The sequence below is a fragment of the Panthera pardus genome, unplaced genomic scaffold, assembly GCF_024362965.1.
Source record: "Panthera pardus isolate Hobbes unplaced genomic scaffold, ASM2436296v1 HiC_scaffold_21, whole genome shotgun sequence".
Lineage (NCBI taxonomy): Eukaryota > Metazoa > Chordata > Mammalia > Carnivora > Felidae > Panthera > Panthera pardus.
The window spans coordinates 21293031-21581388 of record NW_026526777.1 but is presented as its reverse complement, the minus strand read 5'-3'; the positions used below and the strand labels follow the sequence as shown (position 1 = coordinate 21581388).

General features: G+C 36.7%; 2 protein-coding genes, 1 long non-coding RNA gene and 1 pseudogene across 4 annotated transcripts; 1 reads left to right on the top strand and 3 right to left on the bottom strand.

Moving 5' to 3' along the window:
* Positions 1–54071: 54071 nt before the first annotated feature.
* LOC109276677 (40S ribosomal protein S2-like) lies at positions 54072–55069 on the bottom strand (annotated as a pseudogene).
* A 16158-nt stretch (positions 55070–71227) lies between these two features.
* On the bottom strand, positions 71228–134618 carry LOC109276546 (uncharacterized). The gene is made up of 5 exons (XR_002084721.2): positions 134287–134618; positions 108978–109061; positions 96226–96355; positions 87246–87296; positions 71228–71732 (listed from the first exon to the last, which is right to left on the bottom strand). It is a non-coding gene; the product is annotated as an uncharacterized LOC109276546 (long non-coding RNA).
* A 19078-nt stretch (positions 134619–153696) lies between these two features.
* CDC73 (cell division cycle 73) lies at positions 153697–287274 on the bottom strand. Its single transcript, XM_019465589.2, has 17 exons — positions 287105–287274; positions 284153–284258; positions 281197–281266; positions 275435–275497; positions 275300–275352; positions 271157–271245; positions 261519–261735; positions 257894–257992; positions 254850–254928; positions 253104–253168; positions 199594–199651; positions 191270–191305; positions 190881–190968; positions 173561–173722; positions 170751–170851; positions 165319–165460; positions 153697–164389 (listed from the first exon to the last, which is right to left on the bottom strand). The coding sequence occupies exons 1-17, from the start codon at positions 287233–287235 to the stop codon at positions 164353–164355; spliced, it is 1596 nt and encodes a 531-aa protein (XP_019321134.1). The 5' UTR covers positions 287236–287274; the 3' UTR covers positions 153697–164352.
* B3GALT2 (beta-1,3-galactosyltransferase 2) lies at positions 219363–228188 on the top strand. Of its 2 annotated transcripts, XM_019465593.2 has the most exons (3): positions 219363–219964; positions 224034–224173; positions 224575–228188. In XM_019465593.2, the coding sequence occupies exon 3, from the start codon at positions 224702–224704 to the stop codon at positions 225968–225970; it is 1269 nt and encodes a 422-aa protein (XP_019321138.1). In that variant the 5' UTR covers positions 219363–219964; positions 224034–224173; positions 224575–224701; the 3' UTR covers positions 225971–228188. The 2 variants fall into 2 exon arrangements, with proteins under 2 accessions (XP_019321138.1, XP_019321137.1); XM_019465592.2 differs by lacking the exon at positions 224034–224173.
* Positions 287275–288358: the final 1084 nt, after the last annotated feature.

Below are 288358 nucleotides of genomic sequence, written 5' to 3'. Positions count from 1 at the left end.
ACCCAACATACAGACAACTGCAAGGATGAGTATGTTATATATTCAGGATTTTCCCTGAGGCAGTGCTTTCACCTTGCATATCACTTCCAAGCCCTCCTGTTAATTCACTGCCTTTGAACACTTGTTCACAGTGGACTCCCTCCCCACGTGCCCTCCTTTGCTCAGCACCCCTAGTTTTCCCCTTGCAGTGAAGAACATCTTTTATTTCCTATCCTTTAATTCTCTCTGCCTACTATAATTTCTAAGTGATAAACTGTTTTTGCAGGAATTTCTATGCTAAAGGAGAGGAGATATGGAAAAGCCATATGTCACGGTCAGAGGCTGCCTCTCTTCCCGCACATATAAGTAGTTAGCAACAGCTTTTTTAAGAGAATGCACTGATTCTGGTATTTTTTTAAAAAGAGAGGAAAATTGAGGGTTAAGGAGAGAGGATAAAATGAAAGCAGGAGAGAAGCAATCTCTGTGCAATGCAGACTTGGAAAAGATGAACAAGTCAAAAACACAAGGACCTTGGATCTGATGTGGGGTTTATCTGTGTGTGTGTACTGGGGACAGAACCAGGTCAGAATGTCCTGCTGGGTTTTATCTGCCCTGGAATGGAATTACCCTGAGTAAAACTAAAAACATTTACTGTGGGGTAGAGGATAGCAATGGTTGGAGAACCCTCAGCTTTGACCCTTAATTAAGCCAAGCTAATTACATTAATAAAAGATTATCCAAAGCTAACCCTGTCAAAAGCATTCAAATTGCTCTGCACTTCTGGCTGCAATTATACTGGGAAGCAAAAGCTAAAAAGAGGAGAGTATCCCAAATCATGTGACATTAAAGCTCTGGGGGAAGGCAAAACTTCAAACTCACGGAGTGGGGAGTAGATCCAAGAGTGGGGGGGATTTAGCATCTTCGATGCTGCACAAAGGTGCATCCTTGACTTAATTTAAATCGAATCCAAGTGGTCAGAGTCAGTTAAGTGGGGTGAAATATAAAGCCTTTTCAATGTTACCTAAAACTTTTGGATGAAAATTCAATGAGGAGGTGATTTCTTTATAGCAGTATCATATATATGAAAAATGAAAGTTAAAAAGAATGCTTGAGAATGGGATCATGACCTGGGCGTGGTCATGCATTGGGCTCTGCAGTGAGCATGGAGCCTGCTTAAGATTCTCTCTCCCTCTGAGCATCGTCCCCACTCTCACAAGCTCTCTCTCTCTCTCTCAAAATAAAAAAAAAAAAAATTTAAAAAACCAAGACCTATTTATTGGAATTAAAGCATGGTAAGATCAACATAACCGTAATCAATTTGGTCCCTTTTTACTCATTCATAAATAAGACCTACCACCGTTCTAGGTAAAAAAGATACTGCCATGAACAATGCATAGACAGGGTTTCTGTCTTATAGAGTTTATATTCTAATAAGGGAGATGAAGGAAAAAGAAGTAAACACGTGACTATAAATATACAACTATATAAACATTGTAAGTGCCAAATAGAAAGAAAAGTGACTAAGATAGAGAAGAATTAGAAGGTAAGCTTGAATAAAATGGTTAGAGGAGGCATCTCTAAGGTGATATTAAATTTGAGACCTGAGAATAAGATACTGTGTCTGCAAAGGGTGGAGACAAGCTTCCTCCTGCAAAGACCAGCAGCACATAGGCTCCAAGGAAGGAAAGAGCTAGACGTGTTCAAAGCTCTAAGAGAAGACAAGTGTGAGCAGAGCATGGTGGACAGAGAGGGGCAAAGGATGAGGCTGGAGAAAGAGGCAGGGCTCAGACTATGAGGACCTTCTGAGCTATGCTGCTGACACAAAGTAGAGAAAAATGAGGACAGGAATATGTCCAGCGGAGTTGACAACCGCAGTATGATGGGTGACATTAACCAGAGCAGATGCAGTGAAAGAGTAAGATTCACAATCAAGCTGGCATGATTAGGAGAGAAAGCAGGTAAGAGACACTCATACTTCTCTCTCTCTCTCTCTCTCTCTCAAATTCGGCTATGAATGCGGAGCAGAGGATGGGAGGATCGCTGGAGGGAATATGGGGACTCAGAAGGTTTTGGGTTTTCTTCCAAATATAGAAAAGACCAGAGCATGTTCTTGTGCTAATAGGATTGGGAATGGTCCGGGGGGGGAAGGAAGACTTGATGAGAAGCATGGATGGGATCCAGAGGATCAGCAAAAGACTGGATATGAGCAGAAACAGGGTAGGAAAAGAGACTGTGTGGATACGGGTCAAAGTGCGAAATTCTCTACAGAAACTTTGACACTCTCCTCTACCCCCCTCATCTCCACATGACCTCAGAATCTCTGAGCTATTCCTTCCAGTTCACTTACTCTTTTCCTCCTGAAACTCTCTCAATTTAAACTATTGACACATCTTATCCGCTTTAAAATCCTTAAGAATTTCATTGAAATAACTGATCTTTTTTCTAAATACCCAAACATTTGCAAATATTGCACTGCCAGTCCAAATCAGAGGTTATTTTTATACAATTTTTTAAACATTTATTTATTTGTTTGTTTGTTTGTTTATTTATTTATTTTGAAAGAGAGAGCAGGGGAGGGGCAGAGAGAGAGGGAGACATAGAATCCAAACCAGGCTCCAGGCTCTGTGCTGTCAGCACAGAGCCTGATGCAGTGAGCCAAAGTAGGATACTTAACAGACTGAGCTACCCAGGTGCCCCCAAAGCAGAGGTTATTTTTAACAGATAGTCCTGCAATTTTGTTTATATAACATAATGTGGTAAGTGAAACATCTTAGAACAAAAGATGAATTAGAGGTGGTCCCTCCTCCAGAAAGAGGCAAAACCCAGAATCACTACATGCAGTTTTCCATACATTATTCCTCAGTTCTTTTTATTATATTATCGAGGTTTGATATTCATGTTTCCATCCATGGCACTTCCACTTTTCAGATCAGTGTGGCATTCAAATCATTTCATGAGCATAATATCCCCAATGCTTTACAAAATGTGTCTCTTTTCTTAAAATGTGTATTTATATATTCCTATACCCCCTTCATTTACTTTCCATTGTTGAATTAAGAAAGAAATAATAGGAGATTTAAAATAAATCATATTACCCTGCCTTGTCCAACTGGATAGGTAGGTCATTTTCAAATACAATCACAAATGCTGTTTTAGTATAAAAGAGTTCTTAATTTTTCAAATCCAAATCACTGCTACCATCAGTCAGTTGCCTGATGTGAAAGAACATGTAACTTAGATAAAGCTGGAGCGGCCAGAGCAATCACCACAAATCACCAGTTAGAAGGCTGCTTGCAGCAGTGATACAGGCTGGAAAGTTCTCCCCTCCCTCAAAAAACTCCATGAAGAAGCTGATGTGGTGTTAAAGCTAATAGTTTACAGTGGCTTCATGCCCTCTGTCATCCCACTGGACCACGCAAGTAGGAGATGAGAGGAAATTCATCCTTTATGCTGATGTTACACAATGTCATTTTGTAATTTACAGGTATTGATAAATTTCATTTGGTATCAAAATTAATTGATAAGTTTATAATTGAAAGCAGTGTTGAGAAAGTTTTAAATAAAGTTTCAAATGTTTTTAAATTGACCAAAAACCATCTAAACTTTAGAAGCATTTCTAACCTTCTACAGAAAAAAAGAATTTCCTCGATAGTGTGAGTTTTAGGTAAGTAATTTTATTTGTTCAACTGGTCCTGTCTCCACTAAGAAACATCTGCCCACAGAAATTATGTCTGGGCTGGGGGGGGGGGGGCTGCGGGGGTGCCTGGCTGGCTCAGTCAGTGGAGGGTGAAACTCTTGATATCAGGGTTATGGGTTTGAGCCCCACATTGGGTGTGGAGATTGCTTAAAAATAAACTCTTAAAAAAAATTATGTCTGGGTTCACAAATGCAGGTAGCATGCCAATTTGAATAGAGTTTTTCCAAATACCAATTAAACTCAAAATGAAATTCCACTACATCCCCACCAGAATGACTAAAATTAAAACCAAGGTAGCAAATGTTGGTGAAAACGTAGACCAAATGAACTCTCATATTGTTGATGCTAGCATAAATTTGTAAACTGGTAAAAAAAAGAAAAGAAAGAAAGAAAGAAAAGAAGAAAGAAAGAAAGAAGAAAGAAAGAAAGAAAGAAAGAAAGAAAGAAAGAAAGAAAGAAAGAAAGAAACTTGGGAAACTATAACTAATAACTAAAAAAGCCAGTAATGTGCCTGTAAATGTTTAACAACGGATTCTCAGGGGAGGGTGAGGGGGTCTGATTTGTAGCCTTTGCCTATATCCATGGTGTATAACTCCTCTGATGGCCAGTTTTAAGTACTAATGTGACATCACTGAACAGCAGATTCAGCAGAGATGTGTGAAATAGATTCATGTGAACTGGTACAGACTACTCCATCTTTCCTTTGACTAGAGCTGAATCTTCACCTTAACCCTGAAAAATTCCTCCTAATTATAATCCCCCCAAAGACGCATATATATGTTCACCAAAAGCTATCTACAAGAATTTTCATAGCAACAAAATTGTTAAAAGCCAGAAACTGGAAACAACCCAAATGTTCACGTATAGGGGGATGAATAAGTTGTGCTGTATGCATACAACGGAATAATATTCAACAAAGAACAGACTGCTGCCATATGCAACCTCACAGGTGAAAATCGAGAACACAGTGTTGATCAAAAGGGCCCGACAGCAAAGAATAATGATTCCCTATATGTAAAGTTTAAAGCCAGACAAGACCAATCTCTGGTGCCAGAAATAAGAATAATGGTTACCTTTGTGGAGTGCTGGCACCTGTGAAGAGGGACAAAGAAGCTTCCTGAGCAGGTGACGGAGACACAGGTGTGTTCATTCTGTCACACTTCCTTGAGCTGTGAACCGATGATGGTGCCCTTTTCTTCCGAATGCATGTTACACAACAATAAAATAATTCTACTTAGAAAACTTTTCTGACATAGCAACTGTGCAAATTCATTTTCCTCAGTGGTTTCTCACTATATTATCTTAACTGTGCATCTTTTTTGTTAATTTTTTAATGTTTCTTTATTTTTGAGAGAGAGAGAGACAGCACAAGCAAAGGAGGAGCAGGGAGGGAGACACAGAACAGAAGCAGGCTCCAGGGTCTGAGCTGTCAGCACAAAGCCCGACGCAGGGTTTAAACACATGAACCAGGAGATCATGACCTGAGCCAAAGTCAGATGCTTACCTGACTGAGCCACCCGGGCGCCCTTAACTGTGCATCTTTGAAAAAGAGCAGGGACTTCAGAAATAGAATGGATTGCAAGTCCTGGCTCTCTGACTTACAAGCTGTGTGAATTGGCACATGTTTCCTCTCTAAGTTTTTTTTTCATTTTTTATATGAAAACCATAGTAATATCTCCTTCATCAGTACATAATGAAGATTAAAAATAATATATTAAATTGCCAATACAGTGTCTTTTCTACAATCCATAATCCTCAGAGCAGATGGGGTAATCATTTTTTTAAAGAAAATATACATCGTATTATATTAGTCTCCTGCTTAACCCCCCCCCCCCAATTACTTGGAATAAAATAAAATCCTTAGCATGGTCTACAAGGCTCTACATGGCCTGCCCTCTTCTGTGACTTCAGCTCCTACAATATTCAGTCTCACTCCCTGCACTACAACCATACTGCCTGTTTTTAAACACAACTGGCTGTTGCCACAGAGCCTTTGCTCATGCTGCTGTCTCTGCTTGGAATCAAGCCCCACATCCATGCAGGTTCAATTCTATCTCCAGGCCAGTCTTACATCAAAAATCATCTTCTCAGGAAAAGACCTTCCCTGAAATCTCAATAAAGTAGTCTCCTCAATCTCTATCCTGTTACTCTGTTTTACTTTCAAAACTACCTTTACTGCTTGTTGAAATTACTTCAATGTATTGTCTTTCTTCCATCATGCAGCCATTCACCTCAACTAAGCCAAAAGAAGAGGGTGATAGTGTTTGTCATGCATTACTTTATCTTCCAGCACTAGGAGAATGCCTGGCAGACAGGGGATGCTCACTAGCTGGCTGCTGATTGAAAGAGTGGATTACCTGATGACCAAACAATAGATATTCCCCCTGTCTGCCTCCATAAAAAGAGTCAGCGTCTCCTTCAAGGATCCTCTCAATACAAATCTGGACTGGAGATGAGGAGAGGACACCTTGGAACATCCTTGTATCTCAAAAGAGTTTATGAATCCGGAAGTACACTGACTACAATTGCTTCTTGAGCCATTCAGTCTTTATGTGACGATTCTGATTTCCTTCCTATTATAGACCTTTGCTATCAGGGCAAGTTCAAGGGGAACCTAAAAGAAAAATGTGGTATACCACCTTATGGTAAAATGTATTCATCTGACAGTATAAACAGTTTGAAATTGTAATCACTAAAGACATTGAACCTCATACATGGGATTCTGTGTTAAACATGATTTTTGTAACTGCACTACAGCTTTTAGAGAACTGTGCTTAGGGCCCTTTATCCCCCCTGGGATTTCAATGGAGAAATCCTAAAATCCCTGCCTTCAATGTGGCTCTTTTAAAAGCAGCTCTTCTTGCTATCCCTGGGAAAACAGATCTTTAAAATCTTAGTCATTTTTCCAGGTGTAAATTGAGCAATCCTTGCAAGACACCAACAATGCTGTTAATCCCCCACTGTCTCTTGTCTACTACAATTTGTGTTTTCTTCCTTATTATCTAGTCTGGGGCTAAAATAATTAATTAGAATTAAAACCAATCACCAATATGTAAACCAAACCATCAGAGGGAGTTTTTCCAATGTGTCTCTAAACTGAATATTTAGATCTACTCTATTCAAAATCACTTATGTCTGAAATTATTTAAAAACACGTTTGGTTTAACAATCCCCAGAAGTATGAAAATGATATATAATCATTCTACCAAGTTATGAGAGCTGATACAAAAAATTTTATGTCACCTGATTAATTTGGGAGCCATCAGGAGGATTATTGTTTCAAACAACAATGAATTGTACCTCCAGCTGCAATATTTTTTAAAAAACAACTACCTTATTAAATGGGGTTTTAACTTAATCTGACACAAGAGGAATCTTCTTCTTTATAGCTAGCATAGATAGAGATGCCCTGGGAGTAGGGCAGGAAAGGGTGCAGAAGAGGGAAATGGAAACACACAACAAATGATCTGGAAGCCTGATAAACTCAGCCTGGTAGGGGGGTGTCTGCTTGAGAGAGAATTAGTATAGAGGAAGAAAGATGTTGATGCCTTTGATCTCTGAGAAACCCTGGAGAGGCAAGACTTACACAGTTAAGGGTTAAAAAGAGATTAAAAACAAAATGCTTACAGGAGATGGGGTGGCAAAGAGAGCCAGAAATTTTTAGAGAAATAGGAGCCACACACACAGGAACTAAGATCAATCTCTAGCTTCTCACACTTCATTCAGAGCTTTCTTCAAACTGCTGAAACCATGTGACTTCATAGCAGTGGGGCCAACATTATGAAGTATTTTTTTAATGTGACTCACAGAGAATGAAATTTCCCTTCAGTATCATAATTAAATAAATGTTGTTAAAAGGAAACTCTTATAATGAGTTTAGAAATTAGATCATTTCTTTCCTCAAGAGGCAGCCTTATTTTATAGTCCAGATGGCAATGCTGACCCTTATTAACACAAATTAAATTGCACATATCACCTAAATTGTGCCACATAGTTTTATCCAAGAAAAACAATGAATATTAGCAGCCCAGCTTTATACAGAAGTTCCTTCACTGATGAAAGAAAGGACACTCATCAGAAAAGATTAATCTTATCCTCTGACATTGAGATCTGAATCAGCTATATAATTATTACATAAATATGAGAACATAATTTTTGTATCAAATATGTGTTGGAGAAAACCAAATCAAACTTATTACTCTAATTTCAATTGCTTTGAAGAATGACATCACTGATACATTGGATGGTCCAGTACAGTTAAAGACTAATTAAATTGAGTGAAGAGAAAATGTTTGAAATGTTTCATTCATGAAATCCAACAAATGAGAGTGCTCTTTATTTAAAGCAATAAAGTTCTCTTTCTTGGAAAGTTTTAAAAACACATTTCAGTTGGATAGTAATCATGCTGAAAATTATTCCTTACACAGTCAAGGGTGAGAAGCTCTATAGAATGAACATCATAAGACATCTACACAATGAGTAACATGAAATTCTGACAAAGTCAAACAAGATGCAGAGAAAAGCAATGATACCTAGCGTGAATACGGTAATATCCATAACTGCATGAAGCACTGAGTACAAGAAGAAATTCACATTAGGCACCTGTTATTTTATAGCAATGGTCCCATGATTAACTTAACGATGGGTGTAAATTGTAATAACTTTTCCATCATGTAAGACGCACTCAGAATATCAGAAGAATCAGACTCCAGATTTGACTAATTTGGAGTATGACAATCAAAATACTACCCAGAGAGGCTGTGGATGTACTGGTTAGGGATGTGGACTCTACGGGTGAACTCACAGATTTCCATTCCACTTCTGTTGGCATTGGCCTTGCCCAAGCGACCTGACCTCTGGGGGCGTCAGTGTCTTCACTCAAACACAGGGATAATACTATTGGCAGCAGCACTAATCTTATACACAGATATCACAACATCTTTTCGCCATTCGTTTTCTGATTTTACCACAATACACAATACAGAGCCGGGTTCTCCACTTTGCAAGACCAGAAAATGGTCTTTGTCAATCCACCTGGAGTCCACCAGGTTCTCAGTAATAACTTTATAATAACTAAAACTGCAAGAGATTGTAACTAGGAATGCCAATCCTTAAAAATAATCCCCTGAGGTAAACATTATTATACTTGTGTGTCACGAGAGAAAACTGAGGTTTTGAAGTTTAATGCTCCCAAGATAACAAAGCAACTCAACGGCAGAGCTGCTCTTTAAATCTAGCCTGTAACACTCCAATACCACTCTGCAATAGTAGTTCCCATAAATGTTTTTATTCTGCAATAAAGATGTATAAGGGCACCCATATTTTTATAATCTAGCACGGTGTTTCACAAAGTGTGATCTGAGAACTCCTGGGGGTCCTCAAGACCTTTGCAGGGAGACCGTGAGGTCAAAACTATTTTCATAATAATACGAAAACATTATTTGCCTTTTTATTCTCATTCTCTCATGAGCATACAGTGAAGTTTTCCAGAGGCTATATGACCTGTGATGTCACAACAGATTGAATGCAGAAGCAGATAGAAGAATCCAGCTGTCTTCTATTAAGCCAGACATTAGAGAAACTTGCAAAAATATAAAGCAATGCCAGACTTCTTGCCTAAGTTCTTTATTTTTAGTTTTAGAAAATAAGATTAGTCTTCATTAAAATGTTATTTCTGTTACCATGTAAAGAGTTTGTTATTTTTAAATAATCAATACATCTTTCAAAAATTTCTTCAGTTTTGGGGCGCCTGGGTGGCGCAGTCGGTTAAGCGTCCGACTTCAGCCAGGTCACGATCTCGCGGTCCGTGAGTTCGAGCCCCGCGTCAGGCTCTGGGCTGATGGCTCGGAGCCTGGAGCCTGTTTCCGATTCTGTGTCTCCCTCTCTCTCTGCCCCTCCCCCGTTCATGCTCTGTCTCTCTCTGTCCCAAAATAAAAAAAAAAAAAAAAAAAAAAAAAAAAACGTTGAAAAAAAAAAAATTTCTTCAGTTTTAAGTTTGAATATACAAAAAAAATCTCTAGACATAACACATAGACAAAAGTGCATTGGGGCCTCAATTTTTAAGAGTCTAAAGGGATCCTAAGAACAAAAAGTTTGAGAACCTTGAAGAACACTCATAGTATTTGTGACATTGTCAGCACAAAAGCATAGGTGAGAAAATGAGATTATACAAGGAGCAGTTTTCAATGAGCAGCTAATTTAGCTAGACAGTTATCTGGGCACCCTGAAACTGAATGTCCTTTTTATCACTGCCTCCACCCAAACCGAGGGCATTTTTCCATGATGACAGAACTTCCAAGAGATTATTGCCAGGTGATACTCTGTGGTTTTTAAAAATTGGATGGGAGTAGAATGGAATATGAATTAGGAAGTGAGAAGTTGAATGCTTCCATCATGAGATTTTATTGTGTGTGTTTTAACAGGACTTCAAATTTTAAAAGATTATCAAGGAATTCCTTCAACACGATATACTGAAAGAGGGTGAAGAGCTTAGCTTGCCACAAACTGTGATGAGCCTTTAATTTAAAAAAAGGTATACACGTATGTGAGTTACAAACATGTAACCATAATGAAATTGTATATAATTGCTCTTATATTATATATCACAGCATGTGTTATATACTATGAGATAGATATAGATAATAAAATAAAAACAGGTGACAGAAGAAATTAGGAGGTTCACCTGATCAGTGTGACAACTTCCTTGATGTGTGGGTAGCTAGCTAAATGTTCACAACACAAACTTCTATCCCTACCCAGAACATGCCTATATTTAGATGGTGTTTGTCCCCTCCAGTTTATCAGCAAAGTAACCATAGAACATTTTTAGACCAAATTTTTTTTCAATTTGTACTATGTGTATTTTGGGGCTTTTTAAAATCTTTTCTGCCTTATTTACCCTATGTAGAGAATAGTAGAGCATAGAAAGAAATAATTCTCACGTACTTAGACCAGTGCTAATGGTTAAGAAGTGTAAAACCAAAGCCTTCAAGAATGACAATAATGACGACTCATCCATCAAGATGAAAATGTATTAACAAAAAAATACAAATTTGCTAAACAAAGTCTGGCACATCCATACATAACCTACATCATAATAGAGGGGTGGGAAGAATACAGTAGTAAAAATACTTGCCCCTTTAATAAAACAGGGTCAAAATACTTTACACCAGGCATTTTGACTCCAAAATTTCTTAGATCCACTATTTGACATAAACTATTTCAAGTAAGTATAAAAGAGCAAAATATACCAAAGGAAGATTGTGAAAAGGAAACACGTGCCCAACAAAAGGCCACAGCCTACTTCTCAAACACAAAGAAAATACCATCAAATGCTGTTGAGTCTTCCACAAATATGAAGTCATTTTCTTAAAGCAGGTGGTGGTGTGGAAGAAAGAGATTTGACTTTAATATTTAATGTTATTAGAGTTAGCAAGCATGAACTCAAGATTATTTTTCTCTTTGATTTACATAAAGGTCAACTCCTGACTGAAAAATTTGAGTTGCAGGTGGGATACTTAGTTTCCTAGATGACCTCTAATGGCCACCCAAGACACACATTGGCATGTGAAATTAGAGTTATTTATATTATGAAGTGCAAAATGATCAAATAAGAAGGATCCTGAAAATGTCCTTTAAAGGTATCAGAAATTTTCAGCTGATAAAATAAATTGAGAGTATATCAAAACATTTAAAATGCATACCATTAATCCTGAAATTCTACCTTTAGGAATGTATCCTAAAGAAAGAATTTGACAAGGAATAGGGAAGTTTATTTCAGGTTTCCTTAACAAGAGACTGTAATGGTCAGCAGCGTCAACTGGGTAAACAGATTATGGTATATCCATATACTGAAATACTAATGCAACCATCAAGAATGATAATGATCACATATTCCTTGAAAAGAAGTGTGTTAGCAAAATAATATTTAATTAAAAAGCAAGTTAAAATCAGGGCAAAATAGCATAATCCTCAATACCATCTTGGCTCAAAAATTACGTGTGTGTTTATCTGGAAGGTATGTAATAAATAACCAGAGGATTAAAGGTTAATATTTGATTGGAGAAATTGTAGCTTTTTTAGACAAATTAATTTTCTACTTTGTTCTATAATAAATAAGTATTGTTTTGTAATAATGAATATATTTCTCTGAAAATTAATATACATAGAACAATGTTAATCCATGACATTATAGCCAATCTCACACAAAAGTTAATAAAGAAGCATTTTCCCTGATCCAACCATTCATATTTATGACAGACTTTGCAAATATCCTCAGGACAATCTTCCTGACTGACTGACTGACTGACTGACATGTTTTTTCTTTCCCTCTAAGGAGTTGAAAGATAATCCAGTATCCTGTGCACACTTTTTTCTTAGAGTTTTATTTTTCAAACCACACCTTAATTTATAAAACAAGAAAGCATGCTATAAATTTATTTTTATTCTTGAAAGAATAAAGAGTTTTTATTTAGGTGACTTTATAATAGGGTAATACCTCTAAAGTTAAATATATAAAAATAATCGACCATTCTCCCCCATCATTGCCAACTTACTTAGAGCATGTGTTTTATCTTTTATGTAATGTTGAAAAGAATGATTTCTTCAAGGCTCCTGAGAACAACCACCAGTAGAAACGTCTGAACAAAGAGCAGACTTTCTTAAGATTACATGTGTCTGGATGCAGAAATACTTGCTACACCTGGCTGATTACAAGTAATCTGAGCAAATAACAGATAATCAAGATCTATTTCTCTCTAAACAGACCAGCAGATACCCAGAAAGTTAGTAAATTTGACTCATGACTTAACAGGCTATGTTTATCCAATTGTCCATAACAATAATGTTAACAGAGTATTTATAACATTTAATGACAGAACAACAAAACAGTTATCATTAGGGTAAATTCTCATCCTCGTGAATAATTTTTTTTCTATTGTATTTTGACCAGTTGTACTGATCCAGCAGGAGTTGAAATTTAAAACCAAGTAATTTGATTTCTTTGTTAACAGGACCCAAGCTAATATGGATCATTGAAATTAGATGTTTTTTTCTTAAATCCAACTTCCTCCTCCACTGACCCTCTTTATCAAAACAGCCAGTAAGCCAAACTGCAGAATAACCTAAGCTTGCCTTCTGTTTTGGGTTGAAACGCTTAATTAGAGTGCCCTAAATACAGACCCAGAAGAAAAGAATCTGTATCATCCCAAAACTGCCCTTAAGCTAACAGCTAAATTATTTAGAATCAGCCATACTCATCAGAAGATGAAAACTACAACACTTTAACTGAAAAACTTCAAACCAGAGCCGTCAAACCTGCACAAAAACCATGGTTAGACCTGGAATAAAGCGAAACTAGAACAAACACCACTCAGTTTCATCTAGTTTGTCTGGCAAAGTGAGTTGACTCCATAAACTTCAGCCTGACTTTCCTTACATACTTCCTCGTCTGGATACATTAGCCCAAAGTTGTAGGAAGAAAATATGGCTAACTCACAGCACATATATCTGACACAATATCTTTAATCATATTTGTTTTCAAAATTCTGCCTGCCTACAATATGCCGTTTGAATTACAAATTACATAGGGTGAGGATAAGCACGGAAAAATGTGTATCATGTAAGCTTGAAGAAAATTTTATTTGACAATTTCCGTCTGGCACATTGCACTTGACAGGGGCAATCCTCATTCTCTTGTATGATGCGACGCATCCTGACTGGTATAATCCAGGCAGAACATCTCAAAGAAGCACTCTGCCAAGAATACCCCATGGGAAGTAACGTTTTTCATGGGTAATAAATGTATTACAAATAAATGCTATATTTTATGTTCCTTGACATGATATGGCCTAGAGCCATTACACACAAAGCATTTTTGTCAAATTGCTTTATTTTTGTCATTTGGCTAGTGAGTAATTATGCATAAGGAAATATTCTAATATCACAGGTATATGTGTGAAATAAATAGATCATGTAGCTCAGGCTGGATGTGGAATGGGAGGAGGAAAAATTATTAGAAAAATAATGTATGGTAATAATATTGTATAATTCTGTTTTTAAAGTGCATTTATTTATTTTGAGAGAGAGAGAGAGATTGAGAGAGAGCTCATGCAAGCAGCGAGGGGCAGGGAGAGAAGGAGAGAGAGGATCCTAAGGAGACTCCTGCTGTCAGCACAGAGTCTAACACTGGGCTCAAACTCAGGAACCATGAAATCATGACCTAAGCCAAAATCAAGATTCAGATGCTTAACTGACTGAGCCACCCAGGCACCCCTAATTCTTTTTAACTCTTAAGAGACATTTTATAAATATCTCCAATAATTGGCATCAAATTAACCAAATTGCATATCTCCACAACTCAAATTCACTGAGTAAATATTCGGCTTTTCAGTGTATCCATTGTTTTAGTTATGTATTACTGTGTAACACATTACCCCAAAATGTTAGGGCTTAAGACAGCATTTACTATTATCTCACAGTTTCTCTGGACCAAGAACACAGGCATGTCTTAGGGAAGTACTCTGCGCATCACTCAAGGAAGACTTGAGTCATCCCAAGACCTAATCAGAAAGATTCACTTCCCAGCACACTTACGTGGTTTCAGGATTCAGATCTCAGCAGGTTGTTGGACTCAGGCATCGAGTCTCATGAGCTGGACATTTCCCTCAGTTCCTTGCCACGTAGGCGTCTCCACAGAGCAGCTCACAATATGGCAGTAGCAAGAGAGAGTTCAAGAAAGAGAATGCTAGCAATCCAAACCCATTTATCCATGTTCTGTTTATTAGAAGCAAGTCATTAGGTCCAGCTCACACTCAAAGGGATTACACAAAAGTGTGAATACCAGGAGGTAGAGTTCATTGGAAGGCACGTCAGAAGCTGCCTACCAGTTTCACTCGACACTTTTGTTATAAAAAGGAATAGGCTGAATAATACTTGTATCCCTGTAATTAACACATATTAAATCATGACTCCCTGTTAGTCACGATGAAAAAGAAAGTGATTTGTTTTACAATAAAGCCAACCGACACAATTAGCAAAGAGTCTAAACTTCAGCCAAAGGAGAAAGAAAAGTTAGTTGATAATATAAAATAGACGTCAGTTTTGCAGGATCATTCTTTCTGGTTCTTTACTTCAGTCGTCTGTATCGCTTTCTTCCTTTCCCTGGCAAGATGATGTCAAAATTAACATTTAGTGCTGAGAGAATTGGTGACCTTTCAGCATTTAACGGTTCTCAGCCACATGCTCTCTTTTGAGATGGGCAATACCAGCATCAAAAGTTCATACTGACAAGCAGGCACCTGTTGGGATGAGCACTGGGTGTTGTATGGAAACCAATTTGACACCAAATTATATTTAATAAAAAATAAATAAGTAAATAAATAAATAAAGCTAATAGAGCAGGAATTTCCTCTAGTTATTTAATAAACATACAGTGAAGTAATATATCAATAACACTAATACGTCCATATAATAACTAATTCATATTGACTCCTTACTATCTGTCAAGCACTATTCTAAGAAAGCACTTAGCTACTTAATACATTCATTTACATATGTACTTATTAATGTATAGATATCTACACGTAAACTCAAGAAATCCCTATTAATTGATAAGTATTAATATTACTGATATGTATATATCAGTAATATATTATATATTATATGTATGTATAGTGCAATTAGATGAAAATTGCTCAACTTTTTCAAAGCGTAGAACTTCTGCCAGTCCCCTTCAATCAGCACTGATACCCCACTAAGTAATAAAAGATGTCAAGACAATTACGTACTAAATATAAAGTCACTCTGCTTACTTTGTACTCAACTAGACTGGTTTACACACATTTTGAATTTGCTTCTTTGAATTGAATAAAATAACATGCTTGGAGAGTTGGTTACTTTATTTCTGCTGAAGGAAAGTATCTTTAAATTCCTAGAATTGCTTTTTTAACCCTGAGGTTATTTGTTTTTGCTCTCCTAACAATACATAGACACATTTTGGTAGAATGTTTGAATGCTTTTTCATTTACTTTTTCTGGTACAAAATTTATATTGATACTATGTAAAATATGCCCTGATATGTATGTAATATTTTTTAAACTAAAAAAAGGAAAGTAAAATAAATGCTATTATATCATCAGCTCTAAATGTTCATTGAATGCTTACTACATGTAAGGTGCTCTACTAATGCTAATGTGCTTTAAATTTTTCCACTTTTATAAGTTCTGCATTTTGTTAGAAACATCAATACAAATAAATTCATGTGTTAATATTTTAAATAGCAGCAATATAAGAAAAACAAAAGTCAGCCTCTTATACATTATTGAGACTTCTAATAGGTAAGCTCAAAAAGGCATATCTTACCACTTGCCTTAAAGACTAGCTAGTTAGTGAGTTGTTAGGCAATCCCAGAATCACTTTTTCTCCCATATTCATAAATGGTTATATTGTGTATACATTTCTTTTCTTCATAAAGGGAGCCATTTTACTCTGAACACCATCTATGTTTATACAGAAGATAATTTCTACCACTACTTCCTTTGCAAAAATAAATATACAGTAAACCTTGGTTTGCAAGCATGATTCGTTCCGGAAACATGCTTGTCATCCAAAGCACTTATATATCAAAGCAAATTTCCCCATAAGAAGTAATGGAAACTCAGATGATTCGTTCCACAACCCAAAAATATTCATATAAAAATAATTACAATACTGTAATATAATACAAAATAAATACAAAAGAACAAAATGTAAAGAAAAATATACAAATTAACCTACACTTACCTTTGTAAACCTTCGTGGCTGGTGTAAGAGAGACAGGAGAGAAGGGGGCTGTTGTGTAGGACGACTTTCACTACACTAACAGAATCACTGCTATTTATTGCTCAATGGAATCTTTTGCTGTATGGAGGCCATTGTATATGCTCACATGGATGTTGGCTATAGTAGGGTATTAATTCTTTTCATATACTATTTAATGTAACTGGCAATAAGGCAGCAGAGGAAAGGATCTATATCTGCAGGCAGCCTGACCTAGAATGAAGCAAAGCATTCGTAAGGTTCCTCTGTATAGAAAAGCAAAGGACCGTCCATAGGTGCTTTCAAGTGACAAAAAACACACTAGTGCCAGTTGTGGCATCTTCCAACATTCTGAAAAATCACTGATTTCTGCCAAACACCATGGCCTGAGATCAAGCATCTGAGCATGGGAGAGGATAACCCACACTCCTGCAGTGCACAAGGGAGAGAAAGAGAGAAACCATTGGCTCAGTTGTGATCATATGACATTCGGCATCACATGCTACTCGTATTGCAAGACATCACTCATTTATCAAGTTAAAACTTATTAGAAATGTTTGCTCATCTTGCAGAACACTTGCAGAACAAGTTACTCACAATCCAGGATTTTACTGTATAGACTTTCCCATAAGATGACTTTTTAGATCTGATCTAAATGAAGTTCATTATTTTTTTTAATTTAAATCAGAAAAACATGGTGAACAGGAGGCAGGAGAGAGGAAGAATGTAGAGATAAGGGGGAAAATGTATTTTTCATCCAAGAAAGATTTTGGTGCCAAATGACCCCTAAGCAAGTAGACCAATGCCAGATAAAACTGAGGTTCAAGGAGGTTGGGGATTTCCTGAAGTCAACCAACTAATCAAGAACAAAGCGAGGACTAGAATCCAAACCTCTTGGCAGCCAATCTGTTAGGGTAGGTTTCACCGTACATAGTTTCCAAGATAGTTCATTGGCATAAAATTAGAGTCCATGATGCTTTCTCAGATTTAAAGAAAAGGACCTAAAAGAAAACAACACAAAGAATACAGCAAAAGTCCTTTGTCCAGTGCTATTATACCCTATAGCTATGTTAAAAAGATATCAATATTCAGTAAACATATGAATTTTGGTTTGGCATCTTCAAAGTGGAGTGAGAATATATTACTTATTTAGCGAACACGTATACCGTGTTTCTCATATGTCGGCACTGTTCTAAGTGTGTTTCAGACAGTAACTCTTTTAGCCCTTGTCTGACAGAGCATTCAGCTGGTCTTTGTCCCTGGTTCTTGGGAAACAGCTGCCAAATCCTGGGAATTATCCCCAGTGAGAAGCATGTCCTTATTATTTATGGTTTTAATGTATAGGTATATATATCACTATATTCAACATTCCCATTTTCAGGTTACACAAATAATAAATTCCTATTTAGTGAGGGGATAATCCTAGTTTTTTCCTGTTCTTCTCAATGAAACATTTGGAGATACAGTTTAGCAGATGTGCCCGCTTATATGATGTTGAAGAATGTCCATGTTAAAGGATAAAACAGAAAAGAACATTTCAGAGAATGAAGAGAAATGATTCTTTAGAGAAATCAAAGATGTTAGTAGGGAATGTAGAATTAAGAAAAGAAATAGCTTTCTAAGACCTTCTGGTGAATTTCACTGAAGAAATATTTCACTTCAACATAGTATCTGCTAAAATGAATTAGAGAAAAGGGACTCTGCCAGCCTGCACCACCAAGCCCTGACTCATCTCAGCTCCTAAGCTGCATGGAGGTCTATGGCTAATTAGACAAAAGTGACTCCAAAATTCATATGGAAGTACAAAGGATCTAGAATAGCCAAAACATTTTTGAAAAAAAAAAACACTGGAGGACTTAGACTACCTGATTTCAAACTTACTATAAAGCTACAGTAATCAAGACAGTGCAATATATATAGATCAATGGGACAGAATAGAAAATCCAGAAATAAACCCTCATATTTATGGTCAATTAATTTTCAACACAGGTGTCAAGGCAATTCAAGAGGAGAAAGAATAACATTTTCAACAAATGGTGCTGGGACACCTGGATACTCATATACAAAAAATACTCATATACAAAAAAGTACTCATATACTCATATACAAAAAAAATAAACCTAGACCTTAACCTCACACAATGCACAAAAATCACCCTCGACGGACCATAGACCAAAGTATAAGAGCTAAAACTATAAAATTTCCAGAAGAAAACATAACACAAAATCTTTTTGACCTTGAGTTAGGCAAAGATGTCTTGGAAACGACACAAAACATAAAACCCAGAGAAGAAAAAGTTGATAAATTCAACTTCATCAAAATGAAAAACTCTTGCACTTCCAAAGATAGAGTTTTTTAAAAAGAAAAAGAAAAAAAAAGATATAATTAAAAAAATAAAATATTAACACAGACTGGGAAAACCCTTCCAATGGTTGAATTATATAGATTTTTTAGTATATATCACTGAATAATACCATTTAAAAAAATCCTCAAACCAGGGCTTGTGAACACTCAGAGGTACAGGGTTAAACATAGTGCTACACTGAAACATTCATTTTACTCACCAATAATTTCAAACATTAATGTTAAACATTATTGTTTCATGAAAACAAACATATATGCTATAGAAATTGGTAATAAATGAAAACAACCCAAATGCAGAGGATATTTATTCAGAGCTTGTTATAACAAGGAAGCCAGCACCCATCACTTGAGTTTGGTAGAAACCCAAAAGCAGGCACGGATGTGGGAAAGCTTTGTCGTGGAAAAAGGGAAGACTTCAGGTATGCTCTGGTTGGAGGTTGTTGCTGTGGTAAAGCAACTAATTAAAAGCAAGTGGGTCATCTTATGTGATTGGTTGGTAGAGTGTATCTGGCTTTATCTGGCTGGTCCTGAGTTGGAAGTGGAGGCAAAAACAGGGAACTTGACAGTTAGTCCTCACCATTCTGAGCTGTCTGTTGCACAGGTTGTGGTTTGGTTTCCAGAACTGGTTGCTAAAGATATTGTGGTTTGGCATTCAGGTTTCCTACAGGGGTCAGAGTTCTATTGTCATATATGCTTTAGCCACTGTCTGTTTCTATAGCCAGTCTCTCAAGAGTAAAATGCAAAATCTGACTAGCAAAAGACAAACATTGCATTAGGTCGGATGAACCATACTTTGCCCCTTCATTCTTCCTCTCTTAAAAGCCCCCTCCCACTTCATGCAAATAGACCTCCAGCAATTAGCTCTACTAGTTTTTCACATCACCTAAAATTGTCTTAAATCTAAGCTGATGTGACCACTTTCCCCAAATTTGACATGTATCCTTGATGAGGGGGACAAGAGCTTATCTTTAGAGAAAGCCCTCTTCATGCCTGTGGTCTCTTACATTTCCTCCCTCTCCACAACCCCCTGAGAATAATGGTGGGGGTCACATTTGTATTTTATGATTGCTTTATATGATTCTGCATATCATTTGGTTGTTATTCATAATAATTGGAATAAGAAGAGTTACCAGCAACTTTGCAAGTGTTAATTTAATCCCATTTTATGAGAAGATTATCATTATTATGCCACTTTGAAAATAGGGAAAGTGAGGGGCGCCTGGGTGGCTCAGTCAGTTAAGCATCTGACTTCAGCTCAGGTTATGATCTCTCAGTTCATGAGTTCAAGCCCTGCATCAGGCTCTGTGCTGACAGCTCAGAGCTCGAAGCCTGGAGCTTACTTTGGATTCTGTGTCTCCTGCTCTCTCTGCACCCACCCCTGCTTGTGCTTTCTCTCTCTGTCAAAAATAAATAAGCATTAGAAGAAGAAGAAGAAGAAGAAGAAGAAGAAAGAAATGTTAAAAAAAAAAAAAAAAGGAAAGGAAATAGGGAAAGTGAGTCTTGGTAAGGTTAAATAATTTATCCAAGGTCACCAGTGTCTGACCAATCAGGAATTCAACCCTAAGTTTGTGTGACGGCAGAGACACAACTTGAACCATAATTTTTGCCATTAGAGAGAGCAATGACGCATCTAATTGGAGGTATTTTTTTCTGGATTCAAGCACAGCAAATATTGCCTCGCCCCACTCCTTCAGCATGTTCTTTGAATGCTCTGATCTTCTGGTGCTGTCAGCTCTTTTCCGCCCTTCAAGTCACACCTGGCACATAGTAAACCATGTCTTAGGCAATTTTCCTCAGACTCTGAGCCAAAATTCCTACAAAGTCTTAGAATCTCTGTTAGTAATACTAGTGGCTCCTAGTTTGTCAACCCTTAATAATTTGGAACAAGTATTGATTGCTAAGGATACAGATAAGGTACCATATCTAATTTTGTTGGATTGGTTATTTGGATTTCTGCATGTGCCACTGAAAGTAGCAGCCCAGAAAGCTTTCAGAAATCCTGGTCGTGAAGAAAGGAGGGCTAGAAGCATCTTTTCTCTTCAACACTTTCACCTCTTAATAGTTTCCTTTAGGGATCCTTCCATACCCAGCTCCCATCCATCCCATTTACACCCAACCCACCATCAAAATAAAGGAAGGTGGATCGGGTTATTGAAGGCATCCTCCAGTTTACAACGTGCCATGTGTAATTGCCCCCAGGCCTAGCCCACACTCACGGCTGGCACAGCTCACTAGGACAGTTAGTCTGTGACGGTTTTATTTTAAACACGTCACCTGTAAAACCATGCATTATTCCTAAAGAGAACATGCACAGCCTTGGCCTACTAATTTCTAGTAATAAGACAGATTTTTACCCTCTTGATTATATTCCTTTCATAAATCTCACTTTTCCACACAGATCCAAATCTCCCACAAAACTGTGCTTTGAGGATTATGTTACTACAAACAAGCTGTTGGGTTTCATTTCAATTAACTTATCCCTCACTCTTCCTGGCTACAGTGGTTCTCTGAGCTATGCCTCCTTCCTTTCATCCCAGTAGACTAAGAACTGTTTCCTTATAGGGGCGCCTGGGTGGCTCAGTCGGTTAAGCGTCCGACTTCAGCTCAGGTCACGATCTCGCGGTCTGTGAGTTCGAGCCCCGCGTCGGGCTCTGGGCTGATGGCCCAGAGCCTGGAGCCTGCTTCCGGTTCTGTGTCTCCCTCTCTCTCTGCCCCTCCCCCGTTCATGCTCTGTCTCTCTCTGTCTCAAAAATAAATAAAGGTTAAAAAAATTAAAAAAAAAAAAAAAAAGAACTGTTTCCTTATAAGCACCACTCACAGAGGACCTCATGAGAATCTCACACCAATCCTATGAGGCGAACTCACTAGCCATCTTCCAAGGGTGTTTTCTCTCTTGCTTCGTAGACTATCTTCTGTTGATATTATGATAAAAAAGAGAATAATAAATACAGAAGAAGAGCTGTTACACCTCAAAAATCTAGGGTGTCCTCAACAGAATGTATCCCTTACAATTCAAAAATTTCATATTTTAAAATCAGTGCAGTAACTTCTTGCTCTCAGCTCCTTACCCTAGAAAATCCTCTACCAGTGTGATGTCATTAGTAATGAGGGGTGTTGAAATAATTTTAATAGTAATAATTAGAATGTCAATCATACAAATGATTTACTTTCTCTTCTAAATCAAAATAGAGTCAAGGTTATAGTATATAGTACCGCTCTCTCACTCACATGCTTTCCTACCTGCTTTCTAAAATTGGAAGAAATAGTTGAAGTTGCAGGTAGAAAGAATTAGACATAACCTGCAATTTATTTTTCCTCTGCCACATCCCTTAGTGAGACATCATTAATGATATGCCATTAATAACTACAGCAATTATGAATCATTATAGTGTTCTTGGTGCTGATTTTGTGTTTGGTTCCATTTTCATTTTAGTTTTACCCATGGATAAATTTTTATTAAGAAAAGAGAGATAAAAAGAACATAGCAAGGCATTTATAGCAGAAGTTTTCAAGTATCTTCTTTGTAAAGGAAAAAAGAAACTTTTTTCAAAGGGAGACTTTTGTAGAATCCCAAAATATAAAACAGATAAATGTGAAATTGCTCTGATCCAAACCCTGGGCAGGGGACCAGGCTGCCTACTTAACCTCTAGCTACTCCCTTTTGCTGATGCCTGAGGCACATCCATGGAACCCCAGGATTCCACTGAACATTTTAAAACCAGTGATCTCCATTGACTTGATAAGTGAGCCACAGTGATGCTGTTGACATTGGTTGGCAGTTCAAATGACCAACAAGTGAAGACCAAATGATGATGGTGGTGATACTAGCCATGATGCTCATCATATGATGGGTTAAAAATCCACAAATATTCTTTTTTTTTTTAATTTTTTAACATTTATTCATTTTTGAGAGACACAGACAGAGCGTGAATGGGGGAAGGGCAGAGAGAGGGACACACAGAATCTGAAGCAGAATCCAGGCTCTGAGCTATCAGCATAAAGCCTGACGTGGGGCTCGAACTCACCAACTATGAGATCATGACTGGAGCCGATGTCAGATGCTTAACCGACTGAGCCACCCAGGTGCCCCCAAAATCCATAAATATTCTTAATTAGCAAGAAAATATATTTAATAATAGTGCCTTCTTGAAGAGACAGCTACACTCCCATGTTCATTACAGAATCATTCACAAAAGCTAAGATATGGAAACCACCTAAATGACCAACAACAGAATGAATAAAAAAAAATGTGATATATAAATGTGCATATATATATATATGCACACACGATGATACACACAGTGATACACACACACACAAACACACACTGGAATATTATTCAGCCTATTATTCAGCCTTAAAAAAAAAAAAAGGAAAACCTGCCATATGAGACAACATGGATGAACCTGGAAGACATTATGCTAAGTAAAATAAGACAGACACAAAAAGAAAAATACATCATGTTCTCACCTAACCTATATGTGGAATGTAAAGGAGTCAAACTCATAAAAACAGAAAATAGAAGGGTGATTGCAGGGGCAGGGGTTGGGAAGGCGAAAATGGGGAGACATTAGTCAAAGGTACAATGGTATAATTGTGCATAGTATTCGTTGCTTTATATTGCCATAACTTTTTCAGAAGGTCAACATCCAGACGTACCCATTCGAGTGTGTTGTGGCAAAAAACGAACACGTTGAAATAACCCATTTCCATTATTTGAAGCACTTATTCATAATCTACTTTATCTTTTATTATCCTTTCATTCAGGCCTTGATTCAATTGTTACAAAACTGATTCAGTGAGTTCGTAAAATAAAAAAATGTTACAGTTTAGATAATCTACAAAATTAACCACATACGAAAATGTAGCAGGAAAAAAAATTTGTCAGAGAAGGATTTGTCCTAAAATAGAATCTTTTGCATTTAGAAGTCAGCAGATCAGAAAAAGAGTATTGAATTCAGTACAGATCTACTTCAATTTATGGTAGGGATTACATCCCAATATTCCAATAAATCCATCATAAGTCAAAAATGCATTTAATACACCTGACCTACCCATCATCCTAGCTTAGCCTAGCCTACCTTAGATGAGTTTGGCACACTTACATTAGCCTACGGTTGGGCAAAATTGTCTAACACAAAGTCTATTTTATAATAAAGTGTTGACTATCTGATGTAATTTATTGAATACTGTGAAAGACAGTGAAAGTGAAAAACAGTATGTTGTGTATGCACAGAACTGTCATGTTTGCATCAGTTTTTTACCCTCATGATCATGTGGCTGACTGAGAGCTGCCCAGTGCCATAGGAGAATATTTTACCACATATGACTAGCCCAAGAAAAGATCAAAATTCAAAATTTATGGTTTCTACAGAACGTATGTTGCTTTTGCATCATTGTAAAGTCTAAAAGTTGTAAGTTGAACCATCATGAGCCAGGAATATGTTCTTCATTATTTTTCTAAGATCATTTTTTTTCTCCAAATTACATGGTTAAAAACTTGGAACCAATATCAACATGCTTCTAACTATGCTGTTTTTCTTCTTCAATACATCTTTCCTATAGTCTACTTTGCACCACACTCTGGGATGTGTAAGCAATCCCCATGGAAAAAAAGAGATTCAGCTATGCTCTATGCTCTTTAATTTTGTAATGCAACTGTTTCAATACACATAAGTTAAGAAAAAAGAGAAAGGAAAATATTTCCCTCTTAGTTCAGACCTTGCTTGGAAAGTGGGCAAGGGTAGCAATCATAAATTATGAAGAAAGTTTAAAATGCAGATGGTAACTTTGTCAAGACATATCAAAATCTTCCTAAAGGTTATCTTTCTCAAACTAGGCTTGCTATCTTTTTTCTGTATTTACTTTTCATATGGCCAAAGCAAGAATTATTCATAGTGTAAAGGAAAATCGTTGAGAAGTACCTTATGTTTTAATTTCCAATTCATCCTTGTTAGGGTTTGTCTTCTTGACCCCAAAGAAAAATTCTATTTCAGAAGAAATAAACAATAAAAAATAATGGCTAGTTAGTAAACACCTAAAAAGTGGATTCCAAATTTTGCTAGCAAAGTGAGAACTGAATAATAAGTGCTCAATATATACATTTGTTCAACTAACTAATTAACTAATTAATATATTAGACCCAAGAATTTCCCTGTCTCACTGGCCTTATGACAGTGCATTAGATGGGAAAGAAGACACAAAACACCCAAACTAAGCTTGTTTCCTCTTCCTTCTGAGAAGCAAAAAGGTTAAGATTTTTTATCCTTAGAGTTACTGGAGAGGTTCCTTTTTCCAATTTATTCATCGTTCACTCTCTTTGTGTATTCTTGCTGGTCCACATACACATTAATAAACTCTCAACATGTGCAGAGATAAATTTTAGATTAAGATACAGACTATTTGTCTTGCTATAATAGTGGACTGTTAGCCTTTTCAATATTGTTGTTTCAACTTACGTATTTATTTATATCCCAATTCATCCAAATAGAGTTTGAAATTTCTTACTTTCCTAAGTCCTTTGCATACCTCATTTAATTAATCCTATCCAATACTTACTGAGGAACTGTGGGGTTTAAAAACATGAAGAACAAGTTGTTCCTGCCTTCCATGAGCTAAAAATCTAGCAGAATAAAAAGATACAAACACAAACCGTGCTAATAACTGATATAGTAGGTCTAAGATAAAATATGCACTATGAAAGTACTGGGAAGACAAGATGTATTCTATGATGAAGTCAGCTAAAACGCATAACCATTCTACTTCCTTAACCCTGACAGCAGTTGCCAGTACTGATTCATTTCAATGTCTCACATCTTCGACATCAACATATAAGCATTTGTGTTAATAAGGATGGTTTTGGATCATCAAGGTGTGGTTAAATTATTTAAATATATTTTTTATGCTAAAGTTAGGAAGTATATCATACAGTTTTCAGGATTTTGATTAGGTTGAGTTCAAATAATTTTTTAGCTCATTTTTTAACCTTAAAGATGTCCATAAATGGAGTTTACACAGAACACCTAATTCCCCTAGGACTCTGGATAAACTGAACGTGGCTGCACAGTCTTGTTATTTCACTTTATGCTCTAATTCTTTTAAGTATCATGTCTTTAAATAAGAATTCTCAATAGGATTATACACATTGTTTAATATAATTCTGGCCAAGTACTAGGCATTCAATGTTTCTGATAAGTGTACGATTTGAAGTATCTCAGTAAGTATTCATTGTTCATGCAAAATTCAGTGCAGTTCAGATAATATTGAGAACAACATGCATTATATCTCACTTGTAAAGAAAACAAAATGGAACAACTGAAATACCCTTCAAGAAGAAAATAGTGAATAAATTACAGCACATAAACACAAAATATAGTGCTTCCTTTAATAAAAATTGAAACACATTGAAACATTCCTATATAGGAAGATGTCTTCAAGTTTTAGCTTCTGACCAAGATGTAGTAAGAGAAACAAGATTTACATTGCCCCCCCCCACAAAGAAACCAACTCAAAAAACAGACAAAAAATACGAAACAATGATTTGCAAGACATGGGACATTAGGCAATGAACGACAATGGTCCTGAGAGATAGGTAACAAAACTTATGACTTTATTGCAAAACATTTCCAAGCTGAGGTACAAAGTTGGGGTACCCAGATAGAGCCCATTAGTTAGTTCCCCCGAGTTAAGAAGAGAGGTCTGAAAGCCTGGGAAGTCAAAGACCCTAGAGTTCACAGGGTAGAGTACTATAAACTAGAGAGATGCACACAAAGAGCTCTGAAGATTACAGAGGGTCCTCCTCAAGTCTTCAGCCGCATACTCACCAATACTGACATGATTGTCTACATAGAAAATCCAGTGGATTCTACATAAAAGTTCTAGAACTAATAGATCCGGTTAGCAAGATAACAGGATCAAAACACAAGATCCACACACAAGAATCTAATGTATTTTTATATACCACCAACAAACAATTAGAAACTGCAATTTATCATTTTAAAAATATAGCATCATACCCCATGACCAAATGAAATTTATGCCAGGTATGCAAGGCCAGTTCAACACTCAAAAATCAATTAATGTGTATGATACCAAAAGTACACACAATGAATGCAAAAATCAAGGAGTGGGACTACATGAAACTGAAGAGCTTTGCACAGCAAAGGAAACAATTAGCAAAACAAAAAGTCAACCAACATAATGGGAGAAAATATTTGCAAATCATGTATCTGATGAGAAGTTAACATACAAAATATATAAGAAACTGATACAACTCAAAAGCAAAACAAAAACAAAAACAAAACCCACAACAACAACAAAAACCTATAACCTGACTTAAAAATACACAAATGATCTGAATACATATTTTTCCAAAGAAGGCACACAAATGACCAATGGGTACAGGAAAAGGTGTTCAAAATTACTGATCATCAGGGAAATGCAAATCAAAACCACAATGAAGTATCACTTTATAATGTTAGGATGGCTGTTATCAAAAAGACAAGACACAGCAAGTGTTGGCAAGGGTATGAAGAAAAACTGTTGTATACTGCTGGTGGAAATATAAATTGGTACAGGCATTATGGAAAACAATGTGGAAAGTTCTCAAAAAATAAAAATAGAACTACTATATGATCCAAAACCCCATTTCTGGGAATATATCCAAAGGAAATGAAATCAATATCTCAAAGAAATATCTGCACTCCATGTTCATCTGCAACATTAGTCATAATAACCAAGATAATGGAAACAACCTAAGTGTTCATCTGTAGATAAATGGATTTTTAAAATGTTTCTCTCTCTCTCTCTCTCTCTCTCTCTCTGTCTCTCTCTTTTACACACACACACACACACACACACACACACACACACACACACAGAGGCACACGTGCACTCACACACACAAAACAACATATTATTATTTAGTCATAAAAAAGAAGAAAATTCTGCCATTTAGGAGAACACGAATGAACATAGAGGACACTACACTAAGTGAAATAAGCTAGATATAGAAAGACACATACCAAATGATTCCACTTATATTTGGAATCTAAAAAAAAAAAAAAAAGGCAGACTCATTGAACCAGAGAGTAGAACAGTGGTTACTAGGAGCTGCCGGTGAGGGAAATGGGAAAGTGTTGGTCAAAAGATACAAAGTTTATGCAGTTATGCAAGTTATACAGTCATGCAAAGTTATATAGTTATGCAATATGGATACTTTCTGGATATATAACATATGGCATAGTGACTATAGTTAATAATACTGTATTATATACTTGAAATCTTCCAAGAAAGTAGATCTTAAATGTTCTACACACACACACACACACACACACACACACACACACACTGTGTAAGTGATGGATATGTTAATTAATTTGATTGTGGTAATCATTTAAAAATACTCATGTATATTAAATCATCACATGATTAAAAATTTTGTACAACCTGAATATATACCATTTTTGTCAGTCACACCTCAATAAAGCTGGGGGAAAGAAAGAAAAAATCAATTAATATATTTTATCCACATCAACAGGTTAAAGAAGAACAATTACATGATCGTATTAATAGATGCAGAAAAAACTGACAAATTCAATACCTATTTATAGTACCAACCCTCATCAAACTACAAATAGATAGGAACTTTCTCACCTTGTTAAAGAAAATCTACAAAAAACCTATAGCTAACATCAGACTTAATGTTGAAAACCTAGAAGCTTTCCCACTAAAATCAGGAAGAAAGCAAAGATTTCCTCTCTTACTGTTTCTTTTCAACATCACACAGTAAGTCCTGGCTAATGCAGTAAGATAAGAAAAGGAAGTAAAAGATATACAGATTGGAAAGGAAGAAATAAAACTCTTTGTTTGCAGATATGATTAGCTATGTAGAAAATCTGACCCAAAAAAAAAATTCCTGGAACTAATAAGTCACTATAGCAAAGTTTCAGGATACAAAGTTAACACACAAAAGTCAATAACTTTCCTATTACCAGCAATAAACAAATGGAATTAGAAATTAAAATTACAATACCATTTACGTTGGCACTCCCAAAAATGAACTACATAGGTATAAATCTAACAAAATACAAACAAAATCTATGTATAAATACCTCTGATGAGAGAAATTAGAGAAGAGCTAACTAAGTAGATATTTCATGTTCGTGTGTAGGAGGACTTAATATTGTCAGATATCAGTTCTTCCTAACCTGATCTATGGGTTTACTACAACCCCAATCAAAATCTCAGCAAGATATTTTGTGGATATTGACAAACCGATTCTAAGTTTATATGGAGAAACAAAAGATCCAGAATAGCCAATACCACACTGAAGGGAAGAACAAAGTCAGAAGACTGACACCACCCCACTTCAAGACCTAACTATAAACCCACAATAATCCAAACAGTGTGGTATTGGCAAAAGAACAGACAAATAGATGAGTTAAGCAAAATGAAGAGTGCATAAACAGACCCACACAAGTATAGTCAACTGAGTTTTGATTAAGGACCAAAAGCCATTCAGGGAAGGAAAGATAGTCTTTGCAACAAATGGTACTAGAACAACTGGATATCCATTTGCATAAAATGATTATAGATATAGACCTTCCACCTTTCACAACAATTAATACAAAATGATTCATAGATCTAAATGTAAAATACAAAACTCTAAGGAGAAACATAGGAGAAAATCTAGAGGATCTTGGGTTTGGTGATGACTTTTTTAGATATAACACTAAAGGCATACTCCATGAAAGAAAGAATTAATAAGCTGGACTTTATTAATATTAAAAACTTATGCTCTGTAGGGGCACCTGAGTGGCTCAGTTGGTTGAGTGTCTGACTCTTGATTTCGACTCAGGTCATGATCCCAGGGTTGTGGGATGGAGACCTGCCCTGGGCTCCATGCTGAGAGCGTGGAGCCTGCTTGAGATTCTCTCTCTCTCTCCCTCTGCCCCCTCCCCTACTCTCTCTCTCAAATAAAATAAAATAATAAAATAAAATAAAATAATAAAATAAAATAAAATAAAATAAAATAAAATAAAATAACATGCTCTGCAAAAGATACTGCAGAGAGAGCAAGAAGACAAGCCACACATTGGGGAAAATGTTTGCCAAACACATATCTAATAGAGGACTGTTATACAAGATGCACAAAGCACTCTTAAAACTCCATAATAGAAAACTAACAACTCAACTAAAAAATGGGCAAAAGAAGGGTACTGGGTGGCTCAGTCAATTAAGCATCCAACACTTGACTTGGGCTTAGTTCATGATTTCAATGTTCATGACTTTGAGCTCTACACTGGGCTTATGAGGAGCCCACTTGGGATTCTCTGTCTCTCTGCTGCTCCCTCTCCCACCTTAGCTCTCTCCCTCTCTCTCAAGGATAAGCAAATTTTTTTTAAATGGGCAAAAGATCTGAACAGACGCTTCACCAAAGAAGATATACAGATGGGAAATTAGCATGTGAAAAGATGTTCCACATGATACATTTTTAGGGAATTGCAAATTAAAACAACAAGAAAACATTGCCCATCTATTAGAATGGCAAAAATCCAGAACACTTACAACAACAAATGCTGGAGAACATGTAGAGCAACAAGAGCTCTCATTCACTGCTGGTGGGAATGTGAAATGGTATGGCCACAATGGAAGACAGTCTGTAGTTTCTTACAAAACTAAACACACTCTTACAGCATTATCCAGAAATCATGCTCCTTAGTATTTAACCAAAGAAGCTGAAAACTTATGTCCACACCAAAACCTTTGTCAAGATGTTTATAGCAGCTTTATTCATAATTGTCAAAACTTAGAAGCAACCAAGATGTCCTTTGGTAAGTGAATAGATAAGTAAACTGAGGTACATCCAGACAATAAAATATTAGTTGTCACTAAAAAGAAATGAGCTATCAAGCCATGAAAAGATATAGAGGAAACTTAAGTATGTACTACTAAGTGAAAGAAGCCAATTACTAAGTGAAAGACCCACACAAATATAGTCAACTGATTTGGCTGTATGATTCCAATATATTTGACATTCTAAAAAGGGCAAAACTTATAGACAGTGAAAAGATCAATGTTTGCCAGGGGTTAGAGGGAAGGGAAGGATGAATTGTGGAGCATAAGGAATTTGTAGGGCAGTGAAACTTACTATATGATAGTATAATGGTGAATAAATGTCATTATACATGGGCTAAAATCCATAGAATGTACAATAATGAACTCTAGTATAAACTGTGAACTGTAAGTAATTATGATGTAATAGTATAGGTTCATCGGTTGTAAGAAATGTACCACTCTGGTTGTGGGATGTTGATGGTGAGGAAGAATATGCATATGTGAGGACAGAGAGTATATAAGAACTCCTGTACTTTCTGTTCAATTTTGCTATGAACCTAAAATTGTTCATTAAAAAAAAAACAAAAAAAACTCTTCTTCTTTTTAAAGATGGAATCAAAGGGCACCTGGGTGGCTCAGTCAGTTAAGCATCTGACTCAGTTTCAGCTCAGATCATGATCTCACGGTTGTAAGATTGAGCCCTGCATTGGGCTCCATGCTGAATGTGGAGCCTGCTTGAAATTCTCTCCCTCTCTCTCTGCCCATCCCCCACCCTCACTCTCTCTCAAAATAAATAAATAAAAATTAAAAAAAAAAAAACCCACACAACACCACTGAGAGGAATTAAGGATCTAGGTAAACAGAGAGATATACCATGTAACAAGGTGGAACATTCAATATTGTTAATATTTCAGTTCTCCCAAATGGATGTATACCCATCACAATCAAAACCAAAATCTCAGCATAAGTTTTTGTAGATATTGACAAACTGGTTTGAGAATTTATATGAAAATGTAAAGAACCTAGAACAGCCAAAATAACTTCTAAAAAGAACAAAGTTAGGAGATTAACATTGTCTCATTTCAAGACCTATTTAGAAAACTACAGTAATCAAGATAGTGTGGTAATGACATAAACACAGACAAATAAATGAAAGGAACTAATTATAAAATCCAGAAATATATGCACACATATATGGACAACTGAATGTTGACAGAGGTACCTGCAAAGGCAATTAAGTGGAATATAGGAGTGCAGATAATACTGACTGCATCCTTGGGCCACCATCTTGTACAGGATGACCTCTCTTGGGGCTATGTGCTCCAGGCCCCCTGAAGATGAATACACATACCTTAGAAATGCCAACCATGGCTGAAATGTAGAGAGGCTTGCTTTGGCCATCTGTGAATCTGTTCGAGATAACACAGTCTTACCCCTTCCTGATGCACAACAGGTAGCACCGTAAGATCGAGTTAAATGTTAGCTGTCAGTTAAGATCATGCAAACCCTTTGAAGGGCATGGGAACCCTCTGTTCTCACTACAATGCCCTCCTGGCATCCCCTTGCTCTATAAAATCTGTAGACTGACATCTAAACTGAGTGGAGAATAGCTGCACAGCTCCAGATTGACATCCATCTGACCCTCCCTGCCAGTAAGTTACCCTGAACAAAACTCTATGTAAACTGTATGGAATTGCCTGCTTTGTTTTTTCAGTCTCAAATTGTCTTATCAGTTTGGAGGATGCTTCATAGTCCCTCCCCTCTTCCACTCTCTAACAATTAGCCAAGCAGGCAGGAGATGGAAACAGAAATAAGCATGGGTAACAGGGGCTGTGCAGGGAAAGCCCAGTGTCTGTGGGGGAAATCCCAAGCTGACCAGCCACCTTCATGTCAAGAGGGTTGGCCAAGTCTTTGAGCGTTTGAGACCAGTAAGCAAGCTCCCTGAAAACATCCAAGGGATTGCTGGATAGCCCAAAGGTGGGGGAAAGGAAATGGAAAAGGGTAAGTGATTAAGCTATTGCAACAGTAACCCCAGCCTTTGCTCTGTGCGTTACAAGACTCCACAGAAAAAGAATTATGAGTAAAGAGTGCTTTGAGACCTATCTCCCTATCTCCCTGCTTACATAATAAAATGTTCTTCGCTTTCAACACTCCTTTGGGTTATGTCCAATTTAATGTACCCCAAATGACGAACCCTTTAAGTTGGGTTATAAATTTGGGCGACCCCGGCGAGACCTGTGGGCGGTTTGTGTGCCTGGGTGGTCTGAGAGTGGGAGCAAAGCAGCTGGCAGCAGACCTTATTCCGTGCTTACTCACTCTGGACAACTGTCATCTTGGGTTCTCAACTAGGACCATTCCATTTTGCCCCTGGTGACTCTGAGCTCACTGACCCCGTGACCTGAGGGGTGAAGTAGCCACCGGAACACCCTCTGTTCAGCACCTGAAGGGACCGACAGCTAAATGAGCTTTGGCTCCCCCACGATAATCAGTGCTCTCCGCTTTGTTAATCCAAAGACTAAAGGAACACTCTGGGGAAATGTTTTGAGAAAGACCCCTTCAGTAAAAGGCGATGTGGGATTAAATGTTTGTTCCTGTTGAGCCTAGAAATCCCCAGGTGAAGGAGGTCACAGGAAAGGTTTTAAAAGGACTATACCACAGACGATTTTAACTCTCAAGTGGCCTAAATGAGGATCCTTTAAAATACCTAATTCCTGCATTTGTGGACACAACTTGAGAAAGCCAGCCTCTAAACTAAACAATCTGACTGGGATGCATATTTTGATTGGTATTTTGAAGCTTCCAAAAACACTTCAGGATACTATCCATGCAGGAAACTAAGAAATAAGATGTAACCCGAGGGGAAGAAGCAAATGGAGGAAAGTAGAATCAGATGAGTAGATGAATCTACAATGTCATTTGAGTTGCAGCCCGGTCCTTTGAAGATGTGAAAGCAGTTTTGCTTATCTTACAAAATTTTACAAAGCTAGAAAGGCAACTCTGGAGGCAATCCAAAGTTCACCGATTCCTTTACTGATCCCAAAGCCTCCCCTATTTATCTTAAAGGCTTGTAAATTATTGGCTTTGAGAAACCAAAGTCCTTTTCAGGAAAACTTGCATTCTTTCTCCATCTTAAATTCTACAACTTGTCGGGTCCCGGAATTGCAAACACAGCCTACAATCACCTGTCACTGAAGGAAACAAAAAAAGTGGGTGGGGGTGGGGGCGGGGAGAATGCTTTTAAAAAAACCAAACTGCTAAGATGGCTCTTGTGTCCAAACTCTAGCACAGTCACCTCAAGACTAATTCCAGGGACAAATACAAATCTTGGAAATCTTCTCCACAACTATAGGGTCTTTACATCTGTCTCTGTGTGTATCCACATATGTGTGTTGTAAGTGTGAGATATTTTTCTGCCTCCAAATGGTATTGTTAAAATTAATTTGTAAAAGAGATCTATTTAGGTGGTTTAAAGGCAAGCAGTTACAAGCAACATTAAAATTATTAAAAAGCATGTTTCTAGAAATTATGAAATATATTTATAAATTTGCCAATCCAAAGAACTCTGGTGTAACAGATAGTTCACCATTGCTTACTACTTAGTTTTCACTAGAAAGTAAGGTTTCTAAGCATTAAGAATTCTAATAAATGTAATGAAGACTACTAGAAATAATAAGGGGACAACTCTGTATGCAAGGAAAGTAAGGTATACGTTTTTGGTAAGAAAGGGTAAGAGGTGGGAATACATTTCTGTTGAGGGAAAAGAAAGTAATTTTGTCCTAAAATGTGACTGGTTGTTTGGAGGGAAAACTTAGGACAAAATCTAAATTAAAAAAAAAGTTGTAGAAAGTTTGTGAAATAGGAATCTTTGGAAAAGAATTTTATGCATGGTCAGGACGAAGACTGAAATGAAAGAGATTTAAAAGTACGCTGGTATAAGATTGGAATTTGGCTTTTCTCTATTAAGGTAAAGTTTTCTTAGATTATTGGTCTATTCTTGATAAGAAATTGTAAACAAAGATTTTTTTCTTTCCCCAGAAAAAAACAAAACAATAGTTTCTGTATTTCTTTTTTATCAGGTCTTCAAATACTTAAGAAAACTGAATCTTACCAATATTAAAAAACTAAGTTTTGTTAACAACTATGTATTTGCCTTAAGAATCTCTTATTGCCACGTTGGTTAATTAGGCAACTGAGTTTTAATTTTTATAATGATTTGTGCTCCTACTCAGGCATGTGCTTTAAAACCTTCTGACATTTTTAACAAACTTTCCCAAATACAATGACTGAGTGAAGTTCTCAGCTAATTAGGCTCAGTATGTTAAGTTACATGGGAAATAATGTCAAATAAGTGATGATAAACCTTCTCTGGTTATATCATCTTAGGTTATATTATAGTTATCCTATAACTATTCCAGAAATCATATAAAATTCTAAGATTTTGATATGTCCCGCTACAATGTCATCCCTTCTAATTCTAATTATTGAAGGGTTGTATGTCATAGAAATAACCAAATGTTCGTGTCAATTGAACTACAATGGATTTTCATCAGAGCTTTAACCATGGCCATTTTTGGGTCTTTTGTTATTTGCAGTTATTGCTCGGATGCTTTTGCAAAATGTGTTTTGTTTTCAAGAAGATTCATGGAGAGAACTTTCGACAAATACAGGTTTCTTATACCCTTAAGATCATAAAACTAAGCTGAGTAAGAATTCCTGGAACTAATGGAAAAACTGAATTTAAAAGAGCAAGAATGATTAACATGAGTCTGAATGAATTGAAAAAAATGATTATAGTTTTTTATCATTCTTACTTAAAACATTACCGGTTCTCTAAGGTTTGGTCTTCCAGATTTAAGGAAACAGTTATCTTTTTCTCCCTACCTGATCCCTCCAAAATTTGGAACTTCTCAGTGGGCATTTTTACACTCATGGCAATTATAAGTACTTGCATGTGTTCAGTAAGAATTTGTACTCCTTATAACAGGACACCATTGGAAACATTGGTCATATTACCAAGGCTTTGACTAAAATGTCATATTTGAGAGAGATATGCATAGACTCAGACCAGATAGCTTTAAGGAGCTAAAGTTGACTTTTTGGAATTAGTGAATCCCTTTGGGAAAATTGGCCTGGTACCTTGCTTACAGAGTCCCTAGGAGCCTTAACAGGTGAGTAAAGAAGGTCACTTTCTGGCAGGCTCAGGAATCTCAGAATATGTGGTGGACCTCAAGAAGAGAGGAAGTAACCCACATGTATAGGTGTTATAGGCAAGTCTGGTGGCGAATGTTTTGCTTGGTTCTTAGCCTTAAAAGGCTGTTTAAACACTCAATCTGAAATTCCTTATGGAAAGTTCCAGCAAAGCAGATTTAAAAGAACCTATATGGCCAGCCACTATTTTTGCTGTACTTATGTAAATTATTAGGCCAAGTTTGTGAAAACTGGACTTGTCTCACAAACAGATTAGTTTTAGCTTGGCTATCTTTGATGGAAATGAGGGTGATTTTAGAGAGAAAAAAATTGGGTTTTAGTAACACACCTTTATGGGTGTTAGATTCTAGTTCTGATTAATTGTACTTGGATGTTTCTTGTTTACAATTAATTGTCCTTGAATGTGTCTTGTTTACCGATAAAACTGGGTTGGATCCTGAATTCTTTTAGTTTCCTTGCATATCTGGCTAATTTTCTGCCTATAGGCCCAATTTTGAAAGCTCACCTGTGGGACTGGCTCCTGAAACGAGACAACTGTTTAACCCAAGTGACCTCGTTATAAAATGAAATGAGATGCTATCTAAGACTATATATGAGAGTTCTAGGGGTGCCTGGGTGGCTCAGTTGGGTAAGCATCTGACTTCAGTTCAGGTCATGATCTCACAGTTCATGGGTTCAAGCCCCGTGTCGGGCTCTGTGCTGACAGCTCACAGCCTGGAGCCTGCTTCAGATTCTGTGTGTCTCTCTCTCTGTCCCTCCCCTGCTCATGCTCTGTCACTCTCTCTGTCTCTCTCTCAAAAAAGAAATAAACATTAAAAAAAATTTTTAAAAAAAGACTATACATGAGAGTTCTAAAACAATGGCTCTTTTATTGGATGCAAGCCAGTTTCCATCCTCAAATCCTGACCTGTGCCCCTTTTCAGTAGGAAGTAGCTAGAGTGGTTATCACTCCATCCCTCCAGAATGAGTAATGGTGAAAAGCCAAGGGTGGTATTGGTTCATGGAGACCGAACAGCTACTGTGTTGTTACTAAATGAAGATTTACCATATCTATTGGTCCTTTAAAACATTTGTCTTATTATCCCTGGCCCCACACTGATGATGTCCCTCCCTGGTGCCTCAGGTAACCATCTCCCTGTCATGGCCCACCACTTATGTTGAAAGTCACAATCACTCTGACTGCTGGGTCTACAGAATGCTGAACTTAGTGTCTCATATGCAAAAGGATATTGATCACGTGAAGATCTCTTTTGCTGATGCGTTCACTAGATGGCTCACCTCCTTTTTTTCTTAATAATTTTTTAAATGTTTATTTTTGAGAGAGCAGGTGCAAGCAGAGGAGGGGCAGAGAGAGAGAGGGACAGAACATCCAAAGCAGGCTTTGCACTGACTGGAGCAAGCCAGATGCGGGGCTTGAAATCTCAAACCAAAGTGTTTTGTCTTAATTAATTAATTAATTAATGTCACGTTGCTGTCTTGTTACTGCAGCATCAGGATGCAAGTCACCTCCTGACATGTGGCTCCAGGGTCATCACAGGAGAATGGCCTGTAAAAGACTGTAGTGGCCATAAAGATGTCAGAGGTGGAGTGTAGGAATGCTGACAACACTGACTCCATTCTCACCTTCCATCTTGTTCTTGTCCAGTCAAGGACCTCTCTTGGGGTTACGTGTTCTGGGTCTTTGGAAATTAATATACGTATCTTAGAAATGCCAACCAGGGCTGGAATGCAGGAAGGCTTGCATGAATCTGTTAGAGAGAACATAGTCTTTCCCCTTCCTGATGCACAGGTGGGGTACCACAAGATCCAACTAAATGTTAGCCATCAATTAGGTGCATACAAACCTTTTGATCTCACTACAGTGCCCTCCTGGGCATCCCTTCAGCCCATAAAATCTGTAGACTAAGGTCTGGACTTTGTAGAGAATAGCTGCACAGGTCTGGATTGCCATCTGCCCAATCCTCCCTGTCAGTAAGTTACCCTGAATAAAACTATGTAAACTCTACGAAGTTGCCTCTTTCATTTTTCAGTCTCAAAGTGACTTCTCAGTTTGGAGGATATTTTATAGTCCCTTCCCCCCTCTCCATGTTAGAACGTGGAGAAAGGATGGTCTTTTCCAATAAATAGAAAAAAAACAATCGGATGTCTAATGGAAAAAAATAATTCAATCCATACCTCAACAAACATAAAAACTAATTCAAAATGGATCACAAACCTAAACTTAAAACCTAAACCTACGGAGTTTTTAGAAGACAAGATGAGGTAAAACTCCTGTGATTTGGCTTAGGCAAACTTTTTCTTACATACATAAACACCATAATCCTTAAAAGAACAAACCTGCAGCAGCTATAGAAAACTGTACGAGGCGTCCTCAAAAACTTAAAAATAGAACTTGTTTATCCAGCAACTCCACTTCCAGGTATTCATCGAAAATTATTGAAATCAGTATCTTGAAGAGATACCTGCATTCCCATGGTCCCTGCAACGTTATTCACAAGAGCCAAGATATGGAAGTAACCTAAATGTTCATTGGTGAATGAATGGATAGAGAAAATACAATATATACGTACAACGGTATATTATTCAGCCTTAAGAAAGAAGGAAATCTTGCCATTTGTGACAACATGGATGAACCTGGAGGACATAGACTAAGCGAAATAAGCTGGTCACAGAAGATACCCGCGCGATTCCATTTATATAAGGAATCTAAAATAGACTCATGGAAGCAGAGATTACAATAGTGGTTGCCAGGGACTGGAAAGAGGGTGAAATGGGGAGCTGTTATTCAATGGGTATAAAGTTTCAATGAGGCTACATGAGTAAGTTGTAGAGATCTGTTGTACAACACACTGCCTGTACTCAGTGATAACGCGTTGGGAGCTTCAAAATGTGTTAAGAGGCTAGATGTCACGTTAAGTGTTCTTATCACAAACAAAACAACATAAAACAAAAGGACACAAGGAAACTCCAGTAGATGTTAAATATGTCTTATCACCTTGATTGTGGTGATAGTATCAGCAGATGTTTGCATGTGTCCAAACTCATCAAATTGTACATATTAAATATGTACAACTTTGTCAATTATACCTCAATAAAGCTGTTTTTAAAAAAGAACAAACGGATAAATTCAATTAGGTCAAAATTAAAAACTTTTGCCCTTTGAGGGGCACTTGGGTGGCTCTACTGGTTAAGCTTCCAACTCTTGATTTTAATTTGGGTCATGATCTCATGGCTAATGATCGAGCCCACATCAGGCTCTGTGCTGACATCATGGAGGCTGCTTGGGATTCTCTCTCTCTAGCTCTCTGCCCCTCCCCTAACTTGCACGCATGCACGCACTCTCTCTCACTCTCTCCCTCAAAATAAATAGACACTAAAAAAAAAAAAAACTTCTGCTTTTGAAAGACACTATTACGACAATGAAAAGTCACAAACCAGGAAAAACTATTTGCAAATCATATGTCTGATAAAAGACATAGCCCAGAATATATAAAGACCTCTTAAAGCCCAATAATAAGAAATAAGAAATAACCTAATCTTTTTAATAGGCAAAAGATCTGAACAGGCACTTCAAAGAAGATGTATGAATGCCTGTTAGTACATAAGAAGATATTCAATATCACTAGACATTAAGAAAATGCAAAATAGAACCACAATGAGATACTACTACTCGTCCATTAGAATGACTAAAATTTTAAAAAAGACTAACCCATAGTAAGTGTTGGCAAAGATATGGAGGAACTAAAAGTCTCATACCATGCTAGTAGGAATGTAAAAAGGTAGAACCACTTTGGAAAACATGGCAATATCTTTAAAAATTAAGCCTAGGGGCGCCTGGGTGGCTCAGTCAGTTAAGCGACCAACTTCAGCTCAAGTCATGATCTCACAGCTTGTAGGTTTGAGCCTCACATCGGGCTCTGTGCTGACAGCTCAGAGTCTGGAGCCTGCTTCAGATTCTGTGTCTCCCTCTCTCTCTGCCCCTTCCCCACTTGTGCATGTGCGTGCTCTCTCTCTCTCTCTCTCTCTTTCTCTCTTTCTCTCAAAAACAAATAAACACTTTTAAAAAATTAAGCCTATATATGCCTTTTGATCTTCTGAATCCACTTCCAGGTATTTACCTAAGAGAAATAAAAGTATATGCCCTTATAAAAGCTTGTATGGGAATATTCACAATAACTTTAGATTCAATAGCCAAAGACTGGAGACAACCCAAATGTCCATCAATAAGTAAATGGATAAACAAAGTGTGCATATCCAAGAGTGAAACTACTAAGGAAAAAAATAATAATAATAAAGAAGAAGAAACAAAGGAGGAAAGAGGAAAGGAAAGGAAAGGAAAGGAAAGGAAAGGAAAGGAAAGGAAAGGAAAGGAAAGGGAAGGGAAGGAAGAAAGGATGAAAAAAAATTAAAAAATGAAATATTGACACACATAATGACATGGGTGAATATCAAGATAATTATGGTGAGTGAAAGAAGCCAGCGGAAAAATGAGGGCATACTGTATGATGCTCGTTATATGAAATTCTAGAAAATGCAAACTAATCTAAAGTGACAGAAAGCAGATCTGTGGTTCCTTGAGAAGGGGAGAAAAAAGGGACAAAAGGGAAGGCTTACAAAAGGACACGAGGAAATGTGCGGGGTGGTGGGCGTGTTCATTACCTTGATGGTAGTGATGATTGGACAGGTACATAAATATGTCCAAAAATACCTAGATATGTGCAGCTTATTACATGTCAATTTTACTCCAATCAAGCTGTAAGGAAAAATAAATACAGATTAAAGCCCAACAACAAAATAAAAAGTCCTCTTCTGGGCTCCCCCACTTATATCAGTGGCGGTAGCTGGCAACTTGTTACAAGCCTCTGATCCGACAATCAGGGTGTCCGATGCCACCATGTAATTCTCACAACCGACCACTGACCATCTCTGCTCCCCTACAAGGTTTCTGGGATGGTCCTTTATGCCCCCACTAGACTGTATACACAACACCCACATAACACTCACCATCCCCATGGTGGTTACTTTCCCAAATGCCAAAGTTCATTAAGAACAATATAATGCTGGGGCACCTGGGTGGCTCAGTCGGTTGAGCGACCAGCTCTTGATTTTGCCTCAAATTCGGGTCACAGTCTCATGGTTCATGGGTTCAAACCCCGTGTCAGGCTCTGCACAAGACAGTGTGGAGTCTGCTTGGGATTCTCTCACTCCCTCTCTCTCTGTCTCTCTGTCTCTGCCCCTCCCCTGCTCATGCTCTTTCTCTCAAAATAAATATAAATAAACTTAAAAGAAAAAGAACAATATAATGCCTTGTTCATCTTTACTCCCCAGGTCTAGAATGATGCCTGGTTGAGGAATAAATCTTCAAATCAGAGAACAAACTGAAAATCTTGGTGGAGTTTTTCCTTCTAAGGTGCTTACATTCTTATTGGGGATCTACAAGTTTTGGCAAATGTCTTTTTTTCTTGGCCCCACATAGTACATACTGTGCCAAAAATAAATTCGAAAGCTGAAGAATAAACTCAATCAGAATTTAAGGGGTTATGTTTAAAGCTCAGACTCCAGAAGATCTTTCGCAGTCTGTGTACTCAAAATAAAAAAAAAAAAAATTAACTTTTGACTCTGTCGATACTACTGTGTTCAAAACACAGCATGGTTTGAAAAAGCCATATTTGACACTAGGTTTCTAAACAGTCTTTTTCCCTCCTTGTGTAAATGGGCCTTAAGTGGTTACCGTTTTACCTCGATGAAAACAAAGAGCAGGCAATTTTTCCAGACAGAAAATTGCTGAGAGATATGGTTAAAGTGTGTGAGATGAAGAACACAGAACTGACAGGCCACACAGCAGTTGGTAAGTAATGAAAACAAGATCCGAGGTAGAATGTCCAAAGAGAGCCAGGGAAGGGCTCTTAGCGTATAAATGGGGAGGAGTGATTTGCCTAGTAATCTAAAAACGTATTTGCCATGTTAGTGCAATTCAGTTCAATAAACACTTCTCTGAGAGAGTGCCCTTCATAAGCAGCCAAAGAACATTTTCATAGCGCCCGCCATAAAGGTAAGTATCTTGGACACAGAGAGACCGTCTTCTGAAAAGATTTTATACTTAATTTTTATGATAACATACCCTGTAGCTTTCAAGGTACTTTTATAGGCTTTGTTTCGAATGATCTTCACCCCAAAGCCACGGAGGAGGCAAGGAAGGTATTTCACAGGGAGCTGGAGGGGCAAAGTATAGTGCCCAAGGTAACACTGTGAATTAGTGATTGAGCCTGCCCTTGAAACAGACCTGATTATTATAGCTATACTCTTTTCCATTCATCCTCTTTATTTTGCTGACCTTTAAGAAATTTAAGGATATCATCTCCTCCTAATCTGGAAAAAGAAAAAAAAAATTCCTTACTTAAACCCTTCAGGCTTCTCCCTCTCTTCTCTGCCCAACTTTTGTTTGAGAAGGAGGATGAGCAGGGGATGGGCAGATGTGGGGGGACAGAGAATCTGAAGCAGGCTCTGTGCTGACAGCAGCAAGCTTGATGTGGGGCTTGAACTCACGAACCTGAGAGATCATGACCTGAGCTGAAGCCAGACACTTAACTGACTGAGCCACCCAGGTGCCCCTCTGCCTAACTTCTTGAAGGAATTCCCTGTTGATACTCACATGCCTGCCCTCTGGCCTCCACCCTCACAACTCGTGAAATTGCCTCTCAAAAATTATCAACAGTTGCTAAATGCTCCCCACCTCCTTCGATGTGTGGCTCTGTTAACTATACTTTGCTTTTTCTGAAAACTCAAAACCTACCGGATCATCAACACATAAAGACTGAGGAAAATTAAACAATTCTGAGGCTTTTTAGATTTCAAATAACAATAGTAAATTATTTTTAAAGAACCTTTATTATAGCCTCCTGTTTTGTAAGCAAGTACTAGATGATTCCATATATTGGGTCTCATTTTATTTTCACAATAATCCTGGGAAGCGGACTTCACCATCGCTCTTTCACATCTTAGAAAACTTGGATTCAGAGAAATTTAAAGGCTGTATCCAATGTAGCAAAATTGCTAAGTGACTCAGTTTCCTGATGATAGTGCTTTTTTCGTTCAAGTCATAGCTACATTTTCCTTCCACGACCTGGCACTGAGATGTTTTGTATAAATTAATTTTCCAGATAACAGAAGTTTACCAATAAAACAAACATTTTAAACAAAGGGTTTTTAAAATCATTTTTATACAGATACCTTGCCAAAAAATGTGTTCTTATACAAAGATCATAAACATAATTTAAGTTCTCCTTAATGCCACAGTCACACTATGAACATCTGTTATATATCCTGTTTATATCCATTTTTTATATTTCTGCTTCCTCATTCAGCATTACAGTCTTGTTAAGATCTGCTGATAGTTTGGCTTTCTATAATTATTTCAAACTAACTAACATCTATTCTACATGGCTCTTTTAAAAAGTATTAACCAGGTAATAAAATAACCAATGCACCAAGGACTACTTGGAAAATAGAAGTCAAATTCTTTCTGTGTGAGATCAAAAGTACATTGTTTGCCTTTGGTTAAGGGCTACTTTGAGACATGTTTGGGGCGAGGGGTTGTTTGTTTCCTTGTTTGTTTATTGGGATTTTGTTTGCCCTGTTTGGTATTCCCTGTGGCATTAATGAGTATTTCACTGAGAAAGAATTACATGGGTAAATACATTTGGAAAATGCTGCATATGTCTTAACCTTGAATATTCGCAAGACATGCGAGCTTCTTTTTTCTTTAACTGTGAAAAGTACTCCAGTATTTCCCAAATATATCTGACTGCGGGACACTTTCCTATCTCACAAGAACCATGCAAGAAACGCTCTTCTACAAGTATGACCTTGTTGCAAGACCAACCTCTGGATATAAAGGATATAAAAAGTTGAGATAGTAACGAATATTTTTAATGTTATGTTCTTTATGAAGGAAAAATAAAAACACACTTCACTACCGATGCCTTAGAAACTTTTTATAGAACATATAAATGTCTTTTTAAAGAACATAGAAATGTCTGTGACTGAAGTAACATCTTTTCATTATCATCAGGCTTTATACAATTTTTCATACTTTGTTCATCCCATTGGTCTTTATATATATAACAGTTAATAACTATCTAGCTGCTGATAGCTAAATAGATGAGAGACACAGATATAAATATAGATCTAGTTATAGATGTAGATACAGATATTAGGTTTCTGTCTTGCTCTATTTTGGGAATAGGGTCTGACATATATCTTACAGTTAGTAAGTGCTAGCTACAAATTTATATTAAGTCAGCACTGAATAACAAATATTTGGACAAACCATTTTTTTAAACAGTGAAAACAGGATAAAAACATGTTTGAGCCATGAAATTTTACCTGTTCGTGGCGTTTTCACCCTCTCTTTCAAAATTTACCACCATCATAATGATGCTGTGATTACTATTCCTTCCTTGAAGGCTTCAGTGACCTGAATAATCATAATACTAATAACATGAGTAATAACACCAAATGAATCAGAATATTGACTTTCCCACAAAATGATGTTTTAGATCTGATCTAAATGAAGTCCATTATTTTTTTTAAAAAAATTTAAATTAGAAAAACATGGTGGACAGGAGGCAGGAGAGAGAAAGAATGTAGAGATAAGGGGGAAAATGTATTTTTCATCCAAGAAAGAATTTAGTGCCAAATGACCCCTAAGCAAGTAGACCAATGCCAGATAAAACTGAGGTTCAAGGAGGTTAGGGATTTCCTGAAGTCAACCAACTAATCAAGAACAAAGCGAGGACTAGAATCCAAACCTCTTGGCAACCAATCTAGTAGGGTAGGTTTCACTGTACATAGTTTCCAAGATAGTTCATTGGCATAAAATTAGAGTCCATGATGCTTTCTCAGATTTAAAGAAAAGGACCTAAAAGAAAACGACACAAAGAATACAGCAAAAGTCCTTTGTCCGGTGCTATTATACCCAATAGTTATGTTAAAAAGATATCAATATTCAGTGAACATATGAATTTTGGTTTGGCATCTTCAAAGTGGAGTGAGAATATATTATTTAGTGAACACGTATACCGTGTTTCTCATATGTCGGCACTGTTCTAAGAAGTGTGTTTCAGACAGTAACTCTTTTAGCCCTTGTCTGACAGAGCATTCAGCTGGTCTTTGTCCCTGGTTCTTGGGAAACAGCTCCCAAATCCTGGGAATTATCCCCAGTGAGAGGCATGTCCTTATTATTTATGGTGGGCCCTGGTAGTTAATGGCAATGAGGTGATTCATGGTGGACCCCAGATTAGTTTCTGCTAAGGAGATGACTCAGAACTGGGGCTGGCCATGTCACCAAGACCACGTGATTAGAGGGTTGGGGCTTTGAGCCAGGTGACAGTACTCCAAACTCTGAGAAGCAGAGAGGAGCTGGAGATTGAGTTCAACAGTGCAGCCGTTACTTAGTCATGCCTCTGTAATGAAACCCTGAGTGAAACTGTGGCAGCAAAGCCGCTCAGGTGGGCTTCCCTAGTTGGCCATATTGCTGAGTACTGTCACACATGGATGTGCACAATGGGGCTCCACAGAGAGAAGATGCTTGGAATCTGCCTGTATTTGGACTCCTCCCAGACCTCACCCTAGGCATCTCTCCCTTCAGCACATTCTGATTTGTATCCTTCTGCTATAATAAAAGCATAGTCATAAATGTAGCTCTTTCTTGAGTTCTGTGAGCCATTCTAGCAAACTCTCAAACGTGAGAGAAACTTTAGCAGAAATCCTCAATTTGTAGCTAGCTACTCAGAAGTGAGGGTGGCCTGGGGATCCCGAACTTATGGCTGGTGTCTGAAGTCAGAGAAGGAGTCTTATGAAAAACTGTGCCATTGACCTGTGAAGTTTGGCCTAACTCCGGTAGTTAGCGTACAATATCATTGCAGCCACAAAGCAACCTAATGAAACAGGCTATTTATTATCCCTATTTTTATAGATGAAGCCACTGAGGCACTGAGTATCGCCCACCTGCCTAGTGGGTGAAGTGGATTTCAACTCAGGCAGGTTTGGCTCCAGAGTCCATGGTTGTATCCTCACCATGATACTGCCTCATGCAAAACCAAACAAACAAAACAAATGCAAATGCAGGACGTTTCAATTTTTTTTTTTCAGTTCTTTATGTTTCTCTCACCCACATCTACTTGGAGAGCCATCTTTTTTTAGCAATTAAATTTTATTGCATCTCTACACATCATTCAACTTAAATTTTCATGGAAATATAGTCTCATCTTTTTGCCTTTATATTTCATCAGTTTATGTTGTGTTTAAATAACTTACATAATTTCAGGTGCAACTGGCATAAACAGATTTGGGGAAAAACAACACCCTCTGTAGGCAGACAGTTCAAATGGGGAAAGCAAATGCGTCACAGCTTGCCGGAAAGTAGTCTTCTAAAGGTGAGTGTGCGTACAGCCAGGCATCAGATTTATGTACAGTAAGAATTATGGAGAGAATGAAAAGCATTAGTGAAAAGGAGGATCCAGGTCACAAGAGGTCTAATGTGTGAAAGAAAAAGTCTGAAAGGACCACACCTTCTATTGATCCTTTCCACTGGCTCACTTTGTGAACCGTGTTCTCACTCATAATGGCATGTGTTCCTTTGGTTTTCTCTATTTTTCCACTCTCTTAACCCTTTCCAGATTCCCAACATTGATTGAAAGCCAATTCTTTATTAATTTATGCATGATTCCATCACTAAGCATGGCAATTTGACCAGCATTACTCCAGGTGCTTTCACATCCATCACCGTTATTAGACCCATTTGACAGATGAGGCACGGCTGGGAGGTAAGTAGCTTCCTGAATTTGTTTCCCATCCCCCACACCCTCTGAGACCCTTTCTACCCACTTTGGATCTTAACCTTTTTGGTGATGTTGTCACTAGTGCTCTGGAATCTGCAGGCCTTGAACTTCACCGTATTGACTTCATCCAACCTTGGGAAATATCCTGGGTTCCAAAGGGCAAGGATGTATCAATGCTTTTAGCTATGGAATATTACAGGAGAAATGTTCCACATGCCCAAACTATCTGAATCATTCCCAGATTTCTCCAACTGAAAGAAATTATTTCTTCAGGGAAATTATCATAAAGTTTTATAATTATCTTTTAGCACTTAGAAGTATTTTTGCACATCTCTTATTTGCCTTTTTTAGACAACTGTTGCTCTAAAGATCTTATCTGTTCGTTCAACAAATATTTAACTCATGCAGTTTCTTGTCTATTAGTATATGTGACCTTGATCAAATTACCTGCAGGTACAGGTGGGAGAGCTCCTGTTTGCCACTTTTCTACTTATGCTCTAAGAATCACTAAGGTGACATTTTCTGAGAATTATACAAATATCCTACCCACAAGATGGGCAGTAAATTCTTCAAAGAGAGACTCCGTTTCCCATTAGAATTTAAGAGGCATATTTGAATTATTTTATCAATAAAGGGATAAAAACAGGTAAGAATTTCTGTATAATAATTTGAAGTTAAAGCAAATTTAGTTGCAGCTCTGCTTTTCAGAATCAATACAAGCAGAGTCACTGGAGTGTTAGTGATTTAGTTAAGCCTGCTTTTCCCCCTAGATAGCCCATTTTAAATTTCCCTTCTTCTTGATTTATTCCTCAGGTGGTAAAATCAAACTGTTCTCCAATATAACTAGCACTTGAGTCCTCTGACAGAACAAAAAGCTACGACACGACCATAACCAAGATTCCTTTCTAAATTTCAAAAGAGTACTCCTTAATGGTCAGTAACATAAAGGCTAGCCATGACCTCAGAAAGCAGCCCCACACACTCTCATGTTAATTAACTTCTTCCCCTGGATCCAGAAGGATGGAATCCACCCTGTTTGAAAGATCATACATGCCCACAGTTAGTGGCATGGACTCCCACATTTACAGAATGAAGCCCCACGGAGCTACAGGAAGGAGCTGCTAGACAGAGACTAGAGAATGAGGTCTAACACTGACCTACACCACATTCTATTTTGAATTTCCTCTATGTACTTCATGTCTTTATTAGCCATTAGTGGGACATTCAAAAGGCATCTTGTTAAGTTCACAACCTACATTAATTCTAAGCTTACAATTTGGTACAACTTGTCTTAGAATTGAGTCATGATTGAATAAGGAATGGCATTTTTGGAACCCCTCAAAAATAAGGAGGAGAAATGGAAGACTTTTGAAAGGGTTATGACACTCTTTGTACATAAATACTTTTCATAGACTAGCCTTTTATAGATTGTATGGAGTGATTATTTTTCATGAACCAAAGGCTTAATCCTCATGGGGAGAAATTCTTGACTAAAAGCAACTGATACCTTGCCAAATTCAATCTACTGAAAACAATATCCATTAACTATTCTGCTGAACCCCAACTTTACCTGGTCCTACCATCCATTAATGCTGACTCATGATGAGACCTAAGGTTCATGATTTAGAGGTCACTCTGTTACATATGGAAGCAAAAGCTCATAGGTACTATTCCTCTTCGTGACTAAAGTGATGTTATCGACAACAACTGTATTCCAAGACCTAACTGTGTCTCAATCTTGATTAGCGATTGAGCAGATCTTTGGCAAACCTCTAAAGCAGCATGCTAGGGTGACAGATACTAAGTAAACTTCATGTGGTAATCATTTCACAATATGTGCGTATATCAAATCATTATGTTGTATATATTAAAGTTATACAATGTTAAATGACAATTATATCTCAATAAAACTGGGGAAAAATAAAGCAGCATGCTTGCTGGTTATAGTGGTGGTGATGACAGTTTTAATGGAATTTACAAACTCCAGGAGGACATTTAAGAAATAGTTTTCCAGGAACCCTCTTGCACTGTTGGTGGGAATGCAAATTGGTGCAGCCGCTCTGGAAAGCAGTGTGGAGGTTCCTCAGAAAATTAAAAATAGACCTACCCTATGACCCAGCAATAGCACTGCTAGGAATTTATCCAAGGGATACAGGAGTACTGATGCATAGGGGCACCTGTACCCCAATGTTTATAGCGGCACTCTCAACAATAGCCAAATTATGGAAAGAGCCTAAATGTCCATCAACTGATGAATGGATAAAGAAATTGTGGTTTATATACACAATGGAATACTACGTGGCAATGAGAAAAAATGAAATATGGCCTTTTGTAGCAACATGGATGGAACTGGAGAGTGTGATGCTAAGTGAAATAAGCCATACAGAGAAAGACAGATACCATATGGTTTCACTCTTATGTGGATCCTGAGAAACATAACAGAAACCCATGGGGGAGGGGAAGGAAAAAAAAAAAAAAAAGAGGTTAGAGTGGGAGAGAGCCAAAGCATAAGAGACTGTTAAAAACTGAGAACAAACTGAGGGTTGATGGGGGGTGGGAGGGAGGGCAGGGTGGGAGGGAGGGCAGGGTGGGTGATGGGTATTGAGGAGGGCACCTTTTGGGATGAGCACTGGGTGTTGTATGGAAACCAATTTGACAGTAAATTTCATATATTAAAAAAAAATAAATAAATAAATAAATAGTTTTCATTATTGTGATGACCAGCCTCCATAAGGGCCCCCAACAGTCTCTGTTTCCTAGTGTTCACACTCTTATATAGTTTCCCACATTTTGCACAGAACAGACATTGGTAACCAATAGAATGTTGCAGCAATGACAGAATGGGACCCCCAAGCTAGGTCATAGAAGACATTAAGACCTCCACCTTGCTTTCCTTGGTCACTCAGTTTGGAGGAAGCTAGCAGCTGTGTCATGAAGATACTCAAGAAATCCTATAAAGAAATTCACTTGACAAGAAACTAAGGCCTCCTGCCAATAGCCATGCAAATCAGTATCTTAGAATCAGCTCTCTAGGCCCTGCAAAGCCTTCAGATGTCTGCAGCCCCAACCTCCATATTAACTGCAACCTCACAAGAAACCTCAAGCCAGAATCACCTAGCTAAGCCACTCTTGATCAAAGGAAACTGTGGGATAACTATTTCTTTTAAAACACGAGGCCTGGGGGGACGCCTGGATGGCTCAGTCGGTTAAGCGTCCGACTTTGGCTCAGGTCACGATCTCACGGTCCGTGAGTTCAAGCCCCGCGTCAAGCTCTGGGCTGATGGCTCAGAGCCTGGAGCCTACTTCCGAATCTGTGTCTCCCTCTTTCTCTGCCCCTCCCCCGTTCATGCTCTGTCTCTCTCTGTCTCAAAAATAAATAAACGTTAAAAAAATTTTTTTTTAAATAAAGAAAGAAAGAAAGAAAACACAAGGCCTGGGGCTATTTGTTATACAGTGGTAGAAAGCTAATACAGTTACCAGCACAAAGATAACTGATCAGGGTATAAATACAATACTTAAACTATTTTTTAATTTTTTAATTTATTTTGAGAAATAGAGAGAAAGCGAGCCAGGGAGGGGCAGAGAGAGAGGGAGAGAGAGAATCCCAAGCAGGCTCCACACTGTCAGTGCAGAGCCCAACACAGGGTTTAATCCCACAAACCATGAGATCATGACCCGAGCAGACATCAAGAGCCAGACATAAACGTACTGAGCCACCCAGGCAGGTGCCTTTTTTAAACTATTTTTATTTTTTTATTTTGAGAGATAGAGAAATGTAATATTTGACCAATGTGTAAATACTCAGAAAATTATTGGTGATAGAGAGTCCTATGCCTTCTCTTTCCTGATTATTGGTATCATTCATTTTGTATCACTCTGTAACAAAATTCCTGAATTTCTCCCCTAAAAAGACTGTAAAGAAAAGTAGCAAAACAAACTGTGAGGACAAAGTCAAAGTGTTGCTAGTGTAAGTATTAAAAAAAAAAACCAAAAAACAGATACAGGATCAAACTTGAATTGTTCTTAGTCCAACTGGCATGAAAACCTTTCAAAATATAATGTATTTGCAGAAAGCATGAATTAAAAATGAATACTCTATTTGTACTTCAAAAGACATTTTGTCCTTTATCTTCATTTCACCAGGTGAAGCCAATGCTGGACTTGGATTTCGTCTTATCCCGTGTAGCCTGATGAATAAAAAGCAATTACATGTTCCATGGACAAGTATTCTTTACACTGAAAGGATTATATTTATTAATTTTCTTTACTGAAGGTGTAATTGCACATTTCTAGGTTTCAGAAAAGTCTGAGAATAGTGTTTCCAAAAACCCCTAGGCCTGAAGTCCAACTAAATGCTCATTAGTCCTCTCCCTTTTAATTTGTTATTTCTACTCCCAAACCTTATCAGTGTCTGTGGACCAGTCTTCCAGATGCCAGGCCTTTCTTTTCCCAGAATCCACACTAGGAAAAAATGCAGCAGAATAAAAAAGCAGTTGAAGGGGAGCCTGGGTGGCTTAGTCAGTTGAGCACCTGACTCTTGATTTCGGCTCAAGTCATGATCCCAGCGTTACGGGATCAGGCCCTGTGTTGGGCTCTGCACTGAGAGGAGATCCTGCTTAAGAGTCTCTCTCTCTCTCCCCCTCTGCCCTTCTCCTGCCCCCCTCTCTCTAAATACCTACATACATACATACATGCATGCATATGTACATAAATATTTTGTTTTAAAAAAGCAGTTGAAGCTTCAGAGCCCAGGAACGGCTGATGAGATTTCCCTTGTGTTGGCATCCCCCAGGGTTCTGTTCTGAGACTTTGATTCTTCTCTTTCACGCAGCTTTTTCTGCGGTGTCTCAGGTTCCATCCTGACCTCTCATCACACTCCACCCTGATGGTTCTTAAACTTTTCAGGGTAACATATCATAAAACTTCAGAATCACTATCCCCAGAAAAATGCATATGAAAGTTATTTTTTTTTTTAAAGAGAGACACAGACAAACCCTTATCTATATGTGGTGAGTCAAAAGACCACATTCTCTGATAACTATACTTTAGTTTGGGGATTTTCGATGAAATCTGGCCTCGGACGTCACATAGACTATGTGGCTCTAGTAGAAAGCACAGCCGCTTAAATCGGTGACTGTGAAGCTTTGCTTTCATCAAGGAAAGTGATTTCTCTCCATTAAAACCGCTGAAAGTTAACTATGAAATCATCAGCACGTTAAGTAGGACACACTGAAGAACAAAGCAACTATTGGTATATGTGTCTTCTAATACACGGACAGCAAGGCAAAATGGAAAACACGGCAATCAAAAGTTTGTTTTTGGTTCCATCACTGTGCTAACCCAGATAATTTTTACAGATCTCTGATCCTAAACATCCTCACCTGTAAAATGGACACAAGACTCTCTACTTCCTAAGGTTATGGTGAGGATTAACGTAAATATATAGTGCCTGCACATAAGAAGCACTTGATACAGGGTAGCTTCTCATAAATATGATTCTCAGAATCTTCACTAGCTCCTTTAAAACATGTGCCTAATCTCAGAGAACAGATTAATCTAATAAAACGCAGAAGTTTAACCTGGGCACAAACACTGTAAAGATTTTGATACCCACATCCTCTTCCCTCCCTCCCATGCCCATTTTTTTGGTATGTCCACTATACCCTATAAACATTTCCATCGTGATAGCACTTCACTGGTATTGTACTTTTTTTTTTTTTTTTTTTTTTGTAGCATATCTTTCTCCTCTCTCCATACTGTCCATTCTCTAAAGCCAGGAGCTTAACACTTTTTCTCTGGAGAAACCCCCACACCTAACACAATTCCTGACATACATACTGAGTAGTCAATAAATGATTGAGGAATAAGTTAATGAATAAACACCAAACCCTTCAGAAACTTCCTTTACCAATGATCATTAACTCCCTATTGCTCTGTCTTTGGTAGAAAATCATTACCGGGGTGCCTGGGTGGCTCGGTCAGTTAAGCAGCCGACTTCGGCTCAGGTCATCATATCACAGTTCATGAGTTAGAGCTCTGTGTGGGGCTCTGTGCTAACAGCTCAGAGCCTGGAGCCTGCTTCAGATTCTGTGTCTCCCTCTCTCTCTCTCTGCCCCTGCCCTGCTCACACTCTGTCTCTCTCTCTCTCTCTCAAAAATAAATAAATGTTAAAAATTTTTCAAAAAAAGTCATTACCAAATTCTTGACTTTTCTCCTGCGATAACCTCTTTGCAAAGTCTCTACCTTCTTCACCTACAGTCCCTGCCCCTTTTCCCACCCCCACCCTACCCCCTACACATACAGGCCTCCCCCCTTCCTTTTTCTTTAATTGAGGTACAGCTAACATAAAACATTAGTTTTGGGTGTAAAACACAATGATTCAATATTTGTATATATTGTAAAATGATCATCACAACAAATCTAGTTAACATCTCTCACCATACATAGTTACAGAGTTCTTATGTAATTTTTTTTTTTTAATTTGAGAGAGAGAGAGAGAAAGAACACAAGTGGGGGAGGGGGAAGAGGAAGAAAGAGAGAGAATTTTAAGCAGCCCCCATGCTCAGCACAGAACCCAATATGGGCTCAATCCCACAGTCCTCAGGTCATGACCTGTGCCAAAATCAGGAACCAGACACTAAACCGACTGAGCCACCCAGCTGCTCCCAGAATTTTTTCTTGTAATGAGAACTTTTAAGATTTCTTCTCTCATCAACTTTCAAATATGCAATACAGTATTAACTATAGTTGCCATGCTGTATATTATATCCTGATGCATTATTTTAGTTTTTTATTTATTTTAAAGTAATCTCTACACCCATTATGGGGCTTGCACTCATGACCCCAAGATCAAAAATCACATGGTCTTCTGACTGAGCCAGTTTATAACTGTTTACAAACTAAGTTTGTAACTTTAGACTCCCTTTACTCATTTCACAACCACACCCCTGACCCCTGGTAACCACCAATCTGTTCTTTGTGTCTCTAAGCTTGGTGTTTCTTTGGTTTGGTTTGGTATGGTTTAAATTGCACATATAAATGAGATCATGTGGTATTTGTCTTTCTCTGTCTGACTTCTTTCACTTAGCACTATACCCTCTAGATCTATCCATGTTTTTGCAAATGGTGATATTTCATTTCTTTAGGGCTGAATAATATTCCATTATAAACATATACCATATTTTCTTTACCCATTGATCCATGTATGGACAGTTAGATTGTTTCCATATCTTAGCTATTGTAAATAATGCTGCAGTGAACATGGGGGTGTAGATACCTTTTCAAGGGAATATTTTGTTTTCTTCAAATACATACATACCCAGAAGTATAACTACTGACTCACAGGGCAGTTCTAGTTTTAGGAGTTTTTTCAAATATAAATATAATTTCTATTTATTTTTGCTGTAGGTCTTGGCTATGGCATCAAAGGTGGCCTCGGTGAGGTCGCACAGGACAGTAGTATAGCCCCTGGCCAGGGTATAGCACAGTGGTCTCGATGATGACAGTGCCTCTCGGTGGTGGGGTGCAGGGTGCCAGCACAGAGCCACAGTGGCAGGTCTCCTTGCAAGGGATGGTATGGGGTTTGCTGATCTTGTTCTCCCAGTAGCCTTGTTATATAGGATGATGAAGAGTTGGCATTATGGGTGGAAGAGCTACCTCCTGGGAGCACCTAACACCCAGACCGACATGTCCATTGTAATCCCTGTTGGTGACAAATGCCTTTATCCTGGTCCACTGGCCAACACAGGTCTGCTTTTACAACAGGCATAATCTTCAAAACCTTATCCTAGAAGGATGCCCCAGGAAAAAGTCAATGATCTCAAATTCCTTGATGTGCAGGGAGAAGAGACAAATCTCCTCCACAGACTTGATCTTCATGTCTTAACCAGGCAGCCCAGTCTGGTGAGGGGGATCCACTCCTTGTCCTCAGCCTTGACTCTAAGAGCTCTGTGACCTCAGCCCTAGTTCCAGATGCTACCACGGAAGCCTCTAGAAGCCAGCACAGCCTCCCACCAGGACCTCCCTAGAGACTCTGGGACCTCCAGCAGCACCAAGAATCATCCACTATTTGGTGTTTCTCAGTTTTCCTTCTCTCTCTCTCTATCCTTGCCTGCCTAAAGACTCTTAATTGTTCAATTGTAACAGAGGAGGTGAAGTTGTCTTTTGCTTGGGTATATCATTCAGCACACTTTAGTCAGAAATAAAGCTGATAGAAGAAAACCTTTCCATAAGGTTCTTTTTACCTAATTTGCTCACCATGGGCAAATATAAGAGACATATGAAATCCACCCAGTTCACTTAGTCTTTCATTAAATAAAACTGAGATGTGGGCCATTTCGGTGCTCTGTTCTTATTCTCTCTCTCCCCCCACTGCTGTCCCCCACCCCATTTGCCTATTCCACGGATCCTGAAATAGGTTTAATTACTTATTTAATAGCTTGCATGGTATGTGTGCTTAAAAACTCACAAGGGAAAAAAAGAAGTGACTACAAACATTAAGAATACAAAATTTAAACAGAGGAAACCAGAATTTTGCCTCATGAGTGGTATTGCTCATGAGTGGGGTTGCTCATGAGGCATCAGAAGAAATAATGGTCTTGTAGAGGTTCCTCACTCATTGCTGGAAACACCTGCACACCCCCAGGGAAGTCCACCCCTCAATGTGCACCACTGAAGGCTATTTTCAGTCTGTTTTTTTTTAATTTCTGTGCTTTAATCTACCTATTTTCAAGCTGAATCTAATAAACTGTTGGTAGTAGAAATAAGAGACAGTCATTAATTCAATCTTAATTCCCCTGAGATGTAAAAAAATTAAGCCAGGATCAGATGGAATTTAGTTCTTACTTTTTATAATCATAAGAAACAAATTAGCCACTCCTGAGATAGTTTTAGATCAGATTTAGAACATCAGAAATCTTTTATATTTCCAAGCATTTTGCTTAGTTAATTTTCTGGGCAAAATTTCAGGATTTTGTAGCATATTTAAAACTCCCATGACACCAATTTCATTTTCTTTTAGTTACTTAATAGACTTAAAAAAAATTTTTTTGATGCCAATTCTTACTTGGCAGAATCTATATATCATTCCCAGCCAATTCTTCATTTTTCACAAATTCTTGGGATTAGAGTAAAATTGCCAGATTTAGCAAATAAAAATGCAGAATTCCAAGTTAAATTAGAAGTTCATATAAATAACAAATAATTTTTTAGTATAAGGATGTTCCAGGCAATATTTGTGTCATACTTATACTAGGAAATCATTCAGGTGACTTGAAACAACAGAAATCTTCTGTCTTCTGGAAGCCAGAACTCTGAATCAGGTTGACAGCATGGCCACAATCACCCCAAAGGCTCTGGAAGAGAAACCCTCCTTGCTTCTTCCAGGTTCTGGTGGCTCAGGCATCCTTTGGCATATAGCTGCATAACTCCAATCTCTGCCTCTCTTTTCCCATCATGTTGTCTAGTTTTTCAAATCTCCTTCTACATTTACCAGACATTAGTCATTGGATGTAGGGCCCACTCAGCTAATCTAAGATGATCTCATCTCAAGAACCTTAACCACATCTGCAAAGACCCATTTTCAAGTAACTGAGCATTCACAGGATCCAGGTATTAAGACATGAACACAACTTCTGGAGGTCTACTATTCAACCTGCTACAGAGGAAAATGGCTAAAACTCCAAATACCATCTGAGGTTGATAAATTGATGGCTCAAGTATAACATGCAGTACACCCAAGTCAGAAATGAAACTAATAGAGGTAAATTTGTATAAGGTTCTTTGTACCTGATTTTCCCACCATGGGCAGGCATAATCTTCAAAACCTCATCCTATTTGTAAGAAGCATATGAAATTCACCAATTCATTTAGTCATTCATTCGACAGACATTTGTTAAGCTCTATTTTTGTTCCAGTGTCAAGAATCAGAGGTAAATCAGACTTTCCTCTTAAGGATCACTTTCTAATCAAGAGACAATTGATTAATCTATAAGTAAACAAATAAGCTTGTTATATTATTTAATAAGTGCTATGAAGGGAATAAACAAGGTGGCTGATAAGGAGTAACTGGAAACAAGACATCTGCTTAAAGCAGTCAGGAAAGGTTCTCAGAAGAGATGACATTTGTGCTGAATGTCAAGAGATGAGGGTAAGCCAGCCACACAGAGATCCTCGCAAAAAAATTTCTTAGACAAGGAATAGTGGGTTTAAAGGTCTGAGGCTGGGAATGTGCTCTAGAAAAAGGTAGAAGCCAGAGTGGCCAGAACATGCTGACCAGGCAAAAGCATAGTACAAGAATGGGGCTGGATAGACTAGAGCCTAGACGTTGCTGGGTCCTATGGGTCATGATGGAGCGTTTATACTTTACTCTCTAGAAATGAGTAGACACCAAAGGGATTAAAAAGAAGAGTGATGAGCTTTGGTTTATATATTTAAAATTCAGTGACTACTCTGTGAGAAATGACTTAATGAGGCAAGAGTGGAAGCAAGCAAACCAGTTAGGTTATCACAGTAGGCCAGGCAAAGGATGTAGAGTATTGTTAGGAATATGGAAAATAATGGAAATCATTTGGTAGTCAAACTATCAGACTCACTTACAGATTACATGCCGGTGGTGGGAGACAGAAGAGGAAACGATGACACCACCAATTATAGGGCATAAACTTTCCCAGCTAGAAAGTACGTCACCCAGCCTTTCTTGCAGTTAAGTGTGACCTTGTAAATTCTAGACAGGAGATGTGAATGGTAGCAGTATGAGCAATCTCTGGGTCACATCCACAAAAAGAGAGGCTCACCTTTCATTTCCTCTTTCACGCTCCTCGGTGGCTGGGAAATGGGACACTTAAAGGAGCTGCCCTAAATCTACTGAAAAAAAATCACTACCGTCCAGCATATTTGGTTGGATAGTCTCACTGATCAGGTCATGCTACCTTCCCTGGACTACCTGCATACTTTACTCTCTGTTATCTGAGAGAGAAGTAAGATCCTACCTCACTTAACCCCCACACTTTAGTTTTGGTTGCAGTACACCTGTTTATACCTTAATGCCCTCAGAAATGTTGCAAGAATTCCAAATTCTCTTTATTTCTAACCTGAATGTTCTCTGTGCATGTGCTCTCTTTCTTGATTCCTGCCAAGACCTGGGTTCTGTTCTCTTGGATAATGTGGGCCAGAGCATCAGGGATCATTTGAAGCTATGTTAATGGAAAGAATTCCTTCTTCCACAGATTCTAAAGTGAAAAGGATTTCCTGTTGCAGTGTCATGACAGGTCTTGTACAATACATTAAGTGTCACCTCAGGTGCAGAAAATTATAATTGTTAACTGTTCAAATATTTAATACTAAATATCATGTTGATTACACGGGGGCTTAACATTCAAGTTAAGATTTGTTAATTAGGGGTAGATATTTAACATCTGCCTAGGAATTCTATTAGGAGACTGAATCTCTGAACTTACAACATTAACTACAAAAAATTAAATTAACATTTAGTGAAATGATATTATATAAAGTGTATTATTTTCCGGGGCACCTGGATGGCTCAGTCAGTTGAGTGTCCGACTTCAGCTCAGGTCATGATCTCACAGTTCAGGAGTTCGAGCCCCGCGACGGGCTCTGTGCTGACAGCTCAGATCCTGGAGCCTGCTTCAGATTCTGTGTCTCCCTCTCTCTCGGCCCCATCCCCACTCATGCTCTCTCTCTGTCTTAAAAAAAATAAATAAAACATTTAAAAAAATTTTTAAGTGTATTATTTTCCACTTGTATATTGCACTTATTTTTCCATTATTTCTGGCTTACAGTCTAACATGAAATGAATCCTTTTGGTTAACTTTAGCTATATTCAGAGTATATACAATTTATAGTTCCTCTTCCATGTCTAGGATTTTATTTTATTGAAAGTTAATTAAACACACACACACACAAATCTACTCCATCACTGCTGTTAGCAGGAAGAACCATAAGAATTATTCTTCCGAAAACAAGGGAAATCACAACACTTAAAGTACATTCAGGGGCTTTTTAAATCTGTGTTTTGGTTTTGGTTTACATTAGATTAAACTATATATAATTATCTCTCAAATATTTGTAATTGTTAAATATAATAAAATTAATAAACATAATTAAGATGTTTTAACCTCATTATGCCATTGTCATACTAAAAATGAACCCTTAAGCATCTTTTTCAAGTAAAATGTTCCTTGAAGGAAAATATCGTGTTTAATTAATATTTGTTACAAATATTTAAACTTCACAGTTGAAAGGGGCTCCTGTATATTTCATCAAATTTTTATAATAATCCTAACCATTATCATTCATCTTTGGTAAAATAAAAACTTAATGAGATTACATGAATTGCCCAAGTTCACTCATCTAGCAAATGGAAAAGCCTCATTCCAAGGTCTTCTAATTCCAAGTTCAGTGCTCTTAATACTCAACACCCTGACTGGAGTCTAGAAAGATCCCACACTTAATGAAGTATTTTGTTACTCTAGATAATGTTTCATAATCAAAGTAGGTAATGCTATGCAATTACTGACTATATTTTCTGTTTGTCAGAACCTTCTTTTTTTTTAAGTTTTTTTTAATGTTTATTTATTTTTGAGACAGAGAGAGACAGAGCATGAATGGGGGAGGGGCAGAGAGAGAGGGAGACACAGAATCAGAAGCAGGCTCCAGGCTCTGAGCAGTCAGCACGAACGTGACCTGAGCTGAAGTCGGACACTCAACCGACTGAGCCACCCAGGCACCCCTGTCAGAACCTTCTTAAATTATATACTAAGTAATTAAAATATGTATAAATAGCAAAATTAAAATAGCAATAATAAAGTATATATTATACATTAAGGAATTCCAATATGTATAAATAGCAAAATAACAGTATATTCTTTGAAGAATTCCAATCTTCTTGTTTAGGCTTGTTTATTTATTTATTTTGAGAGAGAGAGAAAGCACACATGCAAGTGGCAGAGGGGCAGAGAGAAAGAGAGAGGGAGAGACAGAATCCCAAGCAGTCTACATGCTCAGCATGGAGACTGACACAGGGCTTGATCTCATAATCATGAGATCATGACCTGAGCCGATATCAAGAGTTAGATGACCGAGCTACCCAGGCACCCCTCAATAATACCAGTCTTTATGTTACCCCTACTTTGGCCACTTGAAACTGTCTGACCACAATGATCCTGAAAATTATGAAGCTGATAGACAAATACTCCCTTTCTTCCCATCTCTCTAGATTACTTCTCCCATTAAACATCCTCCCTATCTCCATTAAGGCATTTAATCCTTTGGTTCCTTCCAGTTCTCTCAGACCAATCATCCCAATATGTCTTCTTTTACTTTTTTACCCAGGCTGGTTCTCATTGTGCCATTTTCACAATACATAGTTCATTTACTGCCATACTGGTTGTCCTTGATCTCTTGACCCTCAGTAGGTCTCCATGTACTGATTCCTATAGTTCACTTTTTCTGATGAAACTTCCAGAGAACTAATGTTATTATAAAAAATTACAAAGCTGTCACAATTTATTCATCATGAGTTTGTAGCAGCAAATCTTAGCTGAGCCCTTCATCTTTTTCTTCAGCTTATTTGACAAACAACAAGCATTTGTTGAGCACTTTCTTGTTTTTTTTTTTAATTTTTTTTTTAACATTTATTTATTTTTGAGACAGAGAGAGACAAAGCATGAATGGGGGAGGGGCAGAGAGAGAGGGAGACACAGAATCTGAAACAGTCTCCAGGCTCTGAGCAGTCAGCACAGAGCCCGACGTGGGGCTCGAACTCACAGACCGCGAGATCGTGACCTGAGCCGAAGTCGGACGCCCAACCGACTGAGCCACCCAGGCGCCCCATCACTTTCATAATGGCAACTATTGTGCTATGATTTTAGGATACAAAATGAATAAGATAAGCTTCCTGCTCTGGAAGAATTCATAGTTTCATATACCCACCTAAAACTTCTTTGAAAACTCTTCTACTTTCAAGCCTCCTCCTCCTTTCCATTACATATCTTAGTCCCCATCTTACCAAAAATATTGACATCACTAACCTGAGCATCTTCAAAACCTTTCCACTTCTTCCTGAATCTATGTATCGGTCAGGGTTCTTCAGAGAAACAGAACCAGCAGGATATATATACACTGTTGAAGGTCACTGAAAGGACATGACTGCTGCTTGGCCCTCAAGCTGAACCTGAGCAATCCAAGTCTCCTTAAATGCCCCCCTCATTCTTGGAATGTACCTTCCACTCACTATTCCTGCACTAGGAGCTACTTCAAGGATGCAGTCTTGAGAGAGTATGTGTTATTAAGACTATATGGACTTAATACGTGACTGAACCTTCTAAGCTTTCTGTATAGATTCTTATGATTCTGGCAGGTAGGTGAATCGACTTGTCATATGGCCTACCAAGATAAATCTCATATCTAAGTCCCCTTGCCTAATAAGACTGCTACCTACCAATCTGGAATGGTCTCTTTCTTAGGTCTCTCCTTGTCCTCCATGTACAGACAGGAGCCAGTTTCATATTTCACCCAGAAGATTCCTAAGATTGTGAACCAACATATATGCAGAAACAGAGATTTATTTTAAGGAATTGGTTCACACAAATGTGGGACTGGCAAATGTATTAGGCTGGAGACTACGGGAAGAGTTGATATTGCAGCTCAAGTCCAAAAGCCATCAGTAGGCAGAATTCCTTTTTTCACAGGAACCTCAGACTTTGCTCTTAGGGCCTGCAACTGATTAGATGAGGCCTACCCACTTTATGGAACACAATCCACTACATTTAAATGTTAATCACATCTAAAAGAATACCTTCACAGCAAAGCCCAGACTGTTTTTTGACCAAACAATTGTGTATCATAGCCTAACCAAGTTGACACATAAAATTAACCATCACATTCTGTATCTCCATAATTCTTTCTCCCCTCATTTTACTCTCTCAACAGGTATTCTGCTTCCTTGCGATTGCTAACCGTCCACATGAGCTCCTGAACTTTCTCCTTCTATCTTCCTCCAAGAATTTTTAACAGTCTCTCCATTTGCACTGGCTCTTCTTCTAGGTAAATATGCTCAAATCTATTCTACCTTTAAAGAAACTTTCCTCATTCCAATCCATTCTTTGATCTCCTTAACTTCATGATCAAATTTCTTACAAAATTAGTCGATCTGCATTTGTTGCTTTTACTTATCACTGACTCATTCCTCCTTACTTGAGGCTTTCTGGCTTCATTCCCATGACCTTTTGAATCTGCTACCTCTTCCGTTTAGGCTGCTCTCAGGCCATTCTTAGGGAAATGCAATTCTAGGTTCTGATTCTCCACCCCCACCTGTCTCCAAGTCTCACCACAAGGTCACGCAAGGGACTTTCTGCACTGAAGGGGAAGGATAGGAAAAGGACAAATGACTCAGAACTCGAAACCTAACAAAGTTTGATAATATTATACTAAATAGCACCATTTTTACTAAATAATACTGGTTATCAGGAAGAGAAGCAATCTTTCAGTCACTGAGTAAATCTTTCAAAGAGATTACAGAATATAAATTTTGTAGAATTACTTATAAATTATATCTATGACAAGTTGAGTATCTCTGCATATGAGGTTTTTCCAAAGCATAATTATAGATGATTGATTACCAGCTGCATCTGTGTCCAATAATGGAGAGAGTTGATTCAGACTAACAGAAATCTACCCAGAAAATACCTTGCTTAGAAATAATCCTGGGCTACAGAAAAAAAAAAAAAAAAAAAAAAAAAAAAGAAAGAAAGAAAGAAAAAGAAAAAGAAAAAGAAAAAAGAAAAAGAAAAAGGAAAAAGAAGAAATATTCCTGCGGTGCCTGACTGGCTCAGTCAATGGAGTACATGACTCTTGCTCTCAGGGTTGTCAATTGGAACCCCATGCTAGGCGTAGAGATTACTTAAAAATGAAATCTTTAAAAAAGAAAAGAAAAGATTCCTAATTAAGATAGTCATCTTAACTGTAACAAAAATACACAAACAAGAGGATCTCAGAGATTAAGTATATTACTATTGAAATATACATAAATAGGAAAACACAAAAAGAAAACAGCTCTTGCTTCTCCTACAAGACAGATCACAAATGTTAAGGAAAAGGCTGGCTTGCCTAGGAAGATGCAAGAATTGCTGAAATTCCCAGAGATAGTTAATTTTTCTCTCAGTTTAGAAGTTAGTGACATAATCAGAATGAGAAAAAGCGCACTCTCAGGTTGTTCTAGAAAGAGGAACTATTAGATGAGATAACCTGGTAGTGGCATATAAGTGTCCTGTAAGCTAACAGACATCCAAATTTGTTTCGGAAGTATGGCAAAGGGATATTTATGAATGCTTCGGCAAAATGAAACCATCTTACCCAACCCCTTCTGTTTCAGGGGATGTGGCTTGAAATAGCTAGATCTTTGCAAATGAATAATTTATAAAAGCTCCAGTAGCCTTTGAATAACATAATTTAAAATGAAGTCGTTACTGAGTAAAGGGAAAAAGAGGAACTCCAAATTCCTCTAATTTCAACATGGATTATCATATCGTTTCAATTTAAGATAATCTAATAACCATTTTAGTTTATTGCACCAGTCTCAGATAAATCCCTGCTTATGCAGCAGCCAAAATGTTGCACGGAAGTTAGAATTCAAAGGAGCTTAGCTTGAACAAACTAATCTAAGCCGAGTCCTGGTTTAAGTCCATTTATAAAATGAGTTTTATCATACATTGGTGCATTTTTTTCTAAAACACATTCTGATTCTAGCTTAAAAAAAAAAAAAAGATCTAAGTACAAACAAGAATTAAACCTGACAAACCATGCAAAAAAACCAATAGGCTATCATTTTTCTTTATTGTGTCAAAAAGAACCTGTTTTATGTCACTGACATTCTTATTTAAAAGTTCATGTTCTAATTAATTATACTGGAGTTACATAAATGTAACATTATCACTGATTTCAAATTTTCTATTAACAAGTTTAGATCTAAGAAATGAATAAAACAGAGCTAGACTAAAATAGTCTTTCTACCCTCTGAAAAAGAAAATCATGCCCACAGTAATACAGTGATCAATCAGCTGGTTAGCACCTCCACAGTCCTCTTTCTAAATATATTTAAACATCTCATTCTTAACACCTTGAACACCTCACATGGGCTTAAACGTTTTTTTTTTTTTTTGCATCAGTGCTTATCTGTGCCCCTTGAACATACTTATATTATTATATGTAAAATACTGTATAAAATTAAATTTGTGTACATGTATATTTACTTACCTAGATATTTAAATACCTTGAAGTACAGATTAGTTTGTTCATCACTTTCTCCCTAGTACATAGCAAATCATAGGCTCAAAACTGAATTGAATTGAATTGAATTGAATTGAGCTATTCACAGATTTGGGGAAGTGGGGGAAGGAGTGTTAGAGAAAACGAACACTGCAATAAAGGTCCTGAGGAAGGTAGAGGTAACCAATGTATATGTAAATCATAGAAAAAAGCATTTCTAGACCTCTACTAGTTGCTTATTAGCGGGTTATTGTCTTTGTGCTGTTCTTATTATTTTTTTTTTTTATTATGTGCTCCTCCCACATTAACGTTAATGCTGGGTTTCTTTTTTTCTTTTCTTTTTTTGTTTTTTTTTTAGTTGTTTCTTCCCCCCAGCTTTATTCAGGTATAAATGACAATTCAAAGTTGTATATATTTAAGGTATACAATTTGATGTCTTTATGTATGTATTATGAAGTGTCCACAATTAACTATTAACAAAAACTAATATTCCAAAAGCTAATACATGGTGTATATGTATATGCATATATAAATATGCCATTTTCTTTATCCATTTATTAGCTTGACAGACATTTAGGTTGTTTCCATATCTTGGCTATTGTGAATAATGCTGCAGTGAACCCAGGAGTGTAGATATCACTTCAAGATCCTGATTTTCATTTCCTTTTGACTATATATTCAGAAGTAGGATCAAAACAGTGTTGTCCTGGCATAAAAACAGACATATAGACCAATACAACAGAATAAGAAAACTACAAATGAATTCAACCATTTAGGGTCAACTGAACTTTGATAAGGGTGCCAAGAACAAAGAATAGGGAAAAGATAGTCCTTTCTATCAATGGTGTTGGGAAAACTGGATAACCACAGGTAGAATAATGAAATTGGACCCTTACACATATACAAAAATCAACTCAAAATGGATTCAAAACTTAAGTGTAAAAAAAAAAAAAAAAAAAAAGAAATGGAAAAAAACCTCTAAATGTACAGCCCAAACTTGACATTGGTCTTGGCTATACCATCAAAAGAATGGGCAACAAAAGCAAAAACAGGCAAATAGGATCACATCAAACTAAATACTTCTACTTAGCAAAAGAAACAATAAATAGAGTGAAAAAGCAACCTTAGAATGGGAGAAAATATTTGCAAACCACATATCTGGTAAGGGTTTGGTATCAAAATATGTAAGGAACTCAGACTCCATAACAGAAAAACAAATAACCTGATTAAAAAATGGGCAAAGTATCCAAACAGACATTTCTCAAAAGAAGGCATACAAATGACCAACAGACACAGGAAAAGGTGCTCAGCATCACTTACCATCAGGGAAATGCAAATCAAAACCACAATGAAATATCACCTCACACCTGCTTGAGTCACTTTTATGAAAAAGACAAAAGATAAAAAATGCTGGCAAAGATGTGGAGAAAAGAGCACTTCCATACACCGTTGATGAGAATGTAAACTGGTGTAGCTTCTATGGAAAACAATATAAAGAGTCCTCAAAAAAATTAAAATAGAACTTTTTTATGTTAGTACTGGGTTTAAGACTAGACATCCATTTATCCCTCAAAACTTCTAAACTCAGTTTCAATCTTTCCATCCTTACTGGGAATGCGGCCAGGCTTGGTCCTTGTCCCATTCCATCTGATTGGGCCACTCCCCTGTGCACAGATACGTGTCAGTGTTAATTAACGATGCACAATTCATAACTCATAACCAAGTTATTTTAGCAGAGGTTTCCCTCAGGGGTCCCAAATAAATACAAACAGTGGCTCCTATGATCTTCCATGAAGCCTTCTTCTCTTCATTATTCTGATTTTTTAGTAAAAAGCCAACCAACCTGACAGAATAGGAAATAAGTCCTGGGAAAGAAGGAGAACAAAGCCCATTTTAAAGTCAGGCTTTTTGTTCAGGATTTTGCTACAAACCTCTATTGAGACCTCTTGTAAACTTGGGGCTTTCCACCTTTTCATTTGTAGGTAAGAACTACAAAGGTGAGGCCCTTATAATGGAGGGGAGAAAAGACTGGAAAGGCCTCCATTCCACTAGAATTCAGACACAGAAGCTCTTAAGTGAAAGAATCTGGAAATTAAAACCTTGGCCTATTATACGCCCTAAGAATGTAATCTCACCAACCCACACTGCCTCTCTAAGGGCTTGATTTAGTCGGCTTTCCACTTCCACACCTTCTAATTGTGGAATTTCCTTTCGTTTTAATTCTCCTCAGGGCCAAACTCTGATTAAACTAACACATATGGTTTCTAGGATTTTGAAACTGAGCTCCCTCGGCAAGAAGCTACTTAGAGAATAAACCAGTCAGCCCTCTCCAGTTTTCCCTGCCCGAAACAGATAGGGCAGTACCCCAGCAGGCAATTAATTGACCCGGGTTCCCTTGCATTTTCTCTCCTGTGCAAAAGAAACAAGACAAAAATCCTCTGGCAGCTACAGGCTGGATATCAATTTACCACCAGCTCAGCACATTCCAAGTTAATGTACTTAGCTTTTTAGAGATGAGTACAATGTTAACATATTACTTACATCTCCAAGATAACCTTACTTTCTAAAACTTAATTGAAATTTTCCCTTTTTTAGAGAAAGAGCACTGTTGCTTAAGTAAGATTTACAGAAAGTAGCCTTTTCAAGATGACACCCTAATGTGTCAGAGAAATGGCAGCTGGCAGGAAGGCACAGTAATATGGAGACTTGCACGTTCATACTAATAACAGAACCACTCACACTGGCACTTGACTTCTCTGGTCTCTTGAACACACAGGCTTTTCCCTATCTCTGCCTTTCTCCCAGTAAGCTTAGAGCTCACAAACCTATTTGTCTGTTGCTTCCTACCTTATCTCTGTGTCAGTTGGTAGTTTTAGCAAGTCTGAAACTTTTCCATATCTAAGGAAAGAGGGGTAAGGATATTTCAGCTTTCTAAGTCTTGTGCTCTGCAAGTTCATATGTATATCCACTCATTGTAGTTTACTGAGCACCTGCACACTATATGTCAGGCACTGTTCTAGACCCTGGGATATAATATGGAATAGGAAAGACAAAGTCCTTGTTCTCAGCTCTCATGGAGTTTCTGTTCCAGAAGGAAAGTTCACAATCACTTTATGTAGTTTAAGTTCTATAAAGAAAATAAATCAGGGAATGTGATGGAACATGATGTGGGCCACTTTTGTAGACTGGAGCTGACATTTGAATGACAAAATGAGCTAGAAATGACAAGATTGGGAGCAAAACATTGTATGTACACAGAGGGTATGGTAAGTTCAACAGGCCCTAAGTTCAGGAGTGACCACAGCCTGGTTGATGAACAGGAAGAACATCATTGTGGCTGGAGAGTAGTGAGAAATGTAGAACAAGGTCAGGCAGAGGAAGAGGAGGAACTTAGAGTATAGAAGTTCTTAAAACCACAATAAAGAATTCAGAATTTATTCTAATAGTAGAGGGAAAGCATTCTGAAGTGGTTTAGGAATTTTAAATAGCACTTTTGGTACTGTGGAGAACAGATGATAGAGGGGCATTCAGAGAAACCATTTAGAGGCCACTGCAGATGTCCACATGAAAGACAGTCGTAGCTTGTCCACATGAAAAATGGAAAGGTGAAGAAAAGTAGACAGATTTGAAAAAAAATTTTTGAAGGTATAGCTGTCTGAACTTACTGACAGATTGTATACAGAGAGGGAAGGAAAAAAAGAAATCAAGTAGCCATTTACTTGAGATAATTAAAACATGGATTTGACTTAGAATGGATTTGGTTTGCAAAATTAGGAGGTATATTGTGGACATGCTAAATGTCAGATTCCTGTCAGCCAAGTGGAAAAGTCAAGTAGGCAGTTGGACATTCAGTATCTCCAAACAGTGGTCAGAATTTTCTGCAAAGTCAAGATAGGGCACTCTTTCACTATGGACGATATCTGCCTTGGGTGATTCATTTATCCATTTATTCAACCAACATTTAACATCTGCTGTGTGTCTGTCACTCTCTAGGTAACAGGAATATAGGTTTATAAAATGAATGTTCCCTCTCATAAAAGTTACCATCTAATGGGAAAACATAAACAATAAGCAAACAAATAAACAAGAACATACCAGATAGTGATAAATGTCATGTAAAAATAAATCTCAGTGGTAACACATGGGATGTGATGATTTCATTATAATTATGTTCTTTTTATGTGAATATACGTTAATTATTGGCATATATATTGGGGGGGGGGGGGCGGTGGAAGAAGGATTAATGTTTTGGCCATAAAAGAACCAGCAATCTGTTCAGTTATCTGGCATGGGCTTTCAGGTGAAACACAGATGCTCAAAATTCAGAAAGAAATTAGAAATATATTCACAAGTAGAAGAGGTAAAAAGAAAAAAGACATTTGGCAACAATCTAAATTCAGCCTAACAAGATTATCAGAGTTCTTTTTTTCAAGTAAGACTTTATGACTATCCGTCTCTTCAGCTCCTTTTACGCTTCTAGACAAAAAAAAAAAAACAAAAAAAAACAAAAAAAAAAACAAACTACGAAAATAATAAAATATTTTTATCTGCTTCTATAACCTGATTCTATGTGAAAATACCCAGAGGGAATTTCCATTCTTTTTTGCCTTAAAATTCACTGATATTGCTTCTCTCTAGTTTACTTCTCTTGATCCTTGATGTTCAATTTCCTTCTCCGTGACTAGTGGTATCAAGTTATCTCTATCCCTGAGAGAAGGACAAAGGTCAACACTAAAATAGTTGAATCTGTTGAGTGAGAGAAGTCATAAAAGGTCTCAAACCAACTTTGGCAGCTGTTTTTCCAAAGCCAAAGAAGAAAGTGAGAGGAAAACTAATAACATGGAAGCTGATACAAATCTGATCCTAACATTTTATCTACCTCAGAAAGAACGATATAGTCAAGTATTGGAATATTGGGACTGTGAAATCACATTTTTAGTATAAGCTTAAAATAGAAGAGTAATGTTCTGAAGACTATAACAAAGAAAGCTTTACTGTGAGATTTCCTATTTGATTTGTGGCAATAATGTTGTTATAACAAAAAAGTTCAAATAAAAAAAAAGCCTAATAAATGACTATTGTCTTCCAAAGTGCAGTTGCAAACCACCTTTTATCTCAGTGCTATGTATTCTATGCAATGAATTAAAAAATAAAACTCCTCTAACCTTACTAATCCTCTACAAATCTCACTCCTGGTAAAACACCAGCAACAAATCACCAGTCTACCTAAAATACAAAATACAGTTTAACTCTCAAAACAAAGTTACTGAAAATGATCTTTATGGTCAAAACTTAAAGGGTAGTGATACAGCTCCTATTCCAATTTCCAGCACTAAATATTCCCTTATAAAACTTCATTGCAACACATCCCCTCTTGGGAACAGGTTTCCCATAGATAATCCAAATTAGAGACATGGATTAAAAAAAAATCAGAATCAGATTTTGATCATTATAATAGAAACTCTTTGCATAACTTGATGCAAATGGAATGATAAGAAAAGAGTTTATAAAACTCTAATAATATCCCACTTAACTAACATCATGTATCTTCTTAAAGTAAAATTTACACTTAAGGGTATATACCAGTATTTTCATTTTCAAGACTATATTTCCGTTAAAAATAGGCAAGATATGGTCCCTACAATATATCCTCTAATATATTCTTTAATACTCCCAGATGCAATGAGAATTAAAATTTTCGTTCTACTAAATATTTGTCCTTTGACAAACATCTCTGTATTTCTCGTTTTTCAGGTATATCTCCTAAAATGGCAATGTTCTTTTATTTACTTCTGGGCTAAGTATACCAGCCTTAAAATAACACAAATCATCACTCTTAGAAGACATTTTATTAGTCAAATGTGGCTGTAGGAATATGAAATAGAATACATACCTAATTGATAACAAGGTAAAGAGATGTGGCAATAAATTTGAAGGACCATTAATCTGTCACTTCATAATATTAGCATACTTAGAAGCCAAGATGTTCAATAATCAACCAAAACTAAATAGATTAGAAAATCATGTTTCTGCAACTACTTTCCTTTACTTGAAAAGAGGTAAAATCCTACAGTGAAGACAGGCTTTTCAATCCACCTATGATGACTTCTAATAGAATTATCTACCTGTTAATACCATTTCTGACTTTTTGCTTTTTTATTTACCTTAATTTTGTTTCAAATAATTTTACTGTAATATTGAGCCTAATTTTTCCTGAAAAACTCATAAGATCAATGAGACAATTAGAAAAACTATTTTCCAGAATCCATAGTCTATAGTTAAAACTTGCAGACAATAAACAACCTGGTTGTGCCGATATCTGCAAAAGTGGATGTGGGCAATGGGAAATGCCAGGCCAAGGTTCCCTGAATGGAGCCCGTCTTAGTATATGTGGAGACAGTAAAGGCTTTGGGGCAAAGAACGACCAGTTCCTTTTTTTTTCTTTTCTTTTCAAGTTCTTATTTAAATTCGAGTTGGTTAACACACAGTGCAATATTGGTTTCAGGAGTAGAATTCAGTGTATCATCATTTATATACAACACCAGTCTTCATCATAACAAGTGCCCTCCCTAATACCCATTAACCATCTAGCCCACCCCCCCAACCATCTCCCTCCATCTACCCTCAGTTTGTCCTCTTTGTTGTTATTGCTGTTGTTTATTTATTTATGTATTTATTTTGAGAGACTGAAAAAGAGAGAGAATCTTAAGCAGGCTCCACGCTCAGTGTGGATCCTTACACAGGGCTTGATCCCACAAACCCACAAACCGCAAGATCATGCCCAGAGCGGAAATCAAGAGTCAGACATTTAACTGACTGAGCCATTCAGGTACCCCAGTTTGTTCTCTATTTTTTAGAGTCTCTTATGGCTTGTTTCTCTCTCTCTCTCTTTTTCCCCCACTCCCATAGGTTCATCTGACTTGTGTTTCTTAATTTTCACATATGGTATTTGTCTTTCTCTGACTGACTTATTTCACTTAACATAATAGACTCTTGCTCTATCCACATTGTTGCAAATGGAAAAATTTCATTTTTTTTTATGGCTAGGTAATATTCCATTGTGTATATATACCATGTCAAGAATGACCAGTTCTAACTAACTTTTGGCAGGATCATCCTGCTTACTCAGTAGAGAAATAAGAGTATTGTTAGAAATCATAGTTCCTATGAATACTTGCCCTATATCACTAGATCATAACAAAATCTAAATATCTTACTTAGGTGACCACTATGAGACAACTTTTATTATCTTTTAAAATATATTAATATAAGCAAAAATAATCTATATTTGGCAGTAGAAACTTAGTCACCTGTCATTTACAATTTATAATTATCTAAAAGTTATCTTGTTAATACTGCTTTCACCAACAGTAGTGCTAATGTTTATTGGAGAGAAAAGTTAACATGTTTACATTTTGTTAATTCAACAAATATTTATTGAATACACTACTATGTGCCATGCAGAATACGAGATGTGGAAAATACAAAAGTGAGGAAAAAAACATTATCCCCCTTTTCACAAAATGTCTCATGGTAGTAGTTACAGTAAAGTCTCTTGGAGAGAAAAGAGGTTTTACTCACTTTTTGTGAGAGAGTTTCAAGTTCAAACCTTCTGGTTGGAAAACACATTGTCAGAGGCTTTTTAGGCATTTATCAATACCATATTGATATTCACACAACCATTCCTTCTTCAGCTATGTAGATGAGACAAGATCTGAGGAAGTCAGCTTGAGCCACAAAACAAAACAAAAACCTCATTATTTATCATCACATTCAGTTTTATTTCCTTCTGCAAAACTATAATTCATTATCAGCCACTTTATTTACCATAGTTCACAACAAATAACTCTTGGCTAGTTCCAAAAATCAAACTCACCAAGAAATGATAAAAAAAAATTGTCACTATTGAGAATATGCAAAAGAATTTGCTAAAACCTCTAAAGGCAATTTCTATAAAGAAGATTTTAAGACATTTTAAGTAAAGGCAGCAACATCAGAATTCTTTTCCAGTGAATACAATATTTATTTGAATGTACATTTCATGTTATATTTACTAAAAAATAAGTCTCATTAGAAACAGATTTTATGTAGTTTATTGGCCACATTTATAATGGGACATGCAGTAGGCAAGGATACTAACAAATACTGTTCATCAGTTTTCAGTATAACAATTCATTTAGCTATTAGGTGTTCCCTGAATATACACAATGGGTATACACACACACAACATTAACATATCAGTGGTTGGGGTCACCAGCAGCATCTGGAGGAATAAGAAAGTCCATCAGGTGCTAACAGTTTCAAAAATGGTTTATAGGTGGAATACCTCCCTTCCATTGCTTTGGCGGTAATTTCATATGACCAATCCAGACCTTTTTTTATATGGGCACTATCATTTTGGCATACCAACCACTATCAAATGGACTACAGTAACGACAACACAACACAGGCAACTGTACCAGACTCTAATGTATGATTAGGAACCACAGTAAGATTGAAATAAGTAAAATCCTATCCGTCTCGTATTCTATGAGTAAATCTTAGAAAGCTTCACAAATAGGTGTGGCTGATCATCCAAGTCTAAGAAGCTCCATCATCAATGGATAGAAGTATCAATTATCAATAGGGCTGCAAATCTACTGAAAGAGAAGCCTGTCTCTCATATGTCAAAATAGAGTGAATGGTCCCAAGGTTACAAGGAAATAGACTTCATGATTTAAAACGAAGTCTTTTGCAATAGTCTAGATCACAAGCAGATGGGTCATGAGAAAAGCTCTTGGGTGTCAGTACAACAAAGTGACTGGCCCTCAGGAAGTGCCCTACTAGGGCAGAGACTGGTGTCTGATAAAGGTGTAGGTAAAGAGGGGAGCCATAGATGGCACCAAGAGGAGTGCATGAGACCTTAGAGGCAACAGTGTAGCTATCTGAGAATCAAGAACTATGCTGAAAATTTTTAAATAAAAAATATTTTTAAAGTCTTCCCTATTGGGAATGCAGAGTACAGCCACTCTGGAAAACAGTATGGAGGCTCCTCAAAAGTTAAAAATAAATCTACTCTACGACCCAGCAATTGCACTACCAGGTATTTATCCAAGGGATACATGTGTGCTGTTTCAAAGGAGCACACGTACCCCAATGTTTATAGCAATGCTATCAACAATAGCCAAAGTATGGAAAGAGCCCAAATGTCCACCAACAGATGAATGAATAAAGAAGATATGGTGTGTACACACACACACACACACACACACACACACACACACACACACTGGAGTATTATTCGGCAATCAAAAAGAATGAAATATTGCCATTTGCAACTATGTGGATGGAACTAGAGGGTATTATGCTAAGCGAAATTAGTCAGAGAAAGATATCATATGACTTTGCTCATATGAGGAATTTAAGATACAAACAGATGGGAAGCAAAAATAATATAAAAGAAAGGAGGGGGACAAAACATAAGAGACTCTTAAATACAGAGAACAGAGTTACTGGAGGGGTTGTGGGTGGGGGGATGGGCTAAATGGATAAGGGGCATTAAGGAGGACACTTGTTGAGATGAGCACTGGGTATTATACATAGGGGATGAATCACTGGAATCTATTCCCGAAATCATTATTATACTATATGCTAACTAACTTGGATGTAAATTTAAAAATAAATAAATAAAATTAAATAAATAAACAAATAAATAAATAGGAAAAAACATACAACCTCAAAAAAATAAAATAAAGTCTTCCCTGTTTAAGTTTTATAAATATGTATATATATCTTACCATGTAAAAGACATATTTGTTAATGCTTCTTTGTGTCTCCCGTGTGTTGAAGGAAAAAACACAAAGGATTTCCATATAAATGGGGGCTAGAGTTTCCTAGGGAGAGAGAAGCACAGCCATAGGGGCTGAGGTTGGTCCTCAGTGCAAAAGACAAAATGACAGAAATCAAGGGAGTGGTACAATTCTGGGAAGGAGCACTGGGGTCTATTGGAATCACAACCACTGCCCCTCTGGAGATTCTGTTCCTAGATCTCCCTTACTTAAATCTCAGAGGGCTTTTTGTTCTGCTTCTATCAAGGATAACAGCTTCCCTGAAACAACTCTGTTGTGTTATTGTTGTTTTATTATCACTGTTTTCCCTTCTACAAGCGTAATACTGTGCAATACAACAATTTCTTTGCCGACTTCAGTAACTGCCTTCCTGAAGTCACTGCTGAGGCATGTGTCCCAGCTAATTTCTAGGCCCCTGTAATTTAAACCCTTCTGCTGCTGGATAATTGGACTAATGCCCAATAATCCATCCATTAAAACAAATACTGTTTATTATACTGTCCAAAGTAACAGGATTTTCTCAGACTCAAACATAATAACACAAAACAGCACAACTTCTGAAATCAACTTTAATCCAATTGTGTATTCATACTGTGTCTTATACTGGGAAGAGTTTTCAAATGACCATAAAACCAGTCTCCAGACTGAGGATTGCACACTAAAATACCTTTAGGGGCAGCAAGAAAACCTAAGTGTGTGAAGTACACACACAGAGCACTAAAGACATGTGGAAGTTGTTGCAAACTGGTAAGTACATTCAAACTTAAAAGGAATTTTTTAAATGGTTGTGCTGGCCAAGTAAAACATGTCCACAACGAAATTCTTTAAATTTGTAGTTGTATCCAGAAGCATAGCTGCATAGCATAGGTTGGTTAATACTAATCTTTAAGCGGTTGTTGGTACTAAGAAAGAGTTAAATAGCACTACCATAAATTGATACACAATTGCCCAAAGCCATACATTGCACTAGACAGCAATAATCACCGAAGGACTTTAATTTCAGGAAGTTGATTTATATTTACATTTGCCTTATCACCATCTTATCTTCTAAGACATTAGCTGTGTTCTTTTCCTTCTACTCTTCTCTCCATTTCTTTTTTAGAGCTGCAGCTTCATTATCTGATTTTTTTTTTTAAAGTCTTTGACCTTGTTTCTATGTTCTAATTCACAAGTCACTTCCTCCCAGGTACACTCCCTATTATTTTTTGAGCAAACTTAAACATTCTTCCCTAGGATTTTTATAGTTTATATGTCATTTTTACATCTTTCAGAGCGAATTGCAGATTTCTGTGACGCTTTGTGGGGTGGGACTATTTCTTTTTTTTTTTTTTAATGTTTATTTATTAATTTTGAGAGAGAGTGAGCAGGGGAGGGGCAGAAAGAGAGGGAGAGAAAATCTCAAGCAGGATCCATGCTCAGCAAGGAGCCAGATGTGGGGCTCAATTTCAGGACAGCAAGACCACAACCTGAGCCAATATCAAGAGTCAGTTGCTTTACTGACTGAGCCATCCAGCCACCCTGGCAGGGATTGTCTTATTCACGTATATGTAACTAACACTTAACACCACACTTAGCATGTAGTATATGTATAAAAAATGTGCATAAAGGAATAAATGAAGGAATAAATAGGTTTATTAGTTAATGTTACAAGAAAATTTAAGAATGCAAAACAATTAAATTCAATCCCATTCAGTCTATGGATGAGCAGAAAGTTCCAGAGCTTGTCCTAAAATTTCTTTTCACTATCTCAGTCACCTTTATTTCAAAAAGAAAAAGCAGACCATTTATTAACATTAGCTTTTTATGTTATTTTACTAGAATGTTCTTTATAAATTGGTCCAGGTTCTCTTACTTGGCAAAATGGAGCTTTCATCATACATTAAAGTTCAACCTAAGTGACATAAAGTGACATAAAACCACTGTCACTCACTCTTCTGAAATGCATTAGTGCATTAATACTTCTGGAGTCTTATCCTGAGTTATGGTTTGTGAGAAATTAGAGCAGATGAGTTCAAGATTTAATCTTCCTCTTCCCTATTGACCTGCCTCTGACCTTGTGGCTTCTGGAATCAGTGACCTAGAACCTTCTTCTGCCTTTCAATTGCATAAAATTACATATATTTTTCAATGTAAATATTTTATTAGTGTTAAAATGACTAAACCCAAAATACTGATCACTTGTGACAAAATTCAGTATAGGAAAATCAAAGATCTCTGTAAAAATGGAAGTTTCATGAAAATCTCAGTTTCAAATTTCCATTTCAAGTATATCCATTTTGTTTAATTCTTCCATTCATTTATTCATTTATCAATATATTTGTATGTTCAGTGCCTACTAAGTGCCAACTAATGAGCCAGATATAGACAAGGTAAAGCCCTCATACCCGCCATAGCCAAAGGGGTATATAAACAAGTAAGTTAATTATCACAACGTAGTACTGTGATCAGGAAAAGTACTAAGGTTGGGAAGGAGAGAGGAAGAAAATGCTTCAGGCTCAAAATGCTGAGGCATGCAGAAAAACAAGTATTAAACATAATCTCCAGGGAAAGAAAACAAAATGAGACCAGAGAGAAAAGAAAACATATTTGTAAATATTTATCTAATCACTTCTCAAATTTCATACTTTGTTATGTTTACAATACAAAACATTTAGTTTGAAACTCATTCTGAAGTCAAGTTTTAGTAATGGAGAAGTAGTTTATTTTGACTAAGCCCCTGAAAGATAATAATCATAACTCTCAACAAAATATGGGGCGCCTGGGTGACTCAGTTGGTTAAAGGTCCAACTTTGGATCAGGTCATGATCTCACAGTCCGTGGGTTTGAGCCCCACATCAGGCTCTGTGCTGACAGCTCAAAGCCTGGAGGTCTGTGTCTCCCTCTCACTATGCCTCTCCCCTGCTCACACTCTGTCTCTCTCTCTCAAAAATAAATATTCAAGGGGCGCCTGGGTGGCTCATTTGGTTAAGCGTCTGACTTCGACTCAGGTCTGATCTCACTGTTCATGAGTTCAAGCCCCACATCAGGCTCTGTGCTGATAGCTCAGAGCCTGGAGCCCACTTCAGATTCTGTGTCTCCCTCTCTCTCTCTCTGTGACCCTCTCCTGCTCACACTCTGTCTCTCTCCCTCTCTCTCTCTCAAAAGTAAAATAAACATTAAAAAAATTTTTTTTAATAAATAAATATTCAAAAACAATTTTTTTAACTCTAAACAAAATAAATTTTAAAAAATAAAATAAAATAAAACACCTATTGAAGACACCAGAGAGCAATCATAAGCAGGCAGAAACTGTAGATTTTAGACCCTTAAGAGCAATTAAACCACATTCATTGGGTGAGGTGCACATTTTCATGGCTTTTCCCCTGGGGGCACTTCCAGTCCACATTTGATGCAGGGTGGAGAAAACTCAAGCAAAAAGACAGTATAATAAGAAGTCAGTTAGTAGCATTCATGGATCCCAAAGTAGTTGGTATTTGATGGGGAATCCAAAAAAAACAAGGCAAAAGCCCCTAAAATCTACATATAAATTCTCTTAAAATTCTTGGCTAACTCTGAACCAATAATCAAGAACAATTTGAAGAGATCAGAACTGCTAGAAGTCTGAAATTGCAAAAAAATTATTCACTGCACACCTCTTGGGGAAACAAAGTTTAGAGTCCAATCTTACAAAATTAGAGGGCCTTAAGAGATATTAAGGCTTTTCAGTGTTAAAACGAACAGCTTCAAAATGGAGTCACCTACATGTTAAGCCCCACCAAGACTTAATACCTAACCTAATTGTAGTTTTAGCCCCTCCTAAGGGTAGAATTTTAAACTAATCAGTCTGGAATTTCCTGATCAACAAGTATGAGGTAATCTGCATGATAAGACTCCCCTGCTTTCCGCCCCCCCCCCCCCCCCCCAGCTTAGGGACCTTGCCCATAACAATACTTTTTTTTCTTTAGCTAATAAGTTACTAGTCCTGCCCTGTTTCTTCCTACAAAAGCCTTTGATTTTGTACAACTCCTTGGAACTCCCTTGTATTTGCCAGATAGGATGCTGCCTAATTCATGAATTCTTAAATAAAACCAATTATATCATTAAGTTTACTCGGTTGAATTTTTGTTTGTTTTTAAGACCAGAGATATGTTATAACAAACCAAGCATACCTAAGATCAAGGTGACAAACCAGCAACTGAACCACTAGACCAAACAACCAACACTCATGAGAGGAAGATAATAGCGTCTAATGTCTCTATAGTGCATTATGTAGAGTGTTATATATATATACATATATATATATATATATATATACACACACACACATATATACATGTAAAATATATATACTTTACATATATATAAATATGTATTATGTAGAGTATTGTGTATATATATACAAAATATATATTTTATATATATATAAATAAAATATATACAAAATGTATATATATATATATATATATACACAAAATATAATCAAAAATTACCATACATTTTAAAAAATGGGTAAAGGTGACCCATAATCAAGAAAAAAACCCCACATCATCAATAGAAACAGCCCCTGAGGTAGCTCATGTGTTAGAATTAGCATAGTAATACTTTAAAGAGGTTATGATAATGTTGCAGGATTTTTTTGACTTCAATACTGGGGATTCGTTGTCTCACCACTTTGAAGAATGAAGAAGTGGACACAAAATGAGCAACAGGCAAAGTTTATTAGAGTATAAGATTAAAAAGGAAGAATAGTAGGAAAGTTCTCTTTACAGAGGGGACATTCAAAAATGAATGCCTGAGGACTATTGGCAAGGGTCCTTGTTTTATAAGGTTCTGGTCAGCCCTTCCCCTCCTCTTCCCCCTTGTCCCTTCTTGGGTTCTACCCTTATTGGCTTGATAACTCTAGGTGCTGGGTTGTCCATTCTGGATTGGCTCGTTTCCATTGTATGAGGGGTGGCCTATGACCATACTTAGGTCTTTTGTCAAATTCATGAGGGAAACCTGAGGGAGCATAAGTGGGGTCTGTTACATTCTTAAGAGGAACCTTACACCTGAGGGGGTTTGCTGTGGTCAGACACTCCCAACATTGTTCCAAAATAGGTATTTTTCCCCACCCAGGGACATCAGGTCCTAATCCTTCCTTCTCTCCCTGTTTTATCCTATATTTTCCTATCATCATCATGTGTTTAAGGACTTAAAGTAAAAACTAGATCATAATAATCCCACAGAGAAATAGAAACAATGAAAAAAAAGCCAAATAAAAATTCTAGAACTGAAAATTATAATACCTGAAATAAAATTTTACTGGATGAATGTAAGAGCAGATTAAAGTACATAAATTAGTGAACTTGAGGAAATATCAATAGAAATCTCTTCTGAGGAAAAGAGAAAAAGAGAATTGGAAAAACTGAGCAAAACTTCTGTGACATTAATGACAATATCAAACAATCTAATCACAGAATCAAAGTCCCAAAAAGAGAGGACAAAGAATGAGATGGAAGACAAACAAACAAACAAAAACACTCAAAGAATAATGGCTGAAATTTCCCACTTGGGTGAAAAAAATTAACTTACAGGTACACAAGCTCAGAGAACTACTGATACATGTAACAATAAGGACAAACCTCAAAAATATTATAGTAAGTGAAAAAAAGCCAGACATAGAAAATACACATACATGACTTTATTTACATGATGTTCTAGAACAGGCAAAACTAATCTATGTTGACAAAAAGAACAATGTTTGCCTATAGGGGGTCAAGAGAATAGAAGTAAAAGTAAGGAAACTTTCCAGGGTGATGGAAATAGTCTATATCTTGATTGCAATGATGGCTCAACAGGAATGTACATTAAGCAGAACTCATTAAATTTTTCATATGCTTAAGATATATGCATTTTCACTCTATGAAAACTTAATGTCAAAAAAAAGGAGCATAAAAAAGAAACTCATTTTTATCAAATTCAGCTTTAGGCTAAAAGTGTGAGTATAGATCATTCTGAGAGTTAAAAACGAGCATCTGAGATAACAGGAGAAAAATGTTGCTTTTGCTATAAGTTATGTTGCCCTTGCTGAAAGGTTTATCCACTTTGGACCTAGTATCTTTCATTAGAATACACAACTGTTTTTATCAAACAAGTTCCTAGAATAATAAAGAATATCATTCCAAACATCTCTGAAATAACTCACAAGACTTTGAGAATTCCTTAGTAAAATGAAAAAAGCAAACTAAACTATGGAATGGCAGCTGCTGTCTAGCAGAACATGGTAGCAGCATCTCAAGTTAAAACTAAGCCACTTCCCTTTGAAAGGACTGCATTCATAATGCTTTAGAATCACTGCATCTCCCTTTCCCACTGAGCTTGCCCTGTAAGTAACCTCTGATGAATTGAGTGTCTCTTAGTAATGCTGACCAACTGGAAACTGAATAAAATGCCTGCTCAAAATAGAGAACTAAAGCCATATTCTAAAAATGACATACAGCTGGCATAGCACATGCAAAATTCTTAATAGCTACTTTTTCCAAATGGTCAAACTTGAGTCACGCTGGAGTTTCAGCAGAATGAAGCACAGTGAGGCTTAAGAAGTTCATGGTGCTTTAAGGCAATGGCTGCACTTACAGCTTCTCATCATGATCCATGGAATTCTTCATGTCTATTGCTTGTCTTTTCATTTTTCACAATCAAGAACATCCCTAATCTAAAGCTGTAGAGGAGAGCATCCATATGCTATTGAACCACCCAAGATTCAAACAGGATCCTGGCCACTTCCCCAAATTGATAAATAAAGATTGAGAGTCAGTTGAACATCCAGGGGGACCAAAGTTAGGTGTCCTAGGACCTTACCTGCTCTATCCATTTACTATAGAATTACTTTGATTTCAGTCTGAGTGGTCTATCTTGGAACCCTACATTTGCAAGAGCAAAGGCACCAAGGCATAATGAAAGAGGGGGCACATCCACGAATGTCATAGAATCTCTGCCCTACTTCCAACATCTGAAGCTGAGCCTCACTTACTGGGGTTAGATCCCTACTCTGCCTCCTGGGACCTTAGGTCAATTACATATGGAATGCAGGCAGATATGAAAGGGAAACAAACATACATAATCAGAACCCCAAACATGTCTTTTGTGGGGGTACATCTTCCCTATCCTTCTCATTTCTAAATAAAGACATGAAATGTTTATCTAAAAGGGCAAAGCAATATGAGAAATCCTTAAATTTCTGTCTATTCTCTCTTAACTTCTGTTATAGCATTTTTCATTTTATACTTTGACATATCAGTACAAATTTGTGTAAGGGAATGTCAAGTGAGGTTATCTTCTTTTGGAATTGAGGTTAATGTCCAAAGCAAATACTAACTACTTCACATTCTATATAGACCCCAGCCCTAGTAGATGGGCTACTCATATTCCTGCAGGAATTACTGAGAAGCATCTGATAACAGCCCCAACCAAAAAACAAACATTCTTAATTCCCAGCAATATAAAAGTAAGCCTGGGAAAAAATAAGTCAACAGCCTTTTAGGGCATGCAGTGCCTGTTGAGAAAGGCTACTCTTTCCTTCCTTCTCAACTGGAGAGGGAAGGGAGATGCATTCTCTTACACCAAGCTAAGAGAGCTCCAAGAGAACCCAATCAGAGCACCTGTAAAAAATGAAAACTGGCATCTCCCTCATCAAGTAGAAGCCTGCTGAACTGCAGAAGCTCCTCTCCCACCAATCACTTTGGTGTTTCATATGTAAATGTTTTTTCTTTCATGTAGCAAAATATACATAATATAGAACTTACATTCTAACCGAAGTTAGAATGTAGAAAGTACAGTTCTGGGGCATTAAGTACATTCATACTGTTCTGCAACCATCACCACCGTCCATCTCCAGTCATATTTAAATGTATTCCTCCATTTCTGGATCACTCAGGTAATATCACTCACATTGTGAGACAGATCTTGGGAGAGGGTCCTATGAGTCTAGGTACTGATGCCCTATTCAGCCGCTGTATACCACTGAAAGGAAGAAAGCGCTGCTTGCCATAAGTTCTCTCAAATTTGGCAAAGTGCTTGAACAAAAAGATGAATGCTGAATTCTGGTTCAGATTTTTCTGGAGGCAGTAGGTTTGCTGGAGTAGTCCATGTTGGGAGAGCCTGAAGGAACAGTATCATAATATGTCTCTGAGGATTCAGGGAGCAACACTTTACAAAATTGGGAGGGTATGAAAGAGGACTTTGGGAGTTTGGTAACTCCACATGAAGAAATGTAGAAATTAATGTATGGACAGAGCCATAAAGCCACTCAGGCAGGCATAAGACCAAGCAATGGTATTCCCAACCTAGAGAAAGTAATGTTGGGAGTATCAGAATAAGACACGGCTGCTCCTCTAGGGGAGTTTCTCAGAGACAGAGGGGCCATGCAAAATCTACATGGAAACCATATCAGCAAAGGTCAACAGCAAACTAAATCAGATTACCCTCTGCTTCTCCATCCCTCTTCCCTACTCCAAACTCCTACTTTCACACTAGTGCTTAGAAGAGATATAAAAATGAGATATCTCAGAGCCAGACCACACCTTTCTCCAACTGACATGAAGTGAGAGTTTGCAGCAAAGTCTGAACTGATTTTGAGGCAAAAGGATTTTAAATAGGCCAGACCAATTCTTAGGTACTGAAGGGTTGGGCTGCTCTAATAAAGATGACCAGAAAGTTGTGGAACGATAATACAACTTTAGAAGAATGATTATCCAATGGAAAAAGGTAACCTGACAGGGTGGGTTGTAAGAAAAAATCTAAGAATTCATATATATACTTCAACAAGTTTTAATTCCTCAATAAACTTGTTTCCTACACAAGAGGCAATATGCTAGGAAAGTGAAAGATAAGACTGGAAGAAGACAATAGCAACCAAGAAAGGAATGAAAATTGTGTACCAATCAAAAGCAACAATAAACCTCTAAAGAGTTTGAAGTAAGTCATAGTGTTAGAATTATAGTAATGCAAAGTATTGCAAAGGAGGGGTGAGAAAAAAAGGAAAACTAATTAGGAGGTGCTATTTTCATTGCAGTAAGAACTAAGGATCTGAATCACAGCAATGATATAGTGAATAGGAGCGGGGGGGGGGGGAATCCAAGAGGAAGTAGAAATGACAGGACTTCAGTCAAATTAGAATTAGGAATTTAGACAGAACACGTGGTCTAAGGAAATGCCTAGGTTATGGTTTAATTGAACGGAGGGATAATAGTGATTCATCTCTCTGACAAAAGAAAGACAGAACAAGGAGAAAGCTTCTTTGTGTAACCAGGTGATGACCATAAGCTCCATGAATGTAGGAATATATATATATCTTGGGAACCTAGTGGATACTATTTACTGAACAAATAAGTTTAGTTTGGGGCAAGTTTGGAAAGAGATACTCATGGAATAACCAAGAGACTATGGTTGGCAGAGTTGGATATGCTGGTCTTCGAGTTTAGGAAAGGAAGATGATATGACAAAATAGATTTAGGATCATCAGTGTATAAGTGTTTATGGATGAAAGAGCACCAAGGTCAAAAAATTGGGGAAAATCAATATTTCAAGAGGTGGGCAAAAGAAGCTACCAAGTAGAAGAGATCAGAGAAAATCCAGGAAAACCAGTAGAAAGTGGTATCACCAAATCCAAGAGAAGTCCAAGCTTTCAGGAAGGAGTGACCAGCAATGGTAAGTGCTACAGAAAGATCAAGTGAGATAAAAACTAGTAATTTTTCACTATAGAAACTAGAAAGCAATTGGTTACATTGGAAACACCTAGTGAAGGCAGTTGGGAGCAGATGCCAAACTGCCATGAGTTAAGAAGTGAATGGGAGGTAGAGAAGTGAAGGTTCTCAGTGTTGACTTTTTAAAGAAGTTTAAATTCAAAGGGAGACATGAAGACAGAATGATAGCATAGTGGTTAATGAAAATATTTGCTCAGAAGGGTAAGAAAAGGATGTGGCACAGAAGGACAAGTCAAGGGAAATGTGTTACCTGGTTTTCTGGTATTGGTAGTCACTAAGAATGTTCATAAACTGAGGGGAAGGAGCCACCAGTTGGGGAGAAATTGAAGACACTGAAGAGAAAGGATAACAAATAGAAAAAAGTAGAGAAGAGACTCAAGGTTATGAAATCAAGAACATAAGTAATGGAGTTAGTCTTCAATAAGAATAATTAAGAGTAGATAGCAGAGAAAGTCACCCTCTTGATGGGAAGGGCAACATCTATATTTCAGTCAGGTAAAGAGTAAATGAGATCTTCTACTTTTGGCCTAGGCTGGTAGGTGCTCTGAAAAATCCTCCATAAAGAGTAACTAAACCTTGGAAAGGACACACTGTTTTGAGATATCACTGGGAAGTGTATCAAATGACATCATTTTACAAAAACAAAAACCTGTACTATAGTCCAGAGGAAGTCCAGAAGAGGAAGTAGAAGAGTCTGAGTCACAGCCCATGCAGCAAGGTTGCCTGAAGTTGATGTTTCTTTCACCACTGCTATTGAAAAATAAGTCTTGTGTCAGGGGAAGAATGGTAAATTGTAAGATTCACATACTGAGCAGACCCTCAAAAGAAAATGAAATAGTTCCAGGTCAGTGGCATCTCCTGAGTTTCCAGCATGAATAATGAGTAATTTCTCTCTAAAGCATTGCATATACAGTCACCAACTGAAATCCACAGGACCACATATTTTTAGACTGAAATAAATACAAAAGTTCTAAACAAAGTTTAGCAAACTAAATCCATAAGTGCTTATAAAAGATAATATACAACTAAATAGAAGACCAATAAGGAAGTAGAAGACTTGAATAACACTATAAACCAATAAAATCTAACAGACACCTATATAATACCACCTAGCAACAGCAAAATAGACATTCTTCTCAAGTACACATAAAACATTCTCCAACGTTTTGGATCATATGTTAGGCCATAAAACAAGTCTCAATAGATGTATGGGGATTAAAATCATACAGGTATATTCTCTGACCACAGTCAATAAAATTAGGAATCAGTAAGAAAAGGACATTTGAAAAATTCACATTATGTGGAAATTAAACACACTTCTTTAAGAAGATAAACTAAAGAAGAAATTAGGAAACAAATTAGAAAATACTTTGATACAGATAAAAAAAATGAAAATATAACATCCTAAAACATACAGGATGGAGCTGAAGCAGTGTTGGAAGAATTTTGTAGTGGTAAAGTCCTATATTAAATAGTAAGAAAGATCTCAGAAAATAACCTAAACTTCCACCACACAAAACTAGAAAAAGAAGAACAAATTAAATCCAAAGCAAGGAGAAAGGAGAAGATAATAATGATTATAGCAGAAATAAACAAAATAGAAAATGGGATATAATACAGAAAATTAATAAAACCAAAAGTTGGTTATTTGAAAAGATAAAGAAAATTGACAAATATGTAGCTAGAATGACCAAGAAAAAGAAACAAAGATTCAAATTACTAAAATCAAGAATGAAAAAGGAGTCATTTACTACTGATTTTACAGAAATAAAAAAATGTACTATTAATAGTTTTACACCAACAAATTTGATAACTGAGAAGAAATGGACAAATTCATAGAAATAGACAAGTTACCAAAACAGAAGATACAGAAAGTCTGAATATGCCTAAAAAAAGTAAAGGGATTGAATTAATAAACAAAAACTTCCCACAAATAAAAGTAAAGGATGAGATGATTTTGCTGGTGAATTCTATCAAACGTTTAAAGAAGAATAATATCAATCTTTCTTAAATTCTTTCAAAAGAGTAGAAGATAAAGGAACACTTCTCCATTCATTCAGTGAAGCTAGTGTTCTGATACCAAAATCAGAAAAAAAAAAAAAATCAAAAGAAAATTAAATCACTACAGACCAAAATCCCCTATAAATATAGATGCTATATTTATATCCCTCTATAAATATAGATGCTAATCTCCTCAACAAAGTACATTTTAAAAACATTGAGGGGCACCTGGGTGGCTCAGTCGGTTAAGCCTCTTGATTTTGGCTTAGGTCATGATCTCGGGGTCATGAGATCAAACTCCACATCAGACTCCACATGGAACCTGCTTGGGATTCTCTCTCTTTCTCGTGCTGTATCTCTATCTCTCTCTCTCTCAAAATAAATAAGTAAACTTTAAAAACATGGAGCTACATATGAGAAGTTTATATACTATATCCAAATGCGATTTATCTCAGAAAAGTTATCATATTAAGCCACACTAATAGAATAAAGAACAAAAATTACATGATGATCTCAATAGATGTAGAAGCATTTGACAAAATACAACACTCCTGAATGATAAAAATGTTCAACAAACTAGGAATAAAAGGAAACCACCTTAACCTAATATAAAGTATCTACGAAAATCAAGCTAACATCATACTTAAAGGTGAAAAACTAAAAATTTCCACCCAAGTTCAGGAACAAGGATATCCCCTCACACACTTCTTATAACATTGGAGTAGAGGGCAGTTAGGCAAAAAAGTGAAATAAAAGACATCCAGATTGGAAAAGTAGAAATAAAATTATCTTTATTTGTGAATAATATGATCTTTTATGTAGAAAATCCTAGGAAATCCATTCGAAAATTGAATTTTTAGATTTTTTTCCAAAATGGGAAAAATATTAATAAAAGACTTTAGTAAGGTTTCAAAATACAAAATCAATATTGAAAAATCAACTATGGGGGTGCCTGGGTGGCTCAGTTGGTTGAACATTGGACTCCTGATTTCAGCTCATGTCATGATCCCATGGTTATGGGATCCAGCCCCGTGCTGGGCTATGCACTGAGCATGGAGCCTGCTTAATATTCAGTCTGTCTGTCTGTCTGTCTCTCTGTCTCTAAAACTTTTTTTTCTTTTTTTCTTAAAGTTTATTAATTTATTTTGAGAGAGCACAAGTAGGGGAGGGGAAAAGAGAGAAGCCAAGAGAGAGAATCCCAAGCAGGCTGGGCACTGACAGTGCAGAGCTTGATGTGAGCTTTAATTCACCAACTGTGAGATCATGAGCCAAAGTCAAACACTTAACCGACTGAGCCACCCAGGTCCCCTGAAAATAAAAAAAAAAAAAAAAAATTTAAATCAACTATATAAGAAAATAATTTAATTTATAACAGCACTGCAAATAATAAATTACTCATGAATAAATTTTTTAAAGTGCACTACCTATACTAAGAACACTACACAATATTGTTGAAAGAAAAAAAAAGATCTAAATAAAGGAAAGACACCCATGTTTGTGGACAGAAAGACAATATTGTTAAAATGGCAATGATCCCCAAATTGGCCTACAAATTCAAAACAATTTCTGTAAGAATCCCAGCTGCTTCTTTGTAGAAATTAATAAACTGACACTAAAATTCATATGGAAACTCAAAGGACCCAGAATAGCCAAAAACAATCTTGAAAAAGAATAAAATAGGAAGACTTACCTTCCTGACTTCAGATCTTACTACTGAAGAACAGTAATCTGTTGTGTGGTACTGAAAAAAAGGATGAACATGTAGGTCAGTGGAATAGACCTGGGTGTCTAGAAATAAATCCACATATCTATGACCAGTTGATTTTTGACAAGGGTGCCAAGACCACTAAATGAGGAACGATTAGTCTTCTGAACAAATGGGGCTAGAACAACTGGAAATCTATGTGCAAAATAATGAAATTGGACCCCTAACTCACACCATATACAAAAAGCAACTCAAAATAGATAAAATAGTAACTCAAAATAAGAGTGAAACCTATAGAACACTTTCAAATATATGTAAATGTAAATCTTCCTGATTTTAGATTTGGCAGTGAATTCTTAGATATGACAGCAAAATCACAAGAAACAAAAGGAAAAGATAAACTGGACTTTATCAAAACTAAAGACTTTTGTGCTTCAAAGAAAGTAAAAGGACAACCTGTAGAATGAGAGAAACTATTTGCAAATCACATATCTGATAATAGTTCAGTATCCAAAATACATCAAGAACAATTATAACACAAAAAAACCCAAATACACTAATTTGAAAAATGGGCAAAGGATCTATTATACATTTTGAATAAATAAGATAAAAAAAGATATACAAGTGACCAAAAAACAAACAAACAAACAAACAAAAAACCATGAAAAGCCGCTCAATATTATTAGGCATCAAAGAAACACAAATCAAAACCACAATGAGGTACCACCTCATACCTAGTAGGTTGCCTAAATTAAAAAAGACAGCAACAAGGGGGCGCCTGGGTGGCTCAGTTAGTTGAGCATCCGACTTGGGCTCAGGTCATGATCTCACAGTTCCTGAGCTCACGCCCCACCTGGCTCTGTGCTGACAGCTCAGAGCCTGGAGCCTGCTTTGCATTCTATGTCTCCCTCTCTCTCTGCTTCTCCCCTGCTCACATTCTGTCTTTCAAAAATAAATAAAGATTTTAAAAAGTTAAAGAAAAAAGATAATAACAAGTGTTGGTGGGGTACTTGGGTGGCTCAGTCACTTAAGCATCCAACATCAGCTTAGGTCACGATCTTGCAGTTAGTGAACTCAAGCCCTGCGTGGGGCTCTGTCCTGACAGCTCAGAGCCTGGAGCCTGCTTCAAATTCTGTCTCCCTCTCTCTGACCCTCCCCTGCTCATACTCTGTATGTTTTTCTCTCTCAAAAATAAATAAACATTAAAAAAATTATTTAAGGGGTGCCTGGGTGGCTTGGTTGGTTAAGCGTCCGACTTCGGCTCAGGTCATGATCTCACAGTCCGTGAGTTCCAGCCCCGTGTCGGGCTCTGTGCTGACAGCTCAGAGCCTGGAGCTTGTGTCAGATTCTGTGTCTCCCTCTCTCTCTGCCCCTCCCCTGTTCATCTCTGTCTCTCTCTGTCTCAAAAATAAACGTTAACAAAATTTTTTTTTAATTATTTTAAAAAGTGTTGGTAATAACATGGAGAAATAAAAACTTCATACATTGTCAGTGAGAACAGAAAATGATACAACTACTTTGGAAAATGGTTTAGCAGTTCCTCAAATGATTAAGATAGAGTTACCATATGACCTAGCAATTCCACTCTAGGTATATACCCAAGAGAACCAAAAACATCAGTACATACAAGAACCTGTATAAAATGTTCAGAGCTGCATTCTTCATAATAGCAAACAGTGAGGAAACAAGCCAAATGTTCATCAACTGATGAGTGAACAAATAAAATCTATACAATGGAATATTATGCACTCATGAAAAGTGAGGTACTGATTCATGCTACAGCATGGATGAACCTTGAAATATTAGGCTGAATGAAAGAAGCCAGACACAAAAAGCTACATATCCTATCATTCCATTCATATGAAATATCCAATGCATGCAAATCCATACAGTCAGAAAATAGATCAGTGGTTGCCAAGGGTTGGAGTGGAGAGGGACTAGGGTGTGACTTTTTTTTTTTTATGAGTAAGGGAACAGCATTTTTTTTAAGTTTATTTTGAGAGAGACAGAGACAGTGAGAGTGGGGGAGGGGCAGAGAGAGAAGGAGAGAGAGAGTCCCAAGTAGGCTCTCCTCTAACAGTGCAGAGCCCAATGCGGGGCTTGAAACCATGAAACAGGGAGATCGTGAGCAGAAACCAAGAGTTGGACGCTTAACTGACTGAGTCACTCAGGTGCTAGCTGAGGTGTGACTTCTAATGAATATGAAGTTTCCTTTGGGGATGATGGAAATGCTCGAGATTTAGATAGTGGTAATGGTTGCACAACATTGTGAATATACTAATTCACACTAATTTTTAAGGGCAAATTTTATGGTATGCAAAATTCATCTTAACTTTTTTTTCATGATCTTAGTAATGTTATTAAGATATAACTCACATACAAAACAATTCACCCACTTAAAGTGTAATTCAATGGTTGTTAGGTCCTTTAGCATATGCACAAAGCTGTTCAACCATCACCACTAATTCCAGGACACTTTCATCACCCCTAAAATAAACCCTGTGCTCGTTAGCAGTCACTTCCATTCTTCCCACTGTACTACTCAGCCCCTGGCAATGACTAATCTGCTTTCTGTCTCTATGGATTTACCTGTTATGGACATTTCATATAAATAGAATTACACAATATGTAGCCTTCTGTGTCTGGCTTCTTTCACTGAGCATAATGTTTTCTAGGTTCTTCCACCTTGTGGCAGGTATCGGTACCTTATTCCTTTTTATGGTTAAATAATATTCCATTGTATGGATATATCACATTTTGCTTACCCAGTTATCAGTTGGTGGACATTTGTGTCGTTTTCACTTTAAGGCTATTATATGTATTAATATTAATTAGCGGGGTGCCCGGGTGGCTCAGTTAACCGAGCATTCCACTTCAGTTCAGGTCATGATCTCACAGTTCATGGGTTCAAGCCCCATATCCAGCTCTGTGCTGACAGCTCAGAGCCTGGATCCTGCTTCAGATTCTGTGTCTCCCTCTCTCTCTGCCACTCCCCCACTCACACTCTGTCTCTCTCTATCTCTCAAAAATGAATAAACGTTAAAAAAATTTTTAAAAATAGTAATTAGTGCACAAATTTTTGTATGGAAGTGTGTTTTCAATTCTCTTGGATATATATTTAGCTATGGAAATTCTGGGTCCTATGGTGACTCTATGTTTAACTTTTTTTTAATTGTCACGTTAGCTAACATGCAGAGTAGTCTTGGCTTCAGGGGTGGATTCCCATGATTCATCACTTACATAAACACCCACTGCTCATCTCAACAAGTGCCCTCCTCAATGCCCATCACCCATTTTCCCCATCTCCCAAGCTCCCCACCCCCATCAACCCTCAGTTTGTTCTCTATATTTAAGAGTCTCTTATGGTTTGCCTCCCTCTCTCTTTTTATCTTAGTTTTCCTTCCCTTCCCCTATGGTCATCTGTTAAGTTTCTCAAACTCCACATATGAGTGAAATCATTTGATATCTGTCCGTCTCTGACTGACACATTTCACTTAGCATAATACACTCCAGTTCCATCCACATTGTTGTTGCAAATGGCAAGATTTCATTCTTTTTCATCACCACGTAGTATTCCAGTGTGTGTGTGTGTGTGTGTGTGTGTGTGTGTGTGTGTGTGGTATACCACATCTTCTTTATCTATTTATCAGTTGATATATATTTGGGCTCTTTCCATAAGTGGGCTATTGTTGATAGTGCTGTTATAAACATTGGGGTGCTTGTGCCCCTATGAATCAGGACTACTGTAAACTTTGGATAAATTCCTAGTAGTGCTATTGCTGGGTCATAGGTTAATTCTGTTAAGTATTTGAAGAACCTCCACACTGTTTTCCAGAGTGGATGCACCAGTTTGCATTCCCACCAACAGTGCAAGAGAGTTCACCTTTCTCCACATCCTTGCCAACAGTGTTGTTTCCCGAGTTGTTAATTTTAGGCACTCTGACTGGTGTGAGGTGATATCTCATTGTGGTTTTGATTTGTATTTCCCTGATGATGAGTAATGTTGAGCATCTTTTCGTGTGTCTATTTGCCATCTGGATGTCTTCTTTGCAAAAATGTCTGTTCATGTCTTCTGCCCATTTCTTCACTAGATTATTTTTTTTCAGGTGTTGAGTTTGGTAAGTTCTTTATAGATTCTTGATACTAGCCCTTTATCCAATATGTCATTTGCAAATATCTTCTCCCATTCCATTGGTTGCCTTTTCATTTTGTTGATTGTTTCCTTTGCTGTGCAGAAGCTTTTTATCTTGATGAGGTCCCAATAGTTCATTTTTGCTTTTATTTTCCTTGCCTTCAGAGACATGTCAATTAAGAAGTTGCTGTAGCAGAGTTCAAAGAGGTTGTTGCCTGTTTTCTCCTCTAGGATTTTGATGGTTTCCTGTCACACATTCATCCATTTTGAGATTATTTTTGTGTATGGTGTAAGAAAGTGGTCTAGTTTCATTGTTCCACATGTCAATGTCCAGTTATCCCAGCATTGCTTGCTAAAGAGACTGTCTTTTTTCCATTGGATATTCTTTCCTGCTTTGTTGAATATTAATTGGCCATATATTTGTGGGTCCATTTCTGGTGTCTCTACTCTATTCCAGTGGTCAAATGCCCATTTTTGTGCCAATACCATGCAGTCTTAATTACAGCTCTGTAATACAGGCTAAAGATTGGGATTGTGATACCTCCAGTTTTGGTTTTCTTTTTCAATGTTACTTTGGCTAGTTGGGGTCTTTTTGGTTCCATACAAATTTTAGAATTGTTTGTTCTGTGAAGAAAGCTGGTGTTATTTTAATAGGGATCACATTGAATATATAGATTGCTTTGGGTAGTATCAACATTTTAACAATATTTGTTCTTCCTATCCATGAGCATGGAATGTTTTTCCATTTCTTTGTGTCTTCTTCAATTTCTTTCATAAGCTTCGTATAGTTTTCAGCATACAGATCTTTTACCTCTTTCATTAGGTTTATTCCTAGGTATCTTATGGTTGTTGGTGCAATTGTAAATGGGATCGATCTCTTAATATCTCTTTCTATTGCTTCATTATTGGTGTATAGAAATGCAACTGATTTCTGTACATTGATTCTATATCCTGCGACTTGGCTGAATTCATGTATCAGTTCTAGCAGTTTTTTGGTGGCATCTTTCAGGTTTTCCACGTAGAGTATCATGTCATCTGTGAAAAGTGAAAGTTTGACTTCTTCCTTGCCAATTTGGATGCCTTTTGTTTCAATTTGTTGTCTGATTCCTGAGGCTAGCACTTCAAACCCTATGTTAAACAACAGTGATGAAAGTGGACATCCCTGTCGTGTTCCTGATCTCAGGGGGAAAGCTCTCATATTTTCCCCATTGAGGCTGATATTAGCTGTGGGCCTTTCATATATGGCTTTTATGATGTTAGGTATGTTCGTTCTATACTGACTTTCCTGAGGGTTTTTATTAAGAAAGGAAGTTGCATTTTGTCAAATGCTTTTTCTGCTTCTATTGACAGGATCATATGTTTCTTATCCTTTCTTCTATTAATGTGATGTATCACGCTGATTGATTTGCAAATATTGAACCAGGCCTGCAGCCCAGGAATGAATCCCACTTGATCATGGTGAATAATTCTTTTAATATACTGCTGAATTCGATTTGCTAGGATCTTGTTGAGAATTTTTGCATCCATGTTCATCAGGGATATTGGCCTATAATTCTCGTTTTTAGTGGGGTCTTTGTCTGGTTTGGGAATCAATGTAATGCTGGCTCCAGAGAATGAGTCTGGAAGCTTTCCTTTCATTTCTAATGTTGTATTTCTTTGTATTTTGCCAGTTTCACTACAGTATGTCATGGTGTTGGCCTGTTTTTGTGGGTTTTGAAGAGAGTTCTCTGTGCCTCGTGGACTTGGATGGCTGTTTCCTTCTCAGATTGGGGAAGTTCTCAGCTATAATCTGTTCAAATAAACCTTCTTCCCCTTTCTCTCTTCTTCTTCTGGAACTCCTATGATATGGATATTACTTCATTTCATTGAATCACTTAGGTGTCCTAATTCTCCATTCATGGTCTAGTAATTGTGTTTCCCTCTTTTTCTCAGCTTCACCATTTTCCATAATTTTATCTTCTGTTTCACCTATTCTCTCCTCTGCTTCTCCAATCCTTGCTCTCACTGAATCTAGTTATTTTGTGTCTCATTTACAACATTTCTTCATTCATTATGACTATTTCTTAGGTCTTTGATCTGGGCAGCAATAGATTCTCTGCTGTCTTCTATGCTTTTTTCAGGCCCAGTTATTAGATATGGGTGTTATTCTAAAATCTTGTGCAGGGGCGCCTCGCTGGCTCAGTTGGTTAAGTACCTGACTTTGGCTCAGGTCATGATCTCACAGTTCATGAGCTTGAGTTCCACATTGGGCCTTGTGCTGACAGCTTAGAGCCTGGAGCCTGTTTCAGATTCTGTGTCTCCCTCTGTCTCTCTCTCTGCTCTCTCTCTCTCAAAAGTAAATAAACATTAAAAAAAACTAAATTCTTGTTCAGATATATTGTTTATATCTGTTTTGAGCAATTCTCTGGCTGTCATTTCTTCCTGGAATTTCTTTTGAGGAGAATTCTTCCATTTCATCATTTTGACTAGGTTTCTGCCTTTTACATGTTGTTGTTGATGTTTCTTTCATTGTTTATTTATTTTTTGAGAAAGAGAGATCAGAGTGTGAGCAGAGGGGGGGAGGGGCAGAGAGAAGGAGAGACACAGAATCCGAAGCAGGCTCCAGCCTCCTCACTGTCATCACAGAGCCCGATGCGGGGATGGAACTCATGATCCATGAGATCATGACCTGAGCTGAAGTCAGATGCTTAACTGACTGAGCCACCCAGGCGCCCCTTTTACGTGCTTTAATAGCTTGTTATGTGTCCTGCACCTGTGAGCACTACTATATTAAAAAGCGGTCACACACTGTCCAGGGCCTGGCCCTTCAGGAGGGGTTTTTGGAGTGTGTTGCATGCCCTCTGTTGTTGCATATTTGGCTGTGCTATCCCACTACTTGTAGTGGTGGACTGTTTGGACCGTCCAGCAGGTGTGCTTTGATTTGTTCATTAAAGTAACCCTGGAAAAAAGGAAAAGGAGGGGGGGCCTTATCTCATACAAAGAAGAAAATGAAAGAGGTGAAAAAAAAAAAAAAAGACCAGGCAGAGAATCAAAGAAAGTATAAGGGCTTAATCCAGAGAGAGAGGAAAATAAAGAAGGGGATACAGAAAAGGTATCAAAAGAATAGAGTAAAAATGCCTGATTAAACAAACAACCAGAGCAGAGAAAGAAAGAAAGAAAGAAAGAAAGAAAGAAAGAAAGAAAGAAAGAAAGAAAGATGTAAATATATATAAAATATATATAAATTATATAAATTTATATAAATTTATATAAATATATATTATATATATTTATAATTGACTAAAAATCAAATCAAATCAAAAACTATGAGCCTCATTCCAAAGGGAAGGGAAAAAAAGAGGAAGGTAGAAAGAAAAAGAAGGGAGAAGGAAAGAAAAGCAAAAATAATAATAATAAAAATAAAATTATTAAACAGAGACTAACATACTAAACCTGTGGACAGTCATCTGTTGGTGCCTGGGACCAGTGGCTGCACACGTCTGGAAGAGAAGCTGTCCCGTTAGATCAGTGTCAGTCCCAATCCAGGAGATAAGCAGTTACCAGGCACGGAGAGGCAGGGATGGTGTAAGCGGGTCCCACCTCCTCTGGGCGCCGCTGTCCCTTCCCTGAAGCCACACCCTGTTGGTGATGGGGAGAAAGACGGCCACACCCCAATCTCTCCTCCCCGGACCACGCGTCTCACACCACACTCTCGAGGCAGCCCTCACAGAGTGGCACCGGCAGGTGGCTTGTCCTGCGGCACCGTCCCCTGCGCCTCCTGGGCCCTCAGTGAGGATTCAGAACCTGATGTCTTAAAGGATCCCACACCACATGGACCAGGTTCCGGGGTAGTGCCACTCTGCCCTGCCCATTGGCTGGTGCGGCCTGCAGGCTCTTTCGTCCTTGTTGGGGGCAATATACCCTCTTCCCACAGTACTGAAGGCAGGAGACCGTTTGCTCACAGTGCACCCCTGAGATGGCTACTATGCCCCAGGGCTGGCTCCCCACCTCCCCAGGCCAGGCAGAGGCCTCGATCAGGAGAAAGTCCCGCACTTTCGAGAACTCCAGCCTTCAGCTCCTAAGGCCGTTCACAAAGTAGAAACTGGCACACTCTGTACTTCTCATTCCCCTGTCCAGGGTCCGGAGAGGTTTTTCTCTTGTACTAACAATACTACAATCCACAGCTTCTCTTTCTCTCCCTTTTGTCTCTGGCAGAAGGGGTTCCCTCCCCTCCGTGCCCACACTGTTTGGTCTCCCCCAATTTGCATACACGCACCTCAGTCCCTCCAAGCTGTCTCCCTCCACCTGTGGACATTTTTCTGTCACTCTGCAGACTGACTTTGTGGGTGTTCAGGTGTTCTGACCTCAATACTGCCGTGTTGTGGGTTGAGGGAAATCCTGGTCCCCCTACTTCTCTGCCATCATAACTCTTCCTCCTAATTTTTAAAACAACGACAGTATACCTATGAAATACAAAACCTAACCTTTGTCAATGCCCTCCAGCTAAAGACTACCAGGAACACACATCTAATTGGACAGATTGGGTTTATTACTCATTGCAGCAATAAATAAAACAACCAATGGGAAATTGATGGGCATCTCAGTAAGAAGATATTAGAAAGAACTAACAGGATTTAGGTTTATGTTAGGTGATTTTGAGGAGAATTTACGGAAGCCGTGCTTTGTTTTAGGTTGGATGGGGTCAGTAAGCAGGGGTATTTCTATGAATGGATACCTTAAATTTTATCTAGTATGAGGAAAGACTATACTGAGGCTAATGATGCAACTGGTATTAAAAAGAGAGAGAAGAAGAAAAGAAAGAGAGAGGGAAAAGCAAAAGCTGTGGTCACTCACTCAGCCAGGACGTGACTTTTCTTGTAGTATGGACCATATTCATGTTTTTTATTCAGACATCGTTGGGGGTGGGCTCGTTCTTGCCTTGATCCATCATGGTCACAGACTGACTCCGTCTAATTTTGATATTCTGTGAAATTTTGCAACAGACCCAAAGAACACCAAGGTCAAGCTGGGAATTCTTGAGCAGCCCAAGGAAACACAAAGACCTAGCTGATAGCACCAGGGTCTGCCTTTCACATTCGATTAGAAGGCACAAAATACATGAAGAATAAAATACACCTAACAAAAGTCACTAACAACCCAGTTTTTAAATTAATGAACTAAGACTTGAAAGTAGCTTCCTTAATCTGTAAAAGGGTGCCTGTGTCCATTTCCTTTTGCTACTGTAACAAATTACCACAAATCTAGTGGCATGAACAACAGAAATTTATTACCTTACAGTTGGAAGTCTGCTATGGGTCTCACTGGGTTAGATTCAAGATGTCAGCAGATCTGTTCCTTCTGGATGCTCTAGGGGAGACTTTCTTTCCTTGCCTTTTTCAGCTTTTTGAGGCCACCCACGTTCCTTGCTCCTGGCCCCTTCCTCCATTTTCAAATCCAGCAACAGAGCCTAGGAGTCTTTCTTATGCTGCCTTCTTTCTTGTTGTCTCCTCTGCCTCCCTCTTCTTCTTACAAGGATCCTGTGATTTTAGTGAGCCTATCCAGATAATCCAGGATAATTTCCTCATCTCAAGGTCATCTGACTATCAAACTTAATTTCCCTTCCCATGTAACCTAACATATTCACAGGTTCCAGGAATTAGGATGTAGACATCTTGGAGGAAGGAGGGGAAGAGGGCAGGATTGGACATTATTCTGCCTACCACAGCACCTTAAAAAGCCCACAGCAGATGTAAAAAAAAAAAAAAAAAAAAAAAAATTTTTTAAATCAGGACAAAGAATGCCTATAATCACTGCTTTAGTTCAACATTGGAATAAAGGTTTTCAACTTGTCACTGCAATGTTTCTCGGACTACACCACATTGCCATGGCTAGTTTCTAAAATGCAAGCAATGGTCCTAATAACAATCTACTCACAGTTGCACACAACCTGAGAACACACATTTTCAGTAAGATCTAAGTCAGGGCTAGCAAATGCATAGCACCACACCTCCCACTTGACTCCTCAGCCGCTGGGGGATGTTATTCACATAGCCCTGTACTCTCTCCCATGGATCAGGGACAAAGACACAGAGTCCTCTGCAATGTATCATTTGCAGCAACCACAACCTGTGGATAAGGGCTGGAACATGAAATGAAATCTATTTGCCCATCCTGATCTAGACGAGTAAACCCTGATATATAAAGGATGAGAAGAGTCATTGCTTTTGTTCTAAACCTCACACAGCAAAGTGGGAGTGGGAAGTTTTACAACCAGATTTAACTTCCTAAAGATGTCACAGATCTTTAAATTGGTATTTAATAAACCTCTAAGGGCAGTGGAATAATATTCCCTAGACTCATTTTATTCTTTATGCAAAAAGAGCAACCCCAAATTGCAGCATAGCCTGCTTAAGCTAGCATCTTTTCTATATATATAAATATTCATATATATATTAAACCTTTTTCCTTAATGTCTAAGGATTAGACACCAGGGTAAAGGTATTACAAGACTAGTTTTTTATTTTTATTTTTCTTAATTTGTTAATTTATTCTTGAGAGACAGAGCACAAATGGGGGAGGTGCAGAGAGAGAGGGAGACATGGAATCTGAATCAGGCTCCAGGCTCTGAGCTGTCAGCACAGAGCCTGACGTGGGGCTTGAACCCTGTGAGATCATGACCTGAGCTGCAGTCAGACGCCCAACCAACTGAGCTACTCAGGCTCACCACAAGACTAGTTTATTAAGGTAACTAGCTAATATAAGATGCTAATAGCTCAATTATGAATACTTGATCTTATTCATCAGGAAAACAAATTGAAAAATTCAGGCAAGGGCGCCCGGGTGGCTCAGTGGGTTGAGCGTCCAACTCTTGGTATCGCCTCAGGTCATGATCTCACAGTTTCCTGAGTCTGAACTCCGAGTTGAGCTCCATGCTGACAGTTCAGAACCTGCTAGGAATTCTCTATCCCCCGCCCCTCTCTCTGCCCCTCTCCCACTCACACTATCTCTGTCTCTCTCAACATAAATAAACTTAAAAAAAATAATAAAATAGAGATAATAACAGTATACTTCCTAGAATCTAGTTCCCCTCAAATCTGTGTACTTTCTTTCTGAGAAGCCTGAAACTCACCAATGATTTTATGAAAATAGAGACTGTTTTATTACCCAACTCTGTGGTATAGTTCTCTTCTTCTTTCCTTTTCTTTTCTTTTCTTTTCTTTTCTTTTCTTTTCTTTTCTTTTCTTTTCTTTTCTTTCTTTTTTCTTTTCAAGTAGGCTTCACAGCCTGTGTGGAGCCTGGTTCAACGGGCTTGAAATCATGACCCTGAGATCAAGACCTGAGCTGAAATCTGGAATCAGATGCTTAACCGACTGAACCACCCAGGCACAAGTGTTGTATAGTTTTGCAATAATAACTTCCTCCCAATAGATCTGTTTTCTTCCCTTACGATGATATTGTTATATACTGAGTCTTAAACTATGATCAAGTGGGAAAAAATCCATAGAGCATCCTCAGAGGTACTTTTACACACTGACTGTCACATACCACTCGGGGGGCGGGGGGGAAGAGATGGGGCACCTGGGTGGCTCAGTCGGTTGAGCGTCCGACTTTGGCTCAGGTCATGATCTCACAGTTCGTGGGTTCGAGCCCCGTGTCCAGCTCTGGGCTGACAGCTCAGGTCCTGCAGCCTGCTTCAGATTCTGTGTCACCCTCTCTCTGACCCTCCCCTGTTCATGCTCTTTCTCTGTCTCAAAAATAAAAAAGATAAACATTAAAAAAATTTTTTTTAATAAAAAAAGAGAGAGAGAGAGAGATTCCATTTCTGAAATTGCTCTGGCAGAGCCTAGCTTTGTAGAACCACCTTACCTCAGGGTAAGAAAACCCCTAGACAGGGTGGATAAAAATTTAAATTTCTCATAGCTGAGTACAGGTAGGTAGAGTTTCCACAGAATGATAGAGACTTTCTTTGGCTCTTCCCTTCCCTAAGTCTAGGAAGTTTTGGCAAGTTAGAAAATAGGATAGTAATCACAGCAGTCAGACTAACCTTTTTTCTGTAGACGTAAGTCAGTTTATCACTCCTTTGCATAAAGCCATCCCATTGCTACCCATCACATTTAGGGGGAAAAAAAGCAAACTACTCGGCAAGACCTATCAGGCATTTCCTGAGCCAGTCCCTGCCTACTTCCCTCTCTAACCTCCTACCATTCTGCCACCTGCTCAATGGACCAGCCTTTCTGCTTTCCCTCTAACAGGTGAAACTAATTCATGCCTCAGGACCTTTGCACTTGCAGTGTTCCTTCCTGAAACAATCTTCTCTGAGATCTTCACATGCTTTATTCTTTCACATCATTTGTGTCACTTCTCAAATGTCACTCACTGAGTTTCTTCCTGACTTCCTAGCTCAGAGATCCATTCTATTTTCTTCATAGCACTTATTACTATGTACTTGCACATTCTGTCTATTCCGCTGAAATGTAAGTTTCAGAACAACAGGGAGGGACCAGACACCCGAATAGTTCCTAGTACTCAGTGCACACTTAATCAATGTGGGTTAGGTGCTTAAAATAAGTGCCATTTCCTTAGAAAAAAATAAGTCTGGTGGTTTCTGCAAATGTCTCTCCCTTTTAGGTCAGTTTCCTACTCCCTAGATTAGGTTCTGACCCTCTAAAATCACATCAACCCCTTATCTCACTTCCCCAACCCTACTGGTTCAGGTCACCCCACAAGTCATTTGGGAAATGGCCAATGCCCCTTTAACGTGGTATGCCTGAATTTTGACATCACAAGAACTGCCTTTCTCCAAGAAGTGACCGTGAGTTAAGCAAGGAAACATAAAGCAAGATGTGATACAATGTAAATGTGGGGGTTTAGGCATGTTTGGATGTTACTGCTTATATAAAAGCTTTTCTTCCTTTAATAAAAATAATACTTCAATATGGGAACTCTAAACAATATATTAGCCAAGAGAAGAAAATAAAAATTGATCATGATTCTCTTAATCAGAGAGCCACTGTTAAAACCTTGGTATTGTATATGTATACCTTTGTTTTCTATTTATGTATATACTCTACATCTACCTTTGTAAGCTACTTTATTTTAATCTAGCAATATATAATGAGTATTTTTATGCCATTAATTATTTTTCCATAGCTTGATTTTAATTACTTTGTCAACAAACATGTATTGAGCTTAAATGGATTATTGTCCTTGAGCAAAGCAGGTGGGATTCTCTGGGGTCCGGCTTTTTACTGCAGCCTCCTCATGGAGAAATGGCAACAACAGGCCAGTTGTTTTGGAAGGCAAAAGAACACGAAGATAAAGATTTGGGGGAACTAAACATTAATTTTAGTTCTATTAAGAGTTCCAAGATGAGGCTTGACAAAACACAGAAGGAGTCCGTCCAGAATAGGTAACCAAGACTCAAAATACTTCTTGGTTAAAATAGAACTCATCTACCAGAATCATGTTAAGATCAAGAGCAAGACAAAAAGGACATTAGAGGGAGAATGGGAAAGGCGGGGGGTGGGGGGGGTGGGGCGGAGAGTAGGAGACACAACAGAAGTGTGCTCTCCGTAGGAGAGTAAAATCCATTGTCCAGAGCCCCGAACCAGAAGAAAGACTCATTGGAGGTATGATAGGTGAGCAGAACCCAGAGGGCCCAGTGACACAGTAAATAAATAGCTTCAACTTAAGCCACAAAGGGCTTAAAATGGGGAAGCCTGCTGTCAGGCAGGACCCACAAAAGAAGGTTCAGTGCAGATCCGGTGGTAGATGTGGGTAGAGCAGGAAAATAACGATGTCTGGGTCTTATAGAAGGGAGAGGCCTGTGGACTTCAGGAGGCATAGGTAGTAAGTTCCTCAAAGACAGCATTGAATTTTTCAGCCACGTGCCCAGGTTCCACCAGTAGGACTACCAAGAACATAGATGAGAAAAGAGAAAACTTCACTGTTGTTATAGCAGGAGGGTCAGTGTGGAAAGGTTATGCCTTGCCTTCTGGCATTTAGCAAAGCTTTATGCAAGCTCTAAGCTCTATCTTACAGGTGCTCAGGTTGGTTAGGGAGAAACAGGAAGAAGGATACAAAAACATTATGTGCATGAAAACAAATGCCCTGAAAGCCTCACAGAGCCTCTGTGTGGGGTTCTCAGGTGAAGGCAGTAGGATGTCTTTCTCTGACTTTGAATGCTACATTCTTTTCCCAGTTACCCAAGCAGCTGGCCTCGATCCCTAATACCTTTTAGAATGTATGTGTTTACTCATAAGTGCCTCTCTCTTCCTGGAGACTAGATAGGAGCTCCCGGGAAACAGGGCATGTGACTACACACTGAAATGCCCCTCTTGCCTCAGCTCTGAGGATCTGTTGCTGGATTCACTTTGTCTCAGTCTTTTCTTTTTTCTTTTTTCTTTTTTTCGAATGTTTATTTATTTTTGAGAAAGAGAGCATAAGCAGGGGAGGAGCAGAGAGAGAGGGAGACACAGAATCCGAAGGAGGCTCCAGGCTCTGAGCTGTCAGCACAGAGCCCAACATGCGGCTCACACCTAGGAGCCGTGAGATTATGACCTGAGCTGAAATCAAATGCTTAACCGACTGAGCCACCCAGGAGCCCCTGTCCAAGTCTTTTTTATGAGGAGAAAGCCAGACCCCCCGGGGAGGCGGCTTAGTCCTTCAGGTAAACAGACTTTGCCAGCCCAGTTTACCAGGCACACCCAGATTTACTCTTCACCTGGCCTCCCTACTAACAGCAACCCCACCCCTGTGCTCACGTATCCTCTACCCCCACATGCGTTTGAACCATAACAAAGATTAAATAGCACTGGGGTTGTTATGTGAACTCAACCACAATAGATGACAATGGCTCAAGGAGTAAAGTTGAAAAGCAGAGATGTCAACCAAGATAACTTTGCCTATGTGTTCAAATGGAATAATTGGAACACCTGTTTCTCCTGCTTCAGGAAAGCCCGTGGCCCTACCGTCTCTCTACGGAAATGCTTGCTTCTCACTCAGTCACATCCGGCTCAAACTTTCTGTATTGTCTCAATTCATCCCATGTTTGGAACATCTTGCCACACAGTACCAGGAGCACTTTTTGCACACTGTATCACCTCATGTTGGACATTACCTCCGATCTGTTCGCGCCCCCAAATGCCACCAACAGAAGGTGGCATATGGAGCAGATTTTAAGTATAAATTTCAAGTAATGGGAAGAGTCCACAGCACATCATTGCCAATAAAGTCTAATAGTAAATTCGATTCTTGGAGCATTTCGACTGCTTTCCCACCTACTTTTCTCTCAGGTCTCCTTCCTGAGAAGAGCCCATCATATTGTGACCTCCCTCCTGCTCACCTCTGACCTCCTCTTCTTCCTCAAGTTGCTCTTACTTCTTCTGGCAGAGCCATTTCATTGTTCACCATTTTGTTGTTACACACTTTCCAGATCAAAACCTTAAAATTTTCCCTTCCTCCTCTAAAGTAGTCTCGGTGGTATTATCCTCTGACATAACAAGTATCTCTCTCTCTCTTTTAGCAAGTATCTCCATAAGAGCAACTCTAGCACTGGTTATTAAAAGAACATTTTGTTATCCTGCCATAGCCGGAAAAGAAGAGAATGTTTGGAAATCCTCTAAACCTAAGGTTGCATTCTTTGGGAGAAAAAATATTTATTACCCTTCCACCCCAGCCCCTCCTGTACAATGAATGACCCTCAAACCATCACGGCCACGCAGAATCCAGCTCTGGAAGGGAAGGCACACCTCTGGGTGTGACGCCATGTGTAAGGAAAGGTGGAAAAACAAGAGGGAAGGTGCATCTGGACACGACAAAATATATGCATCCAAAGCTCCACGAAACAGCATGAAACCCAGTCTTGCTGAAATAAAATCCCATCTGTCCCACACAATCATTTTCCCCTTGTTAAATAAGATGCCAAGTTACTTTCACCAGATTGGCATTTGGCCTATGCGAGAACAAACAGGAGAATCTCCCTAAGTTTGTTTCTGGATATGAACAATGGTGATTGCTGCCGTTGTTTGTGGAACCTCCCTGTCAAAGCAGCTGAGCGATTGGCAACACGCGGGCATGGGAATGGCAAAGCGGGCCCGCCAGTATCTATTGCAGTCATTTGCCAGGATAATGTGGGCTTGTCAATTACGCTGTCAGGCAGCAACTTATGTTGAATTTGAAACAGTAAATGTCATACAAAAGCATAAGTGATTTATAGATGAGAGTACAGGAGCACTTAAAATCTGCAATGTAATGAAATGAGATACCAACAGATTGCATGTTTTGTGGTTATTACCACAGAGGGGGGAAAAAACCCTCTAGAAAAGAAATAACTATTTGAGAGCAATCAGCTCTGAAGCGCGAACCACTTCCCACCTCACCCCCTCTCCCAATTCTTGGAACACTCAGTCGATCTATCAATCTGACTAACTAATAACGCCTTGGTACTTTACTTTAAGTAACAAAAGCTACAGCACTCAAATCAAAAGTCTGCTCTCCAGTGCACTTTGCAGCCTCACAATACACCATGTGACAAAATGCAAAAGGCCTTGCTAAAGGCAAGGGGGAAAAAAAAAACAGAAAAATTCAAGGTAGGTCATAAGCTAGAGCTAAACTGACCTATTTTGATACAGCCAAGCTTCCATTTGTTTTTTGAGGCTTGCCCTTTGAAACCACATTGTTACATTGAAATGTTTGCTTCTGTTGCTAGATCTGCTTGCAAGAACAAAACAGGTTCCTAGACAAGAAATCTGAAATTAGTCGCACACCGCGCTCTTATCCTCCGTTGCCAGCTCTGCAATTCCATCCTGGAGGCCGCTCTGACCTGTGCTTCCATTACTTCCTATCTGCTGACAGGACTTCAGTCTCTCTCCCACCTCCCTCTCTCCCAGCTCCCCTGTCCATTGCTCTTGGCTTTGTTTTCAGGATCCCGATGGGGATTCTAACCAGTTTCCATAGCTATTTGACCCCCTTGACTCGGCTTCTTGCACTTGGCTTACATGTTTTATCCTCCCTGTCCCGTCTACACCTCCATGCTGCCTGAGCTATTTCCTGTCTTGCCCTTTTGCCTTGTAGTCTTCCTATTGTCTCGGCTACCTTTTAAATCTTTACCGCTCTTTTTCCTACAGTACTTTTACTGTGGCTCCTTTAATGATATGTTCTCATAACATAGTCCGCAAGCTAGCCACCAAACTTTCAATGCAGAAAGCTCACCTCCCCAATGCACAGTCAAAATTTCTGGCCTCCCCTGCCCAGTCTACCTTGACACTTCTACAGGAAGCCAGGATACTTCTGCTCAGGCAGAAACTCATCATCCATAATGAAACGTAATACAGAACAATTCTAAATTATTCCTGCCCACCAGAAAGAGATGTTGTATTCTTTACTTAAAGAGATGGAAACCTGGAGCTTTCATACAAGCGCCAAGTATATTTTTGAGCCACAGATCTCAACAGTAATATTAATTATTGTTACCAAATGAGGGAGCTCCATAGAGGATTTTCTTGAGGAAAGGGAAATGTTGGAGATTCCAACTTTGATTTTTTTATTTTTTATTTTTTTTAATTATTATTTTTTTAACGTTTATTTATTTTTAAGACAGAGAGAGACAGAACATGAACAGGGGAGGGGCAGAGAGAGAGGGAGACACAGAATCCGAACAGGCTCCAGGCTCTGAGCTGTCAGCACAGAGCCCGACGCGGGGCTCGAACTCATGGACCGTGAGATCATGACCTGAGCCGAAGTCGGTTGCTCAACTGACTGAGCCACCCAGGCGCCCCCCAACTTTGATTTTTAATTCTTCCCTTGCCACGGTGATCGCAATATCAGAAGTTTATGAGGTGGGGTAGTCTTTAGCACATCCTTTTTTGTGTGCTTTTATATTGGGATAAACTGACAGACCACCATGTCTGTATATCTTACAGTTGAACCACCATATCTCAGTATATCCTATGTTTTTGTTTTTTGTTTTTTTTTTTTTCATTTAAAAAATGTAAGTGGGGTCATTTTCCCTAAGGAAAATGGAAATCTCTTTTTTCAAATGTAAGTGCTCTGTTCTGTTTGACATATACTGCTACATTCCTTGGCATCATCAACAAGGAAAACTGGAATATAATAAACTCTAGGATTACATATAATGAGCCATTATCTCTCAACTCCTACACTGTGCCCTTATCATAAGGGAGGTTCTGCTGAAAGGCACATTAACTCCTTTATTTATCACTGAAACTCAATCCTGATGGGTTTATATTTAAACATGACTAAGTACAGTGGGGAATGTAAGATTGAAATGGTTCATGACTCCTTATAGTTTACTTTCTTAAGCAGAATGATATCACACATATAGAAAGAGATAACTACTATGCAAATAAAAAATGAATAAAGGACATTCATGGATAAGCTCTTCAGCAGAGATAAACATCCTGAATTCTTTCACCAAGAAAATTACCTAAAGTGGGAAGTGTATCTAAAATCAGACATAACAATTCAGACTCCTTTCTACCGCTGCTGGCTGGGAAAACCTGGACAAGTTATTTAACTTCTAGGAACTTCTTTTCTTCTCATCTGGTAAAAAGGGATAATTTCTAATCTCTTCAAAATTAAAATGAATTACATAGATAAAAGCCTCAGTAAATGCTGGTCCCTTTTTCCTTGTCCATAGATGCTATTCAAGATTCTCATCAAACTATCCCTCTTAGAGATCACTCTCCAGAATATTGGCCCAGACTGACACCTCCCCAGAACCTTTGCACTTGGCTGTTCCCTGTGCCCAGAAGGCTCATCCCCAAGATCTTCTTCTGGCTAACTCCCCATTATTCACTTTCAGCCCATTTCTGGCCACCTCAGAGATGTCTCCCATGTTGCACACTCTCTCTATCCCATTACTGTTTTATCATCTTTGTGGCACTTACTGCTACATGAACTCCTCTTATTATCTGTTCGTTTCACAATTTATTGATCAGTCTACACACACACACAGAACAATCTTCACGGAAGGAAAGAACCTGAGCACCTAGTTCACTGCCAGATCAACATAGTGTTTATACTCGACCTTGAAAACAATGAAGAGCCAAGTCACTGAAGACAGTGAGGGTTATCATCTCAGATCACACTCTGGCCACAGTGTGAAAAATGGAAGGCTCTGGAAAAGGCAAACTTATGGAGACGGTAAAAAGATCAGTGGTTGCCAGGACTTGGGAGGAAGGAGAGATGAATAGATGGAGCACAGAGGATTTTTAGTATGACAAACTTTCTGTAGGATACTATAATGGTGGATACACTGTCATTATCCATTTGTCAAAATCCATAGGATGTACAACACCAAGAGCAACCCTAACATAAACTACGAACTTTGTATGAAAAGAATGTGTCAGCATTGCTTCATCATTTGTAACAAATGTGCCACTCTAGTGAGGATGTCGATAGGGGGAGAGGGTGTACTTGTGTGGGGGAAGGGAGTATATGGGAACTCTATATTTTCTGTGCAGTTTTGCTGTGAACCTAAAACTGTTCTACAAAATGAAGTCTTTTTTTTTTTTTTTTTAATGGATTGAAGAAAGCAAAACTTTAGACAGGGAAATGGGAATAAGACTGGAATAATCTAGGGACACCTGGGTGGCTCAGTCGGTTAAGCATCTGACTCTTGATTTAGGCTCAGGTCATGATCTCACAGTTCATGAGTTCAAACCCTGAATCAGACTCTGTGCTGATAGTACAGAGCCTACTTGGGATTCTCTCTCTCCCCTTCCTCTCTGCCCCTATCCTACTTGCTCTCTCTCAAAATAAATAAATAAACTTAAAAAAAAATTGGAATAATCCAGGCAAGATATGACGAAGGCCTAACCTACAGCTAGACTCCCACACAGGCTAGGGTTTATGTCCTTTTGGTGTGTAAATGTTCGTCTCAAGCAGAACACCTTGACAGGGAAACAATCCCAAGAATGCGATCCTTCTGGCATCTAATATAATGAGTCTATTACCTACACTGATCTATCTCTTTTGCTTTTTTTAGTTAAAATATATACATATATATTAAACAGCCAGTCCCTATTAATAGGCTCTTAAGCAGTTTATAGTCAACTAAATCCCAAAGATATTTTACCTAATAATATACCATCAAAATACATTTTCTCCATCTTCTATTTTCAAAAATCTTTGTTGGTTTCAAGCCAATCTGCTTGGCTATCATGATTGTTTTGATTCCTCATTTATTCAACATAATATCAGGTTCATCTGTCTCTCGAGTGGGTCACCCACATATTTTATAAGCATGCCTTCTATATTTTTATCCCATTGCAGCAAATGATTCTTTTTTAAAAATTTTTTTTCCAACGTTTATTTATTTTTGAGAGACAGAGAGAGCCAGAGCGTGAGCGGGGGAGGGCCAGAGAGAGAGAGGGATACACAGAATTCGAAGCAGGCTCCAGGCTCTGAGCTGTCAGCACAGAGCCCGACGCGGGGCTCAAAGTCACAAACCATGAGATCATGACCTGAGCCGAAGTCAGATGCTTAACCGACTGAGCCACACAGGCGCCCCTGCAAATGATTCTTTATAAGCAGCCGGAGAGTGGAGGGATATACAAAGCCTAACAGTGCCCTTTACCTCTCATCTCAAGCTATGTTCTATACACTAAATTCCAGGGTAAGCAAGAAGCTGCCATGAATTTCTGTGTTTCTTTATGGAAAACACTTGTGAAAAATTGACGATTGGAAGGCTAAGAGGTCCCGATGGGACAAATCTAGAGAACTTCATCCATTTTTATATAAATGCATTAATCTAATCACTGTCATTTTAGTTGTCAAATCACATTTCTCCATCTGGTCCACAGGCCATCAGGAAAGAACTCCTGGTTCTGGGGGCTGTGTTGAAGCTGGATTGCACGGCTGACTCTGTATGCCTGCTGCACCCTGGCCCCATTTTAGGTGGACACAGCACTGATTAAATCCCTGCCCTCATCAAGCCTACTCTCTAGAGAAGTGACATTCTAGTGGTACCTGAACATTCTAACCTTTGCCATAAACTTCAGGTATTCTATTTATTAGTCTTTCTTAGAGGATTTTCAGGTCAGGATGCCTTTAAAAGTCTATGCCTCTTCTAGATATTGGTCCTTAATTTCTTACCCATTCTAGTTTTATACGTGCCCTCTTCAGATTCTGAGCTCAACAGACTAATTCTGAGATGGAGGCATTTACTTGTTTACACGCCTCCCTGTCTGCATACTGCTCCTGACCACAGCTGGGGACAGACGGATTCACTTCCAGTCCTGGCTCTTCCACTTATTGGCTGTTATTTGGGTGAATTACTCAGCCTCTCACAGCCTTTTTTTATCTGCAAAGTATAGATTACCAGACATACTGTAGAGCTCTGTTGTAAAGCGTAAATGAGCTAATGAATATAAAACACTCAGCAAAGTGCCCAGCATGTAGGAATCCCTTAGCATTTATATACACAAAGCTTAATGCTCTTGATTTATGCTCTCGTTGTGAATTTCTGACAATGTCATCAGATCTCTTTTTTTTTTCTGAAATTTTAAATTTGTGTTCTCACTTAAATGTCCCTTATTGCAGGATATCATGGATTCCTCTAGCCCAGGTAGCCACTGTCTCACCTGTAAGGATGTGGGCTCCATGAGGACCAGGGGCTCGCTTTTCTATCTTGTCCGAAACAGCATCTCCAGCAACTCGGGTAGTTCCTGGTACATAAAAAGGCATGCAAATATTAAATGAAAGAACTGATCCCGTTTAGGAAACATGTGCCTGCTCTCCCTTACTCTACTAATACTAACTCAGGGATGACAAGACACTGTCTCAATTCCCATTAATTATAAATCACTAACCACATTTTCTTGTCTGTCAGAATTAAATAATGAAAATTCTCCTCATCGATGCTTTGCATTTTGAGTGATGACACTGTCATTTTATTAGACATAGAAATAAACTATGTTCTTCTTGAAAGCTGAACACACACTCAAAACTGTTCTCGTGGCTGTTATGTCACGTTTGCAAAAGACTTCGATGGTTGTTGCCACACAGATATGTTTGAACAAGAAAATATAGGACCATGTTATATACAGTAGTTTTGATCTCTTCCTGACATATGTTAAAATCTAACAGTGATAGTATACTGAGTAAGCATAAGGCCACATAGGCCTACTAGAAGTATGAATAGTATAACTCTACAGATTATTCAGCTGGGAAGTTCTTAAGTGTTTACTGAGAATCTACTATGTGGACAGCACTATAGAAGTTACCAAAATAGTATCAAAACACATCTATTCAGGGATGCCTGAGTGGCTCAGTTGGTTAAGCGTCTGACTTCAGCTCAGGTCATGATTTCACAGTTTGTGAGTTTAAGCCCCACATCGGGGTCTGTGCTGACAGCTCAGAGCCTGGAGCCTACTTTGGATTCTGCGTCTCCCTCTCTCTCTCTGCCTCTCTCCCACTTGTGCTCTGTCTCTCTCTTTCTCTCAAAAATAAATAAAATGTAGGAGCACCTGGGTGGCTCAGTCGTCTGAGCTTCCAACTTCAGCTCAAGTCATGATCTCACGGTTCATGGGTTCAAGCCCCACATCAGGCTCTGTGCTCAGCTCTGTGACAGCTCGGAGCCTGAAGCCTGCTTCTGATTCTGTGTCTCACTCTCTCTCTCTGCCCCTCCCCTGCTCACGCTGTCTCTCTCTGTCTCTCAAAAATAAATAAATGTTAAAAAAAATTTTTTTTAATAAATAAAATTAAAAAAAAAAGAAATTTTAAAAACACATCTATTCAAAGAGTAAAACTCTATATTAAAACATACAAATGGCACTTCAACTAAATAAATCTGAGAAACCCAGGACTTCCTCTCTTCTTGGATTCCAGTTTTACACCACAGTCTATTCTAAGGTACAGCGACAGTGGTAGGTTTTATAAAAACCTACAATCTACAATCCACACAGTCCAACCCAAACACAGATCTCCTTGGTTCATTTCCATTTCCCTGTGATGAAAAGAAAACACACAAGGTGAACTCTTCAGAAGCAGTATTGCAAGCATCACTATCTGAGGGATAAATTGTTAAGAGAATCAGGGGTTGGGAACAGGCTAGCAATGGCCTGAGAGACATTTACGTATCTGCATGTTGATTTTCTCCCTCACCATATAAATGTATCTCTTGGTGATTGTCTATCCTGTAATACATTAAATAAGCATTCCCTGTTGAATTCCTGCTTGAATTTCTCAAGTTCAAGCACAAGGATGCCAGGCAAGACTGTTCAGAGGGCTCTGTGAATGGTCTCTCCTCACCTAGTCTGGTACCAGGCTTATTCCATTCTCATGACTCAGGTTGACCCAAATACAATTAGGAATCCAAAATCTACTTGAAAAGTAACTTCCTTGAAAATCATCCTTAACGAGAGAAAAATCCTAAAACCTCATGTATGTTAAACTTTTAAACAATATTTTACACAGATACACAACTTTTTTCTGTGGATATGATTTACAAACTGTTATATTTTAGACGGAGGTAGGAGAAGCTGTTCTCTATTATGTCATGACTGATTTTTTCCTGTATATTATTTCTTTGAGTTACTTAAGTGAATTATCTGTAAGGGATATTTTTATAAACATTTTCAAAATGTTAAAAATTCCATGTTTGATCACCACATTGTATACTTTAAATATCTTATAATTATGTCAATTATACCTCAACAAAACTGGGAGGGGGTGGAATATATACAACATCTCCAGGACCATTAAAAATAACTCCATGTTTGAAGCACCATCAAAAAGTATAAGCAGCCTCCTCCATAAAATAAAATCATTGGAAGTAATCATTATTAGGCAAAAGAGTAACAAATGCCATGTAATATGGAATCTACCAGAATTCAGAACATCAAAATGCGACTTGTGTCCCAAATCTTGCCTGTCTTCTACTCTGGTAAATGAAGTCTCACTGAATGTAGCCACCCTCTTGTGTACATTCTGTGGCTGCTTTCTCACTACAATGACAGAGATGAGTAGATGCCACAGAACCTATATGATACTTGAAGCCAAAAATATTTACTACCTGGCTCTAAATGGAAAAAGCTTGCTGACTCTTGATTTAGATTATATAACTTTCTCTGGTCAAAAAAGAGGACAATGTATTTAGTACTGTTAAAAAATATAATAAATACTAAATTAACTCTTTAGTTATCTCCAAAGCCAAATCAAATTGAAGGACTATAGAGTGTAGGCATAATAGTCAAGCTTTGTAGTTGTAAAAAGACCTCAATAAACTCACCAATTAACAATTATAGTTGATATTTGCTGTGTTCCTACCATTGTTCCAGGTACTCTGATAGCCACCTTAAATACATCAGTTGTAATTTTCAAAGCAACCCTCCAGGTAATTATTAGATATATCCATTTTACATACAAGGAAGTTGAAACAAAGAGAATTTTCTAAAGGCCACATAGATCAGGCCAGCTCCAAAGCCTGCATTCCAGGTGTCTCCTAGGCATTTTAAAGAACTTATCAGGAACATCTTTTATAAGCAACGCTAAGCATGAGTTAATATCACAAATATCTCCAACATGCTTCTACACCCTGCACTGAGACAATGCTAATATGAAAAAGTATTTCTGGAGACTTCCAACTAAAAGCGGAGGAGCAGGATCATTTCTGCTCCACTCTCGTCTTTGAAACCAGCTGAAAAATGAGACACAGAATGAAATACAATAAGTAAAAATAAGACACAACTCCACACCATAATTAATTAAGAAGAGGCACCAGATGCAATGAAACCTAATTTATATCCAGGTAGAACATTAAGAGTGGACATAAGAAGTTGTTGTCAAATAGTCCATGATTTATTTATTTGTTAATCTGCTCAATTTGTTTTTTTTCAAGTCTTTGCAGAGATGGGCTCATTTCCTCACGATCTAATCAACTGAGTGTATCAGGCTACATGACTGTCAGCAATGACATTAAAACCCCATAAGAAATACACTAGCTGATCTTATCAGTGTGTCATAATTTCCTTCCGCATTCAGTTCTTCCTAACTTTTCTCTCTCCTTAAACCCTCACTTCTTTCAGTAGCTAATCTTGCCTCTTATTTTGATTGTATAAAACAAGACCAGTTGGAATAAACAACTACTTTCATGCTCTTTATTAAAATTTTTGCTATTATATGAAAATCACTAGGTTGCCATGTGTTGGGTACTCTCATCACTGTTGAACTAGTCTGTTCTCATACTAGCAGTACTTTACTGAGGTAAAATTTGCATGCAGTGAAATGTACAAATGTTCCATGAATTTCAATGAATGTGTACACTCATATAACCATCATCCAGATAAAGAGCTAGAAAAATTCCATCACCTGGAAGTTCTCTCACACCCCCTTTCCAGACAAATTACTCCCATACCTTGAGGCAAAAACTACTCTCATTTCTATCATCATAGATTCATTTTGTCTATTCCAGAACTTCATTTGAATGAAATCATTCAGTGTATACTCTTTTGTCTGACTTATTTAGCTCAACATGTTAATGAGATTCATCTCTGAAGATTTCACACGTTTATGCTGCATGTATAAGCAGCTCATTTATTTTTATTATTATAGATATAACATAGTTTATCCATTCTCCTTTTGATGAGAATTTGGACTATTACTAACACAGCTAATATGAATTTTCTTGTGACTCTTTTTGTGAACATATGCATTCCTTTTTCTTGGGTAAACACCTAGAAGCGGAATTGCTACATGGTGAAGGAGGTATTTAACTTTATTAGAAACGGGAAAACAAAGTTGCCAACGTGATTAATATAATTGCTATTCTTTACACATACCACATACAAATTTCTGAGTTCTGCACCATGACCCATTCTCCCCTCAGTTCCCAGAATGCCCTTTTGGAGTTGAATTCTATCATCCTGTTAGATGCAACTCATTGGCCTCATCTACCATGAAGTTTTTCTACCTCAACTCCTATCCTAAACAGCCAAAATTCTTTATTTTTTTCCTGCTCTAGTCTCTCTTAGTATGTTTTGTTACTTCTAGGGCTTTTTTCACTCAGCTTTTTCTGTATCACGTCTTATGAAAGCAAGATTATTCTGTATACTGCTGCATTCCTCGGGCCTAGCTCCCAGACAATACTAATCACACAGCAAGTACAGGCTAAAGATTTGTTGAATGAGTAAATGATTGTTTTCATATATATTTTTAATCTTTTTCCTAAGATTATAAACTCCTTGGTGGCATAAACCACGTTTTGTTTCTGTAACACCCAGAATTCCCTGCACTAAAATAATTGAACAAATATCTGATATGCACTTATAACAGTTTATTAAAAATTCAAGGAAATTATAATTAAGTTAGATTTAGTGGATATGCAAAATAATCAGCGGATTTAAATCTTATCACATGGTTCTAATAATTTGAGTTTCTCATTTGATTGAAAAACCTACCTTTTGTTGTAATATAAGGTGAAAGTGGAAGCATATAAATACTCTCCCTCAAATCTTTATTTCAAATCAGAACTAATTTCACATAGTGTTTTCAAAATACATATGAATGCAAATGTATTCATAAAGATTCTTAAATATTAATCAAGGGCACTTATGCATTTGGTTACTCCAACTGATCCTCATTTGATAGGAAATTTAATTTTTTGAAAGGGCTGTTGTATTACAACTCAATTATTTCCTAGGACACAGTTGTATTAATGTTCTTAATTTTAAATCGCCATTTATTAAATGACAACAATAAAATTAATGTATAATTGAGTGAAAGCTTCTAGCTTTTAAAATAAAATATTTCTTTCAAGAGAATCTTATAGGGTTATTTAAACTCATGAAATGAATACTTATTTTAGAAGGAAGAAGGAAAAAATAAAAATCTCTGAAGTGTTGCTCCATTATCTAGAATATCCATTCACCTCCTGAACTCAGGAGAATACTTCAGGATTCTGCTAGATAAAACTGGTTATTAGATGTCTTCTTATATTTTATCTTCTATTCCAACACTTAGCTCTTATGAGAAATGTCATAACACAAAATGCATTTTAGTGCCAGTGGAAATTTAAAAGGAACTGTGGACATGACATTGAATTCCAATATTTTATTTAACTAGTCTAGGAGGAGAATTTTCAAGCAGCAAGGGTATAAAAAGAAAAAAAAATGAAATTAAAAAAAAGCAATGCATAGCAACTTTTCTTGATAAGAGAAAAATGCAAAACACAGACAACTAAACCTTTGGTAATTGCTTTCACAAAAATAATATCTTAAGAATTGAAAAGACTTGTTTACTAAAGGTTTCCTGGGGCAGGTTGCATGTTTGGTCTGATGCTTTAAAAAGTTTGTTGTCATCATTTAAGCCAGGAGTTTCCAAACTTTTCTGTAAAAGACCAGATAGTAAATAGTTTGTTGCTTTGCAGGCCATATGGTCTCTGTTGTAACTGCACAACTCCTCCTTTATAGCTCAAAAACAGTTACAGACAATATGTAAAAAAAAAATGGGCATGGCTGTGTTTCAGGAAAACTTTACTTACAAAAAGAGGCAGCAGGCTAGATTTGGTCTATAGACTGTAGTTTGCTGACCCCTGATTTACACAATACAAGAAAAATAAAATCCAATAGATTTTTCCCTTCAGTTGAAACCAATGATCTTTCTTAGCATTGTACAACATCTTAATGATAAACAGGGTCCAAGTATACATCACTCGAGAGAGATGATTTTACATTATCCTTTTTATCACCACACTCCTGGTCATTCTGAGAGCTTCCCTTCTAAGGAGAAGTTAGCAATCACTATCACTTAGTTTAAGACTTTGTCTATGCTATGACACTGGAAATTTCCAACCATCTGATTGGGTTTCTTCAGCATCTAAATGATAAACTCAATATTTCTTTTTTTGTGTGTATATATTGTCATCTTCTAGATAAGTTAAAAAATATATATAGAGATTTATATAGATTTGTGTGTGTATATATATATATAGAAAGAGAGAGAGAGAGAGAGAGAGAGGTTGAGAGAGAGAGAGAGACAAAGTTCTACTCAAAAATTTTAACATCAACGAACCAAAAGACCTTGGGTGCCAGAGCAGACTCCTAGAGTCTTCCTGTTGTACCAGCTGTTAATCTGTTAGTTTCCTGATCACAGGGAAGTTCCAGGAGACTGTGGGGAGGGCTGGGAATGGATGGGATTCGCGAGGTGGGGGCACACATGGGACTCAGGGGAGCAGCTGTATTTCACTAGGGTAAGTGTTTGCCAGCTACACATTGCTTGCAAATCTATTTTGAGCTGCCAGTGGGCAATGGTGCAAATAAAATATATCTCACAGAACCACATACCTCTTCAAATCGGAGCCATGTTTGAGCCGTCATCTCCTACCTCTAATCAGTCACAGATATTATCATTTCTTTATTCAGTTCAGTTTGTTGCACTTGGTGTCTCACTGTTTTGTGTTAGTTTTAGCTTCCCAATTGGATTATAATGTACTTAAAGGCTGGTACATCCACAGTGCTTAAATCAGTGCCAGGCAAATGAACTTCAAAACCTTGGGTCATTTGATTAAAGAAAAAAAATCCACAGAACTGGGGCACCTGGGTGACTCAGTTAAGCATTCAACTCTTGATTTTGGTTCAGGTCATGATCTCACAGTTCGTAGGATTGAGCCCTGCATCAGGCTCTGTACTAACAGCACGGAGCCTGCTTGGGATTCCCTTTCTTCTTTTCTCTGCCCTTCCCTCTCTCAAAATAAATAAATAAACTTCCAAAGAAAATCCACAGAACTATATTATAAATATATACATATCTCCTAGGTAATTTATAAGGAATATAACACTTATCAGCTGTTTGTATTGATATTTTTATCTTAATTTGACACTATTTTATTCAAAAATATAGCTAGAGTTCAGACCAAAAAATACTTTTCATGAAAATAAAGAATTCCAGTTTTATTTTTAAGTAAACTCTTTAACTCAACAGATAGTAACAATTCCTGAAGATCACTTCAGCCCATTTGCTCTTTTAATAATTCCCATTACTATACACCTTAACTAAAATGGTTATACCATGGAGAAAAAAAGCCTTTGCCTAATGTATTCTTAAATTTTTTTAATGTCTTTTTATTTTTGAGAGAGAGATAGAGAGAGAGAGTGCAAGTGCATGAGTGGGGGAGGGGCAGAGAGAGGGAGACACAGGATCCGAAACAGACTCCAGGCTCTGAGCTGTCAGTGCAGAGCCTGACGCAGGGCTTGAACCCACGAACTGGGAGATCATGACCTGAACTGAAGTCGGACGTTTAACCTACTGAGCCTCCCAGACGCCTCTGCATGATGTATTTTTAAATGCAATAAAAGACTTCTAATTTCAGTTCCAACATGAAAAGAGTTTGGAAACTATCACTTCTGTCTTTACAAGAGAAAAAGCTGAACAAACTGCAGATCACTTTTCTTAAATCAATTGAAGAAATGAGGTAACAGGGAATGATCGTCCTTAAATCTGAAGAGACAGGCAAATATAGAGAATAACAATCAACACCAGCTTACCTGGAACAAAAGCCACTGGAGCCATAAACTGATAAGAAAACTTAATTGGTAATTTTGACCAATTGCTGGAGGAAGAGTGTGGATTAGGTTTATGAGCGACAAATTTGTGGGGGCCCAGTGTTTTGTGGGTTTTACTTCCAGGAACTCGACAGATTCTCATAGTGAAAGTCTGAAGGAAAAAATCCTATTATTTCAGGCAGGGGCAGGGGGAAAGTATCCATTTTAATAAATCCAGAATATTCTGCATAGCAAAGGCTTTCTATTCAAGAGAAACTACTTTATCAGAGCTTCATCTATCTGGGAACCTTATTTTCCAATTTCACCTAAAGGGAGAAAAAAAATGCTAAGAAACACCTATGAAGGTCACAGCCCAGAAACTTAGGCACACTAAAAGATTGAGATTTAATCATAAGATTAAAAACATTTCTCCTCCTACCCACCTTATCATCACATCAGCAGGGCTCTAGTATAATAATAGTGAATTTCAATTGATATGGCTACAAGACAGACTCTACCTGAGAAACAGTTCTTAGGGAAACCCAAAGACAACAGAGGAAGAAAACCATAAGGGCACTACTAGAAACTATAGCTATAGCAAACATTTAACATACTCCAACTCCTAGCCAAAGTAACATAAAACTCCATGTGCGAGGCCTATTTATCTCAGCTTCTATTAACCTGACACATTAAGTGTGGCTTTCATCAAAAAATTACAACACAGGGGCGCCTGGGTGGCGCAGTCGGTTAAGCGTCCGACTTCAGCCAGGTCACGATCTCGCGGTCCGTGAGTTCGAGCCCCGCGTCAGGCTCTGGGCTGATGGCTCGGAGCCTGGAGCCTGTTTCCGATTCTGTGTCTCCCTCTCTCTCTGCCCCTCCCCCATTCATGCTATGTCTCTCTCTGTCCCAAAAATAAATTAAAAAAAACGTTGAAAAAAAAAATTAAAAAAAAAAAATTACAACACATGTTAAAAGTATAAAAAATATATATGAAGAGACAAAACAAGCATCCAAATAAGATTTGAATATGGCACAGATTTTTGAATAATCAGCAATATAATTTCCTGTGATTAATATGTTAAGGCTCTAATGGAAAAAAGTAAACAAAATGCAAAAATAGAATGGTAATGTAGCAGAGAGAGAGATAGAAACTCTAAGAAAGAATCAAAAGCAAATTCTAGAAGTCACAAGCCCTGCAACAGAAATGAAGAATGTCACTGATGGGCTTATCAGTAAACTGGACACAGCCAAGGAAAGAATAAGTGAACTTGAAGATATGTCAATAGAAACTTCCCACTGTTTAATAGAAACTTCCTATTCAGTTCAACTTGAACTGAAACACAAAGAGAAAGAATTTTTTTAAAAAGAATATAATATTCAAATAGTGTGGGACAATTAGAAAAGTTATAGCATATGTGTAATGGGAACATCATAAGGAAAAGAAAAAGAGAATGGGTCAGAAGAAATATTTAAAGTAATAATAGCTGAAAATTTTCTAATATTAATAACAAACACCAAACCACAAATCCAAGAAGCTGGGAGAATAGCAAGCAGGATAAATAGCAAAAACACTACATGTGGGTATAAAAATTCAAATCACAGAATGACAAAGCAAAGAGAAAATCTTGAAAGAAGCCAGTAAAACAAAACTCCTTATCTATGAAGGTATAAAGATAGGAATTACATCAAACTTCTCCTCAGAAGTCATGCAAGCATGAAATCAATAGAATGAAATATTTAAAGTAGGAAAAGAAGACAACCATCAAACTATAATTTTATCAGCAAAATTATCCTTCAAAAGCGAATGAAAATGTAATTTTTTTAATGTTTATTTTTGGGAGAGACAGAGTGCTAGTGGGGAAGGAACAGAGAGAGAGGGAAACACAGAATCCAAAGCAGGCTCCAGGATCCGAGCTGTCAGCACAGAGCCTGATGCGGGGCTTGAACTCACTCACTGTGATATTATGACGTGAGCTGAAGTCAGATGCCCAACCGACTGAGCCACCCAGGCACCCCATAAAGTGAATGATAGTGTAAATCAAGACCACAGTGATATATCACCTCACAACAATTGGAATGGCTATCATGAAAAAGACAAGAAATAACAAGTGTTGGTGAGGATGCAGAGAAAGGGGAACCCTCATGCACTGTTGGTAGAAATGTAAACTGATGCAGCCATTATGGAAGTCAGTGTGGATGTTCCTCAAAAAATTGAAAATAGAACTACAATATAATCCAGCAATTCCACTTACCAAGAAAAACAAAAACACTAACTTGAAAAGATACCTGCGCTCCCATGTTCACTGCAACATTATTTATATATATAGCAAAGATATATACAATCGTGTATTATTCAGCCATTGAAAAAAAGAAAAGAGGGGTGCCTGGGTGGCTCAGTAGGTTAAGCATCCGACTTCAGCTCAGGTCATGATCTTACTGTTTGTGAGTTGGAGCCCCACGTTGGGCTCTGTGCTGACAGCTCAGAGCCTGGAACCTGCTTCCCATTCTGTGTCTCCCTCTCTCTGTGCTCCTCCTCCACTCATGCTCTGTCTCTTTCTGTCTCTCAAAAATAAATAAATGTTTAAAAAAAGAAAAGAAATCTTGCCATTTGCAACAATATGAATGGATCTTGAGGGCATTATGCTAAGTGAAATAAGTTGGACAGAGAAAGACAAATACCATCTGATCATACTTATGTGTAGATTTAAAAAAACAAGCTCATAGATACGAAGAACAGATTGGTGCTTGCTGAAGTGGAGGCGAAGGGTAGACAACACAGGTGAAGGTGATCAAAAGGTACAAACTTCCACTTATATAACAAGTAAGTCGTGGGGATGCCATGCACAGCGTGACAAGTGGAATTAATAATACTGCATTGCATATTTGAAAGTTGCTAAAATCGTAAACGTTCTTAATCATAAGAAAAAAAAATTCTTAATCATAAGAAAAAAAAAATTCTGTTAACTATGTCTGGAGATGGATGTTCGCTGGGGAAAAAAAAGGGAATAATTACACCATATCAGAAAAACAAAAACTGAACTTGTTGCCAGTAGACCCGCCCTGCGAGAAATAGTAAAAGAAATTCTTCAGAGAAAAAGTAAAGGATGGAGGTTGGAAACTCAAATATCCATAAAGAAAGGAAGCAGAAATAAATAAAGATTGCTTTCAAGTTTGGCAATTATGAACAAAGCCGCTATAAACATCCATGTGCAGATTTTCAGGTGGAAATATTTTTGACTTCTCTGCGTAAATAACAGAGAACACGGTCGCTGGATAAAAGTATGTTTAGTTTTGTAAGAAACCACCAAACACTCTCCCAAAGTGGCTGTACTATTTTGCATCCCCACCAGTATTTTAGGCTCCAGTAAAATAGTTTCTCTTGACAGCAAGATTTATTAAGAAAAGAATGCATGTTTCAAAATGATTACTTTTCTCCTCCCTCTGAAACAGAATAGGACTTTTCTCCCATCTTCACTGAGAGAACTTGGTCGGGCTCCTGGAAATAAAATTTATAAAAATATGGGGTCTTCCTAAGACTGGAGGTTTTAATTCTCAGACCTGTCCACACTAAGCCTCCAGGGATTCATCAGTTTCAGTTCAGATTTCCTATTCTAACACTGGTTCCCATGAAAGCTTCTGCTCATGGGTTTCTGCTTCAATAAGTGTGACTATCTACTTTTCTGCCTCTCCCATTTAGGGGGCAATGGTTTGTCCTGTGACCTCAATTTTCTGACAGATGTAAGAAGTGATGCTGATTTTTCATTCTATCCAGACTTTTACTTGTTAGGATAGAGTGATGACTTCCAAAGTCCTTCTACACCAGACCAGAAACCAGTGTCAAAGCAAAACTGGGCTGGACACTTATTCAAGGCAGCAGGACAGATGCTATTCAGACTACTACAGTAGAGGAGACTCCATATAAACTGAGCTCTACTCTAAGGCAAAGGTGCCTGAGGGAACAAAAAAGGGCATGTAGGGTCATGAAAAGGGAGGAACAAAAGAGGGACAAGGGGGTAGATGGAAAATTACAGAATGGGGGGTAAGTGGAGAACTACTGAAAATGGTTGGCAAGGTGGGTGGAGAGAATGGGCACATTGTGGTTTGGCAGCATTGTGTTTTCTTAAGCAAAACTCAGCACGGGAGTTGGGGTCATCATTAGGAACATAGTCTAGTGCAGGTGGAATCCAGGTTAAAATTTGGTCAAATCTCTCAGCACAGTGTTGGGCAAGTCCTTTGTGCCATGTCAGAGTTCACAGTTCACACCAGTCATTCTTCCTTTTGTAGGTTTAGCCAGAAATCTAAAATTGCTAAGTGTACAATCACTTTATAGCTGCTTATCTGGCACATGCAATAAAACTTTAAAACCTTAAAGAAAATTGACTTTTAAAGTATGATAGCCTATTTGATCTGTTAAATAGTAACCAAATGCGTATGTAATTTACCAGTTTTTTTTTTTTTTTTAAATTTTTTTTTTTTAATGTTTATTTATTTTTGAGACAGAGAGAGACAGAGCATGAACAGGGGAGGGTCAGAGAGAGGGAGACACAGAATCTGAAACAGGCTCCAGGCTCTGAGCTGTCAGCACAGAGCCCGATGTGGGGCTCGAACTCACATACCGTGAGATCATGACCTGAGCCGAAGTCGGACGCTCAACCGACTGAGCCACCCAGGCGCCCCTGTAATTTACCAGTTTTATTGAAACTCTCCAGGACATTGTATATCTGCCCATACTTTACCCTTTGAAACAGTCCTTTTTGTCTTTCTACTGGTTTCCTTTTTAAGACTTAAACTGTGCTGTGTAGTAGCAAATATATGTGTTTGAGAAATTTGTTTTAACAAGTATCTAATCTTTTCATATCTAAACCACTAATGATTTGAAACTATCTCAGTTTAAATTTTTTTTAAATGTTTATTTATTTTTGACAGAGAGAAAGACAGAGCATGAGCGGGGGAGGGCCAGAAAGAGAGGGAGGGAGACACAGAATCCGAAGCAGGCTCCAGGCTCTGAGCTGTCAGCCCAGAGCCCGACACGGGGCTCAAACTCACAGACTGCGCGAGATCATGACCTGAGCTGAAGTCAGACGCTCAACTGACTGAGCCATCCAGGCGCCCTGACCTATCTCAGTTTTAACTCAACTGCCTTCAGAAAAGAAAAACTCAATTTTTCTGTGAAACAATGTTAAAAAAAGTTAGCACTTTATCTTGCTTTGTTAATATAATAAGAATGACTCATAAAGACTAAATATTGACTGCTCCATAGAGACTTAACTCTTGATAAATAATGTTTCTTCTCAAAGCAACTAGGAGAATAAAATGAATATAATCCAAATTAAAAATAAGTTCACAGTTCATTCAGTTTGCCAGTACATGTCTACAATACTTCATTGAAAAGCCACGGGGCCAGATGCACAAGAGAATTCAGAATTTTTTGGATTTTAGAGAAGTAATATGGTATATACACAATTTATTATGTAACACCCACAATGGAGTTTGGAAAAGGACCACAGAATTAAACTCATTTTGCTACAAAATATATGAATATTCACACTGAATGTAATAAATAAAAACATACATAATCTCATGTCAGGTCAGGTCAGATTCTATATCCAAATGCATTTTTTTTTAGTTTAATTATTTTGAGAGAGAGAGAGAGAGCAGGGGAGGGGCAGAGAGAGGGGGGCAAAGAATCCCAAGCTGACTGCACTACCAGCATGGGGCTCAAACTCACAAACCCTGAGATCATAACCTGAATGGAAATCAAGAGTCAGAAGCTTTACTGACTAAGCCAGCCAGGCACCTCTATATCCAAATGCATTGTGATGCCAGACTTATTTTTAAAAATATCACTTTACAGAGAATTTTATTTTATTTTTGAATTTATTAGTTTAAGTAATCTCTGCACCCAATGTGGGGTTTGAACTCAAAACCTCAAGAACAAGAGTCATAGCCTCTACTGACTGAACTAGGCACCCCTACAGAGGTGCCCCTACAGAGAATTTTAGATTTCAGAATTACATAAGAGGGATTGTGAATTTTTACTGCCATATGCTTTTTCCTCGCTAAAGTGAAGTCTTTCAGAATGAATTGAAACCAGTGTGAAACTGATGCAAACAAATAGGATTTAGGCTAAATGCTATGCCTCATAACTTGTAACAAGACAGACTTGGAACATCTTTTCCTTCAAAATTAATTGTGCTGGGTAAATGTGTCTAATAGTTGATAGCATCATTCCCTTTGGGAGATAATGTAGTGTACTGACACACACTGAATTTTCTTTATTATTATTAGAATTTCTTCAAGTGAAATACTTTGTTTTAGTCTCTGTTGTAATTGTCTGCATGCTCGTGCGTGACAACGTCTGCTTCCTGTGCTCCCCCAAGCATGCAGTCTGTCAAGTTCCTTCTTGGCAAGCTTTCTCCTGGGCTGATATTTTGACAAGCGTCTGATATGCTGTAGCTGTCAAAATCCATTTTTTATTTGGTAAAGGAGTTAGAGTGACCACAGGTTTTCTGTGTCCCCTCTGCCCCCTCCCCCACGCATTCCTTTTGGAAGTTTCTTGTGACAGGCAGTTTGAGGAGCATTGTGTTAAGAGACAGCTCTCCTCTCAGCTCCTCAAGTGCTACTTTAAAAATTGGTTTGAATGTGCTTTCTCTTCAATTTTTTTTTCCAGTGAAAGACTTCCTTCCCAATCAAGCTTTATCCATGCATTTATCATTGTCAGAAAAGATGAATGGCAATATTATCACCCAGAGAAGTATTAAAACTCAATGTTTTAATACTTTCCAATTTATGCTCTATTATTCTTCATGGAAGCTTTAAGACTGTTGATGAGAGTCAACAGTAAAATTCTGCCTTGGTTCAAATTCTGGATTTTCTCATTAATAGATGACCTTGAACAAGCTATATTACTGCTTTGTGTTCTAAGTGTTTCATGTATATCATAGGCTGGGTGTGAGGATTAAATTAATTAATGCTTATGAAGTACTGGGAATAGAGCCTGCATATAGTAAGCACTCATTAAGTGTTTATTATTATTATTATTATTATTAAAATGTATCTGGAACTGCCTAGAAAGCTCTATTCTGTACATAAAGCATTAAAATATACATATATATATACATATATACATATATATATATGTATATATATAATACTAATAAAAAACACATCTCAGAACATATAAACCCTGAACAGTAACTCTCTGACTCCATTTGTCTACAGTATTATAAATTCATATGTGATCCCAATACTGATGGAAGTCATAAATTACTCTTCTGTGCATATAACCAATGCTCAGCAATTTTCTCCTGAACCTAAAATAGAATGACTCAAAAGGTAAATCTGCCTCTGTCTCTGAAATGGCCTTCTCTTTGGTAGCTTCAAGGTTAATCTTAACTATCCTTTTATACTAAAGCTGACATTTCTTCCAAGAAGCCTTCATAGATTCCCTGCCCCACTTTTAATGTGTATCTCTATGACTATTCTTCTATACTCTTTAATAATTCTCTATTTTCTCTCTCTTCTACCAGCTTCTTAAGGGCAAGGAGAGCCTTACTCATCTTTGTCTTCTTCATGATTCTTATAATGCTCAGCACAGCTCTCTAAGATGGGATAAGGGATTCAGGATGAGTTAGTCAAGGAACTGACTAACTGAATGAATGAATGAATGAATGAAGCAAATCAAGGTTATGTCAAGGCAAAATATCAACAATTTCTTACCATATTGATCTCATTTCACATAAATTGCATACCTCACTTGAAAATATTTTTGTTATTCTTTTTTTTTTTTGAGAGAGAGAAAGTGGGGTAGGGGCAGAGACAGGGAGAGAGAATCTTAAGCAGGTTCCATGCTCAGCACAGAGCCCCATGTGGGGCTTGATCCTATAATCCTAAGATCGTGACCTGAGCAGAAATCAAGAGTCAGAGGCTTAATCAACTGAGCCACCCAAGAGCCCTCACTTCAAAATATATTGAAGTAAGTGAAAAAGCATTCAGAATTCAAGTAACTGTGACTGATCAGCAACAAATTAGTCCAAGCTGTCTCATTTTATCTATCTTTATATTCCACTGGAATCTTCCTTCTCACAAAGAAGAGCATTTCATAAAACAAGCTAATTTAAAAAATATCTTTTGAGGCACCTAGGTGTCTCAGTTGGTTAAGCATCTGACTTTGGCTCAGGTCATGATCTCATGGTTCATGAGTTTGAGCCCTGCGTCAGGCTCTGTGCTGACAGCTCAGAGCCCGGAGCCTGCTTTGGATTCTGTGTTGCCTCTCTCTCTGCCCCTCCCCTGCTTGTGCTCGCTCTCTCTCTCTCTCTCTCTCAAAAAATAAATAAATACACATTTTTTTAATGTTTAAAAAAGAAAAGAAACGAAGAGAAGAGAGAAGAGAAGGGAAAACAAGAGAAGACAAGACAAGAAACCTTTCCCTCAGGCACGTAGGTGTCTCAGTCAGTTAAGTATCAGACTCTTGATTTTAGCTCAGGTTATGATCTCATGGTTCATGAGATGGAGCCCCAACAGCACAGAGCCTGCTTGGGGCTCTCTTTCTCTTCCTCTCTTTCTGCCCCTCTCCTACTTGTGTGCAATTTCGCTCTCTTGCTCTCTCTCAAAATAAATAAATAAATAAATAAATAAATAAATAAATAAATAAATAAACAAACATTTTAAAAAGAAAGAAAGATGACAATGCAAGCTGGTGCAGCCACTCTGGAAAACAGTATGGAGGTTCCTCAAAAAACTAAAAATAGAACTACCCTATGACCCAGCAATTGCACTATTAGGCATTTATACATGGGATATAGGTGTGCTGTTTCAAAGGGACACATGTACCCCCATGTTTATAGCAGCACTATCAACAATAGCCAAAGTATGGAAAGAGCCCAAATGTCCATCGATGGATGAATGGATTAAGAAAATGTGGTATATATATATACAATGGAGTATTACTCGACAATCAAAAAGAATGAAATCTTGCCATTTGCAACTACGTGGATGGAACTGGAGGGTATTATGCTAAGTGAAATTAGTCAGAGAAAGACAAGTATCATATGACTTCACTCATATGAGGACTTTAAGAGACAAAACGGATGAACATAAGGGAAGGGAAACAAAAATAATATAAAAACAGGGAGGGGGACAAAACAGAAGAGACTCATAAATATGGTGAACAAACTGAGAATTACTGGAGGGGTTGTGGGAGGGGGGGATGGGCTAAATGGGTAAGGGGCACTAAGGAATCTACTCCTGAAATCATTGTTGCCCTATATGCTAACTAATTTCTATGTAAATTTTAAAAAATAAAAAATAAAATTAGAAAGAAGGAAAGAAAGAAAGAAAGAAAGAAAGAAAGAAAGAAAGAAAGAAAGAAAAATGCCTTTCCCTCAATGATATAACAAACACAATTTGTCTTATTGGCAAACATTACAGCAAACAAATATTACAGAGAAGGCATCTAGAAATTTCATTAAGAAATTCCAAGAAGCCAGAATAATAGGGAAGCATGGCATCTACCTATTTTTGGCTATAAACTGACTTTCTAATGATGTAATATCCCCTTCCCTTAATCTGAACTATTCACTTTTAGTGGTATAATAAATTCTTAATCATCTACCACCTTATTCCCCATTCTAGATCTAATTCCATTTGGCCATTGCTCCCGATACTCCATGTCTTAATTGGTAAATTCTTCTAGAAGAATGGTATACAACCTTGGTTGTATATCTTGAATCACCTGGGAGTTTAAAAACCAACTGCTACTTGGACCAACTCCCCAGAGATTTTGGTATTAATTAGTCTGTGATAAGGCTGGTACATCAGGAAATTTAAAAGCTCCCCTAGGTGATTCTAATGCATAGCCAGAGTTAAGAACCACTGCTCTAGATCATGTTTTATGTATATCAGGCCTATTTATCTCAATCAAATCCTTGACAAGAACCCAGGACCTCCACCTAATTGCACATTGCACCTTGAGAAGCCCAGATCCTAGTGTTTATTTTGGCAGTTTGGGGTAGGAGAACCTTATTAGGACACTGTTCTTTAGATTTTAACAATGTGTTAGTGCTACTTGTTCTCTAATATTACTACTCGGTTCTTATTACTTACATTGATTTCATGTAAGAATGATAGATTTTTGTCCCAGTATGCCCTCAAACTTGATCAAATGAAGCTCCTTAATCCATATCAACAGATTTCTGCCCCACAACAAACCATGGTACTATTACTGTCCCTAAGCTTGGAAATATCATCTGGCAATTGGAACTTTCTTGTGTCTGGTTAAGTTCTGGCCTTGGTTCCTAGGTCCCCACCCTGAATTATGAGACTTAGTAACAGGGCTTCTGCTTTGTTCCCTTCTTTTTTTAGAGAGAGAGAAAGAGAGCGTGTGCAAGCAGGGGAGAGGGGCAGAGGGAGAAAGAGAGGAGAGAGACTGGGAATCTTAAGCAGGCTCCACACTCAGTGCAGAGCCTGATGCAAGGCTTGATCCCCCAATCTTGGGACCATGACCTGAGCTGAAATCAATTTAGATGTTCAACCAACTGAGCCACCCAGTCACCCTTTCTTTGTTCCCTTCTAGGTAAATCTGGAGTGAAAGTAGCCCAGCACTCCTAGCAGCTGGACTTTCTCTTAGAACCACCACTCTTGAAACAAATATTGTTAAAATGTCGATACTACTCAAGGCAATCTACATATTCAATGCAATCCCTATCAAAATAACACCAGCATTCTTTACAAAGCTGGAACAAACAATCCTAAAATCTGTATGGAACCAGAAAAGACCCCAAATAGCCAAAGCAATCCTGAAAAATAAAGCCAAACTGGAGGCATCACAATTCCATACTTTAAGCTGTATTACAATGCTGTAATCATCAAGATAGTATGGTACTGGCACAAAAACAGACACTTAGATCAATGGAACAGAATAGAAAACCTAGAAATGGACCCATAAATGTATGGCAACTAATCTTTGACAAAGCAGGAAAGAATATCCAATGGAATAAAGACAGTCTCTTCAGCAAATGGTGTTGGGAAAACTGGACAGCGACATGCAGAAGAATGAACCTTTTCTTCATTGGACCACTTTCTTACACAGTACACAAAAATAAAATGGATGGAAGACCTAAACATAAGACTAAAAGCCATCAAAATCCTAGAGGAGAAAGCAGGCAAAAACCCCTTTGACCTTGGCCACAGCAACTTCTTACTCAGCATGTCTCCAGAGGCAAGGGAAACAAAACAAAAATGAACTATTGGGACCTCATCAAGATAACATGTTTCTGCACGGTGAAGGAAACAATCAACAAAACTAAAAGACAACTGACAGAATAGGAGGAGATATTTGCAAACGATAAAGGGCTAGTATCCAAAATCTATAAAGAACTTATTAAACTCAACACCCAAAAAAAAACCAAATAATCCAGTGAGGAAATGGGCAAAGGGTATGAATACAAACTTTTCCAAAGAAAACATCCAGATGGTTAACAGGCACATGAAAAAATGCTCAACCTCACTCATCATCAGGGAAATACAGATCAAAACCACAATGAGATACCACCTCACACCTGTTAGAATGGCTAAAATGAACAACCCAGGCAACGACAAATGTGGCGAGGATGCAGAGAAAGAGGAACTCTTTTGCACTGCTGGTGGGAATGCAAACTGGTGCAGCCACTCTGGAAAACAGTATGGAGATTCATCAAAAAATTAAAAATAAAACTACCCTATTGCACCAATTGCACCTTTGTATTTATCCAAAGGATACAGGTGTGCTGTTTCAAAGGGGCACATGCACCCCAATGCTTACAGCAGCACTATAAACAATAGCCAAAGTATGTAAAGAGCCCAAAGTCTATCAACAGATGAATAGATGAAGATGTGGCATATATATACAATGGAGTATTACTCTGCCCTCAAAAAGAATGAAATCTTGCCATTTGCAACGATGTAGATGGAACTAGAGTGCATTATGTTAAGCAAAATTACTCAGAGAAAGGCAACTTCTTTCATATGTGGAATTTAAGATACAAACCAGATGAACAAGGGAAGGGAAGCAAAAATAATATAAAAACAGGGAGGCGGACAAAACATAAGAGACTCTTAAATATAGAGAACAAACTGAGGGTTGTTGGAGGGGTTGTGGGTTGGGGGATGGGCTAAATGGTCAAGGGGTATTAAGGAGGACACTTGTTGAGATGAGCACAGGGTGTTATATGTAGGGGATGAATCACTGGATTCTACTCCTGAAATCATTATTGCACTATAAGCTAACTAACTTGGATGTAAATTTAATAAATAAATAAATAAATAAATAAATAAGTAAATAAATAAATAGATAAATATTAAAAATAATAACAATTAAAAAAACCAACCACTCTCCAGGTGGATGCTATGAAACCAAGCACTTGCCAACATGGACTTTTATCTACTCTTTGGATGAGCAATACTCAATGACTGGACCAATGGTCTGAAGCTTTAAATAAGGACCACACAGCCATCCTGTCTCCTCTTTGGATCTACATTTGAAAACACATCTCCATATGTTTCTTTCCAAAATAACCTATGCCTGACTTACTTGATCTTGTGTGTGAATACAGAGCTCCCTCATGATTCTGTGAAACCACTTGTATTCTTATATCTACTGTTCTCAAATTCTTATTCTAAGAGCTACTTCTGGTGGGATGTGGAGTGGAAAATATACAGAATATAGCATATTATGAAAATTAACTTTACTTTGTAACGTGGCTACTAGAGATTTAGAAATTATGTATTTGACAGGGTTGTTCTATAATACACCTTTTAAAGTTCACTCCATTATTCTTCTTCTCAATTCATGTGGCAGAAATTTAGAGACGTATCCCAATATCTTTTTGCTCCATCTTCTTTTCTGGTGATAGTGCCTATAATTTTCAGCTAGGCAGGTTAAGTTCTCAGCCTCCCGTGCAGCTGAGGGTGGCCCCCTTTGCATTGTGAATAGTATATGAAAGGAAGTGGTATGTGGCTTTTAAAGAGAAAAGATACCTTCTTCCATTCCTTTTGCTTCATTCCCACTGCTAGCTAGAATTTAGACAAAGTGATGAACCACCTTGGACCTTGCAAATGAGAACAAAAATCTACAGATGGTGGAACAACAAGATAAAAAAAGATTGAGCCCCTGATGACTGTGCATATCACATCATTTCATGAGAGAGACATAAAATTCCATCTTTTTCAAGATGCTGTTAATTTGAGTCTCTGTTGCAAGCAGTCAAAACAACAATTTAACAAGTACAACTGATCATTATAAAATATCAATTTCATGGTACATTCATATAGCACATCTCAATTTTTCAAGTATTTCTTGGTGTCTCATTTGTCCCTCACAACAACTTCATCTGGTCACTAGAACAGATATTACTATTCTAATTTTATAGATGGGGAAACCAAGGCTTACAGAGTCTTTGAGACCTGTCAAAAGATTAGATGGAAAAAAAAAAAAAAGCCACCCAGCTGGAATTATTGCTTAGGTTTGTGACTCATGCCTTGCAGTGGAGTGAACCGTGGGCCACACCCATGAAAACAGCATAGTGCACATTTGATCAGGCCTTGTGTAAATGAAGACAATAAAAGTTAAAAAAAACAACACTACTCCGACTTTCTACGTGAACCATATTTAAACCTGGAGAACATGAGGGCAAAAATCAGGTTCTCTATAACTCATATCTTCCTTGGCACCCAGTGCTTTGCCCAGTGAGTCCCGTCAGTGAAAAGAAACACAGGGAATAGAACAGAAGGATCTCGGGGGCAGAGCAAAGGCCAGAAGTGACATGTCACAGATTAAAAACACACTAATGAGAAAGAATAAATATAGCACATGCCATGAAATTAAGCCACAACCATCTGCAGAACTTATAGATGAGGAAAACTAGAATTTGTCCAAAGACAGTACCATGATAAAGGAATGAAATCATTGATACCTAAAGCAAAGGTTACAGTTGTCCTTATATTGAACTATTTTCCTTTTCCACATACAATGTCCTATAATTTAAAAAGGGAAAGGAAAGAGAAACAAACTAATCATTACATGAGACTCCAGGAATCTTTGCAACACATATCATTTCTTATTAACCTGACTTTTAGTGAGGCACCACATGTAGTTTGATGCTGTAAAACAAAATCCTCGTTTCAACAATTGAGGTGCTGGAAGTTCCCACACCATTGTCTACTTAAACTTCTTAGCCTGTATCCAAATAAATCAATGGTTGGGGTTCTGCTCAGTCTGCTTTAGCCCCTATGCTAAGACTACCAATAAAGTAGCTATTGAAACAGCAATTGAGGGATGTGAAGGTGTTGGCCTATAAGAAATGGAATTGAGAATGGTTCATTTTACACAATATCCAGCCATCAAGTGATATAATTCAATCTCTATCAAGCCATGACAGAAGTGAAAAGTGCAGTAATTCTCCTAGGAATGAAAATCTACTCCCGACCCATCTACATCTTTTTAAAGGTGAACATTTTTTAATTGGAATATTGCAAATGAGTACATTTAAAACCACTTTAAGGATAATATATAAGTATGTATTCTGCAAGCTTAAGACTACAGTAATCAGGGTTTGGTTTTTTTGGGTTTTTTTTTTTTTTTTTGTAAAAATTGCATGCAAATCATTATACTTTGTTTTAGATGACTTTCTAAAATCATTGCTTTTTTAAATCAAAGTTTTGAACTCAGGCAATGATAACTCATACACTTCTACAAATGGCTTCCAAGTCAGTAAACCCAGAATGCCTTAATGATGAATCAAATATCAATTTCCACATTAAACAACTCAGAAGCATTGAAGGTACTACTGACATTTGCCCTTATTTCATCCTTTATATATGATCAGTAACTAAGTTGTGACAATGCTCCTAAAAGCTCCAGGATCCATCAATCTGTCATCTTCACTGCCAACACCTTTGTCCAAGCTACCCCCACCTCGGTACTTGGACCACTGCAAGACATTCTCCATTTCTCTCCACATCTACTCTTGCCTTCCCTCGATTTCATGCTACCACAGAAGCACAATGTTCTCTTTAAAACATCAATCAACAGAAATCCATCCATATGCTATGTTCACCAAAAGACAGGTACAAGATCATTCCTTGCATCATTATTTGTAATAGTATCAAACCATATACAACCCAAAAGTCCGTATCAGCAGAAAGAGTACACTGGAATTCTACAGAGCATAGAAAGTAGAATGAGCTACATGTAGACACAGCAGTATGGATGGATCTCAGAGACATGATATTGACTGAAGTATATCGACACAAAGAAGTACATATTTATAATTCCACATATGTAAAGCTCAAAATTAGGCAAAGCCACTTTGTTCTTTTCCTCCAGCTTTACTGAGGCATAACCGACAGATAAAATTGTATAGATTTAAAGTGTACAATATGACAATATCATATATACTTTGTGAAATGATTATCATGACGAAGTCAATTAACACATCTATTACCTCAGAGTTATTGTGTATGTGTGAGCGTATGCATGTGTGCATGCATGTATGTGTATATGGTGAGAATGTTGGTTTTTTAAAATTTTTTTAATGCTTATTTATTTTTGCAAGAGAGACCATGAGCAGGGGAGGGGCAGAGAGAAAGGGAGACACAGAGTCCGAAACAAGCTCCAGGCTCTGAGCTGCCAGCACAAAGCCTGACGTGGGACTCAAACTCACGAACTGCAAGATCATAACCTGAGCTGAAGTTGGATGCTTACCTGACTGAGCCACCCAGGTGCCCCTGTGGTGAGAATACTTAGCAAATACAAGTATGTAATACAGTATTGCTAACTATAGTCACCAGGGTGTGCATTAGATCCCCAGAACTTACTCATCTTAGAACTGAAGGCTTACACTCTTTGACCAGCATCTCCCCATCTCTCACCCCTAAGCCCCTGGTAACTACCATTCTACTCTCTGTTTCTATAAGTTTGACTTTTTTTCTTTTTAATTTCACATATAAGTTAGGTCATACAGCATTCATCTTACTCCAACTTATTTCACTTAGCATAACACCCTCAAGATCCATCTATGTTGTCACAAATGGCAAGATTTCTATATATATCACATTTTCTTTATCCATTCATCTGTTGACAGACACTTGGGTTGTTTCCATATTTTGGTTATTCTGAATAATGCTGCAATAAACATGGAAGTGCATGTAATTCTTCAATATCCAATTTTAATTTCCTTTGGGTATATAACTAGGAGTGAAATTTCTGGATCACATGGTAGTTCTATTTTTAATTTTATGAGGAACCGCCATACTGTTTTCCAAGGTGACTAAACCAGTTTACATTCCCACAAGCAGTACACAGGGTTTCCTTTAATCCACATCCTCGCCAACACTTGTGATACCTTACCTTTTTGATAAAATCCATTCTAACAGGTATGAGGTGACATTTTATTGTGGTTTAGAATTGTATTTCCTTGATGATGAGTGATGTTGAGCACATTTTCATGTACCTTTTGGCCATCTGTATGTCTTCTTTGGGGAAAAAAACCATCTAGGATGTTTAGGCAAAACCAGTTTTTGATGTTGGGAGTAGCATTGGGGTAGGTAACAACTGGAAGAAGGAATTCTAGGTACTACTACTTCTGTTTCTCGATCTGGGTACTAGTTTCATTCATGACAGTGTTTACTTTGTAAAATTTCATTACACCGCATGCTTATGAGTTGCACTCTTTTCTTTACATGTTATACTTCAACAAAAAGTCTACTTTAAAAAACCCACTGATCTGATCATGCCATCCTCCTATTTGACATCAGTCTTGGGACTAAAGGTCAAAACTATTACAACACCTACAACATTATAACTTAAAAAAAATTTTGTTAATGTTTTGTTTTTTTTATTTTTGAGAGAGACAGCGACAGAGTGCAAGTGGGGCAGGGGCAGAGAGAGAGGGAGATAGAATCAGAAGCAGGCTCCAGGCTTTAAGCTGTCAGCACAGAGCCCGACGCAGGGCTCGAACCCACAAACCAGGAGATTAAGACCTAAGCCAAAGTCAGACTTCACCGACTGAGCCACCCAGGTGCCCCATAACATTACCATTTTACCTTTACAGTGTGGCTCCAGCTTCAGAAGAATCGCTGTCCTTTTCTGCATATTTTCAATTTCCTCAAAAGCACAATGATCCTTCCCACCTCAGGGCCAGCTCATAGGCTAGTTCCTCTACCCGGACATCTCTTTTGCTGCCCTTTGCCTGGCTAACTACCACTCACTGTTGAGATTTTCTTGGGGAGGCTTTCCTGACCCCTAGACTAGGTCACCTCCTTCTGTTATGCCTTCTCCCCACTCCTCAGCACCGGTAACATTCGTGGCCTGCTTCACCAATATCAGATCTAAACATAGGCCTCTCTCGGTCCCTCCACTGAACTGTCCAGAACCCACCAGAATTATAAAAAAGGAAGCCTGCCATCTCCTTCTTGAGGTTTCCCTGCATGATCCAGGCATGCAGGAATCCAGCCAGTCCAAAGGCATTTGCTTCGGAGTGCAGAGCACAGTGGAGTCCGGGTGGCCCGCCACAGTGTCACTTCTCCCTCAACAGAGGGCTGGGCCCACAGGTCAACTGCCTGGCTGTGCTGCTGTGGTGTCCGGCAGACTGTGGAAGTGCCCCAGGTGTGGTTCTGCTTGGCCGGCGTGGCTCTCATTCTCCCGCACAGCACACGGTGCCGGAACCCTGGGTGTCTGTTCCACATACCATTAAGCCCCAGCATGTGGCAGCTCCCAACTTAAACTCAGCCTCCGATCAATTTTGTTTGGCCTAAACGGTGTTTCATTGTTTGTCTAAGACTGACCTTCATTCGTTTACTTTTTATTAGAGAAGGCACTCTTTTTTTAAGTTTTGATTTTAATACCAATGGCATTTTTCATAGAACTAAAACAAACAATTCTAAAATGTGTATGGAACCACAAAAGACCTCGAATAGTCAAAGCAGTCTTGAAAAAGAAGCAAAGCCGGGGGCATAACCATTCTGGACTTCAAGTTATATTACAAAACTGTAGTAATCAAGACAGTATGATACTGGCACAACAACAGACACATAGATCAATAGTAACAGAATGGAAAACCCAGAAATAAACCCACAACTATATGGTCAATTAATCTTCGACAAAGCAGGAAAGAGTAGCTAACGGGAAAAAAACAGTCTTCAACAGATGGTTTTGGGAAACCTGAACAACAACGTGTAAAAGAATGAAACTGGACCACCTTCTCACACCGTACACAAAACTAAATTCAAAATAGATGAAAGACCTAAATATGAGACAGGAAACGATCGAAATCTTCGAGGAGAACACAGGCAGTAACATCTTTGACCTCGGCCACAGCAACTTCTTTCTAGATACGTCTCCTGAGGCCAGGGAAACAAAAGCAAAAATGAACTATTGGGACTTCATCAAAATAAAATGCTTCTGCAGAGTGAAGGAAACAATCAACAAAACTAAGAGGCAACCTATGGAATGAGAGAAGATATTTGCAAGTGACATATCCGGTAAGACCGACCTTTAAATCTTTTTTTTTTTTTAACATGTATTTATTATTGAGAGACAGAGAGACAGAGTGCAAGCAGAGGAGGAGCAGAGAGAAAGGGAGACACAGAATCTGAAGCAGGCTCCAGGCTCTGAGCTGTCAGCACAGAGCCCAACACAGAGTTCAAACCCACAAACTGCGAGATCATGACCTGAGCCAAAGTCGAAGGATTAACTGACTGAGCCACCCAGGCGCCCCTGATAAAATTTGACCTTTAAATGCCAGGCGATTTCACACAAGAATTTGGAGTGACAGTGTCTCTTGAAAATTTGGAAGCTTTTCCAACAATGGGCCCACATTCCCAAAGGGCAACATGGGCTAAACCTGAGCAGCAGCTGTGTCCTTTAACACGGTGCCCACTCACCAGTTTGCCACAGTCTCTGCTATTCCATGTTGCCGCCTTAACTCGAGGCCAAATATCAGTTTGCATTTATCAGTGTAGATGTGCTACTTTTTCTTTTCAAGAGCAGAGGGAAATGAACTATTTCTTACATATATTTGCCTCATGTGTGGGGGAATGGAAGCCAGACCAAGCATTTTTGTGTTTCAAGAAAAATGGGGAACACCTATTTATTTCAACATGTAAAAATATTCCTATATATTTATTGGAGGAAAAAGTGTGTCTCTATCAAAAGAAGACAGCTTAAGATACCATCATGACACAACCACAGAAACAAAGCAAAAACTGTGACCAATTAACCTAAAAGGCTTGATGAAAGCTTAATGCACTAAAAGAAGACGAAAATTTCAACTGTTTGTTTTTTTAATATAAATAAACTAGAGGATATGAGGCACATCAAATATTAAATAAACTAATTGCCCAAGCATCGATACCTTTAATGGATTATTAATTTATTTTTGAATGTGTCTAATGGCGGCAGCAGAGATTATGTATCCTAAAAAGAAACAAATTTCTGTAATTGTAAGTCTTCCCAGAAACACTATTGTTCAACATGCCGAAGTTATAGTGAGAACCTAAGGATCAGGTTATAGGAGATGACGTGTGTTCTGTTCTCAGAACTCTGGCTGGCTTCTCTTAACTCACCACATCAACAAAAGCAGCAGTTTGCAAGCAACCTACCTCCTCTACCAAAATTAAAAAAAAACAACAAAAAAAGACCTTATTCTAAACCCAAGGTAACAGTTGCCCATTCATTTTACGGTTGCATAACTCTTAGGCCTCTGAAGATGAGTTTGAAGCTGACTTTGTGTCCATGCCTAGAAGAGGCCCTGACACTTTCTATGGACTTTAAAACAAAACTGCTGGTTGATGGGGGGTGGGAGGGAGGGGAGGGTGGGTGATGGGTATTGAGGAGGGCACATTTTGGGATGAGCACTGGGTGTTGTATGGAAACCAATATGACAATAAGCTTCATATATTGAAAAAAACCTGCTGCCATTACTGTAATTGTAATTAAGTGATTACCTGTGAAATTAGTTAATACATATCTCATCTATCATACTGACAATTTTATAAGGGTTGGGGTGCCTGGGTGGCTCAGTAGGTTGAGCACCGACTTCGGCTCAGGTCATGATCTCATGGTCCGTGGGTTCGAGCCCCGTGTCAGGCTCTGTGCCGACAGCTCAGAGCCTGGAGCCTGTTTCAGATTCTGTGTCTCCCTCTCTCTCTGCCCCTCCCCTGCTTGTGCGCTGTCTCTGTCTCTTAAAAATGAATAAACGTTAAAAAAAGAAAGTTTTAGGGGCGCCTGGGTGGCACAGTCGGTTAAGCGTCTGACTTCAGCCAGGTCACGATCTCGCGGTCCGTGAGTTCGAGCCCCGTGTCAGGCTCTGGGCTGATGGCTCGGAGCCTGGAGCCTGTTTCCGATTCTGTGACTCCCTCTCTCTCTGCCCCTCCCCCGTTCATGCTCTGTCTCTCTCTCTGTCCCAAAAATAAATTTAAAAAGTTGAAAAAAAAAAATTAAAAAAAAAAAAAAAGTTTTATACGGGTCAAAATCATTTCTATTTGTTCACCACTGCATCTCCAGGGTTCACTACATATGCTGGGATGAAATAGGCTTATTAAAGGCTATGTAGGTAGCTAGACAGAGGTAAGATCAAAGGGATGGTTCAAATGTTATATTTCTGACTTCTTGCCACTGTAAGTTGCCCACATCTCCTCAAGATTCTTGAAATGAAGGCTATCTCAGTCAGCCAGCCGTGTGGCCCCAAGCAGACCATTATAAACAGGCCAGCTGCCAGCAGGCAAGATCTTGGAGGCCTTTCATTAGCTATACAGGACAGCCCATCAGCTGCCTTAGATGACTAGCCGTTCTTCCTCTGCACAGCTGATCTACCTGCCTGTGTAGTCCACAGCCTCCATAATGGCTCCCAATAAACCTTGCCTCCTGATACCCACCCTCTTGTGTAGTCCTGGACACATTTTACCAGAATTAGTCTGATATGTCACTCTCAAGTTAGGTTATAGAAAGACTGTGACTTCCACCTTGGGCATTCATTCTGGTTCCCTCTTAGATGGCTGACTCTGAGGGAAGCAAGCTGCCATGTTGTGAACAGCCCTCTGGGGAGGTTTACATGGTGAGGAACTAAAGCCTCCCCCAACAGCCATAAAAGAATGGAGACTGGCTGATCCTGATATGAGTCAGCTTGGCTAGATTCTCCAGCCCAGTTAAGCCTTGAGATGGCTGCAGCCCTCACTGGCAGTTTGGAACCTCAAGAGAAATGCTGAGCCAGAGCCACCTAGCTAACCCCCTCTAGGATTTCTGACCTTGGACTGCATGAGATAATAATTTTTGTTGTGTTAAGTCATCAAGTTTCAGGACCCTTTGTGACACACCATTAGATAAATATACTCAGAATGATTTTCAAGCACAACCTTATCAGAGTAATAGCTCTACATTAACATCTAATCTAGTAATTCTCAGTGGTACTATTATCTAATGTATCTTGTGATTTTTTTTACATTTCCCAAAAGTCTTAAGCTTTTCATTACAATGAATATTAAAGAATTTTTTGAAGCCTCTAAAACAGCACAATGCCAAGTGCATGCTAAACAATCAAAGCAATCAGATAAATATATAATACTTGCTGAATTAATTTTTTAAACTATGCTTCAGTAGAGCATACTATTTGTATGTTTGTTCATCTTGATGCTGTTAGCGAATTACTCAAGGTACTGCGAACTAAGTTACAAATAATGAAGCACACAAAGAAAATATTTCTCTCTGAAGAACTGATTCTAAACAAACACCCTTCAAATAATTTGGCACAAGGGAAGTTTTCATTAAATAAGACCTCTGACAAGGATCTCTTATCTTTATAACTTTGATTTCTCTTTCTTGTAGCCAAAGCTGACAGGAAAACACTTTAGGGGAGCTAGAGATCTGTTTCACAGCAATGTGAATATACTTAATACTACTGAAGTGTATACTTCAAAAATGGCTAAGATGGTAAATTTTATGTTATGTGGTTTTTATCATAATTTTTTTTAAATGAGCACACAACTCTTTTATTTAAAATTCCTCAATAGTTTTCTACCACCTTTGGACAAAGTCTAAAGTCCTTCACACTTCAAGCATTGTCTTGTACCATCTGGCCATTGTCTGTCTTTCATTCTTAATCCGTTTAAACCACCCTGGTTATATCACATACAAGTAATTCCCTCAATTCACCATTTTCTCTCATTCCTTCTTTCCTTTACACATGAACTGTCTGGAACAATCTTCTCATCCACCTTCAAGATGAATTAAAGCATTATTTTCTCTTGTATTCCTCTTTGAGACCCCTACATTGAGGTAGGACCCACCTACCCCCTTCTCTCACTCACCCCATACATATTTGAACTCAAGCACTCTACTGCAATATAATCATGGGATTCATTGCCTGTCTTTCCACACGGTGATGATCTAAGAAACACAGACACACACACACACACACACACACACACACACACACACTTGCTTTTTCTGTATCTCTAACCCTTGCACAGTGCCTTATTCATGGTAGCAAGTCAGTAAGTATTTGGTGAATGAATATATGAATTCCTAATCAAGCTGGCTCTTAAATAATCTTTTTTTCTTTTTAAACACCCTAACATTAAAAAAACAAAACAAAACAGTTACAGAGAGGGAGGGAGGCAAACCATAAGAGACTCTTAAATACTGAGAACAGGGGCGCCTGGGTGGCTTGGTCGGTTGAGCGTCCGACTTCGGCTCAGGTCATGATCTCATGGTCCGTGGGTTCGAGCCCCGTGTCAGGCTCTGTGCCAACAGCTCAGAGCCTGGAGCCTGTTTCAGATTCTGTGTCTCCCTCTCTCTCTGCCCCTCCCCTGTTCATACTCTGTCTCTCTCTGTCTCAAAAATAAATAAACGTTAAATACTGAGAACAACCTGAGGGTTGATGGCGGGTGGGCGAGAGGGAAAGTGGGTGATGGGCATTGAGGAGGGCACCTGTTGGGATGAGCACTAGGCGTTGTATGGAAACCAATTTGACAATACATTATATTTAATTTTTTTTTAACGTTTTTTATTTATTTTTGGGACAGAGAGAGACAGAGCATGAACGGGGGAGGGGCAGAGAGAGAGGGAGACACAGAATCGGAAACAGGCTCCAGGCTCCGAGCCATCAGCCCAGAGCCTGACGCGGGGCTCGAACTCACGGACCGCGAGATCGTGAGATCGTGACCTGGCTGAAGTCGGTCGCTTAACCGACTGCGCCACCCAGGCGCCCCCGACAATACATTATATTTAAATAAATAAATAAATAAATAAATCTCACAAAATCTTTGTGAAAACAATAAATAAATAAACACCCTAACATTTAAATATTTGTCAATATCATAAAACACTTTTTAAACAAATACTCGGTGTTATTCAGTAAGGGCCCTTGTAAGTATTTTTTGTCAAATCAATATTCATTCTACCTTTTGTAGGAGATTTAGCACATCCTCCATTGGATAAGGACTGGTGGAAATGACAAGGTGACCTGCTCTCTTCTAGCCAATGTGTGCATACATGACCCAAGTTGGGTCAACTTATGTGTTTATTTACAGAATTGGAATGGTGAGCAGGAGGACAAAATAACTGAAAATAGCTGTGCCTAAAATAGGCATCCATCAGCTACTCTTCTGAGATCTACATTGTATCAGTTATGTTTTGCCATAATAGTAGTATTATTTAATCAACTCTAAGTCCCAGTTCTTTGAAAGAATGAGCATTATTTGGCTCATAAATCTGCAGATCAGAAAGTGAGTAGTTCTTCTTGTCATGGATGAGCTTGTCCATATGTCTGGCAGGGAGCTGACTGCTAAATACGAGGATGAGACATTGGGCTATTTGCCTCTCATTCTCAGTAGGCTAACCTGGCATGTTTTCGTGGTCATGACAGAGCAGTAAGAGCAAACAAACATTTTTGTGCAAACACTTTTTCAAACTTCTGCTATGTCCATTTACTACACCCTGTTGACTGAAACAAGTCCCACTTAAGGAGTATGGCAGAAAACCCCATCCACAGTGGAAGAAAATTGCAAAGTTACATGACAAAGAGTGTACCTACAAGAGGAGATGAAGAATCCCAGTCATTAAATGCAATCTGTTACATATACCAACCCAAAGCCACTCAAACTCTTGTGCTTCTTCTCTGTTTTCCTTCTAGGTCTTTACCCTTCCCCTCAATCCTGGGAACTCTACCATGCCCGTCCAGGCCTTTCCCCTTAAGTTAATTAAAATTGATTTTGGTTGCTTACCACCAAAGAACACTAATGCAAGCTTTCTTGAAGTTTTCAACATAAATATGCTTACGATATATGCAATTGTAATCTTTTCTTTCTTAGATCTCCTAATAGAGGAATAAGAAACTATTATTTTCAGAACTGTGAGCCTCTGTTTGTTGGATTTTATTTTACTTGTTTAAATTCAAAACTGGGCTTTTGCACACATCAACATATAGAATCAGCTACTCAACTAGTAAATTTAATTAGCCTATTATATATTCGTAGTAGTGATACTCATATTTTCTCCATCATTAGTTTTAATGATTTATCTTATAAAACTAATAAAAATCCAAAATTATTTCATTCACTTATTTGTTTAGTTGCTTATTATTTGCCTTCCCCACCAGAGGTAAGTTTAGTGAAAACAGGGTGTTGTCTGTCTTGCTCACTGTATTCTCAGCATCTAGAAGTGTCTGGCATACAGAGAATCTTCATAAATATTTGTTCTCAATTGAACTAATATTTGTTAATTGGGTAGATTCAGCATACACTGTTTAAAAACAGTTTTTAAATTTACCAACTATTACAATTTTTCTTTCATTTTCTAACTCAACTGTAAATCAAAATTTTATTCTTGCCACCCTATAGTATTTGGAGGGGAAAAAAATAAACAGCTGTACTGTAGTTATTATAATTATAATGGATTGTGGGCTCCTAACCCTATAAAGGGGAGATATGCTGAATAAGAGTAGATATAAAGGAAAGCACAGAATACATAAAGGGATTATATGACTTTATTTAGAAGGCAAAAAATAACAAAACACAAATTCTAAGGTTGAGTATATTTGTTTTACCAAGAGGTTGCTTTTGTTGTTTTAGTTTGTTAAATGATAGCCTCTTGATAAAACTAAGAGAGAGAAAAAAAAAAAGCTATGACATCTGTGTTAGATTATAAAGATGACTACAAATGCTTTTGTTCACATATACATACCCATAGCAGTATGACTTCACAGCTCCTCTTGTTAAAAAAATATGGTCTACATCTTTATACTTTGAATCTATGTTTGGTTGTATAATTTGTTTTAGCCAATGAGACATCAACATACATGACGTAAGCAGATGTGCGAAAAGTGCTTGTTCATTAGGGCTCTCTCACTTTGTTTTTTGTTTTGGTTTGTTTTGTTTTTTAGAACCCTGAGACCACCTGTGAAGAAGCGTCTGATAGCCTGTGGGATGATGAGACACTGCATAGAACAGAGAGAAGCTGTCCCAACTGAGCCCCATCCAGACCAAGCTTTCAACTAAAGAAGGTCATACAGATGTTTTTAACCAAGATTAACTTGTCAAAACTATTGCCAGTCATGAGAGTGATGCCTTCATAGACTATTCAGCTCTGGCCAAGCCAGCCCAGACCAGAAGAACTGCCCAGCCAACTCAGAGAATCATGAAAAATAATAAATGTTTATTGTTTTTTTTTAACATTTATTTATTTTTGAGAGACAGAGAAAGAGCATGAGCAGGGAAGGGGCAGAGAGAGGAGACACAGAATCTGAAGCAGGCTTCAGGCTCTGATCTTTCAGCACAGAGCCCGATACAAGGCTCAAACCCATGAACCGTGAGATCATGACCTAATCCAAAGTCAGATACCTAACCAACTGAGCCACCTAGGCGCCCCATGTTTATTGTTTTAACCATTAAGTTTTTCTGTGGTTTGTTATATTCTAAAGCTATTCTTCCTCTAAAATAGTAGTTGTTGAGAATAAGGGAGCTAAAAGTGTCATCAATTCTGAGGCCGTGAAAAATCTTTTAAGATGAATTTATAAATAAAATAACTGGAAAAGTGCAGTAATAAATTGAAGTGGGATTTATGACTCTTTTAAGTTTAATTTTAGGTTCAAGGCCTTCAATTTCTTTAAGGGACTGATCAAAAGAGCCTGAATGGAATTCTTTCTCTTTCTCTCTCTCTCTCTCTCTGTCTCCCGCCCTCCCCTTCTCACAGGTGCTCTCTTTCTCTCAAATGAGTAAACATTTAAAACATAAAAAGATTGGGGCGCCTGGGTGGCTCAGTCGGTTAAGCTTCCGACTTCAGCTCAGGTCACGATCTCGCGGTCCGTGAGTTCGAGCCCCGCGTCGGGCTCTGGGCTGATGCCTCAGAGCCTGGAGCCTGCTTCCGATTCTGTGTCTCCCTCTCTCTCTGCTCCTCCCCCGTTCATGCTCTGTCTCTCTCTCTGTCTCAAAAATAAATAAACGTTAAAAAAAATTTTTTTTTAAATAAAAAGATTAACTACATCTTTGTGAAAAAATATATTGCACTAAAAGACCAATATTATTGATAACTTCACTAAGCTGATTGCTGACTTCCATATTTTTAAACTGATATTGTTTTGTGTGAATAAGCAGGATTAGTTTTCTCAAGTGACCAGCAATCAGATTCTTCTCTTAGAAATGGTTCTAAAAGAGTGGCATGATTAAGCAAAGGACTAAATTTTTTCCACCGCCCTAGGTGGCAGGCTAAATAATAAATTTAAAGTAATTTTCCAATGTTTTGGTACAGAATAAGAGTGTGACCATGTAGAATGTAAGCTGATATAAGCCACTAATAATACTTCCTGGGCTTTTCAGTAAAAGAACATTCATCTCTCATTTATAGTCCAGAAGAGATTGTATCATATAGCTCTCTTATTGTAGCCTAGGAGACTTCAGATGGGCTCCTATTTTCCACACTGGTAACTTCAGAAATCCTAATGACTTTCATTTGAGGAATATAGAAATAATATAGTAATAAAGTATACTATAGTATAGTATAGAAAGAATATAGTAATAAAGAAATGTAACAGGATGTTAAAATTAAAGCTTTGACTGAGATACAACAGATTCAAAATTCTAAAACCTAATCATCATCAACATAATTCACAAAGGCAGTATTGAAAACGTTCTTGTTCTTGGAGTTTTGAAATGACTCATCCAGTAAGAGGATATAAAAGGACTTACACAGAGGAGAAGACTTATTTTTGAGATGATCACCTTTAGAGAGAATTGGAGACCATGTTGCAGCTGGGGGAGAGGGTGAGGGGATAACAAGGGTAAGAGGTGTAGAGGAGACACTAGTCACTTCAAGCATTATGAAGGGATTTCTCACTGGGGTCTCACCAGGACCCCAGGGAGAACTGGAACAATGTTTCTTGCAGTTGGAGATCTTAGAGAATTTGTGCTACCTCATGTCAGAGAGAGCTAACACAGATGGCTGGCTGCCTGAGCTACAGCTGGGCAGATGTTTTCCATGGGTCATAAGGAGACGCAGTTGGTGTGGGTTGTCTCCTGGAGAAGCACAGTGACCTCGGAAAACAAAAAGCTGGAGGTGAACACTATATTCTTAGCACTGGAGGAAGTTCTTTCAAGAAGCCACCAGGAGGGCACCTGGGTGGCTCAGTCGTTAAGGATCTGACTTTGACTCAGGTCATGATCTCATGGTTCAAGAGTTTGAGTCCTGCTTTGGGTGAGCCCCACTTCTCTCTCTCAACTCTCTCTATGCCCCTCGCTCACTTGCACCCTCTCTCAGAACAAGAACAAAATACAGAAGCCACCAGGAAAAGAGTTTCCCAGGCCCACTGAACTGCAGAAGAGAGGCACCTGGCAGGAAACCTCTGAGAATCCACAAAACATACCCACAAGAGCCAAAGTCTGCTTTGAACCTATGCCAGGCTAAAAGGGTATGAAGTCAGCTTCCAAGAGTACTTATAGGAATATATACCTATATAGGTATACCTGTATACCTATAGTAATTCCTATAAGAATTTCCCATGTCTAACCATTTCTTTCTCCTAACTCTAGACTTGGAGTTGAAGTGGGGGCAGAGGGGCAGGTCAGCTTTGGGAGGGGAGAAAACTGGGGAGGAGGAAATGGAGAAATAGAGAATCTGCCGAAGCCTGACCACCCCCCCCCCCCCCACCCACCCTCTCAGTGCTTCCAACCAGCCAGAACGGGTGTGGGGATGTGGCATTAAATTAAATTTGAGTTTTGCTTAATGAATATCTGAATTAAGCCTATATTTATGACTTAAATAACTATAATACTATCATGTAAGAGGTACAAAAGTAAAAGGCCTGATGAAAATTTCAACTGGAGGAAAATGAAAAGATTAACATTCACAAAAATTACAATTTGACAGCTTTGCAAGGTAAGCTTTTCAACATATTGATTACAATAATCATGCTCAGTTTATAGATGCTATCATGTATACATATTTTGTAAAAACTTAGATTTCAAGAGCTTCCAAAGGATTGTAGGGAAATATAATGACTTTTTCCTGTTCAACATTTATTATGAGCTATTTACATTTAAAGTAATTATTGATAGGTAAGGACTTACTAATGCCATATTGTTCATTGTTTTCTGGCGGTTTTGCAGGGTTTTTTTGTTTTTTCCATTTTTCCTCTCTTGCTGTCTTCCTTTGTGAATTGATGATTTTCTGTAGTGATACACTTTGATTCCCTTCTCCTTATCTTGTGTCCATCTATTCTAAGTTTTTGCTTTGCAGTTACCCTAAGGCTCACATGCAACATGTTTTAGATATAACAGTCAATTTTGAGCTGATAACATCTTAACTATGATTGCATTAAAAACTCTGTCCCTTTTATACCACCCCCACGTTTTGTTTTTGATGTCACAATTTAAATCTTTTTATATTGTGTATTCATTATAACTATATTTAATATATTAACTCATATTCACTATATTAACATATATTCATTGTAATTTATATTAACTATATATAATATAATTGATTTTATATATAAGTATATAATATATAATATGTATAGTTATATTATATCTTATATATTATTATATGATATCTTATATAAGATATTATATTATACTTCTTTTAATTTTTATACTACAGTTAAGTGATTAACACATCACCACATCACAGTATTAGGGTATTCCAAATTTGACTTTGCACTTACCTTTACCAGTGCGTTTTACATTTTCATTTTCATATTTTAATGTTTCTAGTTACCATCCTTTCATTTCAGCCTAAAGAATTCCTTTCAGTATCTTTTGTAAGGCATAAGGCAGGTCTAGTGTTGATGAACTCCCTCAGTTTTGTTTCTCTGGAAAAGTCTTTATCTTGTTTTCACTTCTTTTTTTTTTAATCTATTTTTCATTTCTAAAGGATAACTATCAAATAAAGTATTCTTTGTTGGCAGTGTTTTTCTTTTAGCACTTTGAATATATCATCCCACTTTTTCCCAGCCTGTCACGTTTCTGCTGAGAAATGCATTGACAGTCTTATGGGTGTTCCTTGTAAGTGACTAGTTTCTTTCCTCTTGCTGCTTTCAAGATTCTGTCTTTGGTTTCTGACAGTTTTGTTATAGTGTGTCTTGGAGAAGATCTCTTTGAGTTGAATTTGTAGGGAACTTATTAACTTCTTGAATTTGGATGTGCAAATATTTCACCAGTTTTGGGAAGTTCTAAGCCATTATTTCCTTAAATATGTTTTCTTCCCCCCTTCCCTATCTTCTTCTGGGACTTTAATGCATAGGTTGTTCCTTTTAATGATGTTTCAATAATCCTGTGTCTCTTCCTGTCTTTTTCTTTTTGCTCCTCTGGTTGGATAATTTCAGATGATCTGTCCTTGGGTTTACAGATTCTTTCTTCCACTTGGTCCAGTCTGCTGTTGAAGCTCTCTATTGAATTCTTCATTATAATCATTGTATTCTTCAGTCTCAAAATTTTTGTTTAGTTCTTTATGTTTTCTATTTCTTTGTTGAACGTCTTGTTCTTCTATTGTTTTCCTGATCATTGAGTTGTTTATGTGTGTAGCTCTCTTATAGCTTTCAGAGCATCTTTAGAACGATTGTCAGACAATTCATGTATCTCCTTTTCTTTGTACTCAGTTAATGGAAGTTTACTATATTCCTATGGTGGTGTCATGTTTCCCTAATTCTTCATGATCCCTTTAGCCTTACATAGGTGTCACACATTTGAAGAAGCAGTCACCTTTTCCAAACTTTATGGACTGATGTTGGTAGGAAAAGACATTACTCAGACTCAAAAAAAGAATGAAATCTTGCCATTTGCAATGATGTGGATGGGGCTAGAGAGTATTATGCTAAGTGAAATAAGTCAGTCAGAAAAAGACAAATACCATATGATTTCACTCTTGTGTGGAATTTAAGAAACAAATGTGCAAAGGGAAAAAGAGACGAAGAGGCAAACCAAGAAACAGATGCTTAACTATAGAGAACAAACTGATGGTTACCAGAGGGGAGGCTGGGGATGGGGAAGAGATGGGTTAAATAGGTGATGGGGATTAAGGAGTACACTTGTGATGAGCAAGGGGTAATGTATGGAAGTGTTGAATCACTATGTTGTACACCTGAAATTAATATTACACCATCTGTTAACTAACCAGAATTAAAAAAAAAAATCAGTGTGTTTCTATACACTAGCAATAAACTATCTGAAAAAGAAATAAAACCATCCCATTTAAAATAGCATCAAATACAATGAAATACTTAGAAATAATTTTAACCAAGGAAGTAAAAGATCTATACACTGAAAACTTTAAGATATAGATGAAAAAGATTAAAGAAGATACAAATAAATGTAAAGACATTTAATGTTCATGGATCAGCAGAGTTAATATTATTAAAATGTCCATACTACCCAAAGCCATCTATAGATGCAATGCAACCTCTATCATAATTCCAATGGTATTTTTTTTTTTACAAAAGTAGAAAAAAGAAAAACACTGAAATTTGTATGGAACTGCAAAAAAAAACCTGAAACACCCTAAGTAATCTTGACAAAGAACAAAGCTGGGGCAACACATTTCCTGATTTCCAACTATATTACAAAACAATGATAACCAAAACAGTGGTACTGGCATAAATACAGACACACAGATCAATGAAACAGAATCAGGAACCAGAAATAATCCCATGTTTATAAAGTAACTAATATTTGATAATGAAGCTAAGAATACTCAAGAGGGAAAAATAGTCTCTTCAATAAATGGTACTGGAAAAACTGGATATCCATATGCAAAAGAATGAAAATAAACCCCTATCTTTAACCACTCACAAAAATTAACTCAAAATGGATTAAGGACTTAAATGTAAGACCTAAAACCTTAACACACCTAGATGAAAACATAGGAAAAAAGCTCTTTGACATTGATTTTAGAAATGATTGTTTTAGATATAATACCAAAAAACACAAGGAACAAAAGCAAAAAAATCAACAAATGGGGCTACATAAAACCAAAAAAACTTCTGCACAGCAAAAGAAACGTGTAACAAAATGAACAGACAACCTACCAAATGGGAGAAAACATATCCAAGCCAAATAAATCTGTTAAGGGGCAATAATATCCAAAAAATATAAAGAACTCATATGACCCAGTATAAAAAAAAATAATCCAATAAAAAATGGGCAAAAGATCTGAATAACATTTTTCCAAAGAAAACATACAAATGGTCAACAGATACATGAACAGGTGCTCAACATTACTAGTCATCAGGAAAATGCAAACCCAAACCACAGTGTCACCTGTTAGGATGCTTATTATCGAAAAGACAAGAGATAAAGTGTGAGTAAGAATATGGAGAAAAGGGAATCCTTGTGTACTCTTGGTGGGAACAGGGTAAATTGGTGCATCCACTAGTATGGAGATTCCTCAAGAAGTTAAAAATAGAACTACCATATGATCCAGGAATTCACCTCTGGGTATATATCCAAAGGATACCAAATCGCTAACCCTAAGAGGTATCTGTATTCTCATTACCACTGCAGCATTATTCATAATAGCCAAGACATAGAAACAACTGACATTTCCATCAATGGATGAATGACTAAGAATGTGGTATATGAATATTATTTAGCCATAAAATAAAAAGAAATCCTATCATTTGTGACATGGCTGGACCTTGAGGGCATTATGCTAACCTGATCTCGCTTAAATGAGGAATCTAAAGATGCCAAATTCACAGAAGCAGAGAGTAGAATGGTGGTTGCCAGGGACTGACTGGCCAGTGAGAGAAATTATGAGATGTTGGTCAAAGCATATAAACTTCAAGAAGATTAAGTTCCGAGGATCTAGTACAGTAGGGTGAGTTTAGTAGGTGAGATTTAGTTCTGGGGATCTAGTACAGTAGGGTGAGTTTGCTTGGACTGTAGATCTTAAATGTCACCATAACAACAACAACAAAAAAGTAATTATGTGAAGTGAAGGATGTGTTAACTAATCTTATTGTAGTAAACATTTCACAATATATACATGTATCAAATTATCATGCTGTATACTTTAGACTTACCCACTGTTATATGTCAATTATATCTCAATAAAGCTGGTGGGGTAAAAAAAAAAAAAAAAAGAACTGTTCCAATAAAAAAGAAAAAAAAAGTCACGTATATCAGAACTTGAAAAGTGAGAATTTCCTGTATAAAGAACCCTCAAAACTCAAAAGTAAAAAAAAAAAAAGAAAGAACGAAAATGGGCAAGAGATAAGCAGATATTTTGACATTTCACCAAAGAGAATATACAGACAGCAAATTAGTACCCGAAGATATGTTCAACAATATTGGCCATTGGGGACATTCTAATTAAAACCATGAAGATACATCACTACACACCTATTAAAACAGCTAAACTCTTAAAAAAAATAATGACAATATAGAATGCAGGCAAGGATGTGGAGACACTGGGTCTCTCATACACAGCTAGTGAGAATGTAGAATGGTACCATCATTCTGGAAAATAGTTTGACAGTTTCTTTAAAAAACTAAAATATACTTACCACACAACCCAACAACCATATTCTTGGGCACTTATCCCAAAGAAAGAAAACACACGAAAATGTGTACATGAGTGTTCACAGAAAATTTATTTATCATAGCCAAACGATGGAAACAACCTAACACCCTTCAATTGGTGAATGGTTAACCAAATAGTGGTACGTCTGTATCATTGAACACTACCCAGAAATAAAAAGGAACAACTACTGACACATGCAAATGTTGGATGGATCTCAAGGGAATTATGCTGAGTGAAAAAAGCCAATCTCAAGGGCTACATGTTGTATAATTCCATTTATAGAATATAGTAGTTCTCCCTTACCTGCATGGGATACAGTCCAAGACCCCCGTTAGATGCCTGAAACCAGGAATACCGAACCCTACATATACCATTGTTTTTCCCTATACATACATACCTATGATCAAGTTTATTTATAAATTAGGCACAGTAAAAGATTAACAACTAAAGTAGGTACCTATTATTTAGTTAGTATAATAATAAAATAGGCCAATTATAACAACAGACTGTAATAAAAGTTATGTGAATGTAGTCTTTCAAACTATCCTATTGCAGTGTACTTACCCTTCCTTTTCTTGTGATGATGGGAGATGACAAAATGTCTACATGATGAGATGAAGTGAAGTGAATGACACAGGCACTGTGACATAGCGTTAGGCTACTATTGACCTCTTGACAATAGGTCAGAAAGAGGATCATCTCCCTCCAGACAGCTGTTGACCATGGGTAACTGAAACCTGCAGAAAGTGAAACCACAGATAAGAAGGGTCTACTGTATTCTCAAAATGACAAAATTATAGAGCTGGAGAGCAGATTAGTTGATTGCCAGGAGTAGGAACCGGGTGGTGGTGAAGGGAGGAGTGTGGGTGTCACTATAAAAGTATAGCACAAAAGATCTTTGTGCTGGTGGAACAGTTTTGCATATTGACTTTGGTGGTGGTTACACAAATCTACTTGTGATAAAATTGCATAGAACATACACACACATTCACAAATGAGGGCATGTAAAACTGATGAAATGTAAGTAAGATTTGTAGACTGTATCAATATCCTGGCTTTAATATTGTACTATAGTTATATAAGATGATGTCATTGGGAGAAATTGGGAGAGGGACACCTGGAACCTCTCTGTAGTAGTTTTGTAACTTTCCATGAATCTATAATTATTTCAAAATAAAAAGTTAAAAAAATAACATGACCTCTGAGCCAGTGATGCCACTTTTAGGAATTTACCCAAGACACACTCAAACACATGTACAAATAAATATGTACATGGATGTTTACTGCAACATTGTTTATAATGGTATAATGAGAACTGTACTCAACCCAGATGTCCCTTCATAGTGCTGGCATAGCCATAGTGTGAAATAGCATGTAGCCGGTTCAAAGGAAACATATTTACTATATGATGTTTATTTCACTTAAAAAAAAATTAAGAATAAAACAGAAAAAAAGCCCTGAAAAAACATACAACGATTTCCAAGATATATTGTAGGTGAACAAAGCAAGATACAGAAGAATGCCAAATATGTTAAAAAAAAAAAAAAAAAAGGAGAGAGACTGAGAGATGTGGTTATTTATTCATCTATTTATGTACAAAATAGCTCTGGAAGGTTCCCAGGAATCTGGACACAGTAATCACCTCCTTTTGTACTTTTCTTTATAACATGTGAATAAATTAATATTTATTGATCTAAAGTTTCCCATGTCCATCAGCATGGTTTCAATCAGGTCAGCCACCAAAACTCTATCAAATCGTTCTCTCATTTCCACACAATTACTTCATCACAGTATTGTTTTTCTCATTTGCTATTTTGAGACTTCAAATATTTATGTAAACCATAATTCTAACGCATGTTCTCCCTGATTCAACACAACTTTTAGGAAGTAGTTTATCCCCCACTCTCAAAGTAATCTCTCTTGAGCAGCATACCCCATGTATCAGTCAGAATCCAATCAGGAGATAGGAACCACCACATCAGTAATTTTGATACAGAAAATTTACAGACTGTTAATAAAAGATGGTGTAAAAAGATTCTAATGGATATAGAAATAAGAGAAGCAGATGGGGCGCCTGGGTGGCGCAGTCGGTTAAGCGTCCGACTTCAGCCAGGTCACGATCTCGCGGTCTGTGAGTTCGAGCCCCGCGTCAGGCTCTGGGCTGATGGCTCGGAGCCTGGAGCCTGTTTCCGATTCTGTGTCTCCCTCTCTCTCTGCCCCTCCCCTGTTCATGCTCTGTCTCTCTCTGTCCCAAAAATAAAAAAAAAAAAAAAAAAAACAAAAACGTTGAAAAAAAAAAGAAATAAGAGAAGCAGAAAGAAACTACTCCCTCTATAGTGGTGGGAGAATAAAAAAGAAAGTAAGAACTTGTAAGAGCCACCCCACCCCTACTCCAGTGAGATTCAGAACTCATTGGAGAGGGTCTAGCTCACACAGGAACATAGACTTTGGAAGAAACATGCTGGAGGGGATGGTGGAGTTGGCCTAGTTGGAGCACCTCACCAAGTGGTGGGGTCCATGGAGACTATGGGTGGGCCACAGCTGGGTCTTCCAGCAGAGTAACTTTCAGGAAGATGTAGGCTGCGGATGATCCATGAAGGCTGTTGAATGGGTGCCCCCGACCTTCTGCATGCTAATCTGCTGGCAGCCAAGTTGAATACAGTCCACCAGAATCATTAAAAGACACTCTTTCCCCTGTTATGACCTTCCATTGTTCCTCCAGTGACAGCCTAACATTCAACCTGTACAGGAGAAACCTGTACAGGGTCCAGTTCCAGCCATTACAAAGCAGGGCAAAGAAGGGTGGATTTGGAGCTGAGATAGTAAACTTGATAACTGGTCAACCCTAAAATCTTAAAACTTGACTAATTACAGTGCACTGGTACTATAAATACACATAAGAAAAATGTGAATACTTACTCCTTACTAGATACTGGTATAACTTTGCTTAGTCTTTCATATAGATTTCTATTATTGTGTTTCATTCCTTTCGAGACAATCTCTGTAATAATCCTTGCATAGGTAGATTTCTTTAAGGTTTTAAAGTGAGTTGTAGCATCATATATATGGGAAATGAAGATCTGGTTGTCCATTCTTAATCAGTACATAGATGACTGATGCAAACACATCTCTGTTCAATTGGTTTTAAGAACATAAACTTTGGTCTGATTTTTTTCTCATATGGGATAATACTAACAAGGGCAAATCCCTCATGCTGCTCGTAATGAGCAGAAGAAATCACAAAAACACAAATATGTTATTTTATAAGTAGAGATGTGAATTTCACAGGTGTGAATTTGTCTTGAAAGGTAAGAACCCATTTTCCAGGCAGAGAAAGGGACATTTACTAAGGCATGGAGATGTGAAAATGGATGGCATGTTGAAAGACTGCAAGGCAGTATATCTAGACCTAAATTTTTGGGAGGGAAGCATTTGATGAGGTTGAAAATATAATCTGGCTTCAGGTTTTCAGTCATTGACTCTCAAAATAGTACATCCATGAATCACTTGAGAATCTTGTTATATATGTGGATTCTCTGTCCCTATCCCACAAAAACCCATTCAGTAAATTTGAAACAAAGGTCAAGGAATTCGCATTTGAACAGTCACACAATTCACCCTCACTGGAATGCTAACACTCCTGATCCACACACAACACTGTTTGACAAATGCTGTATGAAACATTTTTACTTCATGCTATTGGTCTGCAAAGTAGGGCAAACACATTCCAGGGTGCATGCAAGATGACTCAGTTGGGTACAGGAAGAAGACAATAAATATATATTTGCATTTAAGTTAAGCTTTATTAATAGTTAATATATGAATTGACACAGATGCCTTCACTTTATCTGTACACAGTACAAGGTGAACTGAGGGAAGAAAAAGACCTGACAATGAAGTTCCCATTCCCTCATCCAGCATAATGAAACAGACAACACTTTATAGATATTTTACAAAATGGAAAAGTGGCATAAAGAGATCTCTGAGGAGGGAGGGAAAAAACAAAACAAAACAAAAACACAAAGATAACAGTAATAATGGAACCAAGTGGGAACAAGAAAATGAGAGTTGACCTTCCTCTTAAACCTAAGTTAGCTCTTTGCTAAATAACAAGGTTAGAAATTACTATGAAGTCAGATGATCAGAAGTCTGTGAATGAACAAGAAAGTAATTACTGTTGGAAAAAAATTGTGCTATGGAAAGAACATTTTAAAAATGGTTATTGGAGATATTTATTTTGTGCTTTTGCGTTGAAAACATAAATATACCTATCAAAATGTTCATACCTTCACAATTTCACAACTTGCAAATAATTTCCTGACCTATTTAAAAATCTCCAAAACCTTAAAACAAGTTTGTTTTTTTTCCCCCTAAATATTCCAAAGTGCTTTAAGTGGGTTTTAGAAAGCTATTTGTCAAAAATATAGAACTTCTGATTAGTTGCAAGAACAAGTGTTGGTCATCTTCCATGAAATAATTTTTCTCATCAGGGATGAGAAATTTAGGGTGCTCACTCTTTACTCCCTGCTCAGCTCAGCCCCCACATCTTTGCTGAAATAGCTTAATATCTGTAGTTACTGATGTGAGATTTTCCAGGTAGTATGTCTTTCCCACTTGAGAAACTCTTACTTACCACTTAACATTTCAAATTCCCACTCTATCACAGAACACAGATCTTTAACTCGTCATTTGTTTGAAGTTCTTAAAAGTTCTAATGTCCCTGTTCCTCAACCGAGGTTACTTGGGAGATATACTCTTTGGATCCTTGCATATCCTCAAGATAAATGGTCCCACTTGGAAAACATTTATTTGTAGTCATTCTTTAAAGCCTGGAGATGTGTTTTTCTTTGTTCCTTTATGAAGTCCTCTCTTTACCCTGAAATTAAAGAATTTGAATTATCTCTTCCTGCATGTCTAATGAGCATCTCAAACTCAACATTCCTCAAAACTCCAGTTTCCCTTAGCTAATACCATCTCCAAATATGACCTTTACACAACCTTTCTTATCAGAGTAAGCAGAAAACTACATCCTTCCACTTATTTAGGCAAAAACCCAAAACAAAAAAACCTTTTTGTTGGCTCTATTATCACACATCACACCCAATCCATCTACTTGCAAAATATTTCCAGAATCTGACCATTTGTCACTCCTCCCCAGTAACCACACTGGCCCAAGCCCTAATCATTTATCTAAATTACTGTAATATCCAATGATCTGATCTCCCAGCCTCTGCCTTTACTACCACATAGTCTATTCTCTAAGAGCATTATTATGCCTCTTAAAACCTAAGATCACAATGAGGTCACTCTTCTTCTGCTCAAAAACTCTCCAATGCTTCCCCTATGTACCAATGAATAAAAGCTAAGAGCTTTACAGTAGCCTACAAAGTCCTACATAATCTTGTTTCCAGCTCCCACTCTGCACTCACCTGTTAACTGTTCTTGCTGCCTCATCTCTGCCAAAGTGGCCTCCTTGCCAGTCTCTGAGTTGCAGATATGATACTACCTTAGGATTTTTTTTAAAAAATTTAATGTTTATTTATTTTTGAGAGAGCGAGAGTGTGAGCTCAAGGCGGGAGGGGCAGAGACAGAGGAAAACACAGAATGGGAAGCAGACTTCAGGCTCTGAGCTGTCAGCACAGAGCCCGATGCAGGCTCAAACTCAGGAACCACGAGATCATGACCTGAGCTAAGTCGGACACTTAACCAACTGAGCCACCCAGGTGGACTCACGATCTTAGGACTTTTAAACTTCCTGTTCCTTCTGTATTTTCGCCACAGATATTTACGAGGTTGGCTCCCTCACTTCCTTCAAATTGCTATTCAAATATCACCTTGCCTCCAATCACCCAATAAAACACTGTATCTTGCCTCTGCCTTATCCCAGCACTGTCTAGTCACTCGACTTCACTTTTTTCTCTATCACTTATTCACATCTGACACATTCATTTTATTATCTACCTCTTCCTAGTCAATGAGGGCACGGCTCAAAATTGTTTACCCTGACTTCCAGTGACTAAAATAGTATTATCATTGACATGAAGTAGACCATAAATATTTGAATGAAATGTCTGCCTAAGTGTCCTCCCCCTTCCCCTCCATGTTACAGGGAGCCTCCAGAATGAGAGCTCTTTCAAACCAGGGAAATTTTCCTCTAGTATCTAGGAACTGTTTTCCTAAGTCTGTTTCCTTTCTTTCTTCCTTACAGTTCTTTACTTATTCACATTAAATATCCAAACTTTTCTTCAAGGTGTTTTCATTTTTATTACAATCTTCAGGTCTTTGGGTCTTGCGTTTCTAGAGGTAACTACTACTGCACATATTCCATCCAGGCCTCTAATTTGGTCCTCAGGAGTGGCCATTTCCCTCTTTTTCTACTACATTTAATGCATTGGGTTTTTGTTTTAATTTATACAAAGTTTATTTCACACTGATTGAACTTCCTCATGTGCTTTTTCAAAATTAAAGCTGTTATCCATCTCCACCAGCAATTCTTTTTCACCACCACCCACTTCTGAATGTCCTATTTTTCTGTAGACTTCTTTACTATTTTCCTTTGTCTACTCCTTTGCCCTTTTGCACAAGTCAAACTGTGGGACAGTACGAGTGGCAATAAACCTGTGAGCAATACAAGCAAGCCAGTTATCTCTACTTCTGTGGGCTAAGGATGTATTAACCAGAAAGATGCCAGTACCCATACAAACAGGAACGGAGAGCCTACCACGCAGCAGCTCAGCAGGTACTCTGAAGGTAGTCTTCCTAGTACCACACCTGTGATACATCTAAGCCCACAGATCTTTGGGAGGCACTCACATACTCCGTAGAACCCTGTTTAAGATGTAAGGTGCAACCCAGTTTAAATGTGGGTGGAAAGGTATAAGTAGAGGGTGACAGGATGAAGACACAAGCTAGAGGGAAAACTGTAACAGAGCAATACTCATGACAGCGGGGAAGGCTGTAGGAGAACATATGAATAGGCAAGTCCTTGATGGGTGACAGGACATTTAAATCACTGTAATGGGAGGAATGAAAGGATGCTTATTATATGCATACAAGTTTGTGAGATAAAGTACTAAGAAGCCCATGGCTTCTGTTTCCTCCACCAAAAATAGGTAAGGTCACTTCTGGGTGAAGACAGTGAAGTCAAGTGGGATCACAGCTCGATCATACTTAACAGCTAAAGAATTGGTAGGGGACTGAGAAAAAAGGAAAAGCCATAAAGCCATCAGCCACCAAACAAGAAAATATATACCACTTCATGTTAACAAGGAAACCAAAGAAAGAAAGAGATTCAGGTAAGATTTAGATTAGGCTCAAAATAACATCTAGCCCACCCCAGTATAGGGGGAAAAAAGCTTGCAACATTTTAAGAATTCTCATCCAAAATCTAGAACAAAACAAACTGAGGAAATAAGATGTCCACAGAAAAGTCAATGAAAAACCCTTTCCAATTTCCCATATTTCCAAGTATTCCTTTTTTCCAGCACCCTGAACCCACTATGGGAACCATTCAAGGTGTTCTCCCCTAGTAGTAAAATGCACATACAACTAGGAGAGACCTCAGTTTGGGCTCATTATGAAACCTCAGAACACAACAGTGCTCAGGTCTTTCAACAAAGACTTTTTCCCACTTCCAGTTATTATTGGGCTACAGAAGAGGCAAAGAATACAAGAACTAGCCTGATGTGGGAGCAAATTGGAGAAAACGAGACTCAGAGAAGGTAGAAAGGCTATTATTGTCAAAAAGGAGGATTTACACTTAGTATAGTAAAAGCCCTCATAATCTGTCCTAATGGAACAAGTACAGAATTTTATTTAAAAAAGCACGTTAGAGGGGGGCATTGAAATGATGATCCATACCTTTAAAAAAAAATCTAAAAATATCTAAATGTACGTTCACTCATCTCTTGATAACAAAGCCAAAGATTTTTGTTTTGAGCATGGATCCTTTAAAGTTCATGCTATCTAGTTAGAATTTTCCTGTTGCTATCAAGCTGAGTCACTAGCCTGTGGCTATCTTCCCTGCCACCTTTATTTCTTGTAATTCTCAGTTATTTCAACACTCACATGAGTAATCATGGCCTCAGATCTTTGACTCCCCACCTCAAAGAGCCCTTCTCCTATCTCAGCCACTTCCAAGGTTTTGACTTTTCCTCATCAGTATCAGATCACATCTGAAATCCTGATTTCACACACTCAATCTTCTCACCTTCTTGTCTTTTAGGCTCACTTTTGGCTTCATTTCACTGAAGGTTTCAGTTCATGGGTCAGCACCACTTTCATACAATCCACCACTTCCTCTCCATCATTTATCCCTTGAAGAGCTTAGATTCCATGTTCTGGTACTATAATCATCACCTTTGTGAATATCTTCACCTCCCTGGTCTGTTTCTACTTCTATCAAAAGTTAAAAATCTATTTGCTTTTTCTACACCTGGAATCAAGTACCTAAATGCTGCTGGAAAAAAAAAATCACACCACAGTTTGCCTCGTTTCATTTAAATTTATGACCAATCCCCCAAAACATACATCACTGCCCAATTCCTACTACGTATTTTTTTCCCCATGGAGTTGTGAGTTCCCATATAATTTCTTCTTTCTCCTCAAATTCCTACATCAACTTGCTTTTAATCTACATTAACACCCTCACTTTATTTCATCATCAGTAACCCTTACACTTCCTTTTTTGTACTCAGTGGTGCATTAGGAAATAAAAACATGTAAATAAAAATACAAATACTTTAAAACTGCTTTACAGTCAAAATGACCATAAACATTAGTTATGTCATGATTGAATACGCCATGAGCAAGCCCATTTGATCTTCCCCAACCATTACATACACCAACTTGATAAAATTTCAAACTATTCCATTTTAAATAAAAACACATCATTATTTAACAATTTTAAAAAGAGAAATTGATGCCATTACCATATTTACATTTATAACATGTTAAACTCCATGAAGGCAAGTTCTGTGAGTATACATTATATTTTATCACAGTCAATGCTGTATAACCCAATGTGTTTCCATTTGGATTTTTTTTTGGCAAATCAATCACAGCCCAATAAAATATTCAAATGTGATTAACTAAACCTCTGATGTCTTCGGTCTTATGTGGCCTGAGCCCTATTTACATTAGTCATGTAATATAAATCAATATTCTCTAGATGATGGTGAATTATAAACTACAGTTCTATGATAAAGTATCTACAAATAATTATGACAGACTCAACACCATAGCCTTCTCTAGAGCTGCTTTTTAAATTTTTTTTTATGGTCACTGAAGGAAATTAACAGGACGTTTTCCAACTCACCATAAACACTGATCATTAATTAAAAATAAACGTAAACTGTTTTAGAAAATGAGAAGAAAAAAAGCTTATTTGGCAATGTGCTCTTATATACTAGCACCTTTGAGCCTTAAAAAATCCAACAGCATTTACAACTCCTGCTGTATCTATTTTAGTTATGTGAATGCTCATCTGCCTAAAAGCAGATGATCAAATGAACAGAAGAGCAGGATAAAATACATATTTAGTAGGCACTTATGAACTGAATGGAAATTAAGTTTGAATAGGGACCATTAAACACTTCATTAAAGGAATTTTGTTGCAAAAGAGTTAAACATTATTACTGGCACCACCAATAATACCATGATGTTGTTAATGATTTGATTATATGCGGAGTGCAGTTTGTTTTCAAACTACAAAATGTTAAAATCAGGGTGCCCAAACTGCTGAAAGATAATAGAATTAAGAGTGTATGCTGGTAAATAACATTCTAACAATAAGGACTTGGTAAGTTGGACCATAACCAAACTAAGCTCATTAGAGCATGTAGCTTGTTACTTTTAGGAAGAATTGTGATTCTCTCCATTATTTAACACATTAACAGAAGACTGTAAATGTACTTAACTCTTTAGTTTTCAAAGTGAAAACTTACATTACGTTTATTTTCAAAACAAATACAATGCCTGAAAAATCTCATAAATCCCTTTTTGAAAAGACTGTCATCGTCCATATCCTACACCACAATACAGTTTCTGTATTCTTGGTTGAATGTGTTTTTGGTTGGAAGGATGAAGACTAGGGCAGAAGTGGGGGTGGGAATATACCCAAAACTTATTTACAAGTTGAAACTTAAAAATCCACTGAAATGGAGTAAGAATGAGTAGAACATTTAATCAGGTCACAGGGCCTAAATTTAAGTTCCACTGAAGAACCCACTTTGCATGAGAAATAAACAAACTGGGGGGTAAACAATCATTTATAGTGCCTATACCATGTAAATGAACTACATTATATATAAAGCACTATATAACCAAACTTGGAGGTTATGTAGCTTTTAGCAAACTTAAACTGGATAGAAATGGAATTCAGTAGCAAACAAAACTCTCAGAGAGATACATCACCTACCTAAATTTGACATAGCATCACTTCACTTTTTGAATTTTGGCAATAAAATTAATCTCCTTAGCTTTACTCATTTAAATGGCATACATTTATATATAACTCTCAAGATCACTCTAATAAACACTACCTAAAATAATACATATAAGTCCCAAAAGATGAATGACCTGAAAGTATTATTGCATATTATGCATTTACTAAATATAATTTTTATACACCTATTATACATTTCCAATTTTTCCTTGGTTATCATTCCAACATATACAGATAGAAACCATGCTGGCATCACTATACAGCCAAATGTGGCAATGGATAGGCCAGAACATACAGGACATGACATTTCAAAATTCCTAATCCAGTTCTTAAGTCAAATTCAGTGATTTTTACTTTTTTATTTCTTAAGTTAATTTACTATGGTTAGGGTAACCAGTTGACTATCAAATCCAAGTGAATAAAAATTCAGTCAAGTAATATTTAAGGCTCATGTAATCAAATTTATTTTTCATGTTTTAATTTTGATCAGCTTTTATAATATTTATAAAATACACTGTTGGTCTCAAAAAGTTTTATAAACTAATTAGTTCAACAACTAAGACTCAGATAATTGTTATCTGACAAAGTGGCATTTTATTTCTGGCCACATAATGTGTATCCTATCATCATTTTCTACTGTTAATACCAATAAAATGGAATTGTTATATAGTAAAAAATATGGAAACTAAATACTCCCTCCCCACCCTCCAAAAAAGAACAATGTATCACTTTAACTTTGTTAGGAGTCACAAAAATTTTTATTTTGGAAAAATATTTCCTTCAATGTTTGATAATGAATTTTATTTAAATGAATAATTTACTTTTCTGTGCAGACCAATTAAAAAGTATGCCTCTTTCCTTTCATAAGCAAACTAATTCTGCATGGCAGATAAGAAATTAATCCTTTACGTTCTTCTACCTTAAAAATTATTATGAAATTTTCCTCATTATGAACTAGTTATTTCTGTATGGATTGTTATCATGCTGCTGTTAAAAAAAAAATAAGGATAAGGACACATGGGAAACAAATCATAAACTATAATACTAGTTTATAATGCAATATATTAAACATTGTTTAAATATTAAACAGCAAAATACTCCTATATTAAATAAATAAGACTTGAATTTGTTATGTGGAACTACAGGCCAATACCATCAATAAGGGGGTCAGTCTAGTGCAAAGGGTGGCCACCAAGAGGAAAAGTAAAAGCAGGAAAGAAAGAACAAAAGAAGGAAAGCAGGGAGAAGGAAAGAAGGGAGAGAAGGAGGGAGGGCAGAATGGAGAGAAGGAAGGATGGAAGGGAGGGAGGGAGGGAGGGAAGGCAGGAGATGAGGAAATACAACATTTAATACTGGCATTGTTTTCAACAACAAATTAAATCAGTGATTCTCAATCCTTTCTGAACATGAAATTACCTAAACAACTTTTTAAAGATACTGATGATCAGGTCTCAGCACAAATTAAATCAGAATCAGGAATCAGGCAATAAATATTTAAAAGGTCCCCCAAGTGATTCTAACGTGCAGTCAAGGTTGAACCATTAACTGACTGAAACCTACAAGTTTCTTAATGTTACCTGACTCAGAAAAGTGTCCTATGAATAAAGAAATGGGAGTTTTCTTTTACCAATGGGACAAGCAAGGGTGTCTCCAGTTAACAGTAACTTATGGTAAGTCAAGGTCATTAATGTATATACCTCATTTCCATTAAACATCTATGTGTACCTCTTCATTCCCTGTATTTCTGTATTTTCAAACTCCAAGACCTAGTCAAAGTACTTTTTGTAATAAATCAGTCACACTGAAAAGTTCATTAATTCATGCATATAAATATTTACTGAATGCCTACTATGTGCAAGGCACAGTGATAGGTGCTGCTGTAGGACTTGGGAGTCATGAGATAACGAATAATGACTGGCTGAAAAAAAACTGTTTTGGAATTAATGACTATTACATTAATTACATGGACCTAAATGAGGGACTGAACTGCTGAAAAAAGAAAAAGAAAATTAAGTACATACTAAGGGTTTGATTTTAAAATACATACAGCATAGCGTATTTGTACTTTTCCTAATGTTCCTTTACAGTATTTCCAGAAGCCTTTGAATATACATAAGGCAAATTCAAGATAGAAAAATAAACCCTGTTTAAAGTAGATGTTCCCAATTTTAACCACACTCTGTATCAAGTAAATTTCATATATGACATAAGTATAAATACTAAAAATTTTTATAGAAAGGTAGTTCTCGTCCACTTGTAGTAGTCTTAACAAGTAATCTTACATTAAAATAGTACAGATTCTAGTCTTTGACGATTTCATCATGGAGAAAGTTTATACAATACATTAATTCATTTTGAAAACAGTTTATATGATGAGAAAGTCTAAAGTGAACAAATTTGAGTTCTTTTGTTTTCAAGAAGAGAGGTGCACAGAAAGGAAGGGGGTACAATCTGTTCAAACCTTATAAATATCCTATAATCTAATAATTTAAAATGCTGACTGCTTTTCTTAAGAACATAGTGAATTCCACATGAATAAATACTTTTTTCTATCCACTATTGGTATGGACTTTTGTGATTACTTTAAAAATAAATAAGTGCTTCTCATTCTTATGATAGCATTAAATTTCAAAATGAAGCTAGGTAATGTCAGCATAACGTAAGAAGGAGCTAAATGTTTACTAAAAAAATGTTCATCTAAGAGAGATCACTGGGGAAAAAATGGAGAAAAAAACGACACAAGATGAACAATCAGCAACAATCCTAATGGCGAAAACTCTTTAGGGGAGTAGAGGTTCCAGTTGCTTTTAAGTAATAAAAGGTGAAATCAAGACTCAAGGAAAATGCTCATTCATTGTACCTTGGATGCAACACTCTAGAGAAGTAGTAAAATATTTTACTAAGTTAAAATATAGGTTTTATATTTTATACGATATTGAATACGCACATAAAAATACCAGTGTTTTTATCTTGTTTCTGTTCAGACACTTAATTAAGCAAATGTGTTCTTTGGTGTCTGGGAGAGTTATCAATATTTAGGGATAATGGAAGATAAGAACTCCAAGATCAACATGCCTAGAAACAGAAGACTCAAAACCTACACCATACATACAAAGTAAGATTCAAAGGTGAACTTATGAGAAAGATAAGAAAGTTAAAGTTACATTGTAGTAGGACTAATACATTTCTTTCCCCCAAACATACTCTGGCTCCCAAAACAAAAAGTACTACAGCCTATCATGTTTTTAATCTGTCTTCTGAGATTTTTCAAGTGGAAAGATAGCACAGATAGAAATATATCATTCTAAGTTTTAAAATCACCAAAGTCAGTGAGAAAGAAGAATGTACATTCATTCAATGTATTCATTGTAAGTAAAGAAGTCTTGAAAAGGCCGAACAGTTCAATCAAAGCTGAAGAATTGTTCTTGATTTTTCATTATTCTTTTTTAAATAAAGAGTAAGTATAGGTATAGTATACATACAGGCTGACATTCTGATTCATTCAAAATAGTCACATCCCTTTGCTAGTTTTGGAAGTTCCAGAGACTAAAATTTGATACCATTCATAGCATACTATTTTCAATAAAAGGAATTATAGAGCAATGAAAAATCAGAAGATGGCTTAGAGAGCCTTATAACCTCTAAATATACACACATTTATAACCTGCATTTATTTTCTAAAGAAACAAATTTTAAGTAATGCTAATTTAACCAATGGAGAAAAAACTTCTATCAAAATATACAATTTCCGTTACAGACTAGAAGGCTAATATTAAAAAAATAGTTGTAAGCCAAAAAGTTTGCTTATATGGATGACAAGCATCATCCCTTTGAAGCATAAAGCATCAAATTAAGGTCTTATAAAAGATGGATCTGTGACCTTCTTCATTTGTAAGTTCTTGATAAATTCATAAAGCTTGAGTCTCAGTCTTTAGGTCAAGGTATATCCATGCTTCTTAATCCAGATCTCCAGAAAAAGGGAAACCAAGTAAAATTCAGAATCTCAAGTGGGATTTATGCTTTACCATGTACCTGGAAAATAATATTATAATAGGTTATAATGATTATAGGAATTTTAGAATTTTTAGAAATGTAAAAATAAGTTGACTTTTTTTTTAAACTTAAAATTCAAAAGTGAACAGGATGCTTTGTTTTCTAAAAAACTGGAAGCCTGATACTATACTTTGGGAATACAGAATAAGAACTTCTGAAGCCAGAAGAAACATTCCTCTTATTAAATTCTATAATCAGAGCTTCTGGCTAGAATAATAAATGTTTTTCTTTAATATATTATCAATTATAATCACTGGGTTACCTCAGTAACCTCTGACTTTAGAAAACCCTTAATATTCAGCAAGAGACTTACACCAAGAAAGTGACAGATTTTAAAGAGCACCACGAGAATAAATTCAGTGGTACTGTGATCATAAAGCTGTTCTTAAATTTTCCAATTACGAAACTGCTATTACTGTAAAAGGACTTTAAGAATTCTGTTTATAACAGTAATTAAAATAAATTCAAAACCTCAATTCCTTTCACAGGCTACCCTTAACTCAAATCCAGTCAGAGACCTTTTGATGCTGGCAAAAAAACAAAACAAACAAACAAACAAACAACAAAAAACCCTGCAGGGAATCATATAAATCCAAGCCCCTGGGATAGATAGAACACAAGGTTCAAAAAGGTCACACAGTTCATTACAGCCAGATCATAAAATCTAGGTCTTCTGACTCAGAGTTTACTGTTCTTTCTAACAAGCTTATAAGCCCTTTCTCCATCTATTTCTGAAATCAGTACAACAAAGATATTTATTAATATCTACTAGAGATCAGCATCAGACAATGTTCAAAAAAGGAAACTGGGGATATGTATACAATTTTAAAGAGCTTAAAATCTAACTGAGGAGAAAGGAAAATGACTATAATAAAGCAGAAGTAAATGAATTTTAGGATCAGAATTACCTATCCAATGTTTCCCAGAACCGTAAGAAAACTGGTCTATCCAAATGACGTTTGTGATAGCTGAGTTCTAATACTGTTACATCCCATTTCTGAACGTTTGGATCTAGACGAACTTCATCATATTTGAGATGGAAGGCTTTAACTGTATGGGGGGAAATAATATTTTTAATTCAAACCGCGATCAAAATTATAAAAATATTTTATAAAAGAATAAAAACACCCCAATATAGACATTAACAAAAAAAATTTTTTTTCAAAAGAAAACAAAAACTTTTTAAAAAAAACAATCTTTCTTCAACCAGATGAAGCTACATTATAAACCAAGAGACTTTTGAAATAGATTCTACTAAGTACTGTGGTATCCTCAAAAACATTCAACAAATACCTACCAAGGATTGGGTCACTGGGACTGAAATGAGGAATAATGCGTATTATGAGGCTAATAAAATGCATATGGTCTTGTGAAGGATAATAATAAGAAAAAAACTATTCAAATACAGTATGATAAAGATAGGAGTGTACCACAGAAACATAAAAGAGTATCTTACCCAGACCATGGAGTTCAGAAAGTCTTGCGTAGGTAATGATATCTAACGTAAGACCTAAAGGCTGAGTAAGAATTAAGCAAACACAGAAAGTGACTTTTGTTTAGCATGAACATGCTCAAAGAGAAAACAGTTTCATCTAGGAACTAAAGAAATTTAATGGAACTGCATCATACAAAGTAATGTAAAGAATGAGCAAAAGGTAAGACCCCAGATTCAGAACACTGCTGGCCTTGTAGGCCATATTAAAGAGTTTGGATTTTCATCTAAGAGATACGGAGAATCACTGCAAAGTGTTTAGTAGCGACTACTGATACAATTTAACAATCTAGAGAAGAAAGAGATTTGCTCAACTAGGGAGAATATACATGCCTGGCAAGAGAAAGATTCAAGAAATAATTAGGGGAGTGAGAACGAATGGGACTTGGTAAGAAATGATGAAAAGGGAAAAAGAAAAATTTGGAAAGTTACCTAGAAGGACATAATTAAATGATATAAAAAGCAAGTCTAGCAAAGATGAAGAAGAGGATTTCAGGCATAAGAACAGTGGTAAAGGGCTTTGAAATGAAAGCAAGCTTGGCACACACCCTATAAACAAGAATAACTTCTTCTGTAGACAATGTCCTATACTGTAAAATTTGGCTATGGTAAAAAAAATCTGAATTTGTTCCAAATGTGATAGTAAACCACTAGAAAGTGATTAAAGCAAGAAGATGAAATTATCTGATTTTCATTGTTAACAGTTAATTCTAGTGTCGGGTGAATAAAAGACTCTAGCGGGCAAATCCTCCCAGCTGGTGTATCCTACAAAAGGTTAACAAATGGACCATAAAATACTGACTTTGAATCTCTCTCCCTGATCATCCAGTTGAATCTTACTTTTGTATCTGCAATCAGTTTGCCATCAGTGAAGCTTCTGTTTTACAGGTACACACGTAAGAGTTAGCTTTTCTTTCCATTAATTTTTTTTTTTGTATATAAGATATGATTGTTGCCATTGTCATCATCTAGTATTAGGGGTTTCTAAAGAGAAAAATGATTGACTTCGTTCATTTTTTTGATAGCTATGTTATGGACTGTTTATTCCACATTGCTTGCTAGCCTACTGGCTTTGGATGTTAACAATGAATCGAAGTGTAATTCTTGATGCAAATCCAAAATGAATCATTTGTGCTCACAAACAGAAACACTTAAACATTACTTCTAAACTATTTGCTTTTCCAATTAAAGGTCCCCTCACCAAACACATCATTCATTTTGAGTTTAATTCAATTTAATGAATTAAACTGATTCATTAAAGGGGCTATACATTATAGCTTCAAAAAAACCCATTTTCAAAATATTTATATGTGTAAACATTTTTTAATTTAGAAAATTTTTAAATTAAATGAAGTCAACAGTTTCAATACTTCCTATTTTCCTTACTACATGTTTCACTTTTCTAATTTTCTCATTATGATTTGTTTTAAATCATTCTCTCTCTTTTTTTTTTGAGAGAGAGAGAGAGAGAGAAGGAGAGAGAAGGGAGGCACAGAACCTGATGCAGGGCTCGATCTCACGAACTGTGAGATCATGACCTGAGCTAGAGATCAAGAGTTGGACAGTTAACTGACCAAGCCACCCAAGCGCCCCTACCTTAAATCATTCTTAAAAATATATTAGTTATATTTTTAAAAATCATTTATCTAAATCTATAAAAGCATACAGTACTCCACTCCCTACTTTCAATAGATTTAGTTTATACAGTATTTATTCCACCAGAACAGACAACTTTTAAAATTAATGGTGAAACATTAGAGTGTAAAAAGTCTAAGTCACAAATAAGAAAGCATAAGGCTTCTCTCATTATACAAAAATTTTATTGGCATGAAGCTGTGATGGCAAGCAAACTTACACCAAGACATTATACAAAACATCTTTCTGATTCAGAAAAAGACTTTTAGTTTACAAACCTCAGCAAAAAATAGAACAAATGAAGTTCTTTTATAAGAAAGCCAGTCTTCTAACTGGTAGCACAATGAATACTGAAGCAAAGTATTTCACACAATTCAGAATTGTTCATTTTTTACAAACTGCATGAATCTTGTCAACATTATTTTACAGGAACAAAGAAGCAAAAGAAATAGACAAAATGCTCTTGAATAATATTTAGTAGGTACAAAGGTGGCACATCAGATGACAAAGGGGCAACATAATCTAGAAGATTAATGAAAACTTTTTCTCAATGATAACCACCAAAATTTGAAGAAATCATCATTTAAAAATCTTGATCAACAAATACATGTAGCTACCTCAAACATAAAAATATTTTTAAAAAGCTATATGCAGTTGTAAGCTCAAATTTCTTGTAACGTTTAAAAGATTTTATTTGCCCATTTTATACAAGTCAATACTTAATATCTTCTGAAAATTTTTGGATTTTACTATTATGCAATATGAATAAAAAATAGTACAAGCTTTTACCATGGCCCATATAGATGCTCCTGTTAAAACCCTCAGTTTTCCGCTATGCTATATAGATGTTACCATTTTCTAAGTGTGTTATGGGGCAAAGGGTGAAAACCTAGAAAAGGCAAGAGTAAAAACAAGGAGATCAACTAAAAGCTAAGAGATAATAATACTCCTAGGTTTCTAGCTTAGACAAATTACTAAAGAAAACTAAATGAGGAAAAGAAACAGTTTGAGAATGAGGGAGAGAACAAGACGATTCCATATGGAACAAGCTGAGTCTGACGTACCAACAGGACCTCACAGAAGAGTTATCTGGTAATTACTGAGATATACAGGCCCAGAATATACGCTAGAAACCTTAGAATAAGGGGAGGGATATAGATGATAATTGAAAGCTATCAGATCTCCTTGAGAGAGTATCTATACTTAAAGGAAAAGAGAAACAAAATATTAACAGGTAGTTGAAAGCCAGAGGAAAAGTAGCTAGAGTCTGAAAAAAGAGTAATAAGCCTTGGAAAAGAAGGTTTTAAGTCTGATAAGGAGGTCAAAGGGATCTAATATCTGGGTCACTGGTAAGTTTGGTGAGAACAGTTTAGTGGAGAGCAAGAAAGCTGAACAGAGGACTGAGAACTGAATAGAAAATGAGTTAGTGGAGACATTTCTTTCAAAATTTCATAAAAGGAAAAAGAAAAGGAGCTTTGAAGTCAGGAGAAAGGGTTTTATTTTATCAGGAGAAAGGGTTTTATTTTAAGAGAGAAGAGGCAAGAGTACCTTCATTTTCTTTTTATTTGAGAGAGAGAGAGAGAGAGAGAGAGAGAGCGCGCGCGCGCACGCACACACTCACACGGGTGGGGGTGGGGGAGAAAGAGAATATATTCCTAGCAGGTTCCACATGCAGTGTGGAGCCTAACATGGGGCTTGATTCCACAACCCTGGGATCATGACCTGAACCAAAATCAAGAGTCGGATTTACTTTCACGGTAAATGCTGACAGAAAGGACTCAGTAAAGAAGGAAGATTAAAAAGAGAATAATTCATGGAAGAAAATCATAACTTTGTTAAAAAAAAAAAAAAAGACTCAAGTTATCTAAATTTCAGAAGACTACCAATATGAACGAAACTACTACATCATTATATTCTAAATGAAATTTAGACAGCATTTACAAAGGCATAATCATTTTTTTTATTAAAACACTATTCAACAGGCAAGCAAATAGGTAAAATACTCGTGTTCATGGATACTTTACTTTCATTAAAATCCCCATTCTCTATCTTTAACTTTCTATTTATCAACTCTGTAGCTTCAGAAATAACATAAAAAGCTCTCATAATATTAGTAATATTAGAATAATTAATTAAAATGAGTGAAGGCAGAACAGAATAAATGAGTAAAGCTTTCAAGCTTGGGTAGTTTCTATCTTGGAAGAATGGTAATACCACTAACAAAAACTGAGGCTGCTTTAAAAGAGGCTGGATTTTACAGTAGCACACTCTACGTTCATAATAACTGAAGCTGTTACTTCTAATAAACATACTTGTTTCATTAGAATGGTTTTTTAAAAACAATTTTACTGTGGTTACTAACTTAATTGGGTACTTGAATTAAATAATAATTGGAATATCTCTACCAGCAAAAAAAATAGACCAGATTAATCTACATTTGGTATATACTGATATATTAATATACCAAAAGAAGCCACATGAAATCCATTAATTTAACAGGTATCTATTGAATGCTTCCTTTATGCCACGCCCTCTTCTGTGCTGACAATACAAGAGCAAACAAGGCAGAAAAGGTTCCTCCCATTAAGCAACTTGCCATTATAACCAGGAAGACTGAAAATAAAGATATAAATACAAGATAATACCAAACAGCAGCAAGTACTATCATGAAAATAAAAGGGCTTAATGAGTAACTGGGAGGAGGTAATGGCTTTCCAGGATGGCCAGACAAGGATTCTCTAAAGGAGAGAATATCTGAATTTAGAGTTGAATGAAAAGAAAAAGTCAATCATGCTACAATCATTCAAGACAGTGGAAACAGCTGGTAAAAATCATATGGCACTAAAAATTACAGCTATACACTACTGTTAGCAAAAGTCAACCCATTTAAAAACTAGTCATCAGTTTTAATAAAAATATATGGACGTGCAAAAATATTAATGCTTTTGAAGTTTAAGGCCTAAAGTAATTCTATTTAACTCAGGGGATAATTCACTTTTAGATATAAGTACACAAAAAATAATAATGTCCAAAAAAAAAAAAAAAAGTAGTCCACAGGTGCTTAAAAATTAAAATATATTAATAGGAATCCTTTGATACACACATCGTATATGCACAGCCATAGATGGCTTTCTCTTACATAAAGCAAGAGCATTTCTATATTGTTAAATGTAGGAATATTTAAAGTAAAAGTAAAAATAAAGAGAATCTTACTTTTAGCAAATATGTCAACTGGTGATCCATCAGGCAAAAGCCATGGCCAGCCTTTGAACTGCCATGCAGGACCCTGCACAAAAACTGCTACAACCCGATCCCTATAAACAGAAAAGGGGGGAGGGTTAGAATAGAGAGAGAGTATCTCATAGATGAACTTTGGTTACTGTAAATCCTTAAGAAAAGGACTCAATGATTCATGTGATATAGTCTCCTGTCAACACATCTGTGAGGCAAACAAAGTCCATTACCACAACTCTTCATTACGTTACCATTAAAATACATTAATGATTGCTATACGTCTCATGCACTGCACCTGGGTCTTTTAAACATAATTACATACACAATCCTTATATGCAATCTTTTTAACCTTTTAATTTGCCCTTCTCCTAGACTAACAGGCCCACTCTTCCAATGCAATAGGGAACACTGGTGGATGTATTAATTGAAAAAGTTGGTTTTAAAAGGAAATCATTTAATTCAAGTAGATCTTAAATATTTTACATTAATTAAAAACATTATAAATAACTCACCAATCATTTTATGAAGCCCCAAGGCCTTATTTTTGAGTTCTTCTGAGTATTTGGAAAATAATTTGAGTATAGAAACCATCAGACTTCTTAAAAATTTTTCCAATTGTTTTACAACTGTTTCACTCACCCTAATTTTTTTTTTTTTTTATTTTTGTAGGAGAAAGAGACAGAGTGTGAGCAGGGGAGGAGCAGAGAGAAAGGGAGACACAGAGTCCGAAGCAGGATCCAGGCTCTGAGCTGTCAGCACAGAGCCTGACACGGGGCTCAAACTCACAAACCGTGAGATCATGACCTGAGCTGTAGTCGGATGTTCAACCGACTGAGCCACCCAGGCGCCTAGTCTATAAGTGTTTTTCTAAAAACGCAAGTTTTTCTAAAACCTTGTTTTTCTAACTGTTAGACTTTATTTTTCTGAAAAGAACAAATCTTTTTCTAGGCCCTCATATTTCATTAGTTCACAAAATATTTAATTAAATTGAGAAATTATAATAAGTGTAAGAGTCATGAACAGCTTATGCCTAGAACTAAAGAGGTGGAAACAAAACCATAACAAACAGTAACAGTTAACATTAATAAGATTATGAACATTCACTATGTGCCAGTGTTGTTCTAAGCACCTTACACAGTACCTATGTTAATACACTGAATCTTCCAAAAAATCCAATGAGGTGAGTGCTATTATTACCCTATTTTACAGATGAGGAAACAGAAGGGCATGGACAGTCCATTTGCAGAAGAGAAATGAAGGGAAGAAGAGGAGGAGTGAGAAGAAGAAAGGGAGGGAATGGCTGATCCTGTGCCCCGGTTATGCTACTGTTCCTGGGTGAGGACTGATAAATCATGAGAACAGCCATTTTAGCAGTATTATGGAAATCATTTTAACCTTACAACTCCCTGAAATGGTCTTAGGAATGCCCAGAGGTCCAAGATCACATTTTTAATAACCACTGCATTAGATGAAGACTCTACACATCCAACAAAGAATTAAACCAGGGCTACCTTCTATTCAGGTAAAAGATCTACAGCAACAATTCAAGTTACTGTGAAAAACCACAGCTTAAAATTCTAACCTGCTCAAAATTTCTAAGGCTAAAATGAAATCTTAAATTAAAAATCTCCTCCTTTCATGGAATACATGTCCCATACTGCCAAATGATCTTTGGTAATAGAGCTCACTATTAAATGACCTCTTAATTTCATGACCTAGCTTTAGCCATACAATGGTTGAAAGCAGAAGGTACCTCCCAAACTGAAGGAAATTTGTTGGAGAGACATCACCTAGATCCTACTGGGCCTCACAGGGTTAGCATGTAAGCAGGATAATATAAATACTACTCTTGGTGAATTCTTGAAAGGATTAACAGAGAAGGAAAGAAGAAAGGTAAGGAAAATATTCCTAAGTTAAGATACCAATGACTAGGGACCTAGCTAATATATACAAGCATTATTCTGTAGCACAGTGAGATGGCACTTGTACACACTGTATTACCATTTTCTGCAAATAACTGCAAACATGTAATACTAATATGGAATAACTTTCTTACAAGTTTTAAACTTGATAACTGACGTTCTCATTTTACTTCATATAATAAATTTTTAACATACTTATATTCTCAATGCCCTGACTTCCTAATGTGTGAAGACTGGTAAGTACCTCAAAGGTAAATTTCAGTTAATGCATCAATGTGTTGCATTCTCTTACGTCACACAGAGATGCACTCTCAAGACTGTTTTTACTCTACCTTATATTAATAAAATGTAAGATAATTCATGTATCTGAGCTAATAGACACTGTTAAAAATACCTAAATATTTTATTAAAGAACATTGTAATGCAATTAAAGAGCTAAACCGGAGTAGGGTGATCATGTTATTTTTATTAATAAATTAGTCCTCATAATAAAAGTAACAATTTCTTCACTTATCATTTCTTACTCCAAAATGTGAATTCTCCAAAACAAAAAACTAAAACAATAGGTTCTCAAAACATTAGTCTATTTGTAAGTTTTGTTCTAAAAGCTGATCCAGAACAAATAAACAGTGTTAAGAATTTTTACTAAATTTTCCAGAAGTCAGTGTTTCTTATACGTAAAATAATGTTTAGCTATCCAGAATACAAATTTATTTAGGTATTTCTAAAACATGGACATTATTAATGACCAAGTTAGACACTAACAATGTCTTCAGGAATAGTTTCTATCTAGAACTCATGACAAAACTTGACACTTTTTAATTATACAAAAAAATTAATGACTACATAAAATAGAAATAATCTTACCAGTCTTGAGGCATAAGTTTAAGCGGCTGGTCTACTACTCTATAAGGAACTGTGACACTAATTGCAGTGCCCCCTGGTTGCATCTGATCTTTTCTTCTCTGTATTAAAGTTTCATTTTCTCGTTGGCAGCCTTGTTTCTTCTTTTCATCTGATGGGACAAATCTTTGAAAAAACAGAGATGAAAAAAGGTCAAATGGTTCAGTGGGACACAAATGGGAAAATAAGTTAGAAATTATTTTTAAAATACTGATAGTTTTAAACCAAACCTTTTTTCTTTCTTTTTTTTTTAAATGAACCTGCTTCTGCATGTACAGATTACAATGTGTAGAGAGTATAATCTTTCTTCCCATGCCAAATAGTACTCAGCTCACTTAGTCCATAAGTTGGCTCACACAGAGACACACACAATTTATGTTCTTTCATCTAGCACTTAGCATTCTCCAAAGTTACATAAAAGACCATACTAATCCTTGGTTTTTCAAATGCTATTAGAAGGATATTCTATTATAAATCAAAAGGTCACTTGAAATAAGATGATGTGGCTTCTTCCCAGATACGTGACTTAGTATATCCAAGAGCTTCACAAAATATCCCTTTTCATGGATTATGACTAAGCAAAATTAGAAAAATGCCATCTAATTTCAGGGTTGCTTTGCAAATTTTTAAGGAGGAAATTAAATAAGTGTATGCTAATTGTCTTAGTAAATACTGCTAGTAATTTAGTAAATTACCAACTCTACCATGTGATTCAATTCTCCACTGTACCATCAACAGATTATCTTCAAATATAACTTAGCAATCTACAGAGCTGTTGCCACCTCTAGATTGTTGGGTGTTCACAAAGCATTTCAAAACAGTCTTTTTTTTTTTTTTTTTTTTAAGCTGCATACTCCTAATACACAGTCTATTAGCATATTTTATTAAAGTCCTTTGAAAATTTTGAATATCACATGCTGGATTCATCATTAGTAAAACTAGTCTCATACTCATGAAGGTCTTTAGTAGATGGTGACTGTGATAAACAAAACTTCATTTCTGAGCTATTTTCATATCCATGGATCTAATCTAATGGAAATCTAATGGAAAAGTTAAGATTTCCATAAATTTAAAAATTTCCTCCAGATAATAATTTTGCTCCCTATGGATTCAGTTTATTTATAAATCAAGCCTACTTAGAAAATGCCAAATATAGGAGCGCCTGGGTGGCTCAGTTGGTGACTTCGGCTCAGTTCATGATCTTGTGTTTCATGAGTTAGGGCCCCACATCGGGCTAACCGCTTTTGGATCCTCTATCCCCTTCTCTCTGCTCCTTCCCCACTCGAGTGTGTACTCAAAAATAAACATCTTTAAAAAAACAAAAAAGGAAGTGCCAAATACTAACACTCTGAATCATTAAACATGTTAAAATTAGTATACATGCACTGTTGGAAACAGTTTTAATATAAAGCTACAACAAAATGTATTAAGTGAACAGTAATACACTGTGCTAAGTTACACAATATACATAGTTGTACAAAACACCGTCCCTGCCCTCTTGAAGCTTATGCTCCAGATACAAAGAACAAAGTTGTCTCACTGGCAAGTGAAAGATGCTTTATTTCAATCCTCTCTATCCAGATGGGATTAAAATGCTAACATTCTTAAATATAATACTGAATCTATTTTCTAGCTTTTGAAATTGTAAATGTTATAAAAGTATACAATTACTTATAAACTTTAATAAATTACTATACACACACACACACGAGTGATTTATAATATCCAACTTTAATGTCTATTAAACACCTAATTCAACTTCTAAAGCATAAGGAAGGAGTTACATAGCATTTGCAGGTTCACTTATTTGCTGATGAAAGTTTTATTGAGGTTCAGAGTATTAACATGGTTCTTTAACATCCTACAACTAATGCCCTACAATTTTTACATGCGCTAGTATTTTTAATTTCTGAATATATCTAGGTCTTTCTTTAGGATAGCAGCCTTCTGTATAGTAAAATGTGTCTGTATTTCAAAATGCTTTTCAGCTTTGATCTCATGTATTAACACAAGGATAGATCTTCTAACCTACTCTCCTAAACTTAAAGTTAGAATAACAATGTAGACTTTTCCGTCCATTGAAGGCGCTGGCAAACTAATTAAGCTCAAGCTATTTTATTTCACTCAGTTCCTGGAATAGGAAATAAAGGTCAAATTCTGCTCAAGGGAGGGAATCTAACATAAGTTCCTTCTTTCATAAAGGTAGGACTCTCAGGGGTTAAGTTCAGTATAATGGTAAACTAGAAATAAACCCACTGCCCACTCTTTTTCCTGTCCCCTAGCTCTTATCAACGCCCTGGCAAATGCAAGGAAAATCAAATCTCCGAATTGTAAATTGGCCCTTGCTTGAATCTAAAGCAGGAATTAACCACCCTGACCACAATAACTAATTGAGAAATAAACACATTATCCAAGCCAGGCCAATGAGACTTAATCCTGGATTTTTGCTGGAATTATTGGAAAACAGGCACTGTCCTTCTACTGTGCTAGATAACCTGGAGTTTTTGATAGTCATCTTCAACCCTGAAGGGGGAGAACCCAAGAGATGGAAAGACCAACCCCTGATGATATCATTTTAGCACTGTGTCAGAAGCCAGGACTGTTCAGTCATGTTGAGCCAAATAAGTTATTTTTTGGTAAAGCTACTACAAATTGGTATTTATCACTTCCAATTTAAAGTGTTCTAACAAATACAACCAGAAATGCACATGTGATATGGTAGATGGATATATGTAATTTGGAGAAATATTATGATGTCCACTGACTCATCCAATATTTGCAATTTATTTATTCTATTTTACATTCCATGAGTGAAGGAGTATGGGTGATAGGACTAAAGTCACTACTATCTAAACTGGTACAGTTCTAGTGAAATAACTATGTTAGTATTGTCAAAGAATAAAATGCAAATAGTTGATATAGCCAAGTTAAGTTCCAAACTGTATGTTATTTTTAAAACAGAGCAAGTTTATGAATATTTCCCAGCAGGTTAAAAATACAGTTTTCCTTTTCCTAAATAAAAGAAGTTGAAATTTGAAAAGTAGAGAAAAGACAAGAAAAAGCAACAATGTCTGGATGTTAAAAACCCTCAAACTGAAAATTTAATTTAAAGTGATATAATATTGGCAATGCTCCTAGGTACTTTGCAAACACAAATGTAAACCTTTCCTGGAGTCCCCTCTACCCCTGCCATCCACCCACCTTCAATTTGGAACTCAAAGAATTTCCACAGAAAAAAACTCCAAGGAAAATGAACAGTAAATGAGTAAATGAAGACAATCAAAAATATTAAATGTACTAAAAAACTAAACATGCAGGGAAATGAGAGGCACTGTGAATGAAACAACAGTCAAAACAGTCAAGAGAAAAGGTAACTAAGGACTTCAAATGCAAATATCAAAGATCAAAGCTTACAAAACAAGCTTGCAAATATGTACAGGAGAAAAATTTATTTTGAAAGAGACCAAAGATTTGAAAAAGAACTAAATAGAACCACTGAAATTGAAAAAGTCCCAAAAAAGAGAAGGGAAAAGGGGGGGTGGGAGGAGGCAACACAGAGGTATTATCTAAAGCAATAAGGGCCACGACTCAGAATTGATGAAAAACACAAATCCATACATTCAATTTTAATGAATCCCAAAATGGGATATATAAGAAATCTACATCTAGGCAGAGCAGATAAATTTAAAATGGTCTTTAAAATAACCAGGTAAAGCAGACTTCCTTCATAGGATTATCACACTAACAGCTGACCTATCATCAACAAAGGAAGCTAGAAGATAGTGCAATAATATCTTCAACGTAAAGAGAAAAAAAATTAAAAACTTCTATATTGTAGGGGCGCCTGGGTGGCTCAGTTGGTTGAGTGGCCGACTTTGGCTCAGGTCATGATCTCGCGGTCCGTGAGTACGAGCCCCACATCGGGCTCTGTGCTGGCAGCTCGGGGCCTGGAGCCTGCTTTGGATTCTGTGTCTCCCTCTAACTCTGCTCCTATCCTGCTTGTGCTCTATCTCTCTCTGTCTCTCAAAAATAAATAAATGCTAAAAAAAAATTTTTTTTAAAAAGAAAAAACTTCTATATTGTTTTCCAAAGTGGTTGAATCTTTTTGCATTACCTGTGGCTGTTTGGAACATGAATTATTCATGGTCCGGTGTAAACTCCAGTATTTGTTCTGCTTGCTTCTTCCCCAGGCATCAAGCAGTTTTCTCACATGAATGTACTCCACAGTATTTGACTACTGCAAAGAGAATCCTCCGCATATCTTTGAGGCACTCTCTATGTGCAATCTCTCCCCTTTGGAACCTTGGTCCTGTGAGGCTACCATAATGGCCAGAATCACGAGTGTCATCCAATCATTTTATGTTAAATAAACTTACAGTCCTACTAAAACTTCTCTCAGGATCACATTTATAAATGTAAAATGTATTTTTTAATACTTTCATAACACAACCTTAATTTTGTTATTTACAGATGTTAAAGGTTAAGGGTTTTGTTTTTGTGTCATTTTTTTATTGAAGGGCCAAAAAAAAAAAAAAAGGAAGAATCCTTAATTTTACATGAAACCAAATAGAATCTATGCCAAAATGAGCTATGGGGTACAGCCAGTACTGTAATTGTGTGGAGGAGGTTTCAATTATGCATTAATTACATAGCAAAGCCTCCAGCTGACTCAAACTGTAGGGGAGATGTCAGTTGCAATGAGGTGTTAAACAATGAAGGGAGTGTTTTATACTTAGAAGAAAAATTAGGCTTGGTCTACCCTAAGAATGTGGTCTATTTAATTGTTTGGTTTCTCTGTTGTAAACCTAAAGGGGGGGGGGGGGGACACTAAAATTTACTTTGTGATTTCTTTGCACTGTTTACTATCTACCATTATAAACAATATTTAAGATTTAGATTTGTAATGCATTCAGATGAGCACTGCCAAAGGTTCTGGAGAATGAAAAAGTAAAGATAGAATTTCTTTTTAAACACTCCAAAATCTTACTGTGAATTTTCTGTAACCATTAAGATATTTATAAAAATTATAAATAGCTGTCAGTTATTAAAAATTGTGAGAGTTGGAAATACCAAATTCACAAATCATAAAAATCAGAGCTAAAAATGACCTTAAAAATCACCTGATCCAAATACAGTAAGTGCACAAAACGCAATACCAAGTATAATGACACTTCACAGGAACTAAAATCAAGTCCAAGGTACAGATACAACTATCATATATCAAAAAAGAAATCTGAAATTAGAGGGGCGCCTGGGTGGCTCAGTGAGTTAAGGGTCCAACTTTGGCTCAGGTCATGATCTCATGGTTTGTGGGTTCAAGCCCTGCATCCGGCTCGGTGCTGACAGCTCTGAGCCTGGAGCCTGCTTTGGATTCTGTGTCTCCCCCTCTCTCTGCCCCTCCCCTGCTCATGCTCTGTCTCTCTCATCTCTCAAAAATAAATAAATGTTAAAAAAAAAAAAAAAGAAAGAAATCTGAAATTTGAAATAAATGCACTGAATGAGTTCACAGCTTGCACAAACACACAAAACAAAACTTGAATTTCAGATATACAAATCTGCCCCTGTCCAATTTTCTCAGTGTGATCCTTTCTGCTTCTCATTTTCCTAGACATTTACTTAATATCCTTTATTGGGCAAACACTGTTTTTCAACAATGGAGATACAAATGACAACAGAGTAACAAGCCCCTTTTCTCTAAGGAATTCACAATTTAGTTGGAATTATGAATTCCAACTGGGTGCCAGATGCAAAACACAGAAGCCATCACAAAACAAAAAAATAGATACATATTTCACAGAATACAAACAATGAAAAAACAACTCTTGTATATTCATTAGGTGGAAAGAAAACACATGAATCCTCAAACTAAAAAAACAAAAAAAGTTAAAGCAGTTAAGCAAATCCATTTTTTGCATGGGTCTGGCACAGTCTCAGTTACATTATCAAATCTATTTCAAAGAAGACCAAAATAATATCTCTTATTCACCCAATTGTAGATGACATGAGGAATTACTTGAGTAATCCACAACACTGTAAGAACACTAAATGATAAAAACAAAAATTTCTTCTTTCCCTACTGTTAGTGGGAAAAAGTTCGGTGAAAATTTTATTCAAAAGTACTAAACAAGACTGTACAGATATATTGGTATGTGTCATATTACATGGATTTTTATACAGCTATTTTAAGACACAGGCACTTATATCCAATTCTGCGTTTGGTAAAACCTGAAATTAGCAAGTTTTACAACTCATTTTGTGTCTCATTTATAATTAGTCATAAGTTTAGAAGCAGTATGATTTTCTGTTTGGCAGTAAAGTTGCTTTTGTTTTCTTTCTTCAAGAATTATCACTGTTATTTCACCAAGAGAGAAGGCAGAGCATTCACATTCTTCCTTTGGCTACAAATTATGTTACTGACCAAAAACACTTTCCTAGTTACCACTAAAAATATTTAATAAGAATTTTCATTGTTAAACCAAATTACAAAATACTGTTATTGTAATTAATAGTGAATGTAAGACCTTGAATACTGCAAAAGAGTATTATGTTCCAGAATAAAACCCAATTTCTTAATCAGAATGTTTGTTAAGAATCCCCATTATCCAAAAGTTAAAATAACTAAACTGGACATTGGGAGACCTGGTTGTATTTTCTGCTCTGCAACTACCAGAGTAGGTTTTAGGGTTATCTCTCAGCATTTTCACTGAGAATAAGAGTATATTCTGAGATTCCTTTTTAGGTCTCAAAATCTAGAAAATAGTAATTTTCAAGTATTTTTTTAGATTATAAAAAAATCACTAGAGTTACATACCTTCTCACTAACACCACATAATTTATGAGAGGAGGTAGGTAAAGGTTTTCATGGCTGATATATTATTGCTGAGGTCTAATCTGATTTTGAACTTATCTTCCAGATGCGATTTAAGTTTGTAAACTGGTGTCAAAGAAAATTATACTTTTCATTATACTCTCAATAATAAGGCATTAAGATTCAGTTTTATCCCAAATGCTGGAACATATTTTAATTTCTCATCAGTTGCAATAGGTGACTCCTAGTACACTAACACCACTATCATGTAAGCTCCAAAAAGGCTGAGCTCGCAGAACATTTATCTACATAGCACTTTGATTGTCAGTTACTGTTCTATGAGTGTTGAATAAATAAACTCAATATAGAAAAGTTAAATACACTTTATAAGATTCCAGTTCCAATAATACAGTGTTCCAGTAATTATAAAAATCCTTCCAAGAAATGTCAGATAAAATATACCAAATACCTGAAATGCATAGGCGAACTGGAAAGAAAATAGTCATGAGTCAGAAATCAACTGATGCTGCAGTGGATGAGAGTGGAAGACAGGAATACCTGCTTGAGACTTGGTTTTTACCACCCACAGAAAGGAAGGGCACAAAGAAGCTAGAACTGTAACCTTAGAAGAGGTAAATAAACAACAAAAGGATGAACTTGGAGAAAAAATTCTAATCAAGTTTTCTTTTTTTTGAAGTTTATTCATTTGAGAGAGTGCAAGTGCGAGCAAGCGGGGGAGGGGCAGAAGGAGAGGAAGAGAGAGAATCCCAAGCCCCACGGGCTAGATCCCATGAACCGTGAGATCATGACCTGAGCTAAAATCAAGAGTCAAAGGCTCAGCCAACTGAGCCACCCGGGCGCCTCTCCAAGTTTTAAAGACGTGTATCCATCTTGATCTGGTTCAAGAGTAGGGGAGGAAGAAAGGAGTCCTAGATAATTTGTCAGCCAAGGGCCAACCCCTTGAATTGAGAATTTAACATAAAAAAACAACTTTAGATGTATTACATTCCTGCAGCACCCAACAAAAGCAAGTTTATAAAATAATTATGTAAGGGCGTGTCTTCGATCCAGAACTTCTTCAAATAATTAAGGTTAAAGCTTAGTGAGCAAAAGTCCAAATTCATAACAAATGCCAAGATTTAATCGCCATGTGTATAAGATAACTGGACAATTTGACAACCTCTATTTAATAAGGAGTACCATAACAGAGTACAAAACACTAGAAAAGTATTGCTGCAGAATACATTTAACCCCCTTCTCTCCAACTAATGACCACACCACCACTCTTAGCCTCCAAAACATTATGCTGGGTTCTTCCATTTTCTTTCACTTACCCAATAAAAAGCAGAATGAACTACCTTAAAACAAAACCCTAAGTACCCACGAATGTTCAATATATATTCACCCATTTTAGTAATCAGCATGATGGAAAAAAATTTAATTGACAAACACCACAGGATAGAGTGACCACTGTTTCCTCAGAATAGCATTTTACTACACTCAAGCTATATGAACTCTGCAATAAATGTTTATAAATTATTCTGTCTTAACTCATGAGCCTCTATGTGGGAACAGGAAAAAACAAATTTTTCCCCTTGAAAATATTTTATTAAAATGATTTTATTTAACTTATTACGCCTAGTACTACATAAGCAACTATGTTTTTAACTGTGTTAAAAAGGACACAAGGGGCGCCTGGGTGGCTCAGTAGGTTGGGCGGCCGACTTCGGCTCAGGTCATGATCTTGCGGTCCGTGAGTTCTAGCCCCGCATCGGGCTCTGTGCTGACAGCTCAGAGCCTAGAGCCTGCTTCATATTCTGTGTCTCCCTCTCTCTGACCCTCCCCTGTTCATGCTCTGTCTCTCCCTGTCTCAAAAATAAATAAACGTTAAAAAAAAAAAAATTAAAAAAAAAAAAAGGACACAAATATCGCCTACCTGAGCAAGGAGGCTGAGAACACTTGCGCCCCACCATGCAGACATACATGCACACAAGCTCACGTTCACACACACCCCTTTCAGTTTTTAATGAAAGAAGATAGTTAATTTAGGTTAATGTACACTACATAAAAGTGCAATGCCTTAGAACAAAGTCCACTAACAATTCACAAATGCAAACAGCAAAAGGCCAAGAGCACAAATAAATCATGAGAATCTGGTATATGAAATTTAAAATGAGAGGAAAACATAGTGGATATCCACCAGTCAAAAGCAAAAGTAGACATCCAGAAATCACTAGCAACCACTCATTATCTGCCATGCTAATAATGATGTTCATAAACTTGACAGCATTCCGGAAATCGCTTATCTATCGCCCATTTTAGATCTTACTAATGTACATATCATTGCAAATTATTTAAAACAATTTTAGCATCACCATTTTTCTTCTGTAAATGACAACCACTACAAGTAGTATGAAGATTAAAAAATAATAATCATGATCCTAAAAGTGGCACACCTATTCATATTAATTAACATGAAGATAAATACTTCTAGAGAAGCTAGCTAAGTAAGGGAGAGATTAACTTTGTACATACACATTATCATGATATGTGTTTACTACAGCAAAGTGATACTACTCTTACTATACTCATTTTAAACAAGAAATGAGGAAGGAGGAGACTAAAAATTTCAGATACAAAATTCCAGTTACAAATAAAATGGTACACATTTCTAGCTACCAAATAAATAAATCACAGGTAATGTACAACATATCGACTATAGCTATAATACTGCATTGCATATTTGACAGTACTTAAGGGAATGGATATTTAAAGCTGTAATCACAAGAAAAACATTGGGGGGAGAGGGGTAGTTAAGGTGGCAGAGCAGCATGGAGACCCTGAGCTTGTCTTATCCCTGAAATACAGCTAGATCAGCACCAAACCGTTTTGAACACCTAGGAACTTGATCTGAGGATTAACACAACAACCTGCATAACTTGAGCCAGAGAACTCAGCAGGTACACAGTGTGGAGAGGTGAACTGTGGAAGAGAAAAGCCATGGAGAGTAGGGAGCCGTTTTAGCGGAAAAAGGACAGAAAGAGAGAAAGGGGGAGAGTACGGTACATCAGGATCATGCAAGAAAAGCACTCCACCGAGAGTAGCTAGAGAGAAAGAGAGAGAAAAAGTGAAAACACTCACAGGGCACTGAACAAGAAATCTGTTCCCCGAAACCACTGATGGGAAGAAAAGAGAGGGTTTCAATACCACCAAAATTCTATAAACAGTGGAACAAAGTCTGTAGTTTCTGAGTTCAGTGCCTGGCGGTGCTCTGGTGAGGAAGTAGGGCAAATCCCCAGGAGCAAGGCAGAGGGGTCTGCAGGGTCTGAGGGCCACACAGGAAGAAGCGGTTCCTCTGCTTGGAGTGCATTTGGTAGAAGCCATATGGTCTCCCCACAGGCAAAGGTCCCAGAGGACCCTGAAGAGCAGCCACGTTTGCTAGTATTGGGACAAAGACCCCAGAGTATGGTGAAACCTAGCACCGGCTGTGTGCTGTGATTTGCCATAATCTCTGAACTTCTGACACTGTGTGATTGCACAAAGGTTTTCTGGAGCAAGCCGGCACCCAAACATTGCTCAGCAAGACCCTCCCCCAGAGAGCTGGAGCAGGTCCAAGCCACAGGGGTCTCTGAAATGTGCGGTTTTGAAACACAATCCCATCTGAGATAAAACTCTGGAAGGAAGTGCCACCTGGAAGGTAGACAGCTTGGACATGGAAAGGGCAGTGGACGGAGGCCTGAGACAAAGGGGGGGTGCTTGATGGCAAGTTGGTGAGAGCACAAAGTTTCTGTGCCAGAAGACTAAGGAGCTGAGTGAAGCTATTTCCACATCTCCCGTGAAGACAGATGAGTGTCACACTGATCCACCCCAGTTAGCTAAGCAATGCCAACTCGTGGAGAATGGAGCTGTTACACCAAGCCCAACCCAACTGTGCCCTCCAAGCACATCCCCTAAAAGACCAGCACAAGTCATTCCACCTGCTTAGCCTACAAACTATAGAAGGCTTCACAGTTTCAGTTCTAGGGCAAACTGGATGTAACTTTATTTGGGTTTCATTCTGTTTGCTGGTTCATTTACTCATTTTCTTTGCTTAAATTGTTTTCTTTTCTTTTTTTTTTTTTTCATTCTTTCCTTTCTTCCTCTTTCTTGGCTACAGAAAGAGATATTTTTTTATTTTTTTTTTACTTTACTTTTAATTTTTTAAACTTTTTGTTCTATTTCATTTTCTTTAGTTTTATTCTATTTTATTACATAAATTTCTTTTTAATTTTTAATTTTCTTACCATTTTTCTTTCCCCCTTTTCTCTATTCTATCAAGCTTCTTTGTACAAGCAGACCAAAACACATCTAGAATCTAGCTTCCTTTACTTGATTTTTTTTGGTTTTAATTTTTTAATTTTTCTTTTTTCTTTTATTAATTTTTTTCCTTCCACCAAAATGACAATAAAGGAATTCACTCCAAAAGAAAGAAGGGGAAGAAATGACAGTCAGGGGCTTAATCAACACAAATATAAGCAAGACGTCTAAACTAGAATTTAGAACCATGATAATGAGAATACTGAGGCTGAAAAAAGCATAGAATGGGTTTCTCTGGAGATAAAGAAATAAAATATAGTCAGGACAAAATTAAAAATGCTGTAACCGAGATGCAAACTTGAATGGATGCCACGACGGCATCCAATGAATCAGTGATACAGAAGATAAAATTATGAAGAACAATGAAGCAGAAAAAGAGGGAAACAAAGGGAAAAGATCACAATACAAGACTTCGAGAACTCAGTGACTTATTAAAAAAGAATGACATCCGAATCACAGGAATCCCAGAAGATGAAGAGAGAGAAAAAGGGGCAGAAGGTTTATGTGAGTAATAACACTGGAAAACTTTCCTAATCTGAGGAAGGACACAGACATCAAAATCCAAGAAGCACAGAGAAATCCCATTAGATTCAACAAAAACCAAACATCACTAAGGCATATCATAGTCAAATTCACAAAATACACAGAAAAGGAAAGAATTATGAAAACAGCAAGGGGAAAAAAGTCCTTAACCTATAAGTTGAGACAGATCAGGTTGTAGCAGACCTATCCACAGAGACTTGGCAGGCCAGAAAGGAGTGGTAGGATATATTCAATGTGCTAAATCGGAAAAATATGCAGCCAAGAATTCTTTATCCAGCAAGGCTGTCACTCAAAATAGAAGGAGAAATCAAGAGTTTCCCAGACAAACAAAAACTAAAGGAATTTGTGACTACTAAACCAGCCTGGCCAGAAATCATAGGGGGCTCATTGAGTGGGGAAAAGACAAAACAAAACAAAAAGACAAAAAGCAACAAAGACTAGAAAGGACCAAGAACATCACCTGAAACACCAACTCTACATGCCTGTAGGCAATACAATGAAACAAAATTCGTATCTTTCTGTACTCACTCTAAATGTCAATGGACTAAACGCTCTAACCAAAAGATATCAGGTGTCAGAATGGATAAGAAAACAATACCCATCTAAATGCTGTTTACAAGAAATTCATTTTAGACCTAAAGACACCTGCAGATTGAAAGTAAAGAGATGGAGAGCCATCTATCATTATAATAGTCATCAAAAGAAAGCCAGAACAGTCATATTTATATTAGATAAACTAGATTTTGAACCAAAGACTGAAACAAGAGATGAAGAGGGACACCATATCATAATTAAGGGGTCTATCCACCAGGAAGATCTAACACTGTAAATATTTATGCCAACATGGGAGCACCCAAATATATAATTCTATGAATCACAAACATAAAGATATTCACTGATGATAATACCATTAATAGTAGGGGACTTCAACACTCCACTTACAGCAGTGGAAAGATCATCTAAGCAGAAAATCAAGAAAGAAACAATGGCTTTGAAAGACACACTGGACCAGATGGACTTAACAAACATATTCAGAACATTTCATCCTAAAGCAGCAGAATACACATTCTCCTCAAATGCACATGGAACATTCTCCAGAATAGATCACATACTGGGCCACAAGTCAGCCCTCAACAAGCACAAAAAGATCAAGATCATACCTTGCATATTTTTAAACAACACTATGAAACTTGAAATCAACCACAAGAAAAAATTTGGAAAGACCACGAATACTTGGATATAAAAAACACCCTACTAAAGAATAAATGGGTTAACCAAGAAATTAAAGAGGAAATTAAAAAGTACACAGAAGCAAATGAAGATGAAAACACAACAGCCCAAGACCTCTGGGATGCAGCAAAGGCAGTTGTAAGAGGGAAGTATATAGCAATCCACACCTTCCTAAAGAAGGAAGAAAGGTCTCAAATACACAACCTAACCTTACACCTAAAAGAGCTACAAAGAGAACAGCAAATAAAGCCCCAAATCAGCAGAAGCTGTTAAATAATAAAGATCAGAGCAGAAATCAATGATACTGAAATCAAAAAAACAGTAGAACAGATCAATGAAACCAGGAGCTGGTTCTTTCAAAGAATGAACAAAATTGATAACCCCCTAGCCAGACTGATCAAAAAGGGAAAAAAAGGGCCCAAATAAAATCACAAATGAAAGAGGAGAGATCACAAACACCGCAGAAATACAATCGTAAGAGAATATTATGAGCAATTATATGCCAATAAATTGGGCAATCTGCAAGAAATGGACAAATTCCTAGAAACATATAAACTACCAAAACTGAAACAGGAAGAAATAAAAAATTTGAACAGACCCATAACCAATAAAGAAATTGAATCAGTAATCAAAAATCTCCCAATAGACAAGATTCCAGGGCCAGATGGCTTTCCAGGGAAATTCTACCAAACATTTAAAGAAGAGTTAACATCCATTCTTTTGAAGCTGTTCCAAAAAACAGAAATGGAAGGAAAACTTCCAAACTCATTCTACAAGGTTTTGATTCCAAAACCAAAGACCCCACTAAAATGGAGAAATACAGAACAATTTCCCTGATGAACACGGATGTAAAAATTCTCAACAAGATCCTAGCAAACCGGATCCAACAATACATTAAAAGAATTATTCAACATAATCAAGTGGGATTTATTCCTGAGATGCAAGGCTGGTTGAATATCTGCAAATCAATCAATGTGATATATCACATTAATAAAGAAAAGAGAAGAACCACATGATTCTCTCAATAGATGCAGAAAACGCATTTGACAACATACAGCATCCTTTCTTGATAAAAACCCTCAAGAAAGGAGAGTTAGAAGGATCATACCTCAAGATCATAAAGGCCATATATGAAAGACCCACTGCTAACATCATCCTCAGTGGGAAAAAAAGAGCTATCCCCCTATAGTCAGGAAAACGACAAGGATGTCCATTCTCACTACTGTTATTCAATATAGCGTCAGAAGTCCTAGCCTCAGCAATCAGACAACACAAAGAAATAAAAGGCATCCAAATCGGCAAGAAGAAAGTCAAACTTTCATTCTTTGCAGACAATATGATACTCTATGTGGAAAAACCAAAAGACTCCACTTTCAAAACTGCAAATCTCCACTAAAGAACTGATAATACATGAAATTCAGCAAAGTCGCAGGATATAAAATCAATGCACAAAGCGGATGCATTTCTATACATCAATAATGAAGCAACAGAGAAATTAAGGAATGAATCCCATTTACAATTGCACCAAAACCTATAAAATACCTAGGAATAAACTTAACCAAAGAGGTGAACAATCTATACACTGAAAACTATAGAAAGCTTATGAAAGAAATTGAAGAAGACACAAAGAAATGGAAAAACATTCCATGCTTATGGACTGGAAGAATATTGTTCAAATGTCGACAGTACCCAAAGCAATCTACATATTCAATGCAATCCCTAACAAAATAATAACATCAGCATTCTTCACAGAGCTAGAACAAACAATCCTAAAATTTATATGGAACCAGAAAAGACCCCAAATAGCCAAAGCAATCCTGAAAAACAAAACCACATAGCTGAAGGGATCACAATTCCAGACTTCAAGCTGTATTACAAAGCTGTAATCATCAAGACAGTATGGTACTGGCACAAGAACAGACACACAGATCAATGGAACTGAACAGAGAACCCAGAAATGAACCCACGAAAGTATGGCCAACCAATCTCTGACAAGGCAGGAAAGAATATCCAGTGGAAAAAAGACATCAGCAAATGGTGTTGGGAAAACTGGATAGTGACATGCAGAAGAATGAACCTGGAGCACCTGCTTACACCATATACAAAAATAAACTAAAAATGGATGAAAGACCTAAACCTAAGACTGAGCCATCAAAATCCTAGAGGAGAAAACAGGCAGCAGCCTCTTTGACCTTAGCCACTTCTTACTTGACACGTCTCCAGAGGCAAGGGAAACAAAAGCAAAAATGACCTATTGAGAGCTCATCAAGATAAAAAACCTCTGCACAGAGATGGAAACAATCAGCAAAACTAAAAGGCAACTGATGGAATGGGAGAAGGTATTTGCAAATGACATATCAGATAAAGGGTTAGTATCCAAAATCTATAAAGAACTTACCAAACTCAATACCCAAAAAACAAATAATCCAGTGAAGATGTGTGTAAAAGACACGAATACTTTTCCAACAAAGACATCCAGATGGCTAACAGACACATAAAAAAATGCTCAACATCACTCATCATCAGGGAAAGAGAGATCAAAACCACAATGAGATGCCACCTCACACCTGTCAGAATGGCTAAAATGAACAATTCAGGCAACATTAGATGTTGGCAATGATGCAGAGAAACAGGAACCGTTTTGCACTGCTGGTGAGAATGCAAACTGGTGCAGCCACTCTGGAAAACAGTATGGAGTTTCTAAAAACAGAACTACCCTACGACCCAGCAATTACACTACTAGGTATTTATCCAAGGATACAAGAGTGCTGATCCAAAGGGGCACATGTACCCCAATGTTTACAGCCGCACTATCAACAATAGCCAACATATGGAAAGAGCCCAAATGTCCACTGACTGACGAATGGATAAAGAAGATGTGGTATATGTGCTATATATATACACAATGGAATATTACTCAGCAATCCAAAAGAATGAAATCTTGCCATTCACAACAATGTGGATGGAACTAGAGTGCATTAGGCTAAGCAAACTAAAAAAGAGAAAGACAAATATGGTATGTTTTCACTCATATGTGCAATTTAAGATACAAAAGAGATGAATATAAGGGAAGGGAAGCAAAAATAATATAAAAACAGAGAGGGAGACAAACCATAAGAGACTCTTAGATACATAGACCAAACTGAAGGGTGCTGGTGGGGTGTTGGGTGGGAAGAAGGACTATGGGGTGAGAGGCTTTAAGGAGGACACTTGTTGGAATGAGCACTGAGTGTTATATGTAAGTGATGAATCACTAAATTGTACTCCTGAAACCATTTTTACACTATATGTTAACTAACTTGGATTTAAAATTAAAAATAAATAAATAAAATTATTTTATCAAAGTTAAAAAAAACAAAAAAAAATTTGTAACTATGTAAGGCGATGGATGTTAACTAGATTTCTGTGGTGATCATTTTGCAATATATACAAATATTAAATCTTTACCCTATACACCTGGAACTAATAAAGGTCAATAATACTTTAAAAACTTTTTCTCAGAAAGCTAAGTATCTGGAAATTTTAACATAAGATATGGGCTTCATTCAACTAACTTTTCCTAAGGTCTGGATTAAAAACTACGTTCCCAACCTCCATCTACCTCACAAGGTATATACCTAATATATACAGAAGTTGGTATCACTTTTCCCATTCTTCAACTAGAACTTGGGAGAAGGGCAGAGGGAGAGAAACCAAATTTGTTTTAGAACTTCCTCAAGCTCTTCAGGGAAAAGTCAAAAGAAAATAATTCATATTAAAATTTACTATAATAGTACCCTTTTTATTAGAACTTTAGCCAAAAATTTCTGTAATTTTCCCTAAAGGATCCAGAATGAAAAGAATATACAGCAGATCTTTGAACCACATTGGTTTAAACTGCATGGGTCCACTTATCCATGGATTTTTTTTTTTTATATAAATACAATACAGTACTATATATGTATTTTCTCTTCCTTGTGATTCTTCTAATGAAATTTTTTCTCTAGCTTATGTTATTATAAGGATAGAGTATATAACACATATAAAATACAAAATACATGCTATTTGACTGTTATGTTATATATTAATTACGTTATCAGTAAGGCATCCAGTCAACATTAGGCTACTAGTAGTTAAGTTTTTGCAGGAGTCAAAAGTAGTACATAAATTTTCAACTGTGCAGGGGTTGGCACCTCAAACCCCTGGATTGTTCAAGAGTCAACTGTACTTTGTTTTGAAAATAATATTTCAGACTATCTGTAAAGTCGATAGCACAGACACTGAAATTCTGTTTTCTCCAAATAAGGAATACCAAATTCTTAACTACTAATTCTCAACATTATCTCCATATCCTAACAAATTACTTACTTCAGGTCCTGTAGAAGGTCCTTTGCATTAAGCATGGTTATTAAAGAGGTGGTAGCTGCAGGAATTATGATAATGGGTGTTCGAGATCCTGTAAAGACAAAATTTTAAAGGTACCAAATATGCTGTTATTATCATTAAAAGACACAGACTTGCCCAATTAAAACTTTAAAGTTTGTAAATTTATAATCTTAGTTCCTTTGACCTAAAAAAATATTTTAAATCAGTAGTAATATTCAAAATATTTGGTAATGAGTAAGACCTGAGCACTGACTACCAAGCACAAACATTTGGTGTAACTTCACAAACAGAGTCTCAGCTTTCATTTTGTAATCTAGCTTATTTACTTTTACTTTTTAAAATAAATTTAGAATCAATAGGCACAACCTCACCTTTCTTCTGATTTGGGGGAGGTCTTGCTTGAGAAACTGTTAAGAGGGGAAAAAATTGAGTGTTAGAAACATCGCATTTTTATTTTCAAAATACAAATACAAATAAAATAATAAAGTAAAAAATAAAAATACAGATATGGCCTAAAACTTATTTGTATTTACATATGACCAGTTATAAAATTTTAAAATATACTGGAATCTTCTCAAATAACCTCAATCTTCTCAAATAATTTACTTCTCTGTTTCACAAAAACATTAAAATGTCCTACCAATACTCAACAATCTGTAGTAACAATGAAAGTGGATATACTACATTGCTGGACACTGAGTATCTACATTAATGGATTTTAAAGTCTAGCAAAGGAAGCAAAAAGTTTAATTAACTGATAACCAATGTAATAAATGCAAAAACAGAATATTACAAGAACACGAAACACTGTGGGAAGGACTGGGAGGGGAAAACGTGCTTAAACATTTGGGAGGAAAAAGGTATTAATGGGAACTAAGACCTAAAATATTTCTTACATTTTTGTTACATTTGTTTTTTGTTTATTAGAAGAAAACATTACAGGCAATGAGTCATGTGAAGGCCTATATTATTTTGAACTGCCTATATTATAATTGTGAATGTGTTATAAAAACACAAATATTCATATCTTCTCATTATTTGTATATGTAATAGACTTTATAATGCACAGAAACATTTGTTGGTATAATAAGAGTAGTATCAGACTGGTTCAAGATTAATATATTTTAGAATTTGAAAATGCTGTACATTCTATTTTCAGTATTTACATATATAATAAAAACATACTGACTGCTTTCTATGTGTCATGTACTGTGTTAGAAATTCCATTTTTTAAAATCATAAAAATAAATAAAAATTTAGGAAGTTTAAAATTCTAACTCAACATCAGTTGTTAAAAACAGATTACCATTTTTAAAGGGATACATGCATTTTTGGAATATGTTCTATTTTAAAAGCAGTAAAATTCTACATTTTAATTTAATACTTTGTAATAGCTATTTATTGTGGTAAACTTCTATGGAGTCCAGCAGTAGGATTCTTCCAGTCACATAAAGCAGAGAAAGATATATATAAATAGAAGTCCACACACACATACATATTTATTATAGTGTCCTCATCTCTTCTTGCTGAGAAAAAAAAAACCTAAAACTTTCTTAAATCATTTTTAGAACTAGGATTCACAGATACACTTGATTAGCTAGATAGCATCATTTGGAATATAATACAGTCTCAGTAAATATATGGTATTTGTTAGAGGAATAAAGGAATGACAGGATGGATAGAATACATGGATAAACAGGAGACAAGAGTTGCTAGGAGAATGACTAAGGGGGAACAACAAAAAAGAAATCTTTGACTGAAACAACATTGGTTTGGTAAAGAAGCTCACGATGGACTCCTGAATTTAGGAAAAAATTCACTAAAATCAAGCCTGAGAAGATGTGATGTAAGAAAAAGACAAAATATAAAAGCTCACATATTAAAAATAAAGCCTAAAGATTTGATTAAAAAAAAGCTACAAAAAAATATAAATAGGTTCCCTAGTAAAGTAAGGAGCAAGGTACAGACACTGTGACAAACACACTATGATAAACTTGATTTTTTTTTTTTTTGAAAGAGAGAGAGAGAGAGAGAGAGCCCACAAGCAGGAGAGGGGCAGGACAGAGGAGTGAGCAATAATCCCAAGCAGACTCCACACTGCCAGCCACGGAGCCCGATGCAGGGCTCAAACTCACCAAAGGTGAGATCATGACCTGATTGGATGTCAGACACTTAACTGACTGAGCCACCCAGGTACCCCTATGATAAACATAATTCAAAGTGAGAGGGGGAGGAAAGTGTAGAATAACACCAGTCCATATGGCAAAGTGATTAAGAGCAAGAATCTGTACTCAGATGATCTCAATTCCTATCCCCATTTTGCCACTTCCTAGGCAAATTACCCTAGCAAGTCGAATTGAGAGACTGCTCAGTCTCGGTTGTCCTCAACTATAAAACAGTAATAATAGTTTCTATATCCTGAAACTGCTGTGAGAATCTTAAAGACAACAATGCACCTTAACTCCTTAATCAGGTCTTGGCGCATGCATATTCAATATTTAGTGAACCCTGTGGCTACAGCTAAATGCTAAATGCTACTGCTCCTGGTACCACTAACACTACCACTGCACTTTAGCAAATGCCATGACTGAAAATGTACGAGCTGAGAGTAAGTAATTATTATTGTTATGTTTGATTTCAAATATAATTACAGTCTTCACTTAAATATTCAGAGCCTTATGTACAAGGCACTCTTATTACTATAAATAAAACAGAAATAATCCCTGCCCTCAAAGACTCTCCAGTGAAGTAGGGGAGCCAGAGCATGAACAAGCAAGCACACAAACCACAAACACACATAAACAAATTTGAACATGTGGTATTAAAGAGCAAAAGAAACATATCCTGACAGAAAAGTATCCTTTGGCTAGAATGCTTACAGAAAGCCTCTCAAAGGAAGTGGCATTTAAACTAAGATTTCAAGAATGAAAAGGAGCCAACTTGCAAAGAACAAGTGTCCAAATGGTCCAGACAAGAGGTAGGAATGTGAGCAAATGCCAAAGACAGGAAGAAACTGCTGTGCATAGGGAACTGTACATGTGCACACTACAGGGACAAAAGAAAGAGTGGCGGGAGATGAGGTTAAAAATACACGCAGGAACCAATTTATATAAGGCCTCTAGGTAATGTTAGGTTTGTATTTAAGTGCCACTGAAGAACTCTGTAACTTTTAAGGCAGCAAGTGACATAGTTTGATTTTCATGTCACATCTTCTGTAAAAGAAAAACAATAGATTTAGGTAACAGATCAAAAGGGGACACACATGAAAGCAGAAAGCTCAGTCAGGACTCGTAACAACAGTCCACAAAGGTGCTACTCAAATTAGGTGTAATGGTAAGGGGTTTTTTTGTTTGCTTTTTTAATTTCCAATCCAAGGTCAAATGAATAAAATGCAGTAACAATGAATTGCTAGAAAATGATCATGCACGTGGATGTTGTGACAGTATCATACTACCAATTTCTATATGTATCTTGTTGGGAACCAGAAATAGGTCATGGACTTCATGATGTACTGGTATAGAGAAATGTAATTTATGTAAACAAATGAGTTGTGGTAGAAGATAAAGAGACAAATTTGAAACACAGAAAAAGTAAATTTGACAGAAGTCAGTGACATATTAGATAAGAGCAATAAGCAAATGTGAAGAGTGAAGGATGAAGAATAACTCCTGAATTTTTTGCTTAAGAAACGTAGATGATGGTGGTACCACGTATTCATGAAGAAGATATCCAAGAACAGAGATTTTACATCAGTTTTAAGATGTCTATGGCATATCCAAATATTAAAGAGACTGTTTGTATAAGATACCAAAGGTAAGAAGAGATGTCTGAATTGGGAATACAAATTTGAAAATCATCGGCACATAGATTAAAACTATGGAATGAGATAGTACAATCAGCACAATCTGTTGAAATTACACGAGAGGCTAATTCTCTCTCTCAAAATCACATGTAAGAAGATAAACCAGAGCTACGGGCCACCTATCCATTTCAGGAAATCTATGAAATAAAAGTGGAAAATTAAAGCTGGAGAAGTGAAGTATGCAATGTAAATGCATTAGAAAGAGGCAGGAAGCAGGGATATGTGCAAAAGATTTAATCTAAAAAGAAATGACAGGGGCGTCTGGGTGGCTCGTTCAGTTAAGTGTCTGACTTTGGCTCAGGTCACAATCTCATGGTTTGTGAGTTTGAGGCCCACATCAGCTCTCTGCTGTCAGCTCAGAGCCCGCTTCGGATCTTCTGTTCCCCTCTCTCTCCACCCCTCACCCATTTGTGCTCTCTCGCTCTCTCAAAGTCAAAGTCGCTCTCTCAAAAATAAATAAGCATTAAAAAAAGATAGTTAAAAAGAAAATGACAGTCAGGTACAGAACTATGGCTCATCAAAGGCTTCTCCTCTCTAATCCACTGAAAAACATGTACTTTTTGTTAGTTATGTTCTCTAAAGAAATGTTTAGAAGTTGGGAATAACTTTAGACACTTTTGAATATTAAATTTACCCAGGGACTTGCCTGGCACAATTAGTGCCCAATAAACACATGGTGAAAGAATAATAAAAAGGAAACAATAATCAACAATGGAACTCTATACTTGAGCTACCACACTGGAGAGGGGAAAAAATAAATGATTCAAATTCTACCTACAAGTAACAGTTATTATAACTGCATAATTGCTGTCTATAACCTACTACACTGTCAGATATGTTTTGAGCATTCTTATTTTTTCAATTTTAAAAAGATAACATAATGAACATGTCACATATGACACAATATCCCTTCAAAATTGGGTAGCATCAGAGCACCTGGGTGGCTCAGTTGGTTAAACATCTGACTCTCAATTTTGGCTAGGTCATGATCTCAGAGCTCCTAACCTCGAGCCCCAAGTCAGGTTCTGCGCTGACAGTGTGGAACCTGCTTGGGATTCTCTCTCTCCCTCCCTCTCTGCTCCTCCCCTACTCGTGCGCGCGCTCGCGCGCTCTCTCTCTCTCTCTCTCTCAAAACAAATAAACTTAAAAAAATCTTTAGTAAAAACAATTAGGCAGCATTCCATAAGCAAACACAATAAACATTTCTACAACAGAAGAAAAATTCACTAATCAAGACAAACACGACAAACTGCTTAGCATCCACTCAAACCAGGTTTTATTGATGCTAAAAACTTATAAAAATTTATTTTTATTTACTTTATTTTTTGAGTGAGAGGACGGGGAGAGCATAAGGAGAAGGAGAGAATCTTTTTTTTTTTTTTTTGAGAGAGAGACAGAGAGAGAGCGCGCGCATGCAGTGGAGAGGGGTAGAGGGAGAGAGAGAAAATCTCAAGCAGGCTCCACACTCAGTGAGGAGCCCAACGCGGTGCTCAATCCCACAACACTGGGACAATGACTCCATACCAAACCAAAAGTTGGACACTCAACTGACTAAGCTACCGAGAGAGAGAGAGAGAGAAAGAGAGAGAGAGAGAGAGAGAGACAGAGACAGAGTCTTAAGCAGGCTCCATTCCTAGCATGGAGCCCGCCCAGTGTGGAGCCCAACATGGGGCTCAGTCTGACAACTGTGTGATCATGACCTGAGCCAAAATCAAGAGTCTGATGCTTAACTGACTAAACCAACCAGGTGCCCCAATTTTTGCTTTTAAAATGATGTACAGGCGGGTGCCTGGGTAGCTCAATCTGTTAAATTTCGGACCCTTTGATTTCGGCTGAGGTCATGATCTCACCATTTATGAGTTTGAGCCCCACATCAGGCTCTGCATTGACAGCACAGAGCCTGCTTGGGATTTTCTCTCTCTCTCCCTCTCCCTCTCTGCCCCTCCCCTGCTTACTCATACACACCCTCTCTTTCTCTCTGCCCCTTCCTCACTCACGCGTACTCTCTCTCTCTCTCAAAATAAATAAATAAAGTTTTTTCAAATATAGAGGCGCCTGGGTAGCTTAGTTGGTTGGGCGGCTGACTTCAGCTCAAGTCATGGTCTCATGGTTTGCGGATTCATGCCCCATGTCAGGCTCTGTGCTGACAGCTCAGAGCCTGGAGCCTGCTTCGGATTCTGTGTCCCCCTATCTCTCTGACCCTCCCCCACTAGCACTCTGTCTCTCTCTCTCTCAAAAAATAAATAAACATTAACAAAATAAATAAATTTAAAAAAATAAACTTTTCAAAAATAAAATAAAATAAAATAAAATAAAATAAAATAAAATAAAATAAAATAAAAATAAAATGGTGTGTAGGGACTGAGAACCTATGGGAGTCAAGCAGTAAAAGAAGACCTCACATGGATGAGCAGCAGAATATCTGTTATGAGACATTAGTTCACATTAATTTCAATCAGTTTAATTGCCAGTGCACCTCGGTAGAACAACTGAAAAAGAATGTTAGAATATTAAGAGTTGAAAAGACTCAGAGTTCCTTTATTTACATATGATCTTCCCCAAGGCCACAAAACTGGCTGGTAGAATCCAGCTCCCTTAACTTCATTTTATCACATGATATATTTGAACACCCTGATTTCGGTATTAGTGCCTCTCCCTACCCCTTTCCTTTGTCTGCCAAATGATTTTGAGACAATGATTTAGAGAAATGAGAGACAATTTTACATTACACAACACAAAACTGGGTTAAAATCCTCACTTAGGTGGTGGTATTTACTCTCTTAAACTCTTTCTGAATTTTTAAGGCAATCTTCTTTAGACTGACCAACTATAACCTCCCACCCTCCTTTCCAAAGAAAAACAATTCTGTATCAATCATTCAACTACCTCTACAGTATCTTTCTACTTCAGATGTTATATTTTTGGGGGCCAACTCAGTTCCTTCACTTTCTTCCTTCCTAAAGAGAGATCCTTCTTAGCTTTTCCTGGTTTCTGGCACTGAGTACATGGAAGGTATTCGACTAATATTTATTGAATTTAATTGCTCTTCCTTATACTCTTTAAATTTTTTTTTTAATGTTTCTTCATTTTTGAGAGAGAGAAAGAGTGCAAGCAGGAAAGGGGCAGAGAGGGAGATGCAGAATCCGAAGCAGGCTCCAGGCTCTGAGCTGTCAACACATAGACTGATGCAGGGCTCAAACCCATCAACCGCTAGATCATGACCTGAGCCAAAGTCAGACACTTAACTGACTGAGCCACCCAGTTACCCTGCTTCCTTACACTCTCATAATGGCTTTTGGTAAGGTTCTCTACTTACTATTAGTTTTTTATTGTTTATTTATTTTTGAGAGAGAGAGAGAGAGAGAGAGAGAGAGAGCGCGCGCAGACACACATGAGCAGGGGAGGGGCAGACAAAGAGGGAGACCCAGAATCCAAAGCAGGCTCCAGGCTCAGAGCTGTCAGCACAGAGCCCAACACAGGGCTTGAACCCATGAACTGTGAGATCATGACCTGAGCCAATGTCTGATGCTTAACCAACTGAGCCACCCAGGCACCTCTATGGTCCTCTCGACTTAAAAACAGTCTGACAGTCCTGTCATCTGAAATAAATGTATCCAATGTTCTCCAAATTCAACACGTGACTAATGGAGCATTCTTCTTCCCTACTCCTTCTCAAAAACAGGAATGAGAAAGATTTCAAACAAACTCACTGTCATTAAAAAAAAAAAAAAAAAAAGCAAATATTAGTCGTGTCAAGATCCAAATGTACAGATCCAGGACACAGTGAGACAGCCTACAAAATTATTCCAACATAAGCCACATATAATCTTCACACCATACTTCTAAAGTGTTTCCAGAAATATTTAGTATATATAACCTACATAATTTTAGGGTTAGCTTGTAAATGTACTATGAATAAAAACACATCCAAATCCACACTACTGATACTGCCAAATTTAAGAGGAACATCGCCTAAATTCTTGCCTGTGCCTTTCTGATCCTTTTAATTTTTTTCACAGCATTTTCAACAGCACTAATGAAGTAAAAAAAGACATGTGGTATAGCCTAACACTGTAATTACGCTAAATATAAAAATAAAGCACACACCAAAGTCAAGCCCAAGCACCTAAAATGGATATAATGTTGGTATCTACATGCATTTATAAACATCAATCTTTTCAGGAACTAGGAAGAGGGAAGAAAAATATTTCTAACATAACTTCAATAATGCCTTTGTTTACCTTACAAAACCTGGTTACAGAAACTTATATGATCAGTAACACAGACATCTGATAGTCCAAGAATCAAAGCTACAGAAGAGTCTATTAAAATTATGGTGCTATGCTTCTAACGGGGGGCCGAAAAATCACATCCACATGTACTCTCAGGGAACTCAAACAAGGAATTGGTGAGGGGATGGGTACATATAGATAGCTTTTTAAAGGGACTCCTGGGTGGCTCAGTCAGCAATCGACTCTTGATTTCAGCTCAGGTCATGATCTCATGGTACATGGATTCGAGCTGTGCATCAGGGTGCAGAGCCTGCTTGGGATTCTCTCTCTGCCCCTCTCCCACTCATGCTCTCTCAAACTTAAAAAAAAGTAAACAGTATTTTTCTAAGAATGTAAAAACATTTAAAAAAAACTTTTCTTTATCTCTTCAACTATACCTATTGTTTTCAAATAAATGTTCTTATATTACTTTATAAATACTTTAATTAAAAATTCAATTCCTGCACAGCATTATACATATCAAAAAAATTTCACTGTGATCATTAAAAAACAAACAACAACAACAAAAAAAGAAAACAAAGCCAAAGTTTTATATTTTTACCTGGTCTTGGTACTGGCTGTGCTGCAGGAGTCTGGGTCTTACGGGCTGATGCACCCTCCTTTAAAAGAATAAAAATTGACACATGATGCCAGAGTTCCTTTACATAATAAACACTTTAATTACTGCAAAGAAATTCCATATTTAGCTCTCATTCAGTCAGCCCCTCTACTGACCATGCTATGATCCCAAGCATTAAAAAACAAAACAAAACCAAAAAAAACCCCTCATTTATCTTTTATGTTATTGGTCTTGAAGCAGTAATAGGAATCTTTGGTAGAAAATAAATTTAAACTGTTCATTACCACACAGTAGTTACCATAAGCATGTAATATTTTTCTAATATTCAATGATTTGCTTAATTGTTGACAATTTTAATATTCTCAGAAATATCATTATCCATTTTAAAATCAAGTCAATCTTTTTTCCATTGAACAATTTCAAAATAAATAAATGATACATAATCTCACACTAGAAAGATGTAAGTAATGTTACTTTGGAACACATTAAAAAAACCCACAAACATTTCAAATTAAATGCCTTTAAAATATTCAGGGAAAACAATCACATTTATAAAGATGAGATTTGTTACATTTAAGATCTGTTATGTTTATATACTCAGGAACAAATGCCTCTGAAATGTTTAAGATCTTAAAAAGCTATCTATACTGTACAGTTTACTGTCTTTACTTTACAGTTTCAATCATATTCACACCAAACTTTTCATTATAACATTTTTTTCCTTTTCTCTCTCTCTTAAGTAAGCTTCACGCTCAGTGCAGATCACAACATGGGGCCCAAACTCACAACCCTGAGATGAAGATCTGAGCTGAGATCAAGAGTTGGACGCTTAACCAAATGAGCCACCCAGCCAACCCTTCACTGTAACATTAAAAAAAATTTTTTTTTAATGTTTACTTATTTTTGAGAGAGACAGAGTTGAGTGAGGAGAGGCCGAAAGAGGGAGAGACAGAATCCAAAGCAGGCTCCAGGCTCTGAGCTGTCAGCACAAAGCCTGACACAGGGCTCGAACCCACGAACTGTGAGATCATGACCTGAGCCGAAGTTGGACACTTAACCGACGAAGCCACCCAAGTGCCCCTATAACATTTTTAATAGAAAGCTACAAATGTAAATTTCAAAACAACTAGTAATTTATGGAAATCTTACTCTAGTTGTACTCAAACCAAATGAAATTTGATAACTAGCAGGGAATTTACATAAATCCATAATAGAAAGCAGTTTTAGAATCACAGAAATATTTCTAAAGAAATGCTCCTAATTAATATTAATTTTAACCATAATACATTCTCTTCAAAACTTAATGATTTTACATAGTAAAATCATTTGGAATGGTAGACTATTATCACAGGTTTTTTTAAATAAACTAAATCAATTAAAGAGATTTTAGCTTTCCATACCATTGTTCCTGCATAAAGAGGAATAAACTAGATATTATATAATAAACATGAAAATAAAATAAATGTTATCCATATTACTTAGAAACCCTTATATGAAAATGCTGATTCATGGAGTGAGGTTTGAATACCCACAGAAACAGAGAAAAAAATAAATGAGACGGGAAGAAAGATAATGAGCACACACATATGCGGACATCTTTCTGTCTACATTTGACTATAAGGCTGGCTGGATCCAAATCAAAGCTCTCTTTTTTTTGAACAGAGTAGATGAAGTTCAGAATCACTAGAACACAGCACTAGGTGCAAACTGAGAACCATCCAAACCAAAACTAATTCAGCTGACTACTAAAATATACTCATACTATATGACCAGCTATGGCTATTATAACATGGGTCAGCAAAAAGTACAAGCAGATATGAGTACTATGGGAAAAAAAGTATTATCCGTTACAAATCATAACTCCTAAGTATGTTTATCTACTTTTGAGGACACTTAAAACTGGGACCCCTTTAAATGACAAAAATGGGTATTTTCCGTTGCAAAGTAAGCTATCATTGTTTGATGACCTTCTCCTTCTCCAAATTACTCCTTTTTGGCAATAAGCCTTTTAGGTTACTGGGGGAGGCATATGTCCTACGCCAAGTCAATCAAGCGTTCTCCCTCGGGATCTGTTTTACAAATTAGAACTAGCAAGTTATACCTCTAGTTGTATACAAGGCTACAAGGCAGTAAACTAAAAATTACAGATGATCCTACCTTTTGACTCATGGGGGAACACCCATCTATGAGGGACAGAATGACACTAGTATGCAAAAAAAAAAAAAAAGGTGGAATATGACATCCCTTATAAAACCTATCTAGTTAAAATAGACTGCATGGCCTATTCTCCCCCTACCTCTTCTCGATTATGTGAACCTTTACAATTCTTCATCTCACCACTCTATGCAATTCTACACACACCTTACCTCAGTTAGTTGAGCAGTTTGTTAGTGTAACTGAAAAGAGTTTTATCCAATTTTGTCTTCTCAGATGTACTGAAAATTTTGAGTTGCCAAAATCATTATAACACTGCTTAATTTTGTAGTAAACACAAATAAGTGTAAGCGTAAGTGCAAGCACACATTCACACATTTTCTCTCTCACACCCACTGTGTATACACAGCTATAAACCTACTAAATAGGAGACTATGGGCTCCATGAAAAAGAGGGAAGAAATCTTTGCTAATCATGTCATTAGTTTATGGCTGTTTTAGGGCTCCCTAGCCAACACTAAGAGCTAAAAGTTCATTCCACTCTGATCTGCACTCTTTTGAAATAAAATTATAGAACTCATTGCATTAAGAACCTCATAAACCATATAAAAACCACCACCCTTTACTCTAAAGATGAAGAGACAGAGGTGAAGTTTTCCAAAGACTACAAAGTGGTATATCTGGCATACATTAAGAAACAGGAATAATAATTTGGCAGTAATATGCAAGAGACTGACACGTCTACATTTTTAAAGATATTTGGATTGGGGGAAAAAATAATACCCATCTGGGAAAATAAAGTATCAGCAAAAAAAAAAAAAAAACAACTAAAAGAGCTGACAAATTATGCTAACTGGAGAGGAAAACTTGCTTTCTCTTGAAAAGTCAGAACCATTACAATTTCTACTCAGACTTGAGGCATTCCAGAAAAGAAATAACTGATAAAGAATGGAGTGGGGTGACAGAGAAGTGATCGAATCATTTTTGCAAAACACAACAAGACAAAACAGAGTATACTGTTTATAATCCTTACTTGCCTTATTTTAGCAAGTGAGAAAAATCTAAAAATCTTCCGTTACTGGGAGACAGAATATTGGTTGCTGCTTAAACAAGTAGGAAATAATATAATATGTAATATCATAAGAAAAATATGTGTAACAATTGTCAGTATGAAAAAGAATACATTATATTTACTCAATTTGGGAAAATGCTATTTACATGCAACTTCATGAAATACTGAAATTCTAAACGAAGAATACACACAGAATATATACGCAGACTCTACAAGTTTATAATCTACCCTCCTGACTACTGTATTTATGATGGCAAAAGTACACTGAGTGAGTCCTTTAAAGAAAAGTATTTTGGAAAAGCTATGTACAAAAAGAAAACTGTATCTCTATAGACAAATGACAATGAGGCTGAAAACATAAAAGATTTCAAGAACAAAACACAAATTATAAGCACAATTCTCTTTCTAAATCCTACTATAACCCAGAAGTATATGCATACAATGTATGCCAACATGGAAAATAGAAAACACATTCCTAAAATATATTATATCTATAAAACATATAGATTTGATACCTATATCAATTCTTCATTGCTCTAGAATTCTTTACTTACTTGTCTATTTCTCTCAACCAGAATGTAAGCTATCTTAGGTCAGGGACTGTCTATTATGCCTCCAATGCCTATTCCAGGTTGCCTGGTGCATGGTACATCCTTAAAACTACACATCAACTAATTAAAACAATTCCATTTGCCTTAGAACTACTGACTCACAACCATTAAACTGTTTTAATCTGTTAAATAAAAGTGGTAGAAATATCATAAAGGATTATTGAGAGAATTAAACAACATTAATTGTTGTTTATTCATTCCATACACATTGTCATTCCATACACATTTATCAAGAGCACTGAGTACCAAATAAAAAACTGGGAATGCATCAGTATAAACAAAAGCAAGTATTTCTTCCTGCCTTCATGAAGTTTTGCAATCTAATGGAAGAGACCAGTGAAGGAATGAAAGTTCAAAAATTATAAATATAATCACATATACATTTACTTACTTGTAATATATATGTGTATTTTCTATTAATGTGTATGTGTATATATCTATATGTGTATGTTCAGCTCAGTTCCCAAAATAAAGAGCAACTAATAATTATTAAACCAACTTCTTTCCATAAAGAAACATTCTTTATAAGAAAAGAAGTGGCAAACCAAATTCAGCAGCATACTAAATTCAGTAGCATATTAAAAAGATTATATACCATGACCGAGTGGCACAGATTCCTGGAATGCAAGGATGGTTCAACATGAAACTCAACAGATACAATATATCACATTAACAGAATGAAGGGAAAATACATGATCACTTCAACTGATGCAGAAAGAGCATTTGACAATTTAATACCCTTTCATGATTTAAAAACAATACATACCCACCTTAACAAACTAGGAGAGAAAGTAAACTTCAATATAATAAAAACTTAAGCATGAAACATCCAAGCACCTAACATCATACTCAGTGGTGAAAGATGGACACCTTTTCCCTTAAGATCAGGAATAATATGTCCACTTTGACCACTTCTACTCAACATAGCATCTGAAATTCTAGCCAGAGCAATTAAGATGAAGGAAGGAAGGAAGGAAGGAAGGAAGGAAGGAAGGAAGGAAGGAAGGAAGGAAAGGAGGGAGGAAGAAGGGAGTAAAAGGCATCCAAATTCAAAAGGAAGTGATAAACTTATCTTTTTGCAGATGACAAGATTTGTATGTAGAAAACCTAAATATTCCACAAAACCTGTTACAACTAATAAATGAATTCAACAAAACTGCAGGATACAAAACAAAAACATAAAAATCAGCTGCATGTCTATACACTAACAACAATCTGTAAAAGGAATTATGAAACAATTCCATGTTTAATAGCATTAAAAAGAATAAAATATTTAGAAATAAATTTAATCTAGGAAGCAAAAGAATTAAAGTCTGAAAGCTATAAAATATTACTGTTAGGAAATTAAAGCCATAAATAAGTGGAAAGAGATCTATGTTCATGGACTGAAGAATTAATAATGTTAACATTTCAATTCTACAGATTCAATGCAATCCCTATCAAAAACCCAATGGTATTTTTGCAGAAAGAAAAACCCATGCTAGATTTCATATGGAATCTCAAGGGACCCCAAACTAATCTTAAAAAAGGAAGAATAAAGTTGGAGGACTCACATACTCTTCCAGATTCCAAAACTTACTCAAAGCTACAGTAATCAAAACAGTGTAGTATGGGCATAAAGACAGACATATAGACCAATGGAAAATACAGAAAACTCTCAACATATATGGTCAACTGATTTTTGACAAAGGTACAAGACCATGCAATGGGGAAGGAAAGTCTTTTCAACAGATGGTACTGGGAAAACTGGATATCCACCTGCAAAAGAACCAAGTTGAATCATTATCTTACATCATAGGCAAAAATCAATTCAAAATAGATCAAAAGGTGTAAATTCAAGAGCTAAAACTGTAAAACTCTTAGGAAAAATACACAGTAAAAGTTTCATGAGATTAAATTTGGCCTTGATTTTGTGGCTATGATACAAAAAAGTACAGGTAACAACGAAAGAAAAAAAACAGATTAACTGGGCTTCATCAAAATTGGACTGCATCAAAGGGTGCTATCAGCACAGTGAGAAATCAACCCACAAAATGGGAGAAAATATTTGCAAATCATTATCTGATAAGGGGCCAATATCCAAAATATATAAAGAACTCCTACAACTCAAAACCACAAGACAAACATTCCAATTCAAAAATGGGCAAAAAAACTTGAATAGACATCTCCCCAGAGAAAGTGACAATTCTCAGTAAGCACATGAAAATATGCTCAAATATCACTAATCATTCAGGAAATGTACATGAAAACCACAATGAGGTACCACTTCTACCTGTTAGGACAGCTAATGTCAAACAAGCACACACAAAAAACAAACTGATAATGATGTGGAGAAACTAGAACCCTTGTGCATGGCTGGTAGGAATGTAAAATAAGCAGCTGCTGTGGAAAACAGTACGATGGAACCTCAAAAAATTAAACATAGAATCACCATGTGATCCAGCAACTCCAACTCTTGGTACAGAACCTAAAGAATTCAAATCAGAGACTTGCACAGGTATTTGTATACTGATGTTCATAACAACATTATTCACAATAGCCAAAGGGTGAAAACCCAAATATCCACTGACAAATGAATGGATAAACAAACTACAGTTTACATGTACAATGGAATATCAATCGGCCTTAAAAACAGAATGAAGTTGATACATGCTATAACATGGATGAAAATCTTAAAAATACTAGGCTAAGTGAAGTAAGCTACACACAAAAAGACAAATACTGTATGACTGCAATTACATGAAGTACCTAGAAGAGTTAAATTCACAGAAATAAAAAGTAGAATAGTGGCTACAGGAGCTGAGGAGAGGGCAATAGGAAATTATTTAATGTGTACAGAGTTTCAATTAGGAATGCTGAAAATGTTCTGGAGACACAGAGTGGTGATGGTTGCATAACATTATGGATATACTTAATGCCACTGAACTGTGTACCCTTAAAACATTTATAAACATGTATGTATATATACACACATATTTATATAAATACATATATATAATTCAACAATAAAAAAATCTTCTTAAAAAAGTATAAAATATGCTTTAAAAATAAACATAGTCGGGACGCTTGAGTGGCTCAGTCGGTTGAGTGTCCAACTTCGACTCAGGTCATGATCTTACAGTTGATGAGTTTGAGCCCCACGTCAGGCTCTGTGCTGACAGCTCAGAGCCTGGAGCCTGCTTCGGATTTTGTGTCTCCCTCTCTCTCTGCCCCTCCCCTGATCATGTTCTGTCTCTCTCTGTCTCAAAAATAAATAAACATTAGGGGAAAAAACTTTTTAAATAAAAATAAACACAGTCCAATTACAAATGATGGCAGACTTTTCAAGGGATGTCTACTGAGACAACACCCAATTTCCCCTTTTCAGAGCTGGACTATACCCACAAGGGATAAACTCATGAACTACAGTGACCCTATCAAATCTTCTCTTCTTTGGAATTATGAAATCCATACTGAGATATGCCCAGCAATGTGAGCTACAGTTATCTGTAGCTGTAGCCTGTAGCCAGACTGGTTTTAAGGAGGACTGTATATACAAAGGACCAGAGAGCTGGGGTGCAGATGCAGAAAAAGTGACAAATAATCATATGGCACCACACAGAAACAGAAAAGCTTCTTTGATTCCTGAAAGTTTTCTAATCTCTCACTGTGTTCTTTAAGAAAGGCCAATTTATATTTCTCAGTCTTGGGTTATGCAGAATATTCTTGTACCATTATCATGTATTTCCTTTTCTTCCTTTGGCTGACTTGAGCAAGTTTCTGCTATGTGAAATCAAAGAAGCATAAAGTAAATATTTTAATCTCAATGAAGAAAAAAGAAAAATTCTATCCCTATCCAAATCCACTCATAGAATTAAAACTTTGACCTGGGAATATACATCTTCTTTATAGTCACAGACAAAACTGAAATACAAGTGTTAATGAATAACATAAGAAGATATTCATTGATTAAAAAAACTAAATACCAGTTTTCCATTCATCATTCTCTAGAATGCTTCCAGAGGATAACTGTGAAGGTTAATTTTATGTGTCATCTGGGCAATGGAGTGTGCAGATAATCTAGTTAAAACATCATTCTGGATGTGTCTGTGAGAATATTTCTGGATAAGATTAAATAACACTGGAATCAGTAGACTGAGTAAAGCAGATTGTTCTCCCCAATGTGGGTTGGCCTCATTTAATCCACTGAAGAAATGAACAGAACAAAAAGGCTGAATAAAAAAGAATTCACTCTCTGCCTGGCTGTTGTCAAGGTGGAACATCAGGACTCAGCCTCAGACTTGAGCTGTACCATCAACTCTCCTGGGTCTCCAGCTTGCTGACTGCAAATCCTGGGACTTTTCAGTTTCCACAACCACATGTGTCAATTCCTCCTCATCCATTCATCCACCCATCCACCCAATCCATCTAATCCATCCAATAGGTTGTTTCTCCGGAGAATCCAGACTATTACAAATACAGTAACTGAAATTTGGATCAAAAGAGAGGAAAAGAGAGTGAGACAAAACACAAGATCTTTAAAGGGGCATTCTTATATAATGGGAAAATGTCAAAAATTTTTTCATTTATTTATCTACAGATTAAAAACTTATATCCACATAAATGTCAATGAAATATTTAATTATAAAACTGCAAATCAGAAACAAACAGAAGTATGGGAATTGATCTCCTTTAATATCAAAATCAATAATGGTCACATACCTTTCTAGCACAAATGAGCAATTCTTTTATATGTGTCACTAAGGTTTAATGCACAATGTTCTCATTTAAAACTGGTGGGCTTGTTTTTATAGTGGCAGAGGGACTGGGTAAGGGATCATCTGCATAACTTATGGGTCCATAGACTAAAAACTGATGTAATCAGAGGCAGTGTAAATCAGTGCAAAAAAACTTGACTTAGAAGTCTTATATTCCAAGGGCACCCGGTGGTTCAGTTGGTTAAAGCGTCTGACTTTAGCTCAGGTCATGATCTCGCAGTCAATGAGTTCAAGCCCCACGTTGGGCTCTGTGCTGACAGCTCAGAGCCTGGCGCCTGCTCCGGACTCTATGTCCCCCTCTCTCTGCCCACCCCCTCGCTTCTGCTCTCTCTCTCCCTCAAAAATAAATAAATGTTAAAAAAAAAAAAAAAAAAGAAAGAAATCTTATATCCCAGGTTCTAGTTCTGGCTATGACATATTAAAGTGGGGAGCTCTGAGAAAATGACATCTCAGGGTCTTCATGAACTTGCCTCTAAAATGAGGAAACTAGATTTCTAATGATTAAAAAGGCCTAATTCTGCTCTAAAATTCCATTATTCTAATATAAGTAATACCCTGTCACTAGGAACTATGACACTGCAGTACAACCTCAATGTCCAGTTAAATGATTAAGTTTAAAGACATAATTCAACATGGGCTTCTTGGTATAGCCATAAACATGTGCTCTTCTTTTGTTCCATGTGAATAAAAACATAATATTCTCCTGCCCAGCTCCCTCTATCAAAGGGTACATGTTTGGAATTAGCTAAACTTGGTTTTTTGAGAATCACATAATTATAGCTACTGGGAATAGAGGTAGAAAAGAAAATAACAATATTTTAAGCTTTGAAAGAAACCATTCAACATTTTACCATTTAATATAATTCAATAAACTGACTGAAGAAGCCAAAATAAAACACAGACGTGTATATATTTAACTATTTGACCCCCACATTCCCAACACAGAATCAACTGAAATGTTCTGCAACACTACAAATGCCAGAAATTTTAATAAATATAAAATCTGTGAAAAATTTCAGAGAAAATATAGAAAAAATTCAAAGTCAGCTAACTATGAGAATATGGAAAAGAAAGAGACTCAGTATGTTAGTAAATGATCAGGGAGATGGTAAAAAATGGATGGTACAACAGAAACAAAAATTTTCATTTTTCACGTTTTGGTTCACTAAAACGCAGCAACTGTATTATTTGTGAGACATCATGTTATTTATCTGACGGGAATAAAAATACTAGAAAAGCATGAAAAATTAAGAAGATAAAAATGTAATGCAAACCAACCACAACTGGGAAGATCAAAAGTATCAAAGGAGTGAAACTGAGGGATGCCACAATGAATTGCATAAAACAATTTCAAATGGTTTTTGAAAAAAACTTAACTATATAATATTTTCTTTCAGTTATTTTGTTATCTATATAATAATCTACGTATCCATTAGCTCTATCAATTCCTTCAATAAAAGGAACCTAATGACATATCTTATATCCCCCCCTGTAGCTTGCATATAAAAAATTCTCGAAGTATTTATTGAATATAAGTGAATCCTTTAGGTATCTTCTAAGAACCTGAAGAAGGGGAAGAAAATCAAACCCTAAAGTTAAACATTACCCCTTCCTAATCCTATAACCTTTGCCTGCCTCTTTTCTGCTTTGCAAAGTTTCTTTATACTAAAGTTCCTATTTCCAATCAGATCATAAACAATCACTCTGAAGAGAGCTCCATGAATTTAGAATTAAGTATATTTACGCTCCCAGCTCTTCTCAAAAAAGCCCTTTGGGGAAAACATTCTATTTACTTACTTGTTACTTTTTGCTTTCTTTCCTTAACTACTGAAGCTATTAAATAAAAAGCATTTTCTGATACTAATAATTCATATGTGAATAATTATGCTTCTTTGTGAAGTTTTAAGCAGTTTTAAGTTTCAACATACTACATCTACTTGAACTTACAAATTGTTTGTTATACTTTGTAATGAATTAATAGTGTTTAAATTTTTAAATACTATCCATGTATTCAGTTGTAAGGAGTTAAGATGCTTGAAATAACTTATTCAAAGATGCTGACCTAGTGAGCTTCACACCCCTATCAAACTCAATATGTCTCCTTTGTGTGAGAAATATTACACATTGATCCCTCTAACAATCTGAAATGAAATGCACAATATAAGCAACCTATGTATGTAATGTAATGAAAATCAATATCCTAATACAAAAATGAAATTTTATAAGAAATTTATGATAAGCACAAGTATTTCAATGTGAATCTCAGAAATTACACCAGAAGACATTATGAATTAATCAAATACTAGTACCCATTCAAAAAATCACAGTGAATGTAACAATCACACATGTCCACAACTGGTATACTCTACTGGTTAAGTCAACTACTATAAGCATCACAGCCACAGGCAACAGGATTTTTCGAAATGGCCAAGTTCAGAACAAAGTTGAATACAATCTTCAATATACACTGTGGTTGTATACTTAGGGAAATTCATTGCATGTTAAAACTTTACAGAATATACTTTGCATTTCAATTATGTTCTAGGTTCATTTAAAATTGTACCACCCACTACAGACCTCCTTCCCTGGCCTCACTCACTAAATGCCCTTCAATTATTTTGTCAACCAAAAATATTTCTAGAATACCACCTAGGAAGTATTATTTCTCCATTGAGAACCAAAGCTCTAAACAAGAGCATCTCCCGTGCATCAAATAACAATTGTAAGAAGCCAGCTGATTTATGCTTAACTGAAATAGCTATACTACTAAGAAACTGAAGAATATACAGGCATAATATAAACTACTACTGATTTTCATGCTTATCTTTTCCCTTAGGATCATTAACAGTTTGTATGAATTAAAACTATAAGGATATTGATAATTAGTTCTAAAAGTGACCCTTAAATTTGGCTCTGCTTTCGAGTCAAAAGAAATTCTTAGGCAGTATGAATATTTGCTGCACAAGTTAGTGAAAACAGAAGAAGAATAAGGCAGGCAAACACTGACACTTGTGGTCATTCTGAGATTGCTAATTTACAATCAGGCTAATTCCTGCTTTGTAGGTTCAAAGAAAAGTAAAACTGGTTCATAAATCATCTACTGACTTCAAAGGAAAATTATAAACTCTTAATGAACACAGTTAATTTTTCTTCAAAAAGAGAAAACTACTAATAAAAAAAATCCAAAAAGATGCCATTTGTCCATATCTTACATATAATGAAAAAGATTTCAACTGACTTTAAGTCAAAAGATATAAACCTCAAGCAAACATTACTGTGCAGAACTGTTGACTGATCTCAATTAAAACTAAAACTGGTCTCTGGGGCGCCTGGGTGGCGCAGTCGGTTAAGCGTCCGACTTCAGCCAGGTCACGATCTCGCGGTCCGTGAGTTCGAGCCCCGCGTCAGGCTCTGGGCTGATGGCTCGGAGCCTGGAGCCTGTTTCCGATTCTGTGTCTCCCTCTCTCTCTGCCCCTCCCCCGTTCATGCTCTGTCTCTCTCTGTCCCAAAAATAAATAAAAAACGTTGAAAAAAAAAAAATTAAAAAAAAAAAAACAAAAAACTAAAACTGGTCTCTAAATAACTATGTCAAATGGCATTTTTCAGAGTACTATGGTGGAAATTACACATGATCCAAAACATTAAGATTTTTCTCCAACATTGGAAAAAAAGAACTAGTTCTTCATGTGAGCACTGGCTGAACATAAAAAACTCGCTGGCATTTAGGGGCCAATTCCTCATGCTAAAGCACAAACAGGAATGAAGACCAATGTAGGGAAAACCAGATTCATGTCTCCTCTTCTCAAATTATTCAAGGATATTTACTCATTCTCAGTGAATCACCTTGCCATGGTTGAATTGTTATCCCCCACTCCCTTTTCTTCATTTTTTTTAAAAGTTTATTTATTTTGAGAGAGAGAGCACAAGTAGGCAAGGGCAGAGAGAGAGGAGACAGAGAATCCCATGCAGGATCCCTGCTGCCAGCCCAGAGCTCAATGCAGGGCTTGAACTCACAAAAACCGTGAGATCATGACCTGAGCCGAAATCAAGAGTTGGACGCTTACCGATTGAGCCACCCCAGCACCCCTCTCCCTCATTCTTTTTACCAAGGACATTTAGTTGAATTTATACAGAAAGTAGAATTCCATGAAATGACTTATCTTTACTATCAGTGAGCAAATCTATACCTATTTTATCATGTAATAATAACTCAAAAGCTACTCACCACATGAATAAAGTAACAATTACTTCTGTACCCAATAGAAATTAAGAGTCAGGAGGCACTGCAAATCCTGTCTTTAAATTCTGTCTCCTAGAGAACTACTGTAGACATGCCCAGGAAAATCCAAAAAAACAAAACAAAACAAAACAACAACAAAAAAATACTGGACAGTTCTGGCCAAAACAAACAGAGTAATAACAACCTACTTCTTCCATCAGAGATGTGTTATAAGATTAAAAAGTAGACCTATGGAAGTAAAAATTACAAGGCATTTATGACTATAAAACTTAATAAAATAGCTGCCAGTTTGCTGAGTGTGACAAAAGAACATGTCACATTTACTGAGAAAGTTTAACCATAGAATTCAGATGTTAAAAGAAACTAGACTAAAGGAAGAACTTCTACAAGCTTGCCTGTCATAAGATTTTTACAGTTTCTCTTGGCTGGAAACATGCAGGTTGCTAGAAAAAGTCACTAAAGGAACTTTTATCTCATGTCTGCTGTTTTTCTGTACTTTATGTAAAGTGCTTAGCTAGTTTAATTTAAACTTAAGAAACTGATGGCAGGTGTACCTAAAGTTTAAAGTACATTCTGATTAAGTACACAGGCACCTTTTTATTAGTTTCTAGGAGTCTCTTTTGCTACATTAACCCTTAGCAAGCATAACTGAAACAACAGTCTGCTGGGAATTCAGGGGCTCCAATCAGTACTGGGAGAACCATTAACCAGTAGGTTATCTAATAATGCTCTCTTAATAATCAAGATCTATAATAAATCCAATGGGACATGAAAAAAGAGCCAAATCAAAAGAAGTAGCAAAAATAATTGTCTTATCCTTCCCAGAGAAAGGATAGGGAATATGTCTAAGACTCTGTCTCCCTAATATTTAATAAACTGTGCCTAACTACATATATTGGCAAAAAATAGTTTTATCAATATGTATTTGATAAGTGAAAATATAAACCAACATCCATTTATAATTCTATGAATGATTTCTGGGTATGCTGTGCCACTCCTATAAAAAACTCCCCACAAGTTCTCCAATGTTATACAGTATAATGGTTAAGAACAGTGCATAAAGACTTACATGATCTTGCTTTAATTCCCAGCTGGACTCTCTTATCACTAATTAGCTGATATCTGGGATAATTATTTTACAACTCTAAGCACTGGCTCATCTTTAAAATGGGTATTCTGATACTAAAACTATTATGAGGAAAAAAATTCTTTTACCTAACAATTTAAGTAGGCTTAGCATGTGATCTGATTTTGGGTAAATAATAGTCACTGCTGCTAGCTGCATAGTCAAATCCTATGTAAGGAATTACTGATAAATACAATACTGATCTTCTAAAATCCACTTCCACTTGTGTAAAATACATTATTTTAAGTAGGCACTTAAGCCTCATTCTGCTACCTACATTTAAGTAAAAAAAAAAAAAAAAAGTAGTGAGCATGTAATATGAGTGGACATAGGAACTAAAATAAAAACCTGGCTTTCAATTTTCTCCTTCGTATTTAACTAGGAAAAGCCAAAGCTCTAGGCCTTAGGCTTCCCATTTATAAAACTCTTTAACATTCCTTCTAGCATTTCTGGCAAAGTTGCAAATACTCCTTAAAAAAGAGGAGATTCCTACAAGTACTAAACACATGTCATCAGCTACACTAAAAAATAGGACAGGCTCAGATCTCTGGAGAAGGATCTCCTCTGAGCCCACCGGTGGGCTTCCAAGATCTCTGAGTGCCACTTGGTTTTTCCACCAGCGTTCCAGCCTGGTTCCATAACATATTTGGTTCCCTGACTGGGGAAACCCAACTGCCCTGGCCCACTGTTGCCACCGGTTTGGGAGAGGGGCGAGGGGTGACAGAATGAGGAATTGCAAGGGAGAAGGTGTGCCCTGCCTGAATTTCGGCAGTCTCCTGCTCGGTTGCCTCAGGCCGGCCCCATTCCGCTGTCCCCTCTGGACTCAAGGAGACTTGGCAGGTGAGGACCTGGACCCGACGTCAGAACCGGTAAGGCCGGGGCCCCAATCTAGTGAGGCCCACTGGCAAGAGTGGAAGTGGGACCTGATCACTCCCTGGAGACAGACCTCAGATGTCTTACAGGAATTCTGTGGGAAGGAATGTAATAACCTCTGGTGTGTGTGTGTCAATGTGTGACTCTGTCTGGCTCGCCTGCCAAGTTCGATTCTGTGGCTCCACAGAGGGGCACCCTTAAGGTTTCCAAAAGCCCACAGAGCCTGAGTGGGCCCGTGGGTGATTCTGTGGTGAATAGCATACAGTCTATGGCAGCATCGGGATGGGGAAGGTCCAGCCGCCAAAAGGGGGGAAGCCCAGAGCCCCCCCCTAGCAAAATACCAATGTGTCTACTACAAGGAAAAGGGAAAAGAATGAGTGCCCGAATCGGAAGGGGCCTCCAAAACCCAGCCGTTATCAGAAGGAACCTTGAGAAGGGGGCCTTATTGGTTTGGCCGAGATAGAATCAGATTGAAGAGGACATTGACTCTCTCTCTGTTCCTCTGCCTAAGATGTGAGGGCTTCTCCCTCGTTCATTTCCCGGGTTAACAACTGTAATTGGAGCCAACTGTGGTTAGTCTACCTCGGGATGGAGACTTTAAGGATTATTCTCAAGCAGTTGCTGAAACTCTATTTGTTTTGGGGACATTCTAGCTCTTCACTGGCCTGATGTGGACTCCCTATTTCCACTTTGGTGAAAAAAACATGGCGTCTGCTCCTCTGTCTGAGCTAAGGTTTTCAATCGGGTTTTCCTTCTCTGCCTTCTGCTGGCACCTTGCCTCTTCTGCCTTCCCCTCCCCTCCTGTTTCTGTGCCAACTTGCATGTGGTCCACATAACTGGTTCCTATACCATCCTCAGTGCCTCAGGTACCACTGGCTCCTCCTCCCACCCTCGAGGTCACGGAGCAAAGTGCATCCCCCTTGGACCACCCACTTCAGAAACCTCCACTGGTGTCCCAGGTGAAAATTGACAATGGGGAAAGACTGATTGACTTTTAAGTGGATGCAAGTGAAACTAATTTAAGTTTGTTGGTTCTGTCTTTAAAGTTATCAGCATTAAATATGAAACTTCCATTCTACCAAGGTTGACTAAAGATCAAATAAGCTCATGTTATCTCTGCTGCAATTTGTTAGCAAAAAGTTGACTTAAAATGATAGTTAATTTTGTCTATCCCAAACTTTTCATGGGTAATTGCTAAGATATCTTTCAAATTGGTAACCTGAAACTTTAAAGTTTTGATTGCATGATGCAGTGCTAAAGCTTTGATTACTGAACATAGGTTTGTGTTTTTAACTTCTTATTGCAGAGAAACTAAGGCTATTTGGACCTATTGGAAAACATGCATTGTGCTTAATTGGTTCGTGAATTTACCATCTGAAGTGTACCAACCCTGTATGTAGGAAAGTAGGAGGTATGCAAGACACATCTTTTATTGAGGGTAAAAGAAAATAATGTTGTCCTAATTGAGACTGGCTATTTGGAAAGAAATGGTTTGGGGACAAAGTTTGAAGGCAAAGGAAAGTTGTAGAAGGTTCGTGCAGGAAAATCTTTGGAAAGTAATTTTATGTGTGCTCAGGATGGACTAAGGTTGAGATGCATGGAATTTTAAAAGTACACTGGTATAAGGCTGAAATTCTGCTTTTCTCTCTCTTCAAAAGACAAAGTTTTCTTCAACTGTTGAAGACAATGTAAACAAAGGTTTTCTTCTCTTTTGACTGCCAGGAAAACCAAAGCTTTAGGTTTCATTTGTATCAGGTCTTTGACTGCTTAGTTAAAACTTCTCAGTGTTAAAGGAGCTAGATTTTGCTAACAACTATATAATGCTATAATAAATAAAGTTTTAAATGAAGTCTTTTTGACCAATTAGGCCCTTTTATTTGGGATGCTAAGTTGCCTGGAAAAGCACTGTCGCACAATGGTAAACCTTAGGTTGTACTGCACTGGTAAATGCTGTTAACTAATTACTTGAAGTGTTATGTGTCACAGAAATAACCAAATTTCTTTGCCAACTGCATCATAATGACCAATGTCTATTTCTGAGATTTTTGTCATTTAGATTTGTAAAAAGGACCTTGGGGACAAATACAGGTATTTGAAAGATTTCCAGAACTAAAAAGCTGCATTCAAACTGAACAAGAATTAGGAACATGGGACTAAATGAAAATGTTTGCTCTTCCAGATTAAGGAAACTTTCTCTTAAGATGATACACAGAAATGTCATAAAGTATTCATTTGTAAACTGAAGCATTTATCTTTTCTCTCTACCTTACACCCTCTGAAATACAAAAACTCTCAGTGAGTATTCTTTCTTTCATGGCAATTACAATTGTTTGCGTAAGTTCAATAAGAATCTGTTCATCTTGTAACAGGTCACCATTGGAAATACTGGTTATTTTACCAAGGCCTTGAATGGAATGTCATATTTGTGAGTGACATTCATAGACTCAGATTTGACCAGACAGCTTTAAGGAACTAAGGCTGGCTTTATGAAACGTGGAGTCATAAAGCCCCTTGGAAATGTTGGCTGAATACCTCGCTTACAGAGTTCCCAGCAGCCACACTAGGTGAGTAAAGGTCACTTCCTGGAAGGTGCAAGAACTTCAGGATATCTTGGGGACCTCGTGAAGAGGAATTCACCCAATTCTACAGGTACTGCAGGCCTGTCTGATGACAAGTATTTGGCTTGGCGTCTGGCCTGGAGAGACTACTAAAAGTTCAATCTGGAGATTCCTTATAAAAGGTTCCAGCAAAGCAAACTTTAAAAGATCCTCACGATCAATAGCTATTCTTGCTGAGCTTATGTAAATAATTAGGCCAGGTTTTGTTAAGACTGGACTTGTTCTACAAATGCATTGGTCTTGATTTGGCTATCTCTGGAAATGGGGGGTTTTAGAGAGAAAAAAACTGTGCTTCAACAATGCACCATTATAGATTTAAATTCTAGTTCTGTCTTTAAATGTTTGTTGTTTGCCTAAACTAGACAACTTGAGGTAAACTACAGAAAAATTGTCACAGTATTTCATGTACAGACAACCTTTTATGCTCATTATTCTGTGGGGATAATAATAAGACCCCATGGGTCCATCACTCCAGAATTAAGGCGGCCAACTCGGAAGAGTCCTCAACCTGGTGAAGTGACTCAGACCTAGTCAACCCGCTCAAGCTGACCCTCAAAAAGACGCTGGCCCCTGGGATCTTCAGCCCTACTCCAGCCCTACCCCGGAAGCTGGCTGGCCTGCACACAGCAGAAGCTTGAGGAATCAGTGTGTGAACCAAGTCCAGGTGCTTAGATGCAACTCTGCCAACCCTTGCTCCTTACCAGGGTCATAACCCTGACCTTGCTCCTTACTATTGGACTAATAGAGGCTGCCCCACAAACTGGACATCCTGGCTCCCTGCCCTGGCAGGACTCCTCCTTTCCAAAATTTTACTTGTGATCACCGGCCCCTATATTCTAAACACCCTGGTATGCTTCACTGCAAACACCACTGCTCGCCAAACTGCAACACGCATCTTAGCCATCCAAGGGTACCAACCCCTAGAGCCAAAGGGTGATGCCTACTAAAAAAGATTTTCGAAAGAGGCATCAAAGAGGGGAACATTGAGAAAATAAGTAAAGTTATGCACCATAACATGGCCTACGGGACTGACATAAGCTCTAGTTCCTAGCTTAGAGACTCTTCTTCCAGGTTCTTCTTCCTGCCCTGCTTGCTGTGTGCACCAAATTACTACTAATGCAGAATGCAGAAGCAACGGACTGTAAATTGTCCCCCATACTTGTGCTTGCATCTCAGATCTCTGGAGAAGTATCTCCTCTGAGCCCAGCCGTATAAAATAAACCTCCTGCCTTCCAAGAAAAAAAAATAGGACAAAAATAATAGAGAAAAGGTAACAGACTTAACTGGGGAAGACAGGTGGGATAAAGCATATTTATGACTACAAATATATAGCTTAGGTTCTAAAACGATAAATTTTTAGGAGTTAATGTCCCTCAAGTCTCATAGGAAAAACTGATAATTCAGACTATTTAAAAAAAAAAAGACCATGCCCCAGTATTTTGCAGAAAAAAAGCAAGGTGCCCAGGAGAGTAACCATACAAAGAAATATTTCAGAATAAGTATCTAGTGCTTACTAAAAAATCTTCTTGGAGGCAAGTTACTAAACAATCTTGAAATATTTGGACAAGTAAATATGATTAGTTAAACCTCATTATCCACCAAGATCCTGTACAAGTGTGCTGTATCCTCTGCATCATTTTATTGAATTCTATCATACATGTAATTTTAAAGAAAATAAAAAATAAAAAAATAAATGCTGACATTAAAAAATAATTAAAAATAAAGTTTTGCTGCCTTCAAGAACACTGGAAACCGCATAATAGCAAAAAAGAAGTGGGCTATGTCACATCATGCATCATTAAAGCAATCCACTCCAGCTGATTTATAAACTCCAGAAAATTGGGGGTAGCAGTATAAAAAATAAATGGTCTAAGTCTTATCTAGATATTAGTAAAATTGGAATAATTTGAGAAAATAAACTTCAAAGGAAGAAGTGCACTGAAGGGGTTAAATTGCACCAAGTTACATTTTATAAAAGCTTATATTGCTTATATCCTATAAAATCATGTAAGAAACATGAAAACCAACATCTAACACTGAAAACATTTAGAAAGCCTGTGCTTAAGCATAAAGTTAAAAAAAAAAAGGAAAAAATAAAATTATAACCATTTCATAATCATCCCATTTTTATATTATGCACTCACCACTATACTTACACTGAATATATATAATTTTTCTCACAGAAGCAAAATCTCTAAGCTTCTCCCTACCTTAGGTTTTTAGTCAAAATGAATGCAAACAATCACGTGGGATTCAGCCAAGCAGTGACGTTAAATTCTGCTCTGTCAGAGAGAGCATCTGTCAAGCCCACATTTAAACTGCTGCCTGCCTGTGCAGCAGCTGAGGAACTGTGGATTTCATATTATAGACTAAAACCCCAGTAAAACTGCTCAAAATCCTTCCTGCAGCTGCCAGGCAACAACGAAAGAGAGTTAAATCCTATTCTATTCCAATACAATCGGAGCACTACATTCTAGCTCCGGCTGCTTTACATTGCAGCTCAGTGTTATTACTAGAAATATGGATACTGAGAAGAGAATACAGCACTGCATTGTCCGGCCAGGAAAACAGCAGATGTAAAAAGCTTCAATGCATCAACTGTCGGCAAGAGTCAACAGTGCTCCGAATAGACCGGACAACTACAGCTCTTTTGTTTAAAGAAAGAGAAAGAAAATGAAAGAAAGGAAAAATCTCAGAAGACTAGGACCCATATGAACAAGGAGGGTAACTCGAAGACAAGCAGACAGATGGACACTTTGGATACTGTGAAAAGCAATCGCAGGAGGCAGACTATTGGGGGATGTGCGCATGTTCGATAGCATCTTTTTTGCTGAAGTGATGGCGTGCCAAAAGTATTTTCAGTGGGCATAATCCTCTCCACATAAATGGCCTGACCAAGGAAGGTATGTCGATATCTTGTGTGTAATATTCATTTAAATGTCTGCTACCTTTTTACAGCCCTGGAGGCACTAATATCTGATAAACAAGTTCATCCTGTTCACCGTCCTTGAAAACTATGAAAGGGTTTCTAGATATATGATTTTAAAATCTGTCATTGTTAAAACTGTCATTGCTATATTCAAGTAATTATGTAGCTTGGAGTAATTACAGATTATGGATGTATAAAAGAGAACAGGCAAATAGTATCAAGATGGGCTTAAAGGATTCTCTGAAAAATTAAACTTAAAAAGAAAAAAACTAGCCCTCTAAAGAAAACATAGCAAGCCTCTACCAAATTAGGTCAAAATGAATTCTTATCTAGTAAAATAAAGTGATCACTTAAAAATGGCTATCAAAGAGACAATGCAGTGAAATTACATTAAATAGTATCAAAGATGATCTTAATATTAGGAGCTTTTTTCCAAAGTCCTTTTCAAACAAATTATTAACATATAACAGCTTTTACTAACAAAATTATCCCAGATCCATCTCCCTAAATAAAGACAACAAACACAATCTAAGAGAGTATCAACAAATCTTACTCTCGAGCTGTAAGAATATTAAAAGGAAAGCATTTGCACAGGATCACACAAGGCAGTGTGAGTTTTATGCACAGAACACCACCACAGCAGATCTGCATGTTATTACCGTGTCCATGAATACAACTTTAAACAAAGAAACAGCAATAGTTGCTAAAAATTCCCCCACTTGAAACAGTGAACTTTCATTTTAAGCAACTCATTCTAAATGATCAAATAGAAGATTGTTCTTGGTGATAATTTTTCAGTGAAATTCAAAACATAATGTGAAAATAACCTGATATAAAAATATTCATGAACAGCAATACAAGGACAAAAAATTAAATATAAATGTAGCTACTGTGCTTCTAGGCTATTAATATGTGCTAATGAACTACCATCATGGTAGGTATGTGCAGGGCAGAAATAAATCTAATAAACTATTTAAACAATAATCACAGAAGACCAACTCATGGGTCAGGAGCTCAAATATATTTCAAATATTTTTTACAATCTACTAGAGAACCTGATATTTGCTCAATCTCACAATACAACTCAATAACCTATTATTTAATAATCACAAAAGGCAAATATTTTAAAGACAGATGTAAGCATTCTATTCTAAAATTAAGATTAAACAAGTTTATCAAGCCCTATTATTATTACATCTCAACATCAACTCTGTCATACCATGAATTTTTATTCAACTATAGAATGAAATCAGATGGTATTAAATAAAAAAATACAGCTGTAAAAATCTCAAGTCTCTCTTAGTGCTTTTTCTGTTAATGTTAACAACACCAATTAAACACTTTTATAAACTAGATCTCAAAACAAAAGTATAGAATTTTTTTATTCAAGCACCACTTAATCTAGGACTGTTCCAATAGACTAGATATCAACACTTTTTAAATACAAACGATAAAAAGTGTGTGTGTGTGTGTGTGTGTGTGTGTGTGTGTAACAGAGTGCAAGCATGTGAGAAGTAACTGAACATTTCACAGCAACATTCTCTCCATGAACTACAATTCATAATATGTAAGTATACATTAATAACTTGAAAAAATTATCATAAAAAACCCTAAGAGCTAAATCAAAGGTACTTCCATGCTGAAAATGCAGAAGTGCGAAACTATTTAGATTGACAAAAATATTTTAACTTTCTTATCATGTTCCCACTTTTTTAGAGTTAATATATAACAGGCAATAACTAGAGAGTAATTTCGACATTTAATAAAAAGGAGGAACAGTTACTTTAATCTTTCTTTTTAACAGAAATTATGATGAATGCCTGAGAAACTTTCAATAAAGAAATTTTTAAAGCTAGACACATATACTTTATTTATCAATGGGAGATTACCAAATGAGTATATACGGATTTTAAGCCTGGGAAGCTTAATATTTACAAATATTAAGTCATGAATTTAACTTAAGATGCATCTCTATCACTTATTGCTACAAAATCATATAGGACCATAAACTGTATTTATGCTAGATTATACTATATAACAATATGCTGTTTTCTGTAACATGGAAATACTTCAGAGATATCACTTCAGGTATGTTGCTTTCATAAAAATATTAGTTTATTACTATGATATTTATCTTCATTCATTTCTTCAGTCATTTATTCAAAAATCTGACCTTGTATGTACTGCTTCTCAAACCATCAAATTTATACTTTTAAAAGATATAAATGATTGGACTTCAACCAGATATCAAGCACATATCAACAAAAAGTTGACATATTTAACTTAGCTTTGGAATGTTTAAAATGGATTTCTAAATAAATTTAAAAAGCAACTTTGTTTCTTTTAAATTTATACACCTAACCCTTATATCCACTGGCTTCTATGCGGAGTGGAGGAAGAATCATTGCTATTTATAAAATATTTCATTTGAAAATAAAAGATTAGAAAGAGTTTCCTGGTCTAAATAGAATGGCAAACTATTAACAAGTACAGGAAGGAAAAAACTGAGTTTCTAAATCAGAACACTCAGCCTATTTTCAGTTTAGCTCACAGCAGCTATGTTTTGCTGGTACAGTGAACAGCCTTGGTCTTTATTGTAGCAATGTGAAATTAAAATTCATGTAAATAAACTCTAATAAATAGGAAAATAGATTCTATGTTTTTAAACCTCCATACTTAAAAAAGAATCACTTTTCCGTATCTCACAGGATGATTAAACATTTTTTTTTTACATTTGAGAACCGTAACTTCTAAAAGTACTACATAATTTCAGATACTAAAAATTATCAAAAGCTGGCGCCTTTACTATTATACTTTAGAAATTTGTTCAAATTCCCACCTACTTGCTCCTCCTAGTGGCTTTTACTAGAATAGTACTTTCATTCATATATGTTTAACACTTTCAATCAATATTTTCAAAGTACTTCATACACCTGATACGTGAGTTTTACTATAATTATTCAATTATATGAAGGCTTCCATGTAACTACCATTATTTTCCCAAAATAATTAAGTTTCATGTCAAAGTTAAACAAATTTGGCATTAAGCACGAATCTCTTAATATCACAGGCTAAACAAACACATAGGTATGTATGTACAGAATTTTAAATAAACAAAATTCTTCTACATTAAATTTTTAAATTGGCTAGTTTCTTTTGCTTAAAGAAATAATTTTCATAAGAAAAAGTTGAAGAAATTGAAATTATTAATCCCCTTCTTGAGAAGGGTTTTCTCTTTAAAAATAGAATTCAAGCTATAGCCCCTTACCCACCTCTACCTCCACTCCTTGATCTAGAAAAACTAAGAACAAACCGAAAACCATGAAAAATCTGTGCTGTGAACTGAAAAACCTTGCTAAAAAATAACACCAGCAGTTTTTAATATGGAGAATAATGAACCTCCCATACTGACATCTTAAAATCTAGGGCTTTAATGCTTCGGATTCCACGTCTCTCTCTCAATCTCTCTCTCTCACTGCCCCTCTCCTGCTTAAGCTCTATCTGTCTCTCTCTCAAAAACAAATAAACATTAAAATAATAATAATAGTAGTGAAAAATAACCTAGGGCTTTAATGAGTGTCACACCACCAGAAGTCCTAAAAATGTAACAAATTCTCTACACACAAATGTAGAACACAGCAAAACTCAAGAATCTTTTAAAATGCATTTTGTAAAATTCAAAATTTTAAACAGCTGGATATGATAGTACCTACTGCCTGTATTTTGTAACAAACCTGAAAGGATTGTTCAAAGTAGTTCTTTGTTTAATTCTAACATGGAAACTCAACTGAGATATGTGAGAGTGTTCTGCCAAGGCCAAAGATAATTAAAGATAATTAGTTACTATATTTTAAAACTCAGTCTTAAGTCTAAGTAAGGATCATGATCTCCTGAATACCTCATCTTTGAAGTGGAAGGTTAAAATTAGAAAGAGTATTTGAAAATGTTCATCATTTATTAGTCTTAAAATCCTGTACTGAAGTTACTGGACCCTGAAAATTAATTTTGACAGGTGCATCTTCTCATTGACTTTCTCAACACAGTAGGGGCCAATGGAAACATGCCAAGCAGTGTACTGTGACTAACAGAACTCTGCCATAATCAACCTTGCACCGTCTGTCCCACAACTGATACATGACCGTTTTACAAAAAAGGCCGCTGACTGTGCACCATACCACCAATGGTATGTCAAATCAATTTTAATTAATGCCAATAAATTTTCCATCTGCTCTCAGGCCTTCTTACATGGCCTCTCTCAGGAATCTAGGAACACTGTTCTCTTCTACATGCATACAACTTTTAAATCTTTAACTCAGGTCAAAAGCACAAATGACCAGAACTACTCAGACAATGAAATAAGTGGAAGAAAATTAATCCATCACTTTTCTCTTTAAAGTGCTCATCCTATTCCCAGTGATTGTATGTTACCAAGGATAAACAAATTATAAATTTCATTCCTGGGTTATCATATTTTCACAACTTAAAAACTCCTATTTGCCCTAATATTATTAACATCCAAAGTCTCTTTTCAGGCAGTTCTATAATATTTTGCATTTTGTAAATTTTTATGCTTCATCTTTATAGAATGACTGCATGGGAGACAACGTGACCGAATTAAAAAATGATTACCAAAGAAAAGTATTGATTCAGGAGAAGGAAACAACATTTTCAGCCTCCAGTATCTCATATCCCATTACTGGATATTTACAACATGCTTCAGTGGAGGAGAAGACACTGCTGCTTTGCAAAGATGAGCTGGAATGCCAAGAGGTCTCTGTTCCGTACCCATCTTATTGGTGTACTTTCTCTAGTGTTTATTTTTGCTATGTTTTTGTTTTTCAATCATCATGACTGGCTGCCAGGCAGAGCTGGATTTAAAGAAAACCCTGTAACATACACTTTCCGAGGATTTCGTTCTACAAAAAGTGAGACAAACCACAGCTCTCTCCGGAACATTTGGAAAGAAACAGTCCCTCAAACTCTGAGGCCTCAAACAGCAACTAACTCCAATAACACAGACCTGTCGCCACAGGGAGTTACAGGGCTAGAGAATACACTCAGTGCCAATGGAAGTATTTACAATGAAAAAGGTATCGGACATCCGAATTCATACCATTTCAAATATATTATCAATGAACCTGAAAAATGCCAAGAGAAGAGCCCTTTTTTAATACTGCTAATAGCTGCAGAACCTGGACAAATAGAAGCTAGAAGAGCTATTCGGCAAACTTGGGGCAATGAAAGTCTAGCACCTGGTATCCAAATCACAAGAATTTTTTTGCTGGGCGTAAGTATTAAGTTAAATGGCTACCTTCAACGTGCAATACTGGAAGAAAGCAGACAATATCATGATATAGTCCAACAGGAATATTTAGATACATACTACAATTTGACAATTAAAACACTAATGGGCATGAACTGGGTTGCAACGTACTGTCCACATATTCCATATGTTATGAAAACTGACAGTGACATGTTTGTCAACACTGAATATTTAATACATAAGTTACTGAAGCCAGACCTGCCTCCCAGACATAACTACTTCACTGGTTACCTAATGAGAGGATACGCTCCCAATCGAAACAAAGAGAGCAAGTGGTACATGCCACCAGACCTCTACCCAAGTGAACGCTACCCTGTCTTCTGTTCTGGGACTGGTTATGTTTTTTCTGGAGATCTGGCAGAGAAGATCTTTAAAGTTTCTTTAAGTATCCGTCGTTTGCACTTGGAAGATGTATATGTAGGGATCTGTCTTGCCAAGTTGAGAATTGATCCTGTGCCCCCTCCCAACGAGTTTGTGTTCAATCACTGGCGAGTTTCTTATTCAAGCTGTAAATACAGCCACCTAATTACCTCTCATCAGTTCCAGCCTAGTGAACTGATAAAATACTGGAACCATTTACAACAAAATAAGCACAACGCTTGTGCCAACGCAGCAAAAGAAAAGGCAGGCAGGTATCGCCATCGTAAATTACACTAGAAAAGACAATTTTTTTTTTTTCAAATGTGCAATCTGTAAAATATTGCTAAAAGCATGTATAGTTAAAACTGATTACATCCATAGGACAAGTTTTAGTTAAAATTCATCACATACAGAAATTCAAAAAATATTTTTTTAATTTCTGAAAGTAATTCTTAAAAATAACATTATATAACAAAAAAGGTATCCCAAAAGAAACTATTAAAAAAAAAAACTGTATAAGGGGATTCTGTGTATTAACATGCAATAAAAAGCATGCATACATCAATGGTTCAAGGCTTCGTTAAGGGCCAATAAGATGTATTTGCATATATTTTCCACATAAATTTTAATTTAAGAAATGGAGACAGTCAAAAGACCCTTCTCATTTTAGATTCAGTTTTTCATTTTAACATATAATTAAATGTAAATAAAACATTATTGTCTATCTTAAGGAAAATTTGTAATTGTGCAAAGGACAAATTTTCTGACCTGACTATTCTAGGGTTCTAAAACTATATTCCATGCAATAAGATTTAGTTGAATTACTCCATAAACACATTTATAAAGTTCAGATGTTTCATCAATGCAATTCTCATCTAAGTATTTACCTTTTAATAACAATTGAGATATTCATTTTCTTTTATTAATACATATATTGGGGGAAAATTATTTTGACATGTGATAAAATGTGAAAAATCAATGTGTCTCAGGCTCAAGTTTTTATAAGAAAAAAAAAGTAAATGTTTCAAAATAGAGTTTGTTTCCTTGTTGGTGTTAAGGGCCAAGCTAGTATTTAAATGAGTTATTCTATTAGATCAGTTATTGCACTCTTAAGGAGTACTACCACTTAACTTCAAGGATATCTGTACAAATACAACAGGTTCCTCCAACTGAAGCAAAAGTAATTACTTACAGGCACAAAGAGAATGTACTGTTGAAAAAAGATACAGGATAAAGACTGCAGCAGCAGTTTCATTCAATACATTTTTAAGATGCGTGTCTGCCAAACTGCAACATATGGGAAGTTTATTTCCTGACAGCAGGTGTACACATGCCAATACTTAATCATTTTATGGCACCTACTTCTTTCTCTGAGTGCCAAGTTTACAAACCTGCAGTTTTTAATTTGGTAGATGACAACTATTCCATGTTACCAATTTAAAACCTTTTTTGGGAGGGATGGGGGAAAACTACAAATGTTTGATGAACACTTGATTCTAGGATGACAATGTATACAACGCACTTTTACCAAGTTTTTAATAAAAAAAAAAGTAAACAAAAAAATCCTTACTGAGTGTTACAGTACAAGTATTTTCACAGTAATTCTGTTTGGTTCCATTACAAAGTTTAAAATCAAGAAATAGTAACCCACTAAGTTTGAAAGTGTTTTGAATTCATAAAAGTATGTAAAATTTAACGATCTAAATCTAATGAAGATGTTACTTATCCTAACTGTAAGGACAATCATTCTTATCCTTGATTCTATTCTGAAGAGATACTGTACCAAAACAGAACTGTAATAACTGTTAAAGTTCAGAATCACAGAAACTGTTTAAGTACTTATTATTTAATATGTTACATTCTATTTATACTGAATATATCTCCCATTTTCAATTCAGTAGTCTTAAGTATTCTATTCTACATAGAGTAATTTTGAAAGCCAAGCTATATAACATCCCAGCTCTTGGTTAAGTCCATTTCTCACTTAATTTATTCTATATGATTATAAAAACACTAAAGTTACTAAATGCCAAACTCATTAAATAAAAGTCACACATAAGAAGATAATACCAAATTAGGTAAGCAAGTTTCAGGAAAGACAAAAGTAATCTTTCCTTCAATGTAGAGTAATTCTCTCATTTCTACTTCAGAAGTTTTTTTAAAAAAGGGTATATGTGTGTACATGTATGCATGCGCAATTATGTACCCAGAAACAGAACCCAAGCACTATCTGCCTAAATTATGATTATAGTGCAGAATCTTTAAAAGATAGTATTTTTCTTCTGGAAAAATTCAAGTTTAAAAAGTTGACTTATGAAAAACAGAATTCTTAACAGACAACTAAATTCCTATCTTACGCATCAATTTAAAATCATTTCAATATCCCTGAGAATACTATCTTGAGAAGTGACAGTAATCTGGTAACATAGAGTTCTCAAAGAAAACTCGATCAAATAATAAAGTTTCCTAATGCTGCTGAAAATCTGTATTTTAAAATAAATATTCTATTAATTTATTCTTGACCTTCCACTCTCAATATGCAAGAGTAATTCTTCAGAAAACATGAATTTTTATATTATGATATCTCAACATCTCACCAATAGTAGCTGTGCCTTATTCATGCCCAGTACTATGTGATTATGATTACACATGAAAATATAATGTTAAATTCTATTTGCACTACATTTGGTCAAAGAAAAAAATCAGGAACAACTATGTAATCTTTATGCTCAAAGTGTTAATAAATATTTTAGAAGATAAAAATACCAAAACTTTTGATAGTTACACTAGTTTTGATCAAGATTATAGGTAGTGAAAGTCTAATTCAAGTAAATAATTTAAATTTCTCACCTTTTAGTATACAGCAGAATCACATATAACCTCAACTGGAATCTTACTGATATCTATTACCAAAAACCCCTATGACAACAATAGCAACAATGGCAGCAGGAACTATTTACTGATAGAGCATACACTATATGCCTGGTTCTGTGTTACACCACTTTACACACATGATCTCACAGAATCCTTACAAATGACACTAAGAGACAGGAAAGAAAGACTCATGCAAGAAGTTACATACCTAAGATCACACAGCTAATAAAAGCAGCAAAGCTCCATCTTAAAGACCATGTTCTCAACCAGTATGTTATTCTGCTGTATATTTCACATATGACACCTGCAGTAAGAGCTAAAGAGCTAAGCAAAAATGGCCTGTCCTCTAATTCTACTATTCTCTGCTTATTCTCCATCTTCTGCCAGGGAAGGCTTCATAACCATTTTCTCACACTGGAGGGGCACCTGATGTTAGGTGCAAATAAAGAGAAAGGGAAAAGAAAGGAAATCTGATCCCTCTTTTTTTCTTCTTCTTCTTTTCAACCGTTTACATCTGGTGGCCAAAACCTTAGAAAACCCTAAGTTTACTGCTTATCTCTTGCTTCTTTGGGCTCTGAGATACATCTGTAAACAACAGACATATGTCGCAGTTAGAAATTATAAAAGGTGCCTACTTGGAAGCACATTAGATCATTAGTAACGGACAAAAGTAGCACTGCATTTACTCACTCTACTCGTCAGTCACCTACTGTTTTGGGATGAGGTGGTAAAATCCTTTTATCCAGCTGATTTCAGGGTTTTTTTTTCCTTTTCAGTTTTTACTGCTTAACTACAAAATCTATTAAATTAACATAGCTTTAAGAAGACAAAAAAGAATATCCCTACTATGCATGCATTTCTAATAGACCTCACAGAATATCAGTTTATCACTTAAACAGTACTCTCAAAAAACAGAGAATGTACACAAATACTAAAAAGTGACGTTCTGAGTTTCAGGAAGACACCTGTTACACACTACATCAACACACACGCACAACCTTCCTCTAAGCACGATATAACTATAAATCTTACTATTTCAAGATACAATGTCAAAAGAGGAAGAAAAATGTTTCTGTATCTACAGGAATTGTTTCTTCTCTCTTTACCAGAGCAAATATCTGTGCTAAAGGACAACTGGAGCTAACGTAATTGTCTCAGTCTGTCTATTAATCTAATCATTTCAACTTCCAACTGAATGTGACAGATTCTAAATTTGAATCTCACTGTTGACAGTATCCTAAACACTGAAAAAAATAGATTGACAGATCTAATAGATCATAAAAATACTAAATAACAGAAAACTATATAACATTATATGAAAAATCTTGAATTCATGTTTTTATGAATTTTTAAGTAAATGTTTAAAATCACAAATTTATACAACAGAATAAAATAAGGGTGTATGTCATAACTAAAATGCTATTAAAACATTAGAATATAGATAACAGAATTAACATGAGATTCTGACAGCGATGAGAATCTTCTAATATACTGAAGGTTTGAAACAATAAAAATCACATTAAAACCACAAAACAGTTATTTAAAGTAATTTCATAAAACTGTTTCCAGTTATGATTTGAAAAATAAATACTATCAGAAAATTAAAACTAGAAGAAATTACCATAAGCCCCAGCCAAAATCTACTTGATTATCAGATAAAATTAAGAAGAGAAATAAAAATGTTCAGTAAGCCCATAATGAGATAATGTGTTATGGTTTAACAACAGTTTTCAAACTAACTTCCTCATATGTCTCAGTTACTATAATTAGTAAAACCAGGACAGCTGTGTTTTAGAGTCCTGCCCTCACTTTAGTACAACTGCAATTTTATGTTTAAATGAAAAGTTTCCATGTCAAAGTTCATTTGAAAAGAGTGACCAATGTTTATTTGCTTTTTGTTTACTGAAAACTACCTCAATGATTCTTGAACTGAAATACAACTACAGAAAAGATAAAAATACATATATTTACTCATCATATAACATCCAACATATCAACTTAAAGAATAAAAGGAACTCAGATAATCAGTCAAAAAAAAGATTAAAATACTAAAACAAGAGTCTTAGACACGAGCCATTATACAATACAAATAGTGAAAAAAAATTCACAAAGGCAACATTTTAAAAATAAGGGATAATCACAAGTAAGAGGAAACTCTGGTGAAAACTAAACTTTTACCAAGAGGTATAAAAATTCTGACAAGAACAGACCATTTTTTTTTTTTTTAGTTAACAAGAATACCTACTTTTAAAAATGGACATTCTTCCCCAATCAGCATGTTTTCTTCATCTGTATTTTCCAAATACAATAGGGAAAAAACTGTTGTAGTAAGCCCAGTCAAATCTTAATGAATATTTTTTAAAGTTTTTAGCGTGTATGGATGGAAATCACAAAATGATTATAAAATTAATATGGAAAAAAGGTATCAGTAGCTAAGAAAATATTGAAAGTGATCTTAAAGAATGTACTATAAAGCTGGGGCACCTGGGTGGCTCAGTCGGCTAAGCATCTGACCCTTTGTTTTGGCTCAGGTCATGTCTCATGGTTTGTGAGTTGGAGCACATCAGGCTCTGTGCTGGCAGTGTGGAGCCTACTTGGGATTTTCTCTCTCCCCCTCTCTCTGTGCCGCTTCCCCACTTGTGCTGTCTCTGTCTCTCTCATTAAGCTAATGGCTATCATATCAAAGTTTGTACTATATCTCGCATTATTAGCACATGTTCACTAAAGCTGTTCTAAGATTTAATAAATTTTAAATATTTTTAAAGAACTTTCTAGAAGTATATATGATAATCAAAATTTTAATGAAATGACAGGATTAGAAGACCTTTGAGATACTTTTTTCAATCATTCAAACATCTTTTGAGAGACTACAATATGTTGGGTACAGACACTATGATGATAATCAGTTAAGATGGTCTACCTAATAAATGATGTTTGGTTACTTGGACAGCCATAAGAAAAAAAAAATTTGTTCTTCAACCATGTATTAGAAAAATTTCCAACCAGATAAAAGATCTAAATGTAAATAACGAAACAAACCAGTTCAATGGGGGGGGAGGGGGGGGGGGGCGAGTGCATTTCTTTATAACTTGGGAGAAGAGTTAACTTTCCTAATTACAACAAAACTACTTTCCACAGAAGAGATTTATAAATGTGATTACAAAATACTTTGAAAGAAACTCTGGCATGGCAATAAAAATATCAACAAAATCAGAAGACAAATGACAATCTGAGAGAATACTTGCAACCTATAAAAGTTTAATATCCCCAATATACTGAAATGATACAAAAGAAAAAAGGAAGAGGAAGAGACCAACATTGTGACAGAAAAATGGGGAAAAACATTAGTTTACAGAGAAAGAAATGATAAGACCCTTAATCATAATCAACCTTGAGGAGAATGCAAATAAAAACCACTAAGAAACCATTACTCACCTATCAAATTAACAGAAAGTTAAGCCTGACATCATACCCTTGATAGACCTGTAGGAAAATAGGCACACTCAGACATACTGGTGGGAATGGTACAACTCCTAATGGGGGGGAGGGAGGGGGGAGAATTTGATAACATCCTGCAAAAGTACAGAAGCATTTACCCTTTACTTATCAATTGTCCATCTAGGAATCTCTTCCCAAAACACTTGATAGCAATATGATATTCAGTAGGCCTAACACTAATCATTAGGACATGATTAGTAATAGCAGAGGACAGAAAACAACCTAAATGTCCATCCATATAGGCCTGGTTAAATAAACCAAGGCACACTACAACATATTGGACTATATATTCATAGTGGGATATAGTCTAAGGAAAAAATTATATCCGACTACCTTATAGTAAACAATAATATCAGCATTGTTATTTTGAAATTTTTACTGAAAAACAGAGCACACAAGAAATTATGCTAGTATGATTAGGAAATGATATGAACTGTTTAAGAAAATTCCCTTTCTACTGATTATCCATATAAGCCTGTCCTTACATACATCTTCAATAGAATAGGTGTGTAAAAGCAAATTTATTGAAAAAGAATAGGTATTACTTATTCTTAAGGATACCATCATAAAAAGGGTAAAAGAAAATAATGAATACAGGTTGACTGGTTTTACATACACACACTCATTATGTATTTGGCAGGAGGAGGGGGGATAAGAGGATGACTGAGAGAATTAAGGGGAACTCTGAGCATCAGAAAAGGAAAAACAACAGACTCAGATCTGGATAACCACTGTACCTCAACAAGGGAAAAGTACAGAACCCTCTTCTTTCCGAAGTACAAAATGCTGTGGTTTAGGATGGATGTAAGAATACAGAGCATAGACTAAAGAGGAGTTGCTTATTAAGCATTTAAAAAAAAAAAAAAAAGAAAAAAAAAAAGAAAAGAAAAAGGTTAAAACTGAGAACACCAGATTTGAGTTAAAACTATGTATTCTTAAACTATACTCCTATAAAAATCCATCATAATCTTTAAAAACTTCTAGAAAATTCCCAACACTGGCAGATTTTCCTTGGAAACCTACTCCACCCTCAATTTAGAAAGTTCTAGGAAGACTTTCAATCAAGGTAGCCTGCCTTGCACTGCTCAAGCTAAAATAATCCAAGACCCTCTCTTCTAGTAAGCTGAACCCTAAGGGAACACACACACACACACACACACACACACACACACACACACACACACACAGAAAAAATGATCAGAGCTAACTCACTTGAACTTCAGTACCGTGAAGAAATTATCCATTAATTCTTGCTACCTAGATCCTCAAAGCTGCTTATGGTTCCTGTCCCTTCTACCACTTGGTTCTGATTTCCTAAGCTCACCTACATATAATTTTTCAGTACTTTTTTTCTTTGCTACAGTTAGACTCAATTTTTGCTAGTTACCAAAGAATCCTGACAGAAAACCTACCACCAGGAAATTCTGAAGTAATAAAATGATCCCTAGCTCCTATGATGAATGCTCCATAAGACCATGCCCTCTGTGTTCTGCTACCTGAAATCAAGAGTGCAAAGGGATCCAGGAACTTCTCTGCTAAAGAAAACACACTGAAAATTTCAGACCTGTTCATCATCCATATCCATGGTTCAACCCTCAAAAGAGCAACAAAGTTGTTTTCAGCATACAAAATAACACAACTGAGACCATGTTGCTATAAATACCTTATTGCTGAGGGGAGATCAGGGAAACAGAGTTTTGGGACCTCACTTCCTGAAGTCATACTACTATGAGGGAGAGCCAACACATCTGAAAAGTCACAACAAAAACTGACTGCCTGAGCCTGATACACTATAAAATGTTGTCTGAGCTTAAAAAGTAATGAACAGGGAAGGGAGGACTGGACTATACCATTTCACATTTGCTACTTAAAACTGTATTCCTGGGGGTGCCTGGGTGGCTCAGTCAGTTAAGTGTCCAACTTTGGCTCAGGTTATAATCTCACAGTTCGTGAGGTTGAGCCCCACATCAGGCTCTCTGCTGTCAGCAAAGAGCCTGCTTCGGATCCTCTTCTCCCTCTCTCTCTCTGCCCCTCCCCTGCTCATGCTTATGGGCTCTTTCTTAAAAATAAATAAAAGATTAAAAAAAAATAAAATAAATCTGTATTCCTTTATCAGAAATCTGTCTGACAAGGTAAAAAATAAACAAAAGCAAAAAAAAAAAAAAAAAAGAAACAGTTACAACCTTCTTCCTAGTAGGTTTATTTAAGAGAGAAAAGAGAATAAATGACTCCTCTACACTTAAGAGAGAAAACTAATAGCTGGGCAAAAACAAGATAATTTTTACAAAAATAAAATGAATTTTTAAAGAAACTTCATAAGCAATAATTATATGTCTGAGTGTCTATATGTATACCTACATTTAACAATATGTTTAAACTGAAGTTATCCTCTCTCATCTTGAAATTTAATACTTTTTCATCATTTCACGTCTTGGTGAATGGCCATCTCCAGTCAGTGGCCACATGAGAACACCAACAGTCACCCCTGCCACTTCCTTCTCTTGTTATCACCATATCTTTCTATCCCCAAAATCTGGATTCTGAATGGAATCCATCTACTTTTCTTCATCCTACTCCTCTGGTAGTTCAAATGAGTATCTCTCACATGAACCTGCAGTAACTTCACAATTGGTTTCCTCATATTCATGCAATCTGTTTCCCGTACTACAGCCAGAATGCCACTTTCAAAACACAAAGCTGTTCACATTATTCCAGTGCTTAAATGCTTCCCAGTGTTCTTGGGACAAGAACCCTGGCTAGCGACAAGATCCATAAATGGGTCTCTTCCTTGCTAATAATCTCTGCCCAATCTTCTCATCGTTATCTGTGCCTTGTCCTTTGTTCTGTAAACTACCTCTGTCTTCCTTAATTTTCAAGGCAATAAACAACAACAACAAATCCTAGACTAGAACCGGAGTTGAAATCTGACTCAATAAAACAACTTCAGTTTTTGGCTTCAAAGTATTTTTATCTTATTTGAAAGGAAACCTTTCTAAGGTATCGAATCTATTTTTCTCTACAGTGATAAAACTCACCCACTGATTTGGATACTGGCTCACCTATAGTGCAAATAATAAAGCAATATTTAAGAAAATATATGTTGACCAAAAAAAGTATGAGTATCCTGGAAATAGTAACTATAATTGGTTACACAAGCTTTAAATTCCTCTCAGTCATCTTGGGACTATACAGAAATGGATTTACAAACTGCCTATTAGAACTCAATCATAAACAGAGAAGCAATGGTGAAAGTGCTAATGATCAAGCTTACCAAAAGCCACATGTTTTAAGAGCCTGCATATCAGTGCATTTCTAACCAGGGATTATTATGCCTACGAAGATCAAGAGGAGAAACATTAGCTTTCCTCAGTATAAATTCAATACACATGAAACCACTGGGCATGATTCCCTAAACCAGTTTTACCATACTAAAATTCTAGAACTCCAACATTAGGCTAAAAAATTCTTGAGCCCAGTCCTCTTTAGAGTTGAAGAAACATTCAGAAGTCTGTTCCTTATGTGATAAATATTTACTGATAGTCTACGCACTGAGTCACGATCTGTAGATACAACAATGAACAAAAACAATCACTGTATTGTTGAGATAATACTCCTTTGACCATTTATCAAATCTTCATAAAAATGAGTGAAAGGACAGGAGCACCTGGGTGGCTGTCGGTTAAGCATCCGACTTCGGCTCAGGTCATGATCTCTCGGCTCCTGAGTTTGAGCCCCGCTTCCAGCTCTGTGCTGACAGCTCAGAGCCCGGAGACTGCTTCAGATTCGGTGTCTCCCTCTCTCTCTGCCCCTGCCCTGCTTGTGCTCTGTCTCTCTTCCTCTCAAAAACAAATAAACATTTAAAAAAAAAAACCCACTTTTTTAATGAATGAAAGGACAAATGTGATTATCTGTCATGTAGGAAAAAAACACAATGCCTCGCAAGCATATAACAGGAGATCTAACCTAATCTGTGTCACCTAGGGTCAGAAAGCCTTGTGAGGAAACGTTAAAGCTAATGTCTAAAAGATAATTAGATGGGATTCAGGCAAAGGGGGAATAATTCCAGGAAGAACGAACAACAGCTACAATGGCCCTAAGGATGAAAAAACAAACCAAGGCACAAAAATATAGAGAAAGATTATTAAAAGCTGATGCTAGAAAGGTTAAAAAAAGGCAGGGGGGGAGGGGGGAGACAGATAAAACCATATGAACACTTATAGCACATATTAAGAATTATGGTTTGGGGCACCTGGATAACTCAGTCTGTTAAGACTCTAACTTTGGCTCAAGTCATGATCACGCAGTTTGTGAGTTCCAGCCCCGCACAGGGCTCTGCGCTGACAACTTCAGATCCTGTCTCCCTCTCTCCCCTTCCCCCACTTGCTCGTGCGCTCTCTCTCTCAAAAACAAACGTTAAAAAAAAAAAAAAAAAGAACTATGGTTTTTAATTCTAAGAGTAATGGAAAACCACTGAAGACACAGCAATATGTGGAAAACAGAAAAAAAGCTGAGGCTAGTTCATGTCTAAGGGCCTCTGTCTTAACTCCTTCTGAAGCACACTGGCTAGAACAGGAAGAACATATTGGCAAAACATATGAGTGATACGAGAAGAGCAATTATGAGACTACTGCATAATCCTGGAAGATATAAAAATAATCTGGAGCAGAAGTATGGCAGTGAAATAAAGAATTCCAGAGATGTTAGAAGGTTAACAGGTCTTCATGATGTCTAGATATTGGAGGTGAGGGAGAAGGAAGTGACAAGGATGATGCCCAAAATCCTGGCCTGGGCACTGAGGAAATTATGATGCCATGTTTACAGAGAGAAACACTGTATGAGATCCTAATTGACCAAGGAAGGCATAATATAGTGCCATCAAGAAATATATAAAAGGATTGTGAAGTGGCACGGAGGGTCAATGTATTACTAAAACATCAGTAACAATAGCAAACTGTAACTACTACTCTGTACTCATAAAAGAATGGAAAGTAAAAATACAATGTATATTATGAGCTTAGGACAAATTCATTAATTTAATAAATATTTTTTAAGCAACACCTCTCTGCCAGGTACTCTGTTACCAGAACTAGAGATACACTAGAGAGCAAGAAAGATGTGGTTCCTACCTTCAGATCCACATATTCAAAGAAAATCATCATGATAAACAAATAAAACCAAGATTACTAGAAGAAAAAAACAGGGCAGTGTTCCTGAGAAAGTGACCTTTGAACAAAGGTCTGAATCAGGAGGAGCCAATCTTATTAAGAGCAAGAGGAAGAATGATCAAGACAAACAGAACTGCAAAGACAAAGAAAGGCCAAAAGGTTGAGAAAAATTTGACAAGTTTGCAGAGAAACAGAAAATAAACACTAAAACAGAACTACAGCCAGGACCTTCCTTAAAACCTTTACCAAAAACAAAAACAAAAACACCTTTACCATAGCGCAAAGAGTTGTGGATCCCTAATCTGGATGGGAGAAAAAGTAAAATTATAATTCTGAAATAAAAATAATTTTAAAATAAAATTATAATTTTATTTTCACCAACCTGTAACAGAAATTAACATTTCCTTCCTTCATGAATGTAGGCAACAAACCACAGCACTACTATTAACACTGGCATGACTCTGTCACCAACAGAAAGCAGGTATTTTGATATCACATTACAACTGTTACAGGGATCCTGAAATATGTATGTTCACACTTTAAAGTTCTGGCATTTTATTAGATCTGTCACTAGATCTTGTTATAATGATAATTATAGTAATCTGTGTGATGGGCAGATAGAAAATCATATGCTATTCTCTCTAATTATATTTATAGTTTTTCATAATTAAGGGGGGGGGGTGGATTCATTAGTTGTTCTGCAAAAAGAAGTCCCTAGAAGCAAAAAAAAAAAAAAAACTTACAAAGCACTGTCTTTTGAAGAACAAATTAAGAAAGATGCCCCTTTCTCCAGTTTGATGATATCCCAGACTAGGTTGTCTGACTTAATGAGGGTGCAAGCTAACTAGGATTTTCCTCTTTCTTCCCTCAAAATGTTCAGGCAAGACAGTAGTAAAAATTGCTTTGGTATTATTCATATCTTATGAGTATGTACTTCTTGTCTAACAGCACTCATTTCAGAGAAAAAAAATAAATTCCCATTATCATCAGCAGCCTGGGCCTAAAAAATTAGTCTTTGATCAAACTAGCATATCTTGGTATTAGAAATAGTAATGGTTTAAGAAAAAGAATAAGTTATCACCTTAAGCTAACAAGTACTGATTTAGTTTAGCCTTTTGGAAGAACAGGGTAGGAGAGAGAAGAATAGCTAGGTAATTTGTGCTTCTTTACTAATGCATTATATAACAATGCAGTGTGCCAGGTCACTGGAATCTTCATGACTGCTAGAAAACAAAAAATCTGGATGGGGGTGAGGGAATGCTATACTTAGGCAACTGGACCATACAAGATGGTTCTCAGGATGTCAAATAATGACTAACTGAACAGGAACCCTTTCCACCTGTGTAACTAGAATAGGCTGTAGACACCTCTCCAGCTTAGTGTATTTAAGGCAGGAACACTAAGGAGGCCCTGCAACCTGCAGGAAGGTGGGCTCATCAATGCTCTCTTCTTGCCCATGCCTGTTACACTATCCTGTTCTCCTCACTCCTCATCTACCTGAACAGACTATCAACTGCTCCTCTATTTTTGCATAAATGTTTTCCCAGTCTGACTGACAGACCAAAAAGCCTTATAACTTTGTTCCCCAAATATCATATTCTCACAAATCAGGAAAAATGTCTTGGCAAAACTCAATATATTCTTTATGAGAAATTTTCTTTTAAAAAGCGACCAAAAATCCATTTGGCTTTAAGCAATTAAAAGTTCCTTACTATAAAAAATTAATAAAATTTTAATTTCTTCAGTACTAGGAAATAGATTGTTTCACACTGTTGTTAGTCTAAAAGCCAAGTCCATCATTAACAACTGTCATTTAATATTTTTGAGTTTCCTAAGACAAATAGAAATAATAGTTTTAACTACAGTACATAGGCCAATAGCCATTATGTAAACAATGGCTCTTATAAATTTAATGTCAAAAGTTAGTGTTCTTAATGACTATGCCAGGTGTGTATTTAAATAGGATACTTCCTAAAATTCATTTAAATATCAATTCCTAAGGCCATAAAATTCAAGTCAAGTATTGACTGCTGAATTCAGTATTTAAAAATTACTATCTTATATCAGTTCATAAAAATTTTAGTCAAGGCAAGAATTCCCCAATAGGATTCAGAGGGAGCATGGCCCTGCTCACATCCTGATTCAGACTTCTGGCCTCCAGAGCTGAGAAAATAAGTTGTTATAAACAAAGAAAAAAAATATTATCCAAAAGTTAGCAACCTATAGCTGTGGACCAAATACGGACATTGCCTATTTTTGTATGTCTCATGGGCCATGACTGGCTTTTACATTTTTTAAAGAAGCTTATTTGAGAGAAAGAAAGAAACCACATATGCGTGTACAAGCGGGGAAGGAACAGAGAGAGGCGGCGAGAGAGAATCCCAGACAGGCTCTGCATTCTTACGACAGAGCCTGACACAGGGCTTAAACTTGAGAACCATGAGATCATGACCTGAGCTAAAACCAAGAGTCAGAAGCTTAACCGACCAAGCCACCCAGGCACCCCTGGTTTTTACATTTAAAACAAAAATTTTTTTAATGTTTATTTATTTTTGAGAGACAAAGAGACAGAGCACAGGAGGGGGAGGAACAGAAAGAGAGAGAGACACAGAATCTGAAGCAGGCTCCAGGTTCCAAACTGACAGCACAGAACCCAAAGTAGGGCTTGAACCACGAACCGTGAGATCATGATCCAAGCCGAAGTCAGATGCTTAACTGACTGAGCCACCTAGGTGCCCCTGGTTTTTGTATTTTTAAAGTTGAGAAAAAAAATCCAGATGATAGTAATACTATTTAGTGATATGTAAAAATCATGAAATTTAAATTTCAGTATCCATAAAGGAAATTTTACATCTATTGGAATGTAATCACACTACCTCACTATATACCGTCTATAACTGCCTTTGCACTACAACAGCACTTATGTACTTGAGACAGAGACCTCTCGTGACTGAGCACTGCTGACTGGCACACTGCGTGAACTCAATTATATCATCTCATTCTATTTTAATTTTCTAAAAATTAATCACTGATATTTTGTCTTCCTCTATTTATCACTGCATCCCCAGAACGTATACTACTGCCCAGCATATGGCAGGCACAAATCAACACAACAAATATTGGTTGAAAAAATGAAAAGAAACACTGTGTATCCCATATTTGTCCATATAGCAACATCTGAGCTTCAACTGCAATTTTGGAACTTCTACCCAACCTTCAATTGACAATAATAAATCTGAAATGTAATGATGTGCTAAAAAGGCAATTATAAAGAAAATAATCTAACAGAGTTCAAGAAATGCCTTCCAAATGACAAATATGCTCAGTTAATATCATACGTTCATGGACTGATACAAGTATTTGCCAGTATCTATCTGTATAAAAAGACATTTCAGAGACACAATACATAAACTTTCATTACAGATCAATCTTAACAGATGGACATTTACAAACAATTTTGGTGATAGAGAACACTAACTTTGAACCACAAAATATTTTCATGCCACCAAAAGAAATTCCAATCTTCTCATTAGCAGATCAGTATCACACAAAAATGTACTATTACTATATTTGTAATCGAAAACTTGTGTAGATTTTATTTATCTCCTGTTATTTAAGTACCTACTCTAAAGTCTTTGATTCTACCTGTAAGTCTAAAATATTTACTATCTGGCCCTTCATAGAAAACGTCTGCCAACCCCCAATTTTAATCATTACATTTAAACCTTTTAAATCATACACACTAGAAAATGTAAGGCAATAATGAAAACATACTTAAACCATAAAAATTCCTTTACATTAATTACTTTTGTTCATACCAAACTCTACATTTCTCTGCACTCATTAAAAACAATCTCACAGTAAAGTTTTAAGAGTTCAGCTTAGATAACAAACACTGAGTATTTTAGAAATTAGCTTTCCCTACAGACTTGATAATTGTTTCTTAATGAATTCAACCAAAAATTACAAGGCAAAACTGAACTTACATGTGAAACTCATATTGTAGTAATAGAAGGCTTGCTTATTTTTTTATAGCTGAGCACCAAAAATCAATACAGCATAAAAAAATGAAAGCCTAAATAAGTTTTTCACTGTAGGCCAGATACAAATGTTAGCATACTTAGTTTAAATGTACCAATGAAGACTTCAAGCACATTTTTATCAGAATTATTCATGCATTTATAGGGGCCAGGGGACCATGTGGCATGTTGTGTACATTTATATGTGTATAAGAAAATTACCTTTCTTCTCCTATTACTGAAAATAGTTCTGGTAATTTGTCTAACTGAATTTTATATAAGAAATATAACCAACAGAGGTGTCTGGGTGGCTCAGTCAGTTAAGCCTCCAACTCTTGATTTCAGCTCAGGTCATGATCTCACAGTTGGGGAGATTGAGCCCCACACTGGGCGCCACGCTCATAGCACAGAGCCTGTTTGGGTTTCTCTCTGTCCCTCTCTCTCTGCTCACTAAATAAATAAATAAGAAGTATAACCCGCGCTCACTAAATAAATAAATAAGAAGTATAACCACGTAAATTGTGAACTAAAATCAGGAAAATTTTCTATACGATTAGTTATATTTATTTTTTAAAAATCCTTAGGGGCACATAGATGGCACAATCAGTTAAGCGTGAGACTCCTGATCTTGGCTCACGTTATGATCTCACAGTTCGAGCCCAACATCAGGCTACAGGCCATCAGCGCAGAGCCTGTTTGGGATGGTCTCTCCTCTCTGCCCTATTCCTGCTTGTGCTCTCCTCTGTCTCTCTCTCAAAATAAATACACTTTAAAACATTATTTTTTTAAATCCTTAGTACTTAGCGTTACACTATGTACATACGTACATCTTTCAAATAAATATGCCAAAGAAGCATTAAACTGGGTAAAATGTTTATCCCAAGACAGCATGACTACATAATTGTACATAAATTCTACAACACTACTCATATTAGTACTTCTTCATTTGTACTTTAATTATATTTGTACTCATTCTGACTGCATTCTAAGTCTTAAATACTTTTATATAATGCTAAGAAAACACTTTAATTTTAATGTCTTTGTAGCACTGAAATTATTGAATTAATCGGCAGAATGGGATTTAAGTTATATTAATTTATCACTCTGAGAATAAGTGGGAGATAGAAATAAGTGATTTTCAGAATCCTGTAGGAAATCCTTGCTCCTGATCTCCCCTTCCAAATCAACAAAACTAAATAGGACTAATCCTAGATCTACAGCTCAGATTTCTAGCCAGGCCATCTAGCATTGCCTACTCTCTCTAGTGACAAATCAGAACTTTTGGACATCTCTATCATGAATTTTAAATTCAAAACACCTAGTCTCTAACCAACACTTTTTAATAAATCAAACAGAACAGAATGAGATATCAGTCCTAAACCTGAAGGAGTAACCTAAAAAAATACATCTAAAAAAAATACATTGGGGGGGCCTGTGTGGCTCAATCAGTTAAGCGTCCAACTTCGGCTCAGGTTATGATCTCATAGCTAATGAGTTTGAGCCCTGTATGGGGCTCTGTGCTGACAGCTCAGAGCCTGGAGCCTGCTTCAGATTCTGTGTCTCCCTCTCTCTCTGCCCCTCCCCTGTTCTCGCACACACACACTCTCTCTCTCAAACATAAACATTAAAAAGAAAAAAATACATCATATTCATTTGGAATTAGTCAGACACACCAGTAAGAACAAAAGTTACAATGAAAAATGACAATGCCAGGGAGAAAGGTTCTCTGACCTTGCAACAGGTCTGTCTTTATTAGAAGAGATGCAAATATCAAGCAGTTTTACTCTAATACTATTCAATGTTTAAAGGCTATAATGTAATATGCGTTCATAGTGCAAACTTGTCATTATACCATGATCTCCCATGAGTTTCTCTACATGGAGAATATGCGTATGCTAAATATAAAAGTTGTGTGTCCAGGGGCGCCTGGGTGGCTCAGTCGGTTGAGCGTCCGACTTCGGCTCAGGTCATGATCTCGCAGCTCATGAGTTCGAGCCCCACGTCAGGCTCTGTGCTGACAGCTCAGAGCCTAGAGCCTGCTTGGGATTCTGTGTCTCCCTCTCTCTCTGCCCCAACCCACTTGCATTCTGTCTCTGTGTCTCTCAAAAATAAATAAACATTTACAAAAATTTAAAAAAAAGTTGTGTGTCTAGTGCAATATATACTTCTCAGTGTAAATTAATAAATCAGCATTTAGCATTTCAAATGCTACTCTCATAAGCTTGAATAACAAATCAATCTCTCATGGTACACTATTATTACCCAGTTTCTCAGCCTTTCTCTGGGCCATAGCAAGTTAATAAGGAAATGTCACCCTATTAGGCAACCTGAGATCCAACTAATCTTCCAGGGGAGCATAACCTTTTGCGTCACTGTTCATCATCAGCAGTTATTTTTGCTTTGATCTGTTATATAACAAAGTTGTTGGCGAAAATTCTTAAGGCAGTAAGAAAGTAATCCACATGAGGGTTCCAATATAAAATATAAATGTAATCCTACCAGTATGCCATAATGAAGCATGTTTTTGTAAAATCTACCATACTATGACCATCATGCTGATGTTTAAAGCTTTAAAAAATAAATTACACGAATTTTTCAAAAATATTAATAATGACTCAGAATGTTCAAAAAGAAATCAAATGTGTACCATGGATCTCCCAGAATTTGGTATCTACCAATTTATTGGATGATACTAGATCAATTATATCTCTTACATTTAATCAAGATAATGGAAAAATGTTACCAAAATAAATTTTTTTAAATAAGTTAAGCTTTTAATGTTTATCTTTCCTGTTAAGATAACTTTTGTAGAGGAAAAAAAGACAATATATATTAAAGTTCTTGATGAATTATAATGTACCCACAAATTTACCACCAGAATGGTTATTATGACGTAGCTGCATGTTAAAACTCAACAATTCCTGAGTACAATGAAATATTTTATATAACCCTTTAAGACAAATTATATTTTAATCATATCAGAATCTGAATTTTGGGTTTTTTTAATAAAGGAAACTAGAAGCCTTCAAATTCTTCTGAAAGGTAAAAGAGGTGCTTAATTTTAGTTCTCAAATTTGATATTAAAATAGATAAGGAATTCAATTGCAGAAGGTCTATAGCAGCACATACACAAGATAGAAATGACAAAAAGACGCTGCATGTCTGATGCATCTATCAAATTTAGGAAGGTAAATCATTAGATTGACAGTGTCCAGAATTCATTGTCTGTAGATGATGGTATTAAATCAGTTATTTCTGACTTAAAAATTTGTAAGTACTAAATTGACTTGATTTCAAAATAACTGTTTGATCTTATAGACTACTGCAAAACTCTAAATGCAAAGAACAAATGTTTTTTCGATGACAACATAAAATATGACAACTTCAATAGTGAAAAAAAATTACCTGAGTTCTATGGTATGATTTTCATCTCCAATGAAACAAAAAATAAAAATCTTAAAAAAGTTTTAATTCCTTAGCATTTCAAATGAATGTCTTCAACTTATTCACAACAAAGCACCATTCTGAAATTTCAAAGAATGTAGTTTTGAAATAGTAAGATTTGTCCAGACCAGAAGTAAATAAGAGTTTAAAAACAGATACTTAAAATAAATGTGGGAACAGTCACTCACAGAGGAACATGAGAAGCAGGAAAGACAAGAAGAACAACACTAAAAGAAACATCCATCAAGAAAAAGACCTGGAAAAGAAATCAAAACTTAGAATTAAAGATCAAATGAGGTTTGGCAGGATTGGGGAGAGGGAAGGGAAGGGGATGAACTAACTAGAAATGCAATGAATATAAAGACAAATATACTAAGACGACAAAGAAAATAAAATCTGAATGTATTTATATAAAAGATTGGAAATTCACTGAAGACTTAAATCAATTTACGAAGACCTGGAAATTGATACAGCAAACTAAAACTCAGCCAACAACAGCCAACAGAAAAGTACCTACCCATCAAGAAAATATCTAAACACCCAATTATATAATGTTATTAAATATACTAGGGCTTTTTTGTATGAATAAACAGATTCAAATAATTTGTTATGAAATTAAATGAAACATTAAATATTAACCTTTGTTCCTCAAAATAATGAAGAGAAATATATAATACATAAAATAAAATCACGTCTATGTTAAACAACAATGGTGATTAGTCTAAAAATATACTTGAGAAGGAGTTAGAATTTACAAGTGAAGTATGTCCAATGGATTGAAGTTGTATTGATTAAGGTAACTAGAAATCAGAATAAAAAGCTATACTATAGCATGTCCAAGACAGAATATTAAAAACAAGTTAAAGTTTGCTTTTGTCCACATGAGTCATAAATAACTATAACATTACACATGGAATTACAATTAAAAGATTTATATAATTAAACTGAGACTTCATAGTACAAATTTTTATCATGCTGTCAATGAAATATTGTTATTTCCAATCTGGTTTCTATTTTCTCCTGTTCTTACATTAATCAGTATTAAAACACTGAAAAAAGGTGACATTAATACTTTTATTAAAAATGACCCAACAATTTCTAGATTACTTCTGACACATGTGCGAACATTAACTTGGTCTATGCTTCTTTCAAAAATAAGTCTCAGAAGTTCTGTGACCATGATATTAACTACATGGTCATAGGTAGATTAATTTTAAAGATATTCTTATAGATACATTAAAATCTCTAAGACACTTTGGATAAACCAATAATTAGTCTTTAAAGAAATGAAAAGCTAAATTAATGCAGTTTAATTGAATCGGCTTATACCAAAAGTACTATGTATTGTGCAATGGGTTTTTCAATAAAGCTCAATAAAACACACAAACTAAAAAACATAAAGAGCAGTATTATAAAAATAACATACTTTATATGCATGAAACGTTCCTGACACCTATTAATATGTTTTTATAATTCATTTCTCGAGTTATGTTAGCATCAAATGTCAATTATGCTGACACAACCTAAGATAAAATGAGACTTTAATCTCTCAAGAAGGTATCAGCGTAAGGAGACTAATACCCAACCCATCTAAATAAGTGTTCAGTCTAAATACTATCCAACTTAAAAAAGGGAAGACTGTTTTCTGTATCATTCAGTATAAAGAGTTTACAAATGTTACGTATGCCTAATATAAAAATATTTCCACAGTAACTACAATGAATTCAGTGCCACAAGCAAACAGCACTGAAACAATGTGAACAAGGTATACCTGTACACATGTAAACCTCAAAACAAATCCCAGAGAAAGTTATTATAATACCATTTCTCAGATGAGAAAACTGAAGCCTAATTTGCTCAAACAAACAGGCCAACAAATAATAACAGATCTCTCTTATACTTTATCTCCCATGTACACAGACACAGTCCAGATCTATAATGAGCATGTTAAAAAAGAAAAAAAAAAGAAAAAATGTTGGGGAAAACACTAGGGCAAAGCTACTATAAAAGGGATAGGAGGGAGTACAGAAAATTTAGTGATGAACTCTTAGAAAAGTCTATAAACAGACATCTAAATAAACTGTATAAAGTATTAATATGTTAACATTTAAGCATTACTTCATGTAACAGGTAGTAAACACATAAAATTAACTTTCAAAAGCTTAAGACATATAATGAGTTACTGGCAGAAACTAAATGTTTTGTTTCGTTTAGGGGGTACACTTTATATTGCTCAGGATGACAGGACAGAATCACCCTGTTCCCTGAAATATTAAGACAGTCAACAAGTTCTGAAAATTATTTCAAGTGCAATGTAATATCTAAGCAGAATAATCTAAATCAGAATGCTATCTAAATTAGAATGCAAACAATTAGAGATTATAAAACTAATATTCTTACTTACAATTCTGTGACCATGTATTAAAATCCCAATACTTATTATGTTTTTTGTTTAATTTTTTAAATTTTAATTGAAGTACAGTTAACATATATTAAAGCATTTTCAATATAAAAAAACAGTGATTCAATAATTATATATATTACTAAATGCTCACCATGATAAGTATATTACAATACTGACTCTATTCCCTAACTATACTTTTCATCCCTGTGACTTATTTTATAACTGCAAGTTTTTACCTCTTAATCCCCTTCACCCATCTTGCCCATTCCCCAAATATACTTTTTGAACAAATTAAATAATTTAAATTTAAATAAATTTCATTTATTTTTTAAAATATTTTTTAAGTAAGCTCTATGTCCAATGTGGGGCTTGAACTCATGACCCTGAGATCAAGAGTCACATACTCTGCCACCTTAAGCCAACCAGGTGTCCCTCATTTCTTTATATGAGCCTCAATGGGTAGACAGAAAAGCCTAACTAATCTACCTAAGTTATCTCCCTCTATATGATAACTTCTTTGCAGCAATTTTCTCTCACATGATAAACAATGCTAAAATAAACATACGCAGACACAGTAAAAATATCCCAATAACTAGAGAGGAAAAGAGTTCTCATAATATTTAAATAAACTAGTCTTCATAACTTTGAATGAACATGTTATCATTAAACACATAATAGTAAATACACCAATGAAGCTACAGTTGCCAAATTTACACCTAAGTCAAACTGAAATTATATATAAAATTATAAATTCATAATAAAAGTAACCATTTCTTTTTTGAGTCCTCTTTGTGCTAAGAATTTTACACACTCTCTTTTAATCCTCACAATACTATCATGTAAGTCCTATTATCTTTATTATGAAATAAAAACAAGACCCCTCATAGAAAAGTTAAACAATCTCTCCTTCATTAGTGGCACAGTGAGTGGAAAAGTTGGGACTCAAAGTCAGGACTGACTTCAAATAAAATGTTCTTTCATATGTGCTTTCAACTTACTACCTTCTCTTTAACAAGATAACACTGCCTTCATTTAGATCAAGAATTTCAAACTGAAGGCCAGTGAGGTCTAAGCAGGTGGTACAGTTGGCCCTTGAACAACATGGGTTTGAGCTACATGAATGCACTTGTATGTATGTTTTTTATAGTAAATAAATTTGTACGGTAAATAAATTCATAAATTTTCTCTTCTCTATTTCTAAACATTTTCTTTTCTCTAGCTTACTTTATTATAAGATACAGTTACAATACATACAATACACAAAATATGTTAATAGACTGTTATCAGTTAAGGCTTCCAGTCAACCGTAGGCTATTAGTAGTTACGTTTGGGTGAGTCAGAAGCTATATGCAAAATTTCAACTGCATGAAGGGGACGGGGGGTCTCAGTGCTCCTAATCCCAGTGTTGCTCAAGGGTCAACTGTATAAATAAGTCAAGACCACTAGATCAAGACTACTAGAGTAGTGAGGCCTATGGGCAACCTAAAGAAAACATTCCCATTTAAAGAAGGTAGTCACTACTTTGTATCAGTGTGACTCTTGCTACTCTAGATGTGGACCCAGTACCCAGTCATGCCAGATGACTTTTCAAAAGAAGCTGAAAATCCAGACTTTGTGACATACTTTTATTTTTAAATATTAGTGCATAAAATAAAATTTTAAATGACACTGATGTCTAATAAAACATGCAGGGCCATGTTTAGATTGGCACAATGAATGATTCCGAAAGTATGCTAAGAGAGGCATATGATGTCAGTGCACTAGCATGTATAAACAGGATGCATCTAACTCTAGGAAGAAATTTTCCCATTGGCACCCTTAAAATCTACACAATAACATTACATAAGCACTCAAAAATTATTTGCTAAAGAAAAGAAGGGAAGGAAAGAAGAGTGTTCAGTAAGAAAGTCTTAATCAGTGGTCTCTATCTTCTGCTGGCCTAGACTCTAGACATAACTCTAGAGCATTACTGCTAATATAATACTCCCATAACACTTCAAGCAGAGATGAACAATTAACAATCAAATGAGAATGAAGGAAATTTTATAAAACAGGGGAGCTGGTAGGTTACTAATATATGCATTCCTGCTTAAGAATATAACTTTATAAGGGCACCTGGGTGGTTCAGTCGGTTAGTATCTGACTCTTGATTTCAGCTTAGGTCATGATCACATGGTTCTGTGCTGTCAGCGCGGAGCCTGCTTGGGATTCTCCCTCCCTCCCTCTCTCTCTCTCTCTCTCTCTCTCTCTCCCCCAGCCCCTCCCCCATTGGTACTGTCTTTGTCTCTCTCAAAATGAATAAATAAACTTAAAAACAAGAATATAACTCTATAGAGAGATTGCAGTTCTGGATTTTTCTAAATAATGAAAGTTGATGGTGATATTACATCTCTAATGTAGGTACTGAATACCCATCTAAGTTCACTTACTAGCAGGAAAATGGTTCCCAAAAAAAGGCTTAAAATGTTTTAAGAACTATAATATCTGTTGGAGTCCATTCAAACAGTCTTAAAGGAAAGCACTGAATCTGTACAACTTCAGAGTGCAAAATGTTTCCTCAAAAATGAAGAAAGCAAGGTAATTGAGAGTCAATGATATTCAATATGAACTAAGAAAAGAATAAAGAATAAGCAAGGAAAAGAGTATGTGACCTTCCTACCTAAACATTAACAAGCTAGAATGGGAGGCTAAAATGAAGTAGTTCCCAATTCAATTACCAAATCTCACAAATAAAAAGAATGAAATGTGATCCTATCTTTTTACTCCTTCTCCAGGGGAACCACAGATGAGTTCCTGACTACTACCCAAAAAGAAGGGTCTTCATCATTTCCTCTTATTTTCTACATAATGAAAAGCACTGTCAAGTGGCACTTTCTTAGTCTAAGATGGCTCCTTTCAAAAAAGGAACCCATGTAAACACATTCCAGTGTTCCCTACTCCCAACCCAATGGTTTCTACTCCCAGTCGAAAACTACTAAGACAGTTTCACTTAACTGATCCTACACAACTCTAGTTCTTCCCAGTATTCTCAACAGGAGTGAGGAAAGGGGCAAACAAGCCTGGGAATGAGTGCATATTCTTGTCTTCCAATTTATATATTCATATATTAAAAATGATGAGATTCTTATACCAAAGAATGTTTAATCTAGTATTTCTTAAACATTATACAACCCAACTAACACATTTTGGGGAAAGTCTCCCAACTTGGAAAAGTCCCTTAGCAATTTCAACATCCATGTCTTATGCCTCTGTATTTCTTGGCCTGACTCAAAAGTTAACCAGACTCAACTATACAAACTTGTAACTTTAAATATACCTGGGCTTCCATTCCTATAATGAATTTCTCTAAATTACTATCTTCATAAAATACTAATATTAGCAAATACCCTGCCAGACCCTTAATATTTATAACTCTCAATACCTTTTGATTCTTATGAAATTTTATTGTCCAAACACATACTCCTTTCTCTGTAACAAATGAAGAAAAAAAAAAAAAAATCAACTGTATAAAAATTTTCTAGCCATTTGATAACCTGATTAATTTATTTAGTCTTGTATCTAACAGAACTCTAGTGTCTTACATTTAAAAGATATGCAGACCAATTGTAATGTAGAATTATCTTAATCTTAGTAACTATGTAGATCAACTAAATGTGTCAAAACCCTGAAAAAGAGCGGTAGCTAAAATGAGCTCATATGTAAACTAGAAAGGAAGTCATACCTGTGCAACAAACCCTTTAACATACATTTAACTGCTTTGTGTATCTGGGTGGGTATCCCAAGAGAAATCTTCTTAACTGGAGAATAAGAAAGTTGGTCAAACTCACAAGCTCATAAATAGGTAATAATTCCAAAAGAAAAAAGACAAGGAAAAAACATTATATTGGAAGCATTAAGACTGAGATTCAAATAAAAGAAACAATTATCAGAGCAACTTCAGAGCTTTCACGTTCAAACCTCTCCATATATTCTCTAACAACTGCTAAAATAAATCAAGTCACAAACAGTAGAGATTCAACGGGGTATTAAATTATGAAAAGTACCAGCAATCTGACCATTTTTAGTCTTTCTGTTGCATTCCTACACAATGTCTTTTATGTGATTATTTCTGTAAAAACAGACACCATAAATTTGTTTAAATTCACCTCTCTTGTAAGTATATTTAGAAGCAAAATCTAATGAGGAAAAAGAGCTATATCATTCTCAAACTGTTTAATTAAGAAGCTGTCCTTGAATTTCAGAAAAACTGTTCTGTAAAAAGCATCGCTATAAAAATTATCACTGATTTTACTACTTCCACAGAAGCTCAGTAATGAAACCAATTTCATGACATTTCAGGTGAGACAAAAGTTAAAACAACAATGACAACCACCATAAAAAACTTACCCTGATGTTTACCTCAGGATAACAACTGCAGTTCACAATAATTCACTTAGGGAATGGCCAGTAGGCAAGTTCAATTCCCAAGAAAATGTCAGTAAATTAATCTTTTAAAAATTTAAGTTAAGGGGTGCCTGAGTGGCTCAGTTGGTTGAGCGTCTGACTCTTGATCTCGGCTCAGGTCATGACCTCAGGGTTTGTGAGTTCAGGACCTGCATCAGCGCACAGCCTACGTGGGTTTCTGTCTCCCCTTCGCTCTGCCCCTCACCTGCTTGTGCCCCCTCTTTCTCTCAAGATAAATAAATAAACTTAAAAAAAAATTTTTTTAAGCTAAATTTTACAGCCGTGAGTTACATTTTGAAGTAGGAAGAACTAGGCAGATCTCGTAAGATGAGTGTACCTTATCTTTTACCACCTTCACCTCATTCACTAGGTCATGGAGACACTGGCCTTCATGCTGTTGCTCTACTGGCCTCAATCCTGACCCTTGAGCTGTCTTTCATAGAATGCTTTTCTGCAAGATCTCTGCTCAACAGTCACCTGCTCAGAGAGGTCTCTCTGACTACTCTCTCTACAGAAGCCCTGTCTAATTCATAGCTATAGTCCTAACAACTAGAACAGGGTGTGACACACGTGCAAAGTACTTGTTAAATGAATCATTGAGTTCACAGACAATTTCAATAATACAAAAACAAATCTGATAACAACTTAAACACAAACATATCAGCAAAATATCTAATACTCAATTCCAATTTGTCCAGAAAAAAAGAAAGAAAGAAAAAAAAGAAAATAAGAAAGGTCAACTTTTAATATCACATTCTCCACATTTATTTGCTATCTGTTCTGGAAAAGCATGACAAGATATATCTTAATTCTGAGAAATCACAGCAAATATATATGATGATTCCATGTCATACTGAGTCCTCAAAGATCTGATGATTTGTAAATAAAGACAAAGTTTGGTATTAGCTTTAAAATATATAGGTACTCTAAAATATATACACATAGTATTTTAAAATATAAAAGGTATAATAATCTATAATATAAATATGCAAAATAGGGTTAGCAGAATTCCTGCTCTACATCACCAACTCCTATCACTGACTAAATAAAAATTAGGTGTTAGATACAGCCTAGTCAGAACATCCAGGAATAACCATTTTTAGGCAGTTAAAAATATATAAAAGAAAGTCTGTTAAAGGTGACCCGAAGGCTTATAATTGTGTACACCTAAGACCGTGGTTCTGACAAGTATACATTTTGTAAGTATTACATCAACCATTATTACAATCTGTCTTTTTAAAGAGCAAAAGGTATTACGTTTTAAAGAACATAAGATATTATGGAAAATAACTCTCCCAGATTGGACCTTGTAACTCCTCAGTGGCATTAAATACTCTAACCAGGTAGCATCCACCCTACTTGCAAGTTAATCGAAACAGCTTTTATTTATACACACTACTCAGTTAAACCAAAGAGAGGATATCCGCAAATCAAATAATCACCATACAGATCTATCGGCACAATTAGTCATTAAAGATAAATGTCTGAAATAGAAAATAATGGAGAACAAAGATTTTCCTCGACATCTGCTACTCACACTAAATGCCTGGGACAAAAGAACCCCTGCAGTCAAAATGACTTACCGTTACAGATTTCAGCGTCATACCATGGTAGGTACCCATAGTGTCGATTTTGAAGCCTTCCGTTTCTATAAAAAAAGGGGGTTTGCGAAAGGGGGTTACACTTTATGTATCTTATTATGATCAATAACAAATCTGTAGCAATCATCTGCATTATAATCTGAAAGTTAAACAGTGTAACAAAACATCCAATGTACTATACATATAAAGTTAAATTACATACCTGTGAAGACAAAAACTTTAAAAGGGATACTAGTCTCAAAAAGATATTTAATACACACCAGCAAGCCCTTTGTGTAGAAGCTGGTTAAGACTATACAACTGTGCTCAACAGTCATATAGTTAGGTGGGAATATAAAAAATTGGACTGAATAAAATATAACGTCCAAAGTATATACTCCTAATACTCAATTACAGTAGCACTAAAAGCTTCTAATATCATGAGAAGGCCTTAAATTATAAAAAGCTGGGTTTCAAAATTATAATCATATGCGTATATTATATAATTTGTAGAAAAGCAATGCCATAAACAGTGTGATAAAGGTTCCAGGACAGTCTCAATATGCCTTTCCATACAAGGTCATACATTAAATATTTTACACGTTGCAAGCTATCTGTCTATATCACAGCTGCTGAATTTTGCAGTTATAGTGCAAAAGCAAGATAAACAATATATGTAAACAAATGGGCACAGCCTGATTTGGCCCAAAGAGGATCGGATTTGGTCTCTGGGCTGTAATTGGCCAAACCCTACTTTACATAATTCATTCCACAAGAAAAACACTGCAGCGAATAAAAGAATGAACCACTATACTTCTACAGCATGTATTCACAGAACACACCTTTATCCAGTATATTAAGTCAGCACCCAAAATTCACTATATAGAAGCAGTATATCCTTTACTAAAACTTAAATGGAGATTTCAGATTTTGCAGAGAAAAATCATAAATGTTAAACTTATAGTTGCTTCTATCTCATTTTTTTCACAAATTAAGTCAAGATAAATGATGGTGCCAAATGAAATTACAAGGACATTGGTGTCACTTCACTAACCACCACACTAACATGGAAATGGTTCACTACCACATTAGCCAGCATACCATGTAGGCTACGACAAAATAAGTCCTTATATAGTTACTACAATCTATGCTTCCCAAGTTCTCAATGTACACATTTACAATTTGAGAAATATGATTTGGTATACAGAACCTCCAATCTAAACTTCTGAAAAGCAGAATATTAATAACAGCAAATATTTATAGACCGTTTATTATATGCCAGTCCCTATTCTAGGGGCTTTATTAACTAGTTTCACCCCCACAATAAAGCTAAGAGATAGATACTACTACTACTACTATTAGTATTACAATGTAACACAAGAAGAAACTGAAACAAGAACGCAGTTAAAGTAATTTATCAAAATTCACACAAAAAGTAACTGTGACACAGGCAATCCAGACCCAGAATCCAGGCTATTAACCAGGGATTGGCAAATTTATTCTGTAAAAGACCAGATAGTATTTTAAGGCTCTGCAGGCTACACAATCTCTGTCACAACACCAAGGAACCACATATAATACATAAATAAATGTCACCATGTTTTAGCAAAAGTTTATTTATAATAATACGTGTTGGGCCAGATTTGGCCTGCAGATGTTTGCCAACACCTGCTCATAAACATCAGGCCACACTACCTCTCAAGTTCATCACCACCACAGTAAGGGAGAAATAAAAATTAAATAACTTGCCTTCTTTTCCTTTGAATCTTTCCTGGTCATATCTATTGTAGGCAGCTGGGATAGGCTGTTTGGTACGCAACGTAGGATCCTGTAGAAAAATTAGGAGGTACATGTTAATATTTTAACTTCTTACTTAAAACTCAGAATAAAAACCACAATAAACATATTATTTTCTAAGCTTTTTTTCTTACAAGAGCCAATAAGACAAAAGTGGGGAGTCATATGAATCTTATTTTCAAGATAATGCTTACTGCTAAAAAATTACCAATCTTATAAGGGACAAGAGCAAAGGACTCCAAGTAAACTTGTATCAAGGCAAAATGCAAACCTCTTAGAAACTGTAGAAAGAAAATGGGTATGCTTAATAATTTCACTGTGATTACTTCACTGTGATTACTTCAATTTCTTTATGAAAAAATGAACTTCTTCCAATTATGAATTGTTTTTAACAAAAAAAAATTTAATTCAGTTTACTGAACTGACATTTTAGAACCTTTTACCTAAATTATTCTGCTGTTAATCCCTAAATTAAATAAATATGACAACTATGACAATAAACCCATATAAACGTACGAGACAAGACTGAAGTTACGGTATTATTTAGTTAAAATACTTAGAATAAGTTGCCAATCTAATGATATAAACTTAATTCACAAATACTTTATCTGAAATTCAGCCTATAATAACCTAAAAAAGCATATTTAAGGAATATTACCAAAATTGCTTGGGAAATTCATGGTATTCCAAAAGACAAAAACATACTCTTCATTTTGTTACAATAGGATACTACCTTAAGTATTAATCCAGATAAAAGATAGTTCATTCAAGACTGTCACTAAGTATATACTTCTGTAGTTAAATGCCTAATTTAAAATTTTTGTATATTTTAATGATTATGGAAATACAGAGATAACTAAATCACAAGGATAACGGTTTAACTGTTTTAAGATTTTACATAAGTTTCCTACCAATTGCTGTTCAAAACATTAACCAATTCACAATTACAAGTACCCTTATTTTATCACCGTAAGTTGTTCCACTAGTTTTTTTACTCATCTCTATGTCCTACTAGACTTTAAGCTCAAAGACGGCAGCTATCTCTTCTATTTTTGTTAGCACACTGTCTGACAAACAGTAGGCACTTAAGTACTTGCTGGAAGGTCAACTCAAAGTAACCTAAATACCAACAAAAGTCCACTACCTCTAAAAAATTAAATACCAATGATTTCATGAACAAGCAAAACTACTAGATCTTGCAGACTGTATTAGTGCTCTTTCAAATTTTAATATGCTTCTGAAAACTATATAAAATAAAAACAATCTTATTTGTATTTTTTATCTTTTGTTGAATCATATGACTAGCTCGAAGGATTTTCAACAAAACTGGAGGGTATATCTGGGTTTAAATATAGGTCATACATGAAATTTACTTTGGAAAAGTCCTAAGTGGCAACTCAATGAGGCAGTCAACCCCCCAAGTGGCTAAAACTAAGGTACAATGAAAGAACCAAATGATCTGTGATCAAGAGAAACACAATACATTCACCAAGAAGTCACAGATATGATTCAGAAAAAGCTCCCAGAGTGGACTGTTCATAGGGTTTATATCTCTAACAACGGTAATGACTCTCCCAAGCAAAAATGAATAGGTACATTATTTTTTTTTTTAACGTTTATTTTTGAGACAGAGAGAGACAGAGCATGAACAGGGGAGGGGCAGAGAGAGAGGGAGACACAGAATCTGAAACAGGCTCCAGGCTCTGAGCTGTCAGCACAGAGCCCGACGCAGGGCTCGAACTCACGGACCATGAGATCATGACTTGAGCCGAAGTCGAACGCTTAACCGACCAAGCCACCCAGGCGCCCCAGGTAGGTACATTACTTTATACAACAGATTTACCACTTTCAGATTCTAACCCAAGTATATCTCTAGTTAAGAATTATTGCTGAAGTAACTTTTTTTTGTTTTGGTTGCTTGGGGTTTTTTTAATTATTGTTGTTGGTTTATCTTTTGACCCCCTTTATCTATTTCTCACACTCCCACCCACCCCCACCTCTAGCAACCACTAATTTGTCCTCTGTATCTAGAAGCTGGTTTTGTTATTAAGATTCCACATATAAAAGAGAGAATAAGCTATGTGTCTCTAACTTACCTCACTTAAGCATAACACCCTCAAGGTCTGTCTATGCTGTCACAAAAGTCAAGATTACAATCTATTTTATAGCTGAAAAATATTCCATTGTTGTATATACCACAATTTCTTTATCCATTCATCCATCAATGAACACTTAGGTTGTTTGTGTATCTTGGCTATTGTAAGTAATGCTTCAATGAACATGAGAATGCGTATATCTTTCCAAGTTACTGTTTTCATTTTCTTCAATAAATAGCTGGAAGTAGGACTGCTAGTTCATACAGTAGTTCTATTTTTAATTTTTTGAGGAACTTCCATGCTGTTTTCCCTAGTGGTGACATCAATTACATTCCCACCAAGGATGCATAAAGGTTCCTTTTGCTCCACATCCTTGCCCACACTTTCCGTCTTTTTGATAAAAGCCATTTTAACTTGTGTGTGGTGAGATCTCATTGTGTAAGTGGTGAGATGTCATTGTGTAAGTTTTAACAGTGGGGAAGATTTCCAAATCCTTCAGGACTGTTAAAGCAGCGAAAGAATTAAAAGTTACTGATTTAAAAACTTTGTTTTCCAATTACAATACAGAGGGGCACCTGGGTAGTCCAATCAGTTAAGAGTCTAACTCTTGGTTTCGCCTCAGATCGTGATCTCACAGTTCCATGGGTTCAAGCCCCGCATCAGGCTCTGTACTGATAATGTGGAGCCCATGGGATTTTCTCTCTCTCTCTCTCTCTCTCTCTCTCTCTCTCTCTCTCTCCCTCTCCCTCTCTGCCCCTCCCTTGCTCACATTGTCTCTCAAAAATAAATTTAAAAAAAATTTTTTAAATCAAAATTACAATACTGAAAAACAAGAGTCATTTTCATTAAAATTAATTAATTAATTAATTAATTAATATATAAGCAAGAAAACATTCTTACCACAGGTGCTGCATTTGGAGCTGGTCGCTGTTCAGGTGCACGTCCTTCTTCTCTGGCTTTTACAGACTGAAGAATTGCAAAAATATTCTTGGAAAAATTCTAAAATATAAATGGATTTTAATTAGCCCACTTAAAATTAAATAGTCAAAGAGAGTAAGTTTATTTAATAAATAACTTCAGACTGTTTTCTTCCTATCAGTTCTTCCCTACTACATCATTCTGAAGTGTTTTTTAGTATATACATAAATAAAAATCAAACTACTACTACTACTACTAAAAAACTGATCCAAAAACCAAATACTATAAACACAGCTTATTATTTTTATTTTACTTAAACTGTTTAATTGGCTATAAATATATTCATATTCTGCCTCTCTTGAAATATGTAGCCAGGAAAAAAGTTAACACTGAAGTAAAAATGATAGATATATTATCAAAAGAGGCTTCTTAATTCTTAAAGAAATCAACTACTATCTCTTCTTCTAGATATGATAAAGTCCAGTACTAACCTCAGGTTGCTACAATTTATATGAGATGTGGAAAGTTTTGAAATACTGTTTGTTAGGAGTCAATGCACACTTTTCAAAGATTTTTTTTTTTTTTTTTTTAAGAGGGAGAAAGACAGCGGAAGAGAAAGAAAGAATCAAGCAGATGCCATGCTCAACCTGGAGCCCGACGCAGGGCTCGATCCCACAATCCTGGGATCATGACCTGAGCCGACATCAAGAGTCAGCTGCTCAACCAACTGAGCCACATAGGCACCCCTAAAAGATCTGTAAAAACTTGACTCATGCAAAGATGCCAGCACTTAACCAACCACTGCTTTTTACCAGCAGTACAAAGGCCAACACAGGGACAAATGCAAATAAATTCTTAATCCTACTATGAAAATCACTGAAAATACTTGAAAATCAAATCTCATTACTTTAAAAATAATCAAGTATTGTGTGAGGAACACTTACTCCAGAAGAATCCATATTATCAGTTATTTTTGTGTGGTAGAATTATAAGTGATTAGTATCTTCCTTTTAATGATTTCTTACAATTTTTCAACAAGGAACACTACTAATTTTTAAGTTTAAAAGTTATGTTTTTAATGGCATTATAAAATCAGGTTGCTTTATTTGGGGTGCTTGCAATAATGATATAACTATAAAGTAACATACTTATTTTTCTCATGGTACCTAGAACATTTTATTCCACAAACTCAGAAAGTAAGAAGGCACTAATCCCTGGAATAATGAAGGTCTATCTAAAATCATAGGGCCTGGGGGTATCTGGGTGGCTCAGCTGGTTAAGCGTCTGACTCTTGATTTCAGCTCGGGTCATGATCTTATGGTTTGTGAGTTCAAGCCCTGCGTTGGGTTCGGCACTAACAGTGCAGAGCCTGCTTGGGATTCTCTCTCTCCCTCTCTGCCTCTCCCCTGCTTGCACTCTTTCTCTTCCTCTCTCTCTGCCTCTCCCCTGCTCACACTCTCTCTCCCTCTCCAAATAAACATCAAAAAATAAAATAGAATAAAATAAAGTAAAATCAAATCAAATCAAATCACAGAGTACCTAAAAGATTCTCAGACAGAGTACCTAAAAGATTTTTTAGTGTTTAGAAGATAAAAATGGGATACAGAAAGACTATTAGTCAAAACATTGTTTCTGGTTTCTAAAAATGTTAACACTCATAGAAACAAACTTGGCTACCAAACAATTCTTAAACCATTATTTCTTAAATTATACTCTGGTGGCAATAACACTAAATGAAATTAGAACACTAAGTTTTGAAATGATGGGAAAACCCTGCCACCTAGAGCTCAAAGAAAATTGTTCATCTCAGTTTCTTGAAAATTCAATTCTAAAAGTAAGATGGAGCATAGCACCTAAGTTTTATTCCTTTGCTAGGAGATTCAAAAATTTTGGCTACTATAATGAACATTGGTAGAACATTAGCAGGTTGTGATAATTAGTATCGGCAGATCACTTTACAATAAATACAAAAACTGAAGTTTATTTATATTCTCAGATTTCTCTATATAATTCTAAGCTCTGGAAAATGATTCCTAATCTTGACCCCAAGTACTCTGTAAAACATGTCAAAATACAAAAGGACAAAAATTCCTTCCTTCATATACTCTTTTCAAGTAATCTGATTCATAGTAACAAGGCACAGTAAACTTATAAGGCCAGAATCCAAAATCTGCAAATAAAACCAATCCACCTAAAGCAATGTTAAAGTTTGCTTTCATTGGCAATCTCACACACTCCTGCAAACTCCCTTACTAAATCACCATTAACAACTGCACATCAGTGGAGAACTAATATTTAAGAGACAATTGGCAGGTGAGGGAGAGAAAGACAGATGGAAATATGTAAATCAAACAGAACCAATGCACTCTTTATGAAGATCCATTAAGATACCAAACATCCAGGGCCGCCTGGGTGGCTCAGTCGATTAAGTGACTAGGACTCTTGGTTTCAGCTTAGGTCATGATCTCGCAGTCCGTGAGCTTGAGCCCTGCATCATGCTCTCTGCTGTCAGCGCAGAGCCCACTTTGGATCCTGTCTCCCTCTCTCCGCACCTCCCCGACTCATGTGTTGATGCGTGCGTGTATGCGCGTGTGTGTGTGAGTCTCATGCTCTCTCGCTCTTGCTCTCCCTCTCTCTCTCTCAAAAATAAACATTAAAAAAAAAAAAAGATACCAAATATCCGGTATCTTTCAAATTTTTATCTTTCCTTTTTTTTTTTTTTTTAATGTTTATTTATTTTTGACAGAGAGAGAGACAGAGCATAGGTGGGGGAGGGGCAGAGAGAGAGGGAGACAGAATCCGAAGCAGTCTCCAGGCTCTGAGTGGTCAGCACAGAGCCTGACGCGCGGCTCGAATTCACTGACCACGAGATCATGACCTGAGCCGAAGTCGGACGCTCAACCGACTGAGCCACCCAGGCGCCCCTCAAATTTTTATCTTTCAAAATTTAAAGTATACATCTCTGTTAACCAGAAATTTGCTTCTAGGAATTAATCCTTTTGCTGTATACAAATAAATGCATAAAGGTATATGTACGAGGATTTTTTTAATGCATTATGTGTAATCATGAAATGAGACAGAAGGAGACAAAGGAGGAAAGGAGAAGTAAGGGGGGCGGGGGGAATCCCACAATCCTAGAACCAAAAAACCAAAATAAAACCACCTAAAACCATTAATAAAGAAAAATATCGCTACACCCACACAACAGAATATGTATAAAATACACAAATAAATGACTGCTGATTCTCATAAGTTTCTACTTTGTGGGGAAAAACAATAATTATTTTAATGACCACACAGCTGGCCATCAATATTCCCTGTTCATTAGAGTAAACCAAAAACCTTATCAACAAGAAAACTGGGCTATTCTTTGGATTTACAATAGAGGAGTAAATCAAGGACTTGCACTGTGATTCAGACTTTCATCACTTTCTTATATACTACGATGGAATAGTAAATATGGCCACTTAGAAACCTGTATTATTACTGACCTTTCGAAGATAAAACCTGAAAATTGCTAATAGCAAATTTTAGCCAATTGTCTAACCAATCACAAATTAGATACACACACACTCACTCTAATGAATGAGTGAAATACTTTAATTACCTTTCCTGTGCTCTGTAAGATAGTTGTTCGTGTCCTCCATACTCTCTCTCTGCTGACAATATCTCGTGTCACATCCACCTCAGCGTCCACAAAACTCCTCTGTTTGAGGGCAGTTATATCATCATCTAAATCAGTCTTGATAGTAGATCTTTTCTTAGCCATAATTTTGGCTTTGATTGCAGCAATTTTTTCCACTGACATAGCTTCAGACAAAGACCTGAAAGCAATTTTTTCTTTTAAAATTTTTACAGCAGGATCTTTTGAACACGTCATAAATATATTTTGTTACACTTATAAGTTCCTGGTAAAAATGCCTTAAGTGGCAATAATTAAGATCTTATCTAAAACTTACATACTTGGTACTTAATAATCACGTTAAGATCTATAAAAAGTCCATGTAGAAATATTACTCAATGAGTAAATCAGTAATTTCTTAGAAGGATCAATGCAGAAGAAATCTTCTCATGTGTTTAGCTCTTCCCCCCAGAAACGGTAGAACCCATTAATATAGGTGCTTAACATTTTCTCAGACTTTTATTTGCCAATGCCTCTCCATCCACAGAAACTATACACACATACACAAACATATGCCACCATGCCAGGGCGGGGGGGGGGGGGGGGGGATGGTGAGAGAAAATTTCATTCTGTAAAGAATTCAAAGCTTAGCTTTTCCCTGAAATTCATTTCAAGGTTTCAAACTTACATGTCATAATGTATAACATACCCATTTTACAGGTGATGGAGATTTTTATATGCCACATAAACATATACTCCTTATACTATCTGAAAGATTAAACCATATTTTGCAGTTTTCTTTTTCCTTCCTTTACTTGATTTTCAAGTAACAGGCAAAACAGCAAACAGGGGCTATGTTTGGAGACTATAAGAAAAAGACTTAACACAAAGTATAAATTTCATTAAGATGATAAGTTCAGTGTCTTTTTTTTACAATGTAAAATGAGAAAAAGAGTTAAAAAGGGTTTGGGTACCTTAACAGTTGACAAAATTATTATTCTAATCACAAGATGACAGTCTTGAAATACATTTAAACAACATCTGGAAAAAGGACAGGAATTCCTGCAGTTTTAAATATGGTAGTATTATATACTACACTAGTTAGTTTATATAAAATATGAAGGTACTTTATAGCAGATGCTCAACATGCATCTAGTATTTGACTCATTTTATATAATGCTGTGCAATTTTTCCTTATGATCTAAAGCATACCAGTATATCTTGAATCAAATGCAAATACTTTCCTAAATTATAATTAAAGTGAATTGAACTTTCAATCACTGGAGTTTTACTTCCACCTAAAATCAAGGAGCAAAGACTTGATTAACCCTCCTGCTTCGAAACCAGTCAAAAATACATTAAAGAGTAACTTACTAAATACCTGGTATCAAGCAGTAAGAGACCATGATCTATGACAAATGAAAACAAGAATAAGTGAGCCCTATGAATGCTGCAGTTTACACCCTTGAAAGTTTCCAGAAATGGCACAGGGAGGAGAATCCGGGCAAAACTAAGTGGATTACCTGAGCTGAGAAATGGAGCTGAGAGTCCAGCAAAACCAAAGTGGCTGGAATTCAGAGGCCTAAGTACTGGAGAAGAAAGAGCTACACTGAAGTATACAGTATTCCAGGAGAATACTGATTAGCACAGGAATATGAGGAAATAAAAATTGGGTATAGAAACCAGCCAAAAGGATTAAAGGGAACAATGCCCAGAGCTCACAGAGGGTAAAGATTAGTTCCTGTTCCCACAAGCAGAATGAAAACCTCACACCCCTGGGGCAGTAGGTACTCTGAATGATCGTGTACAGGCAATGGGTGGGGAATAATTATCTTAAGTGAACGCTGCTCACATAACAAATCTTAAAACCAGACACAAAAGGAACAAACTATTTCCAAGTGATTTTACTATATCCCAAAACAAAACTAAAGAAAATTTAGGAAAATTCAAAAACAATTATAAATTGACACAGATGCAGGATTAGCAAAGACATTAAAATAATTATTGTAACTCTATTCTACACATTCAACAAATTAAAGAGAGACATGGAGTATATATTTAACCAACTTATAGAGATAAAAAAAATATGATGGATACAAACATATCACAAATATAACCACAGAAGAAAGTTATTAAACTATCCAAGTGAATAGAAAAAAAGAACCCAAATATGTGAAAAAACAGAAATTTTCTCAATTCAATAAAAATTATGAACAAAACATTCCCTGAAAAAGCTCAATGGGCCTCAAGCACAAAAACCATTAAGAAAACACCAAGTTATGGGACAATTAAACAGCTCAAAACCTGTAATAGAGAAAACTTTTAAAGTAGCCAGAGGAAAAAAAGACACATTTCATTAAAAAATTTAAAAATTTAAAAAACACTGATGATAGACTTCTCATCAACAACAATGTAATCAAGGAGACAATGGTACATCTTTAAAGTAGAGATGGACCTGACTTACAACGGTAAGTAACTTACAATTTTTCAACTTTACGTGATGCAAAAGAGATATGCATTCAGTAGAAACCATGATCCAAATTAACACATTTTCGCAGGCTAGTGGTATGACGCTCTCTCGTGATACGTGCAATGGCAGCAAGCCACAGCTCTCAGTCAGCTGTGCGATCACCATGATAAATAACTGATACTTAAGATCATTCTGTACCCATCCATCTATTCTGTTTTATACTTTCAGTACAGTATTCAATAAATTACATAAAATATTCGGCACTTTATTATAAAATAGGCTTTATATTAGATGACTTTGCCCAACTGCAGGCTAATGAAAGTGCTCTAAGCATATTTAAAGTAGCCTAGGTTAAGCAATGACGTTTGGTAGGTAAGGTGTATTAAACGCATTTTGGGCTTATGACATTTTCTACTTACAATGGGTTTATGAGGATGTAACTCATCATAGTCAAAGATTTGTCCTTAAGAGGATATAACTTAAGAATTTTATATCCAGTCAAAATCCTTAAAAAAAAAAAAGGCAAAATAAAAACTTTTTTAGCAATAAAAAAGTTGAGGGGCACCTGGGTGGCTCGGTTAAGTGTCCAACTTCAGCTCAGGTCATGATCTCACAATCTGTGAGTTCAAGCCCCTGCCTGGGGCTCTGTGCTGACACACAAATCCTCTTCAGATCCTCTGTGCCCTCTCTCTCTGCCCCTCCCCAACTTGTGCACATGCACACTCTCTCTCTCAAAAACATATAAACTTATTTTAAAAAAGGTTGAAAGAATTAATCACCAGCAGGTCTACATAAGAAGAAATGTGAAAAAGAGTCTTTCAAGAATAGAAAAAAACAGGTTAAGAGGATCTGCACAAAAAAATGAAGAACAATGGAAATGGTATCTATAAATACATAATATTTTTTTCTTACTTAAATCTCTTTAAAAAAGAACTCTTTAAACAAGAACATGCATACATCTAAGTATTTTAAGGTACCCATATGATATATGAAGTAGCCTAACACTTGCAGGTAGACTGTGATGCTATAAACCACACACAGAAAAAGTCCTAAAGCAAACACTAATAACAAAACGTAACTAGTAAGCCAACAGATATAAGAAAAAACAGAATTATAACAAATATTCATTTATTCCAAAAATAGGACAAAGAAGAGACCAATAAAAAATAAGCAAAATGAACTAAAATTAACCATATCAATAATCACACTAAGTATAAAAGATCTAAACACAAAAAAGGCACTTAAAACTATAGACAGGTTGAAAGTAAAAGGATTCCAGTTTTCAGGATGAAGAGAGTTCTGGACATGGTTGCACAACAATATGAAAGTACTCAAGACTATGAACTGCACACTTTAAAACAGTTACAATGATAGGGGTGCCTGGGTGGCTGAGTCGGATAAGCGTCCAACTCCTGATTTTAGCTCAGGTCATGATCTCACTGTTCATGAGTTGAAGCCCTACCTATCTTGGGCTCTGCACTGTGAGCACAGAGGTTCTCTCTCTCCCCTCTCTCTCTCTGCCTTTATCCTGCTTGCTCTCTCTCTCAAAATAAACAAACTTAAAATTTTTTAAATAATAAAAATAAAAAAATAAGTTACAATGATAAGTTTTATGTTATGTGTTTTTTTACCACAATTTGTTTCAGAAAGTAAAAGAATAAAGAGATATCATAAGCCAAAAAAAAGCTGGAGGAGCGTCTAGGTGAATTATGAGAAAGTAAATTTTTTCAACAAAAAATATTGCTAGGGATAAAGGTCATTTTATAACGATAAGAAGATTCGTTCATCAAGAGAACAGAATGCTAAACATTTACACCTAATAACAGAGCTTCAAAGTAGTCAGAGAACAAAATCTGATAGAAATGCAAGGAAAAATAGACAAATCCACAGCCAAAGAGTTCAATAATTCTATCTTGATAATAATACAAGACAGAAAATAAGGATATAGAAGACTTGATTAACACTATCAACAAAGTTGACCTTCCTGCCCATTGCAAGACACTGCAAAATAACAGCAGAATAAACATTCTTTTCAAGTGCCTACAGAAAAGACCATATTTGGGGCCAAAAAACAAGTTTTAATACTTATCAAAGGATTCAAAGTCATATAAATATAACCATACTTTGTAATAGACTGTTTGAAATAAGTAACAAAGATCTCTAGAAAACCCCAAATATTTGGAAACTAAACACCTCATTTAAAAACAATCCATGAGTCAAAGAAGAAATCACAAGGGAAATTAGAAATTTTGAACTGAATGAAAATGAAAACACAACATACCAAAATATGAGATGCCATGAAGGCAGTACTTACAGTGGAAGCTGAAGTTATTGATTTTCCTCTAAGAAACTATAAAAAATAGAGCATATTAAACCCAGAGTAAGCAAAACAAAGTAAATCATAAAGATCAGAACAGAAATTGAAGAATCAAAAACAAAGGGAAAAGAAAAAAAAACTAAAGAGGAAAATCCCAATCTGATTCTTTGAAAAGATCAATAAAATTGATCAATTTTGGTTGGACAATAAAGAAACTAACAGAAAACACACAATTGCTAACATCAAAGAATGAAAGAGGGGACATCATTATAGATCCTAGACAACATAAAAGGAAATTATGAACAACCTTACGACAATAAACTGAACAATATAGATGAAACGGACAAACTCTTTCAAAGAAACAAAGGACAGAAAGAGAAAAAAGAGAGAGGACCAGAATAAACATATAACTATTAAACTGAACATGTAGTTGAAAATCTTATGTGAAATAAATAAAAATAAAGAAAACTATAGTACAGACGATTTTACTAATAAATTTTCCCAAATGCAGGAAGAAATAATACTAATTCTAAACAAAGTTTTCCAGAAAATTGAAGAAAAGGAAATACTTTCCAACTCATTCTGAGCTGGATTATCTTGATAGGAATTATCTTGATAAGAAACAAGACCAAGACATCGTAAGAAAACTACAGACCTCATGAACATAGGTACAAAATTTCTATATAAATTTTTAAAGTATAGTTCAATGACATATAACAAAAATACATCATGATCATGGTAAGCAACTAGTGAAATGATTATTAACAACATCCCCCTCTCGGCATTCACACTCGTGTAATCCTCTTCCTATGTGTATGTGTGGGCTAAACCTTGCTTCTAAAAATTAAAATGCTGTACAAGTGACAGGGTGTCACTCCGAAGATTTGGCTATAAAAAACTTCTATCTTGCTTGACAGCTCTCTTCCACTCTTACTTGCTCACTCTGATGAAGCAAGATATAATACCGTGAAATATTCTATGGAGAGACCAAAAGTGGCAAAGAACGAAGAGAGTCCTCTAGATAACATCTGAGGAACTGAAGTATTAGTCTAACAACCAGTAAGGAACTAAATTATGCCAACAAGCACATGAGTGTGCTTGGAAGTAGATCCTTCTCCTATCAAGCCTACACATGAGAACACAATCCTGGTCAACACCTTAATTGAAACTCTGTGAGAGGCCCTAAAGCAGAGTCACTCCAAGACTCCTGACCCACAGAAAGCTGTAAGACAATCAACATACTTTCTGGGGCACTTGGGTAGCTCAGTCAGTTAAGCATGTGACTCTTGTTTTCAGCTCAGGTCATGATCTCATGGTTTGTGGGTCAGAGTCCCACATCAGGCTCCATGCTGACAGCACAGGGCCTGCTTGGGATTCTCTCTCTCCCTCCCTCTCTCTGTGTCCCACCCTTGCTCACTCTCAAAATAAACTCTAAAAATAAATAAACATGTGCTGTTTAAGCCACTATGTTTCAGGTTAATTTGTTATGCAGCAAGACAATAAAATAATGAAGTAAAGGGGTGCCTGGGTGGCACAGTTGGTTAAGTGACTCTAGATCTCAGCTCAGGTAATGATCTCAGTTCGTGAGTTCAAGCCCCAAACTGGGCTCTATGCTGATGGCGCAGGGCCTGCTTGTGATTCTGTCTCTCCTTCTCTCTGCCCCTCCTCCACTTGTTCCCTCTCTCAAAATATATAAACTTAAAAAAAATAAAAAATAAATGAAGTAGAATTAATCCATGAAAATGCAAACATCAAAACATTAATTTACCATATTAACAAAAAAGAAAAACTACATGATCAATTCAGTAGAATCAGAAAAAGCATGTGACAATAGCTAACGTTCCTTCCTGATAAACTATCAGCAAACTAGGAACAAAAAGATACTTCCTCAACCTGCTGAAGGCTATCTAACAAAAAAAACTAAGCTAACATGCTTAATGGTGAAAGACTGCTTTCCCCTAAGATGAGGAATGAGGTAAGAATGTCTAATCTCACTGCTTCTTCAACATCAGATTAATAAGCAATTAGTGAGTCTAGCCAGTGCAATAAGACAAGAAACATAAGGCATCCAGTTTAGAAAGAAAAAAAGAAAAAAGAAAAAAAATGTATTTTATATGTAGACAACATAATTATCTATGTAGAAAAATTAATGATAGCTACAAAAAAGTTACAAGAACTAATCAATGAGTTTAACATGACTGCAGGATACAAGATCCATACCCAAAAATCAACTGTATTTCTATACTAGCAGTAAATCAAGAATTGATGTATTTTTAAAATATCACTTACAATAGCACCAAAAAGTATGAAATACAACAAAAAGATGTATAAGACCTATACACTGAAAACCATGAAACATTAAAAGAAATTAAAGATCTAAATACCTCTCCATTACTAGAAGGGAAAATAAGTACATCTTGTTCATAAGTCAGAAGACTCAAATTTTTAAGATAGCAATTCTCAAATTGGTCTATAGATTTAATGCAATCCCAATCAAATCCCAGTAAGTTTTTTGTAGGAACTGACACGTTAATTCCAAAACTCATGCGGAAATGCAAAGAACCTAAAAGAGCAAAAACATCCTTGAAACAGAAAAACAAAGTTGGAAAGCTAACACTATCTGATTTTAAAACTAATGAAACAGTTTGGCACTGGCAAAAAGACAAACAGATGAACAGTATAGAATGGATCCAGAAACAACTGATTTTTTACACAAGTGCAAAGAATTAACTGGACACCAGTAACACTGAAACTATTGAGCGCAACTGGCACAAAACTGAACTTCAATACCTACATCGTAAAAAATGAATGAATTTTGAGCCATACTGTGCACCCCATTCAAAAATTTTAACTAAAGGTAGATCACAGACTTAAATGTAAAACCTAGAGGTGCCTGGGTAGCTCAGTCAGTTAAGCGTCTGACTTCAGCTCAGGTCATGATCTCGTGTTTTGGGAGTTCAGGCCCTGCATCAGGCTCTGTGCTGACAGATCAGAGCCTGGAGACTGCTTCAGATCCTGTGTCTCCCTCTCTCTCTCTGCCCCGCCCCCATTCGTCGTGCTCTCTCTCAAAAATAATTTTAAAAAATAAAGTAATAATAATAAAAATAAATACATAAATGTAAACCCTAAAATTAAAAAAATTTCTACAAGAAAATACAAGACAGTCTTAGGTGACTTTGTTCAAGCAAAGATTCCTTAATTACAACACCAAAAGATAATTTACAAAAGAATGCACTGATAAATGAGACATCACAAAAATTAAAACAAGCCGCTCTTCAAAAGGCAGCTAGAGAATGTAAAGATAAGTCACAGACTGGGAAAAATACCTGCAAAGCCAATGTCTGAAAAAGGACTTCTATCCAGAACATACAACAAACTTACAAAACCCAATAATAAGAAAACAATCCAATGCAATAAAAAAAAAAAAAATGGACAAAAATTTGAACAACCTTCACTAAACATGATATAAGATGGCAAATTAAGCACACAAAAAGATGCTCGTAATTTCATTAATCATGAGGTAAGTGCAAGACAAAATCATAATGAGATATCATCTCATACCTTTTAGCATGGCTAAAATTAAAAAGCCTGATCACACCAAGTGTTGGCAAGGCTGTGAAGAAAGTAGGACTCATATATTCATGGTAGAAATGTGAAATGGTATAATCACTTTGAAAAGTCTGGTGATGTCTTAAAAAGGTAAATCTAAAACAAAACACTACATGACTCAATCATTCCTCCTCTAGGTATTTACTCAGTAAAAATGAAAACTTATGTCCATAAAAAACTTGTATATAAATGATCACAGCTTTAGCTGTAATAACGAAAAAACAGCAACAAGTAAAATGTCCATAAACAGTTGCCTAGGAAAACATTGTTACACCTATACAATGGAAAAAGAATAAACTACTCACCAATAATAAAGAATGAACTACTGACACATTCAGCAACATGGATGAATCTCAAAATAATTATGCTAAATAAGAGGCCAGACCACCAAAGAAGTATATACTACATAACTCCATTTATACTTAACTCCAGAAAAAAATTAATCAACAGATCATTGGTTTCCTGGAGAGGGAAGGATGTAGGGACAGGTAGAAGTGTGGAATCATAAAGGTACAGAAGAAATTTATAGCAGTGATGTTACATTCATGTTCTGGATTATGATGATGGTTTCACAGATGTATACATATGTGAAAGCTTATCAACAAATATGCTTTAAATATGTGCAGCTTCCTGCCATGTTAACCATCTTTAATAAAGCTTTTAAAGACCCGCATTGAATTTTTTAGTTTGGATAGAATTTCCAAAGCACTATATTGTGCCAAGGAAAAATTATGAAGGGATTCTAATTATAGTAAAATTCAGGGATAAACAAAATAATACCACAAGCCAAATCTAGCCATGCTAATTCTCTTATGAACTAGAGCAATCACAGACTGCTTTCCCTACCACAAGCATTAAATAGATGCAAAAAAAAAACCCCACATGACCTTCAAAGCCAAAAGTATTTAATACGTGTCACTGTACAAAAAAGTTTGCTGACCTCTGCTATAAATCAACAAGAGATCACAAAATAAATGAGTGGCTTGGTTATGGAGTAATTTTAAACAGGAAAGATCAATGTGGTAATAGTACCAAGAACAAGGCTTTCCAGAAAGCATCATTAGCTTTCAATCTCCCCTACCATAAAATAGGCTCACACATCATCTTTTAAACTTAGGGCACAGAAGCACGTAATAAATGCAAAAGGTAAAATTAACATAGATGGCATATTAATATCTCTTTTTCCATATACACTTATACAACACTTTCTACTAAAGAAAATCTTACCTGATCTGCTCAGTCTGTACAATCCCTTCTTTGTGACCCTCCAAACGAGCAGCCAATCTTTCTTTATCAAGACGCACACACTCTTCATCCTGAAAATAATCGCTGGTTAGTGAATATTCTAAATTTTTATTTAACTTTTATTTATTTTGAGAGATAGTGTGTGCAAGTGGGGGAGGGGCAGAGAGCGAGGGGGACAGAGGATATGAAGCAGGCTCTGTGTTGACAGGCTGACAGCAGTGAACCCAATGTGGGGCTCAAACTCACTGTGAGATCATGACCTGAGCCGAAGCTGGATGCTTAACTGACTAAGGAACCCAGGTGGCCCTTTATTTAACTTTTAGAACAACAAAAAAAACTATATGTAACTTTTCTTTACATAAGTTCCTGCCTATAACTTTCTAGGCATCACTGGCCTTAAATCAACTCAACTTTAAGATTACTTTTAGTTACATAAATACAAGTTGGGGGGGCACCTGGGTGGCTCAGTTGGTCAAGCGACTGACTGATTTTGGTTCAACAGGTCATGATCCCAAGGTGGTGGGATCAAGCCCTGCACCAGGCTCTGTGCTGAGTGTGAAGGCCTACTTAAGATTCCCAGTCTCTCTCCCACTGCCCCTCTTCCCTGTTTGCAAGCTCTCTCTCTCCCTCTCTCAACTAAAATTAATGAAAAAATAATGATAAATAAGTAAATATTAGATGACTGATTAAACTGATCACTGATTAAACTGTAGAACTGATTAAAAGCTTACCAAAGAACTTCAGCAACTTTTTTTTAATGTTTATTTACTTATTTTGAAGGAAAAAGAGACACACAGAGAGGGCAAGTGGGGGGAGGGGCGGAGAGATGAGAGAGAATCCCAAACAGGCTCCACACTGTCAGCCTGTCAGATGGAGCCCAACACAGGGTAGGGCTCAATCTCACCAAGCCTGAGATCATGACCTGAGTCAAAATCAAGAGTCAGACGCTTAAAGGGCGCCTGGGTGCCCCAGTCACTTAAGCAGCAGACTCTTGATTTTGGCTCAGGAGTTTGAGCCCCAAGTCAGGCTCCTTTGTGTGCTGCCGATGTGGGGCCTGCTGGGGATTCTGCCTTGCCCCCTCTATCTATCCCTTCCCCGGTTGTGTTCTCTCTTAAAAATAAACTTTAAATTTAAAGAGTCAGATGCTTAACCAACTGAGCCACCCAGGTGTTCCACAGCAGCTTTTTTCTTCCTATAATGTAACACAGCTACTTTTATTCATAAAAATACACCACAAATAAATTCCTTCTCTTCAGAAAAGTTGATTAGTAAATTTTATGAAAAGCCCTCACCACAGTCAAAAATTTCATTTTGGAGCTAGTTTTTTGCATCTGTTGCCCCAGGTCGTAAATCCATCAGCATTTCTGATGACAGGAAGTGTAACTTTAATGGTTTTCAAAGCATGTTCCTCGGAACATTAGGCTTTTCCTACAAACTGACCCATGGGACACTGCTCTGAATTCAATCTTGGTAGCTCAGCTTTTTTCTAACCTGCATGTTAGAATTTCAGGTAAAATTTACTCTGAAATATGTTCATTTAAAACCAAAACTTGATTGGGGCACTTGCACGGCTCAGTCGGTTAAGCGTCCAACTTTGGCTCAGGTCATGATCTCACGGTTCATGAGTTCGAGCCCTGCATCTAGCTCTGTGCTGACAGCTCAGAGTCTGGAGCCTGCTTCAGATTCTGTGTCTCCCCCTCTCGCTGCCCCTCCCCCACTCAAGCTCGCTTGCTCTCAAAAATAAAAACATTAAAAAAAACAAAACAAAACTTGATCTAGTTCACTGCCCACATTCAACAAATGAGACAACTGAGGAAATGAGTCAGTGTTTATGGCTAACAAAATATGATATTGTATAAATCGCGATCAGTATACTCAAGAGATCTAAAAAGATGCTCTGCTCCAATTCATGCTCTATTATTAACCTATCATTTAAAACAGACATATTGCTGACATGAACACAAAGTATTTTAGCAAACTGCATTAAATTTTAGACATCTGTAATGAAGGTACAGCACAAGGAACTCAAGTTCCTTAGGAAACTACTGATTTTAAAGACAACTGCAGCCTAGACTTTAATAAGTTCAGAATCTTTGCCCTCAAGGTTTCTCTCTCTGAGCCTAGTGCCTTGCAGGTTCCCAACATACACGCAGTGAACTAAAAACTGTTAATGTAACATAACTGTTTATGTAACTCTTTTAACTCTATAAATACTCCGGAAAGAATTTTATTATGCTATTTCTTGTTGATTTTCAAGTTAACGGTATCCAGGCAAATCAGCATTTCTGACATGTTCAATTGTTTTCCAAATAATTAAAACTGTAAATTTCGGGTTTTTCCAAGTAATTAGTATCTTTAAATTCACTCATTTTGTTCACAGTGGGTCCCAATCTTCCTTCATACAGAGAGAACAGGTGGAAACTCATTTTACTGCTACAAAATTTGTAATCAGTATATATAGTGGAATGGCTAGGAGCCAGACCGTCTAGGCTCTATTCCGGGTTCTGTGAACCTCAGCAAGTAACTTGTTCCGTCTGAGGTGTTTGCTCATTGATGGCATGCACAAGACTGCCAACTTCAGAAGGTTGTGGCTTAGGATTACACAAGCTAATATAAAGTGTACAAAACGTCACCCAGAACAGATTAGGAACAATGAGCTAACTATCATTACTATCCTTAACTAAAATACCATGTCCATGTCTCAGAGTTTGCTTAATGAAAATTACGTTGTTTTAAAATTAATTAATTAAAATTACACTGTTTCAGCATCAAATTTTGTCAATGAATATATAAAGATTACATGTCGACAACTCTGTCCCTTTAACAGTTACCTTTTTATCCTTAATTGTGGATGCTCTGCTGTTTATGTAGTAGGCCAAAGGTACACCTGTTTGATTTTTATACAAGTGTGAAAAGAAGAGTTATGGTTCCTAGTAATGTTAAATTAATGATGACTACAAGTGTTATTTCCTATACTGTTAATTGGTACTCATTTCTCAGATTTTAAGTGTATCTCTAGTACCTAATCTTCCATTTGCACTGGGTTTTATATGTAACTGATCTGAGACTTGTTAAAAATTTTAAATAAAGAGTCTTATACTCGTATAATTAAAATTTCCAAGGCTTAACTGTCTTATGCTTCTTTCTAAAATTAACTGAATTTCTCATACAGCTTCTATTTCATGTGAACTATCTTTATTTACCAATATTAGTATTCCACTGCTGGCTAAGCATCCGACTTTAACTCAGGTCATGATCTCATGGTTCATGAGCTCGAGCCCTGCATCCGGCTCTCTGATGACAGCTCAGAGCCTGGAGCCTGCTTCGGATTCCGTGTCTCCCTCTCTCCGCCCTCCCCCGCTCATGCTTGTTCTCTCTCCCTCTCAAAAATAAATAACGTTAAAAAAAAAAAAAAAAAAGAGTACAGCAAATTCTCATACCATGTTATTCCAGGGATAGGCAAACTACAACCCAAAGGTAGGCTCACCATCTGTTTTATAAAATTTTACTGAAATACAGTCCTGTCAGTTCATTTACGTATTGCTTATGCCTGCTTTCACACTATGATAGCAGGGTGGAATAGCTGAACAGAAACTAAATGGCCCAAAAAGCCTAAAATATTTACTATCTGGACTTTTACAGAAGAAATTTCCCAACTCCTGATGAAGCCCAACATTTTCATCAAAGAGGCAAAGAAAAATAAAGTGATATGTCCACCGCACAGTTTGTACATAAAAGATCTTTTTTTTTTTTTTTTTTAAATGTTTGTTTATTTTTGAGAGAGACAGAATGCGAGCGGGTTGGGGCAGAGAGAGGGGGAGGCACAGAACCCGAAGCAGGCTCCAGGCTCTGAGCTGTCAGCACAGAGCCTGACACGGGGCTCGAACTCACAAGCAGTGAGATCATGACCTGAGCTGAAGCTGGACGTTCAACCGACTGAGCCACCCAGGCGCCCCTGTAAAAGATCTTAAATTATACCTCAACTGCTATTAATCAAACACTCATAATACTACAACAATTTTTCCAGAAAAAAACTCCTAGGACTACTATGAAAAAGAATTTGTATTCATATACAATCTCAATTTTGTAACACTACGATTCATATTTAAAATAAAATTCCATTACCTCAATTCGTGGTTTCTTTGCTTCTGCTAAAACTTCATCTGCAGCTCTTTTGACTTTGAAAAAAAAAAGAAAAGTAAATATATGGTTTTGGAGTAAGTTTTTAAAAGTTCAATATAAATACACAGCAAAACATACCTTGGGTAGATCGCTGAAGACCTATTTCTAGAGGGGCACTTCTGTCTATGCTTGCTGATGTTGCTGAAGATTTAAAAAGATTTAGGTGAGAAGCTCAATATTTGAACACATATACTAGACATTATTACAAGTAAAATGCTCAATATTTGTAATTTCTTACTTTATATGTATAATTTCCTAAGGGGGGAAAAAGTTTTAAAGCAGCTTTGTAAAACAGTTTATTATAAAAGACTAATTTATATTTAAAAGTCTTTAAAAGACAAATTATTTTTAACAATTTAGCTTACAAATTACTGCGATGACTGAAATTAACTGGTCACTTCAAAGAACATATACTCCATTACCACACATGTACATAAAATGTATCTAAACATAAATACATATCCATAGGAAAAGGTTTTTTTTTAAGTTAGCATTCACTTCAAAAATGCAAATTTTAGTTATTCACAATTGATAGAAAAAACACTGCAATTACTTTTTTTTTATTAAAAATTTTTATTAATGTTTATTTATTTTTGAGAGAAGAGAGACAAAGTGTGAGCAGAGAAGTGGCAGAGAGAGAGGGAGACGCGAAATCCAAAGCAGGCTCCAGGCTTTAAGCTGTCAACACAGAACCCAACGTGGGGCTTAAACTCACGAACTGTGAGGTCATGACCTGAACCAAAGTCAGACGCTTAACCAACTAAGCCACCCAGGCGCCCTGCAATTACTTTTTAAATTAAGTCATTTAAATTGTGAAAGGTTGAAAATAATGCAACTAGTCCCATCCACCTAGTTCCCACCACCCTACATGACTATTTAAGTCTTGAGTGTATCTTTCCAGAGGTTCTTTCTGTAGATACAAGAAATACAAACTTACGCTTTTATTCCCCCCCTTTTAAATTTTTTTAATGTTTATGGGGGGTGGGGAGGAGCGCAAGAGAGAAAGGAGAGACAAAATCCCCCAAAACTGTGAGATCATGATCTTAGCCAAAACCATGAGTTAGATGCTTAACTGACTGAGCCACCTACATGTCCCATTCCCCTTTTTCACATAAAAGATAGCATACTATATACACTGTCCTGAACCTTTTTTTTTTTTATCCTAACAAAAGAGCTCTAGCATACTGATATGTGGAGCATTCTTTCTTTTTAAAGCTACATAGCATTATCGATATAATCAGGAACCGGTTCTTTCAAATAATTAATAAAATTGAAAACTCCTAGCCAAACTTAACAAAAAAGGAGAGGACTCAAATAAATGAAATCAAGAAACAAAGGAAACATCACAATCACAACTGCAGAAATACAATTATAAGAGAATATTATGAACAATTATATGCCAACAAATAGGGCAATCTGGAAGAAATGGATAAATTCTTAGAAACATATAAACTACCAAAACTGAAAAAGAAATAGAAAATGTGAACAAACAAGGTGCCTGGGTGGCTCATTTGGTTGCGTGTCCGACTTCAGCTCAGGTCATGATCTCACAGGTCGTGAGTTCAAGCCCTAGTTTGGGGCTCTCTGCTCTAAGCACAGAGTCCACTTCAGATCTTCTGCACCCCCCTTTGCCCCTCCCCCGGCTGTCACTCTCTCAATAATAATTACAAATTTTTTTTAATTAAAAAAAAAAAACAGAAAATTTGAACAGACCCATAACCAGCAAAGAAACTGAATCAGTAAAAAAAATCTCTCAACAAACAGTCCAAGACAGGGTGGCTTCCCAGGGGAATTCTACCAAACATTTAAAGAAGAGTTAATACCTATTCTTTCAAAAAATTGAAATGGAAGGAAAATCTCCAAACTCATTCTATGAGGCCACCATCATCTTGATTCCAAAACCAAAGACCTCACTAAAAGAATGACAGACCAATATTCCTGATGAACATGGATGCAAACATTCTCAACAAGATACCACCAAATCAAATCCAACAGTACATTAAAACAATTATTCACCGTAATCAAGTGGGATTTATTACTGGGCTGCAGGGCTGGTTCAATATCCACCAATAACTTAACATGATACACCACATTAATAAAAGAAACGATAAGAACAACATGATCCTCTCAACAGATGTAGAAAACGCATTTGACAAAATACAGCATCCTTTCTTGATAAAAACCCTCAAGAAAGTAGGGATAGAAGGAACACACCTCAATATCATAAAGGCCATATACAAAAAAGAACCACAGTTAATATCATTCTCAATGGGGAAAAACTGAGAGCTTTTCCCCTAAGGTCAGGAACATGACAGGGATGTCCACTCCTACATCTGTTGTTCAATACAGTACTAGAAGTCCTAGCCTCAGCAATCAGACAACAAAAAGAAATAAAGGCACCCAAACCAGCAAGGAAAAAGTCAAACTTTCACAGTTCACAGAAGACAGGATACTCTATATGGAAAACCCGAAAGACTCAGACTCCATCAAAAATTTGCTAGAACTGATAGATGAATTCAGCAAAGTCACAGGATATAAAATCAATGTACAGCTATCTGTTGCATTTCTATAATCAATAATGAATCAGCAGAAAGAGAAATCAAGGAATCGATCCCATTTACAATTGCACCAAAACCCGTAAAATATCTAGGAATAAACCTAACCAAAGAAGGAAAAGATCGGTACTCTGAGAAATATAGAACACTTATTATGAAAGAAACTGAAGAAAACACAAAGAAATGAGAACTATCGCATGCTCATGGATTGAAAAACAGACACTGTTATAATGTCTACACCACCCAAAGCAATCTACAAATTCAATACAATCCCTATCAAAATACCACCAGAATTTTTCACTGAGCTAGAACAAACAATCCTAAAATTTATATGGAACCAGAAAATATCCCAAATAGCCAAACTAATGTTGAAGAAAAAAAAAAAAAAGCAAAGTGGGAGGCATCACAATTCCAGACTTCAGCTGTATTACAAAGCTGTATTCATCAAGACAGTACGGTACCAGCACAAAAACACACACATAGATCAATGGAACAGAATAGAGACCCCAGAAATGGCCCCACAACTCTATGGTCAACTAATCTTCAACAAAGCAGGAAAGAATATTCAATGGAAAAAAGTCTCTTCAACAAATGGTGTTGGGAAAACTGGACCATGATGAAACTGGATCACTTTCTTACACCATACACAAAAATAAACTCAAAATGGATGAAAGACCTAAACATGAGACAAGAAACCACCAAAATCCTAGAGAACACAGGCAGCAATTTCTTTGACCTTGGCCATAGCAACTTCTTACTAGACACGTCTCTGGAGGCGAGGGCAACAAAACCAAACGTGAACTATTGGGATTTCATCAAGATAAAAAACTTCTGCACAGCGAAGGAAACAATCAACAAAACTAAAAGGCAGCCTACAGAATGGGAGAAGACATTTGCAACCGAAATATTGGATAAAGTGCTAGTATCCAAAATCTATAAAGAACTTATAAAACTCAACACCCAAAAAATAAATAATCCAGTTAAGAAATGGGGAGAAGACATGAACAGACTTTTCTCCAAACAAGACATACAAATGGGAAACAGACACATGAAAAAATGCTCAACATCACTTATCAGGGAAATACAAATGAAAACCACAGTGAGATACCATTTCACACCTGTCAGAATGGCAAAAATTAACAACTTAGGAAACAGCAGGTATTGGAGAAGACACAGAGAAAGGGGAACCCTCTTGCACTATCGGTGGGAATGCAAACTGGTGCAACCACTCCGGAAAAGTGTGGAAGTTCCTCAAAAAGTTAAAAATAGAACGACTCTATGACCCAGCAATTGCACTACTTTAAGAATAACCACTCAATAAGTGCTTGCTGAATGTTCAGAGGACAGTACAGAAAGATAATACTCTTGAGCATGGTCTTTCCATTATGCAAAAGACTCCATGCAAATCAGTATTACTGTTAAAGTCATGGAACTCAATATGTAACAAGACAGCTATTAATGACTTAAAGGTAGTAAACACTCCAAGAAAGGTTACGACCAAACAGTCTCATACTGATTTATTCATACTATCATATGATTATATCAATTTATTCATACTCACCAATTTATATTCTATTAATTGTACCAACTTATAATTTTATTCATATTCTTTAAGACAGCAAATTAATGATTACTCACTTATACAGGTAAGCACCTAGTATTAACCACTGTTCTAAATACTGGGTATTTAACAACTACCTGCCCCCTTAGAGTTTACCCTCTAGTGGGGCAGACAAATAATATATAAGTAAACCAAGATATAATTTCAAGTCAATGTAAGGGATTTGACAAAATATAAATTAGGAAGATACTATACACAGATGAATGTATGTGGAAAAACAACACTATCTTCTTTTTTAGAGTGATAAGTTCTTTCTGACAGATTATTAAAGCACAGATTGAGGTGGTAAAAAGTAAGACATGTGACAATGTAGAGAAACAGAACTAACACAAAAAATAGCAAGTACAAAGGCTTGAAAAGTCAGGATAGTTAAAAGAATCAGTAAGACTGGACCGTTGTGAGCAAATGAAAGTTGGAAGAAGATGAGGCCACAGATATTTAGGCAGAAGCAAAATCACATAGGTCAGGATAAGGAGTATGAGCTTTATCCTACATGTGACGGGAAGCCACCGGATGGACTTGAGCAGGTAAGTGAATCAAGCTTATATGTGTTTTTCAAAACAGGTCACTCTAGTGGGTAGGCAAAGACTATACTAGAAAATACAGAGTAGAGTACTGTGAAAAGGCTATACAACTCTAAAGGGGAAGGATGGAACATAGTGGGAGTAGAATGGTTAAGAAACTCATCCTTTTAAAGAAAAGAACCTGCTCACAAAATGAGATGTGAGAAAAAAGTAATCAAAGATTTCCCCAGGGTTTCTGGCCTCAGCAACTACATGAATGGTATGCCATTTACTGAGATGGGAACAGTGGGAGACCAGACCTATTTTGTTTGAGGGGAGAAGGGAAAGAGGAAATTGGCAGTCTATTTCAGATACATTGAATTTCAGATACCTATTAAATATCCAAGGAAAGATGTGGAGTGGATTTATAATTTGAAGCTTAGAAATAGGATGAATATAAGGAAGTAAGCAAAAGAAAATGAGAGATGGACAATGAATAGAAAGAGAACCAAAGAATCAGGTGCCCCAAATGCCAAGCTAAGAAAGGGTTTCCAAAAGGAAGCAGTCAACAGTATCTAATGCTGTTGAGAGATCAAGCAAGATACAGATAAGAGAGACCCAAGGAATGAGTAACCCTTAAGTCAGTGTTAACCACACAACAGTGATATAAGTGGGACATGAACAGGAAAGCCAAACCGGAATGGATTCAAGAGGGAAGCAGTGATATCACACAACTGTTACAAAGAATTTTGCAATAAAAAGGAAAAAAACAAACAGTACAGTAGATAGTAGGAATGGGGGGGGGGGGGGGGTCAAAAAACCATTTTTAAATGAGATCTTGCTGTATGCACTTTAAAGGGAATGATGCAGAGGAAAAAAGAGGAAGATGATGATGCAAGGCAGAAGCAATAATTTACAAAAGCAGAGTCTTTGAGAGTGTGAAAGGAAATGGAATCTACAGACAGAGAAGTGGTGACCGGTGTTAGGAATGAAGGTAGTGTATTCACCATAACAGAAAAGAAAGGAGAGCATATGCACATAGCTGCTGAAGGTTAATTTTTTAGTGGAAATACAAATTCTCTTCCCATTGCTTCTTATTTCACAGGAGAAAGAAAGAAACAATGGTTATTTAAGAGTGAGAGCAATTTAAAAATTACTCACATGCTTCACCATTGAGATATCCAAGCAGATCTTTTCGGTCAGGTCTTCTAACCACAGGAATATTTTCAGTCTGAAATCAAAATTTTTAATTAGTGATCAAATCAACAACAATTACAAGAAATATAATAAAAACAAACATTGTGTAATATCTGAATTTTATTCCAACAGATCTTGGTAATATTTATTCAGAATCTTACCTTTAAAGAACTACTAGGCTAAAAAAATCTAACCCAAGTCTTCAAAAATTTTAAGGATATTAATTTTTAATAACTTCATTCTTGAAATTCAATTAAGATACCTAAAAGATAATCATTAGAAACAATGACCAATCCCTCTTCAAAATATCAATTCCAGTCTTTTTTGTTCCCTTGGCTTACTTTAAGCATTTTTTTATTTTATTCATGATACTTTGCATGCATATTTGAGGTAATTATCTTTTTAGTCCCATTGCTTGATCATTACATGCAATGTTTCCAAAGTGCTTTCTTTTCTCAAACACAAAACAGACTTCTCAAAATATTCTACTTGAATTCTGAAATACACTAACTTAGCCATAAAAACTAAATTTTCAAAACAATAGGTATAGTGTTTAAGCATGGGAAAAAATTTAGGACATTATACAGCAAAACATTAATGTCAGTTGCTTACTTTCATGCTACATATTTCTTTTTTATCTTTGAATGCATACAAATTCTGTAAGGAAGGGGAAAAGACTAAAAAATTAAATCTGGAAAATGTACCTATTTTGGTAAAATGGATAATTTTCCTTAAATCTCCTACATTAGCCATTGTAAAGAGGTGTACTGACAAATAGAGCTGTATACTTTAGTCACCAGGTCATCTTGAGGCCATGAATTCAATGAATCCTGTAATTACCACAATTTTCAATATCATTTTTATAATGTAAACAAACAACTAAGGGGCACCTGAGTGGCTCAGTCAGTTAAGCGTCTGGCTTCAGCTCAGGTCATGATCTCATGGTTCGTGGGTTCAAGCCCCACGTTGAGCTCTGTGATGATGGCTCAGAGCCTGGAGCCTGCTTCAGATTCTGTAACTCCCTCTCTTTCTGTCCCTCCCGTTCGTGCTCTCTCAACAATAAATAAACATTAAAAAAAAAAAAAATTAAAAAAAAAAAACTATAAGAAAGCCTGGTGGCTGCAAGATTATATAATTAAAATCCCTTTGTCACTTTATATACACAATGATAAATAACCAGAATCCTTAGTAACTTCGGCTATTTATCTTATATTGTGTACTAATTACATTTCACTTCAAACATTCTGTACACACTCCCTGATGATAGAGATTAACTATATTTAATCATTTAAAATTAACCTTTTTTTTAAAGGGTAGGCTAAATTTTAATTTCTGCTAGGAGTATAAGCATTTAAGAGCCCACAGGTTTTTGTGTGTTTGTTTTTAAAAACTAGTCTACATGAAGTATCACAAATAGCTAAAAGATTTGAATTAATTTTGTTAAGTTACTGTTTCTAAGTCTGATAACATACTTCATTATTTGGTTAATAATAAATTATGGACATAATACAGCCAACTGAAAAAGATATAAGTCTACTCACACTAAAATAGGAGTTATGGGTCCAGAAAACTTACATCAGACATGGTCTGCTCACAAGAAAGGGCAAGTAGCACAGTGGAGGAAAAAAAATTTGTAGAACCCTAGAACTGTAGAATTCTGCCCTTTCAATCTGTCAAGTATTTAAGAAAAACAAAAGACTTAAATCTTATGTGAGCAAGGGTCCTAAGGTCCACAGTAACAATTACAGCCATCAGTTATAGTTATAACCATTTGCCAAGAACATAATCTCTATATATAAACCAAGAATCTGGATCATCTTTATTACCACAAAATGAATGGATATAGCCAACAATACATTCTAATTACTGCCTAATTCAGATTTTAAAGATTTAAGATGAAGTAACATAACTTCATAAAGATGCTGTTATTTTTATCCCACTATTTCCCAAATCTCAATACGTAGTTTCACCCTACGTATTATTTTTTTCTATATGTATTAAATGCTGAATATTTCCCATTCAGAAAAGCAGAGTTCAAATACTGAGATGCTGAAGGCAAGAAAAACTGAAAACAAATGAATTTATCAATAAAGTTCAAAAGAGGTTTATTAAACAGATTAAAAATTAATTTTAAAGTGGTCTGTTAGGGGCACTTGGGTTTGGTTAGGTCTCCGGCACTTGATTTTGGCTCAGGTCATGACTCATGGTTGTGAGACTGAGCCCCCCATCAGCGTGAAGCCTACCTGGGATTCTCATTCTCTTGCTCGCTCGCTCTCTCTCTCTCTCTCTGCTCTTCCCCTGCTCATGTGAACACACACACACACACACACACACACACACACACACACACATTCTCTCCCTCTAATAATAAAAATAAAGTTGTCTGTTAATCTTGATTCTGATACCCAAAAAAAGTTTTTTTTAAGTTTATTTATTTTGAGAGAGAGAGGGAGAATGAATGGGGGAGGAGCAGAGAAAGAGAGAATCCCAAACAGGCTCTAAGCTGTCAGCACAGCTTACAAACTCAAACTCACAAACCGTGATATCATGACCTGAGCCAAAATCAAGAGTCAGACGCTTAACCAACTGAGCCACCCAGGCACACCCCAAAAAAGTATTCTTGAGATCAGAGTTCTGAATATCAGGGTCCTTCTACAGGCTTATATATTTTTTTTAATATTCCTATAAATATCTTCAAAACTTCTGTTCTTGTAAACAGTGCCCACATTTTACATGAAAGTCACAGATCTAAAAACATGCAAAGATCTAATTTTGAACTTCCAGTAGGCTTTCATACAGATGAACCTTTTATTTTTTTGATTTGAAACCCATGAGGGAAGTGATCCATGCCAAATAATACCTATTAACCAAAACAAAAAAAAACAAAAAAAAATTAAGTTTTAAAATGAATTTTACTTACAGCGGCACGTCGGACATAAACAGGATGAGAAAGGTGCACATTATTAAGTAGAAACAAGATAGAATCCAATGTGTAATACTCTCTGGGCTGGCCTTCCTTTCCAGTCCTGAAATAATTAAGATTTTTACTCAATTTTAATTCAACTCCTTAGACTTGTATGTATGAATTTATATTCACTTTGCTACTCAAGAATGGATTTAATATGGTTAACAAAAATACACATAAAGTATGAAATCTAGTAAGCAGAACTGTCATTAAAGTAAAAGAACACAAAGGTAGAAAATGAAAAAAAAAGAAAGCACACCATATTCATACTCTAAGGTACTACATACTTTTTAGAATTTGGCCCAAACTTCATTCTGGTCTTTGCCAATAAAGAGAGAAACATAGTCAGTTACAGAGTGGAGAGAATCCACAAGAGAAAAACTGATTAGAAGAAGCACAACTCTAAGCTTACTAGAAATTTATTCTTTGTCTCCTAAATAAGATACTGCTAAAGAATATCCTTAACATTCTTACAGCAAACACAATAATAAATTTCAGAGGTATAATTTTTTCTTTTTAATTTTTTTTAACGTTTATTTATTTTTGAGACAGAGACAGAGCATGAACGGGGGAGGGTCAGAGAGAGAGGGAGACACAGAATCTGAAGCAGTCTCCAGGCTCTGAGCTGTCAGCACAGAGCCCGACGCGGGGCTCGAACTCATGGACCGCAAGATCATGACCTGAGCTGAAGTCGGACGCTTAGCCGACTGAGCCACCCAGGCGCCCCTCAGAGGTATAATTCTTATGACATCCCTTAAATTAAACCAATGATGCAAAAAAAATCATAATCAATTCTACCTGTGGTAAAGCAATGCTGTATAAAGGTTTATTATTTTTTTTAATATTTATTTGAGAGAGAAAGAGGGGGAGGGAGAACACAAGCAGGGGCAGGGAGAGAGGGAGAGAGAATCCCAAACAGACTCTGTGCTGTCAGTACATAGCCCAATATGTGGCCCAGACTCACGAACCGTGAAATCATGACCAGAACCAACTCAAGAGCCGGACGCCTTACCGACTGGGCCACCCAGGCGCCCAAATGCAGTCTAGAGGTGCAAGCTCTTTAACGAAACCGCATAATACTATTGCCTCAACAATATCTGTGTCCAATCTCACTCTTCCTACTACATTCTCATCTAAAAAACGTCAGCGTATTATTTGACCTCATCTGAATACAGTGCAATATAGTCAGCCCTCATCTACATTTCTCTAGCCTTCATTTCCACTTTTCCTATGAATTGACATTATTTCAAACCACACATCACTACCAGTTACTGTACAATAACACATAATATCCAGGTAATCAGGGTTTTTTTTTTTAACAATACAGTAAAGCAAAGTAATAGAACGTACTACATGCAATAAGGATAAGTATTGCTTAAAGTTCCGAAGTTGGACATATGTACATGTGCATAAAGAAATGAATAACAAAACAAAAATATGTTTAGTGGTGTAATTCACTATTGTTAAAGTTTGAAATTATTCTAAGCACCCCTTTTTCACTACTAGCTTCACTGAAATGCTATCAAAATATTTCCTTTCCAGCTCTCATGGCTTTAAGCATACAGTTCTCTGTCCTTTAAGACCTAACCCATCATGTCACCCTCAAAGTTCCTAACTCTTTAAGGCTTACTCATCTGTTCATTCATTTGTTCAAGAAAATTTGTAGCCTGTCTACACGCCAAACATATTTCTATGAAACCCTTCCTAATACCCCAAGCTAGAAGTGATTACTCTCAAGAGCCAGAATGCAATTCTTACCAAGTTATGTTTTATTTCACCTACTCTGATTAAGTTAACCTCCTCTGAGTCAGGAACCAAGGTGCTAAGAATTTTCTATTTCTCAAATTGAACCACCCTACATCCTGAGTACTTCTAAACCGTTTTTTAAAGAAAAAAGATAAATCCGTTAAAATTCCAATCAAATGTAATTCTGTCTGTGCAAATTTTTTTTGACAGGACAAAACGCAAGAAACTCAGAATGATGTCATTGCATCAACATTTCATAAAGCTAATCAAATCATAAGTCCTCGGGGCCAAAAAGCTAGAAACCAACAAACTAAATTTTCCCCAGCTTTTCATCAACTCTTCACAAAGCCCAGTGCTTCCACTCAATCAAGCAAAATGAGTATGGAAGTTCTAGCCCAAGGTTCTAATCATCCAGATGAAATACCAAAGAGAGACATATCACCTTTAAAAAGGCCCCAAACCATTATCAGACCTATCTCTAGATATTTTCCTTAATGCCTTCAATTCAAAAAGCCCCGCGTAGATCAACGTTCCAAAACATTTCTTTTTAAAACCCATTTCCTACAAGCAAACACCATCATCAATATCTTACTTAGATCTGCAAAGCTCACTCCATTTTACCAATAACTTTCTCCCTGAAGAAATTCCTGCCTTCACCTCTAACACGGGTTTTGAGGACTCTTCCAAAGTGACCAAGTCTTTTTCCCGTTCTAATCTCACATAGTTCCCTTCTCTCTACCTCAGGGAATTACGAAAGGAAAAAGAAACAGACCAGGAGCTGCAAGGGGCAGGTGGGATAGTGACAACACATGGCAGCCTCGGAGAGAAAGAAAAAACTAAACACAAAAAGACGTCTCTAGGACCGGACGGTACGCCCCTTTCTGCACCTACACACGTCGGTAAAAATGAACTAGGAAAGTCAGAAACTCCTGTGGTACCTTTCCCTTTGGCGTCCCAAAGACTTAAAGAAATGGAGATGCACCTCCTCCTATTTCCTCCTCACCTAAAAGTGTAACTTCTTTTCTTGAGAAAAACTTTTACCCAGAGACCCGTTTTTTCTCCATCCCCAAAGGGAATCGGGGGGAGGGGTTAGGAAAGAGGTCGCCTGGGGGCGCCCAACTCTGCCCGGCCAACCCCAGGCCACAGCCATGCCAGACTTACCCCCAAACTACATAGTTGGTCTTCACATTCTTGGGCCAGGAGAACTCGCCGAAGATCACTTCGTCTCCCTTCACCACAATCTCCTTCTTCTGGATGTTGTACTGTCGCAGGACGCTGAGCACGTCCGCCATCTTCCCCCCCCCTCGCCGCCGCCGCCGCCGCCGCCGGCCCCGGGCGAAGCCGCCGCCGCCGCCGCGCCTGCCTCCTTCTTCCCCTGTCGCCTCGCCCTCTTCCTCCTCCTCCGCCGCCGCCGCCGCCGCCGCGAACCAACAGCAGCCGCACTAGCAGCCGTCCTCGCCTACGACAGCAGCAGGGGCAGTAGACACCCAGGCCGCCGAGGACCCCGCGCTATAAGGCAAGGCCCCGCCGCCGGCTGCCCGCGGAGAACGCCTGACTGCGCGCCTCCAGCCAGGCCGCCGCCAGGGGGAGCCACGACCGACCAGGAACACGCCCCTCCCAGACTCCCACTCGGCACCGGGCCGAATCCCGGCCCGAAACTCGGAGCGCAGGGACACCGCGCCCACGTACGAAGCACGTACGGGGAATACTGCCGGGCGCACGCGCGCGGACACGTACCTCGTCCGTCGTACCTCGTCCGTCGTCCCTCGCAGCGCGCACGCGACCAGCGACAGGTGCGCGCGCACCTGCAAGGAAGCCCGGGAATTCTGTCCCCAGACTACGCACTGGGTGACCGCCCACCCACCTTGACTGCGGCCAAGGGCTCTCGGGCCGTTCCTTGGGCGAGAGTGGAGCTTGGCAAAAGGTTTCCAGAACGCTATTACCTTCCCAACTAAAGGGAACCCATTAAATGGCCTGTAGGTCTTAGTGATCCGATTAAGCCCCTTTAGAAGGGTGAGGTTTTGGACGCGGGGTACGGTTTGGGGGGTTGTTTTTTTGTTTTTAGTGTATTCACGTAGTGGTAAAGACCTACTCCGGAGGAGACCAATCCCGGGTATCTGTATTTGTTACGTGCTGCTTGACCTTGGACAAGATACATACCTTCTTACAGCATTAATTGGCTAGTGGAAAAAAGAACTTAGTATGAGAATAAGATGAAAGAAAGCATCTAGCAAATCAACAAAATATCGTAAATGTTGATCTTCCACTTCAGTTCCTTGGATGATGACTTTTTCCATCCTGGCCCCTTCTTCCTGCCAGGCCCAAAGCGGTACCCTTAAATAGCTCTATTCAAAGATGCTAATGAAAAGGAGAACACAAACTCCAAGCTGTCAGAACACTTTCGGATTACTTGAT

What these genes read in the sequence shown, in the direction of transcription:
- B3GALT2 (XM_019465592.2), top strand. Translation starts at nt 224,702, where the DNA reads ATGCTTCAGTGGAGGAGAAGACACTGCTGCTTTGCAAAGATGAGCTGG.
- CDC73 (XM_019465589.2), bottom strand. Translation starts at nt 287,235, where the DNA reads ATGGCGGACGTGCTCAGCGTCCTGCGACAGTACAACATCCAGAAGAAG. An exon ending in ACAGCCAGTACCAAGACCAG is followed by an intron (nt 191,306 to 199,593) that starts GTAAAAATATAA and finishes CCCTCTTAACAG; the next exon opens with TTTCTCAAGCAAGACCTCCC. An exon ending in TCCCCCAAATCAGAAGAAAG is followed by an intron (nt 190,969 to 191,269) that starts GTGAGGTTGTGC and finishes TTGTCTTTACAG; the next exon opens with GATCTCGAACACCCATTATC.